A 288,358-nucleotide genomic window follows, 5' to 3' on the forward strand; every position below is an offset into this window, starting at 1 on the left:
TCTTTTTAAAAAAGAAAAGAAATGAAGGTAATGAACTAAGGTACATATTAATGGAGAGTGGGTGGTCAGTTTAGTTAGGGTAGTCGGGAAGGCCTTCTGGAAGAACAAGTAGTTGAACCAAGTGCTGAAGGTGTCAGCCATAGGAAGGTCTGGGGAAGAGAGTATCTAGATAGGAAAAGCACAAAGGTTTGAGAAGGAAATGAGTTTAAGGTAGATAAAAGACATAAATGGAAAGCACTATAACAGAAGGAGAAAAAGAGAAAATGGTTGTTGCCTTGGATAAGAAAGACCTTTTTTTAGAAAAAAGATTTTATTTATTTATTCATGAGAGACACAGAGAGAGAGAGGCAAAGACACAGGCAGAAGGAGAAGCAGGCTCCATGCAGGGAGCCCAATGTAGGACTCGATCCCGGGACTCCAGGATCACACCTTGAGCTGAAGGCAGACGCTCAACCACTGAGCCACCCAGGTGTCCCAGCGACACATCTTTCTTTATGCTCAACATGTCCAAAGAAGACTTCATGTTCATTTGCACTTCAAAAAGATAATGAAATATCGAAGTCAAATTTTTCATCAGCGAAGAGAAAAATGTCATCCTCCTTGGGAACATCCATCTCTGCTTCTCCTGGCTGGCTGGTTGGCAGGCTGGCTGAAGGCACGAGGCCAATGTGTCCTCTTTCTATGGTGAGGACTGTCACGGAGTCACCGGGTGATGGCGACACCAGCATCCTTTCTTGATTAAAAAAAAAAAAAACCCTCTGCAATGTGGGGATAAGGGAGCATACCTCAACATCCTAGACGCCATATACAAAAAACCCACAGAGGGATGCCTGGGTGGCTCAGTGGTTGAGCAACTGACTTCAGCTTGGGTAGTGTTCCCAGGATCCTGGGATCAAATCCCACATCAGGCTCTCCCCAGGCAGCCTGCTTCTCCCTCTGCCTATGTCTCTGCCTCTCTCTGTGTGTCTCTCATGAATAAATAAAATCTTAAAAAAAAAAGACCCACAGCAAATATCCTCAATGGAGAAAAACAGAGAGCTCTTCCCTTCTGAGGTCAGGAACATGACAAGGATGTCAACTCTCACCACTGTTGTTCAACATAGTACTGGAAGTCCTAGCCTCAACAATCAGATAACAAAAAGAAATAAAAGGCATAGAATTAGCAAAAAAAAAAAAAAAGTCGAATTTTCACTCTTTGTAGATGACATGGTACTCTATGTGGGAAGACTCTACCAAAAAATTGCTAGAAGTGATAACAGAAAATCAGCAAACTTGCAGGATATAAAATCAACACGCAGAAGTCTGTTACATTTCTACATACTAACAATGAAGCAGCAGAAAGAGAAATCAAAGAATCAATTCATTTATAATTGTACCAAAAACCATAAAACTGCCTAGGAATAAACCTAACCAAAGAGGTCTATACTCTGAAAACCAAAGAATACTTACGAAAGAAATTTAGGAAGACACAAAGAAATGGGAAAATATTCCATGCTCATGGATTGGAAGAACAAATATGGTTAAAACATCTATGCTACCCAGAGCAATCTATACTTTCAATGCAATCTGTACCAAAATACCACCAGCATTTTTTCACAGAGGCAGGACAAACAATTCTAAAATTCATATGGAATGCTCACTTCAGCATTATATATGCCAAAATTTGTATGGCACCAGAAAAGACCCTGAATAGCTAAAGGAATGTTGAAAAAGAAAACCAAACCTGGTGGCATTGTAATTGTGGACTTCAAGCTATTACAAAGCTTTAATCATCAAGACAGTATGATACCAGCACAAACACAGACACACAGATCAATAGAACAGAAGACAGAACCCAGAAATGAACCCTCAACTCTATGGCCAACTAATCTTTGACAAAGCAGGAAAGAATATCCAATGGAAAAAGTCCCTTCAACAAATGGTGTTGGGAAAATTGGATGGCCACCTGCAGAAGAATGAAACTGGACCACTTTCTTACATCATACACAAAAATAAATTCAAAATGAATGAAAGACCTAAATATGAGACAGAAGTCCATCAAAATTCTTTTTTTAAATTTTTATTTATGATAGTCACACAGAGAGAGAGAGAGAGAGGCAGAGAAAGAAGCAGGCTCCATGCACCGGGAGCCCAACGTGGGATTCGATCCCGGGTCTCCAGGATCGCACCCTGGGCTAAAGACAGGCGCTAAACCGCTGCACCACCCAGGGATCCCCCACCAAAATTCTTGAGGAGAACACAGGTAACAACCTCTATGACCTCAGCTGCAGCAAATTCTGGCTAGAGACATCTCCAGAGGCAAGGGAAACAAAAGCAAAAATGAACTATTGGGACTTCATCAAGATAAAAAGCTTTTGTACAGCAAAGGAAACAATGAACAAAACTAAAAGGCATCCTATGGAGTGGGAGAAGATATTTGCAAAGGACATAGCAGATAAAGAGCTAGTATCTAAATCTATTAAGAACTTATCAAACTCAACACCCAAAAAAACAAACAAAACAAAAATCCAGTCAAGTAATGGGCAGAAGATATGAACAGACACTTCTCCAAAGAAGAAACAGAAATGGCTAGCAGGCACATGTAAAAATTTTCACCATCACTCCACATCAGGGAAATACAAAACAAAACCACAATGAAATAAATACCACCTCACACTGGTCAAAATGGCTAAAAAATAACAACTCAGGAAACAATAGATGTCAAGGATGCAGAGAAAGGGGAACCCTCTTGCACTGTTGGTGGGAATGCAAAGTGGTGCAGCCACTCAGGAAAACAGTAGGGATTTTCCTCAAAAAGTTAAAAATAGAACTACCCTATAGTCTAGCAATTGCACTACTAGTTACTTATCCAAGGGATACAAACATAGTGATTCAAAAGCGTACATGCACCCAATGTTTATAGCAGCAATGTCCATAGTAGCCAAAATATGGAAAGAGCCCAGATGTCCATCGGCAAATGACTAAAGAAGATGTGATATATGTATATAAATGGAATATCACTCAGCCATCAAAAGGATGAAATCTTGCCATTTGCAATGACGTGGATGGAACTAGAGGGTTTTATGCTAAGGAAAATAAGTCAGCCAGAGAAAGACAAAACCATATGATTTCACTCATACGTGGAATTTAAGAAACAAAACAGATGAACATGCAGGAAGGGAAGGAAAAATAAAATAAGATTAAAATAGGGAGGCAAACCATAAGAGACACTGAACTCTAGGAAACAAACTAACGGTTGCTGGAGGAGAGGTTGGAAGGGAGAGATAATTGGGTGACAGGCATTAAGAAGGGCACTTGATATAATGAGCACTGGTGTTATATGCAACTTATGAATCACCAAATTCTACCTCTGAAAATAATTTTTTAAAATTTATGCAAAAAATAAAGATGGGGACAGAATGATTTAAAAAAAAAACCACAAGATTCATCTATAGCCTTTGATAAGAGACCCATTTTAGACTTAAAGACACCTACAGATTGAAAATGAAGGGATGGAGAAACATCTATCATGCAAATGGATGTCAAAAGAAATCTGGGATAATAATACTTATATTGGACAAAATAGACTTTAATACAAAGACTGTAGGGGCACCTGGGTGGCTCAGTCAGTTTTGCCTCGATTCTTGGTTTCAACTGGCATCATGATCTCAGGGTCCTGGGATTGAGCCCTGTGTCGAGCTCTGCACTCAGCATGGAGTCTATTTCAGGTTCTCTCTCCCTCTCTCTGCCCCTCCCACTTGTGCTCTCTCTCTCTCTCTCTCAAATAAATGAATACATCATAAATAAATAAACAAATAAATAAAGACTGTAATAAGAGACAAAGAAAGACATACATAAAAATAAATGGGTCAGGGGATGCCTGGGTGGCTCAGCAGTTGGGCGTCTGCCTTCTGCCCGGGGCGTGATCCTGGAGTCCCGGAATCGAGTCCCACATTGGGCTCCCTGCATGGAGCCTGCTTCTCTCTCTGCCTATGTCTCTGTCTTTGTGTCTCTCATGAATAAATAAATAAAATCTTTAAAAACGAACTAAATAAATAAGTGGGTCAATCCAACAAGAAGATATAACAATGATAAATATTTATCCAACTAATATAGGGGCAAATACATAATACATAATACATAAAACAGTTAATACATAAATACATAATACATAAAACAGTTAATAACAAACATAAAAGAACTAATCAATAATAATACTAGGGGACTTTAACGTTCCCACTTACATCAATGGACAGAGCATCTAAAGAGAAAATCAACAAAGAAACAATGGCTTTGAATGACGCACTAGAACAGATGGATATAACAGATGTATTCCGAACATTCCATCCTAAAGCAGCAGAATACACATTTTTTTCAAGTGCACGTGGACATTCAACAGATTACACATTAGCCCACAAAACAAGCCTCAACAAATTCAATAAGCTCGAAGTCATACCACGTATCTTTTCTGACCACAGTGCTATGAAACTTGAAGTCAACCACAAGAAAAAAATCTGAAAAGACCACAAATACATGAAGGTTAAAGAACATGCTACTGAAGAATGACTGGGTCAACTAGGAAATCAAAAAAGAAATTTTTAAAATATGGAAACAAATGAGAAAGAAAATACAACAGTTCAAAACCTTTGGGATGCAGCAAAAGTGGTTCTAAAACAGAAGTTTAGACCAATACAGGCCTACCTCAAGAAGCAAGGAAAATCTCAAACAACCTACCCTTACACCTAAAGGAGATAGAAAAGTACAACAAACCCTAAAACTGGCAGAAGGAAGGAAGTAATAAAGATTAGAGCAGAAATAAATGATATACAAAGTAAAAACAATGGAACTGGCCAATTAAACCAGGAGCTGGTTCTTTGAAAAAAAAATCAATAAGATTGATAAACCTCTAGCCAAACTTACCCAGAAAAAAGAAAGGACTAAAATAAATAAAATCATAAGTGAGAGAGGAGAAATAACAATCAACACCACAGAGATATAAACTATCATAAGAGAATATGATGAAAAACTATATGCCAACATATTGGACAACCTAGAAGAAATGGATACATTCCTAAAAACATATAAATTACCAAAACTGAAGCAGGAAGAAATAGAAAACTTGAACAGACTGATAACCAGTAAAGAAACCAAATCAGTAAAAAAGAGAAAAAAAAAAAAAACTTCCAACAAACAACCCCAGAGCCATATGGCTTCACAGGCAAATTCTATCAAACATTTAAAGAAGAGTTAATATTAATATCTATTCTCAAACTATTCCAAAAAAGAGAAAAGGAAGGAAAACTTCCAAATTCATTCTTTGAGGTCAGCACTATCCTGATATCAAAACCAAATAAAGACACCAGTAGAAAAGAGAACTACATGCCAATATCTCTGATGAACATAGATGCAAAATCCTCAACAAAAAACTAGCAAAACGAATCCAACAATGCATTTTAAAAATCTTTTACCATGATCAAGTGGGATTTATTCCTGGGTTGCGAGAGTGCTTCCATATTTGCAAATCCATCCACCTGAGACACCACATTAATATGAGAAAGGTTAAGAATCATATGATCATTTCAATAGATGCAGAAAAAACACTTGACAAGATACAACATCGATTCATAATCCCTCAACAATGTAGGTTTAGAGGGAACATACCTCATCATACTAAAGGCCATCTAAAAACCCCACAGCGAACATCATCGTTTTTTTTAAAAATGTATTTCAAGTTTTTATTTAAATTCTAGTTCATTGGGGATCCCTGGGTGGCTCAGCGGTTTAGCGCCATCTTCAGCCCAGGGCGTGACCCTGGAGACCTGGGATCGAGTCCCACGTCGGGCTCCCTGCGTGGAGCCTGCTTCTCCCTCTGCCTGCGTCTCTGCACCTCTCTCTCTCTTAATAAATAAATAAAATATTAAAAAGAGAAAGAGAGAGAAAAAACTGACAGACTCTTAACTACAAAAAGTAAACTGATGGTTTACCAGAAGGGAGGTGGTTGGGGGGATGAGTTAAGTAGGTTTGGGGGATTAAAGAGAGCACTTGTTATGATGTGTGTTTCTCATGAATAAATAAATAAAATCTTTTAAAAAAAAATTCTAGTTCATTGGGCAGTCCGGGTGGCTCAGCAGTTCAGTTTAGCGCCGCCTTCAGCCCAGGGCGTGATCCTGGAGACCGAGGATAGTGTCCCACATTGGTCTCCCTGCATGGAGCCTGCTTCTCCCTCTGCCTGTGTTTCTGCCTCTCTCTCTCTCTCTCTCTCTCTCTCTCTCTCGAATAAATAAATAAATAAAATCTTTAAAAATAAATAAATTCTAGTTCATTAACAGATATGGTAAAATTGGTTTCAGGTGTAGAATTTAGTGATTCATTGCTTACATATAATACCCAGTGTGAACATCATCCCTAATCGGTTAAAACTGAGAGTTTTCCCCTAAGGTCAGCAACAAGACAAGGATGTCCACTCTCACCACTTTTATTCAACATAGTACTGGAAGTTCTTGCCACAGCAGTCAGACAACAAAAAGAAATAAAGGCATCCAAATCAGTAAGGAAGAAGTCAAACTTTCACTATTCACAGATGACATACTGTATATAAAAAATCTGAAAGACTCCACTAAAAAACTACTAGAACTGAGAAACAAATTCAGTAAAGTCACAGGATACAAAAATCAATGTACATAAACCCATTGGATTTCTATACAGCAATAATGAAGAAGCAAAAAGAGAAATTAAGAAAACAATCCCATTTACAACTGCACCAAAAAAATAAGATAATAATAATAAGGAATAAACTTAACCAAAGAGTTGAAAGACCTATACCCTGAAAAGTATAAAACACATATGAAAGAAATTGAAGATGACAGAAAAAATGGAAAGACATTCCATGATCATAGATTAGGAGAACAAATATTGTTAAAATGTCTATTCTACCCAAAGCAATCTACACATGTGATGCAATCAAAATACCAACAGCATTCTTCACAGAACAAGAGCAAGCAATCCTAAAATTTGTATGGAACCGCAAAAGACCCCGAATGGCCAGAGCAATCCTCTGGACTACTTTCTTACACAATACACAAAAATAAATTCAACATGGATTAATCACCTGTATATGAAACCTGAACCCATAAAAATCCTAGAAGTGAACACAGGCAGTAACTTCTTTAACATAAGCTATAGCAACTTCTTTATAGATACGTCTCCTAAAGCAAGGTAAATAGAAGCAAAACAAACTGTTGAGACTACATCACAAAAACAGCTTCTGCATAGTGAAGGAAACAATCAACAAACCAAAAAGCAACCTACAGAATGGGAGGACATATTTGCCAATGACATATCCAATGAAGGGTTAGTATCCAAAATATATAAGAACTCATAAAATTTAACACCCCCAAAATATATAAGAACTTATAAAATTAAACACCCTAAAATAATCCAATTAAGAAATAGCAGGAGACATGAATAGGTATTTTTCCAAAGAAGACATACAGATGGGGATCCCTGGGTGGCGCAGCGGTTTGGCGCCTGCCTTTGGCCCAGGGCGCGATCCTGGAGACCCGGGATCGAATCCCACGTCGGGCTCCCGGTGCATGGAGCCTGCTTCTCCCTCTGCCTGTGTCTCTGCCTCTCTCTCTCTCTCTCTCTCTCTCTCTCTGTGTGTGTGTGTGTGACTATCATAAATAAATAAATAAATAAATAAATAAATAAATAAATAAATAAAGAAGACATACAGATGGCCAACAGACACATTAAAAGATGATCAACCTCACTCATCATCAGGGAAATACAAATCAAAAGTACAATGCCATATCACTTCAAACGTGTCAGAATGGCTAAAGTCAACAACACAGGAAAGAATTAAGTGTTGACAAGGATATGGAGAAAGGGGAACTTTCACACTGTTGGAGGGAATACAAACTGGTGCGAGAAAGTAACAGTAAAACAGTACGGGGGTTCCTCAAAAAGTTAAAACAGAACTGCCCTATGATCTAGCAATTGTACTACTAAATATTTTCCCTAAAAATACAAAAATACTGTTTCAAAGGGATGCATGCACCGTGATGTTTATAGCAACATTATCTACAGTAGCCAAATTATGGAAACAGCCAAAGTGTCTATTGACTGATGAATGGATAAAGATATATATATATATATATATATATATATATATATATATATATATATATATATAATTATATGCATTATTATTATAAATATGTGGTATATATATGATTATTACTCATAAAAATGAACAAAATCCTGCCATTTGCAATGACATGGGTGGAGCTAGAGAGTATTATGCTAAGCCAAATAAGTCAGTTACAGAAAGACAAACACCATATGATTTCACTCATGTGTACTTTAAGAAACAAAACAAATGAGCAAAGAGCAAAGAGAGAGAAAGAGAGGGCAGCTCCCGTGGCGCAGCAGTTTGGCGCCGCCTGCAGCCTGGGGTGTGATCCTGGGATCCTGGAGACCTGGGATCGAGTCCCAAGTCGGGCTCCCTACATGGAGCCTGCTTCTCCTTCTGCCTGTGTCTCTGCCTCTCTCTCTCTCTCTTAATAAATAAATAAAATATTAAAGAGAGAAAGAGAGAAAAAAAACTGACAGACTCTTAACTACAGAAAGTAAACTGATGGTTTACCAGAAGGGAGGTGGTTGGGGGGATGAGTTAAGTAGGTTTGGGGGATTAAAGAGAGCACTTGTTATGATGAGCACCCAGTGATGTATGGAAGTGTTGAATAACTATATAGAACACCTGAAACTAATGTTACACTGTATGTCAACTAGCTGGAATTTAAAGAAAAAACTTTAAAAGAAAGAATAAAAATTAAAAAAAACTTTCTGGCTCACTTTTCTGCAAATTCAATTAGTCATCAAATTTATATTTTTAGGAACTTCATTTTCTTTTTAAATATTTTTTACTTGGGTATAGTTTACACAGAATGTTACATTAGTTCCAGATGTACAGCATAATGATTCAAGTTCTCCATACATTATGCCGCACTCACTACAAGTGTAGCTCCCATCTGTCACCATTTAACACTATTACATTATCATTGACTATATTCCCCATGCTGTGCCTTTATTACCATGACTTATTCATTCTATAACTAGAAGCCTGTGTCTTTTATTCTTCTACACTCATTTTGCCGATCTCCCAACCCCCTCCCCTCTAGCAACCATCAGTTTGTTCTCTGTAGTTATAGATTTGATTCTTTTTCGTTTATTCATTCACTTTGTTTTTTAGATTTAGCAACTTTATTTCCCACCAATATAATAGAAAGCACCATCAGTCACAATATTGCAAATAATATTTAATAACTTATCTTGAAAAGGAACTGTTACTGGGACTGTGCTTTGTACCCTGTGAAGACATTGGGATGGATTCTGATAAGTTGTTTCAAAAGACAAATTTTAATGTATCTAGAGCTGATGATTCTCGTGGAACAATTCTTCTAAAAAAATTTAACCCTTCATACAAATCATTTTTGTGTAAGTCTGAGTCTAATTTTATTTTATTTTTTAAGATGTTATTTATTTATTCATGAGAGACAGAGAGAGGCATAGACATAGGAAGAGGGAGAAGCAGGCTCCCTGCAGGGAGCCCAAAGCAGGGACTTGATCCCAGGACCCTGAGATCAGGCCCTGAACCAAAGGCAGATGCTCAACCACTGAGACACCCAGGTGTCCCTCTCAGTCTAATTTTTAAAAGATTTATTTATTTATTTATTTATTTATTTTTTATTTATTCATGAGAGAGACAGAGAGAGAGAGAATGGCAGAGACACAGGCAGAGGGAGAAGCAGGCTCCATGCAGAGAACCTGACGTGGGACTCGATTCCGGGTCTCCAGGATCATGCCCTGGGCTGAAGGCGGCGCTAAACCCCTGAGCAACCCAGGCCGCCCTTAAATATAAATTTATACAATGGCATTTGGTGTTTCCTCTGACATTTTCTGTAACTTGTGTCCTCTTCCCCAGATTTATATGTTAAAATCCTAACCCCCAATGTGATGGTATTAGGAGGTGGTGCCTTTAGTAAATGATTAGGCTTTGAGGGCAGAGCACTCATGAATTAGGTTAGTGCCGTTACGAAAGAGACTCCAAAGAGCTCTGTCACCCCTTCTACCACAGGGCAAGAAGATGGCCAGAGAAATGAATCAGAAAATGAGTTCTTCCTAGAGACTGAATCTGCCAGACCCTTGTTCTTGGGCTTCCTAGTCTCCAGAAATAAAATTTTGCTATAGCAGCCTAAACAAAGACAAGGTCATACAAGAAATGGAATATGGTTTCCCAATTTATTTATAATTCAAAATGCCTGTTTATGTATTCTACCAATGTATCTTCAGTTACAAGGAAAACACTTCTAAACTGTGCTCCTCGTTAATAATCAGCTCACTGGAAGCTTTCATCAAATGTATCTAATGTGATGATCATTAAATTTCATTTCCATTTTTATGCCTGTGGTTATTTGTTGCAATGTTTCAGCAATTTTCAAAACCAGAGATTCTAAACTCTTTAAAGAATTCTAATAACTCACAATGTACTTTACTGCAATGTCCGTAGATACACTTTTGTAACAATTTACGGACAAAGTTTACTGCTTGGGTACCAGCAGTTCCTGTCCCACTGCTCAAGCCAGAGTTAATATTTGTGCAGATGCTGCAGGCTCTGCTAATAGGAGGGCAAAATTGCCTCTAACCACGGGCCTGGTCACTGCCTCTACGCAGAAGCCATCCTTCCTTTCAGGGCTACAGACACTACCACCACTGCTGCTTCTGCTATTGCTGCCACCATTGTCACTGGCCCAATGTCTCCCCTCTGGGCTGCAGACTGCCCCAGATGTGTTTGTGCATGCCAGGCAGCCTGACTATTTCCTCAGCATGCACATAACCTACCATGCCCATGTTCTGTGCACATTGCCACCCAGTGTATCTCTACTGCTTATGTGTATACTTCATTGTCACATTGGATCACAAGACACAAGTTGAAAGATAAAATTATTAAGAATGTGAAGATGGCAACAGTAGAGTGTTGAACCAAGCCTGAAACCCCGTCTGGGAGCACAGCTCCCAGCAGGTGGCACATTCTTTTTTTTTTTTTTTTAAAGATTTTATTTATTTATTCATGAGAGAGAGAGAGAGAGAGAGAGAGAGAGAGAGAAGCAGAGACACAGACAGAGGGAGAAGCAGGCTCCATGCAGGGAGCCTGATGTGGGACCTGATCCAGGGACTCGAGGTTCACTCCCTGGGCCGAAGGCGGTGCTAACCGCTGAGCCACCCAGGGATCCTACATTCTTAAAGAAAGCCCTGGAAGAGTGGGTTGGTGTTCTTATCTACCTAGTTTGTCATCTGAGGAACCATCCTACTAGTTTTTATTCCAAGTGAGTGTAAACCCGATTTTGCTTCTATAATTCAAATTATGCAAAGAATGATTGATTACCTACCCCTGCTACATGATCTTAGAAACACCAGTTGCTGTTAAATCCAACTAGTGGAATAATGGAGTGGTGAAGAGCCTAGATTCTGAACTTGTATTGCCAGGAACCCCATCTTGGATATGTACTAGCTATATGACCTTGAGTAAGTGATTTAAAGTCTCTGTATAGGGACGCCTGAGTGGTTCAGTCGTTGAGCATCTACCTTCAGCTCAGGGCATGATCCTGGAGTTCTGGGATCTAGTCCCATATCAGGCTCCCCGCAGGGAGCCTTCTTCTCCCTCTCCCTCTGCCTATGTCTCTGCATCTCTCTGTGTGTCTCTCATGAATAAGTAAATAAATAAGTAAATATTTTTTAAAAAGTTTAAAGTCTCTATATAGGCATACCTAGTTTTTTTTTTTTTAGGCATACCTAGTTTTATTGCACTTTGCTTTATTGTGTTTTGTAGGTAGTAGGGTTTTTGTTTTTGTGGGTTTTTTGTTTGTTTGTTTGTTTGTTTGTTTGTTTACAAATGGAAGGTTTGTGGCAACCTTGCATCCAGCAAATCTATTAGCACCTTTTTTTCCAACATCATTTGCTTACTTTGTGTCTCTGTGTTGATCTCAGGGCCCTAGGATCAGCCACATGGGGCTCTCTGCTGAGCAGAGTCTGCTTCTCCCTCTCCTTACATTCTGTCTCATTCTTGCTTTAAAAAAAAAAAGCTAAAAATGATTAAGCTTAGTGAGGAAGACATGCTGAAAGCCAAGATAGGCCAGAAACTAGGCCTCTTGCAGCAGTCAAATTGTGAATGCAAAGGAAAAGTTTTTGAAGGAAATTAAAAGTGCTACTCCAGTGGATACACAAATGATAAGAAAGTGAAACAGACTTATTGTTGATATGGAGGAAGTTTAATGATCTGGATAAAAGATCAAACCAGCTACAGCATTCCCTTATGCCAAAGCCTATTCCAGGCCCTAACTCTCTTCAACTGTGTTACGGCTGAGGGAGGTGAGGAAGCTGCAGAAGAAAAGCTAGCAAATGCTAGTTCATGAGGTTTAAGTAAAGAAGCCATCTCCATAACATAAAAGTTCAAGGTGAAGCATAATGCATAAAGGTGGCTACACTAAGCAACAAATTTCCAATGTAGATAAAATGCCCTTCTACTGGAAGAAGATGCTAGGAATTTCATAGCTAGAGAGGAGAAGTCAGTCAGGCTTCAGGTTGACTCTTCTTAGGTGCAAATGTAGCTGGTGACTTTTAGCTGAAGCCAATGCTCATCTACCATTTTGAAAATCCTAGGGCCCTGAATGGGGTGCCTAGCTTGCTCATTTGGTAAAGCATGTGACTCTTGATCTCGGGGTCATGAGTTCAAGCCTAAAGATTTTACAAATTGAAGGTTCATGGCATAGAGTTTACCTTAAAAAAAAGAATTATGCTAAATCTACTGTGCCTGTTCTCTATAAACAGAACGATGCCTGGATGACAACACATCTGTTTATGTGGTTTGCTGAATGTTTTAAGCCCACTATGGAAACCTACAGCTCCGGAAAAAAGATCCTTTTCCAACAGACAATGTACCTGGTCACCCAACATTTTTGACAGAGATGTACAATGAGGTTAATATTGTTTTAATGCTTACTACATAACATCCATTCTGTAGCCCATGAATCAAGGAGTAATTTCGCCTTTCAAATTATTATTTAAGGACTACATTCCTAATGGTATAGCTGCCATGGTGATTTCTTTGATTAATCTAGGCAAAGTAAATTGAAAACCTTCCAGAAAGGATTCACCATTCTAGATACCATTAAGAACATTCATGATACATGGGAAGAAGTCAACATATCAACATCAAGAGTTTAGAAGTTGATTCCAAGCAGAGAGTTTTTTCCCTCTCAAAATCTTGATTCCCTTTCAGCCAAGAAAAGGTGACTGCTTCATAGGCTTGTGCCTGCAGTCAGGACCCTGCAATGGCCATCAGACTCCTGGAGGGATTTCAGGGACACAAAAGGAGAAAGGAGGACTCATCTTGTTTGCACAGCTCTAGATAGTTCTTCACCCCTCTCCCTCCACTCACTGCCACTAAGGAGTTGCTGATCAGGGTCCACCCTTGTGGCTCAGGAAGAGTGCAGAGCAGACAACCAGAGCTGCGCACCACAGCCCCTTCCCTTCACAGGCGTGGAGAAGGGCAGGGTGCCTGCCAGCTGAGTCTCATTCTTCCTCTGAGGCTCTGGTGGAGGTGGGTGTCCTCTGCCAGGCCCAACACATGATGTAAAGAATGAATTACATGCCTAGTTCTTACTGTTAAGGTTTGATGTGCAATCACAGCTGCTGTGATATGTATTTTTATCAGTGATTGGTTGGTTTTAAATAAAATACATGCTGTTTTTTTTTTTTAAAGTCATGGATGATTTTTGACTTTGAGGTGTTCAAGACTTCAGCAGAGGAAGTACTTGCAGATGTGGTGGAAACCACAAGATAACTAGAATTAGAAGTGGAACCTGGAGATGTGATTGAGTTGCTATGATCTCATGATAAAATTAATGGCTGAGTTCTCTTCGTGAATGAGCAAAGAAAGTAGTTTCTTGAGACCGAATCTATTCCTCGTGAAGATGCTGTGATGATTATTGCAATGACAACAAAGGCTTTAGAATATTATGTGAATTTAGTTGATAAATGGTGGCAGGGTTTGAGGGATTGACTCCACTTTTGAAAGAAGTTTTACTGTGGGAAAAATGCTATCAATGGCACCAAGTGCCACAGAGAAATCATTCCTGAAAGGGAGAGTCAGTCAGTGTGGCAAACTTCATTGTTGTCTTATTTTAAGAGATTGCCACAGCCACCCTAGCCTTCAGCATTGAGACAAAAACCTCCACCACCAAAAAGATTATAACTCGATGAAAGACCAGAAGATTATTAGCATTTTTTAGCAACAAAGTATTTTAAGTAAGTTCTTGGAGCCCAAAATGGAGCTTGAACTCCTGGCCCCAAGATCAAAAGTCACATGCTCTACTGACTGAGCCAGCTAGGCACCCCAACAATAAAGTATTTTTGGTTTTTTTAAAATTATTTTTTAAAGATTTTATTTATTTATTCATGAAAGACACACACACACACAGAGGCAGAGGGAGAAACAGGTTCCATGCAGGAAGCCCAATGTGGAACTCGATCCTGGGACTCCAGGATCACGCCCTGGGCCAAAGGCAGATGTTCAACCGCTGAGCCACCCAGGCATCCCAATAAGGTATTTTTAAATTGAAGTATCTATGTTGGTTTTTTAGACATAATGCTATTGCACACTTAATAGACTATATAGTAGAGTGTAAACATAACTTTTATATGTACTAGAAAACCAAAAAAGTTCATTTGACTCACTTTATCATGATATTCACTTTATTGCAGTGTTCTGGAACTGAACCCACAATATTTTCAAGATATGCCAGTATTCCTTATGCCCAAAATGGGGATAGTACTAGTACCTACCTCATAGGGTTACTTTAAGGACTGAGTTAACACATGCATGTAAAGACCCTAGAACAGTGCTTAGCACATAGTAAGTCCTCAGGTAATGTTGTCATTATTTTTCTTTTGTTTTCACTGTCCTTGTATTTTCCAGTCTGTTTTGGAGCAAACTTGTTCTTCCTCGTGTAATTTTTTTTTCTATTTCCTCCTCTTTCTCGTGTACTTTATAGTCCACTTTAGCCCTCATCATTTTTCATCTCAACAGTTATATGTACATAATCAATGCAGAGAGATGAATTGGGAAAGAGGCCATTGAGGCTCCCCCTAAGGAAGTAAACAGGGATTGAGTGGTGGTCAGGGGGTATCTTCAGCCTGTTGGAATGTTTACAACGGGAACACATTTACTATTGTTTCTGTAATTAAAAGGAAATGTTTATAACTGTTAAGTGGAGGTGGGATAGGGGAGGAAAGATTCCAGGGCAGCCTCCTTCTATGGCAGCCAGTTCACATCATCCACTAATGCTGGGAGGGATACAACCAGACAACACATTTCCAGGGCAGCAGCCAGATGCCTCCTCTCCATGGCAGTGCCAAGAGTTCCTTTGTCAGCAAAATCTACCTCAAAGTCACCTCCCTGTCAGCTTTGCCTTTCCCATTTCTCTTCAGCACCCCCACCCCACCTCCTAAGAACACTGGGGAGGAACTTTCAAGAATGAGTACTACTGTACCTGGGTCAAATGCCAGCTCTTGGGAAGGCTTTCCCAACATACGAACTGAACATGTTTGAATTAATTGTGGCTCTTTGTTCCTGTACATGTTGCTGCTACCTGTATAGGCAGCACTTACGGTTTGACTTTTTTCAGCCTTATGCTGTTCATTGACCCCTCACTCATTAGACTCCTTAAAGGTAAATACAGGGTCTCTTATTCATGGCTGGAGACCATACCCCAATTACCACCTGTATCTGGCCCAGTCCATCATAAATGTTCAGGAAGTGTTATTGAAATGGTGCCCTGAACTGTCCCTCACCCCACCACATCAGGACTTTTGCACTTATTCCTTCTGCCCTGTCCCTTCATATGATTCAGATCTCAGGTCACATGTCTTCTACAAGAGGTCTTCCTTGACTACCCTATCTAAAACATACTAACTTCTATCCAAAACTTTCTCTCAGAATTTGCTTTATTTTCCTCACAGCACTCACTGCGATCTGAGATTCTCTTATTTGACTCACTTTATTGTCTGTTTCCCTAGCTGGAATGTGAATCGCAGGAGGGCAGGGGCCTTCTTTTCTGTGTGCTTGCCCTTGAGTCCTCAGTGCTTAGAACAGTGACTGGTATATAGCAGGTGCTTGATAAATACATGAATGAAACTCTACTTGTTTGTTTATTGACTGATCTCACAGTAGACTATTGGCTCCATGGAGGCCAGGATCTTATCTGAATTACTACTTCATCATCAGCACTTAGCATGGTGCCTGGTGCATAGTAGATGCTCAAGAAAGGATTTCTGGGTCAGTGAATTAATGTCCCACACACACTTTAGCTCAATGTGCTCCAAACAGAGCTTAGTCTCTTCTTCCCCACCAAACCTGCTTTTCCTTCCATACATTCTAGTTCAGTCAATGGTACCATTATCCACTTTTTTAAAAAAGATTTTATTTATTTATTTAACAGAGTGAGCGAGCACAGCAGGGGGAGCAGCAGGCAGAGGAAGAGGGAGAAGCAGGCTCCCCAAGGAGCAGGAAGCCTGATGCAGAACTGCATCCCAGGACACTGGGATCATGACCTGAGCTGAAGGCAGATACTTAAACACCTGAGCCACCCAGGTGCCCCACCATTATCCACTCTTGACAACCAACCCAGAAATGAACTCACACTTCCATTCATTCACCTACTATTTTCAATTAGTCCCCAAGCCCTGCCTGTTCAACCTCCAAAATATTCCACTTATCTAATCTTTTTCTATCTGTGTTGCAGCTATCCTGATTCAGGCCTCATCTGTTTTTCATTACTTATGCAATAGCCTCCTCCCCCATTTCCCTTTATTTTTCCTTTTTTTTATGGAAGATTTCATAACATTGCATGTCACCTTTGTGCAGGGGCTGTATTAATCTTTGTGTCTTTCCAATTTTATTATGACCAAAGTGAGCTCCCTCTTGCCTCCCTGTGAAGCCAAGGAAGCTTTTGCTGCAGGACCTATCACTTGCCTTACGGTCACATGGTCATATGTTTTTATAAAGTTTGCAAAATATATTTAAAGCACAGTCGGTTAAAACTGCTGTCCCCTTCCACTGGTTTCCCCCTAGTCACACTTTCTCTTGTATTAGGTGGTGTTGGAGCTGCCTCAGACATTTTTGAGACCCAGCTAACTGGAAGTTGATTTAGGGGGTATATTGTTTGGGTTTAGTAGGATATTTACATATGGTTTGTATTTCTTCTATCTATAGTTATTACCCAGGTATATGAATAGCTTCTTGAAATACTACCTTTGAGCCTAATTTTGCATTCATAAGTCTATATTCTTTTCTTAAAGTCCTACCTCACAAATTGTACAAGCTTCAGGTCCACTAAACCTCAATTTTCCCATGGCTAAGACACAAAATGTGACTCAGTTGCTCTTACACAAACACCTGAAGCGGTTTGTTATTGCTTACAGTATAAAATCTAATATTTTTTTTAAATAAGCATTTTTTAAAAAATTTATTTATTCAGAGAGAGAGAGAGAGACTGAGAGGCAGAGACACAGGCAGAGGGAGAAGCGGGCTCCATGCAGGGAGCCTGACGCGGGACTTGATCCTGGGTCTCCAGGATCAGACCCCAGGCTGCAGGCGGCGCTAAACCGATGCACCACCGGGGGTGCCCTTTTTTTTCTAAATGGTTTCCCATGTGCCTCCATGCATTTGTACATGTTGATCCTTTTATCTACAAAGCTCTTTCTTGTTAATTTAGTGAACCCTCAGGTCTCCCTGAAACCTTCCTTGACAGCAGTAATCAGCTTCTGATGCATTTTCAAGACTTTATTTTGCACTTTGCAAGAGGTAGCTGTGTGCTTATTGGGCCTTGTAATCCAATTGTTGACTTGCAAACTTGTTTCCTGCAACGGCTGGCAATTTTCCCACTGAAGAGTCCCTCTTCACCAGTGTATCCTCAGGGCCTAAGCCACTATCACTTAGGAAATTGGTGTGCACACACATTATTTTCTTGTTTAAAGTGATGGACTCTTTAAGAAAATGAAATAGTACGAGGATTCCCAGAGAATATTCTAGAATGTCAGAGAATAGCAGCGCCATCTTGAAGCCTGTGTGTGGAGTTCCATTCATTCAACTTCTTCTCCCCCCCCCCCCACCCCCAGGCTGTAGTCAGAAAATCCTGGGATCTTGTGTATGAAAATCCTTGCACCGTATTGAAGCAAACTGAACTGTAACAGTGGGGTCAAAAAAGAGTTCAGAGGTAGCTGGGAAGTTGATAGAACCTTTACGGAGGAACTAGGGTTAAGGGACCAAAGACATAACTCGGGGGGTAGTAGAGGATGCAAAGTGCAACTTCCCGGCCCTGAAACTCAAGCCACTGGTCTTCCCCAAGCCCATGTCCTCACTTGGGGATAATAACAGAGCTTTCCTCACAGAGTGAAGAGAATAAACGCTTTAGAGAACGTTCAAAACAGTCTAGCCCACTGAATCTGCTCAGTGAGCAGGAGTGGCTGTGAGTACTCCACCCGTTCCCTGGCTGAAGTCCGCCCTCACCGCCACCTATTAGTTTTGCAGTTTGCAGTCATTGAGTTCACTCCTCTCATAGGACGAGAAAGCTGCATAGGGGGAGTGGGGGGAGGCAGGAAAAGGAGGGGGTGGAGGAGGAGTGAGTGAATGTGCGTGTGTTTGTTGGCAGCAGGGGTGGAGGGGTTGGTTGGGGGGGTAGTGCTTAACTCCCTGTTTACCGGGAGAAGGAGGAAGGCTAAGCAGATTCTGGCCCCACTCAAAATGGAGCCAAGCGACTGCCTCGCCTAAGATGGTGGCTTAAGGTCCTCAGTTTCGATTGCGTACCTAGAGGAACCGAGCAAGTCCAAAGCTAGCCGAATCCCGTCCCCTTTTCTCAAAGTGGCGCCCCGCCTCTGCTGGCGTCACGCGGGAGCCGCTAGCGCCTCCCTTCCCCGCCTCTGCCGCGATTACCTCGTGTGCCCAGCCCTCATAAGATGGCGGTCAGGTAGCCTCCCCGCGGCGGCGCCGCCACTCTCAATATGGTACCTGTTTACCCCATATTTCTCCTCCCCTCTCCGCTTCAACTTCCTCCTTGTTTTGAATAAACTTTATTGACTACTTCGAATTGCCTATCACTGCCACCGGGCTTCTCCCGGCGACTTTTTGGGCAGTTATTCCTCCGACCTGGCCGCCGGCTCATCTCATTCCTGGTTGGTGTGCTCGCGGCGATCTCTTGCTGGCCCAGCGACGACGCCGTTTGCTTGTTCACCGGGCAGCCACCGGACTAGGCCCAAGCCACGGGCTCTAGTAGGCCCTAACGGCCGGGCCCGGAGCAAAACCGTGGGGAAAGCTGCCCTGAAGCACCGCCGGGAGCCCAGGGCCGCGCGACCCAGCGGGTGGTTCTGGAGGAAGACTAGCGAGGTTCGCTGCGTTGCCGTGACGATCCCAGAATTCGGCGCGCGCTGCCGGTGGGGCCGGAACTGCTGGCCGATCGTCCGCTGAGCTAGGCGCCCAGGCACTCCACAGAGAGCCCGGCAGCCGGCGCGTCGCTGGAATTGAATTCCGCGAGTGTGAGCAATCCCTGCGGCTTTGCAGATGAGGAGGTCTCTGTAGGGCTCGGGACGAAAGACATTCTTGTCAGGTTTGGGGCGTGAGGAGGTTCCTGTCATTTTGGGAGGCCAGAAGAGATCTCGTAAGTTTCTGGGGCTGCAAGAATATTCCTGTCAATCTTGTGATCTGTTAGGAGATCTCTCAGTTTTGAGGGATAAGGGAGTCCTCGTCACTTTTGAGGGGGCTGTGAAGAAATGCCTGCCGGTTTCTGAGCGGTGGGGGGAAAAATCCTTGTTTAGTTGCAGCAATGTGAGGAAATTCTAGTTTCAGAGGTTTAAAGGAGATCCTTTCTATTTTGGGGGGTGTAGAAGGAACCCTGTGGTCTTTGAGGTAGAGGACGATCTGATCAGTTATGAAATTGAGATTTATTTCATTTGTTGGGGATGATGAGACTCCTGACTGAATGGGGATGGAATGACTTTGAGAGGGAAGGAGAAGACCATTTAAACTCTCAGCACGACCCCAGAACTGTGATTTGAGTTGGGCACCTAGTCTTGTTTGCCTTGTTCCTGAAGGCATCGAGGTAATTCTCGAGTAATATCTGAGCCAACTTCCAGGGATCCCTCATCTCTCTCTAGTTGCCCCTATTGGGGGGTGAGAGAAGGGGATTTTTTTTCTAAGGTAACTCAGCCTATTTCTTAAGGCTCTGTTTTGCGTCATAATGAAGAAAACCCTGGGAAGAAAGGTTGTGAGCAAGGAGAGGGTACCGTGAGGGTTTAAAGAAGCTTCCTTGAAAAGGCGTCAGATGTTTCCCTGAAACCCGGAAAGAAGTTATCACTGACTCTGGGTGCAGAGGGAGGAAGGAGGGAGGGGAAAAGAAAAACTCGACGGTCAAACGCCGCCGTCCTTTATTTGTTAAGGAAATTCTGGAGGCGGTGGACTTTTCTCCGATTGCCCCCTACAGCCACACCAGCTGTGTTGCATCCCGGCAGCATTAACTGCCCATTCGTGAACTGAGGTTTGGTATCCTGGGGGACCTGATTCACAAGGTAAAAAGTGTTGTCTGTGTCCAGCCATCGTCCAGAAAGGGCGCGCGTACTGCTGTCTCCTGCTTCTCTTGACGCTACGAACCTGGCCCGCCGCAGAGCGCTCCAAGGCCAGACGAAGATGGCCTCAGTGCCAGTGTATTGCCTCTGCCGGCTGCCTTATGATGTGACCCGCTTCATGATCGAATGTGACATGTGCCAGGACTGGTTTCATGGCAGGTAAGGAGGGCAGACCAGGCTGGACAGGTGCTCGCTTGCTCCCTCCTTTCTCAGCTCTCTTTTAGATTCCGGCTCACAACACCCCCCCCCCCAGCTTCCCTCCCGTCCTGGTTAAGAATTAGTGGCAACCCCCCTCCCAGACCCAGGTTCTCTTCATCCCTCCTTGCAGACTGGGGCCTAGCTGACTGTTGGCCTCTGGGGTCTCCCCTTTTTTCTCTTTTCCTGCATATGTTTCTTCTTTGCTCCCTTTTGACTTTTTTTCAAATTTAGAAATATTTTCAGCCACAAAGAATGTATCATTTTTGTATTCTGGCAATTTTGTTTTGCCTTAGACTCTGGCTTTGTGGGATACATACAATATTCTTGAGATAATTGTTCCAACAAACAGATTTCAGTTGTGGCTTTGCAACTTATTATCAGAGTGTCCTTGGGTAAGTTGCTTTGCTTCTCTGAGCTCCATTGTCTTCGCCTATAAAATATATTTAATATATCTGTCCTTATTATTTAAAGCATTTTGCATGCAGTCAATGAGTGGAGGCAGAAATGCAATAGTATTTATATTTCTTCAGTATTTATCTGCAGAACCATCCAACTAAATTGAATTAAGCAGAAGAGATATTGGGTAAAACAGCAGGAGTAAAACCACTAGTGAATTTCCTCCAGTTAACCATGTGTGCACATAAGCACCTGTCACCCAGGATCCCAGAGAGGTTAGTGTGTGGGGGAAAAAAATTGCTGCTATCCCATTATTGGGACTTAAACTCCCAGGTATGGAAAGAAAACCATGGGAGGAATTTTTGTACTGGAGTACAACAGAACAGTATATGGTGCCCTCCTCCTGTTACATGTGAGATTCTACAATTTTCAGTTGTCACTAGTCCCTTCCAAATGAGTTACTTTTGTCACACCCAAGATCAAACTGCAAGTGCTGGTACTGCTAAAATTCTGCTCTCGGCAGGGATTGCCCCTTGCAGCACATTCAAATTCATGTTCAGCTGATCTTTATTGAGTATTTACTACATGCCAGGTGTGAAGTTCTGTCTGTGTCTTCATGTTCTTTCCTTTAAGAGGGGACAGACCCACAGGGTGGGGCCTTTTTCTTTCCTCTAGAAATAAGCAGGATTAAGATGATTTTCAGGATTCCTGGTATCTTTGCTAGTGCTGATCAAGTCACTCCTCTGTTTAAAATTCTTTTGGTGGTTCTCCTACAGAAAAAATGCAGTCTCCTTTGTGTGACAGACAAGCCTTTTGGTGATCTACTCGTTCAGGCTCATTTCCCACCACTCATCCTCCTGGTTCTTTCTTTATGTCCCAGCAAGAATGAACTACTTATAGTTCTGGGAAAATTTTATACTCCTCTATGCCTCTTTCTTTGTGCATCTTATTCCTAATAATGTCCTCCCTTTTACAACTCACAGCATACCTCCTCTGTAAAAGGTCTCCTTCCTTCTGGTTCCCATCGCACTTTGTGTACATCCTTATTGAAAGTAATTATTATATCACATCATAGTTATAAGTACACCTATGTCACTCATTAGCCAGAGCTACTTGAGGGCAGAGAGCTCAACTTTTCATTTTTGGGACCCTCAGAACCTAGTTCAGTGATAAACACGTAATAGATACTGAGTGCCTTTTTGAATGAATGAATGAATGAATGAATGTGTCTTCTTAAATAAAAGCTATCGTCTGTGGCCTTTGCTTTGGATTCTGTGAGAAGTGTGTAGGTTCAAACCTGGGAAGCGAACTTCTGCTCAGAATATAGAGACCCTAACTGCACATTCTAGGAACTGAAAACTGGAACACATGCTTTCTATGTGCCAGACCCCATAGGGACTTTGCAAAAATTATTATTATTTTTAAAGATTTTATTTATTTATTCATGAGAGACAGAGAGAGAGAGAGAGAGAGAGAGAGAGAGAGAGAGAGAGAGGCAGAGACACAGGCAGAGGGAAAAGCAGGCCCCTTTCAGGGAGCCTGATGTGGGACTCGCCTCGGGTCTCCAGGATCATGCCCCGAGCTGAAGGTGGCACCAAACCGCTGAGCCACCCGGGCTGCCCACAAAAATTATTTCAATATACACCAACACTGAAAGTTAGATATTTCTTTTTTAAAATAATATTTTGGGTTTTTTCCTGATGATATATGTGAGACATGCTCCTTGTAGAAGAGACAAAACAATAAAGAAATAAAATTCATCTATGGATCTGTTATCTTGCATAATCCACTGTTAAATGTTTTGTTGTATTAACTCTTGTATTTTGACTTAGAATATAAAACTAAGTTTTTTAAACACAGAATTATAAATATCATTTTGTAGCCTGATTTTTATTCTTACTTAACATTATAATGTATTTTACCAGGTTGTCAAGTACTCATCTAATCCTCATTTCTGATAGCCCACCATATATATGTGTCATCAATTACTTGGTCATTTCCTCTGTGGTTGGATACTTACCATTATTTCTGCTTTTTTTATAATATAATATTGTGATATGAGGGAAACTTTGGGGATTCTGGAAATTTTTTTTTGGAAATGTTTTTTGTTTTGATATGGGGTGCTGGTTAAAACAAAAAGAAAAACATGGTGAACATTGTTGCACAATAGAGACTTGACATTTATAACAAACACAACTGAGGACTTTAAGAATTCCAAATTAACAAATATGGAAATGGGTTTATGGGCCGGGGTCCTCCTCAATCACATTTCTGTGGTGAGTCCTGTGTTTCTGTGAACACCTAGACAGGTTAATTGCCTTAATGTTTTTTTCCGTGAAAGAGACCAAGTTTTTATTTCTTTTCATGCTCCTCTCTATGGGCTAGCAGAAAACAAGGAAGCCAGCTGAGAATCAGGTCTTTGGTGGGTTGCTCTTGCTTACTCAGTGCATTGTGTTCATGCACATGCATGTGCACACACACCAGGCTCCCTGTGCTTCTTACAAGATTATAATTAAACACAATTGCAAGTTCCTCAGTGTTGTGGACTTTTCATGGTTGCTCACAATAGTTAAACTCACAAATGCCTATAGGTGATAGAAATTTGTCCGCATCTCTGATGACTTCCATAGGCTAGATTTCTTCAAGTCCAGTTAGGGATTAGTAATGCCAAGTTACTTCCTGGAAAGGTTATAATAAGGAAGGTGACTTCCATTTTGGTGATGAGAATCTAGAATTCATGGAATTACTTTCTGAATCTGGATTTGAACTTAGAGTTACCTGGCTCCAGAGCTTAGGTTCTCGAATGTGGAAAAAAGTTGGTATTAGCTTTATTTCTCCTACTGTAAAGGGTAGGTTTTTGCTAATCACTTTGATTTGTAGAGCAGTGGTTCTCAAACTTTAGCATTCATCAGAATCACTTGAGAGACCTATTAAAAGACAAGATAGGGGATGCCTGGGTGGTTCTGACTGTTGATGCCTGTTGAGCATCTGACTGGCTCAGGGCGTGGTCCTGGTGTCCTGGGATCAAGTCTCGCATCGGGCTCCCTATGGGGAGTCTCTGCCTCTCTCTCTGTCTCTCATGAATAAACACATAAAATCTTAAAAAAAAAGACAAGGTAAGTAGGCCACACTTTCAGGGTTTCTGATTTAGTGGGTGAGTTGGGGCTACCCTCAGAACCACTGATATAGACCATTATTCTGTGTCGATTCCTTCTCTTTCTGTGGAGTGTGACAGCTTCTGATGTTGGGGGATGTGCAGGCTAACATACCATTATTGTACCCTGTTCTCAAAGTGTAGTTCATTAGTAGAATTTGTTAAAAATGTGAATTCTTGGATGCCTGGGTGACTCAGTGGGTTAAGTGTCTACATTTGGCTCAGGTCATGCATGATCCCAGGGTCCTGGGGTCGAGCCTCACATTGGGCTCCCTGCTCAGCGGGGAGCCTGCTTCTGCTCCTGCTCCCCATGCTTGTGTACTCTCTCAAGTGAAATCTTTTTTAAAAATAAGAATTCTTGGGCTGGGATCCAGGAATCTCTAATAAAAAGAAAGATTCTGATGTACTCTAACTTTTGATAATCGTACATTGGTGGAGAATTAGGTGGTGAGCATTTATCGATGTCTAGGGCTTTGGCAAAACCTCACCGCTTTGCAGTTTTCCTATCTATAAAGGAAGCATTGGTTGGCACATCCAATGTGGATGTGACTGGAGGTGACTCTAAACTCTAGAAGAAATGGCACTGGCTTCAGAACTGGGTTTACTGAATACTAGCTAATGTGCCCCCCAACTATGTTAAATACTTTGCATAGTTATCTTTATTTAATCTTTTAAAAATTTAATTGTTTTTAAATTATGGATTATATTTAATAGTTTTAGAACTGTTAAAGTTATTTATTTAATACTGAGTATGTTGTGGTAGTTTGTGCTTTCCAAGGAATTAATACATTTCATTTAAGTTGTCAAAAATTTTTTTTAAGATTTTGTTTATTTATGAGAGACACAGAGAGAGAGGCAGAGACACAGGCAGAGGGAGAAGCAGGCTCTATGCAGGGAGCCCGACATGGGACTCGATCCCAGGTCTCCAGGATTACACCCTGGGACAAAGGGGGTGCTAAACCGCTGAGCCACCCAGGCTGCCCTAAGTTGTCAAATTTAAGTGTGTAGAGTTGTTCACAGTATTCCCGTACCATTTTGATATCTGTAGGCCGGCTGTGTGGTGATATTTCATTCCTGATATTGAAAATTTGTATCTTCTCTTTTCTTTCTCAGACTCAGTAGACATTTGTCAGTTTTATTGATCTTTTCAAAGAACAAGCTCTTTTTGTTCATTAACATTCTCTGTTGTCTTTCTGTTTTCAATCTCATTGATTTCTGTTTTTATTATTTCCTTCTGCTTGCTTTGGGTTTATTGTGCTCCTCTTTACCTAATTTCTTGAAGTAGGAGCTTAGGTTATTGATTTGAGACTTTTCCTGTTTTCTAATGTAAGCACTTAGTATTATTTTTTTATATTTAATAAACTTTTTATTTACTTTGGGGGGAGGGATTTATTTTATTTTATTTTTATTGTAATTTGATTTGTCAACATATAGTATAACACTCAGTGTTCATCCTATCAAGTGCCCTCCTCAGTGCCCATCACCCAGTCACCCCATCCCCCCCCACCTCTCCTTCCACTACCCCTTGTTCATTTCCCAGAGTTAGGAGTCTCTCATGTTGTGTCACCCTCTCTAATTTTTCCCACTCATTTTCCCTCCTTTCCCCTACAATCCCTTTCACTATTTCTTATATTCCCCGTATGAGTGAAACCATATGATGATTGTCCTTCTCCGATTGACTTACTTCCCTCAGCATAATACCCTCCAGTTCCATCGTCAAAGCAAATGGTGGGTATTTGTCCTTTCTAATAGCTGAGTAATATTCCATTGTGTATATATTCCACATCTTCTTTATCTATTCATCTGTCGATGGACACTGAGGCTCCTTCAACAGTTTGGCTATTGTGGACATTGCTGCTATAAACATCAGGGTGCAGGTGTCCTGGCGTTTCACTGCATCTGTATTTGAGGTAAATACCCTGTAGTGCAATTGCTGGGTCATAGGGTAGCTCTATTTTTAACTCTTTGAGGAACCTCCACACAGTTTTCCAGAGTGGCTGTACCAGTTCACATTCCCACCAACACTGCAAGAGGATTCCCCTTTCTTCACATCCTCTCCAACATTTGTTGTTTCCCGTCTTGTTAATTTTCCCCATTCTCACTGGTGTGAGGTGGTATCTCATTGTGGTTTTGATTTGTATTTCCCTGATGGCAAGTGATGCGGAGCATTTTCTCATGTGCTTCTTGGTCATGTCTATGTATTCTTTGGTGAAAATTCTGTTCATGTCTTTTGCCCATTTCAGGATTGGATTGTTTGTTTCTTTGCTGTTGAGTTTAATAAGTTCTTTATAGATCTTGGATACTAGCCCTTTATCTGATATGTCATTTGCAAATATCTTCTCCCGTTCTGTATTATTAATTTTCCTCTTAGTACTGATATAGCTGTGTCCCACCAATTTTGATATGTTTTCCTTTTCATCTAGTTCAATGTAATTTTTAAAAGATTGATATATTTATTTCAGAGAGAGAGGGAGGGAGGCTGGTGGGGGAGGGGGTGGAACAAGGGACAGGCAGAGGGAGAGGAAGAGAATCTCAAGCCTAGTCTACCCTGAGTGCAGAGCCTGATGTGGGGTTGGATCTCAGGACTCTGAAAGGGTGACCAGAGCCAGAAGTAAGAGTCAGGTGCTTAACTGCCTGACCCACCCATGTGCCCCTAGTTCAGTGTAATTTTTAATTTCCTTGGAAGCTTCATGTTTGATCTATGAATTGAATAGCAGTGTGTTGTTTAGTTTCCACTTGTTTGTAGATTTTCCTTTTATTCTGTTACTGATTTCTGGTTTGGTTTCATGGTCAAAGAATATACTCTGTATGATTTCAGTTTCTTTAAATTTATTAAGGTTTAGTGGCTCATTGGTTGAGCATCTGCCTTTGGCTCAGGTCATGATCCTGGAGTCCCGGGATGAGGTCCTGCGTAGGGCTCCCTGCAGGGAGCCTGCTGCTCCCTCTGCCTATGTCTCTGCCTCTCTCTCTGTGTCCCTTATGAACAAATAAATAAAATCTTTAAAGAAATATTTGAGGTTTGTTTTATGGCCTGGGATATGCTCTGTCTTGATAAATGTTCCATGGTTACATGAAAAGAACCCTGCTATTGTTGGGTTTTCTATAAATGTCGATTTACTCCTGTTGGTTGATGGCGTTGCTGAATTGTTCTCTGTCCTTGCTGATTTTTTTTTCTTTTTTAAAAGTTTATTTCTCTTTTTTTTAATAATAAATCTATTTTTTATTGGTGTTCAATTTGCCAACATACAGAATAACACCCAGTGCTCATCCCGTCAAGTGCCCCCCTCAGTGCCCATCAACCATTCACCCCCTGCCCCGCCCTCCTCCCCTTCCACCACCCCTAGTTCATTTCCCAGAGTTAGGAGTCTTTTTTTTTTTAATTTTTTAAAAATTTATTTATGATAGCCACACAGAGAGAGAGAGAGAGGCAGAGACACAGGCAGAGGGAGAAGCAGGCCCCACGTACCGGGAGCCCGATGTGGGATTCAATCCCGGGTCTCCAGGATCGCGCCCTGGGCCAAAGGCAGGCGCCCAACCGCTGCGCCACCCAGGGATCCCTCATTAACGAGTTAGGAGTCTTTATGTTCTGTCTCCCTTTCTGATATTTCCTACCCATTTCTTCTCCCTTCCCTTCTATTCCCTTTCACTATTATTTATATTCCCCAAATGAATGAGAACATATAATGTTTGTCCTTCTCCGATTGACTTATTTCACTCACCATAATACCCTCCAGTTCCATCCACGTTGAAGCAAATGGTGGGTATTTGTCATTTCTAATGGCTGAGTAATATTCCATTGTATACATAAACCACATCTTCTTTATCCATTCATCTTTCGATGGACACCGAGGCTCCTTCCACAGTTTGGCTATTGTGGCCATTGCTGTTAGAAACATCGGGGAGCAGGTGTCCCGGCGTTTCATTGCATCTGCATCTTTGGGGTAAATCCCCAGCAGTGCAATTGCTGGGTCGTATGACAGGTCTATTTTTAACTCTCTGAGGAACCTCCACACAGTTTTCCAGAGTGGCTGCACCATTACACATTCCCGCCAACAGTGTAAGAGGGTTCCCTTTTCTCCCCATCCTCTCTAACATTTGTTGTTTCCTGCCTTGTTAATTTTCCCCATTCTCACTGGTGTGAGGTGGTATCTCATTGTGGTTTTGATTTGTATTTCCCTGATGGCAAGTGATGTGGAGCATTTTCTCATGTGCTTGTTGGCCATGTCTGTGTCTTCCTCTGTGAGATTTCTCTTCATGTCTTTTGCCCATTTCATGATTGGATTGTTTGTTTCTTTGGTGTTGTGTTTAATAAGTGCTTTATAGATCTTGGAAACTAGCCCTTTATCTGATACATCATTTGCAAATATCTTCTCCCATTCTGTAGGTTGTCTTTGAGTTTTGTTGACTGTATCCTTTGCTGTGCAAAAGCTTCTTATCCTGATGAAGTCCCAATAGTTCATTTTTCCTTTGTATCTTTTGCCTTCGTGGATGTATCTTGCAAGAAGTTACGGTGGCCGAGTTCAAAAAGGGTGTTGCCTGTGTTCTCCACTAGGATTTTGATGGAATCTTGTCTCACATTTAGATCTTTCATCCATTTTGAGTTGCTCTTTGTTTATGGTGCAAGGGAGTGGTCTAGTTTCATTCTTCTGCATGTGGACATCCAATTTTCCCAGCACCATTTATTGAAGAGGCGGTCTTTCTTCCAATGGATAGTCTTTCCTCCTTTATCGAATATTAGTTGACCATAAAGTTCAGGGTCCACTTCTGGATTCTCTATTCTGTTCCATTGATCTCTGTGTCTGTTTTTGTGCCAGTACCACACTGTCTTGATGACCACAGCTTTGTAGTACAACCTGAAATCTGGCATTGTGATGCCCTCAGATATGGTTTTCTTTTTTAAAATTCCCCTGGCTATTCGGGGTCTTTTCTGATTCCACACAAATCTTAAAATAATTTGTTCTAACTCTCTGAAGAAAGTCCATGGTATTTTGATAGGGATTGCATTAAATGTGTAAATTGCCCTGGGTAACATTGACATTTTCACAATATTAATTCTGCCAATCCATGAGCATGGAATATTTTTCCATGTCTTTGTGTCTTCCTCCATTTCTTTCAGAAGTGTTCTATAGTTTTTAGGGTATAGATCCTTTACTTCTTTGGTTAGGTTTATTCCTAGGTATCTTATGCTTTTGGGTGCAATTGTAAATGGGATTGACTCCTTAATTTCTTTCTTCAGTCTCATTGTTAGTGTATAGAAATGCCACTGACTGCTGGGCATTGATTTTTGTATCCTGCCATGCTGCCAAATTGCTGTATGAGTTCTATCAATCTTGGGGTGGAGGTTTTTGGGTTTTCTATGTAGAGTATCATGTCATCGGCGAAGACGGAGAGTTTGACTTCTTCTTTGCTCATTTGAATGCCTTTAATGCTTAAAGAGGAATTTTAAGAGTCCCCCTTAAAATTTCTTGCAGAGCTGGTTTGGGGGTCACATATTCTTTCAGTTCCTGCCTGTCTTGGAAGCACTTTATCTCTCCTTCTACTCTGAATGAGAGCCTTGCTGGATAAAGTATTCTTGGTTGCATGTTTTTCTCATTTAGGGCCCTGAATATATACTGCCAGCCCTTTCTGGCCTGCCAGGTCTCTGTGGAGAGGTCTGCTGTTACCCTAATACTCCTCCCCATAAAAGTCAGGGATTCCTTACTGATTTTCTATCTAGTTCAATCAGTTGTTGAGAAGGAGGTATTGAAGTGTCCAGCTACAAGTGTCAAATTTGTCTCTTTCCTTTCAGTTCTATCATTTATTGGCTCACATTTTGCTGCTTTGTTGTTTGATGCATATGTATTTAAGATTGCTACATCTTGGTGAATTGACCTTTTATTATTATCATGTTGTCCTTTGCTGTCTCTGATTGTTTTTCTGCATGGAAGTCTACTCTATGTGATATTAATATAGCTACTCATTTCTTTGGATTAAAGGTTGCATGGTATATCCTTTCTCATCCCTTTACTTTCAGCTTACATTATTTTTTGAAGATTTTATTTATTTATTCATGAGAAACACAGAGAATGAGGCAGAGTCATAGGCAGAGGGAGAAGCAGGCTCCTCGCAGGGAGCCCAATGTGGGACTGAATTCCTGGACTGGGATCAGACCTTGAGCCAAAGGCAGATGCTCAACCGCTGAGCCACCCAGGTGTCCCTCAGCTTATATCATAGTATATAAAATGAGTTTCTTGTATGTAGCATATCGTTCAGTATTCTTTTTACCCACTCCACCTGCCTCTCTTAATTGGTCTGCTTAGGCCGTTTCTACTTAATGCAGTTATTGATATGTTGGGGCTTAAGTCTGTCGTTTTGTTTTATTTTCTGTTTGTTTTCTCTGTTCTTTTCTTTGTTTTCTTCATCCTACCCTTCTGTGGAATTTTCTAGAATTCCACTTTAACATATTTATTATGTTTTTGAATATATCTCTTTGTATACCTTTTTCAATGCTTGCTCTAGGTACTAACATAATACTTAAACAACATACCACAATCAGCTGGTATTGACATCTTACCAGTTTGAGTGAAGAGTAGAAATCTTACTTCCCTTTAAAATCCTTTATGTTTCTTTGTTTATAGAAGCACATCAAATAGTTTTATAATTTTTGTTTCAACTGTCAAACATGATTTAGGAAAGTCAAGAGGGAAAGGAAAAGATACTGTATTTACCCACAGTTTTACTCTTTTCCCCTCTTCTGTCTTACTTCCTGATCTTCCCAAAGATTCCTTCTTTTATCATTTCCTTTCTTTTTAGAGAACTTCATTTAGCCAGTCTTTTAGGAAAGGTCTCCCGGCAAAAATCCTGTTAGTTTTCCTTCATATGAGAATATCTTGATTTCTTTTGGATTCCTGAAGTTCTTTTCATTTGATATTAGATTCTGGATTTTTAGTTCTTTTCCTTCAACACTTGAAAACTATTGTGCTACTTTCTTTTGGCCTCCATAGTTTCTGATGAGAGATCCTTATTCATTTGAATTGCTGTCCTCCTTTAGATAATGTCATTTCTTTATCACTGCTTTAAAGATTTTTCCTTTGGGGGTACCAGTTAAGCATCCGACTCTTGATTATAGCCGAGGTTATGGTCTCAGGGTGGTGGGATTGAGCCCCACATTGGGCTCCATGCTGGGCATGGAGCCTGCTTAAGATTCTGTCTCTCCCCCTCTCCCTCTGCTCCCCTGCCACTCCCTCCCCTTCTGCCTGCACATGTACTCACGTGCTCTTTCTCTGAAGAAAAAAAAAGATTTTTTTCCCCTCTGTCTTTTATGTTCAGGAATTTAATTATAGTATTTGTCAGTGTAGAAATATTTTAGATCATCTTTGGTTTTAGTTTTATAGGTTGCTGAAGCTCTATTTTTTAACCTATTTTTCTTTCAATTTTGTTGAGATATGATTGACATATAGTACTGTAAAAGTTTAGGGTATGGAGTATAAGTACTTGACTTATATATTGTGAAATGATTGCCACAATAGGTTTAGTTACTATCTATAACTTCATATAGGTAACAAAAAAAGAAAAAAATACCTTTTTTTCCCCTTGTGATGAGAACTTACAGGATTCACCATCTTAGCAACTTTTAGATAAGCCATACAGCAGTGTTAACCATATTCCTCATATTATACATTACATCCACAGGTACTTATTTATTTTATAAATGGAAGTTTGTACCTTTTGACAATCTTTCTCCAATCCCCCATCACCAACACCCCCGCCTTCAGTAACCATAGGTCTTATCTATTTTTCTGTGAGTTTGTATTTTCGTGTTTTTTGTTTAGATTCTACATATAAGTCACATCTTTTTTTTGGCTTTTATTTATTTATTTTTGTATATATTTATTATTGGAGTTCAATTTGCCAACATATAGAATAACACCAAGTGCTCATCATCAAGTGCCCCCTTTAGTGCCCGACACCCAGTCATCCCAACCCCCCGCCACGTCCCTTTCCACCACCCTTTATTCGTTTCCCAGAGTTAGATGTCTCTGATGTTCTGTCACCCTCTCTGATATTTCTCACTCATTTTCTCTCCTTTCCCTTTTGTTCCCTTTCACTATGTTTTATATTCCCCAAATGAATGAGACCATATAATGTTTGTTCGTCTCCATTTGACTTACTTCACTCAGCATATTATCCTCCAGTTCCATCCACGTCGAAGCAAATGGTGGGTATTTGTCGTTTCTAATGGCTGAGTAATATTCCATTATATACATAGACCACATCATCTTTATCCATTCATCTTTCAATGGACACTGAGGCTCCTTCCACAGCTGGGCTATTGTGGACATTGCTGCTATAAACATCGGGGTGCAGGTGTCCCGGCGTTTCACTGCATCTGTATCTTTGGGGTAAATCCCCAGCAGTGCAATTGCTGGGTCATAGGGCAGTTCTATTTTTAACTCTGAGGAACCTCTCCACACAGTTTTCCAGAGTGGCTGCACCAATTCACATTCCCACCAGCAGTGCAAGAGGGTTCCCCTTTCTCCACATCCTCTCCAACATTTGTTGTTTCCCGTCTTGTTAATTTTTACCATTCTCACTGGTGTGAGGTGGTATTTCATTGTGGTTTTGATTTGTATTTCCCTGATGGCCAGTGATGCGGAGCATTTTCTCATGTGCTTGTTGGCCATATCGATCTCTTCCTCTGTGAAATTTCTGTTCATGTCTTTTGCACATTTCATGATTGGATTGTTTGTTTCTTTGCTGTTGAGTTTAATAAGTTCTTTATAGATCTTGGAAACTAGCCCTTTATCTGATATGTCATTTGCAAATATCTTCTCCCATTCTGTAGTTTGTCTTTTAGTTTTGTTGACTGTTTCTTTGGCAGTGCAGAAGCTTTTTATCTTGATGAAATTGCAATAATTCATTTTTGCTTTTGATTCCCTTGTCTTCATAGATGTATCTTGCAAGAAGTTACTGTGGCCAAGTTCAAAAAGGGTGTTGCCTGTGTTCTCCTCTAGGATTTTGATGGACTCTTGTCTCACATTTAGATCTTTCATCCATTTTGAGTTTATCTTTGTGTGTGGTGTAAGAGAATGGTCTAATTTCCTTCTTCTGCATGTGGCTGTCCAATTTTTGAAGCACCATTTATTGAAGAGACTGTCCTTTTCCCAGGGGATAGTCTTTCCTGCTTTGTCGAATACTAGGTGACTAGAATGGAGTTGAGGGTCCGCTTCTGGATTCTCTATTCTGTTCCATTGATCTATGTGTCTGATTTTGTGCCAGTACCACACTATCTTGATGACCAAAGCTTTGTAGTACAACCTGGAATCTGGCATTGTGATGCCCCTGGCTCTGGTTTTGTTTGTTTTTGAATATTTCCGTGCCTATTTGGGGACTTTTCTGATTCCACACAAATATTTTTTTTTCAAGATTTCATTTATTTATTCATGAGAAACACAGACAGAGGAGAGAGAGAGAGAGGCAGAGACACAGGCAGAGGGAGAAGAGAAGCAGGCTCCATACAGGGAGCCCAACGTGGGACTCCATCCCGGGTCTCCAGGATCTCGCCCTGGGCTGAAGGCGGCGCTAAACCGCTAAGCCACCTGGGCTGCCCATCCACACAAATCCTAAGATGATTTGTTCCAACTCTGAAGAAAGTCCATGGTATTTTGATAGGGATTGCATGGAGTGTGTAAATTGCCCTGGGTAGCATGGATATTTTCACAATATTAATTCTTCCAATCCATGAGCATGGAATATTTTTCCATCTCTTTGTGTCTTCCTCCACTTCTTTCAGAAGTGTTCTGTAGTTTTGAGGGTATAGATCCTTTACGTCTTTGTTTAGGTTTATTCCTAGGTATCTTATGCTTTTGGGTGCAATTGTAAATGGGATTCTTAATTTCTCTTCCTTCAGCCTCATTGTTACTGTAGAGAAATGCCAGTGATTTCTGGGCATTGATTTTGTAACCTGCCACACTGCTGAATTGCTGTATGAGTTCTAGCAAACTTGGGGTGGAGTCTTTGGCGTTTTCTATGTACAGTATCCTGTCATCTGCGAAGAGGGAGAGTTTGACTTCTTTGCCAATTTGAATGCCTTTAGTTTTTTTTGTTGCCTGATTGCTGAGACTAGGACTTCTAGTGCTATGTTGAATAGCAGTGGTGAGAGTAGACATCCCTGTCGTGTTCCTGATCTTAGGAGAATGGCTCCCAGTGTTTCCCCATTGAGAATGATATTGGCTGTGGGCTTTTCATTGATGGCTTTTAAGATGCTGAGGAATGTTCCCTCTATCCCTACACTCTGAAGCGTTTTGATCAGGAATGGATGCTGTATTTTGTCAAATGCTTTCTCTGCATCTGTTGAGAGGATCCTATGGTTCTTGTTTTTTCTCTTGTGGATATGATATATCACGTTCATTGCTTTATGAGTGTTGAGCAAACCTTGCATCCCGGCGATAAATCCCACTTGGTCATGGTGAATAATCTTCTTAATGTACTGTTGGATCCTATTGGCTAGTATCTTGTTGAGAATTTTTGCATCCATGTTCATCAGGGATGTTGGCCTACAATTCTCCTTTTTGGTGGGGTCTTTGTCTGGTTTTGGAATGAAGGTGATGCTGGCCTCATAGAACGAGTTTGGAAGTATTCCATCCCTTTCTATCTTTTGGAAAAGCTTTAATAGAATAGGCATTGTTTTTTTCTTTAAACGTTTGATAGAATTCACTGGGGAAGGCATCTGGCCCTGGACTTTTGTGTCGTGGGAGGTTTTGATGACTGCTTCAATTTCCTCCCTGGTTATTGGCCTGTTCAGGTTTTCTATTTCTTCCTGGTCCAGTTTTGGTAGTTTGAGGTTTTCCAGAAATGCATGCATTTCTTCCAGATTGCCTAATTTATGGCGTATAGCTGCTCATAATATGTTTTTACAATCGTTTGTATTTCCCTGGTGTTGGTTGTGATCTCTCCTTTTTCATTCGTGATTTTATTAATTTGAGTCTTTTCTCTTTTGTTTTTAATAAGGCTGGCTAATGGTTTATCTATCTTATTAATTCTTTCAAAGAACCAACTCCTGTTTTTGTTGGTCTGTTCCACAGTTCTTTGGTTTCTATTTAATTGAGTTCTGCTTGATTCTTCATTAACTCTCTTCTTCTGCTGGGTGTAGGTTTTGCTTAACTTTCTCCAGTTCCTTTAGGTGCAAGGTTAGCTTTCTATTTGAGTTTTTTCCAATTTTTTGAGGGATGCTTGTTTTCTGATGTATTTCCCCCCCAGGACTGCTTTTGCTGTATCCCAAAGATTTTTGAATGGTTATATCTTCATTCTCATTAGTTTCCATGAATCTTTTAAATTCTTCTCTAATTTCCTGGTTGGCCCTTTCATCTTTTAGCAAGATGCTGTTTAACCTCCACATGTTTGAATTTTTTCCAAATTTCTTCTTGTGATTGAGATCAAGTTTCAAAGCGTTATGGGCTGAAAATATTCAGGGGACAATCCCAATCTTTTAGTATCGGTTGAGACCTGATATGTGACCCAGTATGTGGTCTATTCTGGAGAAAGTTCCATGTGCACTTGAGAAGAATGTGTACTCAGTTGCGTTTGGATGTAAATTTCTGTAAATATCCGTGAAATCCATCTGGTCCAGCATATCATTAAAAGCTCTTGTTTCTTTGGAGATGTTGTTTTTAGAAGTTCTGTCATTTGCAAAAAGTGCCGTGTTGAAGTCTCCCTGTATTAGTGTATTATTAGCTAAGCATGTCTTTACTTTGCTTATTAATTCATTTATATACTTCGCAGCTCCCACATTCGGGGCATATGTATTGATTATTGTTAAGTCCTCTTGTTGGATAGATCCTTTAAGTATTATATAGTGTCCCTCTTCATCTCTTACTACAGTCTTCGGTATAAACTTTAATGTATGTGAGATGAGAATTGCTACCCCTGCTTTCTTTTGGGGACCATTGGAATGGTTAATGATTCTCCAACCTTTCATTATCAGGCGGTAGGTGTCCTTAGGTCTAAAATGAGTGTCTTGTAGACAGCAAATAGATGGGTCTTGCTTTTTTATCCAGTCTGAAACCCTGCACCTTTTGATTGGATCATTAAGCCCATTCATGTTCAGAGTTACTATTGAAAGATATGAATTTAGTGTCATTATGATACCTATTCAGTCCCTGTTTTTGTGGATTGTTTCTTTGGGCTTCCACTTTCTTTTACAGAGTCCCCCTTAATATTTCTTGCAGAGCTGGTTTGGTGGCCACATATTCTTTCAGTTTCTGCCTATCTTGGAAGCTCTTTATCTCTCCTTCTATTCTGAATGAGAGCCTTGCTGGATAGAATATTCTTGGCTTCATGTTCTTCTCCTTTAGGACCCTGAATATATCCTGCCAACCCTTTCTGGCCTGCCAGGTTTCTGTGGAGAGGTCTGCTGTTAATCTAATATTTCTTCCCATATAAGTTAGGGATCTCTTATGTCTTGCTGCTTTAAGGATTTTCTCTTTATATTTAGAATTTGCATGTTTCACTCTTAAATGTCGAGATGTTTTATGGTTTTTATTGATTTTAGGGGTGGGGGTCTATCTCCTGGATCTGAATTCCTGTTTTTCTCCCCAGATTAGGGAAGTTCTCAGGTATGATTTGTTCAAATATGCTTTCTGGTCCTCTGTCCCTCTTGGCGTCCTCTGGAACCCCACTTAAACGTAGATTAATCCCTCTGAGCCTGTCATTTATTTTTCTTAACCTTTTTTCATGTTCTTTTAATTGTTTTTCTTTTTTTTTCCTCAGCTTCCTTCTTTGCCATCAACTTGTCTTCTATGTCACTCACTCATTCTTCTACCTCGTTAACCCTCATCGTTAGGACCTCCAGTAGGATTGTATGTCATTTAATTGATTTTTAATTTTGGCCTGATTAGATCTAAATTCTCCAGTCATGAATTCTCTTGCATCCTTTATGCTTTTATCCAAAGCCACCAGTAGCTTTATAATAGTGCTTCTGAATTGGCTTTCTGATATTGAATTGTAATCCAAATTCTGTAACTTTGTGGCAGAGAATACTTTTTCTGATTCTTTCTTTTGTGGTGAGGTCTTCTTTCTAGTCATTTTGCTCAGTGCAGAGTGGCTAAAAATGAGTTGTTCTGGAAAAAGGAAGAAAAAAAGAGGAAAACAAAAACAAAAAAAGACAAGGAGGGGTATCCTCTGGTTCTATATACTGTAAATCCCTCGACTTGCCCTGGAGCTTTCCAGGGCTGCTTGTTCAAGAACTTGCTCTTCCCCTGTCCTTCTAGGTTGTCTTCTGGGGTGGGATCTGTTGTGCTGATTCTCAGGTGTATGCACCTGGGGAAGCTGCCCCACCCCTGACAGGTGCTCGGCTTAGTGGGAGCTGTTTATCCTGTGAGGCCCCTGTTCCATGGCTGCCCGACCCTCTCAGGTACAGGGTGACACCAGGAGGGACAACCCCACTGGTGGCAGCCCGGTCCCCAGCCCTGGAGTAAGCACCAGCAGTAACTATCATAGTCTCCCGGTCCACACTGGTCTGGATGCTCCCGGGGTGGGGAGGTGCTGATCTGCACAGCTGGAGGGTGCCAGATGGCAGAGTGTTCTCGCTGTCCTGTGCCCTCCCCGCCTCCCTCTGTCGGGGGAGGGAGCGCAGGTTCCCAGGCTGTGTCCCCTGGCGCCCTGGCATCCGGGGCCTGCGCTGTTGGAATCGTGTTCCCAGGGCCTGGCAGCCCCCTCTCCCCAGAGCCGTTGGCTGAGCTTCTCCCAAGGTCCCGCCGGGCACGTGCTCCAGCCCTTTACTGAGATCTGCCCATAGTCTGTGATGCTCTCTCCCCCCGGGAGCACTTCCTCTGTTAGTGACTCCGGAATCTGGAGGCTCCACTGCCCCTCTTGTGGTTCTGCCAGGTTTCCCTGCTAAGCGCCTTTCCATCCGGAAAGAATCCGGTGGGATTTTTTAAGTTCCTGCTTCTCTGGGCCTGGGCTTTCCTGTCCCGGAGCCTTCGCAGTGGCTTTAGCCTGGCTCCTCGCGGTGGGGGGGGGCGGGGCTCGCCCACTTGATTGGGGGGGCTCACCCACTTGATTGGGGGGGAGCCCTCACCCACTTGATTCTTTTTTATTTTTTCTGTCTTCCTACCTTGTTAGAAGCACAAACTCTTCTCTCTGTAGCGTTCCAGCTGGTCTCTCTAAATCTCAGGCCAAATTCGTAGGTTTTCAGGATGATTTGAAAGTTATCTAGGTAAGTTGGTGGGGACAGGTGACTTGGGTATCCTACTCTTACTCCATCTTGTCCTGCCTCCTCCTATAAGTCACATCTTAACGTTTTTTTTCTGTTTTTTTTTTTTTTAAAGATTTTACTTATTTATAAGAGAGAGAGAGAGAGAGAGGCAGAGACATAGGCAGAGGCAGAAGCAGGCTCCCTGTATGGAGCCCAGTGTGGGAATCATCTTGATCTTGGATTCTGGGATCAGCCCTGAGCTGAAGGCAGAAGCTTAACTGCTGAGCCACCCAGGGGTCCCTAGTTTTTCTTTTTTTTAATTTTTAAAAATTGATGATTTGCTTGTATTTGCTGATCTAAATTTTTAAAAAAATTTATGATAGTCACACACAGAGAGAGAGAGAGAGAGAGAGAGAGAGAGGCAGAGACACAGGCAGAGGGAGAAGCAGGCTCCATGCACCGGGAGCCCGACGTGGGATTCGATCCCGAGTCTCCAGGATCGCGCCCTGGGCCAAAGGCAGGCGCTAAACCGCTGCACCACCCAGGGATTCCCCTAGTTTTTCTTAATGACTTATTTAGCATAATGCCCTCAAGGTCCATGCAGGTTGTTGCAAATGGTAGGATTTCTTTTCTTATGGCTTAATGAAATATTATTCCACGTGTGTGTGTGTATCATATTTTCTTTGTCCATTCATCTTTTGGTGGACGTTTAGGTTGTTTACATGACTTGGTTATTGTGAATCAGGCTGCAGTGAACATGGAGTTGCAGATATTTCTGAAACATAGTGATTTTGTTTTCTTTGAATGTTTACCTAGAAGTGGAATTACTATATCATGTGGTAGTTTTATTTTTAATTTTTTGAGGAGCCTCCATACTTTTTTTCATATTGTCTGTACCAAGTTAAAATTCAATAGTGTGTAAGTGTTCCTTGTTTGGACATTTTCAATGTAGTCCTCCAGTCCATGAACACAGGTTATCTTTCCATTTATTTGTGTCTTTAATTTCATTGATGTTTTATAGTTCTCAGTGTAGAGATTTTTCACCTTCCTGATTATTTTTATTCCTAAGTATTTACAGTTTTGATACTATTGTAAATGGGCTGATTTTCTTTATTTTTTATTATTATTTTTTAATATTTTATTTATTTATTCATGAGAGACCCACAGAGGCAGAGACAGGCTGAGGGAGAAGCAGGCTCCACATAAGAAGCCCGATGCTGAGCTCAATCCCATGACTTGGGGATTACATTCTGAGCCAAAGGCAGATACTCAACTGCTGAGCCACCCAGGCTTACTGGGCTGATTTTCTTTATTTCTTTTTTGGATGATTTGTTGTTAGTATATAGAAATGTTACTGATTTTTGTATATTGATTTTGTATCCTATAATTTTACTGAACTTATTAGATCTAAGTTTCTTGGTGGCATATTTATAATTTTCTATATATAAAATCATGTCATTTGCAAATAGAGACAGTTTTACTTCTTCCTTTCTAATTTTGATGCCTTTTATTTCTTTTTCTTTTTCTTGCCTGATTGCTCTGGTGGGTTTTCTAGTATTGTATTGAATAAGATTGGTGAGAATGGGTACCCTTGTCTTCTTCCTGATCTTATAGGAAAAGCTTTCAACCATTCACCATTGAGTATGAAGTCAGCTGTGGGCTTGTTGTATATGGCTTTTATTATGTGTTTATTATACTGTTTTTTGAGAGTTTTTATCATGAACAGATGTTAAATTTTGTCAGATACTTTTTCTGTGCTTTTTGAGACAATTACATGATTTCTTTTTCATTCTATTAATATGATGTATCACCTTTGTTGATTTGCTTGTATTGAAGCATTCTTGCATCCCACAGATAAATCCCACTTGATCATGGTAAATGCTTCCTTTAATGTACTGCTGAATTTAGTTTGCTACTATTTTGTTGAGAATTTTTGCATCAATATGTGTCAGGGATATTAGTGTGTAGTTTTCTTGTAGCATCTTTTAGTGTCTTTATTTGGCTTTGGTATCAGGATAATGCTGACCTCCTAAAATGAATATGAGAGGCTTCCCTCCTCTTTGATTTGTTTTGAAGAGTTTGAGAAGAATTGAAATTAATTTATTTAAATATTTGGGTAAAATTCTCTAGTGAAGCCATCTGGTCCTAGACTTTTCTTACTGGAAGGGTTTTTTTTTATTGCTGATTCAGTCTCCTTACAAGTAATTGATTCAGATTTTCTATTTTTTCCCCAATTCAGTCTTGGTAGATTGTATGTTTCCAAGAACTTAATTCATTTCTTGTAGTTTGTCCAATTTGTTGGTGTAGAGTTGTTCATAGTTCAATTTGTTTCCTTTCTGTTGTTCAAATTGGGTAATATCTATTTTATCTTCTGGTTTACTGTCTCTGTTTTTCCTCTCTTCATTTTGCTGTTGAGCCCATCCAGTGAATTGTCATTAAAGTTATTGTAGCATTCAGTTTTACTAGTGCCATTGGTTCATTTCTGTATCTTCTACTTTGCAGAAATTCTCTATTTTTTTGCTGACATTTTCTATCTGTTCTTTAGTTTCAGGCATATTTGTAATTGTTCACTGAAGCATTTTTTGATTACTCCTTTAAAATCCTGGTCAGATAATTCTAACATCTGTGTCATCTCAGTATTAAGACTATTGATTTCCTTGCTCATTCCAGTTGTGATTTTCCTTGTTCTGGATATAATGAGTGCTTGTTTTCATGATATCCTGGATATTTGCGATATTATGTTAGGAGATTCAGGGTATTTTATCTTCTGTTTTTGCAGGCGTCTTTAGACACTACACTTTAGAGGCAAGGGAAGGAGGTATCACTTAGTTATTGACAGGTGGGAGTGGAAGTCCAAGTCTCTTGGTCTCTGTCGACACTACTTTAGGTCCCCCTGCCCCTAGTCAGGTTGCCTTCTCCTCTCCATCTAAGTTCATACATCCAGTAAGTGGCAAAGGTGAATCAAATCCAGGCAGTTTGGCTCCCAACTCTGTGTTTTTAACCTCTGTGCTATAGTGCCTCTGAATACTGTACAGGATGCCGTGAGTGATTGTGGGGATTGTGTCACATTTTGACAATATAGGTATAATTCGTAGCTCAGTTTTCTCCCCAGTTCCTTTTATGCAGGCTTCAAATTCACTGGTTTTCCCCTCATCCCCTTAGCCTGCTCTCTTACTACTCACCACTTATGAAACTTTTGGTATCACTTGTCCATCTTCCTCTCTAGAATGTCCACTCCATGAGGGCAGTGGCCGTTCTCAATCAATATTTATTGAATTTTTAAAAAGATTTTATTTATTCATGAGAGAGAGAGAGGCAGAGACATAGGCAGAGGGAGGAGCAGGTTCCTTGCAGGGAGCGTGATATGGGACTCCATCCCCAGACCCGGGTTCACACCCTGAGCCAAAGGCAGCCACTCAACTGCTGAGCCACCCAGGTGTTCCAATATTTATTGAATTTATGCATTTACCCCTTTAAAAAATATTGGTCGAATGTCTACTGTAGACAAGACTCTCTGGTACAAAAGCTGGGAATAATTCATCTTAATTTTGAGACCTGGTGTTGTGATAATTGGCCTCTTCACTAAGGAAGCAAGTTAGCACATAGGCACCCTTGGTCCCAGGTAATAATTATTGAGACCGTGCAGCCAGAAGTCTGATTTTCATCCATCTGTCCTCCTGATGTGAGGAATTATCTAGCCCAATGAATGTTTGTTGAATTGAAGAATAAATAAAACACATCTGGGAGATGGATAAGGGGAAGACTTCTGGTGAGCAAGATCAATGCTTTCTGTCAAAAGTAGTCGGGACAGATAGCAAGTAAATGAGCAGTTGCGAGTCTACATCGTGAGTGTTGAAATAGGGATAGTGTTCATGTGGTGCCATGGTGGCAGGGAAGAGGAAGAACAGGAATGTTCTAGGCACAGGGAGCTATGTGTGAGGAGACCCAGAAACCAGAAAAGCATGCCACTGAGAGTCCAGCTGGGTTTTTATTTTTATTTTTATTTTTTTTTTAGATTTATTTTTTATTGGTGTTCAATCTACTAACATACAGACTAACCCCCAGTGCCCGTCACCCATTCACTCCCACCCCCCGCCCTCCTCCCCTTCTACCATCCCTAGTTCCTTTCCCAGAGTTAGCAGTCTTCACGTTCTGTCTCCCTTTCTGATATTTCCCACACATTTCTTCTCCCTTCCCTTATATTCCCTTTCACTATTATTTATATTCCCCAAATGAATGAGACCATATAATGTTTGTCCTTCTCCGACTGACTTACTTCACTCAGCATAATACTCTCCAGTTCCATCCACGTTGAAGCAAATGGTGGGTATTTGTCATTTCTAATAGCTGAGTAATATTCCATTGTATACATAAACCACATCTTTATCCACTCATCTTTCGATGGACACCGAGGCTCCTTCCACAGTTTGGCTATCGTGGCCATTGCTGCTATACACATCGGGGTGCAGGTGTCCCGGCGTTTCATTGCATTTGTATCTTTGGGGTAAATCCCCAACAGTGCAATTGCTGGGTCGTAGGGCAGGTATATTTTTAACTCTTTGAGGAACCTCCACAGAGTTGTCCAAAGTGGCTGCACCAATTCACATTCCCACCAACAGTGCAAGAGGGTTCCCCTTTCTCCAATCCTCTCCAACATTTGTGGTTTCCTGCCTTGTTGATTTGCCCCATTCTCACTGGTGTGAGGTGGTATCTCATTGTGGTTTTGATTTGTATTTCCCTGATGGCAAGTGATGCAGAGCATTTTCTCATATGCATGTTGCCCATGTCTATGTCTTCCTCTGTGAGATTTCTGTTCAGGTCTTTTGCCCATTTCATGATTGGATTGTTTGTTTCTTTGGTGTTGAGTTTAATAAGTTCTTTATAGATCTTGGAAACTAGCCCTTTATCTGATATGTCATTTGCAAATATCTTCTCCCATTCTGTAGGTTGTCTTTGAGTTTTGTTGACTGTATCCTTTGCTGTGCAAAAGCTTCTTATCTTGATGAAGTCCCAATAGTTCATTTTTGCTTTTGTTTCTTTTGCCTTCGTGGATGTATCTTGCAAGAAGTTACTGTGGCCAAGTTCAAAAAGGGTGTTGCCTGTGTTCTCCTCTAGGATTTTGATGGAATCTTGTCTCACATTTAGATCTTTCATCCATTTTGAGTTTATCTTTGTGTATGGTGAAAGAGAGTGGTCTAGTTTCATTCTTCTGCATGTGGATGTCCAATTTTCCCAGCACCATTTATTGAAGAGACTACTTTCTTCCAATGGATAGTCTTTCCTCCTTTATCGAATATTAGTTGACCATAAAGTTCAGGGTCCACTTCTGGGTTCTCTATTCTGTTCCATTGATCTATGTGTCCCTTTTTGTGCCAGTACCACACTGTCTTGATGACCACAGCTTTGTACTACAACCTGAAATCTGGCATTGTGATGCCCCCAGATATGGTTTTCTTTTTTAAAATTCCCCTGGCTATTCGGGGTCTTTTCTGATTCCACACAAATCTTAAAATAATTTGTTCTCTCTGAAGAAAGTCCATGGTATTTTGATAGGGATTGCATTAAATGTGTAAATTGCCCTGGGTAACATTGACATTTTCACAATATTAATTCTGCCAATCCATGAGCATGGAATATTTTTCCATCTCTTTGTGTCTTCCTCAATTTCTTTCAGAAGTGTTCTATAGTTTTGAGGGTATAGAACCTTTACCTCTTTGGTGAGGTTTATTCCTAGGTATCTTATGCTTTTGGGTGCAATTGTAAATGGGATTGACTCCTTAATTTCTCTTTCTTCGGCCTCATTGTTAGTGTATAGAAATGCCACTGATTTCTGGGCATTGATTTTGTATCCTGCCACGCTACCGAATTGCTGTATGAGTTCCAGCAATCTTGGGGTGGAGACTTTTGGGTTTTCTATGTAGAGTATCATGTCATCGGCGAAGAGTGAGAGTTTGACTTCTTCTTTGCCAATTTGAACGCCTTTAATGTCTTTTTGTTGTCTGATTGCTGAGGCTAGGACTTCCAGTACTATGTTGACTAGCAGTGGTGAGAGTGGACATCCCTGTCTTGTTCCTGATCTTAGGGGAAAGGCTCCCAGTGCTTCCCCATTGAGAATGATATTTGCTGTGGGCTTTTCATAGATGGCTTTTAAGATGTTGAGGAATGTTCCCTCTATCCCTACACTCTGAAGAGTTTTGATCAGAAATGGATGCTGTATTTTGTCAAATGCTTTCTCTGCATCTAATGAGAGGATCATATGGTTCTTGGTTTTTCTCTTGCTGATATGATGAATCACATTGATTGTTTTATGAGTGTTGAACCAGCCTTGTATCCCCGGAATAAATCCTACTAGGTCATAGTGAATAATTTTCTTAATGTGTTGTTGGATCCCATTGGCCAGTATCTTCTTGAGAATTTTTGCATCCATGTTCCTCAGGGATTTGGTCTGTAATTCTCCTTTTTGGCGGGGTCTTTGTCTGGTTTTGGAATGAAGGTGATGCTGGCCTCATAGAACGAATTTGGAAGTACTCCATCTCTTTCTATCTTTCCAAACAGCTTTAGGAGAATAGGTATGGTTTCTTCTTTAAACGTTTGATAGAATTCTCCTAGGAAGCCATCTGGCCCTGGACTCTTGTGTCTTGGGAGGTTTTTGATGACTGCTTCAATTTCCTCCCTGGTTATTGGCCTGTTCAGGTTTTCTATTTCTTCCTGTTCCAGTTTTGGTAGTTTGTGGCTTTCCAGGAATGCGTCCATTTCTTCTAGATTGCCTAATTTATTGGCGTATAGCTGTTCATAATATGTTTTTAAAATCGTTTGTATTTCCTTGGTGTTGGTAGTGATCTCTCCTTTCTCATTCATGATTTTATTAATTTGAGTCTTCTCTCTCTTCTTTTTAATAAGGCTGGCTAATGGTTTATCTATCTTATTAATTCTTTCAAAGAACCAACTCCTGGTTCTGTTGATCTGTTCCACAGTTCTTCTGGTCTCGATTTCGTTGAGTTCTGCTCGAATCTTTATTAACTCCCTTCTTCTCTTGGGTGTAGGATCTATTTGCTGTTTTTTCTCTAGCTCCTTTATGTGTAAGGTTAGCTTTTGTATTTGAGTTCTTTCCAGTTTTTGAATGGATGCTTGTATTGCGATGTATTTCCCCTTAGGACTGCTTTTGCTGCATCCCAAAGATTTTGAACGGTTGTATCTTCATTCTCATTAGTTTCCATGAATCTTTTTAATTCTTCCTTAATTTCCTGGTTGACCCTTTCATCTTTTAGCAGGATGGTCCTTAACCTCCACGTGTTTGAGGTCCTTCCAAACTTCTTGTTGTGATTTAGTTCTAATTTCAAGGCATTATGGTCTGAGAATATGCAGGGGACGATCCCAATCTTTTGGTATCAGTTCAGACCCGATTTGTGACCCAGTATGTGGTCTATTCTGGAGAAAGTTGCATGTGCACTTGAGAAGAATGTGTATTCAGTTGAGTTTGGATGTAAAGTTCTGTAGTTATCTGTGAAATCCATCTGGTCCAGTGTATCATTTAAAGCTCTCGTTTCTTTGGAGATGTTGTGCTTAGAAGACCTATCGAGTATAGAAAGAGCTAGATTGAAGTCACCAAGTATAAGTGTATTATTATCTAAGTATTTCTTCACTTTGGTAAATAATTGATTTATATCGACTTTTGATGGGTCATTAAGCCCATTCACGTTCAGAGTTACTATTGAAAGATATGAGTTTAGTGTCATCATGATATCTATTCAGTCCTTGTTTTTGTGGATTGTTCCACTGAACTTCTTCTAAAGGGGAATTTTAAGAGTCCCCCTTAAAATTTCTTGCAGAGCTGGTTTGGAGGTCACATATTTTTTCAGTTTCTGCCTGTCTTGGAAGCTCTTTATCTCTCCTTCCATTTTGAATGAGAGCCTTGCTGGATAAAGTATTCTTGGTTGCATGTTCTTCTCATTTAGGACCCTGAATATATCCTGCCAGCCCTTTCTGGCCTGCCAGGTCTCTGTGGAGAGGTCTGCTGTTACCCTAATACTCCTCCCCATAAAAGTCAAGGATTTCTTTTCTCTTGCTGCTTTAAGGATCTTCTCTTTATCTTTGGAATTTGCAAGCTTCACTATTAAATGTCGAGGTGTTGAACGGTTTTTATTGATTTTAGAGGGGGGGGGATCTCTCTATTTCCTGGATCTGAATGCTTGTTTCCCTTCCCAGATTAGGAAAGTTTTCAGCTAGAATTTGTTCAAATACATATTCTGGCCCTCTGTCCCTTTCAGCGCCCTCGGGAACCCCAATTAAACATAGGTTTTTCTTCCTCAGGCTGTCGTTTATTTCCCTTAATCTATCTTCATGGTCTTTTAATTGTTTGTCTCTTTTTCCTCAGTTTCCCTCTTTGCTATCAACTTGTCTTCTATGTCACTCACTCGTTCTTCCACCTCGTTAACCCTCGTCGTTAGGACTTCTAGTTTGGATTGCATCTCATTCAATTGATTTTTAATTTCTGCCTGATTAGCTCTAAATTCTGCAGTCATGAAGTCTCTTGAGTCCTTTTTGCTTTTTTCTAGAGCCACCAGTAGCTGTATAATAGTGCTTCTGAATTGGCTTTCTGACATTGAATTGTAATCCAGATTTTGTAACTGTGTGGGAGAGAGGACTGTTTCTGATTCTTTCTTTTGAGGTGAGGTTTTCCTTCTAGTCATTTTGCTCAGTGCAGAGTGGCCAAAAGCAAGTTGTATTGGGAAAAGGAGAAAAAGAGAGGAGAGAAAGAAGGAAAGAAAAGAGAAAGAGGAAAAAAAAAGGAAGAAAAAAAAAGAAGAAAAAGAGAAAGAAAAAGAAAGAAAGGAGAAAAAACGGGGGGTGGGGGAAGGAACCAAATCAAAAAGCAAAACAAAACAAAACAAAACAAAAAAAGAACCACGGGGGAGTATCTTCTGATTCTGTGTACTTTAAGTCCCTTGGCTTCTCCTGGAAGTTGTCCGTCTAGCTGGTCCTCTGGGGGAGGGGCCTGTTGTGCTGATTTTCAGGTGTTAGCAGTTGGGGGAGCTGCTGTGCCCCTGCCTGGTGCAGGGCTCAGTGGGGGTTGTTTACCCCGTGAGGCCCCAGGAGCAACAGCCCTAGTGGCGGGGCCAGCTCTGGAGCCCTGGATTCAGCTCCAGCGAGGTCTCTGTCTGCAGGGCCTGGAGGCTCCGGGGCGGGGCCACTGCTCTGCTCAGCTCGGGGCAGGAGCGTCCTTGCTGTCCTGGGCCCTCCCGGTCTCTGCCTGTCCCGGGGGGAGGCCGGATCCTGGGCTGTGTCCCCGCGCCCTGTGCTCCGGGGCCTGCGTTGTTGGATTCGCGCTCCCGGGCCGCGCAACCCCCTCCGCGGAGCCCCTCCGAGCTGCTCCTGGAACCGCGCAGCCCCCTCCGCGGAGCCGCCACCTGAGCCCCCCCCCCCGCCCCCCGAGCTGCTCCTGGAACCGCGCAGCCCCCTCCGCATGGAGCCTCTTCCTCTGCCCGAGCCCCTCCGAGCTGCTCCCGGGGCCGCGCAGCCCCCTCCGCGGAGCCGCCGCCCGAGCCCCTCCGAGCTGCTCTGGGTCCCGCCGGGTCCCGCCGTGCGCGCTGCAGCCCTTAGGGAGCTCGGCGCACTCTCCCCGGGGCGCAGGTGTCTGTTACTGTTCCAGGGAACCCGAGGGCATCCTCGCCCTTCTGGGTCCTCCTCCACCTCCCTGGGAGCCCCTTTCCGCCCGGGAAGGTCGGTGCAGCTCCTGCTTCTCCGGGACGGGGCTCTCCTGTCCTGGGGACACTCGCCCCGGCCTCAGCCCGGCTCCTCGCGGGGCCCCTCCCCCTTGGATGCCTTTGTTTCTTTATTTCTTTTTTCCCGTCTTCCTACCTTGATAGAAGCGCAAACTCTTCTCACTGTAGCATTCCAGGTGTTCTCTCTTTAATTCTCAGGCCGAATTCATAGATTTTCAGGATAATTTGAAGGTTTTCTAGGTAATTTGGTGGAGACAGGTGATTTGGGGACCCTACTCTTCCGCCCTCTTGCCCCTCCCTCCAGCTGGGTTTTTAGAGCAGGGCTGACTTCATGGGCATGTGACCCGTCACACAGAGCCTCATATTTGGAGGGAGACCCCATGCTTGAGGTTTAATGCTCTGTGGTTGTTGTCTTGAAATTCTTAACTTTACCTTTGAATTTATGTTTTCTTTATGAAATTCAGTGGGACAATGGAGTGTGTCCTAGGGACTTAGAGCTTTAGCTCATATATGGTCCTCCCCTCCTTCTGCCTCCCCACTCCCTAAACAGGTTCTTGGTTGGCTGTTTAGGGTACTAGGCCTGGGTGCAGGTGCAAGAGAGTCAGGGTTAGGTGCATCCATCCTATGCACTGAGTCACAGGCAGTGGCCTGTGCTTGCCCCTTGAGTTTCCTCATGCCAAGGGAGCATGACAATAAATAACAAATAAAAAGCCCCATGACAAGTTGAGAGAGACTGCAGAAGAAAGGAAAAAGGGTTTTGTTGTTTTTTTTTTTTTGCTGTTTTATGAATAGGGGGCCCCTGCTTTTCAGTTGCACCGGGTCTCACAAATTGTGTAGCTGATGCCAGAGGCCAGAGGTAAGGCCAGAGAGGCAAGGCCTTTTAGACTATGGTAAGCTTATACTTTACCTTAAGAAAACCAGGAAGCCTGTGAGAGGTTCTCAGCAAGGATTGACAGGATCAAATTTGTGTTTTTAAAATGATCACTTTGGCTCTGGTTTGGAGAACCAGTTGGGTGAGGACAGAGTAGAGGCTAGGGACCCACTTAGGAGGGCAGGAGAGTAATCCTGCCAGTTAGAGATAATAGGGGCCTGGATCAGGGCAGGGTGGGTAAGGATGACAGCAGGGCACAGTTGATATCTAATCAGGAGATAGAATGATAGGACATAATGGTAACTTGAATGGCAATAGCAACACATACAGAGCACTTACAGTGTACCAGGCACTATTGTAAATGCCTTATATGGATTAACTCATTTATTTTTGATAACCTTATGATGTACATACAGTTTTTATCCCCACTTTAGGGATGAGAAAACTGAGGCACAGAGAGGTAATAGCCCAAGATCCCACAGCCAATGATGGCAGGTACAGACAGGATATAAACCCAGGCAGTCTGAGGTTATGGTGCCAATTGCCAAGAGAGGGAGCAGGTTTAGGGTGCAGGCAGAGGGAGAAATTGAATTTACCTTTGTGAAATTTGAAATATGTAAGGAGGCTATCTAGTAGAAGTACTGGGAGGCATTTCGAGGGAGGGGTCTGAAACTCAGAGGCATCTGGCTTGCTGTTACAGGTGTGTAGAGGGCACATGAAACTCTGGCAGTAAGATCAACAGAGGAAAATGAGGAAAGAAGAATGCCTAGGTAAGAAGGCCTAGGAAACATCAACCTTTAAGGAGTGGGCAGGAGAAAAAGAGTGCAGTGGGAAACAGAAGGAGCAGCCAGAGACATAATTAAGATCACATCACATCCCTGCTTGTTATTGTCCCATGGATTTGCACGGATTCACATTTGTAGCCTCTCCCATTGTCAATATTCCTCACCAGAGTAGGAATATTTACCATTGACAAATCTACATTGACACATGATTATCACCCAAAATCCATAGTTTACATCAGTGTCTACTCTTGGTGGTGTACATTCTATGGGTTTGGACAAATGTATAATGACATGAATCTACCATTATAGCTTTTTCATATCGTACAGATAGTTACACTGCCCTAAAAAAAATTCTCTGTGCTATGCCTGTTTGTTTCTCTCCCCCTCCTAACCTCTGGCAATGGCTGATGTTTTTACCATCCCGATGGTTTTGCCTTTTCTAGAATATCATATAGTTAGAATCATAGAATGTGTAGCCTTTTCAGATTGGCTTCTGTCACTTAGTAATATGCATTTAAGTTTCCTCCATGCCTATTCATGGCTTGATAGCTCATTTCTTTTTAGCGCTGAATAAACATTTCATTGTTTGGTTGTACCACAGTTTATCCATTCACCTACATCTTAGCTGCTTCCAAATTTTGGCAGTTATGAATAAAGCTGTTATAAAATAAACATCCATGTGTAGGTTTTTGTGTGGATATAGTTTTCAATTCCTTTGAGTAAATGCCAAGGAATGTGATTGATGGATTGTATGTTAAGAGTATGTTCAGTTTTGTAAGAAACTGCCAAACTGTCTTCCAAAATGGCTGTACCATTTTGCATTCCACCAGCAATGAATGAGAGTTCCTTTTCCTCTGCCTCCTTATCAGCATTTGGTCTTGTCAGTGTTCTGAGTTTTGGGTATTGTGATAGATGTATAGTGATATCTCGTTGTTTTAATTAACGTTTCCCTAATGAAATATGTAGAGCACCTTTTCATATGCATATTTCCATCTGCATATCTTCTTTGTGAGGTTTCTTTTTTTTGGTGAGGTTTCTATAGAGATCTTTTTGCCCATTTTTTTTTTCCAATCGGGTTTGTTTTGTTGTTAATTTTTAAGAGTTCTTTGTATATTTTGGATAACATCCTTTATCAGATATGTCTTATGCAACTATTTACTTCCAGTCTTTGGCTTGTCCTTTTATTCTCTTGACAGTGTCTTTTAAAGATCAGGGTTTTAATTTTTACTAAGTCTATTTTATCAATTCCTCCTTTTCATGGATTATGCCTTCAGTGTTACATCTAAAACATCATTATTGCTGTACCCAAGCTCATCTAGGTTTTTATCCTGTTATCTTCTAGGAGTGCTAGAAGATATTTATTATATTTATATTATATATTATTTATTTATTATATTATATTTAGGTCTGTGATCCATTTTCAGTTCATTTTGTGATGTGTACAAGGTCTGTCTAGATTCATTCATTTGCATGTAGATGTGCAGTTCTAGTACCATTTGTTGAAAAGACTATCTTCTACCTTTTCTCTTTTGTCAAGGATTAGTTGACTGTATTTATGTGGATCTATTTCTGGGATCTCTGTCCTGTCCTGTTGATCTGTTTGTCTATCTTTCATCACTACCACACTGTCTTGATTACTGTAGCTTTAGTAAGTCTTGAAGTTAGGTAGCATCAGTCTTTCAACTTTGTTGTTTTCATTCGATATTGTGTTGGCTATTCTGTGACTCAGATATTTTGGACAGTGTGAATTTATTGTGGCACCGATCCAATGGGTGATTTTTCTCTAGCCATGTCCAATAGTCTAGTGTTACATAGTTGGATTGTGTCAAGGTTGGAATTTGCACATGGTGGGTGATGGAAAGGCAGTGGAGCAAGGGACTTGAGGATATTTATAGGAGAATAGCTATAGTGAGGAATGCTGGAATCTAAGATAGATTGGGGAAGAAGGGTGAAGTTAAGAATAGATGAAAAGCAGGATCAAGGGGTTTTAAAGGCAAAAAACAGGTGAAATGAATGAGAGCTGGATGATTACTTATGGTCACATTGTGTGATGTATGAATTTCATATACCAGATGTGGAGCAATTGCAAGTGTTGATAAGGTCTGGGTGATGACCACGAGAATTGATAGCTGAAGGGGGAGTAGGGACAGCAGCATCTGAAGATGAGAATGTCAAAGAGCTAAGGGGCCAGAATGTTGGGCCTCTGCATCAATACTGATGTCATGTGGGATATTGGCAGGACTTAGGATGGAGAGGAAACTGTGAGCAGGTTCTTTAATGAGTGAAAAGGAGTATGTTGGGGAATTGAGTAGCTGATGATAAAGAGGAGTGGGAAGAGGCATGGCTAGATGATATGAAGCCCAGAAGAGTAAGAGATCTTACATAGGGGTAGAGGAGAGTTGTTCTCAAAGTCTCACTGGAGAATGAGGGGAATATCTACCCCCAGCACAGCGTATAACCCTGAGTTATAAGGGTCTGGTAGAAAGCACAACTTCTGCCTGACAGGGCTGTACCACAGTGCTGCTTAGGCATTTTGTGGCTAAGGACCAGGTTTGTTTGTTTCTTTAAATTTCCAATTCATAATGGACCAATCATTTGGTAAAATAAAAATTGCTAGAAAAGTGGTTGAACAAAAAAAAAACTATACAAAATACAAATCCCAATTTTTTATTGTTAGATTCAACAATAGCCATAAGATTACTCAGCCAAATTGCCATAAAAGTTATTGGATGCTTACTCTGACTTTTTGTACTTATGACAGACCTGTGGTAAACAGCTTACAGATCAGCATTAGTCTGTGGACCACACAACATGGCACTCCTATAGAGAAAATGGCTTTCTCCTAGGAGAAGCTTCCATCAGTTAAGCCAGGATGGTGAAGAAGAGGTTTGTTGTAGGGGATGTCAATTAGAGAGGTTTGTTTACCAAGGAATGGGGTTGCTGGAGGTACAAGAGAAATGCTGATGACCAGCGGAAGTTTGGGGGTAGAAAACACATATAGCTATATGGGATGAAAGTTTAGGAGAGAGGAACAACTGGAGGGGTTCCTTAATGAGCAGTGTCCAAGGCCAACAGGGTATGAGACAGAAAGCATAGAGGCCAGGGAAGTGAGTTAATGAATGCTACAGGGCCTATGGAATATATTTAAAGAAAGTTGAAGCAGGTGAAAGGTGAGGTGTGCTTCTCTGTGCTCACCGTGCTAAGCACTTTTATTATACATTCTCTGAGCCCTTAAAAAAAAAACTCTACCAAACTGATGGTGATATCCTCAGTTTATTGATATGCAGCAGGTTTTACAGGCATAGAATTATTGATTGGGATGGTGGTAGGGTCCTAATCCCAGGAAGTCAGTTTATGAACATGATCTTGGACAAAACAGAGTTCTGCCCTATTTTTTAATGCTCCCTGCTGTGTGTGGCTGTCCAAATAATTTAGGAATTTGATCTTAGCCAGAGTTATTAGGAGGGCTGTTGATGACTTCTTTGGTGAGGAAGGGTTTAGTTTTGTAAGATTACCACCTCACAGACATGCAAACTCAAATTTTCAAAATTAAATATTTTTTAGACATTACAGTATGAAATAAGTAACACATGTTCATTGTAGAGAATTGAAAAATACAAATAAGAGAAAAATGATTACTTGTTATACTTCACTCAGAACCACTATCAATTAAAATACTCTTTTCAATTCTTTTCATTTAGTCAAGTAAAATAGCTCAGTAAAGTTTAAGTTTTTGATTATATGTTGAAGTAAGAATATTTTGGATATATTGGTTAAAATCTTATTAAAATTAATTTTATCTGTTTCTTTTTACCTTTTTAATGTGGCTACTAGAACATTTAAACGTACATATTTGGCTCACATTATATTTCTTTTTATAAAAAGATTTTATTTATTCATTCATGAGAAACAGAGGCAGAGTCATAAGCAGAGGGAGAAGCAGGCTCACTATAGGGAGCCTGATTTGGGACTCGATCCTGGGCCATGGAATCACGTTCTGAGTCAAAGGCAGATAGATGCTCAACCAGAGTCACCCAGGCGTCCCTCACATTATATTTCTATGGGATGGCACTGTTTTAGAATCTCTTATAGCTTTAACCATTCTGAGTCTTTAAAAAAAAGATTTATTTATTTATTTGAGAGAGAGAAAGTGTGTGAGCCAGTTAACAGACTGAGCCACCCAGGCGCCCCTTGACCATTCTGAGTATTTTTTTTAAGATTTTTTGTTTGTTTATTCATGAGAGAGAGAGAGAGAGAGAGAGAGAGAGAGGCAGAGACATAGGCAGAGGGAGAAGCAGGTTCCCCCCAGGGAGCCTGATGCAGGACTTGATCCCAGGACCCCGGGACTACAACCTGAGACAAAGGCAGATGTTCAACCCCTGAGCCATCCAGGTACCCCTACCATTCTGAGTCTTTTTTTTAAAAAAAAGATTTTATTTATTTATTCATGAGAGACACAGGCAGAGGGAGAAGCAAGCTCCAATGCAGGGAGCCTAATGTGGGACTTGATCCTGGGTCTGTCTCCAGGATCACACCCCGGGCCAAAGGTGGCGCTAAACTGCTGAGCCACCCAGGGTACCCACCATTCTGAATCTTAATGAAGCTTGCTGTGTACATTTTTAGCTCTGTTATAATTGTTTTATTTTTTTATTATTTTTAAAAGATTTTATTTCTTTATTTCAGAGAGAGAGAGCATATGTGAGTAGGGGAGGAACAGAGGGAGAGAGAATCCTGAAGTGGACTCCTCACTGAGTGTGGAGCCTGACATGGGGCTCAATCCATGACCCTGAGATCATGACCTGAGCTAAAACCAAGAGTTGGACTCTTAACCCACTGAGCCACCCAGGCGCCCCCATGATATAATTGTTTTAGACCAGCGTTGTTCAATATACTTTTTGTATTAATATGTTTGATAATCTGCCCGGTATGGTAATTTGTAGCCACATGTGGCTACTGAGAATTTGAAATATAGCTAGTATGATGTAGGGAGCGCATTTAAAATTTTATATAACTTGAAATAATTGAAATGTAAATAGCTATGTGTACTGGACAGCACAGTTCTAGACCTTATGAAAAATAACATTTTCATAAACCTTGGCCGATTTTTCTCTTTTCTAGTTGTGTTGGTGTTGAAGAGGAAAAGGCTGCTGACATTGACCTCTACCACTGCCCCAACTGTGAAGTCTTACATGGGCCCTCCATTAGTAAGTAGATCTTGAGGTTTCCAAGAGAAGGTGGTCCAGAGGTGAGACAAAGCTAAGGAAACAAAGGGAGATTGCCTTTGCCTGAGCACTTGGGAAATAGCAAAAGCCTGTGCAGGCCCCACAGGCTAGCAGCTGCCCCACTGAGAGGGCAGAAGTACAGAGCTTTACCTCCCTAGGGACTTCCCCTGGAGGAAACCTCAAACTCACTAGGAACTTTCCTTGAGTTTGTGAGAGCCTCGTTGGCTCCAGGTGCTCCAAGAGGTTGTTAGATTGGAAGAGAATCAGGATCTGTTGAGGCCTTTATTCCTGGAACCATACATAGCTCATGGCCATTCTGACTCACAGTCTCTGTCTTTTTCTGGCTTAGTGAAAAAACGCCGTGTATCTTCAAAAGGGCACGATACACACAAGGGGAAACCAGTGAAGACTGGAAGCCCTACATTCATTCGAGAGCTCCGGAGTAGGACCTTTGACAGGTGAGGGTTGGTACATGCCAGGGCTCTGGGAGGCTAGGATCTGTCTCTTTCCAACTTTCCCACTGGCTGCCCTATCAGATGCCTCCCTGACTTGGGAATGTCTGCAGGGCTCTGCCTGTTCCCTCTGGGGAGGGATCTTCTGTTTTAGTCATTTTCTAAGAAACATTGTTAGAGTTTCATTTGACATGCAGTGTATGTTAATGTCCACTTGTAAAAACTTCTGATAGATTGGGAATCAGTTTTTGCCTCTTAGGAAAGGGTATTTGCTTGCACCCAAGAAATGCTTCAACTAAGAGTCTAAAGATCAGAAAGTTTAATTCTCTCATTTAGAGAAAAGGAAACTCTTTTTAAAAAATATTTTATTGGGGATCCCTGGGTGGCTCAGTGGTTTAGCGCCTGCCTTTGGCCCAGGGTGTGATCCTGGAGTCCCGGGATCGAGTCCCACGTCGGGCTCCCGGCATGGAGCCTGCTTCTCCCTCCTCCTGTGTCTCTGCCTCTCTCTCTCTTTCTCTCTCTCTATCATAAATAAATAAATAAATCTTTAAAAAATATTTTATTTAAATTTAATTTTCCAACATATAGTATAACACCCAGTTTTCATCCCATCAAGTGCCCTCCTTAGTGCCCATCACCCAGTTACCCCATCCCCCCACACTCCTCCCCTTCTGCAACCTTTTGTTTCCCAGAGTTGGGAGTCTCTCATGGTTTGTCTTCCTCTCTAATTTTTCCCCCACTAAGTTTCCCTCCTTTCCCTTAGAGTCCCTTTCACTATTTAAAAGGAAGCTCTTTAAAATTTAAATGTTTGAGTGATCATGTATTTCTTTTAAATCCAAAAAATTTTTCCTTTTTAATCTGTTTTTTTAATTTTTTAATTTTTATTTCTAAATTAAACTCTGTGCCCAAAATGAGACATGAACTCACAACCCCGAGATCAAGAGTCACATGCTGTACTGACTGAGCCAGCCAGGTGGTTTTTTCCCTTTTAAAAATATTAAAATGGGCTTATTAAAAATAAATTACAAGAACAAAAATGAGTTAGAAAAGTAATGAATAAAGAACTCTCTTTTGCTTAGTTTTTAATTCATGCAACCATTTTCAGCTTTCCTGTAATTGAAATGTTATTTAGAATTATGTATCTTCAACTTAATATTCCTTGATTTGTTTATTCAGGGGCAGCGAGTCTCCTTTCTACTCCCTCAGATCCCTTCCCTAGTTACCAACGTCTTGTGCATTTTTTAAGAAATAGGTTTTGCTTAAATAAACGTCTTTGTGTGTGTGTGTGTGTATCCTGCTTTTTTTAAAAAGCATAAATACACTCTGTATTCTGCATCTTGCTTTTTTTAGCCTAAATTATATATCTTGGAGATTAATCCATAACAGCATATACAGATGTTTTTCATTTTTCATGGAAGTTTAGTATTCCATTGTAGGGATATGTAATTTATTTAACCAGTCTTCTATTGATGAACCTTTAAATTGATTCTAATATTTTGCTGTTAGAAAAAAAGTGCTGCAGTGGATGTCTTTGTACTTAAGTTTTTGCATATGTGGATAAGTATATGTGTAGCTTTACTACCTAAAAGCGAAATTGCTAGATCAAAGACCCTATGCTTTAAAAATGTTGATGAAAACACTAATTCAAAAAGGTATATGTACTCCAGAGTTTCCTTGTGGGAAATTTTAATCTTAATTTTTAATTTTTATGTAGTCTAATTTATTTATTACTATTTTAAATTACTACTGGGCCTGGTCTCATGTTTTTTCTGCTATTCTATGACTTCATTTTTTTCAATTTAATCTTAGATCCATCTAGAATTATATAAAGAATGAGATAGACATTGAGCTTAATATTTTTCCAGATGTTTGTTTCAACACAACTTGGTCAATAGTTTATCTTTCTCCAGCATGGTTTTTTAAAAATGTTTTCTAGTTAACTAAGTATGTGTTGAGAAAGTGGTTGTAAAAATTGTTTTTTTAATCAGTCTTATCATTTTTTCTTTTTTAAGTTTATTTTAATTCCACTGTAGTTAACATACAGTGTTATATTAGTTTCAGGTGTATGATATAATGATTTCAACAATTCTATGCATTACTTAGTACTCATCATAATAAGTGTAGTCTTAATCCTTGTCACCTATTTCACCAATCCCCCACCTATCTCCCCTCTGGTAACCATCAGTTTGTTCTCTATAGTTAAGAGTCTGTTTTTTGGTTTGTCTCTTCATTTTTCCTTTGTTTTGTTTCTTAAATTCTATATGTAAGTAAAGTCATATGGTATTTGTCTTTCTCTGACTGATTTATTTCCCTTAGCATTATACTCTGTAGGTCCATCCATGTCATTGCAAAAGGCAAGATTTCATTCCTTTTTATGGTTGAATAATAGTTATTGTGTGTGTGTGTGTGTGTGTGTGGATAGATATATATAGAGATGGATAGCACATCTTCTTTATCCATTTATCTAGTTTTTAAAAATACTATTTTTATTTTTTACATGTTCTTAAAATATTTTATTTATTTATTCATGAGATACACACAGAGGCAGAGACATAGGCAGAGGGAGAAGCAGGCTCCCTGGAGCCTGATGCAAGACTCCATCCCAAGACCCTGGGATCATGACCTGAGCCAAAGGCAGATGCTCACCACTAAGCCACCCAGGTGCCCCTATGTATTATTTTTAAAGATTGTATTTATTTATTTGACAGAGCATGAGCGAGGGGGAGGGGCAGAGGGAGAAGCACTCCTTGCTGAGCAGGGACCCTGACTTGGGGCTAGATCCCAGGACCCTGGGATCATGACCTGAGCTGAAGGCAGATGCTTAACTGACTGAGCCACCCAGCTGCTCCTATCCATTTGTCTATTGAATGACACTTAGGCTGCTTCCATAATTTGGCTATTTTAAATAATGCGGCAATAAATATAAGGGTGTATATACCCTTTTGAATTAGTGTTTCTGTATTCTTTGGGCAAAATACCCACTAGAGTGATTACTGGATCATATGGTAGTTCTATTTTTATTTTTTTGAGGCACTTCATAGTGTTTTCCATAGTGGCTGCACCAGTTTCTATTCCCATCAGCAGTGCATAAGGGTTCCTCATGGTGTGTTTGTCCACATCCTTGCCAACACTGGTTTCTTTTATTTTTGATTTTAGCCATTCTGACAGGTGTGAGGTGATATCTCACTATATTTTGGATTTGCATTTCTCTGGTGATGAGTGATGTTGAACATCTTTTCATGTGTCTGTTGGCCATGTGTATGTCTTCTTTGACATGTCTTCTGCCCATTTTTAAATTGGATTACTTGTGTTTTTTTGTGTTGAGTTTTGTAAGTTCTTTATATATTTTGGATACTAACCCTTTATTGGATATGTCATTTGCATATTAGTCTTTTCTATTTGCCAATATATATATTTTTTAATTTTTAAAAAGACTATTTATTCATGAGAGACAGGGAGAGAGGTAGAGATATAGGCAGAGGGAGAATCAGGCTCCCTGTGGTGAGCCCAATGCAGGACTCCATCCCGGGACTCCGGGATCACACCCTGAGCCGAAGGCAGACGCTCAACCACTGAGCCACTCAGGCATCCCTTTGTCAATGTTTTAAATGGGTGATGCTGCTTTGGGTTTGAGTAAATTAGTTAAATTTGCAGATATATCTTTTTTTTTTTTTTCTGAGCAGGCTGTTGGCTGATTTTTTTCTCTTGCCATCCAAAGAAGAGTACCCTATTGACAAGATATCCTTGGTTAAGCTCCCCACCTCTGCCAATGACCAGGCTTCTTGCCTAGGATAGGTCATTTCTTCCTTGGCACATGAGGTGTATGCCATTAGTTGCTAACCCACCTTAAGGTCCACGAAAGAATGCCCTACCTCTTGGCTGAATGGCAGCATCAATGAGGCCTTCAGTGGCAGAGCCTCTGGGGCTCAGTCTTTCTCTCATGTGACCCACAGCTCAGATGAAGTGATTCTGAAGCCCACTGGAAGTCAGCTGACTGTGGAATTTCTGGAAGAGAATAGCTTCAGTGTGCCCATCCTAGTCTTGAAGAAGGATGGATTGGGGATGACGTTACCCTCACCATCATTCACTGTGAGGGATGTGGAACACTATGTTGGTAAGCATCATGGACCCTTTTAACTGTGACATTGTTTATTCCCATCAAGTCCTGTGACTCTTCCCCTCCAGTTTTCTTTTCAATCATCTTGGAAATCTGAGGTAAAGTGATTTATCCAGAGTCATTTTTTGGCAAAACTAGAACCAAAATCCTGCTTTTCTTTTCCTTTTCCTCCTCATAGGCCACAACCCCCCAGACTGAGCACCACCCCCTCCCCCCACCTTTTTCTTACCTGGGGAATTCCAGGGATCTTGGTGGTCTCTCTACTGTTGAGATGAGAAAACCTTTGACTTTCACCCTCATGTCTTCTGGGCATGAGTTTTTGGAGATAGGAAGAGAAGTGAGAAAATTGGGCCCAGGCACGTGGATTATATCATGAGTGAGGCTGTATGTCAGGCTGTTCTGTTGCTCTAGCAGGCCTGGACCCAGCACATAGATTTAAGGAGAGTGTGAGGGATTCCTACCCCTGCCTCCCAAACATGCACACACAAATATAGTGTCTGAGGTGAGAAGTTTTGAGTGTCTGTCCATTCTAGGGACAGGTGAGGAGGGGAGGGAGGCTTCCCTGGTCCAAGACCACTTGGTGCAGAACTCATCCCTTTATTCTAGGTTCTGACAAAGAGATTGATGTGATTGATGTGACCCGCCAGGCCGACTGCAAGATGAAGCTCGGTGATTTTGTGAAGTATTATTATAGTGGGAAGAGGGAAAAAGTCCTCAACGTCATTAGTTTGGAATTCTCTGATACCAGGTAGGAGGGGCAGGGGTAAGTAAAAAGCCTAACAAAGTCCTGGAACTTGTGATATACTGAGTATAAGTGTTCCTTTCCCTTCCTCTTGGTCGTTTCTTCCTTTGGGATGATGAGCTATTTTACACGTTCTAGGGTAGATGGGTCACATTATGACAACCAAATTGTGTTTCTCTTCTACAGTTTCTATCAATTGAATAGAGAATACAGTACCTATTTTAATTATTTTTTATCTCCTTCAAGACCTAGGACAGCTTTCTGTGACCTTTTTTGGGATTTAGATTGTGGCATGGTCACTGTTTAACTCCAAGGATAGGTCCTCTGTTCCTGGAAATAGACTTGCTGAATTAATTCCAAGTAGTTTCTCTAAGGATAAGGTTTCTTAGATTTAAAAGAAAAAAAAAGGGATCCCTGGGTGGCGCAGCGGTTTAGCGCCTGCCTTTGGCCCAGGGCGCGATCCTGGAGACCCGGGATCGAATCCCACGTCGGGCTTCCGGTGCATGGAGCCTGCTTCTCCCTCTGCCTGTGTCTGCCTCTCTCTCTCTCTCTGTGTGACTATCATAAATAAATAAAAATTAAAAAAAAAAGAAAAAAAAAGCTGATAACTTTTAAATGATTCTGTGTGGACTCATGCACTCAGTAGATACATGTAGTCTTCTCTGTGCTCAGAACTATAGGAGATCTCCTAAAATTGTAACATATCTTTTTGCACTTAGAAAGCTACTGTCTGATTACTTTTTTAACTTTCAATTTTGACATTAGAGATTTACAGGAAGTTGCAAAAAATATGCAGAGAGGTCCTGTGTATTCTTAAGCTAGTTCCTGTGAATGGCAACATCTTACATAACTGTAGTACCATTAAAACCCTTGCTGTTGGTTTTAACATACAGAGTTAACAACCTGAGGATTTTTTAAAAATGTATGTTTGTAACTCACTTCATATTGAAAGACTATTTGAATTAGCTTCCAGAGATACAGAGGGGAAAAAAATAGACAAAATTAGAACCAAAAGAAAATAAAAGTGGGAAAATAGAATGCATCTGGTGGGTAATCTGTACACAAAATATATGTATGAGTGTTTGGATAGTTGGTAGAGAAGGACTGTAGAGTTTTCTGTGAATTTCCTGAAGGTCAGGAAAGGGAGGGGAGTGCAAAATTATAAGGTTTGTGGTTTTATATAAGGTAAAAACACCCAGATGTTTGGGGGAAGAACTTCTTTACCTGAAACTGAGCCCTTGAGAGGTTTCTCTAATGGTTCCTCATAAAGAAGACACTATGAGATGGAGACAATACAATGATTGTTTTTGACCAATTGCCAAATAAGTGGACCCAGGTCAGGGGAGCTATGAGCATTTAGTGGAGAAAATGATCTCCTTTGACTGGGAAATGCTGTGGAGCTAGTACTTGGGACTTCTAGAGCTGAGTGGAATGAAGATGCTGACCAGACTTACAAAGATAAGGGTCTTATTGTCCTTGGGGATTCTGTGGAAAGAGCTTCTTTTTCTTACTTGACTCTCACTGGGATGGGTAACATTTTATTCAGTCTTTAACCTTAAATTCCTAATCAACTGACATCTACTTTCCACCCCTTCCTTGCTAGGCTTTCTAACCTTGTGGAAACTCCCAAGATTGTTCGGAAGCTCTCATGGGTGGAGAACCTCTGGCCAGAGGAGTGTATATTTGAGAGGCCCAATGTGCAGAAGTACTGCCTCATGAGTGTGCGGGATAGCTATACAGACTTCCACATTGACTTTGGTGGCACTTCGGTCTGGTACCATGTCCTCAAGGTAGGAATGAATGTGACTTCTAGAGGAAGCCTGGCCTTGGGCCTCCCTGTTTGTTTCAGGTGGCACCACAAAATAGGCTGCTGAGGTCTACCTGCCTCCCAGATTCTATTTGGGTGACATTTCCATATAACTACTCTATTGGGGTTGGGTACTTGGTGGATATGCCATATAAACTGTCTCTACAGTTTCGATGCTTAATATTTTTTTGAATAGCCTAAAGTTTTCTCTGACTGTTAATCTTAATTAAGCCAATCCATACTTCTATCACTATGTATGGAAATGTCTGTATTTGCTGCAGAAGTTCTTGGTAACATGAGAAATTTCCCCTCCCCCCATCTTTATTGAAGCATAATTTATGTATGATATAATTAGTCTATTCCAAGTGTATAGTTTGATGAGTTTTGACAATTATATGTAGTCACATAACTGCCACTATCATCAAGATAGAGTATATATGATAATTTTTTAAATATAAACCGTCCCATGGGTAGTTTCACTTTTAGTGGTTGTTAAAATTTTGTAATTAGCATATTGATTGTGAGTGACTATGGAAGGATTTTTGAAGTCTGGAAAACAAATTTCCTAAGTAATTTTTATTCTTTTCCACCATCATACTATTTATTTTTCTTATCCAAAATGCCAGGGAAAGAGCAGAAAATTTGGATATGGCTCTTGTCCAAATGATCATGAATCCTAAACTAGTTGTTGCCATTGGTTTAGCATGAAATTAGAGCATGTAAATCACTATTATGCAAATGTTAGATTTAACTTTTTAATTTTATTTTGAGAGAGAGAGAACACAAGTAGGAAGGGCAGAGGGAGAGGAAGAGAGAATCTTTTTTTTTTTTTTTTTTTTTTTTTTTTTTTAGGAAGAGAGAATCTTAAAGCAGACTCCGCACTGAGTGTGGAGCCCCTTGTGGAGCTTGATCTCACCACGGTGAGATCATGACTTGAGCTGAAACCAAGAGTCAAACACTTAAATGACAGTGCCACTCAAGTGCCCCTAACTTTTTTTATTTTAAAGTAATTCCTGTTTTATAGAAAAATTGCAAAATGGTAGAATTCCTCTGTGCCCTTCACTTAGATTTCCCAATGTCACCATTTTATTATATTCTTTCTCTAAAGCAAACATAATAAAATAGTTCTATTTTTTTCTAAAACTTTTGAGAGTGGTTACAGATGTGGTGTCTCTTTATCTGGTGATAAATCAGTGTATTTCTTGAAAATAAGGGCATTCTCTTATATAACCACAGTATAGTTATCAAATTCGGAAGATTGATATTGATATAATGCTATTATCTAACCTACAGATCTGATTCAAATTTCTTCACTCGTACAATAGGTAATTTTTAGTGTTGTTGCTTTTCTACATTGAAATTTATTTTCATGAAATATTGGTTAAACTAATCAAGCTGTAGGTTGGGGATATTTTCGTACTAGTGGGGTTTTGTTTCTTTTCTGCCAAATAATCTATCTGGTGATTGTCCAGGCAAAACATAATTAAGAAATAAAATGTTTTTCCAACAGATAATCACTTAGCGTATAATCTTCTAGAAGTCCTTAAGCAATTACTGAACTTTAAAACTTTTATTAGCTTTGATTGCGAGTGTGAGAAGGAACATTCTCTGTAAATGGCATTTAAAGGCAAATTCAATTTTCTATTCATCAATAATGTGAATTTAAAATCTCCTAGGAAAAAAAAATCTCCTAGGGCTAGTAGTATTGATCTATTCATCTGTAGAAGCCATTTCTCATTTGGTATTGCATCTAAAATAGGAGCTTTGGGTGTACATTTATCCTAAGTTGAACAATTTTGTTTGAAATGCCCTTTCCAAATAATTTTTGTCAATCTTATAGAAGCTGAAAAGCACAAAGTGTACTACAAAGGGACCTTTTGAAGTTTTTCAAGTTCACATAAAAATGATTCTTGGATAGGTTTGGGAAAGAATTCTGTCATATTACATGGTCTTGGGGTATGAGAGAGAATATTCTTTTGGAGACCCTCTGGAGGATTTTTCTGGAAACTCTTGATATTTTTGGCACTTCAACCTCTTTTTATTTCAGGGTGAGAAGATATTCTACCTGATCCGCCCAACAAATGCCAACCTGACTCTCTTTGAGTGCTGGAGCAGCTCCTCTAACCAGAATGAGATGTTCTTTGGGGACCAGGTGGACAAGTGCTATAAGTGTTCCGTGAAGCAAGGACAGACACTTTTCATTCCTACAGGTCTTCCCTGGGCCCCTCTGGGATGGTTTCAGGAGGGCGGGAAGAGAAAGGGAGGTTGTGGCACCAGAGCCAACCCCTTCCCATGATGTATTGATCTGATTATGTGGGATATTCCTTCCATATCAGCTGACTCAGAACTGGACCTCAAGAAAATTCACATGATGGCCAGTGGGCAGCATGATTACTTGATGAGGCTGCAAGTGAGAAGGTCCAGGAAGAGGTTGATGGACTCCCTTGCACTGGGCTGATGTCACTTTGGTGGACAGAAAGAGAATATATCTCTCAGCCCCATGACTCTAGGGATAGTGGCTGGGAGGCTGGCAATGCAGGCTATAAATCAGAATGACCTGGAGTGAGGGTAGGACTTTTCCTCCCTAAACAATACATGCCTAGAATTATGAATTTGTAGGTCTAGGGTGGGATCTGAGTGTGTGTTTTGAAAAAGTGCTCTCATTGTCTCAGTTTGGGGAAGCTGACATCTTTATTGAGTTTTCCATGAACCCAGTATGTCTTTATCTATATAGATTTTCCTTGATTTTTTAATCTTCATTCTTTGATTTCAGAATTAACGTTAAATTTTCTCAAAACTGGTAGAATTCTCTAGTGCAGTCACATGGACCTGGAGATTTCTTTTTTGAGGTTTTAATTTAACATTTGATTTCCTTAAACTTCGGTAGGCTATTCAAATTATCTGTTTCATATAGAGTGAGCTATGATAGTTGTACTTTTCAAGGAATTGGTCCATTTTATCAAAGTTGTCAAATTTATGTAGAGTTGTTTGTAGTATTTCCTTACTATCCTTTTGATGTCTTCCATGTCTTTACTGATATTCTCTGCTTCATTCCTGGTATTAGTTATTTGTGCCTTCTCTTATTCTGTGTCAGTCTTGATGGAGGTTTGCCAATTTTTGAAGTTTAATTATAAAGTTTCTTTAAAAACTTTTATCTTTTGCTTTTATCTTTTTCCTTCCTTCTGCTTGCTGTGGGTTTATTTTGCTTCTTCTAGTCTTGAGACAGAAGCTTAGATTACTGATTTCAGATTTCCCTCTTTTCTAATGTAAGCATTTAGTGCTATAAGTTCCCCCTCAGCACTGATTTAACTGTCACATATTTTGATATATTGTATTTTCATTTTCATTTAGTTACATGTACTTTTAGAAAAATTGGATGTAATTCACATACCATAAAACTTAACATGTTAGGAGCGCCTGGATGGATGGCTCACTCCGTTAAGCACTGGACTCTTGATTTTGGCTCAGGTCATGATCTCAGGGTTGTGAGAAAGGGAATAAAGGGGAAAGGAGAAAAAATAAGTGGGAAATATCAGAAAGGGAGACAGAACATGGAAGACTCCTAACTCTGGGAAACGAACTAGGGGTGGTGGAAGGGGAGGAGGGTGGGGGGTGGGGGTGACTGGGTGGAAGGCACTCAGGTGGGCACTTGATGGGATGAGCACTAGGTGTTATTCTGTATGTTGGCAAATTGAACACCAATAAAAATAAATTTATTATTAAAAAACAAGGGTGCAGTTCAGCTTTGTTTTTTTTTTTTTTTAGAGGAGAGAGAGGTGAGCAGAGGGAGGGGCAGAGGGAGATCTGATGTAGGCCCCACACAGACTGCAGAGCCCCACATAGGGCTTGAACTCACAACCCTGGGCCATGACCTGAGCCATAGTCAAGAGTTGGACACCTAACCAACTAAGCCACCCAGGTGCCCCGGTGCAGTTCAGTTTTTTTTTTTTTTTTTCAGTTCAGTTTTTTAAAAAAAATATATTTACAAGGTTGTGTATCCATTACCACTATCTAATACCAGGAGATTTTCATCACTTCAAAAAGAAATCCTGTACCCATTAGCAGTTATTCCTCATTCCTTCCAGTCCTCCCACCCCTGTCAACCACCTTTGTCCATTTTTTTAGATTTTTAAAATTTATTCATGAGAGACACAGAGAGAGGCAGAGACATAGCCAGAGGGAGAAGCAGGCTCTACGCAGGGAGCCTGATGTGAGACTCGATCCGGGGACTCCAGGATCACGCCCTGAGCCAAAGGCAGACGCTCAGCCACTGAATCACCCAGGTGTCCCTTGTCCATTCTTTGTAGATGGATTTGCCTGTTCTGAGTATTTCATATAAAAGGAATCATTCAGTTTTTGGTCCTTTGTGTCTGGCTTTTTCACTCAGTAAAATATTTTCAAGGTTCATCCATGTTATAGCATTTGTCAGTACTTATTCTTTAAATGGCTGAATCATATGCCACTGCATGGATATACCACATTTTGTTTATCCTTTCAACATCTTAATAGATATTTGGGTTGTTTTCACTTTTTGACTGTAATGAATAATGCTGCTGGGAACAATCATGTATGAGTTTTTGTGTTAATGTATAATTTCAGTTCTCTTGGGTACATACCTACAAAAGGAATTGCTGAGTCATATGTTAACTCTGTTTTAACTTCTTGAGGAACTGCCAAAATGTTTCTAAAGCACCTACACCATTTTACAGTCCCACTAGCAATTTATGAGGGTCTCAACTTTTCTACATCCTCCCCAACACTTGTTCTTGTCTGTCTTTGTGATTATAGCCATTCTAGTGCATGTGAAGTGGTATCTCATTGAGATATTAATTTGTGTTTCCATAATGACTGTAAATGTTGAACATTTCATGTGCTTATTGGACATTTGTATATCTTTTTATGTAGAAGTGTCTATTCAAAACTTGCCCATTTTTTAATTAGGTAATTTTTTTTTTTATTGAGTTGTAGAAGTTCTTTATATATTTTGGTTATTAGACCTTATCATCATATATGTGATTTGAAAATATTTTATCTCTTGTCACTTTCATGAGAGTGTCCTATGAAGAACAAAAGTCCAGTTTATCTACTTTTTAAAAAAGATTTTATTTATTCATGAGAGACACACAGAGAGAGGCAGAGACATAGGCAGAGGGAGAAGCAGGCTCCCCACAGAGAGCCTAATGCAGGACTCCATCCCAAGACCCTGGATCACAAACTGAGCCAAAGGCAGATGCTCAACCACTGAGCCACCCAGGTGTCATCTACTTTTTTCTTTATTTGCTTGTACTTTTGGTGTCATATCTAGGAGATCATTGCCTGATTCATAATTTAAGGTCATGAAGATTTACCTTTGTTTTCTTCTAATAGATTTGTAGTTATGATTATTACATTAGGTCTTTTATCCATTTCAAGTCAACTTTTGCATATGGTATGAGGGAAGGGTCCAATTTCATTCTTTTTCATGTGGCTGTCCAGTTGTCCCAGGATCATTTGAAAAGACTATTATTTCCCCTTTGAATTGTCTTGATACCTTTGTCCAAAATCAATTGACCATAGATGTATTGATTTATTTCTGGGCTTTGAATGAATTCTATTCCATTGATCTTTATGTCTATCCTCATGACACTATCACACTATTTCAATTACTCTACATTTGTTGTATTTTATTTATTTATTTTTTTTGTAAGTTTTAAAGGAAGGAACTGTTAGCCCTCCAACTTGGTTCTCCATTGTCTTTATTTTGTTGAGTCCATCTGTTTCATTATTTATTTCAGATATGGTATTTTCCAGTTCTAAAATTTCCATTTGTTATTTATATCTTCTTTTTCTTATTTTATTTCAAGCATGTTTATACTTATTCATTGAAGCATTCTTATGATAGCACCTTTAAAATTGTCATAGGGATGCCTGGCAAACTCAGTCAGTTAAGCATCTGCCTTCAGTTTAGGTCATGGTCTCAGGGTCCTGGGATTGAGCCAAGCATCAGCCTCCCTGCTCAGTGGGGAGTCTGCTCGTCCTTCTCCCTCTGCCTCTTCCCCAATTGTGTGTGCGTGCTCTCTCTCTCAAATAAATAAATAAAATAAAATAGTCATATAGTTTTAACATCTTTGTCTAATATTATATTGTATAATTCTGGATTTTCTTTTCTGTTGCACAGATCTGTTTGTCTATTCATATATCAATATCATGTTGATTTGATTACATTGGTTTTATATAGAATGTTTAATATATGGTGAGACAAGTTACCTTCCCCCACACCCATCTGCTTTTCTCTTTCATAGTTTTCTGTGCCCAGGTATTTATTCATTTATTTATTCATCTTTGAATCCTTTGCCTAATAGAGTATCACATAATACCTTTTCGACCCTGAGCACTTAATAACTGTTTGATGAATTGAATTTGCCTATCAGAGATTTGAATTGTATTAATTCACTTATTGGTATGAAGTCCCATGAACTGGGTATAATTGAATTAGTTTATAAGCATTGCATATCTACTGAATCCTCCCACATTGGGCTAAGTGCTAGAGACAAAAGATCAATAGGCCATTTCAGTATCATGTTTTGAATATTTTATATGTTTTTGAATGTTATATAATTCTCAACTTGCTTTTTCTTCTGAACACTATTATGAGATTCACGTTGATACATGTTCACTCATGTTACTTACTTTCCAGTATTCTGTTGTATGAGTATATGGCAATTTATCCATTCTCCGGTGGATGTACATTTCATGAAGGATTTTGTGTGGGGATGACATGGACAGATATATATATATATATATATATATATATATATATATATATATATATATTTATTGTATTTTAGATCTGTCATTTAGGGTTGAGATGTGGAGGATAGATTTCAGAGATTGAGATTAGTATAGAGAGTAGTGGTTTGCAAACACTTTGGACTCAGGACCCCTTTATACTCTTTAATATTACTGAGGACCCAACAGAGTTTTTATTTATGTGGTTTATATTCATCAGTATTTACCGTATTATAAATTAAAACAGAAAAATTCAAAGTACTTGTTTATTAATTGAGAAATTATAATCTCATTATGTGTTAGCATGAATAATTTTTATGAAAAATAACTTTTCAAATAAAAATCTAGTGGGAAGAATGGCATTTACATTTTTGCAAATCTTTCTAATGTCTGGATTAATAGAAAATGATAAGCATTGCATATCATTGCATATCTACTGAATCCTCAAATCTGCTTCTGCATGTTGTGATATCCTGTCATTTACCCTCTGGAAAACTCCACTGTATACCTGTGAGAGAATGAGGGTAAAAAAAGACAACCTCTTAGTATTATCATGGGCATAGTTTTGACCTTGCTAGGCTCTCAGGGAGTCTCAGAGTCCCAGCATTCCCTGGACCATACCTTGAGAACCACTGGTGTAGAGAAGCCAGTTTGAGGCTGTTGCAAGTAGCCTAGGTGACAGATAATGAGGGATCTGAACCAGGGCATTGGTAGGATGGATGGATGGATGGATGGATGGATGGGGAAAGGGCGATGAATATGAGAAAGGTTTAAGAAGAAAAATTAGGTCTCAGAGGGCAGTGTAGAGTCAAGGGCAAGGAGAATGATTGAGTTCCAACTAGATGCATAGTTTACAACCAACCTGTGAAGTAGATGTTTAGCTAGAAAATGGCAGACTTTGAACTCAGGTTTGTTCAGCACAAGAGCTCTTTGTTTTATTTAGTTAAAAGGGAGAGACTTGGCAAGGAGGTGATGCCCTTTTAAGAGATGAGAGAGAAGATGGTTGAGGCAGCAGAGAGACTTGAAGTCGAGGGGAGGGAAATAGGAATTTAATAACCCCATATAAGTTGGTCCAGTTCAGGTTTCTAATGGTGGCAGCATAGGTGATGGGAGAGTGGAGGAGCCAGAACTTTCTGAGTCAATGCTGGCTTGCCTGCTCTAAGGAGTTGTGTTTGAGCTGAGTGGGACAGTGCTGTCCAGAGGAAGTAAGGCACTCTGCCAGCTATGATTTTGTCATGTTACACTGCAGGATGGATCCATGCTGTGCTGACCCCCGTGGACTGCCTCGCCTTTGGAGGGAACTTCTTACACAGCCTTAACATCGAAATGCAACTCAAGTGAGTGCTGAAGCCATTGTGATCCCACGTTGGCCATTCCCATCTGCTGGAGTCCTTGGGTTCTCCCCTCTAGTGAGGAGTGCAATATAGAGGATGCGAGATGATCAGAAAGAAATAGATATTCGTTCCTGATAATGATCAGTGTGAGGATGAATACCCCTTCCTCACTTAGTCATTTATGTGACTTTGGGCAAGTCCCATAACCTTTGAGCTCAAGTTCCCTAACCTACAAAGTTGGATTTGACAGGGTAGTGGTGATGATTAGAGTTAATGAATACAAAGCATTCAGAGCAATACCTGATACATAGTAGGTGCTCAGTAAACAGGATCTCTGTTGTCATGTGCTTCTTCTAGAGCCTATGAGATTGAGAAGCGGCTGAGCACAGCAGACCTCTTCAAGTTTCCTAACTTTGAGACCATCTGTTGGTATGTGGGAAAGCACATCCTGGACATCTTTCGAGGTATGGATCCCTTTGCCAGCTGCCCCTTTTGCCCTGCTTCCCTGAGTCTGAGCATGCATGCATGTGTATGTACATGCACATAACCATCACCTCAGTGAAGATGCAGTACTGTTCCATCACCACAGAGATCTCCCTAGTGTGCTACTCCTTTATAGTCTCACCCACCCATTCCCCTTGCACTGTCCATAACTTCTGGAAACTGCCAATCTGTTTTTCCATCTCCATAATTTTGTCATTAAAAGATGCTATAAAAATGGAATCATATAGTGTGTAATCTTTTGAGATTGGCTCTTTTACTAAGTATAATGAAAGGTAGAGTGCGAATTTTAACTTTATTTAGCAAAGGTGGGTGAGAAAATTGAATCACAGTGAAATTATCCCTTTTTCCTGCTAATTGAAGACTCAATCTGGACAGTCTGTTTCCTGAATGTGCTTTCTGGGGATGGGGACAAGGCCCAGTCCTGACCATCCTGGCACCATTGTGTTGGTTCCCAGGTAGAAGCCAACCGGCTGGGATTCCTCTTTCCTGGTCTGTTTTGAAATAGAGCAGCTCCCTTGTTCAGACCTGGGATTGTTCAGGGTAACTTGACCATAAGGAATCAGCATTTTAAAGTTGCAAAGAACTTCAGAGGCCAGGGTGCCTGAGTGACTCAATTGGTTAAGCATCTGATTCTTGGTTTCAGCTGAGGTTGTGAGATCAGGCCCCCTATTAGGCTCTGCGCTCAGTGGGAAGTCTGCTTGAGATTCTTTCACCTTCCTCCCTAACCCCTCCACTCCTCACCCTGCTCATGTGTGTATGCACATATTCTCTCTCTCTCTCTCTCTCTCTTAAATAAATAAATAAACAAACAAACAAACTTTAAAAAAAGAACCTCAGAGGCTGGTGAGTAGAGTCTCCTTCCCACGACTTCAAGCCCTCATTCTGCCAACTATTCAGGTTATCACTCAAGTGTTCAATCAGAGGCTACTAATCACTTATTACCTGTTCTGAACAGTTTAGTTCAGTAGAAAATTCTGTATTGAGCCAAAATTTGGCTTTTTGTCATAACCTCCTCCTGGAGTAACTTAGAATAAGGGTATTTATTAATGGCCCTTCAGATCTATGTAGGTGGCAATCATGGTCCTCCTGAGTGGTTACATTCTCTGTCAAGAGTCAGACAACCTACAGTGTGGTAGAGGGAGCACAAGCCTCAGATTTAGATAGACACAGCTTCAGTTTTGTGCCCTTGGTTAAGTCTTTTTGCCTCTTTGAGCCTTCGTTTCCTGAACTGTAAAGTGAAGATGATGATATTTGGCTTAGAGGGTGGGTATAAGGATTAAATGAAAGAGTAGATATTAGATGTCTGGCATGTAGAAGGTACTCATTAAATGAACAGTATTATAAGAACTGAGATCTGGGGTTGTGCTTAGAACCTTGAGCATTTTTTCTGGTTGCCTGAAAAAAAGTTAACAATTCCTTCACTTCCCGGCGTGGCTTCATTGACCTTCTGCCTTCCTCTTGCCCCATTTAGGTTTGCGAGAGAACAGGAGGCATCCAGCGTCCTACCTGGTGCATGGTGGCAAAGCTCTGAACTTGGCCTTTAGAGCCTGGACAAGGAAAGAAGTAAATATACACTTTTCTCTATGTCCTTAGAGTTTGCCCTCAATAGGGACTGGCTTTGGGTATCTACCAAAAGATGCTTTGGGGAAGTAGAAGAGATGGGGGAGGCTTGTGGGCTCCTGGGGTTAGAATGGAGGACTGGGCTAGGACTCCTTGGATTACATTTTCAAACCTTTTGTTCTGATTATAAAAAGAAATTAGAAAGACTACAGAAGAGTATGAGAAGGGAGAAACATCACCTGTAATTTTAACACTCGGAATTAACATTAACATTTGGATATATTTTCTTCTGGTCTTTTTTATATGCATTTAAGAAACATGATTGCTATCACTCTGTACATACAATTTTGTATCTGAATTTGTTGACTTGTGTTCATTTTCCTGTGTCATCAAAGTTCTCCATTGTTAATAGCTAAATGATATTCTTTTGCAGGGATGTACCATCCTTACCTAACCACTTGTTTATTGTTGCTTTATTTATTTGTGGGGTAGTTACAGAAAATCATACGGTGACTGTCTATTTGCACCAACCTTTGTCCCTCATCTCTTGACTGTTGCTTCAGGATGGATTCCTAGAAGAGCAATTATTGGCTCAAAGTATATGAAAAAATGTAAGGCTCTTGATGCATACTGCCAAAATGCCTTTTTAGAAATACACCAATATCCATCTGTCCAATTGAATACTAAACAGCTATAAAAGAGATTAAGGAAGTTTTCTGTATACTGATTTGGAAAGATCTCCAGAATTTGTCAGCTAGAGGCATAGAACCATGTGGATGATGTGCTACCTTATGTGTTAAAAGGGGGGAAATAAAAATTATATTTGTATGTGCTGAGGACACAATCTGGAGGGATGCGGAAGACAGTAGTAAAAGTGATTACCTGTGGGTATGGGCTAATGGGACTGATGGCAGGGACAAATGTATATTGAGGCTTTTCAATATGTATCTTTTTATATTTGATTTTTGACTTATGTAAATGAATTACCTACTCAACATGTTGACTTTAAAAAAAATTTTTAAGAAATGCAACAAAACAGAAGAAATATCAAGATGTTCTCTTATGCTTTTGATATTCTTCATAGACTTCCCCCCCTGCATACAGTGTCCCCCCTGCATAGACTTTCCCCCCTGCATACAGAGTGACTACCCCCCTACAATTTTAGCCATTGTAGGCTTAACCTGCATAGTCTCCCCATTTCGGTTGCCAACTTTCCCCTCAGACATCATTGGACTTCATGTTTTGGGACTTCTTTTCTCCCTGCACATACCTGCATCTGGGCCTTAGCCTACTCTTCTATTTCTCCACATCGCTCAGGTGTGTCTACCTTCTGACCACTGCCCCCTACCCCGCCTCCCGACCATGAAGTGACCTTCAGAGTGACTCTATCCCAGGAACAACAAAGGAGAGGAATGAGTCCTCAATACTCATGCCTTGAGCCAGGATGACCCCAAATAGCATGGCCAAGGGGAGCTGAAGAAGAGTAGGACACAGATCTGAGGAGCCCATTCTCATGGAAGTAGTCTTTTGTGAAGATTACTTCCATGGGAGGTACTTGCTCCCTCACCTTTCCAGAGCCACTGGGCCTGGAGGAGGGAGCTATTAAATTTATCCAGCTAGATCACATGGATCCTCAGACCCTACCCCTATCCAGCCACCAAAATAGATTCCAGATAGATTAAAAGAATTAAAGTGATAAAGAATCAAACCATGGGAAATAAGGTAATGCTGAGGATTTTTTTTTATCAGTCCTCTGGATACAGAAGTGAAGTGAACACTGGTAGAAGAAATCACAAGGGAAAAGCTTAAGAGATCTGTCTACCTAAAGATGGAAATCTCGAGGACTCAGAAAGATTGCAGACAAATTAAAAGAGACCCTCAAGAGATCCCAACCTGGGTTGCTGTTGAGCTAGCCATGGCCCTGTAGGTGCTCAGCACTGGGCTCTGTCCTCACAAGTGGAGAGACTGGGTTGTCCCCAGGGATCTCCCCCAGGTCCTTGACTTTTTTGAGGGGTGTGGCTCCTCACCAAGTTCCTCACACCCCTTTACACTGTCCTTTATCAGATAGAGGTTTTGCAAACATTTCCCTGCAGTCTCTGATTTGTCTTTACAGTGTTTTTCAAAAAAGTTTTTGTTTTTTAGAAACCCGATTTATCAGTTTTTCTTTTATGGTTCATGCTTTTTGTGTCCTCAGAAATCTTGATCTAACCCAAGGTTGCAAAGATTTTTGCCTCTGTTTTCTTCTAAAGCTGTTATAATTTTAGATTTTACATTTTAGCCTTTGATCCATTTTGAGTTTATATGTGTGACAAGGATATGGATTGAGGTTTTTTTTTTTGCATACGGTTATCCAGTTGGTCCAGTACCGGTTGTTAAAGAGACTACTCTTTCTCCATTAAATTACCTTGGTACCTTTGTCAAAAATCACTTGTCTGTTTATGTGTGGGTCTATTCCTTATGCCTTTTGTTTGACAGGCTCTGCCAGACCACGAGGATGAGATTCCGGAGACAGTGCGGACCGTACAGCTCATTAAAGATCTGGCTAGGGAGATCCGCCTGGTGGAAGTAAGAAGCAGGGGCACAGGGGAGGCATTTGGGAAGGGCTCAAGGCTCAAGTGGTAGGTCAGGCTTCTTCAGTTGACTTGAGAGCTCAGGGTAGGGTTGGCAAAACCCCACCAAGGACTCTATTTACTCATTTATTTATTCATTAATTTAAATAATTATCATGGGCCTCCAGGGTGCCTCACATTAGGCTAGGTGCTTACAATACATAAATAATTCATTGTCTGCCTACAAAGAACTCAGAATCTTGTAGAGGACCCTGGGCAAAGTCCACTGCCTAAGCCTCAGTTTCCTTGTTTCTAAAGTGGGGATAATTACACCTACTCAGGGGTTGTTAAAATAAGGTGACACAGGCTGAGCACTTGAGTATAGTACTTGGCAATATAGTAAGTGTTCAATAAATTCTGATGGTGGGTCGTGATAGTGGTGGGTGGTGGAAGTCATAGTAGGAGTTGTTGGTATTAATATTTTGACTCAGTCTCTGCCTTCTACAAAATGACAATTCTCCCAGATTAAACATGATTACAAAGGCATTTTTCAACAGGTGGCTTATACCATGAGGCAGTAAGGTATAGATAGTAAGAGACTCAGAGACGGATTCTGGTTCCTGCTCCTTCACATGCAAGCCTTTCAGAGCCTTAGTATCCTTATCTATAAAGGGAGAATGTAAAACTACCTTTTCCGAGTTTTGTTAAGATCAAGAGCTAATGTATGTAGAGCCCCTGCACAGTGCCTGGCAGAGTAAGTACTCAATAAATGTGAGCCATTGTTATTAATAGACTTTGTAGCAAAGAGAGAACTTGGTGTGGGCTGGTGAAGTAGCAGAGGCACCAGAGGACAATTGGACTTAAGGAAGTTTAAACTCTCCTTTAACTTAGAAGCTGTCAATTTTCATTTAGCACTCAGGATATAGGCACTAAATCTATGCTGAAGGGTAGTCAGAGTGAGCCACTGGGAAGTTGGGCTTCTAGCCTCACTGGGTGCAGCATGTTTTACTGCCTACACCATAGCTTACATTGTCCACCTCCTACCTCCTTTTCCTCCATTCCCATCTGTCAGAATCCTTCAGATTTTAGTTACAGGACCTACCTTTTCTCCAGCTCTTTCCACTTACATCAATTTTGTATATACAAAACTTTAGGCTCATTAAAAAAAGGATGTAGAGATGGATCATGTCTGGTCCATTGGCTTTCAAATGTTTTAAAGTGATGGAACCATTTTTTTCCCTCCATCAAATGAAATCTTACATGGAAGGTCAATAGACAACCAATCAAAGCACAGCTGATGTGAATAAGGTGAAGGCAAGAGGCTTAGATCTCCACATGTTCCTCTTGTTTGCCTTCCACCCACCTCCAGTCTTCAGGGATCCTCCCAAGAAATTCAAAGGAGCCATGGGGCATCTTTGAAAACCACCTTTCTAGTCTGCTCCTTTAATTTTACAGCTGAGCAAACAGAGCCTTAGTAGTCAGATCACTTACCTGAGGTCACAGAGCTAGCTAGTGGCAGAATTGGAACTAGACCCTGTCTCGAATCCTGCAGTCCTTAGGGTTGGAACCACACAGTTTAGGACTCAAGTATTTTCTGTTTCACGCCAGCTGCATTTGGAGTCTACTCCAATTTTGACAGTAGTGCTGGGCTTTTCCTCTGCTCGTCTTCTCCTTACTTGTTGATGACTGAGTAAAGAAATGCCACCCAGTAAATTCTTGATGATGAACTCACTATGAAAAAACTAGGGTGTGCATCTAGAGGTGGAGCATCTGTAAGCTGCTTCCATGGCATTACTGCCAGTGCCATGAATAGACCACTGCTCTTAGCATAGAGAGAACCCTTGAGTAAGCTCTAACCCCCTCGTGTACTAATACTCTTGTAGGATATCTTCCAACAGAACGTTGGGAAGGCGAGCAATATCTTTGGGCTGCAGAGGATCTTCCCAGCTGGCTCCATTCCCTTAACCAGGCCAGTCCATTCCACTTCAGTATCCATGTCCAGGCTGTCACTGCCCTCCAAAAGTGGTTCAAAGAAGAAAGGCCTGAAGCCCAAGGAACTCTTCAAGAAGGCAGAGCGAAAGGGCAAGGAATGCTCAGCCTTGGGGCCTGCTGGCCAATTGAGCTATAATCTCATGGATACATACAATCATCAGGCACTGAAGACAGGCTCTTCCCAGAAAGCAAAGGTGGGTGCTGGCCCATGGGTTCAGCCCATCCCCTTTGGGTCCCTTGGAAGAGCAGGGTATCAAAAGGATTGTCTTGTACTCCCACCTCCCGTAGGGCCCCTGGTGTTAGGCTACCAGTCCCACTCATTTAACAGGCATTTATTGAGACCTTGTCTGTGCTGGGCACTGTGATAGGTGCTGTGAATGTAACCCTCAAGAGACTGACAGTCTAGTGAGAAAGACAGGCATGAAAACAAATGAGTGCAATGAGGTATTATAAATACCATATATGGGACCCTCAGACACAGAGGGGGGGATGAGTTTATCTGAGCAGGAGTGATGGTCAGGAGCTTTTCTCAGAAAACATGACTATCTGAGCTAAATCTGGAAATGCTGGATGGGAGTAACATTTAAGAATATGGTACGTGAGTGTCAGGTTGGAGTCTTGAACAGGTCCTTAAGAAAAGCCCTTCTCCAGAACTCCACCTTGCTTCAAGATTGTGATGCTCTGCATGGGCATGTGAAGATGCTCTCCCCTCTTTTTGGGGAACACGTTTTACAAGATTGATAGGTTCCCCCCGAGGTAGCCACACATTCTCAGCCTCTTCTTCTTGTGATGATTTGGGGTGGGGGTGGGGGACAGTGTAGCAGGAGGCCTTGGTTCAGGTGGTTTTTAACAGTGAACTCAACCAGTGAAACCTAAAGGAACTGGTCATCCTGATTCACATGAGAGTCCCAGACAGGTGACAACTGAGCCTCCTCCTTCTGCAGTTCAACATCACTGGTACCTGCCTGAATGACTCAGATGATGACTCACCAGACTTGGACCTTGATGGGAATGAGGGTCCGCTGGCCCTGTTGGTGTCTAATGGCAGGTAAGATGGGAAGAAGGAACACAGAGATACTGGGACTCAGTGGCAACATGTCACTGAGATAGAGCATGGAATTGGGACCTGGGGCTGGGACATGGGTGGGGGAGGGACTGCACTTGGGGAAATACCCATATATTATCAGATATCGCTTAGTTCAGAGAACCATGGTGTGTTGGGGGAGAGGCCTGGAATCTAATTGGCAGTCTGAGAAAAGTCTTGTATAAGTTGTAGAAATTTCAGCAAGTCAGTGGGTCAGAACCACTGGCAGAAATAAAAGGGAATATAGCATACTGATTAAGAGCATTAGTTTTTTAATATATCTTCTGCTGTGAGGGTTTTAGGAATTTTGCAGAAATATTTGCACAGGTGTGTTAAGAGAAATGTTCAGTGTTCATAGCATCATTGTAATAGAAAGTAATTATAATTGTGTTAATCAATAAGGGTTGGTTAAATGAATTATGGTACCTCTATAGGATAGAATACCATGTAGCTGTTAAAGGGAATAAATTTAATATCTGTTGACATGAAAAGGTGTCCAAGATGTATTCTTAAGTGAAAAAAATCAGGTTACAAAATAATATATAGTAATAGTTCCATTTTAATTTTTTAAAAAGGTGTGTGTGCACATGTGTTTGTGTGTGTGTGTGTGTGTGCTTGTGTAGAAAAGTGGCATACAGACTTCCTTATTTTTAATTTAATTTTTATGAGGAGGTTTAAAATTTAATATATGCTGTTTAAAATTGCAGAAGTATGTAACAATACATAGTGAAAAATTTTATCCCCGTCCCTATTCCCCAGTTCCCCTCCCCATGGACGACCAGTGTCAATAATTTTCTTCTAGAGATAATCATATGTAATCATGCAAATAAATATATTCATTATATATTTTACACTTGTCACACCAAACTTGTAACAATAGTTATCTCTGGAAAGTAGGATAGTAGGGGAGCCAGGAGAGGAAATTTTCACTTCAGTAGCATTTGAGTTTTGTACAACAAGCATGTATTACTTTTCTTTTTTATTTTATTTTAATTTTTTTAAATAAATTTATTTTTTATTGGTGTTCAATTTGTCAATATACAGAATAATACCCAGTGCTCATCCTGTCAAGTGCCCACCTCAGTGCCTGCCACCCAGTCACCCCCACCCCCCGCCCACCTCCCCTTCCACCACCCCTAGTTCGTTTCCCAGAGTTAGGAGTCTTTCATGGTCTGTCTCCCTTTCTGATATTTCCCACTTAGTTTTCTCCTTTCCCCTTTATTCCCTTTCACTATTTTTATATTCCCCAAATGAATGAGACCATATAATGTTTGTCCTTCTCTGATTGACTTATTTCACTCAGCATAATACCCTCCAATTCCATCCACGTCTAAGCAAATGGTGGGTATTTGTCGTTTCTAATGGCTGAATAATATTCCATTGTATACATAAACCACATCTTTATCCATTCATCTTTCGATGGACACCGAGGCTCCTTCCACAGTTTGGCTATTGTGGACATTGCTGCTAGAAACATCGGGGTGCAGGTGTCCCGGCGTTTCATGGCATCTGTATCTTTGGGGTAATGTGAACTGTGTGGAGGTTCCTCAAAGAGTTAAAAATAGATCTGCCCTACGACCCAGCAATTGCATGTATTACTTTTCTTAAAATAATTTTTAACAGAACATTTTCTAAAAGAATAAAACAAAAGCATTCACAACAAAAAACACAGGCTTGGGAATCAGTCCTGAGTTTGAATCCCAGCCCTGATGCGAATTCACTGTGTGTGATCAATCTTGGCAAGTTAATTAACCCTGCACCTCAGTGTCCTCATTATATCTCTTCTATAGATAAAGCTTACCCTAGGGTTGTTGGAGGACTAAATAAGGTAATGTATGTGAAGTCCTTATCACAAGGCCTAGCACATAGTAAATGCTTAATCAGTGGTAGCTCTTATAAATAAAATGATGAAGATGAAAAGTGATGGTGATGATGGTATGGGTATAACCAGAAGCTAAGCAGATCATCAGAAATCCTGAAACATGTAGGGAGGCAGAGGTAGGCAGTAAGAGTGATCATCTGGACCCCCAGAATACCAGACAGGAACAGTCAAGAACCAAGTAAAGTATGAACAGTATAGGAAGGAACACAAATGCCAAGGATACCTTCGTCGCATTTTTTTGTGGGGAAAAAGGATCCCAAGGGCAGGTAGAGTAGGTCCACCTGGCTGGAAAATAAGGGAAAAGGGAGTGTGAGATAGGGCAGATTCTGAAAGCAGCAGAGCTATTCTTGGGATTTGAGAACCAAGTTGCTAACAATAACAGACTGTTGAACGTTGCCTTGGTCCATGATAGGTCTCCTGAGGAGGAGAAAATTGAGAGTCCCTTTTTTAAAATTTAAATTCAATTTGCCATCATATAGTATAATACCTAGTGCTCATTCCATCAAGTGCCCTCCTTAGTGTCCTAGGGGTTCAGCCTGTAATGGCTGTTGAGGACACAATGAAACATTTTCCCCTTCCCCACTAGCCTTCTTTATGCTGCTTCTGTTACCTCCTGCAGCTGCCAGAGACTGCTGTTAAGTGAACCTAGAGAGACAAGATAGAGAAATATTTACAGACCATATGATATTATGTCTGGGCTTTTCTCCAAAATAATCCAGTGTCTTGCAGAGGACTGAGGTACAAATTAAACAAGATTTGCTGTGTTGATAATTAATGAAACTTAACTGAGTGAAAGGTACATAAGAGTTACATTTTTATATTGTTTATGTTTGACATTTTTCATATTTAAAAGACCAGGGTATAAATAGCTACCACTTATTGAGCTCCTGGCTCTGCATCAGACTTTATCTAAGCTGTTTAGTACATTATTTTATTTAATCCTCACAACAACCCTGAAAGTTAAATGTTGCTATCCCCATTTTATTAATGTGGAAACTGAGGCCCAGAGAACTTAATGATATGGTTAGCTAGCATTGGGCGCCTGCCATGTCTTGGTCTCTGTATTAGCTCATTTGATCCTCCTAAATTAAAACCCTGTGAGGTAGAAAATAGGTCAATTTAATGTCAGCCAATTTACTGAAAGCCAGTTCACCAAATAACTGCTGAATGTATGTATCAAGTATACTGATTTACCAAAACTTGTGTTTTTTTTACCTTTAAGATTTATTTCAGCAGTTTGTACTGGTTAATGTTGTTTACCATATCTGACAGGATTATTTAAGCCATGTTTTTAGTTCCATTTCTTTTATATATATTTTAACAGCTTTTTTTAGGTATACCCTACATACCTTACAATTAACCTGCTTTAAGTATACAATTAAATAACTTGTAGTAAATTTGAAGAACATGCAACTATCACTGCAATCCAATTGTAGAACACTTCTATCACCCCAAAAAGATCCCTCTTATTCACTTATAATTAGTCTTTTGGTTCTCTTTCCCAGGCCCAAGGAACCACTAATTTACTTTCTGTCTCTATATTTGCCTTTTCTAGACATATATAAATGGAATAATATAATATGTGGTCTTCTATGTCTGGCTTTTCACTTAGCACAATGTTTTTAACGTTCATGCATGATATAGTGTTTATCATTAATTGGTTCCTTTTTATTTCTGAATAGTATGGATATACCACATTTTTGTTTATCCATTTACTGGTTGATGGTTATTTGGATTGATTCCACTTTTTGGCTATTATTGATAATGGTGCTATGAGCATTTGCATATAAGTTTTTGTATGGACGTATGTTTCTGTTTCTCAGGAGTAAAATTTGGGGTCATATGGTAACTTATTGTTTAATTCTTTAAGAAACTGCCAAAATTTATTCTGAAGTGTCTGTACCACTTTATATTCCCACCAGCAGTATATTGGCTAACAGTTGTTATTATCTTTTTTATTATAGCCATTCTAATGGATATTAAGTGGTATCTCATTGTGGTTTAGATTTGCATTTCCCTAATAACTAATGCTTTGAGCATCTTTTTGTGTGATTATTGGCCATTTGTATATTATCTTTAGAGAAATGTCTATTCAAATCTTTTGGTCAGTTTTTTAAAAATTTTTATTTATTTATTTTAAAGATTTTATTTATTCATGAGAAACACAGAGAGAGAGGCAGAGACACAGGCAGAGGTAGACGCAGGCTCCATGCAGGGAGCCTGACATGGGACTTGATGCTGGCTCTCCAGGATCACAGCCCAGGCTGAAGGCGGTGCTAAACTGCTGAGCCACCAGGGCTGCCCCAATTTTGCTCAGTTTTAAATTGGCTTGTTTGTCTTATTATTGAGTTCTAACAGTTACTTAAATATTCTGGATACAAATCCTTTCCCAAATAAATGATTTGCAGAGATTTTTCTCCCAGTCGTTGGCTTGTCTTTTCATTTTCTTTCTTTCTTTTTTTTTCTTTTAATTTTCTTAATGGTATCTCTTTGAAGCAGAAATGTTTTGAATTTTACCTAATCCCAGGTCATCGAATATAGTTTCCTATATTTTTTCCTAGAAGTATTTTTAGTTTTAGCTTTTCCATGTAGATCTAGGATCCATTTTGAGTTAATTTTTGTGTATGATGTAAGAATACACATTCATTTCTTTACATGTGTTATCCAGTTTTCTCAGCACCATTTGTTAAAAAGACCATCCTTTCCCCCACTGTATTACCTTAGCACCTTTGGCAGAAATCAATTTACCATAAATTGAAATGTTGGTTCTAGACTCAACTGGTTCCATTGATGTATATGCCTATCCTGTTCTTTTTCATTGAAGTTCAATTTGCCAACATACAGTATAACACCCAGTGCTCATCCCATCAAGTGCCCTCCTCAGTGCCCATAACCCAGTTACCTCATACCCCCACCCACCTCCCCTTCCACTACCCTTTGTTCATTTCCCAGAGTTAGGAGTCTCAATTTTTGTCACCTTTTCTAATTTTTCCCACTTATTTTCCCTCCTTTCTCTTATAATCCCTTTCACTATGTCTTATATTCCCTGTATGAGTAAAATCATATGATGATTGTCCTCCGATTGGCTTACTTCACTCAGCATATCCTCCAGTTCCATACACGTCGAAGCAAATGGTAGGTATTTGTCCTTTCTGATGGCTGAGTAATATTCCATGGTATATATATACCACATCTTCTTTATCCATTTATCTGTCGAAGGATATCGAGGCTCCTTCCACAGTTTGACTATTGTGGACATTGCTGCTATAAGCATTGGGGTGCAGGTGTTCCAGCGTTTCACTGCATCTGTGCCTTTGGGGTAAATACTGAGTAGTGCAGTTGCTGGGTCATAGGGTAGCTCTATTTCTAACTCTTTGAGGAACCTCCACAATGTTTTCCAGAGTGGCTGTACCAGTTCACATTCTCACCAACAGTGCATGGTGCTGGGAAAGTTGGACAGCCACGTGCAGAAGAATGAGACTAGACCATTCTCTTACACCATACACAAAGATAAACTCAAAATGGATGAAAGATCTAAATGTGAGACAAGATTCCATCAAAATCCTAGAGAGAACACAGGCAACACCCTTTTTGAACTCGGCCACAGCAACTTCTTGCAAGATACATCTATGAAGGCAAAGTAAACAAAAGCCAAAATGAACTGTTGGGACTTAATTAAGATAAAAAGCTTCTGCACAGCAAAAAAAAAAAAAACAAAAAACAGTCAACAAAACTAAAAGACAACCTACAAAATGAGAGAAGATATTTGCAAATGACCTATCAGATAAAGGGCCAATATCCAAGATCTATAGAGAACTTATTAAACTCAACAGCAAAGAAACGAACAATCCAATCATGAAATGGGCAAAAGACATGAACAGAAATTTCACCAAAGAAGACATACACATGGCCAAGAAGCACATGAGAAAGTGCACCGTATCACTTGCCATCAGGGAAATACAAATCAAAACTACAATGAGATACCACCTCACACCAGTGAGAATAGCGAAAATTAACAAGACAAACAACAAATGTTGGAGAGGATGTGGAGAAGGGGGAACCCTCTTGCACTGTACATGTCTATCCTTTTGCTAATATTATACTACCTTAACTACTGTTGCTTTTTAGTGAATTTTGAAGTTGAGTAGAGAATACTCTAATTTTGTCCTTTTTCAAAATTCTTTTGGCCATAGTAAGTCCTTTGTATGCTTGTATGCATTTGAGTATAAGCTTATTAATTTCTATAAAAGAAATTAGCTGGATTTTGATAGGGATTGTATTGAGTCTATAGACCAATTTGGGGAGAATTGCTATCTTAACAATATTGAATGTGACCATGTGTTCTTCTCTTTTTAGTACCAAGAGGGTAAAGAGCCTATCCAAGTCTCGGCGAGCCAAGCTCACAAAGAAGGCGGACAAGGCTAGGCTGATGGCAGAACAAGTGATGGAAGATGATTTTGACTTGGATTCAGATGATGAACTGCAGATTGATGAGAGATTGGGAAAGGAGAAGGCGACCCTGATAATAAGACCAAGTGTGTACCTATTCTTTCTTGTTCCTTTTCTGCCTGTTTCATGTTTGTTTTGGGTCCTCTTGATAGGCCAAAGGTCTTAGGCCTGAGCTTGTTGATATTCTGAATTTACCAGCTCTTTAGGTTTCTATGTATTCTTTGCTCTAGAGATTTATTTATAAACCAGTTCCTAATCTCCCTAAATTAGTTGTCTTTGGTCATTACTTTTAGGAAAATTATATTCTTTCCCCCCCTGGGTATTGGGCCCAGATGTTAATCTTAGCTTCACAATATGTGCATTTCACTATTTTTCTAGAATTTCCCCGAAAGTTACCCCGTGCAAAGCCTTGCTCTGACCCCAACCGAGTTCGTGAACCAGGAGAAGTTGAGTTTGACATTGAGGTAGGAGCCTATCCTGTGTCTGGTCTTCTGCCATTCTGGTTACAGAAACAGAAGACAAATTGTCATTCTCGTGGGGGGCGGGGGGGACAGGGAAGATACCCTATGCATTCAGTTTCCAAAATATTTATTAAATGAAAGATTGTGTGCTAAAGTGCAGTGTAGCTAAGCATATGACTGGAAGATTATAATTTAGTAGAAATATTTTTAAATATTTCAAGGTAGAATAAAAGGCATTGTGATTAAATACTAAATATATTAAAATATATATTAAAATGTAAGTATATTAAGATATAAATTTAAAATGATTAAAATATTAAAACATATTCAGGGTTGAATAAAAGGCATTGTGATGTAGCAGAAAGGAGTCTCTGATTTGGATACCTTGATTATGACCTTATACAACTTATTTACTTTACTGATGAACCTTAGTTTCCTTACCTGTAAAACAGGAGTTAAAATACCTACCTCATACACATAATAGACAGTTAAAATGCCTATCTCGTACATACAATAATAGCTACCTCACAAAGATGCTGTGGAGATTAAAATGAAAGAGTGAATATTCTGCTTATAAAATGCCTATCTCATACATACAATAATACCTACCTCACAAAGATGCTGCGGAGATTAAAATGAAAGAGTGAATATTCTGCTTAGTGCTTGGTCTATACTTGGTGCTCAGAGGAGATTAGTATCTGGAATAAGAATGTCAACATTGTATCCCAGGGCCTGACCAGGGCAGCTCTCAGCAGCCAAGGTGATATCTCTTTCCCAAACAGGAGGACTATACAACGGATGAGGACATGGTAGAAGGGGTCGAAGGCAAGCTTGGGAATGGGAGTGGCGCTGGTGGAATTCTTGATCTACTCAAGGCCAGCAGGCAGGTGGGGGGACCTGACTATGCTGCCCTCACGTGAGTACTGGCTTCAGTCTCCCCTTCCGGGCCATCAGACAACACCCCTTTCCACTCTCCCCCCAGAAGGCTAGATCAGCCAATCAGCAGATATTTCTTGAGACATTTAAGGGCACAAAGAACCAGCGAGGTCATCAGGGCTGAAAGAATAAAGCAGACATGAAATCCATCCTGAGGAACTTAAGATCTGATAGACAGTAGATGTAAAAACTTCAAGGGGGATTAGTTTCGGGTTCTTTGGGAGTTGGAAGAGGGCCTAGAAGAGGCATGGAAGGAAAACTGGGCCTTGTTTTGAAAAAATGAAAGAATTCAGCATGAGTAAACAGAGGGAAGTGCACTCCTCTTTTTGCCACCTTCCTTGCTGTCTTTGGAAAGACTTGAGGGCAAGAAGGACTGGCCTTGACATGCAAACAGTCTTTGACATACTGTCTTGATCTGTTGGTTTAATTTCTCATTTATCATTTGGAATGGTTCTCTTCTCCTTCCTTCCACCCTAACACCCAGAGCTGTTGTCCCTCCTCCTTAACTATTATGATGACTGGTTTCCTCTGACAACTAGAGAAACTCCCTTAGCATTTCTTCTCTGTCCCTTGCAGCGAGGCCCCTGCCTCTCCCAGCACTCAGGAGGCCATCCAGGGCATGCTGTGCATGGCCAACCTGCAGTCTTCATCATCCTCACCAGCTACCTCCAGCCTGCAGGCCTGGTGGACAGGGGGCCAGGACCGAAGCAGTGGGAGCTCCAGCAGTGGGCTGGGCACAGTGTCTAGCAGCCCTGCTTCCCAGCGCACCCCAGGGAAGCGGCCCATCAAGCGGCCAGCATACTGGAGAACCGAGAGCGAAGAGGAGGAAGAGAATGCCAGTCTGGATGAACAGGACAGCTTGGGAGCATGCTTCAAGGATGCAGAGTATAGTAAGGGCAGCTGAGAACTTGGGTCCAGCCAGAAGTGCTCCCCCTGGCCCCAGTCTCAAACCCAGTTCTGATCCAGGACAGCCTGTGACAGTAATGAGCAAGAGACCTTGCCTGAAGTTTGACGCTTGCTTTCTCTGAGTCATGTTTTCTTAATCCATAAAATGGAAATATCTACAGGTTGATGCAAGAATTAGAGATGATGCTTGTACAGAGCATCATTGTACATTGTCTTGTTCATGGAAGACCCTCAGAAAATAATTAGCTATCATCCATTTTTTAAAGATTTCTTTATTTATTAGAGAATGTGGGGGGAGGGGCAGATGGAGAGGGAGAGAGAGAATCTCAAGCAGAATTCATGCTGAGTTTGGAGCCCAACACAGGGCTCGATCTCACGACCCTGAGGTCATGACCTGAGCTAAAATCAAGAGTTAAGCACTTAACTGACTGAACCACCCAGGTGGCCCAGCTATCATCCATTTTTAAAATTGTCTAACCTTCTTTGCTGGAAACTCTTTTTTCAAACCCTCTTGCCTATTTTATTTTCATCACTTCTACTTACTTCTCTATTGTTTGGTTCATCTTGCAAAGGTATATAATGACCTTTCAGTGTCGTTTTACATTTAAGAGACAACCTTTTTCAAGCTAAGATTTATTAAGTACTACATTATATAATGCACATTTTTGTATACTGCAGCTGACTTTAATATGGGTTTTAATATTATTTTTTAAATTAATTCTCATTGACTAAAATTTGAGCAAGATAGAGAAAGCAAAGTGCCCTTTGATGAATTCTTTTCTCTGACGAAGGTTACCCGAGGGTAACCTATGTTATCAGTTGATATATACCTTTCATTTTCTTGTACTTACAACCACACACAGACACAAATAGATACAGTTTTTGTAGTAAACATGGTTCTGCAACTTGCTTGCACATCTTCAACATCAGTGTATAGAGATCTGTCTACTTCATCCATACATGGAGATCTACCTGTTGTATGGTAGTCTACGTAGCATAGATGGGCCATTCTATGTTTAACCATTCGCTACTGATTGACATTTAGGTTGTTTCTAATTTGGGGGTTTGACTAACAATGCTGCAATGAAAATTCTGGTAAATAACTCTTTGCACCCATGTGCCAGCTAACATTTCTGTAGGGTAACTAGACCTGCTAAGTTGAAGAGTATATACAAAATAAATGTTAATAGTGCCAGATTCCCCTCTGAAAGGGCCAATATATGAGCAGTGTATGAGCCTTACTACTAGTAGTCAATATTATCAGTCTTCTTAATTTTTGGAAATCTGATAGCAAAAAATGGTGTTTCAGTTTGTTTTATACATTTATTGGCTCTTCTTTATTTTTTTTTAAAGATTTATTTATTTGAGGGAGAGAAAGAACATGCACAGGGGTGAGGGAGGGGCAGAGGGAGAGAGTCTCCAGCAGACTCTGCACTGATCATGGAGTCTGATTCAGGGCTCAGTCCCCAAACCCTGAGATCACAACCTGAGCCAAAATCAAGAGTCGGCCACTTAACCAACTGCATCACTCAGGTGCTCCTTCTTTATATCTTTTCTGTGAATTAATTCATTCAATCTTTCACCCATTTTTCTATTAGGATGGTGGTTTTTTTATTGATCTGTTGTTCTCTATTCTAGATTTCTTAGTGCTTTTAAATATATTGTTGCAAAATGTTTTAATCTGTTGCTTGTATTTTAATTTTATTTATGGTATCTTTTAGCATGTAGATTTCAGTTTTTGCCTCATTATAAATTTTTTTGTAATTTGTGTTGTGTAAGAAGACTTTCATATATTTTTACTGAAAACATGCATAGAAGGTAAAATATTATCTTTCTCTGGAATTAAGTTTTATGAATCTAACTTAATTATTTCCATATGGTAAGTCGTTTGCCCCAACACCATTCATTCACTAGTTCATTATCCCCCTGGTTTGAAGTTCCTCTTTTGTCATAAACTAAATTCCCATGTGTATGTGGATTTGTCTTTCTACTCTATTCCCAGCTCTGTCCCTTAATATATATATATGTATAACCCTGGGCAAGCTCTCTGTGTTTCTCTGTTATAATAGTACCTACCTCACAGCTTGTTGTGAGGATTAATGAATTAATACACATAAAGCACTTAGAACATTGCCCAGCACATTTTAAGTACTGTGTGTTAGATATTATTAATATTTTTCTGTTCTATAAAATTTGTCCCTTTCTGTTCAGATACCTCATAGGTTAGTTACTATAGGCCTTGTGTCTGGTAGGGCAAATCCCCTCTGCAGAACTTGCATTAGACCTAAGGAGAGCACAGATGTTCAGCAAACCCCATCATCTCTGAATGGAGCTGTGATTAGTCTTAGGGACATACAAAGATCCCCTGACCACTCACCCTACCTTCAGCAGACAGTTGCATCAACCTACAGCTAAAACATCTGCCCTGGTCTGACTACTCCCCTCTGGCTTTCTGCTTTGCCCAGCAACATGAGAAAGGTAGTTTAATAAGGAGATGCCAACCTACTTGTTCTTATTTTTCCAGAATTTCTAGGCCATTATTGAATTTTTTCTATTCCAAATGGATTCTAGAATCAGCTCATCAAATTCTATGGAAAATCCTTTATGAGATTTGTTTATTAGGATTGCATGGCATTTATAGATAAATTTATGGAAACCATTATCTTTCATTGGAGGCCTTTCTGCTATAATGGCACCTATGTATTCTTAAAAAACTTCATATCCTAAAAACTTGTACACTAAAAATAATAGGGCTTACAAGAAAAAGAGGGTTAGGGGCACACTCCTCAAAGTTTCTGTGGCTTTGAAGCCAAAACACCCAAATAATCCTTTCCCAGTTAGCAATGCATTTGCACCTAGCATCGGAGTCCATGGGTTCTTTGTAACCTTATACCTTGGGCTGAGGCTTCCTCCTTCAAGATACAGACTCTTGAGGACATTTGCTTAAGGTAGAAATCAGGTCCATCAAATTAAAATCTGATCCAGGGCCTAATCTTTAGCAATTTTTTTGTCTTTTTATTTTTTTTTTATTTTTATTTTTTTTAAGTTTTTTTTAATTTTTATTTATTTATGGTAGTCACACAGAGAGAGAGAGAGAGAGAGAGGCAGAGACATAGGCAGAGGGAGAAACAGGCTCCATGCACCGGGAGCCCGACGTGGGATTGATCTGGGTCTCCAGGATCGCACCCTGGGCCAAAGGCAGACACTAAACCGCTGTGCCACCTAGGGATCCCTTTTTTGTCTTTTTAAACACAGGGCAAATGTCTCCAGTTTCCTGTTCCACTTTCTTAGCCATCCCCTTCTCCCACCAGAGCTTAATTTTATAGAAGACAAAGGCACCATTTGCTCTTCCTCTAGTGGGAGGCACGATTGCAGGATTTTTAGCTTTTGTCTGTAGATACTCATATATTGTTAAGGCTTTCTCAGTTGTGAGAAAATTCATTATTGATTGGTTAAAAAAAAACATGCCAGGGAAAACTGCTTTTGAACCAGTGCAACTTCTGGATGGCTTTGATGTCATTCCGCTAATTACCTTTAGGGCATGAGTGATCACAAAACAGACCATCTTCAACCATGGTCTGTCTCTCTATTCAGGTTTTCTTGTATATCTCCAGTTTATTTAAAACTAAGTGTTTTATAGTTTAGTTCATATTGAAAGTGGCATCTTTTTATCTATTACATTTTCCATTTGGCTGTTACTAGTATGCAGGAAAATAATTGATTTTTCCATTTTGATCCTGTATCAGACTGCCTTCCTATACTTATACTAGTTCTGTTAATTTTTCAGTTAATTGTCTTGGACTTTTGAGGTAGGTGATCTATGTCCCCTATTTTAGTATGCTAGGGCTCCCATAACAAAATACCACAGACTGGATGGCTTAAACACCAGAAGTTAATTTTCTCACAGTTCTGGAGGCTGGAAGTCCAAGATAAAAGTGCTAGCAGTGTTTGGTTCCCCTGAAGCCTCTCCTTGGCTTGCAGATGACCACCCTTTTGCTGCTGCTGCTTCTGATCTTCCTTTTGTGAACATGGGCCCCTGATGTCCCTGCGTATATTCCTAATTTCTTCTTAAAAGGACACAGTCAAGCTGGATTAAGGCCCTCCCTATTGGCCTCATTTTAACTTAATTATCTCTTTGAAAGCCTTATCTCCAATTATAGTCATATTCTGAAGTACTGGGGGTTAGGAATTCAACATATGAATTCATATGCAACATATGAATTTAGCTCATAATATCCCTTTTCTTTCACATATTCATATATCTAGATTTTTCTAGTTTTATTACAGTGTTGAGTAGTCAGTGATAGGGGGGCATCCTTGTCTTGTTGCTGACCTTAAAGGTAATGCTGCCAGTGTTTTTCCACTTACTACATAGGGCTCTGTAGGTCTCTGGTATAGGCTATGTTCATGAAGTTCAGAGGAGTATCTATCTCTAGTTTGAGAAGTTTTTGATTTTTTTTTAAAATCAGAAATAGAATTAGGCTTTAGCAAATGGTTTTTGGCATCTTTTGATTAGTTTTTATCTGTTAATTGGTTGATGGAGACTTACAGTAAGTAATAGAATTATTGCTTTTGAGGTGACATTTCCTTCTTGGGATTGGCTGTACTTGATTATGGTGTTTAACAATAGTTTGTTTAGTTCATTTGGTTACTAATCATCTTGTTTGTTTACTATTAATTTTCTGGTTTTATTTTACTCCTTTCTCTTAATGTTCTTTGTATGACATCTCAGATTGAAAGCTCTTTTATTTTCAGTGTGTTTTCCCTTTTGATAAAGGGTTTTTTTAATTGTATTTTTAAAATTAGCATGAAGTAAAATGAGCTCTGTTGGTATACATGTTTAGATTCTTGTAACCACCACCAAAATGAGCACACAGAACCTCCTCAAACTCCCTTATGTTGTCCCTTAGTAGTCATGCCCTTCCTCTACCCCTAACACCTGGCAGCCTCTGAGCTCCTCTCCATCCCTGTGGTTTTTGCCTTTGCCAGAATGTCAAGTAAATGGAGTTACACAGTATGTAATATTTTCAGATTAGCCTCTCTTACTCAGCATAATGCCCTTAAAATTCATCCATGTTGTTGTGTATCGATAGATTATTACTTTATATTGCTGTAGTCCATTGTATACCATAGCTGCTTTTTCTCATTCACTGAAGGACATTTGAGTTATTTACCAGTTTGAGTGATTATGAATTGAGCTGCTATGAACATGCACATACGTGCAGGCTTTTGTGTAAACATGAGTTTTCATTTCTTGTACTTTATGGGCAGTGTATAAGAAATGGCCAAGGTGTTTCCCAGAGTGGTTGTGCCATTTTACATTCCTACCATTAATGTGTGAGAGTTTTAGTTTCTCCACATACTTGTCAGCACTTGGTATTGTCATTGTATTTATTTTAACCATCCTAATAAGCATATAGTGCATAGCTCATTTAATGGCTTGTCTAATGGTTAATGATGTATCTTTTGGCCATTCATGCATACATCCTCTTTTTTGAGAAGTCTTTTAAATACTTTGACTTTTGCCTATTTTTTTATTGAGGTATAATTAACATGGAATATTATATTAGTTTCAGGCATACAATATAATGATTCAACAGTTCCCATACATTACTTAGCGCTCATCAAGATAAGTGTACTCTTAATCCCCTATATCTATTTCATCCATTCCCCCTAACCACCTCCCCTGGCAACCAGCAGTTTGCTCTCTGTATTTAAGACTCTGGTTTTTTGTTTGTTTGTTCCTGTGTTTTGTTTCTTAAATGAGTGAAATCATATGGTAATTGTCTTTATTGTACTTATTTCACTTAGCATTATTCTGTACAGGGCCCTCCACATTGTTGCAGATGGCAGGATCTCATTCTTTTCTATAACTAATAGTCCTCTGTGTGTGTGTGTGTGTGTGTGTGTGTCTTGCATCTTTATTCATTCAACTTATCTGTGGATGAGTTACTTTCATATCATGACTATTATAAATAATGCAATAATAAACAGCAGTGCATATATCATTTCAAATTAGTGTTTTCATTTTCTTTGGGTAAATACCCAGTAATGGAATTACTGGATCATGTGGTCATTCTTTTTAATTTTGAGGAACCTCCATACTGTTTTCCATAGTGGCCATACGATTTTGCATTCCCAATAGTACACAAGAGTTCCTTTTCTCTCCATCCTTGCCAACAATTGTTATTTCTTGTCTTCTTTTTTAGACATTCTGACAGATGTAAGGTGATACTTAATTGTAGTTTTGATTTGCATTTCCATGATGATTAGTGATGTTGAGCATCTTTTTAAGTGTCTGTTGGCCATCTCTAGGTCTTCTATGGAAAAACATTTATTTAATTCCTCTGCCCATTTTTTTAAAAGTTTGTTTATTTATTTATTCATTCATTCATTCATTCATTCATTCATTCATTCATTCATGAGAGACAGAGAGAGAGGCAGAGACACAGGCAGACGGAGAAGCAGGCTCCATGCCGGGAGTCCGACATGGGACTCGATCCTGGGACTCCAGGATCAGGCCCCCTGCCAAAGGCAGATGCTAAACCGCTGAGCCACCCAGGGATCCCCTCCTCTGCCCACTTTTAAATCAGATTACTTGGGGGGTTTTTTGATGTTGAATTGTATACGTTTTTAAAATATTTTTTTGGATATTAACGCTTTATTGAATATACCATTTGCAGATATCTTTTCCCATTCCATAGATTGCCATTTTGTTTTCTTGATGGTTTCCTTTGCTCAACAAAAGCTTTGTATTTTGGTGTAGTCCAAATAGTTTAATTTGGCTTTAGTTTCCCTTGCCTGAGAAGACTTATCTAGAAAAATGTCTCGATATCCAATGTCAAGATTACTGCTTGTGTTTACTTCTAGGAGTTTTATGTTTTCAGGTCTCACATTTAGGTCCTTAACCCATTTTGGGTAGATTTTTGTGTGTGGTCCAATGAAAGTGGTCTAGTTTCCTTCTTTGGATGTAGCTGTCCAGTTTTCTCATCACCATTTGCTGAAGAGACTGTCTTCCCCTTTGTATATTCTTGCCTCCTTTGTTGTGGGTTAATTGACTGACTATATAACTTTCTGGGTTGTCTTCTTTTTGATTGATCAATGTGTCTTGTTTTATGCCAGTACCATACCATACTGTTTTGATTACTGCAGCTTTGTGTAGCATATTTTGAAATTTGGGATTGTGATACTTTAGCTTTGCAGCTTTGCTCTTCTTTTTTAAGATTGCTTTGGCTATTCAGGGTCTTTTGTGGTTCCATACAGATTTTAGTATTATTCTAGTTTTGTGAGAAAATGTTGGTATTTTGAAAGAGATTGCATTAAATCTGTAGATTGCTTTGGGTAGTATGGACATTTTAATAATAATTGTTACCAATCTAATTCTTTTCCCAATCTATGAGCATGGAATGTGTTTCCATTTGTGTTATCTTCAGTTGCTTTCATCATTGTTTTATAGTTCGTCCCTCAAAATACAGATCTTTCACTTTATTAAGTTCATTCCTAAGTATTTTATTATTTTTGGTGCAATTGTAACTGGAATTGTTTTCTTAATTTCCCTTTCTGCTACTTCATTTTTAGTACATAGAAATGCAAGAGGTTTCTGTGTGTTTAATTTTGTTTCCTCCAACTTTAATGAATTCATATATCAGTTTTCATAGATTTTTGGTGGTGTCTTTAGGGTTTCCTATATATAGTATTATGTCATCTGCAAATAATGAAACTTGTCCTTTTTCCTTACCAATTTGGATACCCTTTATTTCTTTTTCTTGAGTCACTGCTATGGCTAGGACTCCATTACTATGTTGAATAAAAGTGGTGAAAGTGGACATCTTGTCTTGTTTCTAATCTTAGGGGAAAAGCTCTCAGTTTCTCCCTATAATGTATGATGGTTGCTGTGTTTTTTTCATAAATAGCCTTTACTGTGTTGAGGTATATGTTCCTTTTAAGCCTACTTTGTTGAGAATTTATATCATGAATGGATGTTGTACTTTGTCAAATGCTTTTTCTACATCTACTAAAAGGATCATATGGTTTTATCTTATTGATATGATGTATCATGGTGATTAATTTGTGAATATTGAACCACCCTTGCAACCTGGAAATAAATCCCACTTGAACATGGTAAACAATTTTTTTAATAGATTGTTGGATTCAGTTTGCTACTGTTTTGTTGAGGATTTTTGCATCTTTGTTCATCAGAGATATCGGCCTGTAGTTTTTTTGTTTTTGTTTTTGTTTTTGTTTTTTAGTGTGTTTATCTGGTTTTGGTATCAGGGTAGGTAATGGTGGCCTTGAAGAACGAATTTAGAATTTTTCCTTCCTCTTCAATTTTTTTTGAAATAATTCAAGAATAGATGGGTATTAATACTTCTTTAAATGTTGGTAGAATTCACTTTTGAAGCCATCTGGCCTTAGACTTGTTCATTGAGAGTTTTTTGATTATTGATTCAATTTCATTGCTGGTAATCAGTTCAGATTTTCTATTTCTTCCTGATTCAGTTATGGAAGATTATATGTTCCTAGGAATTTATCCATTTTTTTCTGGGCTGTTCAATTTGTTGGCATATAATTTTTGATAATATTCTCTTAATAATCCTTTATATTCCTGTGGTGTGTTTATTATTTCTCTTCCTTAATTCTGATTTTGCTTATTTGAGTTCTCTCTTTTTTCCTTGGTGAGTCTGGCTAAAGATTTTTCCATTTTGTTTATATTTTTAAGGAACCAACTCTTTGTTTCATTGATCTGCTCTATTGTTTCTTTCATCTCTATATTATCTATTTCTGTTCTACCCTTTATTATGCTCTTCCTTCTACTCAGCTTGGCTTTGTTTGTTCTTCTTTATATAGATCCCTTATGTATAAGGTTAGGATGCTTATTGAGATTTTTCTTGTTTGTTGTAATCTCTCTTAGAACAGCTTTGGTGCATCCCAGTGACTTTGGACCATTAAGTTTTCATCTTCATGTGTTTCCATGTATTTTTTAATTTCCTCTTTGATTTCTTAGTTGACCCATGCATTGTTTAGTAGCATGTTATTTAGCCTCCATTTATTTGTGTCCTTTTCAGAGTTATTCTTGTGGTTTGATTTCTAGCTTTATACTGTTGTAGTCAGAAAAGATACGTGATATGATTTCATTCTTTTTGGATTTATGAGACTTGTTTCATGGCCTAATATATGATCTATTCTAGAGAAGGTTCCATGCACATTTAAAAAGGGTGTGTATTCTGTTGTTTTTAGGTGGAGTATTCTGAATATATATACATTAGGGCCATCTGATCTAATGTGTCATTCAGAGCCATTGTTACCTTGTTGCTTTTCTGTCTGGATGATCCTTTCATCAATGTAAGTGAGGTGTTAAAGTCTCTTCTATTATGTCGCTGTTACTTTCCTCCCTTATCTGTTAACAGTTGCTTTATGTATGTAGGTGCTCCCATGTTGGGTGCATAAATACTGAAAATTGTTCTGTCCTCTTGTTGGCTTGTTCCCTTTATCATTAGATGGTGTCCTTCTTTGTCTCTTGTTGCAGTCTGTTTTAAAATCTATTTTGATAATAGTTTTGCTACCCAGCTTTCTTTTTGCTTCCATTTGCATGGTAAATGTTTTTCCATCCTTTCACTTTCAATCTACATATGTCATAGATCTGAAGTGAGTCTCTTGTGGGCAGCATATAGCTAGATCTTACTCTTTTATCCATTCCACCACCCTATGTCTTTTGATTGGAGCAGTTAGTCCATTTACATTTAAAGTAATTGTTGGTTGGTATATACTTATTGCCATTTTATTATCTTTCAGTTGTTTTTATACTTCTGTGCTATCTTCCCTTGTAGTTTAATTGCATTCTTCTGTAATATGCTTGGATTCTTTTCCCTTTATTTTTTGTGTATATATTACAGGGTTTTGATTTATGGTTACCATTAGGTTCATAATAACATCTTTTGCATATAGCAGTCTATATTAAGTTGATGTGTGCTTAAGTTTGAACCCATTTAAAAGCATTAAATTTTTACCATTTCCAACATTTTATGTCTCCAGCATCATACTTTTACATCCTTTTATTTTGTGAAGTCCCTTAACTAATTTTTATAGATATAATTGGTTTTACTGCTTTTGTGCTTTAACCTCCATACTGGTTTGATGAGTGATTCACATACTACTTTTATTTTTTATTTTTATTTTTTTTCACATTACTACTTTTATTATGTGTTTGCACCTTACTTGTGAAAATTTTCCCCATTGTTTGCTTACTCGTGATCATGGCCTTCTCTTTCCACTCAAAGAATTTCCTTTAACATTTCTTGCAGGGCTGATTTATTGGTGAGGAAAGTAGTCATGTAATATGTGACCTTTTGTGTCAGACCTCTTTTGTTTAGCATAATATTTTCTAGGTTCATCTAAGTTGTAGTATATATCAGTATTGTTCTGTTTTATGGATGAATAGTATTCCATTGTATGGATATGCCACAATTTGTTTATCTATTCATCTGCTGATGGGCATTTGGGTTATTTCCACCCTTTGGCCATTATGAATAATACTGTTATAGACGTTTGTGTCTGTTTCTGTGTGGACAAATGTTTTCATTTGTCCTAGACATATACCTAGGAGTAGATTTGCTGGGTCGTATGGTAATTCTATGTTTAACTCTGATAAATCATCAAGCTGTTTCTACAGTGACAGTATGACAATTGGTATGGTAGATAATATTGAGTGTTCTAATTTATGTATTTGGTATTCCCTCTGTATTTAGTCTTTTTAAAATATCTTTCATCAGTGTTTTATAGATTTTACATATAGCTCCTGTACATGTTTTGTTAGATTTATCCCAAAGTTCTGTATTGGAGATATTATGAATGGTACATTTTTAAACTTTTGGTTTTTAATTGCTTAATGATAGGATGCATAAATATGATTGATTTTTGTCACTTGACCTTCTGTCCTGCAACCTTGGTAATATTCACCTATTCTAAGTTTTTAAAATATATTCTTGGGATTTTTTTTTGTATAGATGATCATGTCATGTGCAAATATGGACAATTTTATTCATTTCATTCCAATCTGTAAATATTTTATTTCTTCTTGCCTTTTTTGTTCTGCCTAGGACTTTGAGCACAACGTGGTGAGTGAACACCTTTACCTGTTTCCAATCTAAGGGGGAAATCATTCAGTTTTTACACTATTATGTCGTTAGCTGTAGGTTACCAGGTTAAGGAAGTTCACCTCTATTCCTATTTTGCTGAAAGTTTGTTTATGAGTGGGTATTGAATTTTGCTCAGTGTTTTTGTTCCATAAATGGATATAATCACATGGTTTTTCCTCTTTTGTCTGTTAATATGGTAGATTTCATTGATTGATTTTTAAATATTGAACCAGACTTAAAATTACAATATAGACCTTACTTGATACGGTGTATTATTCTTTTTATATATTATTGGATTTGATTTACTAGAATTTCACTGAAGACTTTTGTGTCTACGTTTATATGGATTTTGGTCTATAATTTTCTTTTTACTCTCTGACTTTAGTTTTTGGTATCAGGGCAAAGAATGAGCTGGGAAATATTCCCTTCTGTTCTATTTTGTAGAAGCGGTTGCGTTTAGTGATTCTTTTCTTTTTCAAATGTTTAGTAGAACTTGTGAGTGAAACCACCTGGGTCTAGAGATTTCTGTTTTCAGGTTTTAACTATGGTTTTATTTTCCTTTGTAGGTATAGGATTATTTAGGTTATCTATTTCTTCTTGGATGAGTTTTGATAGTTTATGTCATTCAGGGAATTGGTCCATTTCAGCTAAATTGTAGAATTTATGAGTGCAGAATTGTTTGTAGTATCTCCTATTATCCTTTTAATGTCTGTGAGGTCTTTAGCATATCTCTCTTTTATTCTTGATATTAGTGATTTGTGCCTTTTTTTTCTTTGTCATTCTTGCCGGCATCTTATCAATTTAATGGATCTTTTCCAAGGACCTGTTTTTGGTTTTATTTAATATTTACTACCATTTGTTTTATTACTCAGGGTTTAGTCTATGTTGATAATTTTGCATTGTAAATTTGAGAAGAATGTGTATTCTACTAGTCTTGGGTGTTCTAACTTCAGTTAGATCAAGTTGATTGATAGTGATGTTCTGTATCTTTGCTGATTTTCTTTCTCCTTGTTTTATCGATTACTGAGAGAAATTTGAAGTCTCCCAAATATAATTAAGGATTTTTCTATTTCCCCTTTTAGTTCCATAATTTCTACTTCATAGACTTGGAAGCTCTGCTATTAGATGCATTCATATTTAATATTGTTATGTCTTCTTGTTGAGTTCACCCCCTTGTCATTATGTTATTTCCTATCCCAGGTAATTTTCCTTGATGTAAACTTACTTTGATGATATCAATCCAGTTTTCTTTAATTAATGTTGGAATGATACATCTTTTACTATCCTCATTTATTCATTCATTCATTCATTCATTCATTCATTTATATTTACTATGGCCCAGAACTCAGTCTGTATCATTTATCTTTGGTTCCCAAGTGATATTTAATTCACATTCACACAGAATTAAGAGGAAAAAAGCTTGATTCTGTCCTCACTGCTATTCACTTAAATAATTTAGAATAAGATGAGGCCTCATTTCTCTCAACTAAACCAAGAGGAAACTTGTATTTACTGTTTGGAAAAAAAAGGAAAATAAGCTTCTAAGATTGAAGTGACCCATTCATTAGAGGTCAGGAAACCTCACACCTCACGTATCAGCAGGGAAAATGCAAATGGATACAACCACATAATCATTTAGTGTAATTTAGAATTCTGACTTCAGTGCTTGCAGGGATGTGGCAGGAACAAACTGGTGCAATCTGGTGCCAGGAGCATGCATTGTGAAATCTCATTTAGCCCAGAGAATGTGTCCCATAAATCCATCAGGAGACAAGTATGCCAGTATTCCCATAGGGGGCCTTGATGCCCATCCCTTGGGGAAAGGAGAAGTCAAGGGTGATAAATGTTAGCACAGAAATAATGAGCTAGATTTACCCACAAAAACATACAATCTCAGATGTAGCACTGACTAAGAAACTAAGAAACAATGACATTTCGAAAAATCAAAAATGTACACAGTGCTACTTTTCAGGGGAGATTTAAGTTACTGTTCTATCCTTTTATTTTGAACATATGTATGTGATTTCATTTAAAGTGAGTTTTTTGTAGCCAGCATTTAGTTGAATCTTGTAGTTTTTAAGAAAATCCTTGTTGATAATCTTTCTTTAAGCCATTTACATTTAATGTAACTAATGATATGTTCAGATAAAGGCTTACCATTTTATTATTTCATTTATACCTATCTCCTCTGCTTTTTTTTCTCTCTCATTTCCCCCCTTTATTTGAATTGTTTGAATAACTTTTTTTTTTAATTTTTTTATTTATTCATGATAGTCACATGGAGAGAGAGAGAGAGAGAGAGAAAGAGAGAGAGAGAGAGGCAGAGACACAGGCAGAGGGAGAAGCAGGCTCCATGCACCGGGAACCCGATGCGGGACTCGATCCCGGGTCTCCAGGATCGCGCCCTGGGCCAAAGGCAGGCGCCAAACCGCTGTGCCACCCAGGGATCCCCGAATTGTTTGAATAACTTTTAATATTTGACTTTAATTTATCAATTAAGTTAAAATTTTACTATTTTTCTTTGTATAACACCACTTTTTAAAGAGACTGTCCTGTCCCCATAGAATGGCCTTGGTACCCTTGTCAAAAATCAGTTGACTAAGGGTGCCTGAATGGTTCAGTTAGTTAAGCATCTGACTACTCCTAATTTCCTTTTTTTTTTAAGATTTTATTTATTCATGACAGAGAGAGAGAGAAAGAGAGAGAGGCAGAGACACAGGCAGAGGGAGAAGCAGGCTCCATACAGGGAGCCCAGCGTGGGACTCGATCCCAGGATCTCCAGGATCTGGAGGATCACACCCTGGGCTGAAGGCAGCTGGGCCATGGGGCTGAGCCATGGGGCTGTCCTGACTCTTAATTTCAGCTCAGGTCGTGATGTCAGGGTCAGGAGATCAAAGCCTGCATTGGGCTCTGCACTGGGTATGGAGCCTGCTTAGGATTCTCACTCTCCCTCTGCCTTTTCCCTCCCTCTCCCCATTCACACTTGCTCTCTTTCTCTTGCTCGCTCTCTCTAGAAAAACAAAATCAATTGACTATAGATGTAGGGGTTTTTTTTTCTAGACTCTCAGTTCTATTCCATTGATCTATATGTCTATCCTATACAACTAACTATCCTAACCTACTACTACAATTTATGGATCACTGTTGCTTTAAGTTTTAAAACTGGGAAATGGAATCCTCCAACTTTGTTCTTTTTCAAAATTGTTTTTGCTATTCTGGGTACCTTACAGTTCCATTGGAATTTTAGGATCAACTTTTCCATTTCTGCAAAAAAATGCCATTGGTATTTTGACAGGAATTGCATTGAATTTGTAAAATGCTTTGGGTGTTATTGCCATCTTAACAATATTAAGACATCCAATCTATGAACATAGGCTGGTTTTCCATTTATTTAGGTCTTTAATTTCAGTAATGTTTTGTAGTTTTCAGTATAGAAGTCTCATGCCTCCTAGGTTAAAATTTATTATTTATTCTTTTCGATGCTATTATAAATGTAATTGTTTTCTTAATATTCTTTACAGATTGTTCTTTGCTAGTGTATAGAAGCACAACTGATTTTTATATTGATCTCATATCCTGCAACTTTATTGATTTCTGTTATTAACTAATAGTTTTTTGAAGATTCTTTAGGATTTTCTGTACATAGAATAAGATCATCTGCAAATAGAGTTTTATTTCTTCCTTTCCAATTTGGATGCCTTTTATTTCTTTTTCTTGCCTAATTGTTCTGGATAGAACTTCTAGTACAATGTTGAATAGTAGGGTGAAAGTGGGCATACTTGTCTCACTCTTGGTCTTCAGGGAAAGCTTTTAGTCTTTTACTTTTAAGTGTGATGTTAGCTGTGAGTTTTTATAAATGTCTTTTCTAGTTTCCTGAATGTTTTAATCTTGAATGGGTGATGGGTTGTCATTCTTTACTTGCATCCACTGAGGTAATCATATGTTTACTTCATTTTATTAATGTGTATATTATATTGACTTTACTTTTTAAGGAAAAAGAAAATATATTTTTGTCATTAAACCTTAAGTGAATTTAATTTTTTCTTTCATATAATTTTGAAAAATATCATTCCTTTTTTCTTTCAGTTTTATTGAGAAATAATTGACATAGAGCACTGTATAAAGTATACAGCATAATGATGTGACTTACATATATTGTAAAATTACCACAGTATGTTTAGTTAACATCCATGATCTCATATAATTACAAAAAAAAAGAAAAAAGTTTTTTTCCTTGTGTTGAGAACTTTTAGGATCTATTCTCTTAGCAACTTTCAAATATACCAGTTGTATTAACTATAGTTGTCATGTTGTACACTAATAATTAGTATGTATTTATCTTATAACTGGAAGTTTGTACCTTTTGACTGCCTTCATTTCATTCCCCCGCTGTCCAATCTCTGCCTCTGGTAACCACAAATCTGATCTCTTTTTCTATGAATTTAGGGTTTAGATTCCACATACAAGCAAGATCATACAGTATTTGTCTTTCTCTGACTTGTTTCCCTTCACATAATACTTTCAAGGTCTATCCATGTTGTTGCAAATGGTAGGATTTCCTTCTTTTTTATGGCTGGCTAGTATTCCATTACACATATACCACATTTTCTTTATCCATCATGCATTGATAGATTAATTTTGTTGTTTGATTACTTTTTTTATGTTGAACCACTCTTGTATTCCTGGGATAAATTCCTCTTGGTCATGGTATATAATCCCTTTGATAGGCTGCTAGTATTTGACTGAGGAGTTTTGTATCAATATTCATAAACTATATTGTCTGTAGCTTTTTTTTTCCCCTGTGTTTTTCTGGCATTGATGTGAGGACCTCATAAGTATGAGTTTGAATGTGTTCCCTCCTCTTCTATTTCTTGGAAGATTTTGATAAGGATTGGTCTTAATTTTTAAGTGCTTGGTAGAAATCACCAGTGAAGCCATTTAGTCCTGAACTTTTATTTATTGGAAGCTTTTTGATTAGCAATTTAATCTCTATACTGTTATAGGTTAGCTGAGATTTTCTGTTTCTTTTTAAGTCAATTTAAGTAATTGTGTGCTTCTAGAAATTTGACCATTTCATATAGTTTATCTAACTTGTTAGCATATGATTGTTCATAATATTCTCTTACAATTCTTTTTATTTCTGGAAGGTCTGCAGTAATGTCCCCACTTTCATTTCTCATTTTAGGTGTTTGTGTCTTCTCCTTTTTTTGGTCAACGTAGTTAAATACTTGCCTATTGTTGTTGATCTTTTTTTTAAAGAATGAACTTTCGGTGTCACTGATTCTATTGTTTTTATTCTCTTTTTATTTCTGCTCAAATCTTTATTATTCCCTTCCTTCTGTTGGCTTTGGATTTAATTTGTTCTTTTTCTACTTTCTTAAGGTATAAAATTATATTATTGATTTGAGATCTTTCTTAATAATGTGGCATTTAGAGGAATAAATTTCTCTCTGAGCACTGCTTTTGCTGCATCCCCTAAGTTTTAATATGTTGCGTTTTTGTTTTCATTCATCTCAGAGTTTTTCTAATCATGCTTGCAATTTCTTTGATCTATTGGTTGTTTCAGAGTATGTTGTTTAATTTCTACCTATTTATGAATTTTCCAGTTTTCCTATCACTGATTCCTAGTTTTATTCCATTCTGGTTGGAGAAAGATACTTCAGTCTTTTAGGATTTATTGATACTGGTTTTGTAGTCTAAAATGTGGTCTATCCTGGAGGATGTTCCATGTATATTTGAGAAAAATGTATATTCTACTGTTTTGAGGTGGAGTGTTCTGTACATGTCTATTAGGTCTAGTTGATTTATAGTGTTGTTCAAGTCTTCCAGTTCCTTATTGATCCTATGTCTGGGTGTTCTAGCCACTGTTGAAAGTAAGGTAGTTAAGTCTCCAGCTGTTATTGTGGAACTGTTTCTTCCTTCAATTCTGTTAATGTTTGTTTCCTATGTTTTGAAGCGCTGTTGTTGGGTACATATATATTTATAATGGTTATATATTTTCTTGACTGATTAACCCTTTCATTAATATGTAATGCCCTTCTTTGCCTACTGCATATTAGAAAAATTACTTCACTCCTTCTTCCTCCTGTGCTTTTCCTTTATTTTACATTATTACCATACTCACAATACTTACAATACCAGATATGTGCGAATTTCTCCAACCAAACAATTCTCTGTGAGACCAGTGTGGTGTCCTATAATTCAACTCAATTCTGACACTGTTTACCAGAAAATAGCATCAGATCCCACAGGTTAAGGGCTCAATCCCACGAGACTTTTCCCACCACACCTTGGATGTCAACCACAAGTCCAGGTTGTCATCTGTGCTTTTGACCAATATGCTATAAATCTGAGGCTTCCATGACTGCTTCCTCAGGTTCAGTTCATTGGATTCAGGGAAACAGTTTATGTACTGTTTAGTAGTTTATCATTAAAGGATATGATGATAAAGTATACAGATGAACATCTGAATGGAAGAGATGCATAGGGCAAGGTGCATGGTGGAGCTTCTCCACCCTCTCTGAGCATATCTCTCTCCCAGTACTTCCATGTTGCATGTTTCATCACCAACTCAGAAGCTCCCTCAACCCTGTAACTTTGGGATTTTTATGCAGGCTTCCCTATTCAGGCATGATGAATTACTAATGCCAAACTCCATTTCCAGCCCCTGCCCCCCTCTCTGTGGGATATAGGGTTGGGGCTGAAAATTCTAAGCTTCTACTCATGGCTTGATCTTTCTGGTAACCAACCCCTATCTGAGAGTTACTGGGTACTTACACATTTCTAATTATTCTATGTTCTTGATTGATTGGCACTTTTATTAATATATAATGCCCTTCTTTGCCTCCTGTAACAATTTTTTACTTAAAACTTATTTTGTGAGATATTAGTATAGCTACCCCAGCTTGCTTTTTGGTTAGGATTTTCATGGAATGTCTTTTTCCATGCTCTCATTTTCAACCTAGTTGCTTCAACTTGTAAGTCTCTTGTATGCAGTATATAGTTGAACTATGTTTTTAATCCATTCTACATTGAAGTGGTGAATTTGCCTCCTAAGCTAAGAGAGCTTAATCCATTTACCTTTAAAGTGATTACCAATAGGGAATGACTTATTTCTGCTATTTTGCTATTTGCTTTCCATGTGTTGTATCATTTTTGTTCCTCATTTCCTTGTCACTGCTTTCTCTTATATTTGATTTTTTTTTTGTAGTGTACCGATTTGATTCACTCCTCACTTTTTTAACGTGTGTTTTAGGTTTTTTTTTCATAGAGTAAGCCCTGGGGATTATAATTAATATTTTAACTTTATAACAGTCTAGTTTGAATCAGTACCATTTCACTTCTGTAGCTTACAAAGACTTGTCTCACTATATCTGTGTTTTTTGTCACAACTTAAACCGTTATACATTGTGTTTCTACTAACAAATTTATAGTTATTATTGTATGCATTGGAATTCTAAATCATAGCATACAAAAAGAGGACTCAGAAACCACAAATACAACAATATGGGCTTTTATATATACCTCTATATGTAGTTCTCCTGGTGGTTTTTGTTTCTTTGTATAACTTTGAGTTATTCTCTAATATCCTTTCATTTCAGCCTGACAGACTCTATTTAGTATTTCTTAAAGGGCAGGTTTACTGACAAACTATCTTAGATGTTGTCTACTTGAGACTCTTATTAATTTGCCTTCATTTTTGAAGGATGGTTTTATTCCCTATATTATTCCTCGTTGACAGTTTTTTATTTCAGCATTTTACATATATCACCTAACTGCCTACTGGTCTCCATTGTTTCTGATTAGAAATTGATTGTTAATCTTATTGTTTATCCTCTGAAATGACAAATTGCTTGTGTCTTGTGCTTTCAAAATTCTCTCCCTGTTTTTATCTATTGACTATTTGAATATAATGTAGCTCAGTTTGGATCTCTTGAGTTTATCCTACTTGGAATTCATTGAATTTCTTAGACGTTTACCTTCATGTATTTCATAAAATTTGGGAAGATTTGGCCATTATACCTTCATATAATCTTTCTGCCTCTTTTTCTCTGTCCTTTCTTTCTGGAACTCCCATATGAATATGTTGGTAAGCCTGATAGTGTCCTATAGGTCCTTTGCCTGTTCATTTTTTTTTCTTCTTTCTTTCTACTCATCAGACTGGATAATTTTAACTGTGCTATCTTCACATTCACTGATTATTTCTTCTGCCTGCTAAAAATCTGCTATTGAATCCCTGTAATGAATTTTTCACAACATTGTACTTTTCAGCTCCAGAATTTCTATTCAGTTCCTTTTTATATTTTCTAGCTCCTTATTTATATTCTATTTTTTGCTGAAAAGTGGTTGATTTAAAGTCCAATGTCAGCTTCCTCCTGGAGAGTTATCAATTTCTTTTTTTCTATAAATAAGACATACTTTGTTTCTTTGCATGGCTCATAAGGGGTTTTTTATGTTTTTGTTTTTGTTTTGTTTTTTTTGGAGCTGAGACATTTTGAATATTATATAATGTGGTAAGTCTGGAAGTCATATTTTCCTTCCTCCCCAGAGTTTGCGTTGTTGGTTATTGTGAACTACAGTTATCTATTTATTTAGTGACTTTCCAAAGGATTTTTTGTAGATGATGTCCTTTTAGTGTGTGGTTGCTGAAGTATTCCTTCTACCTTTGTATTTTTAATATGTGTATCTTAATTTGTATTTTCTTTAAATGTCTAGACTTGCTTATTATCTACATCTTAACCTCTCTTGAATAAGACAGGAACCTTAGAATGGAATTTCTTTTGCATGTTACTTTATACTTATTATCTCTCAATCCTCACAACTTTGCAAGGCATGTGGTACTTTTTCAATTTTATGGGTGAAGATAGTGAGACCCAAATAAGTTTTCCTAAATCACAAAGCTAATGGATCAGTCCAGGATTTAAAAGTAATATCTAATCCCTAAACTTAAGGTTTTTCTACCATGCCATACTTCTTTACTTGAGATGGAAAGCCCTTTTAGAGTCAACAAAATAACACTGACAACCATTGGGACTATTAGGGATGGGATCTTTTTCAAACAACTGTTACCAGCAGCCATTTATTTTGAGGGACATTCCGTGACCCTTCTTTTTTAAAAAAATCTTTATTAAGGTCAGAAGGCAGGGGTTTTACTTCTTTGTTCAAAAAAGGAAGGCCTGAAAAATGAACTCATTTTCTTATAAAGAGACCCTATTAGAGGGAAATACAAGACTGGATTCCTCTGATGAAGCAGAATTCTGGAGAAATTTGAGGCTGATCATTAGGAGTAGGATCATTAGGAAGAAGTTTCACTCTCACTTTGCTTCTCTTAGACTTAGAAGCAGTAGCCACAGAGTTTGACTTCATCAGTAGGATCTATCTATATCATTGTCCTGTTAAATCCTATATATGTTGCATGTGGATTGTGAGGAGAGTATGATAAAACTGGATGTTTGTGATATATGTGTATAGAATGAGATACCTGTGTATATGTGTTTTACCATTCAGATCATTCAGTTCTTGTGTATCAGATCATTCAGATACTTGTATATGTGTGTTTTGCCATTCAGATCATTCAGTAATCTTGTTGCCAGTTCAGCCCAAGTGGTCTTTTTGTTTCCTTTGTGTGAATAATGTATATAGCATTTCTTTTTCCATTTCATCCAATATGTATTGAGTACTTACTCTGCATTGTGTTAGATTCCCTTAGTTTGAAATCAAATAATACCTATCCCTGCCCTCACTGTAAATTGGGGGTGACATATTTACTTTTCAACTCTTAAATACTATATAGCAAATAACTCCAGTAGAGTATACCTAGGATGCTCTGGAGAGTTAAGGAGGCATCTGAATCAGATTAGGAGAACAAGGAAGGCTGCTTTAGGAAGTGAATCTTAGAGCTGAATTTTGCAAGATCTGTAAAGTAACTCATGAGGTTACTCACTAAAGGGATGTTGAATGAGTGAATCAGAATTAGATAATGCTTAGAGAAGGACATTTGCAGCAAAGGTACAAAAGTAGACATGAAAAGTATGTGGCACATTCAGGGATTCCTACATTTGAGTATGAATTAAGTCAAGGGTCTACCGGTAGAGAAATGGGAGGAGCTGAGGTGTAGGTATCATTCTGTTTTCACCCTTCTGGATGAGATCTCAGTTTACCTGCTTTTCCCTCTCTCTGCAGTTTACCCTTCCCTGGAGTCTGACGATGATGACCCTGCTTTGAAATCTCGACCCAAGAAAAAGAAGAATTCAGATGATGCTCCATGGAGTCCTAAAGGTGATCAGTATTCTGTCCTTAAACTCTGTAGGTATGGTTTGGGGAAAATAGGCTGGGGGTAGTTGGAATATTTAACATAAGAAGACATGATTCAGTCACTCCTTTGTTTATTCAGCAAACATTTGTTGAGTACCACCCACGTGCTAGGTATCACGTTAGGTGCTGGAGTGAAAATGAAAATAAGACACATTTCATGTACTCAGTTCAGCAAAGCCAGAGGTAACGGAGCTTATTGCTTCTGATATTATATGGCTCGAGATGAAAAGAAGATCTTGAGCAGATTCCAACAAGCAGTGTGAGGCTTCTGAGAACATTCTGCTACCATCATCCCAGACCTTTGATAATATGTTGTCAAATGAGAGAAATTGTGCTGACTGTTGAACTATACAAGGCCCAAGACTCCTTAGACTGTGAGCTGTACTGGCTGAGAGGCCAGCTCTGAGGAAGGCAGAATGATCATTGAGTAGAACATGGAATTTAGGGGGTAATAGAATTTTATTCATCTCATTGGTTGGGTGGTTTTCACATTGGAGGGTATGTCAGTTAGCTTTTCCTGCTTATCAAACTACCCAAACTTAGTGGTTTAGAACAATGACAGCTGATCATTTCTCATGAATTTGTAGGTTGTCTAAGCTATTGTTCTAGTCTGGACTGGCTTGGCTGGGGCTGGATGGTCTAAAAAGATCTTCAAAATTAGGTCTAGCCCTAATTTAAGGTGGCTAGTGCCTCTCTCTCTGTGGTCTCTCCTGGTCCATCTGGAAGCCAGCACAAGCTTTTTTTTTTTTTTTTTTTTTTTTTCCACAAGATAACAAAAGCATGTCCGCTGGCAAGAGAGCAAAAGCCCCAGTTTGCAAGCTCTTTTCAAGCCTCTGCCTATGTTATGTTTTCTATTGTCCCACTGCCCAAAGCAAGTTACATGGTCAAGCTTCAATTTGAGGGGTGGAGAAATAGATTACGTCTTTTGAGAGAGGGAGCTGCAGAATCCTCCTTTGGATGCAGGGAGATGTGAGTAAGTTGAAAGGCAGTACTGCAGCAGTCTGCCACACAGGGTGCTGGCACCTCAGTACCTGTGGTTCCCCAGGAGACCCCCTGCTGGCCCCACCCATCCTTATTTGGCCTTTCTGCTGTCTGCTTGGGGTTGGGGGAAAGGGGTGGTAGGGTAATCCTAGGAAATATTCTCTTAGTGAGTCAGTCAACAAATGTTACTATTTTCTGATTGTATTTTTCCCCATAGTTTCTGGCTAATTAGCAAATTAGAAAAGTCGGAAAATACAGAAAATGGAAGAAAGGATAAAGAAGAAACCACTCATGATTCTGCTACCCAGAAGCAGCCCCCGGTGTTAATGTTTTGACATGTTTCCTTCAAGCCTGTTTTTCCTCTGTATTTCTTTTTATAGTTGAAATTACAGTGTATACATCCTGTATCTTGCTTTAACATTTTTTTGCCTTTTAATCAAATTAATATGTATATTTGGTAGCAAATCAAATAGTACAGAGAAGTTTATGATGAAATGCAATGGTCTTTGCCTCTGCTTTCCCCACCTCCAATTCCATGCCTAAGCAACAACCTCCTGGTTTTCTTTTTTTCTGACTGTTACCTCCAAAACTCAAGAAAATAGGGTTTATACCACATTTCTTGATGTATCAACTTAGCCTCTATTTCTCATTCTCTCAGCTTTGTCAGTTTCTCTTGATTACCCACTTTCTAAGATACAGATGTTAGTACACTACTCTTTCTTCTTCTAACCTTCTATGAATGCACATTTTCATTTACATTGTAAAAGTTATTAGCATTTACATTGCCTTGTGATTAATACTCTATATTAACTAGGAGTTGACTGTAAAAGTTGAAAACTAATAAATGTACCTGGCCTTTTAAGTATTGTTTCATAAATATGTCCTTATGCCATATATATAAACATAAAATATAAACATATTTTAGTGGCCACAAAATATTCTATCCCATGGACATACCTTATTTACCTCCTTTAACGTGAGGCTAAAAGCCTATTGCCAAGTTTTCACAATTAGTAATAACATTTGGGGTGAACATCTTTATATGTGTTGGTGTCTCTGATTATTTACTTAGAATGAATCCCCATTAAACTCTAGAAGGACAAAAAGTACAAGTGGGTATAGTAAAAAGTCTCCCTCTCACTCCTGTTTCACAGCCCTCACTTCCCCACTAGAATTCTCTACTAGAGAGTTGCTATAAGCTCTTAGTTAATTTCCAGAATTCTGAAAAACTTTGTTCTGACAATTTTTACCAGTTTTTTCATTATTTTAATTCAGGTGTGAGTGTTTGGAGGTCCTTAACTTTGCCATTTTTGCTGTTGTCATCCATCATGACCTACTAAATAGTTCAGGATACATTTCTATGAAAATGACATTTTCTTCTACAACCATAATACCATTTTATGACACCTAAGGGAAGTAACATTTATTTTCTCATATCATTTAATACCAAATCCTTATTCAGACCCCCCCCATTTGTACCAAAAATATCTTATAATTTGCTTATCTAAATCAGGTTGTAATCAGGAGTAAATTGAATTTAGATTAAAAAAATTTTTAAGACATTTTGGGGGGCACAGTTGGTTTTGATTTGTATTTCCCTATGTTGAGTGATCTTTTTATGTGTTTGTTAGCCATCCAGATGTCTTTTTTGGAAAAAGTATCTATTCATGTCTTCTGCCTACTTCTTAACTGGATTATTTATGTTTTCTGGTGTTGAGTTTAATAAGTTCTTTATAGATTTTGGATACTAACCTTTTATCTGATATGTCAGTTGCAAATACCTTCTCCCATTTCATCAGTTGCCTTTTAGTTTTGCTGATTGTTTCCTTCACTGTGCAGAAGCCTTTTATCATGATTAAGTCGCAGTAGTTGCTTTTGTTTCCCTTGCCTCTAGAGATGTGCCTACTAAGAAATTACTGCAGCTGAGGTCAAAGAGGTTCCTGCCTGCGTTCTCCTCTAGGATTTTGATGGTTTCCCATCTCACATTTAGGTCTTTCATTCATTTTGAATTTGTTTTTGTGTATGGTATAAGAAGGTGATCCAGTTTCATTCTTTTTTTAAGAGTTTATTTATTTGAGAGACAGAGATAATGACAGTGACAATGAGAGAGAGCACAAGTGGTGAGGAGAAGGAGAAGCAGGCTTCCCACTGAGCAGGGAGCCTGATGAGGGGCTCAATCCCAGGACCCTGGGATCATGACCTGAGCTGAAGGCAGACACCCAACTGACTGAGCCACCCTAGTGCCCTCAGTTTCATTCTTCTGCGTGTTGCTGTCCAGTTTTCCCAGTACCAGTTTTTGAAGAGACTGTCTTTTTTTCCATTGGATACTCTTTCTTGCTTTCTTGACCATACAGTTTGTGGGTCCATTTCTGGTAGGTTCCCTATTCTGTTCCACTGATCTGTGTGTCTGTTTTTGTGCCAGTACCAAACTATCTTAATGATCACAGCTTTGTAATATAGCTTGAAGTCCAGAATTGTGATGCCTCCTGCTTTGCTTTTCAACATTCCTTTGGCTCTTTGGGGTCTTTGGTGGTTCCATACAAATTTTAGAATTGTTTTTTCTAGGCCTGTGGAAAATGCTGATAGGGATTGCATTGAATGTGGAGATTACTTTGCGTAGTATAGACATTTTAACAATGTTTGCTCTTCCAATTCAAAAGTATGGAATGTTTTTCCATTTCTTTGTGTCTTCTTCAATTTCTATCATAAGTGTTCTATAGTTTTCAGCATACAGATATTTTACCTCTTTGGTTAGGTTTATTCCTAGGTATAATATGGTTTTTATGGTATATTATGGTGCAATTGTAAATGGGATCACTTCCTTAATTTCTCTTTCTGCTACTTCATTATTGGTATATAGACATGCAACAGATTTCCATATGTTGATTTTATATCCTGTGATTTTGCTGAGTTCTTGTATCAGTCAGTTCTAGCAATTTTTTGGTGGAATCTTTTGGATATTCTACAAAGAGTATCATGTTGTCTGGGAAGAGTGAAAGTTTGACTTCTTCTTTGCCAATCTGGATGCCTTTTATTTATTTTTATTGTCCCATTTCTGAGGCTAGGATTTCCAATACTGTGTTGAACAACAGTGATAAGAATGGACATCCCTGTCATGTACCTGGCCATAAGGGAAAAGCTCTCAGTTTTTCCCCATTGAGGATGATATTAATTGTGGGTCTTTTGTATATGGCTTTTATGATGTTGAGGTATGTTCCTTCTATCCGTACTTTGTTGAGGATATTTAATCAAGAAAGGATGTGTTTTGTCAAATGCTTTTCCTGCATCTATGGAGAGGATCATAAAGTTTTTATTCTTTATTTTATTAATGTGATATATCACATTGATTGATTTGTAAATATTGAACTACTCTTGTAGCCTCGAATAAATCGCACTTAATCATGGCGAATAATCCTTTTAATGGACTGCTGTATTCCATTAGCTAGTATCTTGTTGAGAATTTTTGCATCCATGTTCATCAGGGATAATGGTCTGTAATTCTCTTCTCTAGTGGAGTCTTTGTCTGGTTTTGGGATCAAAGTAATGCTGGCCTCATAGAATGAGTTTGAAAGTTTTCCTTCCATATCTATTTTTTGGAACAGCTTCAGAAGAATAGGTATTCATTCTTCTTTAAATGTTTGGTAAAATTCCCCTAGGAAGCCATCCATCCCTGGGAGATTTTGATTACTGATTCGATTTCTTTACTGATTATGGGTCTGTCAGATTTTCTGTTTCTTCATGTTTCAGTTTTGGTCATTTATATGTGTCTAGGAATATAACTATTTCTTCCATATTGCCCAATTTGTTGGCATATAATTGCTCATAATATTCTCTTATAATTGTATTTCTGTGATGTTGGTTGTGATCTTTCCTTTTTTATTCATGATTTTATTTACTTGGGTTCTTTCTCTTATCTTTTGGATAAGTCTGGCTAGGGGGTTATCAATTTTGTTAATTCTGTCAAAGAACCAGCTCCTAGTTTTGTTGATCTGTTCTACTGTTTTATTTGTATGTTACTAATTTCTGTTCTAATCTTAACTACTTCCCTTCTGCTGATTTTGGTCTTTATTTGCTGTTCTTTTTCTAGCTCCTTTAGGTGTAAAGTTAGGTTATATATTTGAGACTTTTCTTGCTTCTTGAGGAAAGCCTGTGTTGCTATATACTTCCCTCTTATGACTGTCTTTGCTGTAACCCAAAGGTTTTGGATAGTCATATTTTCATTTCCATTTGCTTCCATGTATTTTTTATTTATTCTTTAATTTCCTGGTTAACCCATACATTCTTTATTTTTTTTTTGTCACTTATTTTTTTTTTTATTGGTGTTCAATTTACTAACATACACAAGAATGTTCTTTAACTTCCATGTGTTTGTGGTCTTTCCAAATTTTTTCTTGTGGTTAACTTAAGTTTTGTAGCATTGTGGTCTCAAAATATGCATGGTATGATCTTAGTCTTTTTGTACTGATTGAGGGCTGATTTTGTGACCCAGTATGTGATCTATTCTGGAGAATGTTCCATGTGCAGTTGAAAAGAATGCGTATTCTGCTGCTTTAGGATGCAATACTCTGAATATGTCTGTTAAGTCCATCTGGGGGGCACCTGGATGGCTCAAGCATCTGCCTTTGGCTCGAGTCATGATCCCAGGGTCCTAAGATCAAGTCCAACATTAGGCTCCCTACAGGGAACCTGCTTCTCCCTCTACCTATGTCTCTGCCTCTCTTTGTGTGTCTCTCGTGAATAAATAAATAAAATCTTTAAAAAAAGTCCATCTAGTTCAGCCTGTCTCTCAAAGTCATTGTTTCCTTGTTGATCGTCTGCTTAGATGATCTGTCCATTGCTGTGAGTGGGCTGTTAGAGTCCCCTGATGTTATTATATTATCAATGAATTTCCTTAATTTTATTATTAATTCATTTATATATTTGGCTGCTCCCAAGTTAGGGTCATAAATATAATTGTTAGATCTTCTTGTTGGATAGACCTCCTTATTATGATATAGTGTCCTTCTACATCTCTTACTACAGTCTTTCCTAAAATCTAGTTTTTCGTGATGCCTGGGTGGCTCATTGGTTGAGCGTCTGCCTTTGGCTCAGGGCATGATCTCGGAGTCCTGGGATCGAGTCCCACATCGGGCTTCCTGCATGGAGCCTGCTTCTCCCTTTGCCTGTGTCTCTGCCTCTCTCTCTGTCTTTCATGAATGAATAAATAAATAAATCTTAAAAAAAACATTTAAAATCTAGTTTTTTCTGGGGGTCCCTGGGTAACTTAGTCGGTTGAGCATCTGACTCTTGATTTTAGGCTTGTGTCATGATCGAGCCCCATGTTGGGCTCCATGCTGGGTGTGGAGCCTGCTTAGGATTCTCTCTCTCCTTCTGCCCCTCTTTTCCCCTCCCCCAAAAAATCTAGTTTGTCTGGTATAAGTATGGCTATTCCAGCTTTCTTTTGATATCCATTAGCGTTATAGATGGTTCTCCATCCCCACACTTTCAATCTGGAGGTGTCTTTGGGTCTAAAATGAGTCTCTTGTAAGCGTCATATCGATGGGTCTTGTTTTTTTTTAATCTATTCTGATACCCCCTGTCTTTTTTTTCCCCCTGTCTTTTGATTGGAGCATTGAGTCCTTGTACATTCAGAGTAATTATTGATAGATATGAATTTAGTGCCGTTGTATTACCTGTAAAGTCACTGTTTCTGTAGATTGTCTCTGTTCCTTTTCTAGTTGCTGTTGCTTTTGGTCTTTCCTGCTCAAAGAGTTCCCTTTAATATTTCTTGCAGAACTGGTTTAGTGTTCATGAACTCCTTTAGTTTTTGCTTGTCTTGGAAGCTCTTTATTTCTCCTTCTATTCTGAATGACTCCCTTGCTGGATCAAGTATTCTTGGCTGCATATTTTTCTCATTTAGCACTTTGAATACATCATGCCCCTTCTTTCTGGCCTGTCAGGTCTCTGTGGACAGGTCAGCTGCTAACCTTATGTGTCTACCCTTGTAAGTTAAGGACCTTTTGCCCCTTACTTTGTATTTTGTAAGTTTCACTATACTATGCCATGGTGTTGACCTGTTTTTGTTATTTTGAGGGGAGTTCTCTGTGCCTCTTGCTCTCGAGTCCTTGTTTCCTTCACCAGATTAGGGAAGTTCTCAGCTCTAATTTGTTCAAATAAACTCTCTGCCCCTTTTTCCCATTCTTGTTGGCTTCAGATCATTTTTAAACATAAAATATCACCTTTAAAGAAATGACTTTAACCTTCTGAATTGCTTATTTTAGAATCTGCATACTGCTTATACAGAAAGTTTTTAATAATAACAACAACAACAACAGCAGCAGCAGCAATAGCTAACCAAGGATTCCTTGGTTATCCTCAAATCTAGGTCAGTACCACTTCTTTTTTTCTGTGACATTGACTTTTTTTGTTAATGAAAAATAGAATAGTACAGTAAATTCCCATACATCTACCATTAAGAATCTAGTCATCAAATCTTGCCATGTTTGATTTATCTGTTTTCTTTTTTTTTTCAAAATTGCGCTTTGAAGCAAATGCTAGATATTGTGTCATTCCCTATCCTCAATGTACTTTACTATACATCTCTAAAATGAAGATATTTTCTTTTTTTAAGATTTTATTTATTTATTCATGAGAGACAGAGAGAGAGAAAGGCAGAGACACAGGCAGAGGGAGAAGCAGGCTCCATGCAGGGAGCCCGATGTGGGACTCGATCCTGAGACTCCAGGATCACGCCCTGGGCTGAAGGCAGGTGCTAAACTGCTGAGCTACCCAGGGATCCCCGACATTTTCTCATATAACCACAATCCTGTTATCATACATAACAAAATTAATAATTTGATAATTCCTATATATTATCTAGGTCCATAATAAAGTTTCCTCAAGTGTCTAACCTAAAAGGTATTTTTACAGTGGATTTGTTTAAATCAGGATCTAACAGTTTGCATAGCATTTGGCACAAATGCCTTTTGATTCTTTTTTAATCTAGACCATTCCCCCTTTTTCGTTTTGTGCTATTTATTTGTTTTAAAAACTGGCATAATTGTCCTGTGACACATCCTACCTTCTAGATTTGTTTGTTTCCTTGTGATACTGTCTTTTTAATGAAACCAAGCCAGTTATCTTGTAGAATGTCTGATTGTTTTCTTGTGGTGTCATTTAACTCGTTCTCTTATCTCTGTGCTTCCTAAAAACTGGAAGTAACATGAGATACTTACTTGGTTTTAGATATTTGGTAAAACTACTTCCAAGGTATGCTGTGAATTCATATTGCATTGCATCAGGAGGCACATGAAGTCAGCTTTCTCTCTATTAGTAACAGTCAGGTTAATACTTAGTTAAGGAGGTGATATGATCTCAGCATTGTGAAGTTAGTTTTTTCCTTGTGAGACTAGCGAGTAATATGTGAGTTTAATACTTTGGTACTGTGTCAATATGCAGGTCCCTGGAATCAGTTATTTTTTTAGGGCTTGCAAACCTGTGATTTTCCAATTTTGTCATTCCTTCTACATTTATTAGGAGGCATAATTCTGTAAAGAATGGCTTTCCTTCATCATCTGGGGCTCTTTGATTATCCTGAAATACACTTCCTATGTCAAATGTGTGATAAATAATTTTTTTAAATAACTGTTTTTTGATTCAAGGTTATTAGGGCACTATAAAAGGGTCATACAAGAAGATACTCTTCTTCAGGAGCTCATAGCCTGTTTGGTTGGCAGAATAACACACAGCACATCAAAGTTAGAGGATGAGACAGGATGGTATGTGCTACATATTAAGTGACTGTTACATATCATAAGTTCAGGAGAGGGAGAGGTCAATGTGAGCCAGAGAGGTCCTAGAGGATTTGTATAGAAGGTTGATTTTAGCTTACCTTGAAGGATGGGCAGGTTTTGAAGAGGTGGACAAAGGAAAGAGGATACTCTAGGCAGCGTGGACATTTGAGGATGAAGGCACGGGGTGAGAGGATGCACGGCACATATTCTGGAGGTATAATTAGGAATCCGTTCTGTCTAGAGAACCTAAGAACATAGGTGTGGAAATAAGGTTGAGGAGGTAGGGAGGCAAGGAGCAGAACGTGGTCAACCTTAAATGCCAGTTCAAGAAAGTTAACTTTTATCCTATGATCATTGTGTGCTTTGCATACTTTGAGCATTTGTGAATTAGCTTCTTACCTGATGGGAAATAAAATCTGACTTTGTAAAAAGCTAGAATCTGGAAAACCGATGAGACCACCTTTGAGGGAGGTTCAGAGGTAGGGAATATGCTTGACATTCAGATAAATGTTCTCATCCTGTTTCCTCTGCAGCCCGTGTGACCCCAACTCTACCAAAGCAGGACCGTCCTGTGCGTGAGGGGACCCGGGTAGCTTCCATTGAGACAGGCTTGGCCGCAGCAGCTGCAAAGCTAGCCCAGCAGGTAGGTGCTGACAGCCAGTCAGTGGCCCTGCTACTGATTCCAGTTTGCCTTAGAGACCTAAAACTCAGAACTTCAGGCTGATAGGATCCCACTGTTGTTTCATTGAGGAGTTGGTAGCCTTTGATCTTTATCCTTGGCATTAGTCCTAGCCTCCTATGTCTTTCACAGCCCAATGCAATGACAGGCTACTTCCATAGTTCACAAAGTTAACATGACTTAGAATGAAAGAAAATAAGGGGCCAGAGAAAAGCCCTTATCGTTTGCCTTTCTAGGTATGTAAAAACCTATTAGATGGAAAGGACCAGGGCTGTCCTTGAATGAGAGCATTTGCCTTCAGATGAAGCCCCAAGGAGGTTACCAGCTGAGTATACTCAAGTTCTTAGCCACCCAACCAGTACTGGAATTTGATTTTTGGGGAGAGGCTTTTCTGGTCCTCTAGACCAAATATTATTGTCTTAATATTCACCCCCTACTTCCCAAGAAAACATCAACCACTAGTTTTCATCCTAAAGGGTCTCTTCAAATCAAATTGAATGAATGAATCAAATTGACCTCCTAACAGGTTACAGTTTAAAAAGGTCTTTAATGTGTAGACTGTGCTCATCAACCCTGGGAGAAGTTGGAGTTGAATTTTCTGGTTATCTCCTTATCAACATCTCCTTGGCTCCTAATGTGTCATCCTGTTGCTTAGAGCATTTATTGAGCATCTCCTTTACGTTTTGTGCTTCCATGTACAGTGTCTCATATAATCTGCCCAGTAGCCGTATTCAATAGGTGATATTTTCATCATTTTGCAGGTAAAGAAAATGAGGCTCTCTTTAAGGGACTAGTCCAGGATATGGAGGAGACAAGATTCAAACTCATATCCTCTAACTTCAGATTTCATGTTACTTGCTATTTCAATAAAATAGTTAAATGTTTATATAACTTAATAATTATATCCTATTTAAATAAAACAGAATAGGATGATGTTTTTAATAAATGCTGTTATACAGAGCTCTAAAGGTACTTAGAAATGTCTCAGAGGCTGTTGAGAGCCAGCAGAGAGCAAGCAGTCCAGGCAGGCCACTTTGATCACAAATTCTCTGTTATGTACATCCTAGTGCCATATAAGATGTAATTTAGAAATAAAAGGGAGGGGGGCTTTTAAATAAACAGATAATTGAAGGTGTGAAAACTACTTTGGGTGCCTTCTAAGGAGCTCACTTCGGTTTGCTCAAAGAATTGAGCAATTTGAAATTTGGGAGGGGTTTTGCAGGCTAAGCTTTTAGAAGGAAACAGGGAGGCATTCCAGGAGAAGGGAAATCCTTGGCAAAGCACACAAGGTCCTCTTAATTTGACCTCTGCTCACTTCTCCTCCCCAGCCTCCCCACAGCCCTGCATGCACATGTTTTGCACCAGCCATACTGTTGTACCACGGTGTTTGTCGTTCACTTAGTGTATATCCCATTGCCTCATGCCCCTGTGCCTTTGCAAGATTGTTTCCTCTGCCCACTAGGGATCCTCCCTTTTAGATGCCTTTTAGATGCACTCCTTCATACCACCTACCACCAATTTATTTCAGGAACCTTCTGTGCCTCTCTGGTATTCTCTCCTAGTACTTAGAGTATGCCTTTCTGTATCCCTTTTTAAACTGTGAGTGCCTCAAGGGTGGGGATATATGTAATTTAACTTGATATCCCCACTAGACTAAACATGTGTTTTAGTCTTTATTGGGCCTGTGAACGAATGAATGCATGAATGAATGATCCGGTCCCTCTGGATTAGAGGCTTCAGGTTGGGCAAGGGGGTAAGATAAATTCAGATTAAAAAAGGGATTGTAGAGCCAGCCTGCCTGAGTTTGAATCCTCACTCTACCACTTCAGCATGTTACTTGACTTCTCTGTGCCTCAGTTTCCTCATAAACTTTGAGGAGTAGATGAGATAATGTGTGGCAAAGCTCCGAAAATGGCACTTGCCACATAGTAAATACTATAGACATGTTAGTTTTCCGGGGTTATCATTGTGAGTTGGGAAAGTATGAATGATAAGACCATGGAGGACCATGAATGTCAGACTACTAACAGGTTTTTGAGCAAGGAAATGTGCAAGGTGTAAGCTGTCCTGTCCTCAGACAGCCTAATGTTCAGTGAGGGAATCTGGATGAAGTATACAAGGAGATGACAACAAAGATAGAAAAATGTAGGCTAAAAAAAATTTTTTAAAGAAAAATGTAGGCTATGTCACCTAGGTGTGAATGGTTAATTTCTGGATTCAGATGAGAGAAATGGGGGCAGAAATGTTTCTGGTATAGGTGGAACAGCAGTAAGGTTGAAAAAAGATTCTAAAGCTAGATGGCTTAGGTCTGGATCCCAACTTGGTCACATCATGATCCTATACCCTTGAGAAAATGCTTTAATCTCTCTCTGCCACAATTTCCTCTCCTAAAAATGGGATTTTAACTCTTTCTTCTCATACTTCTTGAGTATTAAATGAGTTAAATTATAGAACAGTACCTAGCATGTATTACTAATATTATTATTCTTGTCCCCCAGAAATTCCTATGGTAGCCACAGCCTGTCAGATCTTCCGAAGGCAGGAATAGGCCTGTGTTGCCAAGGCAAAGAAATGTAATCACTGAGTTGGTTTGTGTGGCTGTGTAGCATTTCAGAAGGTGAAGTCGTTCACATGCTCTCAGACTACCTTTCCAGGTTCTCAGGGCTCCAGATGCCCACTATATAGGTACCCGCTACGTAGTGGATAGCAGATCCATAGAACAATGGATGGATGAAATCCAAGATATTGGGTGAATTGACATAACTCCTTATTCCTCCTTCCCATCCAGAATTGTGCTTTTAAGACCCACTGACCTGGAGGATTGTCAAGTCCTCCATTAAAAGAAAAGACCAGCAAAAAAAAAAAAAAAAAAAAAAAAAGAAAAGAAAAGACCAGCAAGAGGAGGAAAACCATTGTAAAAGTAATGAAGATAGAGTAATAGTTTACTACTTGTTGAGTACCTACTATGTGCTATGTGTTTTTATATCATTTTATTCTTCCTGACAACCCTGAAAAACAGATTTATTTTGCCCATTTTACAGATGAGGCGATTGAGATTCACAAAGGTTAGTAACTTGACTGAAGTCATCCCACCCAGGGAGCACAAACCTAGATTTGAACCCAAGTTTTTCTTTAATTCCAAAGTTACTGCTCTTTCACTCCCAGAGGACCCTCTTTGAGAAGTGTGCAGGGTGGGTATTCAGATAGGCCTGGCTAAATCCTGGACCCAACAACTCTTCACCTGTGAGGCTTTGGGCTCAACTTACTTAATATCCCTGCACCTCAGCTTTCTTATCTATAAACTAAGGGATTTTCCTTCTCGTGGCTACTCTGAGGAATTAATGAAGTAAAGTATACAGTTGACCCTTGTACAACATGGGTTTGAACTACACAGGTCCACTTGTACATAGATTTTATTACAGTAGTACTGTAAATGCATTTTCTCTTCCTTATGATTTTCTTAATAATTTATTTTCTCTGCCTTTATTGTAAGAAGACAGATAACATAACAAAATATATGTTAATCTACTGTTTATGTTATTAGTAAGGCTTCCAATCGATAGTAGGCTATTAGGAATTAAGTTTTGGGGATGTCAGAAGTTATATGTGGGATTTTTGCCCACATGGGGGGCGGTCAGTACCCCTAATCTCTACATTTTTCAAGGGTCAACTGTATAAAGGGCTTTAGCTGCTAGCATAAATTTAGCTATTCTTATTAGAAGTATCCATGGTCCACCTCATAAATGACAGTGCTAGGACCAAAACTCAAGTCTCTGAATTCATTTTCCTTTCAGTACCACTGTACTGATTAGTGGCAGTGATAACTTAAGGATAGATGGTCCCAAAGAGTTGATCTCAGGTGTTAGGCCTGTGTTGTGTGTACATACGTCCAGGCTAGACTTGGGGTGGGGGTGGGTTGCAGGACCACATTGACCAGTGTCTAGTTTCCTTTCTGGGCAATTCTTTTCTTTCCTCCAGTCCTGAATTTCCCCTCCCACTCGGCTTATATTTCAGGAGCTACAGAAGGCCCAAAAGAAGAAATATATTAAGAAGAAGCCTTTGTTGAAGGAGGTAGAACAGCCTCGCCCTCAGGAGTCCAACCTCATTGTGGCAGTACCAGCTCCATCTCTGGCCACTACACCCCAGCTTCTCACCTCCACCTCCCCGCCGCCTCCTCCTGAGCCTAAACAAGAGGCCCTCTCAGGAAGTCTTGCTGACCATGAATATACTGCTCGTCCCAATGCCTTTGGTATGGCCCAGGCAAACCGCAGCACCACACCCATGGCCCCTGGCGTCTTCTTGACCCAGCGGCGCCCTTCAGTTGGCTCCCAGAGCAATCAAGCAGGACAAGGTACGACTGCCACATGGTTGCAAAACTGAGAAGGAGCTTAGGGTCACCAGCTCCAAATCCTGAGCACTCTGGTAGATGAGAATACTTGGGAGGGACACAGACAGCTAACCTAAGGTGCTTGGATTTGAACTCTTAGGCCATGAAGAGACATTAACTGTGTTACACAGAGGTGTTTCAGATGTGGGTTTAGAAAGAACCTTCTGGTGACCAGAGTAGAGGGTGGACTGCAGGTGGGAAGTCTAGAGAGGGGACATCTGCATAGGTTCAGGTGAAGAGAGACTGGGGCTATAGCAGAAATGGAGAGGAAGGAGGGGATAAATTGATAAAATATGGAGGAGGTCACATGGGTCATGAGAGATGATCTGATGTGGGGAGAGAGAGGAAGAGGCGATGGGAGGGGTGTCCAAGCCCTCCTTTTCTTCACTTTGGCCTTCAAATCCCAGTCCCTAGAGTGTGCCACTCGAGGGTGGTGAGGTCAGTGTGGCATCAGGTGATGAGGATGGGGGTTTCTTTTCTCTTTTTCTCTTTATCTTTTCTTTCTTTTTTGACGATGAAAATTTCTAATGAAACAAGGCCCTGAGGATGGCACCTTCATGGACATTGAGCTATAATCACTAACCAGGCACTTGTGTAGTCCCAGTAATCAAGATAAGAGGACAAGGAGGCATAACCACAGCCCTGTAGAATTTAGGAAGGAAAATGATTGGGACCAAAGAAATCAGTGAGGGAAAGGAACCAGACAGACTAACCAGGGATTCGGTAACTGCTGCAGGAGGTCATAGAAGGAAGAGCAAAGACATGTGGTGTTGGATGGAAATAGTTAAGGAGGATTTCTTGCCCAAGGTGTGCCTGGAGGCAGCATAAGGATGGGGAGACTGTGGGCAGAGGAACAGAGGAATTGGGTAGACTGAAGATAGTTGGTGCTGGAGTTGCTGCTGAAGCCCATGCCATAGCCTTTACTTACCTCTCTTTTCCCCACAGGAAAGCGTCCTAAAAAGGGCCTGGCCACAGCAAAGCAGAGACTTGGCCGTATCCTGAAAATCCACAGAAATGGCAAACTACTTCTGTGAGCCCCCTAGTGTCCTGCCCCTCACCCCTTCACCCCCTCACCCCCATTGCCTTCTCCATAGTCAACTCTCTGGGGCACTCCTGAATCCTGTCTGCCCCGGACAAGGTGCTGAGGCGCATTGTCCTGCTTTCTTGGAACTGACCAAAGGCATGGACTCCCCTATGGGCCCCTTCACCAATTCCCCTAACTCCCTTCCCTACTTCCACTAGAGAATCCTGCCTTCCTTTTCCATACCTCTGAGTAGCAGGTGAATGGGAGAGCTTTCTGGCTGACTAGAACCCTCTTTTCTGCTGCTCCAACCCATTTTCTTGTTACCAGCCTCATCCGCCCTTTACTCTCATCCCCACTTAGAACTGGAAGGCAGGTTGAGGGGAGGCATAAAGTGAGCCTTGGCCTCTTGCTATTTCCCAGGTCATGAAGTGGGAGGCCCAGTGCTCAACACTTCCCACAGCTCCAGCCCTGTTTTCCAGAAGCCTGCCCACCTCTGCCCATATTTCCTTCCCCTCCCCAACCCAGCGGACATGTCCCATTCCAGACTTGTTCCTGGGAGAAGGGTCTAGCCCTGCTCCCTTTTGCCAAATGCTTGATGAAAATAAAGAGGAGGGCCCAGAGTCTCTCTACTGCCCCACCATGGGCCATTTTCAGAGGTGGACTAGAAAAGTTATGGGCTGACTTCACTCATCTTTGAGAAGAAGAGAAATTTCTGTCACTTCTTAAGGTGGAGAGAGGACCAACACCTAAGCCTTTAACCATGGCTTTGTAGCCCACTGGAGGAAGCTACTTTTGGGTGGCTACAGATGAGGTCCCCTGTCCCCGGGTGAGCTTCAGGTATTTTCCTAGATTTTGAGGTCCTGATAATAGAACATTATCCACGTGGCTATATCTGGGCCCCAGGAGGTGAAAAACCATCTCCCAAAAGTCTGAAAGTTCCTACCACTGAAACAGATAACCCTGGCCCTGCGTACAGCCTGCTCTCTTTACCTGTACCACAGAGCACAGCCTGGACCTTCTGGAGAGGATGTGACAGGACAGCTCACCCCTGGGTTCTCCATCAGGAGCCTCTCTGCTTCTTTCCCCACCTAAGGTCTTGGTCTGAAGAAGACCTCAAAACACACATCTTCATGTCTGGGCCTTTATACTCCCAGACATCAGGTCACAGCTCCAGCAGAGTGCAGATGGGTTACTCAGGAACCTGAGCCTGGAAGAAGAGATGCCCATCTGTAAAGGAGCAGATCATCTGATCCTCCACTCCCCATCTTCCCCTTGTGGGTGTCTTTATCATTCAGACAGTGCCCAACCCCTCTCCCTCCTCCTCCCCGGCCACCTCCCTCCACCACTGCCTGTCTTGCCTCCCTGGCAACCTGGTCTGGATGGAGAATACCCCACTCCCTCCATTTTGGTACTGCCCAAGTGGAGTGCATCCTTGCCCTCTACTCCCCACTCTGACCTCACCCCAGTTTGCCCAGTGCTTCTGGGGAACTTAACAGCTACCATGCAGGCCACAGGAGTATGTGGTTTCCCTTGTCATCTTTGTGTCTCCAGTTTGTCTTTTCTCTATAGCCCCACATCTACTCTCCTTATTTGGAATCAGGGGTCCCTTAAACCCATCTGCTTTTTTTTTATTTTGGGGACCCCATGGGCCATGCAGCCCTCCATCTAGTCACACCAAAGGCAAATAGCCTGGCTACCTCCCCCCCAGCACGTGAGGTCCCCACATCCCTCTCCTGTTTCCACCCAGCTTTGCTTTCTTGGGGTTTTCAAGGCAGCAGAGGGTAGTGAGGGGAGGGAAGTGGGGGCAGCCTGTGTCCCTGTATATGCAACTGCCTGATTGGGCCCTGACTGCTGTAACCAAGACCAGGACCCCAGCCCTTCTGCCCATTAACAGCACCCCCCCCCAACTTGATCTTTCAAAGGCAGCTAATTGCTAGCAAATCCCCCTGGTTCCAGGCCTCTTTCCCCTCTGTTTCTTTGTTAGAAGTTTCTGTGGAGCTAAAACCCAACCTCCATTTGACTGGGTTTCTGTTTAGTTTAGTTGGGCTCTCAGAGACTCCTGTTTGTTGTTTTGTGTTTTAAATGAAAAGCAAGTTTACCCTCAGAGTTATGCTTTTCCAAAGAGGCTAGTATGCTTTTTTTTTTTTTTAATGTTTCAGGTTCTAAGTGAAGTGAGTTGGAGAGGGATTGGGAGTGGTAGTAACTAAGGTGTAGAACATGGTGAGAGTTCCCTCTGGTCTCCAATCCCCAGCACAGAGCTGGTGGTTGGATAGGGGGTAGGGAGAGAGGATTTCTATTCACCTTTAATATATTTTTACAAAAAGCAAACAATTTAAAAACAAGCCCACCGCTTCTGTACATGTCTAAATATATTTTTAGAAGTGGGTAGGATTGTGAATTTCTGATGCAGGGCCTTTTTATAAACAGGTTAGAATAGCATCATACAGACTTCTCTGTTGTTTTTTCCCCCTGTTTTTTTCTTATGTTGTGTTACTAATGTAATTTATATTTTTTTTAGATCCTCCCTTTCCTATAGAGATAAAAGTGATTTATCTTGGCAATTGCTTTGCTTGGAATTCTTTTTTTGGTGGTGGTGGTGGTGGTGAGGGTGGTAGAGGGTGGTGGTGGGATGGGCCCAGGAGTGCCACCTTCTCTTTACATTCTCTCTGTCTCTTCCTTTCATGAACTCAGCACAGCCTTACACCCAAGTTAGGGAAGGGACAGAATCCTAGCCTTCATGAGAGACATAGTTGACACACCAGAAACAATCAGAAGTACAGTGAGCAGAAAAGAAAGGGGGTAACAATTCAAAGTGGCCTGACAAGTTTGTTGAGAAGGCTTTCCATATCTTCCATGGGCTATTTTTAGTGGTTATACCTGTATCCTCTTTGAATGTTGGGTTTCTGGGTTTGGTTTTTCTTACCTTTCTTTTTATCTGACATGCTCCTCCAGGCCAAAATTGATTACTGTGCTTAGGTCGAGTACAAGGGATAGAACATAATTATTAGAGCTAACATGTCATGCTCATCATTTTCTCGTGCTAGATACTACTCTTAGTGTTCTGTGTATATCGATTCATTTCATCCTCACTGACATCCTCATCCTGCTGATAAGAAAACAGAGGCAAAGAAACCTTGCAACATCAAACATCTTACGTTGTGGGGCCAGCCTGGTTCCAGAGTCTGTGTTCTTATCACTGTACACACCTGTTGCTGATAACCACTACTATTTATTAAGTGCCTTTTCTGTGCCAGCTGGGGGGCTAGGGGTTTTACTAGGATATTTCATTTAATTCTCACTGACAATCTTGGGAGATAGTTCTTAGTCCTGTTTTACAGTGAAGTTGGCCAATAGTCTTCCACAGCCAGCAGAATCTGCTGCGTGACTCCAAAACTAATGCTCTTTCCCCTCACCATCTTAGAAAATCTTTTGCAGATCCATGACCCAACAGATGTTTATTGAGCACCTGTTGTGTGCAAAATATGTAGCATTGGGAACTATGTCCGAGGAGAGCCCATTGAGATAATGTCAGGAGCCTCAGTTCCAAATCCACTACCACCCTGACTCTTTGTGACCCAGGACAGACAGCTTACTGTCTTAAAGTCGCTGTATAAGGAGTTTGGACCCAATAAGGATTTCTTCATCCTAGAGATTCTACTAGTGTGGGTCTGGGATGCCTCTCTGGGTTTGGAACCTCCTGGCTGAATGGCTTCCTCCAGCTCTTCCAATCTGAATCTTGGTATTAGGATCTAGAGAGAAAAGGTCCTTCTCTGGGGCATGGAGAACTGTGTCTTCTGGTAGAAATGCAACAGGAAAGGGGCAGGATTTCAGGGCCTTTGCAGGAATGGTGAACTGGGTTCTCCTTGTCATCAACTCCCAACCCACCCTCCCCAGGGAGGGGCCCAAAGCACTGTCACCAGCCAGGAATTAAAGGATAAGCTCGAGTCTTCATCATCTTATTTCTCACCCAGGCAGGAGGTGCCAGCAGATAAGAGGCTTTTGTCTAAAAATTAGGAAAATAAGAGCACCCAACTTTAGTCTTTCCTGTTCCAATATGTAGTGGAAAAAATACACAGGACTTGTCACTAAAGCCTGCCTTCTCAATGACCAAGTAATTTGGGAACTATTGCTCATCTAGATCTCAGTTTCTACATTGCCCAGATGGAATTAATTCAATTATGAAGCCTTCTAGTAGCATGGTCACCTCCAAACTTTCTGGATGCTGTTGATTCCCAAACCGAATCTTCCTAGACCTGACCTGTCCTGAGTACAGATCCCCAATTCTGCTAGTTCATGTTGTATTCCCTGCCTTAAGTACACAGGCCCTTCCCTTTCCATCAAGACCCTGTTCATGCCAAGTTGATTGAAATGAAACTTGCCCTCCACTAAACTGAGTGGAACAGAAGACCACCATATGGCACAGTGTTCTGATAGAGATGAGCACAGGATGCTAGTCAGGGAATCTGTCCTGATGAAAAAAGCAAGGAGTTTAGGAAGCAGATAAGTCTTCCTGTCAGGAGTGATGCCTGAGCTGAAGGATTTGAAGTAATTAGCCAGTCAGTGGAGAACAGTGGAAAGAGTAGTCTAAGCCAAGATAATAGCATGAATAAAAACAAGTGGGAGGGGGCACCCATGCACATGTAGAGGACAAGCAATTTAATATAACTGCAGCTGGGACTTTCACCTGGGTGATCATATGCAGAATCTCCAAGAGGGAATAGGAAGTTGGAGAAGACATGATCAAAGTTGATTAGTTTTTAGGCATAATATTTACTTTTAAACCTCATATATATAATTGGAGGATATGTGATTATGATGTTAGTCAAAAGACAACTGCGTCCCCTGAATGACAGAGAACCATTAAAGGGTTTTAAGCAGAAAATGACACGATCCAACTTGCTTTTTAAAAATATCCCTTTGTCAGTCAAAGTCAGGAGTGGATTAGGAAGGAGCAAGATGAAGTCGGGGAGACCAATGAGGAAGTTACTGATGAAGTGATGGAGAGGGCACCATCTCATCTTCTAATGCCCCATCAAATGCCACTTCCCTAAGGTAGCCTTCACCCAACTGTCAAGTCAATTCTGACTTTTTCCTGGACTTCTACATCTCATAAAGGGCAGAAATCCTAGGCTATCTCCAGGAGGCAGACCCATGGAGTTGTCCACTCCTACATGTAACCCACAAGACAGAAGTTGCCCTCCTTTATACCCCTTTCAGCTTTTTAACTCTCAAAATAGTTGACTTTTGAGGCCCTCTCCTTCCCCATAAGACCACAACATAATGCCAGCACTCACCAATGAATGTGGTAAGATATACAATACCCATTTTATATTTTTCTAGTCAGGAGCCCAGCAAGCCTCCCTTCACATTCCATTCTATCATACACAACCTTTCAGTGTCACCTCCTGAAAGTCCTCTTTTCATCATCCCCTCCTGCACAAGAACATTTGTGGCTTCCTGCTGCTTATCATACCTTCTGGGTTTCAAGGCTTTTCAGAACCTGGCCCAATCTGAAGACCCTGGGCTTTGGTAGAAAGAAGATGTGCCTGGGAGTTGAAAAGACCAATGATTGAATTCCAGCTCTACCACCTATGTGATCTTGAGCTGACTATATTTCTTTGACTCAGTTTCATCAGCTGTAAAATCAAGATATAATCCTTACTTCACAAGGTTGTTGAGAGGAATTAAAGTAGCTAATTTCTTTAAAGAGTTTATTCAATATCTGACATTCCGGTGATCAGTAAGTTTTCCCCACTTAAAACTTTCCCAGTAAATCCTATAATCTTATAAAAGATTACAGAAATAGCAAGCTTTCAAAGGAATTGGAGAGAATATTCCAAACTGGCAGGAAATTGAGTTGGCTCCATGATGAAAGTGCTTGAAAGACCTAAAGAAATGGCTGAGTCAATAGGTATAGTGAACCTTACACTCCTATAGAGGAGATATAACTAAGTCTGTGACACAGAGTTGGTGGAAGATGCCAAAGTATCCATGCTAACTAAATATCTGGTTCAGTTTTACAGTGGTTTTATTAAAGCCTCTTGTGTCAGTCCCTGTGCATTCCATTGGAGGGCTTGATCCTCAAGGTGCATAAGGTTTAGAACCCAGACTTGGAAACCCAAATACAGCCTACTGGGATAAATATTATGTTACAAATAAATATGGAGTACTATGGAAGTATGAAAAAAGGAGACTGAAGCCAGTCTGAGGAGCAGAAAAGACTTTTAGAAAGTCTGAGTTGAATATTGAAGGGCATTTACTAGGCAAAGGAAGGCAGAAAGAAGTATTGGAATAGAGCATTCCAAGCAAAAAGAATAGCATAAGCAAAAGTAGAAAGTTGAAGAAGCCTGGTGTGTGGCTGGAAGTACAAGCTTTTGAGTTGGCTAGTGTAAAGCCTAGAGTAAGGTGGCAAGTGTTGAGGAAGGAGCTAAAGAGGTGGCAGGGATCTGATTGTGGATGTTTTCTCTGGTGACCCTTGGGGGTGGGAGAGACAGAAAGAAGCAAGTTACTGTGGAGGCCAGTGTGAAAGGTGTTGCAAGATTCCAGTTAATATGCAATGAGGTTTAAACCAGGGCAGTGGCTATGAAGATACCAGAGATATTAACCCACATTTCTTTTTTCCCCTTTTACTATGAACATTTGCAAACATTCAGAAGTCATTTTCCATGAACACCCATATATATCCACCATCTAGATTTTACAATTAGCATGTTACCACACTTGCTTTGTCACACATATCTATTCATCCCTCTATCCATCAACCCATTTTATTTTTTATGTGCTTCAAATTAGACATTTGTATATGTCCCCTGAAACTAGTTAACTAGAGTTTAACATACAGTTGTGATTCTTTTTTAGCTAAAATTTCCAAATAATGGAATGTGCATATCCTAAAAATATAGTTTTATATGTTTTGATAAATGTACAAACCTGTGTAACCTACACCCCTATCAAGATACAAAACATCCTTGATAGAGAGAGTTCCCAGGTGTTCCTTCCCAGTCAATCACAGCCCTTCCCCTTCCAGAATAGGCCTGGAGTTTAAAAGTGTAGGATTTGAAATGTGTGAAAATAGAAAGATGACCCAGGTGGAGAAAGCTTGAGTGGCTCTCTCTCCAATGAAGTCATGAAGGCAGGTAACCATAAAAGATACACAAGCATTAGTAAACAAGCTTGAATGGATGCCTTTCAGCTTCCTCCCATCCCCCTACAGAGGCTCATCTTTATAGGTCAGTGCATGAAACAGTGAAACAAAGAACAGTGGAGTCAAGGGAATGCCCCATCGTCAGGAGTTTACAACTTGCAGGGGGAGACAAACACTGATAGTCACAGTTAAGTGTAAGAAATGTTGAATGTTGCATTGCACCAGGGTCAGTACTATAACAGAAAAGAATGGAAAATGAGGTAAAATACAAGTGCCCTAAGGGTTTGTGGTGTGTGTGTATATGTATGTAGACGAGAGGGGATCAGGGAACAGGGAGAGAGAAGGTGAATGATTCAGACTCTTGGGACTGGAGGAGCTCAAAGGAAAAAGGGAAAAAGAACACTTAAGCAGCCATGAAAAATTTCCTGGACGTGAGAGGAGTCAACTCTTGAAGATTGTTTACTTTGATACTAAGTGTGGTAGACATAAAAATGTTTTAAGTTACAAATAACAGAAAACCCAAGTCAAGCATGGAACATTAACTCATAATTGCAAAGTCTAGAAGTATGTGGATTTTTGGCACAGTTTTAATCAGAGCTTTGGTTCTGATTATCTCAGTTCTGCCCTCCTGTGTGCTAGCTTTGTCTTCAGATACTTCTTCATGATTACAAGATGGCTGAACACAGCACAATGCTTCCACTTGTTCTTATTTGCCATCTATACATCCTCTTTGGTTGAAAGTGCCTGTTCAAGTTTTTTGATATTTTTATTTATTTATTTTTATTTATTTATTTTTAAGTTTTTTGATATTTTTAATTGGCCTATGTGTTTTCTTACAATTGAGCTTTGAGAACTTTTTATGTATTTAGGATATAAGTTATTTATTGAATATATGATTTGCAAATATTTTCTCCCAGTCTATAGCTTGTCCTTTTATTCCCTTATCAGTATCTTATACAGCAACCCTTTTTAATTTTGACAAATTCTAACTTAACAATTTTATTTATTTTATGAATTTTCATGCTTAAAAGTTCTTCGTTTAACCTTCAGTAATGAAATTTTTCTATGTCTTAAAGTTTTATAGTTTTATGTTGTATATTTATAACCCATTTTAAGATAATTTTTGTATACTGTAAAACGTTTAAGTCAAGGTTCTTTTTTGACCTATGAAATCTCCAGTTATATCAACAGCACATGTTGAGAAAATTGTCCTTTCTCTATTGTATTCCCTTTGCCCCTTTGTCAAAAATCAGATAGCTGTACTTGTATGTGTCTATTTCTGGAGTCTCTATTCTATTACATTGATCATATGTTTTTTTTTAAGATTTATTTTTATTTATTTATGATAGACATAGAGAGAGAGAGAGGCAGAGACACAGGCAGAGGAAGAAGCAGGCTCCATTCCGGGAGCTTGATGCGGAACTCGATCCCGAGACTCCAGGATCGTGCCCTGGGCCAAAGGCAGCCGCGAAACCGCTGACCCACCCAGGGATCCCCTGATCATATGTTTCTATCCTTCTACCAGTACATTAATGTTTTCATTACTGTAGCTATATGGTACAATATCAAGTTGAGTGATTCCCCCCATTCTATTTTTCTTTATCAAGATTGTTTAGCTATCCCAGAGCCTGTGTCTTTTCATATAGATTTTAGAATAGGCTTTTCTGTGCCTACAGATATCTTGCTGGTATTTTGAAAGGAATTGCTTAAATATACAGATTTTTATTTGTAGAGAAGTGACATATTGCAGGTTTTTAAATACTCGTACATTTTTATATAATTTTTAATTGAAGTATAATATGCATACAGAGGAGGGCACAAACTCTAACGGCACAGATTGAGGAATTGTTATGAACTGAACACATCTGTGTAATCATTACCTAGTTCAAGAAATATAATGAGTAGCACCTAGGAGATTGAGTCTTAACACAAAAAACATAGGAGATAAGCTCATAGACTCACTTGAGATGAAGTATTTAAAGATTTATACCCTCAGGAAAAGGTATATTTTCCAAAATACACTTCCCACTGGCATATGGACACAATGAAGCAGCTTGTCTGTCTTGGCCTGGGCTTTTGAAAGGGGACAAATTTTTGCCTATATAAGTTCTTAATCATGTAGTGGAGCTTCACATGGGTTTGTAATTCAAGCCTGTACTGCTCATGTGTTTCCAGAACCCACAACTTGTGAAATGAACGAAAAATTAGTCTCGCTGGGGCAGCTGGCAAAAGCAAACACCAAACCTCTCAGTATGAAACGTCTGTAAGCCAGGTTAAACAAGAATTTCATAAATACAACCCAGTTGAACATAAATTAATTCACAATAAGCAAGAGAAAACACAACAAACAATAGGATTAAACCTCCATGAACTTCAGATAATAGAAGGATCTAAGAGTTAATAAAGTAGGTATGTTAAAATTGATTATGAATATAAAAGAAAAACCATAAAAGAACAAAACACTGTTTTTAAAAAACCAGCAAATTTGAAATAAAAAGAACCAACAGATTTCTAGAAATGAAAAATGCAATAATTTAAATTAATAGATGAATTAAACAGATTAGGCACTGTTGAAGAGATCATTTAACTGGGAGACAGATTTTAGGATATTACCCAACAAATGGCACATAGAGTTAGAGGAAAAAGGTAAGAAGCTAGAATATGTGGGGAAAAAATGAGAAGCTCTCATAAATAAGTAACTGGAGTTGCAGAAGGAATAAATAGGGGGAAACAGGGGAAAGAAATGTACAACTAGTTTGCTCAACACTTCCATTTGGAAATATATCCAAAATGTAACTCCTGATCTTCCCTCCTCAAACCTGCTTCTTCTCTGGCTTCCCTCATATTAGTAGATGGCAACTTCATCCTCCCAGTTGCTCAAGTCAAAAACTTGGGTAATCCCTGATTCATCTTTCTCTCTCAACCTGTATCCAAGCTGTAGGCAAATCCTGTTGGCTTTCCTTCAGAATGTTTCCAGAATCTGACCACTTCTCTCTCTGTCTCTCTCAAAATAAATACGTAAATAAATAAAATGTTGGAGAATTCTACTTCAGAGAAGATGGAGAAGACATACTTTTCCCTATTCCCTACACTAAGTGCAACTAAAGCCCCTGGATATTATATTGAAAACAAACATGAGACTTTGAATGGTAGAGAGAAGTCAGATCCACTAAGGACATTGGGACGTGAGAAACAATACTGTGGAGTAAGCTCCTTAGACTTTTTGCATCATACGAAACCGGATGCTGGAGAAACCAACAACCCACAAACACCAACAGAGGCAAACAGGAAAACCCTGCTTTCTCTAGCCAAAGGACCAATAAAGGGGCAACTTAGCAATATAGAAAACTTAGGCAGTGACCATTCTACTGCAGCAAACCACAGAAAAGCTATGGCTCCTCCCCAACCCTCATAAACAACCCAGAGAATAGCCTAGACTGGGTTGTGATGAGAGTCTTCAACCTCCCTCCACCTTCCACCAAGGTGGTATCAGAGAAAGTCAGGTGTAAGCTGGGACTTCCACTCCCACGTGGCAGTAATGAGGTGACACCACACCTTCCCGATCCAGAGCCTTCTCAAAGAGGCAAGCTTAAACAGAAGATTTAACTAAGGTCCTGAGTTTTACAAAATAATACCCAAAATGTCCAGGCTTAAATAAAAAAAAAAAAAAATCACCTGCTGTACTAAGAAAAAAACAGGAAAATCTCGAATGAGAAAAGACAACAGAGCTAATACCAAGATGACACAGATGAAAATCTTCTGACAAGTGTTATAAAGGAGCCATAATAAAAATGCTTCAATGGGCAATTTCAAACCCGCTTCAAATAACTTAAAAATATTAAAAGTCTCAACAAAGCAATAGAAGATATAATGGAGAACCAAATGGAAATTTTAGAACCAAAATAGAAAATAACGAAAATTAATAACTGGATGATTTCAATAGCAGAATGAAGACAAATGAGAAAATAACCAGAGAAACTGAAGATAGAATAGAAATGACCCAGCTGAACACAGTTCTAGAACTGAAAACTGACTTCAGCTAGGCTATATTTATATAAAAGATAAACATACAAAAAAATCAATTGCATTTTATATACTATCATAAAATTAAGATTATGTAAACTAAACTATATAAATTTTAAATGAACAATTGCTATAAAACAAAGTACTTATATGTGAATCTAACAAAAACATGTAAGAATCGTATGCTGAAAACTACAAAATGCTAATGAAAGATATCAAAGATCTAAATACACAGAGACATTCCATGCTCATTGATTAAAAGATTCACCATAGCAAGGATATCTTTTCTCCCAGAATGATATATAAGTTTAATGGAATTCCTACCAAAGCTACCAGCAAGGATAGATTATTCTAATATTTGTATGGAAAGGCAAGGGAACTAGAATAATTGAAATGGGTTGAATGTTGGTTCCCTAAAACATACATCCACTTCCTAACCCCCAAGTCTGTGAATGTGACTTTATTTAGCAAAATAATCCCTGCAAATATGATTAAGTTAAGGATCCTGAGATGAGATCATGCTGGATAACTCAGAGAGTTATTACTAAATGTAATAACTGTCCTTATAAGAGATGACACAGACACAGGGGATAAGGTACGTGAAGATGGAGGCAAAGATTGAAGTTATGCAGTCACAAGCCAAGAAACACCTGGAGCCACCAGAAGTTTAAAGAGGAAAGGAAACCTTCTCCCTTGTAGCTCTTGGAGGGAGGGCGACCCTACCAACACCTCTACAGGTGACCTCCAGAACTGTAAGAGGATAAATGTATGCTGTTTTGGGACATCAAGCCAGAAATAGATCATTTGTAATAGACAACAGGAAGCTAAGACAATAGCTAACAGAATTATGGGGAAAGAAACAAGTAGGAAAGTCCTTCTATTTGACTTTAACAAATTATATAGCCACAGTGATCAAGACTGTGTGGTTTTAGCAGAAAGATGAGCACAGAGATTAATTAAAAAAGAACCCAGAAAGAGCTATCTACACACAAATACAGCCAACTCATTTTTTGAAAAAAGTGCAAAAGCAGTTTAATGAAATGATAGTCTTTTTTCTCCAAGTTGTTAATTTAAATTCAAAATAGTTAACATATAGCGTAGTATTGGTCTCAGGAGTAGAATTTAGTGATTCATCACTTACATATAACACCCAGTGCTCATAATAAGTGCCCTCCTTAATGCCCATCACCCACTTAGCATATTCCCCACCTACCTCCCCTCCAGCAAACCCTCAGTTTGTTCTCTAGAGTTAAGAGTCTCTTGTGGTTTGCCTCATTCTCTGTTGTTTTGTTTTGTTTTTATATAGAGAGAGCGAGCAAGGTGGGAGGAAGGAAAGGGAGAGAGAGAATCTTAAGAAGGCTGCATGCTCAGTGCCCAAGATGGGGCTCAATCTTACCTGAGATCATGAGCTGAGCCAAAATAAAGTCAGACGTTTAACCAACTGAGTCACCCAGTTGATATATATACCATATATGTGTGTATAGTGTGTATGTGTGTGTGTGTATATATATATATATATAGTGTGTGTGTGTGTGTGTGTGTGTGTGTGTGTGTGTATACACACCACTTTTTATTTATCCATTCATCAGTCAATCGACAGTTGGGCTCTTTCCGAAATTTGACTATTGTTGGTAATGCTGCTGTAAACATCAGGGTGCATATACTCCTTCTAATCTGTGTTTTTGTATCCTTTGGGTAAATACCTAATAGTGCAATTGATGAATCATAAGGTAGTTCTACTTTTACCTTTTTTAAAAGATTTTATTTATTTATTCATGAGAGGCAGAGAGAAGAAGCAGAGGAAGAAACAGGCTCCACGAGGGAGACCGATGTGGGACTCGATCCCGGGACTCCAGGATCACGCCCTGGGCGGAAGGCAGACGCCAAACCGCTGAGCCACCCAGGGATCCCCCACTTTTAACTTTTTGAGGAATGTCTGTACTGTTTTCCACAGTGGCTGCACCAGTCTGCATTCCCACCAGCAGTACAAGAGAGTTCCCCTTTCTCTGCATCCTCACCAACATTTGTTGCTTCCTGTGTTGTTACGTTTAGCCATTCTGACAGGTGTGAGGTGGCATCTCACTGTGCTTTTGATTTGTATTTCCCTGATGATGAGTGATGTTGAGCATCTTTTCATGTGTCTATTGGCCATTTGGATGTCTTCTTTGGAAAGGTGTCTATTTGGGGCACCTGAGTGGCTCAGTCGGTTAAGCATCTGCCTTCAGCTTACCTTACCTGAAGGTAAGGTCCTGAGATCAGGTCTCACATCTGGCTCCCTGCTCAGCAGGAACCTGCTTCTCTCTCTCCCTCTGCCACTCCTCCTGCTTGCGTGCTGCGTGCGCTCTCTCTCTCTCTCTTTTAATAGTAAATTTATTTTTTATTGGTGTTCAATTTGCCAACATACAGAACAACACCCAGTGCTCATCCCGTCAAGTGCCCACCTCAGTGCCCATCACCCACTCACCCCCACCCCTCGCCACCCTCCCCTTCCACCACCCCTAGATCATTTCCCAGAGTTAGGAGTCTTTATGTTCTGTCTCCTTTTCTGACATTTCCCGCCAATTTCCTCTCCCTTCCCTTCTATTCTCTTTCACTATTATTTATATTCCCCAAATGAATGAGAACATACACTGTTTGTCCTTCTCCGATTGACTCATTTCACTCAGCATAATACCCTCCAGTTCCATCCATGTTGAGGCAAATGGTGGGTATTTGTCATTTCTAATGGCTGAGTAATATTCCATTGTATACATAGACCACATCTTCTTTATCCATTCATCTTTCGATGGACACCGAGGCTCCTTCCACAGTTTGGCTATTGTGGACACTGCTGCTATAAACATCGGGGTGCAGGTGTCCCGGCGTTTCATTGCATCTGTATCTTTGGGGTAAATCCCCAACAGTGCAATTGCTGGGTCGTAGGGCAGGAATATTTTTAACTCTTTGAGGAACCTCCACACAGTTTTCCAGAGTAGCTGCACCATTTCACATTCCCGCCAACAGTGTAAGAGGGTTCCCTTTTCTCTGCACCCTCTCCAACATTTGTTGTTTCCTGTCTTGTTAATTTGCCCCATTCTCACTGGTGTGAGGTGGTATCTCATTGTGGTTTTGATTTGTATTTCCCTGATGGCAAGTGATGCAGAGCATTTTCTCATGTGTGTGTTGGCCATGTCTATGTCTTCCTCTGTGAGATTTCTGTTCATGTCTTTTGCCCATTTCATGATCTCTCTCTCTCTCTCTCTTAAATGAATAAATAAATAAATAAATAAACAAACAAATAAATAAATAAAATCTTTCTTAAAAAGAAATCTTTATCTTTTTTTAAAGTGTCCATTCCTGCCTCCTGCCCATTTCTTAGCTGGATTGTTTGTTTTTTTGGATGTCGAATTTAATAAGTTCTTTATAGATTTTGGACACTAACCCTTTATCAGCTATGTCAGTGCAAATATCTTCTCTCATCCCATAGGCTGCCTTTTAGTTTTGTTGATTGTTTCCTTCACTGTGCAGAAGATTTTCATCTTGATGCACTCCCAATCGTTCATTTCTGCTTTTGTTTCTCTTGCCTCCAGTGATGTGTCTAATAAGAAGTTGCCACAGCCAAGGTCAAAGAGGTTGCTTCCAGTGTTTTCCCCTAGGATTTTGATGGTTTCCTATCTCACATTCAGGTCTTTCATCCATTTTGAGTTTATTTTTGTGTCTGGTGTAAGAAAGTGGTCCAGTTTCATTCTTCCACATGTCACCATCCAGTTTTCTGAATACCATTTGTTGAAGAGACTGTCTTTTTTTCCATTGGATATTCTTTCCTGCTTTGTCAAAGGTTACGTGGCCATACAGTTGTGGGTCCGTTTCTGGGTTCTCTATTCTGTTCCATTGATCTATGTGCCTGTTCTTGTACCAGTACCATGCTGTCTTGGTGACTACAGCTTTGTAATGTAGCTTGAAATCCAAATTGTGATGCCTCCAGCTTTGGTTTTCTTTTCCAACATTCCTTTGGCTACTTGGGGTCTTTTGTGGGTCCATACAAATTTTAGGATTGTTTGTTCTAACTTTGTGAAAAATACTGGTGTTATTTTGATAGAGATTGCATTAGATGTGTATATTGCTTTGGGTAGAATAGCCTTGTTTGCTTTTCCAATCCATGAGAATGGAATGTTTTTCCATTCCTTTGGATCATCTTCACTTTCTTTCCTAAGTGTTCTATAGTTTTCAGAGTATAGATCTTTTACCTCTTTGGTTAGGTTTATTTCTAGGTATCTTATGGATTTTGGTGCAAGTGTAAATGGGATCAATTCCTTCATTTCTCTTTTTTGCTGCTTTGTTATTGGTGTCTAGAAATACAACAGATTTCTGTATGTTGATTTTATATCCTGCAGGTTTGCTGAATTCTTGTATCAGTTCTACCATTTTTTTTTTTTTTTGGTGGAGTCTTTCAGGTTTTCTACACAGAGTATCATGTCATCTGCAAAGAGTGAAAGTTTGCCTTCTTCCTTGCCAATTTGGATGACTTTTATTTCTTTTTGTTGTCCAATTGCTAAGGCTAAGACTTCCAATACTATGTTAAGTAGTAATGGTGAGAGTGGACATCCTTGTCTTGTTCCTGACTGTAGGGGAAGGGCTCTCAGTTTTTTCCCACTGAGGATATTAGCTGTGGGTATTTTGTATATGACCTTTATGATGTTGAGGTATGTCCCATCTATCTCTACTTTGTTGAGGATTTTTATCAAGAAACGATGCTGTATTTTGTCAAACGCTTTTTCTGCACCTTTGGAGAGGATCATATGGTTCTTATCCTTTCTCTTATTAATGTGGTGTGTCACGTTGATTGATTCGCAGATATTGCACCACCCCTACAGCCCAGGAATCCCACTTGATTGTGTAATTCTTTCAGTGTACTGTTGAATTTGATTTGCTAGTATTTTGTTGAGAATTTTTGCATCTATGTTCATCAGGGAGCTTGACCTGTAATTCCTCTTCATAGTGGGGTCTCTTGTTTTGGAATCAAGGTAATACTGGCCTCATAGAATGAGTTTGGATGTTTTCCTTCCATTTCTATTTTTTGAAACTGTTTCAGAAAAATAAGTAGTAATTCTTCTTTACATGTTTGGTAGAATTCCCTTAGGGAAGGCATCTGGCCTTGGACTCTTGTCTGTTGGGAGGGAAAGACAGCCTTTTCAACAAAAGGGTGCTGGAGCAATTGGATATATATAGGTAAAAAGTGAACCTCAATCTAGACTTCACAGCTTATACAGAAATTAACTCAAAATGGATCATAAATTTGAATGTAAAATATAAAATTATAAAACTTATAGGTGAAAATCTTCAGGACCTAGGCCTTGGTGAAGAGTTTTTAGACATGACACCAAAAGCATGTCCATAAAAAAGGATAAATTGGATTTAATCAAATTTTGCTCTAAGAGACTTATATGATGCTCTCTAAATGACAAAATTATAGAAAAGGTTAAAAAAGATTATTGGTTGTCAGCAATTAGGGATGATTGTAGGGGAAGTGGGGAATGTTACTATAAAAGTGGGGGAAACATGAGGAAGATCTTGATGGTGATGGAAAAGTGCTGTATCTTAATTGTGGTGATTACAGGAATCTACACATGTGATAAAAGAATGGAATAATACACAACACTGTGCAAAATCATCAAATTCCTGGTTACACACATACATAGCACAATATAATATTGTACTGTAATTATGTAAAATCCACCCATTAGAGGAAACTGGGTGAACATGGGACCTCTCCGAATTGTCTCTGCAACAGTCTTTAGATGTATAATTTTAAAATGAAAAGTTTAAAAATGTAAGTCAAATCATATCATTACTTAGCTCAAAATCCTGCAATGATTCCTCAGTCCACTCAGAGTAAAAGTCCAAATATTTGGTTTGTCAGGCCTTACCTGTCACTCATGTCAACTTTCTGACCTCTTCTTCCACTCCCTTGATTTACTCTAGTCTAGCCACACTGACCTCCTTGCTGTTCCTTGAAAGTGCCAGACATACTCCTGCCCTTGCTCTATCTAAAAATTTATAAACCCTCAGTTCCAGGGATTTTTCTTCACTTTTGGATCATTTCTTTCAATCTGTTTTCTCCTGTTCTTTCTGCAATCCCTATTAATTGGAAGTTAACTCTTCTGGTCTGGAACTCTTATTTCTTCTCTCTCTCTCTCTCTCTCTCTCTCTCTCTCTCTCTCTCCTCTCTCTCTCTCCATATTGTTTGGATTTACTTCCTTGAGTATCTCTTCAAACACATCGGCCAACCCTTTCAACAAGTTTTTCATTTATGCTAATACAGTTGACCCTTAAACAACAGGTGTCTGAACTGTATGAGTCCATTTATATTGCAGATTTTTTTGGTAAATATAGTAGTGTATTACAAATGTATTTTCCTTATGATTTTCTAAATAACCTTCTCTGTAGCTCACCTTATTGTAAAAATACAGTATATATCACATGCAACATACAAACGCATGTTAATTGACAGTTTATGTTCTCAATAAGGCTTCCAGTCAACAGTCAGCTATTAGTAGTTAAGTTTAGGAGGAGTGAAAAGTTATATATAGATTTTTTTTCTTAGAGACAGAGAAAGGGAGAGGCAGAGGGAAAGGGAGAAAATTCTTTTTTTTTAAGTTTTTATTTATTTATTCATGAGAGACACACAGAGAGAGGCAGAGACATTGAGGGAGAAGCAGGCTCTCCAGGCAGGGAGCCCAATGTGGGACTTGGTCCCAGAACTCTGGGATCATGCCCTGAGCTGAAGGCAGATGCTCAACGGCTGAGCCACCCAGGCGTTGTGGGGAGAATTCTAAGCAGTCTCCATGCTCAGCATAGAACCCAACACAGGGCACAGTCTCACAACCTAGAGATGATGACCTAAGCCAAAATCAAGAGTTGGACACAACCGACTGAGCCAACAGGCTCCCTGTATATAGATTTTTAAATTTTATTTTATTAATTATTTTTAAAATTCTAGTGTAATTGACATACAGTGTTATGTTAGTTCCAAGTATGCAATGCAGTGATTCAGCAATTCCGTACGTTACTCAGTGCTCATCATGATAAGTGTACTCTAATCCCCATCACCTATTTTACTCATATCCCCACCATGGTCAGTGCTCCACCCCTGAGTTATTCAAGAGTCAACTGTATATTTTTAATTTCCAAAAGCACATTTTGTTGTTTCTAAAATAGTATTTTGTTCTTGTTTCATAAATATTTTATCTTACTCCTGAGGAATGGCTAATCCCTTTTTTAAAAAAAGATTGCCTCTTACTGCATAGTTTCCTTCAAATTTCCTCCCATCCCCCTTTTTCATGTTCAGACTTTCCACAGGTGGCTGATAGTTTTTATAAACATGTTCCCTCAACTCCCTATGCAATATAGGATTCCTAACCTCATTTATGTCTAGATTCCCTCATTCCAGAGACCCTCTGTTTCACCCTCTCCTAAGAAAAGTTCTTGAGTCTTCTGGCCTTGGACTCTTGTCTGTTGACAAGAGGAGATAAATCACCCATTTCACAGAATGACAAAGGGATCTGGAAATCTAAGTGCTTCTTAAACCAATTTTCATGCAATTCCTGTTTTTAGTCCCCCTTTCAATTACCACTTCCAGAAGTATCTGAAATATGCTAATGACCTTTTCTACAGAAACAAAAAAGCCAATTCTAAATTTTACACGGAGTTGAAAGGGACCACAAATAGCCAGGACAATCTTAACATGAACAAAGACAAAACACTCACATTTCCCTATTTTAAAACATAATACAAAGCTACAATTTTCAAAAGAGTATGTCCTGGCATAAATATAAGCATGCAGGCCATGAAATGGAATTGAGAGTCCAGAAATAAACCTATACCCCTATGGGTAATTGATTTTCAACTAGAGTTTCCAGACCATTCAACTGCAAAAGAATACTCTTCAACAATTGGTGCTTGGACAGTTGAATATCCACACGCAAAAAGATAAAACTGGACTCTTACCTCACACTATATACAAAAACTAACTTAAAATGAATCAAAAAACTAAATGTTAGAACTAAAAATGTAAAAATTTAAAAAGAAAACATCGACATGGGATTAGGTATTTATGACCTTGGATTTGGCAATAGATTCTTAGATATGACAAGAAAAAGATAAACATCAAAAGAAAAAAAAATAGAGGGGCACCTGGGTAGCTCAGTCAGTTAAGTGCCTGACTCTTGATTTTGGCTCAGGTCATGATTGCAGGGCCGTGGGATTGAGCCCTGTGTCAGGCTCTGCGCTGGGTGTGGAGTCTGCTTAAAATTCTCTCTCTCCCTCTCCTGCTGCCCCCACCCCTGCTCGTGCACACATGCTCTCTCTCTCTCTCTCTCTCAAAAAATAAATACATAGTCTTCATCAAAATTAAAGACATATATATTAAAGAACCCTTTGAAGAAAGTGAAAGGACAATCTACAGAATGAGATAAAATGTTTGCAAATCACATATCTGGTAAGAGTCTAATATCCAGGATACACAAAAACTCTAACAATTCAACAACAAACACAATTCCTATTAAAACATGTATTGAATAGGTAGATATTTCTCCAAAAAAATATATACAAGTGGCCAATAAGAACATGAAAAGATGCTCAACATTATCAGTCATTGGGGTTTTACAAATCCAAACACAATAAGATTCCACTTCACACCCACTAGAATCGCTATGATAATTTTTTAAGATTTAATTATTGATTTCAGAGAGAGAGAGAGTGAGAGAGAGCAAGTGGGGGGAGGGACAGAGGGAGAGAATCTTCAAGCAGACTTCGGATTGAGCATGGAGCCTGCTGTGGGGCTTGATCTCACGACACACAAAACCACAACGTGAACCAAAATCAAGAGTCAAATAAATGCTTAACCAACTGAGCCACCCAGAAGCCCAGGATGGCTGTAATAAAGCAAAATGACTACTGTTGGTGATGATACGGAGAAATTGGAACTCTTGTATACTGTTGATGGGACAGTGAAATGGTGCAGCCAGTGTAGAAAACAGTGTGGCAGTTCCTCAAAAAGTTAAACATAGAATTACCATATGACCAAGAAATTCCACTCCTGGGTAGATACCCCCAAAATTGAACACGTATTTAAACAAATACTGATCCATGAATGTTCATAGCAGCACTATTCACAATGACCAAATGTCCATCAATAGATGAATGGATTTTAAAAATGTGTCATACCAATACAATAGAATATTTTTTAGACATAAAAACAGATGAAATACTGAAACATACTAAAACATAGATGAGCCTCGCCTTCCACCACTAAATGTATAAATATGTTTCCATTTGCTCCAAACTCCTTTCTTTCCATCTCGTTATCTAAACCTCACCAACTCCCTCCAATTAGTTCTCTTTCTGCATTTTCAGCATCTTTCTCTAATATTTATCCCCTTGTGTTGCTTGTATTACAAATCTGTATCTCCAGTGGCTTCATCTCATAAGTATTAAAATATACTTAGTGTATGAAAAATAATAGTTTAGGGAGCACTGTTCTCATTTCTTTACTATTTATTCACTTCTCAACCTACATCACTCTGGTGAGGATTCCATCACTTTTTAGAGTGCTCTTCTAAGAAACTGATGACCAATAGGTTGCTAAACTCAATGGTCACTTTTAAATGTTCATCTCAGCATTCAACACAAAGCTTATTATTCCCTCCAATTTTAACCACATTCTGGCTTTATCTTCCTTGCTATAACATTTAATACAACATAATGCATTTTCCTCTTATTCTCTGGTTACTACTCTGAGTCTCTTTTGCCATAAACTTTTAGTATGTGTAACCACTAAATACAAATATTCCTCCGAGATATCTCCTAAAGCTCTTCTGTACTTTATGCTATCTCCCTAAAAAATCTCACACACACCTATGGATCTAAGTACCACCTGTGTGCTGATAAAAAGCGCTTATTACAAGAAATTCAAGCGATACAGAAAAGTACAAAGAAGAAAGCAAAACTATCACCTTAAAACACCACACTCCAAATCAGCCATCATTAACATTAGGTGAACATCATGTCAGACATCTCCCAATGCATGGAAAAATGTTGTCATTAAGTTCTATAAGACGATGCACTAGTGGACAATTTTCTCTTGTCTCTTGGATTGCGTTTTCCTTCAAACGAGGTTTTAAGCCCGTCTTTGCATATTATGCTCCTGTTTACTTTTTTTTTCTTTACTACGTTTGCATAATAGCCTGTTTCTTTTCATGTTGCTTATACTTAAATCGAAAGCCGTGTTCAGTCTGCTATTTTCTTTGATATGCGGTAGATGAATTCTCCCACACTCGTATTTACCTAATCTGGAAATTTTTCTCCCCCTTTCTCAGGACTACACTGTAAGATATGTGCCTACTTGTCCATTTCCCTGTAGCCTGTAGTTCATAGAATGGTGGTAATAGTGGTGGTGGTGAGTAGTCACTTGGAGGGTCTGGGCTCTAATGTTTTTCAAATTTATGGCATGGGGTTAGCTTCCTTCCTTGTTTTGTTCTGCCTTGGTGTGCTTTGTGCTGGATTTTATTATTTCTCTTTTGGGTTCACTTTAGTAGGCACAGGGGGAGGGAATTCTGTGATTTGATTATTTGACTTTATGCCACCATGTTTTTCCCTGCCAGCTGACAGCATAATTTATATTTCCAGTCTGGACTTTGCTTCGTTCTCTAGATTCATATAACCAATGGAATCATTGACACTCCTCCCCCGCCCGCCGCCCCCCGTATTGCGGCAATCACTGCCCTTGGCCTACCCACAACAATTTCCTGCCTCACCTTTCCCATGCAGATATTTCACAGAGATCCCTTGATTTCAAGGAGGAAATGAGAACTGATCTAAATGAGTGATAATGTTCAGAATCCTCTTAGTTATTGATTGGCCTAAGGGTGAGCATGCAAGGGAGGCTAATGTGATACAAGAGGAATTCTGCCAGGAAGAAACTTTCCTTTCTGAACACAATGACAGAGCTTCAAAGGAAGAAAACCTTCCCCTGCTTTTCTCTTCTCCCTGCCCTGGACTTGGATGCATTGAACAGCATTTGTGACCATGAGGAAAAAAGCCAAGAGAATTACTGGGGTGTCAGCATTGACATTTTGAATCACTGAACCAACTCCAACAACTACCTTTCGTTTTGTGAAAGTTTAGGCCCCGTTTGTTTAAACTACCTCTAATTGGGCATTCTGTTGGAATCTGCATTGGTGTCAGCAGCCAAAAGAATTACTAACTGCGATGCACACACCTCAAAGTGAACATAAGTGAACTCATGATCCTCTCCACTAAACTCCTTCAGTCTCCTCCATCTTAGTAACTCTTTACACCATCGACTCAGTTGTCTAAGTCAGAAACACAAGAATTTCCTTTGAATCTTCTGCACCCACACACCCCAACATCCTATCACCAAAGGTTGTCAATTCTATCTCTTAAATATCTCTCCAATCTTTCCATATCTGCTGCTACCACTCCAGTCCAACATAGCAGCATCTATCTCCTGGAGTACTGAAAATCATTCTTAACACATTTCCTCTAGCCCACCTCCAATACATTTTCCCAAAGCAGCAATAGTAATGTTTTTTAAAGAAATGTTATCTGATCAAGGCAAGGCCGTCCTCTTGGTTAATATTCTCTAACGGTTTCCTGCTTGGAGTTAAGTCCAAACTCCTTTAAAAAAAAAAGATTTTATTTATTTATTCATGAGAGACACAGAGAGAGGCAGAGACATAGGCAGAGGGAGAAGCAGGCTTCCTGCGGGTAGCCTGATGTGGGACTCGATGCCAGGACCCAGGATCACGACCCGAGCCAAAGGCAGACATTCAACCACTGAGCCACCCAGGTGCTGCAAGTTCATACTCCTTACAGGGCCTACAAGACCTAAAGTGATGTGAACCTTGCCTACCTCTCTAGCTTCACCTCAACCTTGGTCTTCCTCAATCTCCAGATTGGCATTACTGGCTTTCTTTTGCTTTTTTTTCCTTTTTTGCTTTTGCTTTCTTAACCACTTTAGACTCTTTTTCATGTCAGGAGCATATATACTATATATACTATATATAATCTATGTAACATATTTATAATAATATTATATATGACCTATAGTATACAATTATAGGTATTTAGAATAACCAGTAAAGTCAAAGATGCCCATGATCTATGATCCAGAAAATTCTACTTTTAGGTGTATATCATAGAGCAATGCTTTTTCAAATTGCTGGGTATAGCACTTTAGTGAATGTGTTGTGAAATTAATGTAGTGGGTTGTGACTATCATTAAGTTGACTAGAAGAATATAGAATAGGAATTGTCAGATTGCTTTGCATGTGGTAAATTTAAGTAATGTTTTATAAATATTTTATTTCATTTATAAAAAATACATAACTCCTTATATGTATAATAATATGTGTATGCTTTTTCAAATTGTTGGGTATAGCACTTTAGTGAATGTGTTGTGAAATTAATGTAGTGGGTTGGGACTATTGTTAAATTGACTAGAAGAAAACAGAGGATGGTAAAATAGGATATCTAGTCTTATGTGTTTTAACCCCAGCCATTCTTTAAGTTCTCTTAATCTCTTTTCCTATCTGTTTATCTCCATACATGCTATTTACTCAGTTGAGATCATCCCCCTTTATAATCATGTCCAAGAATTACTTCATCTTTCTTAATCTCACTGGCCGGAACCTAGTCACATATATACATTTTCCTATGACAGAAGCTGAGGTATGTAGATACTTGGTGCCATTTTCTAGTGCACTTTCACATACTTCTTATAATGGTTTCCCTGTCTTAATTTTGTAATCTTATTCCTTTAATGCCTGAACTACTGACCAAAGTATTTGTTTCTAACCATTACTAAGTACAGATTTTAGCTGTTACCATCTCACCTTCCAGGCAAAATGAACAATCACATATAATAGTCAAAGTTTTACTCCTTGAGGGGAATTCCTTTCTCAATTATCCCTCAGAACTTAAGTGGGATTGTTATACTTCTTTCATCTACTTCCTGGTGTTTGAATGACATGCTCAATCTCTGGTCTATGAATCTTCAGCAAGTAAAGTGAGAAGGAAACATTGGAGATTTGTCAACACCAAAGAGGTGTGTTTACTGGACTCATCCTAATTTTATAAGCTCACTGTGATTCCTGCTGCCTGCTCTCCTTATTTTCCTTAATATCTTCCCATTCCCAATCCTGATCCACTCTTATTGATTCCTTGAGATGCCCTCCCATCTTCACCCCACCATGTACTTCAAGGAATTCTTTTATGCTTAAGTTAACCAGAGTCAGTTTATGTTGGTTGTATTCCAAAATCCTGGCTGACAATAGAAGTTAAGAAGTAGAATTCAGGCAATGACTCCCTGGGAAATTTAGGATTTCTTATCTGTTTGGAATTCTTATATATATTTCTAGACAGGAGTATAGACAGGAGGAGACAGTATATAGACAGGAGGTTCTTATTCATATTTCTAGACAAGAGTATAGTGGTGAAATAGTTAAATTACTGAGCACCTAGAATATGCTCTCCAATGAAAACTAATTTTGAGTGATTACATTCTATCTAGAGAATATGAAGAAGACATGAGGAACTCAAGTACCGTAGGTCATGTGGCTTCATCTGACCTACTAAATTAAGGCAAGGAAGTGATGAACTCCCTAAACTGTCACCACAAAGAATGGATTAAAACCCAAGTGCATTACACCTAAAGGAGCTAGAAAATGAATAGCAAATAAAGCATAAAGCCAGAAGAAGAAGTGAAATAATAAAGATTTGAGCAGAAATAAATGATATAGAAACAAACAAAAAACCCAAACCAATGGAGCAGATTAATGAAACTAAGAGCTAGATCTTTGAAAGAATTAATAAAAGTGATAAACCCATAGCCAAACTTATCAAAAGAGAAAGTTCCCAAAGAGATAAAGTCATGAATGAAAGAGGAGAGATCACAACCAACACCACAGAAATACAAACAATTATAAGAGAATACTGTGAAAAATTATATGCAACAAACTGGGCAATCTGGAAGAAATGGATAAATTCCTAGAAACTTAACAAACTACCAAAACTGAAACAGGAAGAAATAGAAAATTTGGACAGACTCATAGTCAGCGAAGAAATTGAATCAGTAATCAAAATCTCCCATCAAATAAAGGTCCTGGGCCATATGGCTTTCCAAGGGTTATCTACCAAACTTTTTTTTTCTTTTCCTTTAATTTAAATTCAATTAGCCAACATATAGTAAGTACATCATTACTTTCAGATGTAGAGTTCAATAATGCATCAGTTTCATATAACACCCAGTGTTTATTACAACACATACCCTCCTTAATGTCCATCACCCAGTTACCATATACCCCCACCCACCTCCCTTTCAGCAACGCTCAGTTTGCTCGATCTTAGGACCCTGAGATCTGCCGTGACCTGAGCTGAAGGCAGATACTTAACCAACTGAGTCAACGAGGTGCCCCTCTACCATGCAATTAAAGACGACTTCATATTTATTCTTCTCAAACTGTCCCAAAAAGTAGAAATGGGAAGAAAACATCCAAACTCATTCTATGAGGTCAGCATTACCTTGATTACAAAATGAGAGAAAGACCCCACTAAAAAAGAGAACTACAGGTCAAGCTCCCTGATGAACATAGATGCAAAAATTCTCAACAAAATACTAGCAAATCAAATTCAACAGTACACTGAAAGAATTACACAATCAAGTGGGATTCCTGGGCTGTAGGGGTGGTGCAATATCTGCGAATCAATCAACGTGACACACCACATTAATAAGAGAAAGGATAAGAACCATATGATCCTCTCCAAAGGTGCAGAAAAAGCGTTTGACAAAATACAGCATCGTTTCTTGATAAAAATCCTCAACAAAGTAGAGATAGATGGGACATACCTCAACATCATAAAGGTCATATACAAAATACCCACAGCTAATATCCTCAGTGGGAAAAAACTGAGAGCCCTTCCCCTACAGTCAGGAACAAGACAAGGATGTCCACTCTCACCATTACTACTTAACATAGTATTGGAAGTCTTAGCCTTAGCAATTGGACAACAAAAAGAAATAAAAGTCATCCAAATTGGCAAGGAAGAAGGCAAACTTTCACTCTTTGCAGATGACATGATACTCTGTGTAGAAAACCTGAAAGACTCCACCAAAAAAAAAAAAATGGTAGAACTGATACAAGAATTCAGCAAACCTGCAGGATATAAAATCAACATACAGAAATCTGTTGTATTTCTAGACACCAATAACAAAGCAGCAAAAAAGAGAAATGAAGGAATTGATCCCATTTACACTTGCACCAAAATCCATAAGATACCTAGAAATAAACCTAACCAAAGAGGTAAAAGATCTATACTCTGAAAACTATAGAACACTTAGGAAAGAAAGTGAAGATGATCCAAAGGAATGGAAAAACATTCCATTCTCATGGATTGGAAAAGCAAACAAGGCTATTCTACCCAAAGCAATATACACATCTAATGCAATCTCTATCAAAATAACACCAGTATTTTTCACAAAGTTAGAACAAACAATCCTAAAATTTGTATGGACCCACAAAAGACCCCAAGTAGCCAAAGGAATGTTGGAAAAGAAAACCAAAGCTGGAGGCATCACAATTTGGATTTCAAGCTACATTACAAAGCTGTAGTCACCAAGACAGCATGGTACTGGTACAAGAACAGGCACATAGATCAATGGAACAGAATAGAGAACCCAGAAACGGACCCACAACTGTATGGCCACGTAACCTTTGACAAAGCAGGAAAGAATATCCAATGGAAAAAAAGACAGTCTCTTCAACAAATGGTATTCAGAAAACTGGATGGTGACATGTGGAAGAATGAAACTGGACCACTTTCTTACACCAGACACAAAAATAAACTCAAAATGGATGAAAGACCTGAATGTGAGATAGGAAACCATCAAAATCCTAGGGGAAAACACTGGAAGCAACCTCTTTGACCTTGGCTGTGGCAACTTCTTATTAGACACATCACTGGAGGCAAGAGAAACAAAAGCAGAAATGAACGATTGGGAGTGCATCAAGATGAAAATCTTCTGCACAGTGAAGGAAACAATCAACAAAACTAAAAGGCAGCCTATGGGATGAGAGAAGATATTTGCACTGACATAGCTGATAAAGGGTTAGTGTCCAAAATCTATAAAGAACTTATTAAATTCGACATCCAAAAAAACAAACAATCCAGCTAAGAAATGGGCAGGAGGCAGGAATGGACACTTTAAAAAAAGATAAAGATTTCTTTTTAAGAAAGATTTTATTTATTTATTTGTTTATTTATTTATTTATTTATTTATTTAAGAGAGAGAGAGAGAGATCATGAAATGGGCAAAAGACATGAACAGAAATCTCACAGAGGAAGACATAGACATGGCCAACACACACATGAGAAAATGCTCTGCATCACTTGCCATCAGGGAAATACAAATCAAAACCACAATGAGATACCACCTCACACCAGTGAGAATGGGGCAAATTAACAAGACAGGAAACAACAAATGTTGGAGAGGGTGCAGAGAAAAGGGAACCCTCTTACACTGTTGGCGGGAATGTGAAATGGTGCAGCTACTCTGGAAAACTGTGTGGAGGTTCCTCAAAGAGTTAAAAATATTCCTGCCCTACGACCCAGCAATTGCACTGTTGGGGATTTACCCCAAAGATACAGATGCAATGAAACGCCGGGACACCTGCACCCCGATGTTTATAGCAGCAGTGTCCACAATAGCCAAACTGTGGAAGGAGCCTCGGTGTCCATCGAAAGATGAATGGATAAAGAAGATGTGGTCTATGTATACAATGGAATATTACTCAGCCATTAGAAATGACAAATACCCACCATTTGCCTCAACATGGATGGAACTGGAGGGTATTATGCTGAGTGAAATGAGTCAATCGGAGAAGGACAAACAGTGTATGTTCTCATTCATTTGGGGAATATAAATAATAGTGAAAGAGAATAGAAGGGAAGGGAGAGGAAATTGGCGGGAAATGTCAGAAAAGGAGACAGAACATAAAGACTCCTAACTCTGGGAAATGATCTAGGGGTGGTGGAAGGGGAGGGTGGCGAGGGGTGGGGGTGAGTGGGTGATGGGCACTGAGGTGGGCACTTGACGGGATGAGCACTGGGTGTTGTTCTGTATGTTGGCAAATTGAACACCAATAAAAAATAAATTTACTATTAAAAGAGAGAGAGAGAGAGCGCACGCAGCACGCAAGCAGGAGGAGTGGCAGAGGGAGAGAGAGAAGCAGGTTCCTGCTGAGCAGGGAGCCAGATGTGAGACCTGATCTCAGGACCTTACCTTCAGGTAAGGTAAGCTGAAGGCAGATGCTTAACCGACTGAGCCACTCAGGTGCCCCAAATAGACACCTTTCCAAAGAAGACATCCAAATGGCCAATAGACACATGAAAAGATGCTCAACATCACTCATCATCAGGGAAATACAAATCAAAAGCACAGTGAGATGCCACCTCACACCTGTCAGAATGGCTAAACGTAACAACACAGGAAGCAACAAATGTTGGTGAGGATGCAGAGAAAGGGGAACTCTCTTGTACTGCTGGTGGGAATGCAGACTGGTGCAGCCACTGTGGAAAACAGTACAGACATTCCTCAAAAAGTTAAAAGTGGGGGATCCCTGGGTGGCTCAGCGGTTTGGCGTCTGCCTTCCGCCCAGGGCGTGATCCTGGAGTCCCGGGATCGAGTCCCACATCGGTCTCCCTCGTGGAGCCTGTTTCTTCCTCTGCTTCTCTCTCTCTCTCTCTCTCTCTCTCTCTCTCTCTCCTCTCTCTGCCTCTCATGAATAAATAAATAAATAAAATCTTTTTTTTTAAAAAAGGCAAAAGTAGAACTACCTTATGATTCATCAATTGCACTATTAGGTATTTGCACAAAGGATACAAAAACACAGATTAGAAGGAGTATATGCACCCTGATGTTTACAGCAGCATTACCAACAATAGTCAAATTTCGGAAAGAGCCCAACTGTCGATTGATTGATGAATGGATAAAGAAAAAGTTGTCAGCCATCAGAAAGCATGAAATCTTGCCATTTGCAGTGATGTGGATGGAACCAGACTGTATTCTGCTAAAATCCATAAGAGACTCTTAACAATGGTAAACAAACTGGGGGTTGATGGAGGGATGTGGGTGGATGATGGCTAGATGGGTGATGAATATTAAAGAGGGCACTTGTGACTAGCACTTGGTGTTGTATAAGTGATAAATCACTGAATTCTATTCCAGAAGTCAATATTGCACTGTATGCTAACTAATATTTAAATTGAAAAATAATAAAGAATAAAAAAATCCTTCAAGAAAAAAAATCAAATAAAACTCCTCAAGTACATTCTGTGATTATATTAAGAGATCTCATATAGCTCGGTTCCCAGGGCTAACTAGAAAACCTGATCCTATGGATTGGCCAAATATACAAGCTGAAATCATAGCCTCTTCAGGGATCTTAAATGAAAATTAGCAAGTTAATTGGGAAATAGAAAACCTTGATAATTGAAATAAGCATCTGTGAGAGGTTTTGTGGTAATTCCTTGGTGAAAACTTAACCACTTCAGGGTGAAAGAAAAGTCAAACTTGTGGAGAAAAGGCCAACACAATCTGAGGAGTATTTGCGAGAATATATTTTGAGAGTGCCTGGTAAAAACACAATTTTAGTTTGAGCTGCATTGTCAACATGGACGCAATTTGCAAAATTAATACATTGTGGGCTCTAAGAGTTTCCAGGGATGGTTAACATGAACTTAATCCATTCTTCGTTCTCTCTAAAACAATATGAAATAGCAGAAATCCCTTGGCATGTTGTACAGAAAGTAATTAAAAGTGTTGGAAAAAACTGGATGAGAATCATCACATATGTCAGCCCACCTCCTGACTATGTCACCTGAGTGGGACTGTAGAGTCACTCTACAATGTAAGTCTATGTTGATGATGAAAGTGATAGTATATTTTAATGATGCTTTATCAGATGTTCTCCACTGGCATGGAACGCTATTGTGAGATACTGCAGCTGAATTGGAATACCTGGTCTTTTTTCTTTTTTCTTTCTTTCTTTTTTTTTTTTTTTGGAATCCCTGGTTTTGATGAGGATGTGGAAATACTCAAATGACAGAAGTCAGGTAATAGTACTTAACCACCAAAGAAATATGGGTGTGGTCACCATAATGGACATCAAGGTCAGGATGGTAGTCAGAATGGCTTTTTTTTTTAATATTCATCCTGAAATTTATTTTTTTAATTTATTTTTTATTGGTGTTCAATTTACCAACATACAGAATAACCCCCAGTGCCCATCACCCATTCACTCCCACCCCCCGCCCTCCTCCCCTTCTACCACCCCTAGTTTGTTTCCCAGAGTTAGGAGTCTTTATGTTCTGTCTCCCTTTCTGATATTTCCCACACATTTCTTCTCTCTTCCCTTATATTCCCTTTCACTATTATTTATATTCCCCAAATGAATGAGAACATATAATGTTTGTCCTTCTCCGACTGACTTACTTCACTCAGCATAATACCCTCCAGTTCCATCCACGTTGAAGCAAATGGTGGGTATTTGTCATTTCTAATAGCTGAGTAATATTCCATTGTATACATAAACCACATCTTCTTTATCCACTCATCTTTTGATGGACACTGAGGCTCCTTCCACAGTTTGGCTATTGTGGACATTGCTGCTATAAACATCAGGGTGCAGGTGTCCCAGCGTTTCATTGCATTTGTATCTTTGGGGTAAATTCCCAACAGTGCAATTGCTGGGTCGTAGGGCAGGTCTATTTTTAACTCTTTGAGGAACCTCCACACAGTTTTCCAGAGTGGCTGTACCAGTTCACATTCCCACCAACAGTGTAAGAGGGTTCCCTTTTTTCTGCATCCTCTCCAACACTTGTTGTTTCCTGCCTTGTTAATTTTCCCCATTCTCACTGGTGTGAGGTGGTATCTCATTGTGGTTTTGATTTGTATTTCCCTGATGGCAAGTGATGCAGAGCATTTTCTCATGTGCGTGTTGGCCATGTCTATGTCTTCCTCTGTAAGATTTCTGTTCATGTCTTTTGCCCATTTCATGATTGGATTGTTTGTTTCTTTGGTGTTGAGTTTAATAAGTTCTTTATAGATCTTGGAAACTAGCCCTTTATCTGATATGTCATTTGCAAATATCTTCTCCCATTCTGTAGGTTGTCTTTTAGTTTTGTTGACTGTATCCTTTGCTGTGCAAAAGCTTCTTATCTTGATGAAGTCCCAATAGTTCATTTTTGCTTTTGTTTCTTTTGCCTTCGTGGATGTCTCTTGCAAGAAGTTACTGTGGCCGAGTTCAAAAAGGGTGTTGCCTGTGTTCTTCTCTAGGATTTTGATGGAATCTTGTCTCACATTTAGATCTTTCATCCATTTTGAGTTTATCTTTGTGTAGGGTGAAAGAGAGTGGTCTAGTTTCATTCTTCTGCATGTGGATGTCCAATTTTCTCAGCACCATTTATTGAAGAGACTGTCTTTCTTCCAATGGATAGCCTTTCCTCCTTTATTGAATATTAGTTGACCATAAAGTTCAGGGTCCACTTCTGGGTTCTCTATTCTGTTCCATTGATCTATGTGTCTGATTTTGTGCCAGTACCACACTGTCTTGATGACTACAGCTTTGTAGTACAACCTGAAATCTGGCATTGTGATGCCCCCAGATATGCTTTTCTTTTTTAAAATTCCCCTGGCTATTCGGGGTCCTTTCTGATTCCACACAAATCTTAAAATAATTTGTTCTAACTCTCTGAAGAAAGTCCATGGTATTTTGATAGGGATTGCATTAAACGTGTAAATTGCCCTGGGTAACATTGACATTTTCACAATATTAATTCTGCCAATCCATGAGCATGGAATATTTTGCCATCTCTTTGTGTCTTCCTAAATTGCTTTCAGAAGTGTTCTATAGTTTTGAGGGTATAGATCCTTTACATCTTTGGTTAGGTTTATTCCTAGGTATCTTATGCTTTTGGGTGCAATTGTCAATGGGATTGACTCCTTAATTTCTCTTTCTTCAGTCTCATTGTTAGTGTATAGAAATGCCACTGATTTCTGGGCATTGATTTTGTATCCTGCCACACTACCGAATTGCTGTATGAGTTCTAGCAATCTTGGGGTGGAGGCTTTCGGGTTTTCTATGTAGAGTATCATGTCATCGGCGAAGAGGGAGAGTTTGACTTCTTCTTTGCCAATTTGAATGCCTTTAATGTCTTTTTGTTGTCTGATTGCTGAGGCTAGGACTTCCAGTACTATGTTGACTAGCCTTGGTGAGAGTGGACATCCCTGTCTTGTTCCTGATCTTAGGGGAAAGGCTCCTAGTGCTTCCCCATTGAGAATGATATTTGCTGTGGGCTTTTCGTAGATGGCTTTTAAAATGTCGAGGAATGTTCCCTCTATCCCTACACTCTGAAGAGTTTTGATCAGAAATGGATGCTGTATTTTGTCAAATGCTTTCTCTGCATCTAATGAGACGATCATATGGTTCTTGGTTTTTCTCTTGCTGATATGATGAATCACATTGATTGTTTTACGGGTGTTGAACCAGCCTTGTGTCCCAGGGATAAATCCTACTTGGTCATGGTGAATAATTTTCTTAATGTATTGTTGGATCCTATTGGCCAGTATCTTGTTGAGAAGTTTTGCATCCATGTTCATCAGTGATATTGGTCTGTAATTCTCCTTTTTGGTGGGGTCTTTGTCTGGTTCTGGAATTAAGGTGATGCTGGCCTCATAGAACGAATTTGGAAGTACTCCATCTCTTTCTATCTTTCCAAACAGCTTTAGGAGAATAGGTATGGTTTATTCTTTAAACGTTTGATAGAATTCCCCTCGGAAGCCATCTGGCCCTGGACTCTTGTGTCTTGGGAGGTTTTTGATGACTGCTTCAATTTCCTCCCTGGCTATTGGCCTGTTCAGGTTTTCTATTTCTTCCTGTTCCAGGTTGGTAGTTTGTGGCTTTCCAGGAATGCGTCCATTTCTTCTACATTGCCTAATTTATTGGCGTATAGCTGTTCATAATATGTTTTTAAAATCGTTTGTATTTCCTTGGTGTTGGTAGTGATCCCTCCTTTTTCATTAATGATTTTATTAATTTGAGTCTTCTCTCTCTTCTTTTTAATAAGGCTGGCTAATGGTTTATCTATCTTATTAATTCTTTCAAAGAACCAACTCCTGGTTCTGTTGATCTGTTCCACAGTTCTTCTGGTCTCGATTTCGTTGAGTTCTGCTCGAATCTTTATTAACTCTCTTCTTCTCTTGGGTGTAGGATCTATTTGCTGTTTTTTCTCTAGCTCTTTTATGTGTAAGGTTAGCTTTGTATTTGAGTTCTTTCCAGTTTTTGGATGGATGCTCTTATTGCGATGTATTTCCCCCTTAGGACTGCTTTTGCTGCATCCCAAAGATTTTGAACCGTGTATCTTCATTCTCATTAGTTTCCATGAATCTTTTTAATTCTTCCTTAATTTCCTGGTTGACCCTTTCATCTTTTAGCAGGATGGTCCTTAACCTCCACGTGTTTGAGGTCCTTCCAAACTTCTTGTTGTGTTTTAGTTCTAATTTCAAGGCATTATGGTCTGAGAATATGCAGGGGATGATCCCAATCTTTTGGTATCGGTTCAGACCCGATTTGTGACCCAGTATGTGGTCTATTCTGGAGAAAGTTGCATGTGCACTTGAGAAGAATGTGTATTCAGTTGAGTTTGGATGTAAAGTTCTGTAGTTATCTGTGAAATCCATCTGGTCCAGTGTATCATTTAAAGCTCTCGTTTCTTTGGAGATGTTGTGCTTAGAAGACCTATCGAGTATAGAAAGAGCTAGATTGAAGTCACCAAGTATAAGTGTATTATTATCTAAGTATTTCTTCACTTTGGTAAATAATTGATTTATATCGACTTTTGATGGGTCATTAAGCCCATTCACGTTCAGAGTTACTATTGAAAGATATGAGTTTAGTGTCATCATGATATCTATTCAGTCCTTGTTTTTGTGGATTGTTCCACTGAACTTCTTCTAAAGGGGAATTTTAAGAGTCCCCCTTAAAATTTCTTGCAGAGCTGGTTTGGAGGTCACATATTTTTTCAGTTGCTGCCTGTCTTGGAAGCTCTTTATCTCTCCTTCCATTTTGAATGAGAGCCTTGCTGGATAAAGTATTCTTGGTTGCATGTTCTTCTCATTTAGGACCCTGAATATATCCTGCCAGCCCTTTCTGGCCTGCCAGGTCTCTGTGGAGAGGTCTGCTGTTACCCTAATACTCCTCCCCATAAAAGTCAGGGATTTCTTTTGCTGCTTTAAGGATCTTCTCTTTATCTTTGGAATTTGCAAGCTTCACTATTAAATGTCGAGGTGTTGAATGGTTTTTATTGATTTCGGGGGGGGGGGGAATCTCTCTATTTCCTGGATCTGAATGCTTGTTTCCCTTCCCAGATTAGGAAAGTTTTCAGCTAGAATTTGTTCAAATACATATTCTGGCCCTCTGTCCCTTTCAGCGCCCTCGGGAACCCCAATTAAACATAGGTTTTTCTTCCTCAGGGTGTCGTTTATTTCCCTTAATCTATCTTCATGGTCTTTTAATTGTTTGTCTCTTTTTCCTCAGTTTCCCTCTTTGCTATCAACTTGTCTTCTATGTCACTCACTCGTTCTTCCACCTCGTTAACCCTCATCGTTAGGACTTCTAGTTTGGATTGCATCTCATTCAATTGATTTTTAATTTCTGCCTGATTAGCTCTAAATTCTGCAGTCATGAAGTCTCTTGAGTCCTTTATGCTTTTTTCTAGAGCCACCAGTAGCTGTATAATAGTGCTTCTGAATTGGCTTTCTGACATTGAATTGTAATCCAGATTTTGTAACTGTGTGGGAGAGAGGACTGTTTCTGATTCTTTCTTTTGAGGTGAGGTTTTCCTTCTAGTCATTTTGCTCAGTGCAGAGTGGCCAAAAGCAAGTTGTATTGGGAAAAGGAGAAAAAGAGAGGAGAGAAAGAAGGAAAGAAAAGAGAAAGAAAAAAAAAGGAAGAAAAAAAAGAAGAAAAAGAGAAAAAGAAAGGAGAAAAAACGGGGGGTGGGGGAAGGAACCAAATCAAAAAGCAAAACAAAACAAAACAAAACAAAACAAAACAAAAAAAGAACCACGGGGGAGTATCTTCTGATTCTGTGTACTTTAAGTCCCTTGGCTTCCCCTGGAAATTGTCCGTCTAGCTGGTCTTCTGGGGGAGGGGCCTGTTGTGCTGATTTCCAGGTGTTAGCACTTGGGGAGCTGCTCTGCCCCCTGCCTGGTGCAGTGCTCAGTAGGGGTTGTTTACCCCGTGAGGCCCCAGGAGGAACAGCCCCAGTGGCGGGGCCAGCTCTGGAAACCTGGATTCAGCCCCCACAGGAACTCCGGAGCTCTCCGTCTGCAGGGCCTGGAGGCTCCGGGGCGGGGCCGCTGCTCTGCTCAGCTCGGGGCAGGAGCGTCCTTGCTGTCCTGGGCCCTCCTGGCCTCTGCCTGCCCCGGGGGGAGGCCGAATCCTGGGCTGTGTCCCGTTGCCCTGTGCTCTGGGGCCTTCGCTGTTGGATTCGCGCTCCCGGCCGCGCAGCCCTCTCTGCGGAGCCGCCGTCCGAGCCCCTCCGAGCTGCTCCTGGAACCGCGCAGCCCCCTCCGCAGGGAGCCTCTTCCTCTGCCTGAGCCCCTCCGAGCTGCTCCGGGTCCCGCCGTGCGCGCTGCAGCCCTTAGGGAGCTCGGCGCACTCTCCTGGGCGCGCAGTTGCTGTTACTGTCCCCGGGAGCCCGAGGGCATCCCCGCCCTCCTGGGGTCCTGCTCCAACTCCCTGCGAGCCCCTTTCCGCTCGGGAAGGTTGGTGCAGCTCCTGCTTCTCCCGGACGGGGCTCTCCTGTCCTGGGGTCACTCGCCCCGGCCTCAGCCCGGCTCCTCGCGGGGCCCCTCCCCCTTGGATGCCTTTTGTTTCTTTATTTCTTTTTTCCCGTCTTCCTACTTTGATAGAAGCGTGAACTCTTCTCACTGTAGCATTCCAGGTGTTCTCTCTTTAATTCTCAGGCCGAATTCATAGATTTTCAGGATAATTTGAAGGTTTTCTAGGTAATTTGGTGGAGACAGGTGATTTGGAGACCCTACTCTTCCGCCATCTTGCCCCTCCCCCCAGAATGGCTTAATGTTAGAGATCACTGACTATAGTCAATTGACCATGGAGTCTAGAGGAATAAAATTGATGGGTCCTGTAGGATTTGAGGAAATCTTTGTGGTGGTTACATCCCCTATTAACAGAGCAACATTTGAAATAATGAGATAGAGTGAGGCAGATAGCTTAGAGTGCTGACTCTGGGCTCATTCCTGAGTTCCCAAAGCTGGGGTGGCTGAGGGAAAATTCATTTATTAAAAAAAATTTGTTTAGCCAGACTGATCAAAAAGAAAAGAAAATAAACCCAAATAAATAAAATCATGAATGAAAGAGGAAATATCACAACCAATACCAAAGAAATGCAATTATAAGAACACATACTGAGGGGGGCACTTGATGGGATGAGCACTGGGTGATATGTTGGCAAATTGAACTCCAATAAAAAAAACTGCAAAAAAACATATAATGAGCAACTATATGCCAACAAATTAGGCAATTGGCAGAAATGGATGAATTCCTAGAAACATATAAACTACCCAAGCTGTTGAAACAGGAAGAAATAGAAAACCTGAACAGACCCATAACCAGCAAGGAAATTGAAGCAGTAATCAAAAATCTCCCAACAAACCAGAGTCCAGGGCCAGATGGCTTCCCAGAGAAATTCTACAAAACATTTTAAGAAGAATTGATACCTATTCTTCTGAAGGTGTTTCACAAAATAGAAATGGAAGGAAAACTTCCAAACACTTTCTGTAAGGCCAGTATTACCTTGATCTCAAAACCAAAGATCCTACCGAAAAGGAAAATTACAGACGAATATCCCTGATGAGCATGATGCCAAAATTCTCCCAAGATACTAGCCAATAGTATCAAACAGTACATTAAAAGGATTATTCACCACAACCAAGTGGGATCTATTCCTAGGCTACAAGAGTGGTTCAACATCCACAAATCAATCAATATGATACACTACAGTAATAAAAGAAAGGACAAGAACCATATAATACACTTTGTAGAAGCAGAAAAATCATTTGACAAAGTACAGCATCCTTTCTTTTGTTTTAATTCTAGAGAGAGAGAGAAAGAGAGAGAGAGTGCGCGCACAAGAAGGAGATAGCACAAGTGGCAGGGAGAGGCATAGGGAGAGAGAGAAGCAGATTCCCTGCTGAGCAGGGAGCCAGACATGGGGCTCAATCCCAGGACTCTGGGATCCTGATCTGCACTGAAGGCAGATGCTTAACCTACTGAGTCACCCAGGAGTCCCCAGCATCCTTGATTAAAACTCTGCACAGTGTAGGGATAGAAGGAACATACCTCAATATCACAAAAGCTATATATGGAAAGCCCACAGCAAATATCATTCTCAGTGGGGAAAAACTGAGAGCTTTTCCTCCAAGGTCAGGAATGTGACAGGATGTTCATTCTCACTATTGTTGTTCAAAGTAGAACTAGAAGTCCGAGCCTCAGCAATCAGACAACCAAAGAAATAAAAGGCATCTGAATAGGCAAAGAAGTCAAACTCTCACTCTTCACAGATAATGTGATACTCTATGTGGAAAACCTAGACTCCTCTCCAGATCTGCTAGAACTCATACAGGAATTCAACAGTGTGGCAGGATACAAAATCAATGCCCAGAAATCAGCTGCATTCCTATATACTAATAATTAGAAGAAAGAGAAATTAAGGAATTGATCCCATTCACAATTGCACCAAGAACCATAAGATACCTAGGAATAAACTTAACCAAAGAGGTAAAGGAACTGTACTCTGAAAACCATAAAACATTCATGAAAGAGATTGAGGAAGACACAAAGCAATGGAAAAACGTTCTATGCTCACAGATTGGAAGAACAAATATTGTTAAAATGTCTATACTTCCCAGAGCAATCTACAAATTCAATGAAATCCCTATCAAAATATCATCAACATTTTTCACAGAGCTGGGACAAATAATCCTAAAATTTGTATGGAACCATGAAAGACCCCAATTTTCCCCAAGGAAAGTTGAAAAAGAAAACCAAATCTGATTGCATCACAATTCCAGACTTCAAGGTATATTACAAAGCTGTAATCATCAAGACACTATGGTACAGGCACAAAAATAGACAGACCAATGGAACAGAATAGAGAACCCAGAAATGGACCATCAGTTCTATGGTCAACCAATCTTCAACAAAGCAAGAAAAAATATCCAATGGAAAAAAAAAAGACACTCTCTTCAACAAATGGTGTGGAGAAAATTGGACAGCCACATGCAGAAAAATGAAACTGGACCACTTTCTTACACCATACACAAAAATAAACTCAAAATGGATGAAAGACCTAAATGTGAGATGGGAACCCATCAAAATCCTAGAAGAGAACACAGGCAGCAACCTCTTTGCAGCAGCAACTTCTGGCTAGACACATCTCCAAAAGCAAAGGAAACAAAGGCAAAAAGAGCTATTAGGACTTCATCAAGATAAAAAGCTTTTGCACAGTAGAGGAAACAATCAGCAAAACCAAAATACAACCTACAGAATAGGAAAAGATTTTTGCAAATGTTTTATCAGATAAAGGGTTAGTGTCCAAAATCTATAAAGAACTTATCAAACTCAATACCCAAAGAACAAATAATCCAGTCAAGAAATGAGCAGAGGACATGAATAGACATTTCTCCAAATAAGACATACAAATGGCCAACAGATACATAAAAAAATTCTCACCATCATTCCACATCTGGGAAATACAAATCAAAACCACAATGAGACACCACCTCACATTAATCAGAATGGCTAAAGTTAACAAGTCAGGAAACAACACATGTTGGTGAGGACATGGAGAAAGGGGAATCCTATTCCACTCTTGGTGGGAATGCAAACTGATACAGCCACTCTGGAAAACAGTATAGATGTTCCTCAAAAACTTAAAACTAGAGCTACCCTATGATCCAGCAATGGCACTACTAGATATTTACCCCAGTGATAGAAATGTATTGATCTGAAGAGGCACCTGCACCCCAATGTTTATAGCAGCAATGTCCACAACAGCCAAACTATGGAAAAAGCTTGAGATGTCCATTGACAGATGAATGGATAAAGAAGATATGGTGTGAATACACACCACATATATATGTACATATATACATATATATGCATATATATGTGTGTGTGTATATATATATATATATATATATATATATACACAATGGAATATTACTCAGTCATCAAAAATTGAAATCTTGCCATTTGCAATGATGTGGATGGAACTGGAGGGTATTATGTTAAGTGAAATAAGTCGATCAGAAAAACAATTGTTGTATGATTTCACTATATGTCGAATTTAAGAAACAAAACAAAGGAGCATAGAGGAAGGGAGGAAGAAATAAAACAAGACATAATCAGAGAGGGAGACAAACCATAAGAGATTCTTAATCATAGGAAACAAATTGAGGGTTGCTGGAGGGGAGGTGGTTGGGAGAATAGGGTAATAAGGTGATGGACATTAAGGAGGGCATGTGATGTAATGAGCACTGGGTGTTATATATAAGTGATGAATCACTGAACTCTATCTCTGAAACTATACACTGTTAATTAATTGAATTTAAATTTTAAAATAAAATAAAATATATTTGTTGATCAAAAAGTATGTCCTAGGCATTGTGTAACACTGGAGAAACAGTCATGAGCCATGGACATGCTACCATAGATTAGAAGGGAAGGTAGATATATTGAAAGGAAACAGTATAATGGTGCTATAGGAGAAGTACAGGACTACAAAAACACAGTTGTGGTAGGGATAGTCATAAAACTGTTCCTGAAGTAATTGACTGCTAAACTTAGACCTGAAGCACTAGAATGAGTCAGCCAGGCAAAAGGAAGGAAAAGGAATACTTTCTGCTAATTAAATGGCATATATGAAGGCACAAATATGAGAGAGAAAGGGGTAGGAAGATTAAACAAATTTAAAGAATGATTATGTCTAGAAATATAGAAGACTAGATATCTCCCTTCTCACATACTGCAAAACTCCTAGATATGTTAGATAAAATGGAACATTCTTTCAAGTGTATAGCTGAAGTCACAAAAAGATTGAAGTATATATGCAGAGGCCAAGAATAAAAAGAAACTGAAACACAATGCTGCAAGCACAAAAGCTGACACCATAGCTTCCCTGAGGCAGGTTACTGGTCCCAAGAACATAGCATTTAGGTTTCAATGACCATGTGAGGATGAGAGAAAAAGCCTTGGAGCTACTGTTGGTAGGGAGATGTGAACAAAAATAAGCCTGTGTCTCAGATAATTTGGGGTTAAAATTTGTACTCTTTCTATGGTCCAGGATCTGTCAGCCTGATAAATTAACATTAAATATACTCCCAGGCTGATGAGACTTTGGGCTGTTTGCCCAGCAGAAGCAAACACAAAACTTCTCTGAAGGGGCATTCTCCATAGGACTCTCATAAGGCCCTGCCAAATAGAAGCTCAAGTTCCAAAATCATAAAACACAGAAAGAAACAATCTCCCATGAGTAGGAGTCAACAGAAATAAGAAACAGCATACCTAGACTCCTAGGAATTTCAGCTAATAGAATGACCATATGGAGACTAAGAAATAGTATATTTAAGTAAGAGACATAAAAGAAAAAAATGTAAAACTAAGAGCAAGATATTATTTTTAAAAGATTGACGTGAAAAGATTCAAGGGAAACTTCTAAAAATGCAAAATAGAGTAATTGAAAACAAGAACGTAATATATGGGTTAAACAGACCATTAAGATGAAAAGAGAAGTAATGACTTTGAAAATAGATTTGACATGTTTATCCATAATACAGCACAAATTGGTATAAAGGTGGAGACTGTGAAAGAGAGGTTAAGAGAAATGGAAGGAAGGGTGAGAAGGACCAACATGCATCTAATATATGTTCCAGAACAGAGTCTAGAGAAAATATTTTAGAAATAAATGACTGAGAATATTTCAGAATTGCTGATAAACATAAGTCCTTATATTCAGGAAGCAAAAGCCCTGAGCAAGATAAAAAAGAAAAAAGAAAAGAAGAGCAATCTATAACTAGGTACATTGTAGTGAAACCACAGAATATCAAAGACAAGGCAGACAGGAATAATGCAGATGACCACTGTAGAATGATAATTTGACTGTAGATTTCACAAGAAACAACAGAAGTCAGAAGCCAATCTGGAAGTACATACCCTACAATATCGTATAAGAGTGAAATCAAAATATGTATCTTAAGGCAAACAGGGATTGAAAGAACTTTAAAAAGATGCTTCAAGAGGGAGAAAGTTGTACCCAGATGCAGGAACAATGTTAAAGAAACTGACTGGAATAAAACTAATTACAAACCAGCATGTTTTATTTGTGTAAAGACAATTTTAAAAACCCTGGAGGTCTTTTTTTTTTTCCCCTGGAGGTCTTTTGAGGAGTCATTTGAATCACTATCCACTGAAATTCAGTCCCTGACTTGAATCAATTCATAGACCCAGAGCCCCTCAAATTAAGGTAAATCCAGGGAATAAATAAAAATGTATAATGCGAACCATAATTCTAACATTTCTCTAAGGAACATTTAAGTATATATGCACTACAGAAAGGGAAAACACCCACACTTTTTAATGCTTATTAGGCATCGGCTCAAAGCTAATATTAATGCCTTGCAATGCAGAATGTCACTATGGTTCATCAGTCAGAGGGAAGCTTATGAGGGCCAGACAAAGAATTTTGAATGGGAAGAAACTGGAAGAATCTCTACATTGCCTCTCTAACACATGGAATAAGAGTTATTGTGCTAAGCAGGGCTAAGAAGTAACTAAATTGTTCCCTCCCTACCAAGATACTAAATCAAAAGTGATATCACATGATTGTAGAAATATCAGAAAATTTGTTCCACCAACAAAGCATTAAAAGATGCAGAGGTAGTGATTTATATCTCATTCCCATTCTAATTTTATCCAATATAAGAGATGGATGGTCCTCAGAGCATGACTGGGGATTATCATAAATATAATCAGGTGGTGACTACAAAGCAGTTGCTTTCCCAGATGTGGTCTCTTTACTGAAATAAATCAATACTCTTTTCTAGATTCCAGTAAGCAGAGAATACTAAAAGCAGTTTGCTTTCTTTGGCATAGAAAATTCTATACATACATATATCATATCTCCAAACCTGAGCTCAAGTTTAGTCTTTGGAGATTTAAACCACATCACCATCCAATAGGAATTATGCTAATCCATTGTTGATGACATCATGCTGATAGAATCTAGAGAGGAGGAAAGAGTAAGTACCCTAGATACTTTGGAAAGGATCAAAGGTTCTAGAGGCTTTAGTTAAACCCCTTGAGATTGCAAGGGCCTTTACTGTGAAATTGCTAAGGAGCCTGTGGCTTTAGATATGTCATGTAATTCTCTCCAATGTGGAGGACAATTTGCTTCAATTTTTATCCACTATCAGTAATGAGACACAATGCCTGTTGGGCCAATTTGGGTTTTGAAGATAAAATTTGCCATATTTGGTTGTCCTGCTCTAACTCATTTTGTAGATGACAAGGAAAACAGCCAAGACTGAGTACGGCCCAGAGTAAATGAGGGCTCTGATTGTCTTGGGCTGCAAGTCAAGCAGCTCTGCCACCAAGCCCTTATGACCCAAGAAATCAAAAAGGGCTGGAAGCATCTATATCAGATCATGGTGCCATATAGAGTCTGCAGTAATCCCTGATAACATAATCATATTAGTAGACCCTAGGGTTGAAGTAAATCCATGACTCCATCTGCAAGTAGCTATTGTCTTTTTTAAGAAACTACTCCTAGCTTGCTACTGGCCCTGGTAGAAACTGACCATGAGAAAACAGATAAATGTGTGGCTTCAGCTCCCCAGCATGCTTGGGTGTTGACTAATCCACTAAGCCGTTAGGTCTAGGGTAGCTAGTACCACTCCATCACCAAAGATACATGGTATATACAAATGGGGTTTTTATTCCTCTCTTTACTGCCACCTGTTCCTGATCCCATAAGTATGAGTTCATTGGGAATTTCTCATGATCTGGTGACTGAGGAGAAAGACTCTCTAGTCTGGTTTAATGAAGGGCTCTACAAGATTTTCAGGAACCATGTGGAAATGGATTGCTGTGTTACTAAAGTATTAATTAGACATGGACCTAAGTACAGTGGAGAAAGGAAAATCAAAACAGTGAGGAGATCTTTGATAAATGTATAATACTGTCTGCTCGTTTTCCTGAAAAATACAGAGGACTGAAGTCAAGATTTGCATTGATGTATAGGGCTGTAGTTAATGATTGAGAGATGGAATAAGATTGGCAGAAAGGTGAAAAAATTTGAGGAGGAGGTATATGGGTGGAACCTCTCCAAATGGGCCCAGAATTTCAGAATGTTTGTGTCCCATGTGAATGCTTATGAAAGGGCAACTACTATAAAAGAGGCTCTTAATGACTGGGTGAATTATAGGGGACTCTCTATGCAGCAAGTCAGCCTTTTTCCTAGGGCTTGATCAATACTGCAGGGAACACTTGTACATATCCCCTTTGACACGTGCCAAGAGATTCTCCAGGACAGTGTTGAATAAATATTGTTAAAATATCTATAATACCTAAAGCAATCTACACATTTAATGCAATCTCTATCAAAATACAAGATCATTTTTCACAGAACTAGAGCAAACAATCCTAAACTTGTGTGGAACCACAAAAGACCCTGAATAGCCAAAGCAATTTTGAAAAAGCAAAGCAAAGCTGGAGGCATCACAATTCCAGACTTCAAGTTATATGACAAGGCTATAATCAAAACAGTGTTGTACTGGCACAAAAACAGACACATAAATCAATGGAACAAAATAGAAAACCCAGAAATTAACCCACAATTGTATGGGCAACTAATATTTGACAAAGAAGGAAAAAATATGCCATGGGGAAAAGACAGTCTCCCCCAACAAATGGTGTTGGGAAAACTGGACAGTAACACGCAAAAGAATGAAACGTTCACCATACACAAAAATAAATTCAAAATGCATTAAAGATCTGAATATGAGGCCTAAAACCATAAAAATACTAGAAGAGTGCACAGGTAGGAATTTCTCTGACATTGGCCACAGCAACATTTTTCTAGATAGGTCTTCTGAGACAAGGGAAATGAAAGTGAAAGTAAACTATTGGGATTACATTGAAAAATCTTTTGCAAACATTTTTGACAAAGATGACAGAGAGAAATACATTTTGTATTATACCTTGGAAATCACAAATATGCATACACATATTATTATACATATAAGGAGTTATGTATTTTTTATAAATGAAATAAAATATTTATAAAACATTACTTAAATTTACCACATGCAAAGCAATCTGACAATTCCTATTCTATATTCTTCTAGTCAACTTAATGATAGTCACAACCCACTACATTAATTTCACAACACATTCACTAAAGTGCTATACCCAGCAATTTGAAAAAGCATTGCTCTATGATATACACCTAAAAGTAGAATTTTCTGGATCATAGATCATGGGCATCTTTGACTTTACTGGTTATTCTAAATACCTATAATTGTATACTATAGGTCATATATAATATTATTATAAATATGTTACATAGATTATATATAGTATATATAGTATATATGCTCCTGACATGAAAAAGAGTCTAAAGTGGTTAAGAAAGCAAAAGCAAAAAAGGAAAAAAAAGCAAAAGAAAGCCAGTAATGCCAATCTGGAGATTGAGGAAGACCAAGGTTGAGGTGAAGCTAGAGAGGTAGGCAAGGTTCACATCACTTTAGGTCTTGTAGGCCCTGTAAGGAGTATGAACTTGCAGCACCTGGGTGGCTCAGTGGTTGAATGTCTGCCTTTGGCTCGGGTCGTGATCCTGGGTCCTGGCATCGAGTCCCACATCAGGCTACCCGCAGGAAGCCTGCTTCTCCCTCTGCCTATGTCTCTGCCTCTCTCTGTGTCTCTCATGAATAAATAAATAAAATCTTTTTTTTTAAAGGAGTTTGGACTTAACTCCAAGCAGGAAACCGTTAGAGAATATTAACCAAGAGGACGGCCTTGCCTTGATCAGATAACATTTCTTTAAAAAACATTACTATTGCTGCTTTGGGAAAATGTATTGGAGGTGGGCTAGAGGAAATGTGTTAAGAATGATTTTCAGTACTCCAGGAGATAGATGCTGCTATGTTGGACTGGAGTGGTAGCAGCAGATATGGAAAGATTGGAGAGATATTTAAGAGATAGAATTGACAACCTTTGGTGATAGGATGTTGGGGTGTGTGGGTGCAGAAGATTCAAAGGAAATTCTTGTGTTTCTGACTTAGACAACTGAGTCGATGGTGTAAAGAGTTACTAAGATGGAGGAGACTGAAGGAGTTTAGTGGAGAGGATCATGAGTTCACTTATGTTCACTTTGAGGTGTGTGCATCGCAGTTAGTAATTCTTTTGGCTGCTGACACCAATGCAGATTCCAACAGAATGCCCAATTAGAGGTAGTTTAAACAAACGGGGCCTAAACTTTCACAAAACGAAAGGTAGTTGTTGGAGTTGGTTCAGTGATTCAAAATGTCAATGCTGACACCCCAGTAATTCTCTTGGCTTTTTTCCTCATGGTCACAAATGCTGTTCAATGCATCCAAGTCCAGGGCAGGGAGAAGAGAAAAGCAGGGGAAGGTTTTCTTCCTTTGAAGCTCTGTCATTGTGTTCAGAAAGGAAAGTTTCTTCCTGGCAGAATTCCTCTTGTATCACATTAGCCTCCCTTGCATGCTCACCCTTAGGCCAATCAATAACTAAGAGGATTCTGAACATTATCACTCATTTAGATCAGTTCTCATTTCCTCCTTGAAATCAAGGGATCTCTGTGAAATATCTGCATGGGAAAGGTGAGGCAGGAAATTGTTGTGGGTAGGCCAAGGGCAGTGATTGCCGCAATACGGGGGGCGGCGGGCGGGGGAGGAGTGTCAATGATTCCATTGGTTATATGAATCTAGAGAACGAAGCAAAGTCCAGACTGGAAATATAAATTATGCTGTCAGCTGGCAGGGAAAAACATGGTGGCATAAAGTCAAATAATCAAATCACAGAATTCCCTCCCCCTGTGCCTACTAAAGTGAACCCAAAAGAGAAATAATAAAATCCAGCACAAAGCACACCAAGGCAGAACAAAACAAGGAAGGAAGCTAACCCCATGCCATAAATTTGAAAAACATTAGAGCCCAGACCCTCCAAGTGACTACTCACCACCACCACTATTACCACCATTCTATGAACTACAGGCTACAGGGAAATGGACAAGTAGGCACATATCTTACAGTGTAGTCCTGAGAAAGGGGGAGAAAAATTTCCAGATTAGGTAAATACGAGTGTGGGAGAATTCATCTACCGCATATCAAAGAAAATAGCAGACTGAACACGGCTTTCGATTTAAGTATAAGCAACATGAAAAGAAACAGGCTATTATGCAAACGTAGTAAAGAAAAAAAAAGTAAACAGGAGCATAATATGCAAAGACGGGCTTAAAACCTCGTTTGAAGGAAAACGCAATCCAAGAGACAAGAGAAAATTGTCCACTAGTGCATCGTCTTATAGAACTTAATGACAACATTTTTCCATGCATTGGGAGATGTCTGACATGATGTTCACCTAATGTTAATGATGGCTGATTTGGAGTGTGGTGTTTTAAGGTGATAGTTTTGCTTTCTTCTTTGTACTTTTCTGTATCGCTTGAATTTCTTGTAATAAGCGCTTTTTATCAGCACACAGGTGGTACTTAGATCCATAGGTGTGTGTGAGATTTTTTAGGGAGATAGCATAAAGTACAGAAGAGCTTTAGGAGATATCTCGGAGGAATATTTGTATTTAGTGGTTACACATACTAAAAGTTTATGGCAAAAGAGACTCAGAGTAGTAACCAGAGAATAAGAGGAAAATGCATTATGTTGTATTAAATGTTATAGCAAGGAAGATAAAGCCAGAATGTGGTTAAAATTGGAGGGAATAATAAGCTTTGTGTTGAATGCTGAGATGAACATTTAAAAGTGACCATTGAGTTTAGCAACCTATTGGTCATCAGTTTCTTAGAAGAGCACTCTAAAAAGTGATGGAATCCTCACCAGAGTGATGTAGGTTGAGAAGTGAATAAATAGTAAAGAAATGAGAACAGTGCTCCCTAAACTATTATTTTTCATACACTAAGTATATTTTAATACTTATGAGATGAAGCCACTGGAGATACAGATTTGTAATACAAGCAACACAAGGGGATAAATATTAGAGAAAGATGCTGAAAATGCAGAAAGAGAACTAATTGGAGGGAGTTGGTGAGGTTTAGATAACGAGATGGAAAGAAAGGAGTTTGGAGCAAATGGAAACATATTTATACATTTAGTGGTGGAAGGCGAGGCTCATCTATGTTTTAGTATGTTTCAGTATTTCATCTGTTTTTATGTCTAAAAAATATTCTATTGTATTGGTATGACACATTTTTAAAATCCATTCATCTATTGATGGACATTTGGTCATTGTGAATAGTGCTGCTATGAACATTCATGGATCAGTATTTGTTTAAATACGTGTTCAATTTTGGGGGTATCTACCCAGGAGTGGAATTTCTTGGTCATATGGTAATTCTATGTTTAACTTTTTGAGGAACTGCCACACTGTTTTCTACACTGGCTGCACCATTTCACTGTCCCATCAACAGTATACAAGAGTTCCAATTTCTCCGTATCATCACCAACAGTAGTCATTTTGCTTTATTACAGCCATCCTGGGCTTCTGGGTGGCTCAGTTGGTTAAGCATTTATTTGACTCTTGATTTTGGTTCACGTTGTGGTTTTGTGTGTCGTGAGATCAAGCCCCACAGCAGGCTCCATGCTCAATCCGAAGTCTGCTTGAAGATTCTCTCCCTCTGTCCCTCCCCCCACTTGCTCTCTCTCACTCTCTCTCTCTCTGAAATCAATAATTAAATCTTAAAAAATTATCATAGCGATTCTAGTGGGTGTGAAGTGGAATCTTATTGTGTTTGGATTTGTAAAACCCCAATGACTGATAATGTTGAGCATCTTTTCATGTTCTTATTGGCCACTTGTATATATTTTTTTGGAGAAATATCTACCTATTCAATACATGTTTTAATAGGAATTGTGTTTGTTGTTGAATTGTTAGAGTTTTTGTGTATCCTGGATATTAGACTCTTACCAGATATGTGATTTGCAAACATTTTATCTCATTCTGTAGATTGTCCTTTCACTTTCTTCAAAGGGTTCTTTAATATATATGTCTTTAATTTTGATGAAGACTATGTATTTATTTTTTGAGAGAGAGAGAGAGAGAGAGCATGTGTGCACGAGCAGGGGTGGGGGCAGCAGGAGAGGGAGAGAGAGAATTTTAAGCAGACTCCACACCCAGCGCAGAGCCTGACACAGGGCTCAATCCCACGGCCCTGCAATCATGACCTGAGCCAAAATCAAGAGTCAGGCACTTAACTGACTGAGCTACCCAGGTGCCCCTCTATTTTTTTTTCTTTTGATGTTTATCTTTTTCTTGTCATATCTAAGAATCTATTGCCAAATCCAAGGTCATAAATACCTAATCCCATGTCGATGTTTTCTTTTTAAATTTTTACATTTTTAGTTCTAACATTTAGTTTTTTGATTCATTTTAAGTTAGTTTTTGTATATAGTGTGAGGTAAGAGTCCAGTTTTATCTTTTTGCGTGTGGATATTCAACTGTCCAAGCACCAATTGTTGAAGAGTATTCTTTTGCAGTTGAATGGTCTGGAAACTCTAGTTGAAAATCAATTACCCATAGGGGTATAGGTTTATTTCTGGACTCTCAATTCCATTTCATGGCCTGCATGCTTATATTTATGCCAGGACATACTCTTTTGAAAATTGTAGCTTTGTATTATGTTTTAAAATAGGGAAATGTGAGTGTTTTGTCTTTGTTCATGTTAAGATTGTCCTGGCTATTTGTGGTCCCTTTCAACTCCGTGTAAAATTTAGAATTGGCTTTTTTGTTTCTGTAGAAAAGGTCATTAGCATATTTCAGATACTTCTGGAAGTGGTAATTGAAAGGGGGACTAAAAACAGGAATTGCATGAAAATTGGTTTAAGAAGCACTTAGATTTCCAGATCCCTTTGTCATTCTGTGAAATGGGTGATTTATCTCCTCTTGTCAACAGACAAGAGTCCAAGGCCAGAAGACTCAAGAACTTTTCTTAGGAGAGGGTGAAACAGAGGGTCTCTGGAATGAGGGAATCTAGACATAAATGAGGTTAGGAATCCTATATTGCATAGGGAGTTGAGGGAACATGTTTATAAAAACTATCAGCCACCTGTGGAAAGTCTGAACATGAAAAAGGGGGATGGGAGGAAATTTGAAGGAAACTATGCAGTAAGAGGCAATCTTTTTTTAAAAAAGGGATTAGCCATTCCTCAGGAGTAAGATAAAATATTTATGAAACAAGAACAAAATACTATTTTAGAAACAACAAAATGTGCTTTTGGAAATTAAAAATATACAGTTGACTCTTGAATAACTCAGGGGTGGAGCACTGACCATGGTGGGGATATGAGTAAAATAGGTGATGGGGATTAGAGTACACTTATCATGATGAGCACTGAGTAACGTACGGAATTGCTGAATCACTGCATTGCATACTTGGAACTAACATAACACTGTATGTCAATTACACTAGAATTTTAAAAATAATTAATAAAATAAAATTTAAAAATCTATATACAGGGAGCCTGTTGGCTCAGTCGGTTGTGTCCAACTCTTGATTTTGGCTTAGGTCATCATCTCTAGGTTGTGAGACTGTGCCCTGTGTTGGGTTCTATGCTGAGCATGGAGACTGCTTAGAATTCTCCCCACAACGCCTGGGTGGCTCAGCCGTTGAGCATCTGCCTTCAGCTCAGGGCATGATCCCAGAGTTCTGGGACCAAGTCCCACATTGGGCTCCCTGCCTGGAGAGCCTGCTTCTCCCTCAATGTCTCTGCCTCTCTCTGTGTGTCTCTCATGAATAAATAAATAAAAACTTAAAAAAAAAGAATTTTCTCCCTTTCCCTCTGCCTCTCCCTTTCTCTGTCTCTAAGAAAAAAAATCTATATATAACTTTTCACTCCTCCTAAACTTAACTACTAATAGCTGACTGTTGACTGGAAGCCTTATTGAGAACATAAACTGTCAATTAACATGCGTTTGTATGTTGCATGTGATATATACTGTATTTTTACAATAAGGTGAGCTACAGAGAAGGTTATTTAGAAAATCATAAGGAAAATACATTTGTAATACACTACTATATTTACCAAAAAAATCTGCAATATAAATGGACTCATACAGTTCAGACACCTGTTGTTTAAGGGTCAACTGTATTAGCATAAATGAAAAACTTGTTGAAAGGGTTGGCCGATGTGTTTGAAGAGATACTCAAGGAAGTAAATCCAAACAATATGGAGAGAGAGAGAGGAGAGAGAGAGAGAGAGAGAGAGAGAGAGAGAGAGAGAGAAGAAATAAGAGTTCCAGACCAGAAGAGTTAACTTCCAATTAATAGGGATTGCAGAAAGAACAGGAGAAAACAGATTGAAAGAAATGATCCAAAAGTGAAGAAAAATCCCTGGAACTGAGGGTTTATAAATTTTTAGATAGAGCAAGGGCAGGAGTATGTCTGGCACTTTCAAGGAACAGCAAGGAGGTCAGTGTGGCTAGACTAGAGTAAATCAAGGGAGTGGAAGAAGAGGTCAGAAAGTTGACATGAGTGACAGGTAAGGCCTGACAAACCAAATATTTGGACTTTTACTCTGAGTGGACTGAGGAATCATTGCAGGATTTTGAGCTAAGTAATGATATGATTTGACTTACATTTTTAAACTTTTCATTTTAAAATTATACATCTAAAGACTGTTGCAGAGACAATTCGGAGAGGTCCCATGTTCACCCAGTTTCCTCTAATGGGTGGATTTTACATAATTACAGTACAATATTATATTGTGCTATGTATGTGTGTAACCAGGAATTTGATGATTTTGCACAGTGTTGTGTATTATTCCATTCTTTTATCACATGTGTAGATTCCTGTAATCACCACAATTAAGATACAGCACTTTTCCATCACCATCAAGATCTTCCTCATGTTTCCCCCACTTTTATAGTAACATTCCCCACTTCCCCTACAATCATCCCTAATTGCTGACAACCAATAATCTTTTTTAACCTTTTCTATAATTTTGTCATTTAGAGAGCATCATATAAGTCTCTTAGAGCAAAATTTGATTAAATCCAATTTATCCTTTTTTATGGACATGCTTTTGGTGTCATGTCTAAAAACTCTTCACCAAGGCCTAGGTCCTGAAGATTTTCACCTATAAGTTTTATAATTTTATATTTTACATTCAAATTTATGATCCATTTTGAGTTAATTTCTGTATAAGCTGTGAAGTCTAGATTGAGGTTCACTTTTTACCTATATATATCCAATTGCTCCAGCACCCTTTTGTTGAAAAGGCTGTCTTTCCCTCCCAACAGACAAGAGTCCAAGGCCAGATGCCTTCCCTAAGGGAATTCTACCAAACATGTAAAGAAGAATTACTACTTATTTTTCTGAAACAGTTTCAAAAAATAGAAATGGAAGGAAAACATCCAAACTCATTCTATGAGGCCAGTATTACCTTGATTCCAAAACAAGAGACCCCACTATGAAGAGGAATTACAGGTCAAGCTCCCTGATGAACATAGATGCAAAAATTCTCAACAAAATACTAGCAAATCAAATTCAACAGTACACTGAAAGAATTACACAATCAAGTGGGATTCCTGGGCTGTAGGGGTGGTGCAATATCTGCGAATCAATCAACGTGACACACCACATTAATAAGAGAAAGGATAAGAACCATATGATCCTCTCCAAAGGTGCAGAAAAAGCGTTTGACAAAATACAGCATCGTTTCTTGATAAAAATCCTCAACAAAGTAGAGATAGATGGGACATACCTCAACATCATAAAGGTCATATACAAAATACCCACAGCTAATATCCTCAGTGGGAAAAAACTGAGAGCCCTTCCCCTACAGTCAGGAACAAGACAAGGATGTCCACTCTCACCATTACTACTTAACATAGTATTGGAAGTCTTAGCCTTAGCAATTGGACAACAAAAAGAAATAAAAGTCATCCAAATTGGCAAGGAAGAAGGCAAACTTTCACTCTTTGCAGATGACATGATACTCTGTGTAGAAAACCTGAAAGACTCCACCAAAAAAAAAAAAAAATGGTAGAACTGATACAAGAATTCAGCAAACCTGCAGGATATAAAATCAACATACAGAAATCTGTTGTATTTCTAGACACCAATAACAAAGCAGCAAAAAAGAGAAATGAAGGAATTGATCCCATTTACACTTGCACCAAAATCCATAAGATACCTAGAAATAAACCTAACCAAAGAGGTAAAAGATCTATACTCTGAAAACTATAGAACACTTAGGAAAGAAAGTGAAGATGATCCAAAGGAATGGAAAAACATTCCATTCTCATGGATTGGAAAAGCAAACAAGGCTATTCTACCCAAAGCAATATACACATCTAATGCAATCTCTATCAAAATAACACCAGTATTTTTCACAAAGTTAGAACAAACAATCCTAAAATTTGTATGGACCCACAAAAGACCCCAAGTAGCCAAAGGAATGTTGGAAAAGAAAACCAAAGCTGGAGGCATCACAATTTGGATTTCAAGCTACATTACAAAGCTGTAGTCACCAAGACAGCATGGTACTGGTACAAGAACAGGCACATAGATCAATGGAACAGAATAGAGAACCCAGAAACGGACCCACAACTGTATGGCCACGTAACCTTTGACAAAGCAGGAAAGAATATCCAATGGAAAAAAAGACAGTCTCTTCAACAAATGGTATTCAGAAAACTGGATGGTGACATGTGGAAGAATGAAACTGGACCACTTTCTTACACCAGACACAAAAATAAACTCAAAATGGATGAAAGACCTGAATGTGAGATAGGAAACCATCAAAATCCTAGGGGAAAACACTGGAAGCAACCTCTTTGACCTTGGCTGTGGCAACTTCTTATTAGACACATCACTGGAGGCAAGAGAAACAAAAGCAGAAATGAACGATTGGGAGTGCATCAAGATGAAAATCTTCTGCACAGTGAAGGAAACAATCAACAAAACTAAAAGGCAGCCTATGGGATGAGAGAAGATATTTGCACTGACATAGCTGATAAAGGGTTAGTGTCCAAAATCTATAAAGAACTTATTAAATTCGACATCCAAAAAAACAAACAATCCAGCTAAGAAATGGGCAGGAGGCAGGAATGGACACTTTAAAAAAAGATAAAGATTTCTTTTTAAGAAAGATTTTATTTATTTATTTGTTTGTTTATTTATTTATTTATTTATTCATTTAAGAGAGAGAGAGAGAGAGATCATGAAATGGGCAAAAGACATGAACAGAAATCTCACAGAGGAAGACATAGACATGGCCAACACACACATGAGAAAATGCTCTGCATCACTTGCCATCAGGGAAATACAAATCAAAACCACAATGAGATACCACCTCACACCAGTGAGAATGGGGCAAATTAACAAGACAGGAAACAACAAATGTTGGAGAGGGTGCAGAGAAAAGGGAACCCTCTTACACTGTTGGCGGGAATGTGAAATGGTGCAGCTACTCTGGAAAACTGTGTGGAGGTTCCTCAAAGAGTTAAAAATATTCCTGCCCTACGACCCAGCAATTGCACTGTTGGGGATTTACCCCAAAGATACAGATGCAATGAAACGCCGGGACACCTGCACCCCGATGTTTATAGCAGCAGTGTCCACAATAGCCAAACTGTGGAAGGAGCCTCGGTGTCCATCGAAAGATGAATGGATAAAGAAGATGTGGTCTATGTATACAATGGAATATTACTCAGCCATTAGAAATGACAAATACCCACCATTTGCCTCAACATGGATGGAACTGGAGGGTATTATGCTGAGTGAAATGAGTCAATCGGAGAAGGACAAACAGTGTATGTTCTCATTCATTTGGGGAATATAAATAATAGTGAAAGAGAATAGAAGGGAAGGGAGAGGAAATTGGCGGGAAATGTCAGAAAAGGAGACAGAACATAAAGACTCCTAACTCTGGGAAATGATCTAGGGGTGGTGGAAGGGGAGGGTGGCGAGGGGTGGGGGTGAGTGGGTGATGGGCACTGAGGTGGGCACTTGACGGGATGAGCACTGGGTGTTGTTCTGTATGTTGGCAAATTGAACACCAATAAAAAATAAATTTACTATTAAAAGAGAGAGAGAGAGAGCGCACGCAGCACGCAAGCAGGAGGAGTGGCAGAGGGAGAGAGAGAAGCAGGTTCCTGCTGAGCAGGGAGCCAGATGTGAGACCTGATCTCAGGACCTTACCTTCAGGTAAGGTAAGCTGAAGGCAGATGCTTAACCGACTGAGCCACTCAGGTGCCCCAAATAGACACCTTTCCAAAGAAGACATCCAAATGGCCAATAGACACATGAAAAGATGCTCAACATCACTCATCATCAGGGAAATACAAATCAAAAGCACAGTGAGATGCCACCTCACACCTGTCAGAATGGCTAAACGTAACAACACAGGAAGCAACAAATGTTGGTGAGGATGCAGAGAAAGGGGAACTCTCTTGTACTGCTGGTGGGAATGCAGACTGGTGCAGCCACTGTGGAAAACAGTACAGACATTCCTCAAAAAGTTAAAAGTGGGGGATCCCTGGGTGGCTCAGCGGTTTGGCGTCTGCCTTCCGCCCAGGGCGTGATCCTGGAGTCCCGGGATCGAGTCCCACATCGGTCTCCCTCGTGGAGCCTGTTTCTTCCTCTGCTTCTTCTCTCTGCCTCTCATGAATAAATAAATAAAATCTTTTAAAAAAGGTAAAAGTAGAACTACCTTATGATTCATCAATTGCACTATTAGGTATTTACCCAAAGGATACAAAAACACAGATTAGAAGGAGTATATGCACCCTGATGTTTACAGCAGCATTACCAACAATAGTCAAATTTCGGAAAGAGCCCAACTGTCGATTGACTGATGAATGGATAAATAAAAAGTGGTGTGTATACACACACACACACACACACACACACACACTATATATATATATATATACACACACACACATACACACTATACACACATATATGGTATATATATCAACTGGGTGACTCAGTTGGTTAAACGTCTGACTTTATTTTGGCTCAGCTCATGATCTCAGGTAAGATTGAGCCCCATCTTGGGCACTGAGCATGCAGCCTTCTTAAGATTCTCTCTCTCCCTTTCCTTCCTCCCACCTTGCTCGCTCTCTCTATATAAAAACAAAACAAAACAACAGAGAATGAGGCAAACCACAAGAGACTCTTAACTCTAGAGAACAAACTGAGGGTTTGCTGGAGGGGAGGTAGGTGGGGAATATGCTAAGTGGGTGATGGGCATTAAGGAGGGCACTTATTATGAGCACTGGGTGTTATATGTAAGTGATGAATCACTAAATTCTACTCCTGAGACCAATACTACGCTATATGTTAACTATTTTGAATTTAAATTAACAACTTGGAGAAAAAAGACTATCATTTCATTAAACTGCTTTTGCACTTTTTTCAAAAAATGAGTTGGCTGTATTTGTGTGTAGATAGCTCTTTCTGGGTTCTTTTTTAATTAATCTCTGTGCTCATCTTTCTGCTAAAACCACACAGTCTTGATCACTGTGGCTATATAATTTGTTAAAGTCAAATAGAAGGACTTTCCTACTTGTTTCTTTCCCCATAATTCTGTTAGCTATTGTCTTAGCTTCCTGTTGTCTATTACAAATGATCTATTTCTGGCTTGATGTCCCAAAACAGCATACATTTATCCTCTTACAGTTCTGGAGGTCACCTGTAGAGGTGTTGGTAGGGTCGCCCTCCCTCCAAGAGCTACAAGGGAGAAGGTTTCCTTTCCTCTTTAAACTTCTGGTGGCTCCAGGTGTTTCTTGGCTTGTGACTGCATAACTTCAATCTTTGCCTCCATCTTCACGTACCTTATCCCCTGTGTCTGTGTCATCTCTTATAAGGACAGTTATTACATTTAGTAATAACTCTCTGAGTTATCCAGCATGATCTCATCTCAGGATCCTTAACTTAATCATATTTGCAGGGATTATTTTGCTAAATAAAGTCACATTCACAGACTTGGGGGTTAGGAAGTGGATGTATGTTTTAGGGAACCAACATTCAACCCATTTCAATTATTCTAGTTCCCTTGCCTTTCCATACAAATATTAGAATAATCTATCCTTGCTGGTAGCTTTGGTAGGAATTCCATTAAACTTATATATCATTCTGGGAGAAAAGATATCCTTGCTATGGTGAATCTTTTAATCAATGAGCATGGAATGTCTCTGTGTATTTAGATCTTTGATATCTTTCATTAGCATTTTGTAGTTTTCAGCATACGATTCTTACATGTTTTTGTTAGATTCACATATAAGTACTTTGTTTTATAGCAATTGTTCATTTAAAATTTATATAGTTTAGTTTACATAATCTTAATTTTATGATAGTATATAAAATGCAATTGATTTTTTTGTATGTTTATCTTTTATATAAATATAGCCTAGCTGAAGTCAGTTTTCAGTTCTAGAACTGTGTTCAGCTGGGTCATTTCTATTCTATCTTCAGTTTCTCTGGTTATTTTCTCATTTGTTTTCATTCTGCTATTTTACTTACATCCATAGGTGTGATTGAGATTTTTTAGGGACATAGCATAAAATACAGAGGAACTTTGGGAGACATCTCTGAGGAATTTTGTATTTAATGGTTGCACATACTATAAGTTGATAGCAAACTGGTAGCTGTGTGTTACCAAGAAAATTAAGGCTGGTAATTCAAAATGGGAGGGAGTATCAACCTTGTGTTAAGTTATAATGAGAGGTCAATGAATTGAGGACTTAAAAGTGATCATTGAATTCCGTGATTTTTTTTGGCCGTTAATGGTTTTAGCAAGAGCATGTGTAAGAGTGATTGAACCCAAACCAGACTAAAGGAGGTTGAAATTGTATGAATACTGACAAAATGATTGTAGTGCCATAAAGACTATTTTTTCACTACAGTTAAGCTGGAAATACAACACAAAGGTACATCAATACTTAAAGATACTGAGAATGCTGAAGGGCAAAGAAAGTACTGGTAATTGGTGATGTTTAGAAAAGAGGAAGAAAGGGATGCCTAGCTGGCTCTGTGGTTGAGCGTCTGCCTTCACCTCAGGGTGTGATCCAAGAGTTCTGGTATTGAGTCCCAGATCAGACTTCTACAGGGAGCCTGTTTCTCCCTCTGCCTGTGTCTCTTCCTGTCTCTCTGGGTCTCTCATGAAAAAAAAAATCAAATCAAATCAATCAATCAATCAATCAATCAATCTTTAAAAAAAGAAAAAAGGAGGGAACATGTGAGTTTTGGTGCAAATAGAGATAGCTTTATAGAATAGTGGTGGAAAGGTAAGGCTATTTCTAGGTGATATCTCTGCCTAAATGAGAAAACAGTCATTTGCTAAGTATGAGGGGATAAGAGCTTGAATGAGAGTTTTGATGACAATGGAAGAGTAAATTCACAACAGAAATATGATAGGTCCCTTGGGCAGTTTAAAGGGTTCATTTATCACCATTTATTTAGAGTGGTAGCAATGTGCCACATTATATGACTTACTGTAGCCATACTTGACTGCCAAGTGCAAGCTGGGAGTGGACATAGCATCCATGGTTGGAATTATCTAATGATTGCAAAGAAAAGTCAATGGGGAAAAGGAATGAGGGTTTTTGCAATAAAGTTATTGAAAATATGAGCCATGGATTCTAATTTGGATAAGGGAAAAATACACAGGAGATGGGGAAAAAAACGAAAGAAAGAAAGTAGATGGGTCAGTTCTATCAATCGTTATGAGGTCTACAAAGTGGCGGAGTGAAAGTAGTAGAGTATCAAACTGAAAGGAGAAGGCTTTGGTTAGGGTAGGATATTTAAATAATTTTCTGAGGTGGAGATATTTTGCTTTATGATAAAATCCAGGAAGTAATTGTAGGCATAAGGAACTGAGATGAGTGGAGGAAAAAGACATTAGAGATTAGAACATGGAAAGGAGGTTTTTGGATAGGATGAATATTGAATTTATTCAGGAAGACAGCAGGAGTTAAGGTGAAAACTATGAACCATGTGCCAAGGTTATAAATGTGTGAAGTAATGTGTTTAATATGTTTGTAGGTGACAGTAATGAAGAATGGTAGAGCCAATGGCAGAAGCCTTAAAGGAGCATGGTCTTTTTCATAATGAAGATGAAGTACTGCTTGAGGTAGCACTGTGAAGTAATGATGACACCATCTTTATGTCTGTACCCTGCTATATGTGAGGAATAAGAATGAGCAGCCACACTGCAGAGAGTTGCTGTAGAAGTTGGGTGACTGGGGATAGCTAGGATTGAGTTAAGGCAGGAAGAGAAAAGAATATTCAGAGAATGTGAGAATGTAGAAGAGTCTGTATTACAAAGCAGAAATTCCAGGGAGCACAATGTAAGGATCTGAGAGACCAAGGAGAAGGAATGGAGTGCAGTACATGAAGGGAGAGGAAGCCAGAGCATTAAGAGAGAGAGGGAAAATGAGAAAATGTATTGATCCAGGCCGTGACCAGGGAAAATGGACTGGAGGCAAAATAGAGTTAACTAGGTCACTAGATTGTCAACATAGTAAGTCTTTATCATAGATTAATGGACACTAACACTATCAGAATTCTATTGCAGATTGGTGGAGGAGCTCTAAAGCCAGCACAATGGACCATGTGTTTCTGGGTTTAGAAACTTCCAGGACCCTTGAACTGTAAGGATTAGATGCAGTGATGTTGCCTAGTGCTCTGGGTCTGGAGTAGTGGAGCTGTATGGTTAGGGACAGTTTTTAAAAATATTTTATTTATTTATTCATGAGAGACACACAGAGAGAGGCAGAGACACAAGAAGCAGACTCCCTGCAAGGAGCCCGATATGGGACCCGATCCCGGACCCCGGGATCACGCTCTGAGCCAAAGACAGAGCTCAACCGCTGAGCCACCCAGGCATCCCTAGGGACAGTTTTTAATTGATGGAGTGCTTCTGAGGATGGGGATCAGTGTCAGCAAGTGCATGGTCCTGAGGGTTGGGTGTGGGGTTAAGTGCAATGATAAGAAATGTTACAAAGAGTTAATTTAGGTTCAGAGAGTTTAAATAACCTGCCAAGGACACAGTTGGCAAGTGACAGAGCTGAGATTCAAAATAAGATCTGTGCCTGTGAATCTATAATTATTTTGAAATAAAAAGTTTTTTAAAAGGTCAAAAACAACAGATGTGTTTAATTCTGAAACACTGTACTGATTTTTTAGACAGAAAGGGATACCTACAATGAAAGAGTGTCAAACTAACTTCAGTGATTTCATTCCCAAATCTGAATGCTAGAAGATAGTGATGTCTGGCATTGGCCTATGGACAACAGAGTCTTAAAAATCAAAATTTACAGATCACCAAGAGAAGTCATGTTACCAGAATAATCTCAAACCTTGAGAACAGAGGCTGTGTACAACTTAACCAGCATGGCTGAGAGTCCTAGCTCCTCTGGAAATCCCCAGACTCCAGGCAAAAGATGCCAGCCCCAGCCAGTAATGGGCTGATGTACCCACACAACTCCTTGAGGTCAATCTCCCCAATGATCTTCCCAGGACTGTCCCTGAGACCAGAGAAATCTGCCAGGAACCAAGCCTAGGACAGTAAGATTTGCTGACTAGAGACTTGTTTCTCTTCCAGAAACATAATCCAACAACAGATGATCACGAGATTCACTGTCCTGTCATGTATGTGCCCTGCTAGATGCAATATATGCACCAAACAAATGATGCTGAATGAAAGATCTCTCTTCTTTCTTTCTCTTCTGAATTCTGTTATGATTGCAATGTTTTTCTTCCACCATTTTCTTGAGTCAAACTTCTGAGACTCTGTCCCAGTAAATGATTTATTTTGATATTTTTTAATGATATTAAGAGCATACGATTGTCAGAGGACCCAGGAATAATGGAATCTTTCCCCAGACCATTGTCAGCTTCTTCTATAAAGTTCTAAATGGGGAGATAATAGTCAGAAAACAACAAATGAAATGTAAATTGCAACTCCAAAGCCCTCTAGCTTGATAGCACCTCCTCCTGTAATGGCAGGATCCAAGCTCTACCTCAAAGTATTCCCCAGTTATTTCTCTAAGTCTCCCCCTCACACTCCCTCCTGGTCACTAAGTCTCTCCAAATAATGGGTAATATCCTATCTGTTAACATTTCAGATGAGTTTTTCTCGTTTTTGAACTTTATATAAATGGAATTATATAGTAAGATAGTCTTTTGTCTCTGGCTTCTTTTGCTAAACATTGTGAGACTCAACCCTGTCGTGTCTAACAGTAGTTTATTTATTGTAATTATTATAATGTTCTCCATCTTATAATACGCTTTTTTGCTAAAACGAGAAAATTTTCAAAGTAAGGATGCCTTTAAAAGTCATTGATGTGGAAAGATGAATGGATAAAGAAGATGTGGTTTATGTATACAATGGAATATTACTCAGCCATTAGAAACGACAAATACCCACCATTTGCTTCCATGTGGATGGAACTGGAGGGTATTATGCTGAGTGAAATAAGTCAATCGGAGAAGGACAAATATTAAATGGTCTCATTCATTTGGGGAATATAAAAAATTGTGAAAGGGAATAAAGGGGAAAGAAGAAAAAATAAGTGGGAAATATCAGAAAGGGAGACAGAACATGAAGGACTCCTAACTCTGGGAAACGAACTAGGGGTGGTGGAAGGGGAGGTGGGCGGGGGGTGGGGGTGACTGGGTGATGGACACTGAGTGGGGCACTTGGCGGGATGAGCACTGGGTGTTATGCTAAATGTTGGCAAATTGAACTCCAATAAAAATTTTTTTTAATAAAATAAAAGTTATTGATGTGGAGAGGGAAGAAAATGCTAGTGATTGGCTTCTGATTTGGTTGAACAAATCAGAAATAATTATTTAAATCCTTTAGTAACACAGAGATGTCAATTGCAACATTATTACCAGGGCAAAGATTTTATTAAATAAGACAACCAATAAGAATTACTGGCTTCTTTTAGAGTTGACTTTAACAGGACATTGCAACAATTTAAGTTTTTTGAATCTTACAAGATAATGTTGTACAAATGATATTTCCAAGGCTATATCTATATCAAGAATTTAACAATTTATAACAGCTGTTCAATACACAGAAGCCTCTATTGTGCACAAACAAAACTGATATTGTTGTGAATGTTTTCAACTTTACAACACTTTATCAAGTCAGATTCTTTAAAAAAAATTTGGGGTGAAAAATGGTAACTCTAGCTACAGAGGAAAGTAGACAATTTCTACATTGATTTTTGATATTCTCTTTTTAAGAATAATCTTTATACTGTAAAATAAAACATATAGAGAACCACATGGAATAAATGAATGGCTTAATAAATTTACTATAAGATGAAAACTACACAGGTATGAAATAGAATTTTGCCAGTCACCTAAGAAGCCCCTTCCATGTATCACATTCAAATCATAGACCCTCTTGCTGCCAGTAGGAAACCATCTTGAATTTTATCACAATCACTTCCTTGTAATTTTTTTTGCAGTTTTATTACCCAAATGTGAATCCCTAGACTGTAGTTGAATATTGTCATCCTTCGTCTTCTTCACTTGCTTACCATTTATACCAACAATACTATCAATATAATTACTGAAGATAGTAAAGCATTTTTGGTACATGTAACCCCACTTTTATCTGCCACAAATTTTTAAAAATAGGCATACTATATTTACAGTATCAGAGCATATAGCCTACAAATACTCTCTCCCACTTAACCCATGTTGATTCTTAGTTTTACCATAATTATATATTTAATTCTCACAACCAGTCCTTATGTCTGGTTATAAACATATATTTGTTATCTGAAGCTGACTCTTCTTCAGGAAAGGGTCATGGAAATGATATTTTCTGAGTCTTGCATATTGATTTGCAAGAAATTGTTAAATTTCTGTGTGTCATTTATACTTGAAAGTCAGTCTTGCTGGATGTAAAATCCTTAGCTCACATCACTATATAGCTAACCATATTAAATATGTGACCCCATTTTCTTCTGGTATAAAATGTTTCTGTTGAAAAGTCTATGATAATCTAAATTTCCTAACGCTCTAAGTCACAAGTTCTATTTTGTTCCCTAAATGCCCCGGATTTTTCCCTTTAAAATTTTTTTAAAAAAAAATTTTGCCAAAATGTGTCTTTTCCTTAAGAGATTTTATTTATTCATGAGAGACACAGAGAGAGGCAAGGACATAGGCAGAGGGAGAAGCAGGCTCCCTGAGGGGAGCCCAATGTGGAAGTCCCAGGATCACATCCTGAGCCAAGGGCAGATGCTCAACCATGGATCCACCCAGGCATCCCTAAAATGTGTCTTAGTATTGGTCTCTTTAGGTCATTCTCTAGTACATTATGTGCTCATTTAGCATGTAAGGGAGAGGCCACATGGTTCTACCCTTCCTCTTTCCTGTTAGTTGAATATTGATGAGATAGCTGGCCTGGATTGCTTCTCCCCTAGCTCTTGGCATTTAGGTCTTCTTTGATTTCTTTCATCAGCAATGCATAATTTTCATCATACAGATTTTGTACACTTTTGTTAGTTTTATGCATATATATCATTTCCTCTGGAGCAATTGTAAATAGTATTGCCTTTTAATCTTTTGTTTTCCATTTTTTTCATACACATAGAAATGTAAATGACTTTTGTGTATTGATCTTGTATTGTGACCTTGCTGAACTCACTTATTAGTCTAGGAAGGTTCTGTTGTTTTTGGTAGATTCCCTTCATTTTCAATCATATCATCTGTCGAGAGAGTGTTTAATTTCTTCCTTTACAATTTGTATTACTTTTCTTTTTTTAAATTGCCTTATTGCAGTAGCTAGATCTTTCAGTACTCAGTCTTAGAGAGAGAACATTTAGCCTCATATAATTTTAAATAGATTTTATTTATTTATTTGAGAGAGAGAAAATGAGTGAGGGGGAAGGGGCAGAGGGAGAAGCAGGTTCCCTGGTGAGCAGGGAGCCAGATGCAGGGCTCGATCCCAGAACTTCATGACTTGAGCCAAAGGCAGCCACCCAGGCACCAGGTATGAGCCAGCCAGGCATCCCTAGCCTCACATCAGTAAGTATGTTTTTTTTTTTTAAGATGCTCTTTTCAAGTTGAGGAAATTCCTCTCTGTTTCTTGTGTAGTAACAAAAATAATCATGAATGGATGTTGGATTTTGCCAAATCCTTTTTCTGTGCAAATTATATGCCAATGCTGAAGATCAACAGTTTATCTTCATATGATTTTTTTCTTCTATGTGATTATATATATGATCATTTGATTTGTCCTCTATGTCCTGTTGATTAACTGGATTGCATTGACTGAGTTTTTAATATTGAACTAGACTTGTATACCTGTAGTAAATCCTACTTGGTTATGACATACTCTATTTTTTATACGTTATTGGATTCCAGTTGTTAAATGTTGGTGAGGGGATTCTTGAATTTATATTTCAGGAGGGATATTGGTCTCTATAGTTTTCCTTTTTGTATGCAGTCTTTGTCTTCTTTGGTATTTGGATAATTCTGCCTTCATAAAATGAGTTGAGAAGTATTCCCTCTTCTGCCATGTGTATGTAAAAATGGTGGGCTTTTTTTAATGTTTGGTAACATTATCCAGTGAAACCATTTGGTCCTGGAGTTTTCTTTTTGGGGAGATTTTATTTTTTGGGGGGGGGGGATTTTTTTTTCCTAAGTTGAACCTTCTTTTTTTTTTAATTTTTATTTATTTATGATAGTCACAGAGAGAAAGAGAGAGAGAGAGAGAGAGAGAGAGAGAGAGGCAGAGACACAGGCAGAGGGAGAAGCAGGCTCCATGCACCGGGAGCCCGACGTGGGATTCGATCCCCGGTCTCCAGGATCGCGCCCTGGGCCAAAGGCAGGCGCCAAACCGCTGCGCCACCCAGGGATCCCCTGATCATATGTTTCTATCCTTCTACCAGTACATTAATGTTTTCATTACTGTAACTATATGGTACAATATCAAGTTGGGGGGAGATTTTAATATACATTTATTTTCCATAATGGTTATAGGTATATTCAGTTTGTATTTTCTTGGCTGCATTTTGGTAGTTTGTGGTTACTGAGGATTGGTCCATTTTTACTCAGCTGTCAAATTAAGTAAACATAAATTTATTTTTATCATCCCTTGTTTTTCTAATTTTTATAGCTGTGTTTAAAATATACATAACAGGGATTCCTGGGTGGCGCAGCGGTTTGGCGCCTGCCTTTGGCCCAGGGTGTGATCCTGGAGACCCGGGATCGAATCCCACGTCGGACTCCCGGTGCATGGAGCCTGCTTCTCCCTCTGCCTGTGTCTCTGCCTCTCTCTCTCTCTCTCTCTGTGACTATCATAAATAAATAAAAATTTAAAAATAAAATAAAATATACATAACATTTACTATCTTAACCATTCTTAAGTGTACGGTTCAGTAATGTTTTTTTAAAGATTTTATTTATTTATTCATGAGAAACCGAGAAAGAAGCAGAGAGACAGACAGAGGGAGAAGCAGGCTCCTCGCAGGGAGCCTGATGCGGGATTCCATCTCCAGATCAGGAACATGCCCTAAGCCAAAGGCAGATACTCAACTGCTTAGCCACCCAGGCAGCCTCAGTTCAGTAATGTTAAGTATATTTACAATGCTGAACAACCAATCTCAAGAAATTTTTCTTTTTTTTTTTTTCAAGAAATTTTTCAACTTGCATACCTGAAACTCTTAAACCATTAAACAATAAGTGAATGGATAGCCCCATGTCCCCCTCCCAGGACCTGGCAACCACCACTCAACTTTATGTCTCTATGAATTTGACTACTCTATACACATCATGTAAGTGATGACTGGCATATTTCACTTAGCATAATGTCCTCAAGGTTCATCTACTTTGTAGCATATGTCAGAATTTCCTTCATTTTTAGGCCTGAATAATATCTCATTGCATGAATATAATACATTTGTTTATCCATTCATCCACTGATGGACACTTGAGTTGCTTCTGCATTTTGGCTATTGTGGAAAATGCTTGCTATGAACATAAGTGTACAAATATCTTTTGAAACCTTGATTTCAATTATTTTGGATTTATATCCAGGAGTGAAATTGCTGGATCATATGGTAATTCTATTTTTAATTTTTTTGAGGAACAACCATACTGTTTCCAGAGTGATTACACCATTTTACATTGCCACCAAAGTGCACAGGTTTCCAATTTCTCCACATCCTCACTAACACTTGTTATTTTCTGTTTTGTTTTGCTTTGTTTTTAGAGAATCAGCCAAACTATAGAGAAGATTTAACTTGCAATTCAAATGACAATTCTGGTGCTACATATATAAGGTACTAATAAATACTAAGTGCAGCTATGTTCTTGCCTGGATTCTGCTACTCTTCAGCTTCAGGTGGGCCAAAATTCAAAGCCAGATCATCTTCATTAGAATGTTAAATGGTTTATCTTTTTATTATTTTTTATTTTATTTTTTATTATTTTTGTATATTTTTTATTGTAGTTCAATTTGCCAGTGCTGATCCCGTCAAGTGCCCCCTCAGTGCCCGTAACCCAGTCACCCCAATCCCCCGTCCACCTCCCTTTCCACGACCCCTTGTTCGTTTACCAGAGTTAGCAGTCTCTCATGTTCTGTCACCCTCACTGATATTTCCCACTCATTTTCTCTCCTTTCCCCTTTATTCCCTTTCACTATTTTTTATATTCCCCAAATTAATAAGACCATATAATGTTTGTCCTTCTCCAATTGAGTTACTTCACTCAGCTTAATACCCACTAGGTCTATCCACCTTGAAGCAAATGGTGGGTATTTGTCATTTCTAATGGCTGAGTAATATTCCATTGTATACATAAACCATGTCTTCTTTATCCATTCATCTTTCGATGGACACCAAGGCTCCTTCCACAGTTTGGCTATTGTGGACATTGCTGCTAGAAACATCGGGGTGCAGGTGCCCCGGCGTTTCACTGCCTCTGTATGTTTGGGATAAATCCCCAGCAGTGCAATTGCTGGGTCGTAAGGCAGCTCTATTTTTAACTCTTTGAGGAACCTCCACACAGTTTTCCAGACTGGCTGCACCAGTTCACATTCCCACCAACAGTGCAAGAGGGTTCCCTTTTCTCCGCATCCTCTCCAACATTTGTTGTTTCCTGTCTTGTTAATTTTCCCCATTCTCACTGGTGTGAGGTGGTATCTCATTGTGGTTTTGATTTGTATTTGCCTGATGGCAAGTGATGCGGAGCATTTTCTCATGTGCTTGTGGGCCATGTGTATGTCTTCCTCTGTGAGATTTCTGTTCATGTCTTTTGCCCATTTCATGATTGGATTGTTTGTTTCTTTGGTGTTGAGTTTGAGAAGTTCTTTATAGATCTTGGAAACTAGCCCTTTATCTGATATGTCATTTGCAAATATCTTCTCCCATTCTGTAGGTTGTCTTTGAGTTTTGTTGACTGTATCCTTTGCTGTGCAAAAGCTTCTTATCTTGATGAAGTCCCAATAGTTCATTTTTGCTTTTGTTTCTTTTGCCTTCGTGGATGTATCTTCCAAGAAGTTACTATGGCCGAGTTCAAAAAGGGTGTTGCCTGTGTTCTTCTCTAGGATTTTGATGGAATCTTGTCTCACATTTAGATCTTTCATCCATTTTGAGTTTATCTTTGTGTATGGTGAAAGAGAGTGGTCTAGTTTCATTCTTCTGCATGTGGATGTCCAATTTTCCCAGCACCATTTATTGAAGAGACTGTCTTTCTTCCAATGCATAGTCTTTCCTCCTTTATCGAATATTAGTTGCCCATAAAGTTCAGGGTCCACTTCTGGATTCTCTATTCTGTTCCACTGATCTATGTGTCTGTTTTTGTGCCAGTACCACACTGTCTTGATGACCACAGCTTTGTAGTACAACCTGAAATCTGGCATTGTGATGCCCCCAGATATGGTTTTCTTTTTTAAAATTCCCCTGGCTATTCGGGGTCTTTTCTGATTCCACACAAATCTTAAAATAATTTGTTCTAACTCTCTGAAGAAAGTCCATGGTATTTTGATAGGGATTGCATTAAACGTGTATATTGCCCTGGGTAACATTGACATTTTCACAATATTAATTCTGCCAATCCATGAGCATGGAATATTTTTCCATCTCTTTGTGTCTTCCTCAATTTCTTTCAGAAGTGTTCTATAGTTTTGAGGGTATAGATCCTTTACATCTTTGGTTAGGTTTATTCCTAGGTATCTTATGCTTTTGGGTGCAATTGTAAATGGGATTGACTCCTTAATTTCTCTTTCTTCAGTCTCATTGTTAGTGTATAGAAATGCCACTGACTTCTGGGCATTGATTTTGTATCCTGCCACGCTACCAAATTGCTGTATGAGTTCTAGCAATCTTGGGTGGAGACTTTTGGGTTTTCTTTTTTTTTTTTTTTTTTTTTAAATATTTTATTTATTTATTCATGAGAGAGAGAGAGAGAGAGAGAGGCAGAGAGAGAAGCAGGCTCCATGCACCGGGAGCCCGACGTGGGATTCGATCCCGGGTCTCCAGGATCGCGCCCTGGGCCAAAGGCAGGCGCCAAACCGCTGCGCCACCCAGGGATCCCTGACTTTTGGGTTTTCTATGTAGAGTATCATGTCATCGGCGAAGAGGGAGAGTTTGACTTCTTCTTTGCCAATTTGAATGCCTTTAATGTCTTTTTGTTGTCTGATTGCTGAGGCTAGGACTTCCAGTACTATGTTGACTAGCAGTGGTGAGAGTGGACATCCCTGTCTTGTTCCTGATCTTAGGGGAAAGGCTCCTAGTGCTTCCCCATTGAGAATGATATTTGCTGTGGGCTTTTCATAGATGGCTTTTAAGATGTCGAGGAGTGTTCCCTCTATCCCTACACTCTGAAGAGTTTTGATCAGGAATAATACATTCTTTATAGGTCTTGGATACTAGCCCTTTATCTGATAGGTCATTTGCAAATATCTTCTCCCATTCTGTAGGTTGTCTTTTAGTTTGTTGACTGTTTCTTTTGCTGTGCAGAAGTTTTTATTTTGATTAAGTCCCAATAGTTTATTTTTGCTTTTGTTTTCCTTGCCTCGGGAAATATATCTAGAAAACTGTTGCTACAACCAACAGCCTGTGTCATTTTCTAGGATTTTTACAATTTCAGGTCTCACATTTAGGTCTTCAATCCATATGGGGGTTATTTTCATGTATGGTGTTAAAAAGTGGACAAATTTCATTCTTTTGCATGTAGCCATCCAGTTTTCCTAACACCATTTTTTAAAGAGACTGTCTTTTCCATTGCATATTCTTGCTTCCTTTGTCAAAGATTAATGAACCATATAATTGTGGGTTTGTTTCTGGGCTTTCTGTTCACTTCTATTATCTATGTGTCTATTTTTGTGCCAGTATCATACTGTTTTTACTATTACAGTATCCAGAATATAACTTGAACTCTGCAATTTTGATACCTCCCATTTTCTTTTTCTTTGTCAGTATTGTTTTTGCTATTTGGGGTCTTTTGTGGTTCTATACAAATTTTAGGATTGTTTATTCTGTGAAAATTTCTGTTGGTATCGTGATAGGGATTGTATTTAATGTGTAGATTGCTTTGGGTTGTATAGACATTTTAACATTGTTCTTCCAATCCATAGCATGGAATGTCTTTCCATTTCCTTGTGTCATCTTCAATTTCTTTCACCAATGCTTTATAGTTTCCAGAGTACAATTCTTCTACCTCCATGGTTAAGTTTATTCCTAGAGAAATAATAAATCTTGTTATTATTATTTTTGGCACAATTATAAATAGAATTGTGTTATTAATTTCTCCTTCTGCTGCTTCATTATTAGTATGTAGAAATGTAACAATCCTATATGTTAATTTTGTATTCTGTAACTACTGAATTCACTTATCAGTTCTAGTAGTTTTCTGGTAGTCTTTTGGGTTTTCTATATATAGCTCACACTTTCTACAGATAACAAAAGTTTCATTTCTTCCTTACCAATTTGGATAGCTCTTACTTCTTTTTGTTGTCTGATTGCTGTGGCTAGGACTTCCAGTACTGTGTTGAGAAAAGTCATGAGAGTGGACATCCTTGTCTTGTTCCTGACCTTAGGGGGAAGTTCTGAGTTTTTCCCCATTGAGTATGATGTTTGCTGTGGGTTTTTCATAAGTGGCCTTTATTAGGTTGAGATGTTTTCTTTAAATCTACTTTGTTGAGGGTTTTTATCATGAACGGATGTTGTACTTTGTCAGATGCTTTTTCTGCATCTATTGAAGTGATCATATGGTTCCTATCCTTTCTCTTATTGATGTGATGTATCATGTGGATTGATTTGAAAATATTGAACCACGCTTGCAACCCAGAAATAAATCCCACAAGATCATGGTGAATAATTTTAAATTTGTTGTTAGATTCAGTTAGCTAGTATTTTGTTAAGGATTTTTGCATCTATGTTCATGAGGGATATTGGCCTGTAGTTCTCTTTTTGTGGTATCTTTATCTGGTTTTAGAGTCAGGGTAATGCTGGCCTCATAGAATGAATTTGGATGTTTTCCTTCCTTTTCTATTTTTTTGGAACTGTTTGAGAAGAATAGTATTAATTTTTCTTTAACTATTTGATAGAATTTGCCTATGAAGCTATCTGGCCCTGGAATTTTGTTTATTGGGAGTTATTTGATAACTGATCCAATGCCCTTGCTGGTTATCAGTCTGTTCAAATTTTCTATTTCTTTATTTTTGGGTTTTGGTAATTTATATGTTTCTAGGATTTTATCCATTTGTTCTGGGTTGTCCAATTTGTTGGCATAGAGTTTTTCATAATAGTCTCTTCAAATTGTATTTCTATGGTGTTAGGTCTTATTTCTCCCCTTTAATCTGTGATTTTATTTATTTGAGGCCTTGTCTTTTTTCTTGATGAGCCTGGCTAGAAGTTTATCAATTGTGTTGATTTCTTTCAAAGGACCAGCTCCTGGTTTCATTGATCTATTCTATCATGTTTTCCATTTCTATATTATTTATTTATACTCTAATCTTATTATTGCTTTCCTTCTGCCAGTTTTATGTTTTGTTTATTGTTCTTTATCCAGTCCTTTTAAGTGTAGGGTTAAGTTGTTTGAAATTTTTCTTGCTTCTTGAGGTAGCCCTGTATTGCTATAAACTTCCCTCTTAGTACCGCATTTACTGCATCCAAAAGGTTTTGGACTGTTGTGTTTTTATTTTCTTTGTGTGTGTGTGTGTGTGTGTGTGTGTGTGTGTGTGTGTTTATTTTCATTTGTTTCCATGTACTTTTAAAATTTCTTCATTGATATCCTGGTTGACTCATTCATTGCATAGGGGCATATTATTTAACCTCCATGTATTTATGCTCTTTCCAGATTTTCTCTTGTGGTTGACTTCTAGTTTCAAACCATTGTGGTCAGAAAAGGTGCATGGTACGAGGTGCCTAGGTGGCTCAGTCAACTGACTGAGGTCCTGGAATCCAGTCCCCCATTGGGCTTCCACTCCTCTGGGAGTCTGCCTCTCCCTCTCCTCCTCCATCTCTCACTTGTAAATGATCTCTCTCTCTCTCTCTCTCAAATAAATAAAGTCTTTTTTAAAAAAAGAAAGAAAGAAAAGATGCATGTTATGACTTTGATTCTTTTGTATTTGTTGAGGCCTGTTTAGTGACCAAATATGTGATCTATTCTGGAAAGTGTTATGTGTACACCTGAAAAGAATGTGTATTCTGCTGTTTTAGGTTGGAATGTTCTGAATATATCTGTTAACCCCATCCGGTCCAGTGTGTTATTCAAAGCCATTGTTTCCTTATTGATTTTCTTTTAAGTTCATCTGTCCATCAATGTAAGTAGAGTGTTAAAGTCCACTACTATTACTGTATTATTATCAGTTAGTTCCTTTATGTTTGTTTCTAACAGTTTATATATTTGGGTGTTAATATTTTGGGTGCATATTTTCTTTCTTTTTTTTTAATTTTTATTTATTTATGATAGTCACACAGAGAGAGAGAGAGGCAGAGACATAGGCAGAGGGAGAAGCAGGCTCCATGCACCGGGAGCCCGACATGGGATTCCATCCCAGGTCTCCAGGATCGTGCCCTGGGCCAAAGGCAGGCGCCAAACCGCTGTGTCACCCAGGGATCCCCGGGTGCATATTTTCAATTGTTATATTTTCTTGTTGGATTGGTCCCTTTGATATTATATAGTGTCCTACTTTGTCTCTTGTTACAGTCTTTGTTTTAAATTCTAGTTCATCTGAGGTAAGTATTGCTACTCTAACTTTATTTTCATATCCACTTGCATGCTAGATGTTACTCTATCCCCTCACTTTCCATCTGCGGGTGTCTGTAGGTCTAAAATGAGTCTCTTATGGGAAGCATATAGATGTGTCTTATTTATTTCATCCATTCTGTCACCTTACATCTTTTGATTGGAGCATTTAGCCCATTTACATTCAAAATAATTATTTATAGATATATATTTATTGCCATTTTATTATTTGTTTGGTGGATTTTGAAGATTTTCTCTGATTCTTTCTTGTCTTTCTCTCTTTTATGGCTGCTGTTTTCTTTAGTCATATATTTGGATTTATTTTTATTCTTTGCAAATTCATTAGTGGGTTTTGATGTATGGTTATCCACAAAATTTGGATATAATCTCTTCTACTATATAGTAGTCTATATTAATTTGATGGTTATTTAAGTTTGAACCCATTCTTACTCCTCTCCTCCTCATGTTTTTGGTATATGTTGTTGTATTTTACATCCTTTTGTTTTGTGAGTTTCTGAACTGGTTTTTTAACAGGAATATTCATTTTTACTACTTTTGTGTTTTCCTATCATTATACAGTCACTTTTGACCTCTCCTTTCGACTCAGAGTTCCCTTTAATATTTCTTACAGGGCTGGTTTTGTAGTTATGAACTCATTTAGTTTTTGTTTATCTGAGAAATTCTTTATCTCTTCTTCTATTCTGAATGATAGCCTTGCTGGATAAAGTATTCTTGGCTGTAGATTTTTCTCATTAGCATTTTGAACCTATCATGCCACTCCCTTCCCTTCTGGCTTGCCTCTTTCTGCTGAGAAATCCCCTGCTAACCTTATGGGCTTTCCCTTGTATGTAACTGTCTTCTTTTGTCTTGATGCTATTTTTTTTAATTGGAGTTCAATTTGCCAACATAGAGCTTATCACCCAGTGCTCATCCTGTCAAGTGCCCCCCTCAGTGCCCGTCACCCAGTCACCCCAACCCCCCGCTCACCTCCCTTTCCACTACCCCTTGTTCATTACCTTGAGTTAGGAGTCTTTCATGTTCTGTCACCCTCACTGATATTTCCCACTCATTTTCTTCTCCTTTCCCCTTTATTCCCTTTCACTATTGATGCTTTTAAATTTTTTTCTTCATCAGTACATTTTGCCATTTTAATTATAGTATGTCTTAGTGTGGATCCACTTTTGTTGATTTTGTTGGGGGTTCTCTGTGCCTCCTAGATTTAGATATCTGTTTCCTTCCCTAGATTAGGGAATATTTCAGCTATTATTTCTTCAAATAAATGTTGTACCCCATTTTCTCTCTCTTCCCCTTCTGGAGCTCCTATAATATGAATGCAATAACAGGTGATGGAGTCACTGAGTCCCCTAAGTCTATTATCATGTTGCAGAATCCTTTTTTTGTCTTTTGTTCAACTTGGTTACTTTCCATTACTCTGTTTTCTAGGTCATTAATTCTTTCCTTTGCTTTTCCTAGCCTGCTGTTCATTCTATCAAGTATATTTCTCATTCTATTTATTTATCTCTTCTGTTATTCCTTATCCCTGTGTTAGAGGTCTCGCTGATGTCTTTTACTCTTTCCTCAAGTCCAGTGAGTATCTTTATCATCATTACTTTAAATTCTCTATCATGCATGTTATATATAGATATAGACATAGATATAGATACAGATATAGATATCTTTTTTCCTTAGATCTCTGGTCATGGTTTTGTCTAGTTCTTTTATTTGGGTCAAATTCCTCTATATTCTCATTTTGTCTAAGCGTCTGCATGTGTTTCTATGTTTTAGGAAAGTCATCTACATCTTCTGTTCTTGAAGTTAATGGCTTTATGAAGAAGATATTTTCTGGTGCCCTGCAGTATAGTGTCCACTGTTCCCCAGGACCTGGCCTTTCAGGGAGTGTCTCCAATGTGTGCTGCTAGTGCTCTGCTGTTGGGTGTTGGCCACTTTAGCCTTCAGACCAGTCAACTGCAGAGGCTCTCTTTGCCTGTTTGGAGCAGTGTTTGGTTCCTGGCCTCAAAGGGGTAAGTTTTACCTAGGTGTGCTCTGGTCTGCTTGTGAAATGAATCCTGTCACCACCACCTCCAGAACTGAAGCCATACAAAGTTCCTGGGTTGGGAGATACAGTGTTAGCAGGAGGTTTGGGCAGTTATTCTGGAGTAGGGGGCCCACCATGCTGGGTCTGAAGAAGCATGACTGGGAAAGGGCGGTTTCACCAGACTGAGGGGGGCAGAAGGAGTTTTTCTAAACAAGTTAAGTAGTGAGTGTAGGCACTATATTGGTTCCCACAGGTGGCCCTGTGCCTATCCAGAGGGAAATGGCACCTGCCAGGTCTCCTCTCCCACCCCAACCCCTTCCCCAGTTGAGGGTTCTCTCTGTGAATGCTGCCTCTCTCAACATGTTCCAAGATGAGCAAATAACCTCCCCACTGCGTGCTCCAAGTGCTCCTCCAATCACTGTTTCCATGCTGTATGTCCATGGGTCATTTGCTCTGCCTTTTCTTCAAAAAGAGCCCCAATGCCCTCCATGCCCTCTCAGAACCAAACCTGTTGATCATTAATACTCTTGCTTTTAAGCCCCACTTGTTGCAAGAACTAACAAAATTCAGCTCCTCTCACTTTCCAAGCCAATTGCTATGGAGATTTGTCTTCCCTATTTGGGCTCCCATGTGTGCTAGTCTGTCTCTTGCCCTCTCTGCAACCATGGCTTCCTCCCCCATTTTGGAGGTGATGATACATTTCTCTCCCAAACCATGTCTCCACCCTTTTTACCTTCTTTGATGAAGCCTCCTCTCTGACTTTGGTTTTGGAGTTTGTTCTGCCGGTCCTTAGGTCGATTTCTGGGGTATTTAGGAAGATATGATAGTTTATCTAGAATTCATGGGGCAAGGTGAGCATAGGGTCCTACTCTCCACCACCATCTTCCCAACCTCTTCTAAAGTCCTTTAACACTGAGAAATTCTCTTATATCATGTCTTTGATGCATTCCTCTCCTTTGTTCTCTCGTGGAACTCCTTAACATTAGATGTTAAACCTCCTGGATTGATCTCTTATAGTTTATCCTTTCTCTCCTATTTTCCATCTCCCTCCCTCACTTTTTCTCCCTGTCTTCCTCTTTCCTCCCTTCACAGCTCTCTCCATCTCTTCTTTTTGTCTTTCTTTTTATTTTCTGGAAGAAAATTTGACTTTATCTTCCCATCTTTCTATTGCATTTCCTTTCATTTTGGCAATCACACTCATAATTTTGAAGTATTCATTAATGTTCTCTTCTCCTTTCTTAGAGCATTTTGTTCATATTTTATGGATGTGTTACCACCTTAAATCTCTGAAGGAGATGATTAGAGGCATTTTTATATTTCCTTCTCTTATTTGAAATACCTACTTCCTTTGAGATTGTTTACTTCCATCACTTATTTTTGTCTCTTTCTTTCATGTTGCAGAATTTTCTCAAATACTTATCAATCCATGGTTGTTGACTGGTATTTAAGAATGCAGCAATAAAAATATGATTGAAAGCTCTGTGTGTGAGGAAAGAGGTAGGCAACTGGTGACTTTCCTTTAGAATGATTGAAGGAAAACTGACTGCTATGCTGCAGAGTCTCTGAATGTCAGAAAGCAAAAATATTTTCCCTGAGGTTGTTTAGTTTCCTTAGAGCAGAACCCTCTGGTTTTTGCCTAATGAGTAGATACCTAGCTGCTGTGCATTGTGCATAAGGGGATAAGTCAATGATTTTATATTCAGCCTTTCAATTAAACTGTTTTCAGCCTCACATCTCATTCCCACCCTTCATCATACCTGATGTTGTCAAGACCCAAGACATTCAAGGTTACTGCAGAGAAAGATCAGGTCCTTCCTTCATCACATCACCTCCATGCATACTCCCAGCTATGGCATCCTCCACTATTCTTTTTTCAGTCACCACTCCTCCATTTAATTCCTATCTCCCAGAAATCTATTCTAATATCTTCTTTTTTGCTGATAGACCCCCCTCCCATTCTCTTCATCATTGTGTTTTTGTACCTTTTCCCTTTTCCCGTACTGTCTTTTTAGCAGTCTCAAGAAGGAGTGGAAATAAACATGTGGTAAGTCTGCCAACTTGACCTGGAAGTCTACTAGCTTACTTTTAACATTTAGATATTTTTTAATTTATCCTTCTGGTAATTGTCTACCATATCTCTAAATAATATACAGATATTTTCTATTTATCAACTTATTTATCAATTTTAGTCATTTTCTACTAACATAATGGTATTTATACTACTCAACTGCCCTCCTCTAATGCCCTTAGTATAGCCATATCACTAATTATATATCTAATATTCCCTACCTTTGTACCTTTAATAGTAGACTTATACTCCCTCTCTCTATCTCTCTTCTGTCATCTGTACTTTTATGTTTTTCTTAATAAGGTTAGTAATATTTACACTCTGTTTTGTAACCACAATTAAATCATCCATACTTTGCCAATAGGTCATTCTGAAAGTTTAAAGTCAATAAAGTATTTACACTATTATGAGTATGTACATATTGTTCCACAAAGACCTAATGAGTGTACTGAAATTACATTTCTTTTATTCTACAATTTGTTTCCCCTGAGGTTTCTAATTACCCTTTTCCCTTGAATTTTCCAATTTATTACCTTCTCAAGTTGTTCTAAATTCTCAAGGAGGTATAAAATCATTTGAATCCCTGTTTTTACCAGATGCCTTCTTCTTGGAGCCTTTTGTCTTCCTACTCCAATTTGGACTGATTACTCTGTAGGCCTTGTGGCATAGCTGTGATTCTGGAACATTAATTACTCTTCTGGATTGGGCACCATATCATACTGTTTCCTAGTTTACTCTCTTGTAGTGGACATTGTGATCATTCTTCAACATCCATTCCTCTCTTCCTCCATTGTATAACAACTATGCAGTTTGAGTGGGATTGATCACACCATCAGCTCTAGGTATAAGCCTATGTGAATAAACCAATCTGAGCAATTTTACCTTCCTTGCCACAGTGATAATTGTTTCAGGGGTGATTAAATCACACTGAGGATTAGGATTTTTTACAGCTTTTGAGGAAAATAATTGACCTGTTTTTTTTCCTAGATATGAGCAAAGAAGCAGGTTGTCTGATTGGTGCTGTTAGCCATCTTGTGAACATATGAAAGGCATACCTGAGGATGGAGCTGACAAATGAAGAAGCCAGAATCAAGAGGGCCACAGAGAAACGGGACCATATTACTGATCATACCATGCCTGAAGTCTGCCCTACCTATGAACTTCTCAATTAAATGAGCCAATAAATTGCATTTATTACTTAAACCAATTTCAATTGGGTTTTCTGTTGCTTGCATCTGAAAGCATTCTAACTCATGATTTTGGTTGTCTTCCTTTGGAGAGGACACAAGCATATTTTTGGTTATATGAGTTCTATTTGCACTATATTAAGTGGAAGCCTTTTAGTGTAAATATGGGACTAAGGGTATACATGAATGTTGGACAACCAAAGGAGTGAACCCTAGTGACTGCCTAGCATCTAAATCTCCATCTTGTTTTAGAAGATTCTTCCCTAGTTTGAGTCTTGGTGGGAGGCAGGGCCCTACTTCCTACTGTGGAAACTGAAGATAGATACTTCCTTTCCCTGTCCACCAGGCAGCAAGGGTTGAATACTCTACTTATGGCTTTGCATCTGTAGTCATAAACACAAAGGAGACAGGAATATAAAAATCAACAGATAGGTGATAGATTAGGAGAATATATTTGCAATGTGCAAAAATGACAAAAGATTAATAACTGAAAAAGAAGGCAGTAAACCCAAAAGGAAACAAGGCATAGGATATGGAGAGTAATTTACAGAGGTAAACTTGAATATATTGATATTTTCAAGTCTGCTAATAAATTGGGAAATGAAAATTAAAATAACAGTGAGAAAGTGCTACAAGGATGGCAATATGTAGAAATTCATATATTATCAATGCTGATGTGGATGTGAGAAGGAAAACTGTGGATGGGAGTGTAAACTGGTACAGGTATTCCAGAGATTAATTTGGCAGTATCTCCTGAAATTAAATACGTGTAGATCTTACAACCCCAAAATGTCCCCCCTGAGAACATCTTCCAGAGAAATTCTCATACAGGTCCTTAAGGGAATATAGCTGAGGTTGTTTGTTATAGCATTGTTTGTGATAGTGAAGAATTGGGAACAATCTAGGTGTCCATCACAATGGGACCAGATAAGCAGACTGTGGCATATTTATATGATAGAAAATATTAAACAATAAAAAGAAATGACCTAAATTTACTACAGTCACACAGATAAGTCTTCAAAGCCTAGTGTTGAGTGAAAAGTAAAAAACAGAATGAGATTACAGCATAACACCATTTATGTAATTATTTTAAAAACACTATTTTCATGGGTATATCTATTTTCATGGGTTATATCTAAATAAACATATGAAAGATGGATTAGAAGTCTATATACAAAAACACACACACACACACACAAAAAAGAAGTCTATATACATGAAATACACTCAAGTAGCTCACTGAGGTGTGCAGTAGAATGGAAGTGGGGATGGGAATCAAAAGGTAAAAATAATAATACAATGAGATAAAGCAAAAGAGAGTCCCCAATGAACTGGGGAAAGTAATGTGCCATGGATTGAAGAGTGTAAGTAAAACAATGCCAACATTGACCACAAATGAATGACAACAGACGGGAGGATGGCTAGACCTCATCCAGAGTGGCGGGTTGTGGTAGGGTGACATCCAGGGATTGCAGCAGGGCAGGTAGCAGGATCAGTACCAGCATTCTAATCTGGCTGTTCCCATAATGTGGCCTTAGCTGTGCCTTCTCCTGTCCATGTCTCCAGGATTCTGTAAACTACAATGATAACCTTGTAATAAGTCCCTTTTCTGCTTAAGTTAACTAAAATCGGTTTCTGTTACTGGCACCCAAAAGTCCTGACTGAAGACATCATGCATTTCTTTGGAAAACATCCTCAAGTAACTGCTTTAAAAAGGCAAAATTTGGGGTTTTTGCATTATTTTATCTTCATATTTGGATGATAGTTTGGTTTTAGAATTCTATGTTCAAAAAATCTGTTCTTTTGAATTTTTGAAGGTATTGCATTTAGCATGTAGTGTTGCTGATTAGAAGCTGGGTGCTATTATTTTCATTCTTTGTTAGCAATCTGTTTTCCCATATCTGAAGATTTATGATTTTTTAAAAAAATTTATGCTGTTTTGAAATGTCATGATGATAGGCCTAGTGGTGGGATGTTTTATACTTCATCTGTTTTGCTAGACACATGGTGAGCAGGCTCTTTTAATCTAAAGATTCACATCTCTCTACTCTAAAAAATTGTTGTATTTATAAATGTCCTGTTCTTTATTTTTGTTCTTTCTTTCTACAATTCCTATTATTTGGATATATCTCCTGATATATATATATATATATATATATATATATATATATATATATATCTTTGTCTTTGCATTTTATTTTCTCTCATATTTTCCACATATTGGTGTGGTTATTTTTGAAGATTTTTTATCGGGATAATTGTAGATTCACTGTCAGTTTTAAGAAATAACATACTTTGCCTAGTTCCCCAATTATAACATTTTGCAGAACCTTAATTTTACATCACAACTAAGATATTTTAAAAATTAGTATACTTTTAAAAATATTTTATTTATTTATTCATAAGAGACACACAGAGAAAGGCAGAGACACAGGCAGAGGGAGAGGCAGGCTCCCTATAGGGAGCTTGATGCGGGACTTTTTCCCCAGGATCCCTGCGATCATGACCTGAGCCAAAGGCAGATGCTCAACCACTGAGCCACCCAGGTGCCCAAGTATACTTTTAAATCAGTTTTATGTTTACAAAAAATTAAGTGGAAATTATTTAGAGTTCTCACTCACCTCCTCAATCTCTCCTCAGTTTGCCCTATTACTAACAACTTGCGTTATCGTGGTACATTTCTTACAACTGACAAATTGTTATTGGTATATTATTATTCACTAAACTCCACAGTTTACATTAGGTTCATTCTGTCTTGTGCATTCTATGGGTTTTGACAAATGCATTATGACATGTATCCACAGTACCAAACTGAATATTTTATCTACCCTAAAAATTACCTTTGCTCCATCAGCCTCCCTCCCTACAAATCCCTATCAACCACCAATTTTATTTTGTCTCCATAGTATTGTTTTTTAAATTGCGGTAAAATACACATAATATATTTACCACTTTAACCATTTTTAAGTACACAGTTCAATAGTGTTAAATATATTCACATTGTTGTGCAAACAATTTGCAGGAGTTTTTCATCTTGAAAAACTTAAAAATATCTACTCATTAAGCAACAACTCCCATTACTACTTATGCCTGACCCCTGGCAGAAACCATTCTCCTTTCTGTCTCTATGGACTTGACTACTCAAGGTACCTCATCTAAGTAGAATCATACGGTGTTTATCTTTTTGTGATCACCAATTTCATTTAGTGTAATGTCCTCAAATTCATCCATGCTGTAGCATATGTAAGAATTTCCTTCTTTTGTAAGGCCAAATAGTATTTCATTTTACATATATACCACATTTTGTTTCTCCATCCTTCTAACAGTGGACACTATTGTTGCTTCCACTTCCTAGTTACTGTGATTAGAGCTGCTATGAACATGGTAAAAATATCTCTTCAAGACCCAATTTTCAATTCTTTTGGGTGTATACCCAGAGTCGAATTGCTGGAACATATGTTAATTCTACTTTTATTTTTTGTAGAACCACCACACTGTTTTCCATAGTGGCTACACCATTTTACATTTACAACAGCAGGCCTCAATGGTCCAATTTCTCTACATCCTTGCCAATATTTGTTAATTTTTTTATGGTAGCAATCCTAATGGGTATAGGCTGATATCTTATTATAATTTGAATTTTCATTTCCCAAATGATTGGTGACATTGAGCATCTATTCATATGCTCATTGGTCATTTTTATATATTCTTTGGAGAAATGTCTCCTCAATTCATTTGCCCATTTTTAAAATGGTTTTTTTTGTGTTGTTGAGTTGTAAAAGTTCTTTATATACTCTGGATATCAATCCTTTATCAGATATATGATTTGTAAATATTCTCCTCATTCCATATGTTGCCTTTTAACTCCATTGATTGTATTTTTGGATGTATGAAGTTCTCAAAATTTGGATGGTGTACAAATCTACTTTTACTTTTGTTACTTATGCTTTTGGTATCATATCCAAGAAATCATTGCTAAATCAGATGTCATGAGGTTTTTACCTGTTTTATTCTGAGCTTTATCATTTTATATATATATTTAGATCTTTGGTTCCTCTAAAGATGATTTTTGTATATGGTGTAAGAACTCCATTCTTTTGATGTGGACCTCATTTTTCCAACACTATTTGTTGAAGAGTCTGTCCTTTACTCCATTAAAATGGTCTTGGCACCATTTCTCAAATTCATGAGCATAGAGTGGCTCATAATATTTCTTTACTAGTATTTTACTGTCTACTGGATCAGTAGTGACCTCTTTTCTATTTCAGATATTAGTAGTTTTGATATTAGTAATTAGTAACATCTAGACTCCTTTTTCTTAGTTAACCTAGCTAGAAGTTAATAATTTTTTTCTAAAGATTTATTTATTTATTTAAGAGACAGAGAGGGAAGGGAGGAGCAGAGGCAGAGAATCTTCAAGCAGACTCTCTGCTAAGTGTGGAGCCCAATGAGGGGCTCAATTCCATGACACATGAGATTGTGACCTGAGCTGAAACCAAGAGTTGGACACTTAACTGCCTGAGCCCCCCAAGTGTCCCCTGGTTAACCAATTTTATTTATCTTTTCAAAGAATCAGGTTTTAATTTCATTGATATTCACTGTTGATTTCCTGTTTTCAATTTAGCTGATTTGTGCTTCAACTTTTCTCTTCTGCTGCTTATATTGGGTTTTGTTTGTTTAGCATTTTCTAGTTTCCTAAATTAGAAGTTTATATGATGGATTTTAGGTCTTTCTTATTTTCTGATATATGCATTCAATGATATAAATTACAATCTAGGGGATCCCTGGGTGGCTTAGCGGTTGAGCACCTGCCTTTGGCCCAGGGCGTGATCCTGGAGTCCCGGGATCTAGTCCCGTGTTGGGCTCCCCGCATGGAGCCTGCTTCTGCCTCTTTCTCTCTTCTCTCTCTCTCTCTCTCTCTCTCGTAAATAAATAAAATCTTTTTTAAAAAATGATAATCTATTCACAGTTTATACTATACCCCACAAATTTTGGTAATGTATGTTTTCATATTCATTTGGTTTGAAATATTTTAAAATTTCTCTTGTGACCTATGTGTTTTCAAGAAGTGTGTTGTTTAATTTTCAAGTATTTGGGTTTTTTCCATATATGTTTATATTAATTCCCTTGTGACCTAGGGCATACTTAGTAGGATTTCTATTCTTTCAAATCTGTCAACATGTATTATGGATCAGAATGTCATCTATCTTGTGAAGCTCCTTTTCTTCATACTGTTTTCCAGAGTGGCTACACCAGTTTGCATTCCCACCAACAGTATAAGAGCGTTCCTCTTTCTCAGCATCTTCTCTAATATCTGTTATTTCCTGACGTGTTGATTTTAGTGATTCTGATGGGGGTGAGCTGGTATCTTATTGTGTTTTTTATTTGTATTTCCCTGATACTGAGGGATAGTGAGAATTTTTTCATGTGTTTATTAACCATTTCTATGTCTGCTTTGAAGAAATATCTGTCTATATCTTCTGCCCAGTTATTGGCTGGATTTTTTGGTTTTTGGATGTTGAGTTTGATAAGTTATTTATAGATTTTGGATACCAGCCCATTATTGGAAAAGTCATTTGCAAATATCTTCTCCATTCCATAGGTTGCCTTCTAGTTTTGTCAACTGTTTCCTTTGCTGTACAAAAGGTTTTTTTTATTTGATGACGTTCCAATAGTTCATTTTTGCTTTTGTTTCCCTTGCCTTTGAAGACATGTCTAGCAAGAAGCTGCTATGGCTGAGGTCACAGAGGTGGCTGCTTGTGCTCTCCTCTAGGATTTTGATAGGTTCCTGTTTCACATTTAGGTCTTTCATCCATTTTGAGTTTATTTTTATGTATGTTTAAAAAAGTGGTCCTGGTTCATTCTTCTGCATTTGGCTGTCTGATTTTCCCAGCACCATTTATTGAAGAGACTGTCTTTTTCCATTGGATATTCTTCCTTGCTTTGTGAAAGATTACTTGGCCATACTGCTGTGGAACCATTTCTGGGTTCTCTATTCTCTTCCATTGATCTATGTTTCTGTGTTTGTGCCAGTACCATACTGTCATGATGATTGCAGCCTTTTAATACAGCTTCAAGTCCAAAATTATGATGCCTCCAGCTTTGGTTTTCTTTTTCAACATTCTTTTGGCTATTCAGGGTCTTTTGTGGCTCCATACAAAATTTAGGATTGTTTGTTGCAGCTCTATGAAAATTGCTGATGGTATTTTGATAGGGTTACATTGAATGTTGTAGATTGCTTTGGGTAGCAAAGATATTTTTAAAATATTTCTTCTTCCAATCCATGGGCATGGACTGTTTTTCCATTTCTTTGAGTCTTCCTCAATTTCTTTCATAAGTGTTATATAATTTTCAATGTACAGATCCTTTGCCTTTTTGGTTAAGTTTATTCCTTGGTATCTTATGGTTTTGGTGCAGTTGTAAATGACATCAATTCCTTGATTTCTCTTCCTTCTTGTTAGTGTGTAGAAATGCAACTGACTTCTGTACATTGATTTTATATCCTACAACTTTGATGAGTTCCTGTATCAGTTCTAACAATTTGGGGTGGGGAGTCTTCCGAGTTTTCTGCATAGAGTATCATGTTGTCTGCAAAGAGTGAAAGTTTGACTTCTTCTTTGTCAATTTGGATGCCTTTTATTTCCTTTTGTTGTCTGATTCCTGAGTTTAGGACTTCTCGTACTATGTTGAACAACAGTGGTGAGAATGGATCTCTCTGTCATATTCCTGATCTTAGGAGGATGATATTCCCTGTGGGTCTTTTATATATGGCCTTTATGAGGTATGTTCCCTCCATCCCTACTTGGCAGAGAGTTTGTATCATGAAAAGATGTGTTTTGTCAAATGATTTTTCTGCATCTATTGAGAGGATCATATGGTTCTTGTCCTTTCTTTTATTAATGTGGTGTATCATGTTGATTAATTTGTGAAGATTGAACCACCCCTGCAGCCCAGGATTAAATCTCACTTGATCATGGTGAATAATCCTTTTAATGTACTGTTGGATCTGATTAGGTAGTATCTTAGGAGAATTTTGCATCCATGTTCATCAGGGATGTAAGTCTGTAATTTTCATTTTTTTAAAAAAAGATTTTATTTATTTATTCATGAGAGACACAGAGAGAGAGAGAGAGAGAGACAGAGGCAGAGGGAGAAGCAGGCTCCATGCAGGGAGCCCGATGTGGGACTCTGATCTCGGGACTGCGAAATCATTCCCTGAGTTGAAGGCAAATGCTCAACCGCTGAGACACCCAGGTGCCCCAATGTAATTTTCTTTTTTTAGTGGGGTCTTTGGTTTTGGAATCAAGGTAATTCTGGCCTCATGGAATGAGTTTGGAAGTTTTCCTTCCATCTCTATTTTTTGGAACAGCTTCAGAAGAATAGGTATTAATTCTTCTTTAAATGTTTGGTAGAATTTCCCTGGGAAGCCCATCCATCCCTGGACTCTTGTTTTTTAGTAGATTTTTGATTACTGATTCAATTTTTTTGCTGATTATGGGTCTGCTCAGGTTTTCTATTTCTTTCTGTTTCAGTTTTCGTCATTTATATGGGTCTGGGAATATATCCATTTCTTCCAGATTATCCAATTTGTTGGCATATAATTGTTCATAATATACTCATAATTGTTTGTATTTCTTTGGTGTTGGCTGTGATCTCTCCTCTTTCATTTGAGATTTTATTTATTTGATAAATCCTTTCTCTTTTCTTCTTGATAAATCTGACTAGTGGCTTATTAATCTTATTAATTCTTTCAAATAACCAGCTCCTAGTTTCATTAATCTATTCTACTGCTTTTTTAAAAACTTCTATTTCATTGATTTTTGCTCTAATCTGTATTATTTCTCTTCTCTTGGATAGTTTAGGATTTATTTGCTGTACTTTTTCCAACTTGTTAAGGTGTAAGGTTAGCTTGTGTATTTGAGACTTTTCTTGTTTATTGAGGAAGACCTGTTTGCTATATACTTCCCTCTTAGGACCCAAGGATTTTGAACTGTCATGCTTTCGTTTTCATTTGCTTCCATGTATTTTAAAAATTCTTCACTTGCCATCAGGGAAATACAAATCAAAACCACAATGAGATACCACCTCACACCAGTGAGAATGGGGAACATTAACAAGGCAGGAAACAACAAATGTTGGAGAGGATGCGGAGAAAAGGGAACCTTCTTACACTGTTGGTGGGAATGTGAACTGGTGCAGCCACTCTGGAAAACTGTGTGGAGGTTCCTCAAAGAGTTAAAAATAGACCTGCCCTACGACCCAGCAATTGCACTGTTGGGGATTTACCCCAAAGATACAGATGCAATGAAACGCCGGGACACCTGCAACCCGATGTTTATAGCAGCAATGGCCACAATAGCCAAACTGTGGAAGGAGCCTCGGTGTCCATCGAAAGATGAGTGGAAAAAAAAAAAAAAAGAAAGATGAGTGGATAAAGAAGATGTGGTCTATGTATACAATGGAATATTACTCAGCTATTAGAAATGACAAATACCCACCATTGGCTTCAACGTGGATGGAACTGGAGGGTATTATGCTGAGTAAAGTAAGTCAGTCGGAGAAGGACAAACATTATATGTTCTCATTCATGTGGGGAATATAAATAATAGTGAAAGGGAATATAAGGGAAGGGAGAAGAAATGTGTGGGAAATAACAGAAAGGGAGACAGAACGTAAAGACTGCTAACACTGGGAAACGAACTAGGGGTGGTAGAAGGGGAGGAGGGCGGGAGGTGGGAGTGATTGGGTGAAGGGCACGGGGGGTTATTCTGTATGTTGGTAAATTGATCACCACTAAAAAAAAATAAAAAAAATTCTTCTTTAATTACCTGGTTGACTCATTCATTCTTCAGTAGGATGCCCTTTAGTCTCCATGGATCTGTGGGCCTTCCAAATTTTTTCTTGTGACTGACTCCAAGTTTTATGGCATTGTGGTCTGAAATATTCATGGTATGATCTCTGTCTTTTATGTACTTGTTGAGACCTGATTTGTGACACAGTATGTGGCCTATTCGGGAGAATTTTCCATGTGTGTTTGGGAAGAATGTGAATTCTGCTGCTTTAGGATAAAATCGTCTGAATATAACTGTTAAGTCCATCTGGTCCAGGGCGTCATTCAAAGACTCTGTTTCCTCATTGATCTTCTGCTTAGATTATCTTTTTATTGCTGTGAGTGGGGTGTTAAAGTCTCCTATTATTATTGTATTGTTATCAATGAGTTTAATTTTGTTATTAATTGCTTTATATATTAGGCTGCTCCAATGTTAGGGGCATAAATATTTACAAAATTGTTAGATCTTGCTAGATAGACCCTTTTATTGTGATATAGCATCCTTCTTCATCTCTTATTACAGTCTTTGGTTTAAAATCTAGTTTGTCTGATATAAAGATGGATACTCCAGCTTTTTTTTTAAATGTCCATTAGCGTGATAAATGGTTTTCCACCCTTCACTTTCAATCTGGTGGTGTCTTTGTGTTTAAAATGAGTCTCTTGTAAGCAGCATATCGGTGGCTCTTTTTTTTTTTTAAATCCATTTTGATACCCTATGTCATTTGTTTAGAGCATTTATTCCATTTCCATTCAGCGTAATTATTGAAAGCTATGAATTTAGTGACATTGTATTACCTATAAATTTGCTGTTGTGGAAAAAAAAAATTTGCTGTTGCGGTAGACTCTGTTCCTTTCTGGTCTTTGTGACTTTTGAGTTCTCTCTCTGCTCAAAGGATTTCCTTTAACATTTCTTATAGGGCTGGGTTAGTGTCCAAAAATTCCTTTACCTTTTGTTTGTCCTGGAAACTCATCTCTCTTTCTATTCTGAATAGAATATTTGCTGGATCAAATATTCCTGGCTGCATATTTTCCCCATTTAGCACATTGAAAATATCATGCCAGTCTTTTCTTGCCTGTCAGGTCTCTGTGGAGAGGTCTGCTGCCAGCCTTATGTGTCTCCCATTGTATGTTCTGGGCCACTTGTTCTGAGCTCCTTTTAGAATTTTCTCTTTATTTTAAATTTGCAAATTTCACTATCAAAGTGTTGACTTGTTTGTATTGATTTTGAGGGGAATTCTCTGTGCCTCCCAGACTTGGATGCCTGTTTCCTTCCCCCAGATTAAGGCAGTTTTCAGCTATAAGTTGTTCGAAACAACTTTCTACCTCTTTCTCCCACTCCTTTATGAAATTGCTGAATTCTCTAAGTCTCCTTTTTTTTTTTTTGTTCTTTTTTTTTTTTTTTAAATTTTTTTTTCAATTTTTATTTATTTATGATAGTCACAGAAAGAGAGAGAGAGGCAGAGACATAGGCAGAGGGAGAAGCAGGCTCCATGCACCGGGAGCCCGACGTGGGACTCGATCCCGGGTCTCCAGGATCGCGCCCTGGGCCAAAGGCAGGCGCCAAACCGCTGCGCCACCCAGGGATCCCTTTTTTTTTTGTTCTAATAGTCTTCTGTCTCTCTTCAACTTCCTTATTTTCCATCATGTTATCTTCTACATCTCTGATTCATTTTTTTTTGCCTCATTCATCCTCATTTTTATAACCTCCACTTGGGACTGCATCTCAATAACAGCAATTTTAATTCCAGCCTGACTAGATATTAGTTCTTTAACTCTACAGTAAGGGATTCTCTAGTGTCTTCTATTTTTTTTCAAGCCCAGCAAGTATCTTTTTAATTGTTGTTTTAAATTCTAGTTCAGACATCTTGCTTATACCTGTATTGATTAAATCCCTGGCAGTGAGTACTACCTCCTGTTCTTTCTTTTGGGGTGAATTTCTCCTTGTCATTTTGTCCAGAAAAGAAAAGAAGAAAAAAAAAAGAAAAGAAAAGAAGAAAGAAAGAAAACAACAACAATAACAAAGACAACAGAAAAACAAAACAAAAACAAAATAAAACAAAAAATTAGACCCTGGGTGTGTTTTGGTCCACTTGTTAAAATAACTAGATCCCAAAATAAGGAAGAAAGAAAAACTTGTATGTATGTATACTAATATATATATATATATATATATATATATATATATATATATACAAACATATATATAACATATATATTTAAAAATTACCAAAAAAATAAAAAAGACTTGAGAAAATTAAAAAATGACTGAAAAAATAATACTGAAAGACTAAAGATTTTTTTAAATGCTATATACTGTTTTCCACAAGAGCTGAAGCTTTGCAACCCTCTATGATCAGTAAACTTGGTGTGAGCCAATTGCTGGTCTTCTGGGGGCAGAGGCCTGTTGCACTGATTCTCAGGTGAGCTTGCCCTATTGCAAATGCACCTCTCTTGCACAGTCAGGGCTGTGTAAGCGGCTCCAGATTCCACTATGTGGCACTGTTTTGCTCCCTGAAGCATTTCAGCACCAATGGGTAGGATGAATATGGCTGTGCCTCTCTCTCTAGTCCCAGAGCTGAAGGTTCTCACCCCGTCTCTTTAGTGAGCCCTCACAGAAAAGTAGTCAATCATTCTTGTCTCTCCAGTTTCTGTCAGAACTCTGTGTTCACCCAGCCTGTGACTGTTTTTATCTTAGGCATGTGACTGAGTTTCAAAACTCCAAATTTTATGACTCCTGAGTTGTGAACCCACACTGTCCTTGCAACACTTCTGCCTTTTGCTGGACCCTTCCTAAGAAAGCAGTCACCTGACTGTGCAGCAGTTTGTAGTGTATGGCAATATAGAGCAGAAAGCTGGAGCCTAGACTCTTGTTCTCAGCCAGCTTCTTTGCTCCTGTGCTGGGAACTCTGCCACACTCATGCACACCCCTTCTTCCTGTGACCCTGAGGATCCTGAGATCATACTATCACAATTGGGATTCCACCCTGTTTTGCCACCTGAGCACCTTTAAGCCAGTGACGTACTCCACTGTAAAGGGCTTCTAGAAGTTCCAGTTTTGCCCTCCAATGCTTATAATACTTTGTGATAGCCTCCTTAATCAGGCTCCCTCTCCACTGTATCCTCCAATATATCACCCCAGATTCAAGTCTCCACACCTCTTACCTTCCAAAAAGTGATTGCTTTTCTACTTGTAGAATTGCAGAATTTTTCCCTCATATTTCTGATTGATTTCTCAGGTGTTCAGAATGATTTGATAAATATCTAGCTGTATTTGAGGGACCAGAGAAACAAGATCCCCTATTCTTCTGCCATCTTAACTCCTCAATTTTTTTCCTCAGTGTTTTATGGTTTTCAGGATACAGGCCTTTTGCCTCATTCGTTAGGTTCATTCTTAGATATCTTGCTTTTGGTGAAATTGTAAGTGGGATTGATTCCTTGAATTATCTTTCTGCAGCTGCATTATTGGTGTGCGGAAATGCAACGGATTTATGTACATTTATTTTATATTTGAGACTTCACTGAATTTGTGTATCAAACTATAGAAATGATCCCTGAAAGTATAGTCTTTGAATTTGTATATCAATTCTAGCAGTTTTTGGTGGAGCTCTTTGGGCTTTCTATATAGGTATCATGTCACCTGCAAATAGTGAAAGTTTGACTTCTTCTTTGCCAATTTGGATACCTTTTATTTCTTTTTGTTGTCTGATTGCTGAGGCTAGGACTTCTAGTAATATGTTGAACAACAATGCTGAGAGTGGACATCCCTTTTGTGTTCCTGACCTTAGGGGAAAAATTCTCAGTTTTTCCCAAATAAGAATGACATTAGGTGGGTATATATATATATATATATATATATATATATATATATATAGCCTTTATTATGTTTCCCTGGAGTTTTTCACCTTCAAACTTGTCCTCATTAAACCTCCAGCAATTAAGTCAATTACAGTTTAGGTTTTCCTACCCTGGCACTATTTCCTGCAGAGTTTTTTGACCCTGAGCTACTGCTCCAATAAACTGTATTTTTTTCACCTGTCTGGCTATCTTTTCTATTTGGGGAGCACCAGGATGCTTTATGACCACAGTTCTCTGAGTAATCCAAGAAGAGTTGTTGATTTTCAGTTTGTTTAGCTTTTTTCTTGTTGTATGTATAAAGTGATGACTTCCAAACTTCTTACATGCCAGAGCAGAAAATGTAAGTATCTCATGTCTTTGTTTTTTATTCTGTATTCTGGGACATTTTCTTGACTTTATCTTGTACTGAACATATTGTGGGGAGGAATTTTTACTTTTGTTTTTTAATTGTATTCATTTTCTTGTTCAAGTATAATTAACATACATTTAATGATTCACTATAATGATTCAACAATTCTATACATTAACTCATTCATCACAATAAAGGTACTCTTAATCCCCTTCACCTATTTCACCCATCCCCTCACCCACTTTCCCTCTAGTAAACGCCAGTTTGTTCTCTGTATTTAAGAGTCTACTTTGTCTCTTTTCATTGTTCCTTTGTTTTGTTTCTTAAGTTCCACATATGAGTGAAATTGTATGGTACTTGTCTTTCTCTGGCTGACTTATTTCACATAACCTAATACTATCTCCATCTACATCATTACAAATGGCAAGATTTCATTCTTTTTTATGGCTGAATAATATTCCATTATATGTTTACCACATCTTCTTTTTCCATTCATCTATGGATGGATGATATCTTTTTTTTAAAGATTTTTTTATTTTAAGATTTATTTACTTATTTATCATAGACAGAGAGAGAGAGAGAGAGAGAGAGAGAGAGGTGGAGAACAGGAGGAGGGAGAAGCAGGCTCCAGGCCGGGAGCCCGATGTGGGACTCGATCCCGGAACTCCAGGATCGCGCCCTGGGCCAAAGGCAGGCGCTAAACCACTGAGCCACCCAGGGATCCCCATGATATCTTTTATTTTAGAAATTGTTTTGAGGGGGAGGAGCAAGATGGCGGAAGAGTAGGGTCTCCAAATCACCTGTCTCCACCAAACTACCTAGAAAACCTTCAAATTATCCTGAAAATCTATGAATTCGGCCTGAGATTTAAAGAGAGACCAGCTGGAATGCTACAGTGAGAAGAGTTCGCGCATCTATCAAGGTAGGAAGAGGGGGAAAAAGAAATAAAGGAACAAAGGCCTCCAAGGGGGAGGGGCCCCGCGAGGAGCCGGGCTGAGGCCGGGGCGAGTGTCCCCAGGACAGGAGAGCCCCGTCCCGGAGACGCAGGAGCTGCACCGACCTTCCCGGGCGGAAAGGGGCTCGCAGGGGGTTGGAGCAGGAACCAGGAGGGCGGGGATGCCCTCGGGCTCCCGGGGACAGTAACAGCAACTGCGCACCCAGGAGAGTGCGCCGAGCTCCCTAAGGGCTGCAGCGCGCACGGTGGGACCCGGCGGGACCCGGAGCAGCTGAAGGGGCTCGGGCGGCGGCTCCGCGGAGGGGGCTGCGCGGCCCCGGGAGCAGCTCGGAGGGGCTCGGGCAGAGGAAGAGGCTCCGTGCGGAGGGGGCTGCGCGGTTCCAGGAGCAGCTCGGAGGGGCTCGGGCGGCAGCTCCGCGGAGGGGGTTGCGCGGCCCGGGAGCGCGAATCCACCAGCGCAGGCTCCGGAGCACAGGGCGGCGGGACACAGCCCAGGATCCCGCCTCCCCCGGGACAGGCAGAGGCCGGGAGGGCCCAGGACAGCAAGGACGCTCCTGCCCCAGCTGAGCAGATCAGCGGCCCCGCCCCGGAGCCTCCAGGCCCTGCAGACGGAGTTCCTGCCGGAGCTGAATCCAGGTTTCCAGAGCTGCCCCGCCACTGGGGCTGTTCCTCCTGCGGCCTCACGGGGTAAACAACCCCCACTGAGCCCTGCACCAGGCAGGGGCACAGCAGCTCCCCCAACTGCTAACACCTGAAAATCAGCACAACAGGCCCCTCCCCCCAGAACACCAGCTAGACGGACAACTTCCAGGAGAAGCCAAGGGACTTAAAGTACACAGAATCACAAGATACTCCCCGGTGGTTCTTTTTTTGTTTGTTTGTTTTTGTTTATGTTTTTGTTTTGTTTTGCTTTTTGATTTGTTTCCTTCCCCCACCCCCTTTTTTTCTCCTTTCTTTTTCTTTCTCTTTTTCTTTTTTTTTTTTCGTTTTTTTTTTTCTTTTTCTTCCCTTTTTTTTTCTCTTTCTCTTTTCTTTCCTTCTTTCTCTCCTCTCTTTTTCTCTTTTTCCCAATACAACTTGCTTTTGGCCACTCTGCACTGAGCAAAATGACTAGAAGGAAAACCTCACCTCAAAAGAAAGAATCAGAAACAGTCCTCTCTCCCACAGAGTTACAAAATCTGGATTACAATTCAATGTCAGAAAGCCAATTCAGAAGCACTATTATACAGCTACTGGTGGCTCTAGAAAAAAGTATAAAGGACTCAAGAGACTTCATGACTGCAGAATTTAGAGCTAATCAGGCAGAAATTAAAAATCAATTGAATGAGATGCAATCCAAACTAGAAGTCCTAACGACGAGGGTTAACGAGGTGGAAGAACGAGTGAGTGACATAGAAGACAAGTTGATAGCAAAGAGGGAAACTGAGGAAAAAAGAGACAAACAATTAAAAGACCATGAAGATAGATTAAGGGAAATAAACGACAGCCTGAGGAAGAAAAACCTACGTTTAATTGGGGTTCCCGAGGGCGCCGAAAGGGACAGAGGGCCAGAATATGTATTTGAACAAATTCTAGCTGAAAACTTTCATAATCTGGGAAGGGAAACAGGCATTCAGATCCAGGAAATAGAGAGATCCCCCCCTAAAATCAATAAAAACCGTTCAACACCTCGACATTTAATTGTGAAGCTTGCAAATTCCAAAGATAAAGAGAAGATCCTTAAAGCAGCAAGAGACAAGAAATCCCTGACATTTATGGGGAGGAGTATTAGGGTAACAGCAGACCTCTCCACAGAGACCTGGCAGGCCAGAAAGGGCTGGCAGGATATATTCAGGGTCCTAAATGAGAAGAACATGCAACCAAGAATACTTTATCCAGCAAGGCTCCCATTCAAAATGGAAGGAGAGATAAAGAGCTTCCAAGACAGGCAGCAACTAAAAGAATATGTGACCTCAAAACCAGCTCTGCAAGAAATTTTAAGGGGGCCTCTTAAAATTCCCCTTTAAGAAGAAGTTCAGTGGAACAGTCCACAAAACAAAGACTGAATAGATATCATGATGACACTAAACTCATATCTTTCAATAGTAACTCTGAATGTGAACGGGCTTAATGACCCCATCAAAAGGCGCAGGGTTTCAGACTGGATAAAAAAGCAGGACCCATCTATTTGCTGTCTACAAGAGACTCATTTTAGACAGAAGGACACCTACAGCCTGAAAATAAAAGGTTGGAGAACCATTTACCATTCGAATGGTCCTCAAAAGAAAGCAGGGGTAGCCATCCTTATATCAGATAAACTAAAATTTACCCCAAAGACTGTAGTGAGAGATGAAGAGGGACACTATATCATACTTAAAGGATCTATTCAACAAGAGGACTTAACAATCCTCAATATATATGCTCCGAATGTGGGAGCTGCCAAATATATAAATCAATTATTAACCAAAGTGAAGAAATACTTAGATAATAATACACTTATACTTGGTGACTTCAATCTAGCTCTTTCTATACTCGATAGGTCTTCTAAGCAAAACATCTCCAAAGAAACGAGAGCTTTAAATGATACACTGGACCAGATGGATTTCACAGATATCTACAGAACTTTACATCCAAACTCAACTGAATACACATTCTTCTCAAGCGCACATGGAACTTTCTCCAGAATAGACCACATATTGGGTCACAAATCGGGTCTGAACCGATACCAAAAGATTGGGATTGTCCCCTGCATATTCTCGGACCATAATGCCTTGAAATTAGAACTAAATCACAACAAGAAGTTTGGAAGGACCTCAAACACATGGAGGTTAAGGACCATCCTGCTAAAAGATAAAAGGGTCAACCAGGAAATTAAGGAAGAATTAAAAAGATTCATGGAAACTAATGAGAATGAAGATACAACCGTTCAAAATCTTTGGGATGCAGCAAAAGCAGTCCTAAGGGGGAAATACATCGCAATACAAGCATCCATTCAAAAACTGGAAAGAACTCAAATACAAAAGCTAACCTTACACATAAAGGAGCTAGAGAAAAAACAGCAAATAGATCCTACACCCAAGAGAAGAAGGGAGTTAATAAAGATTCGAGCAGAACTCAATGAAATCGAGACCAGAAGAACTGTGGAACAGATCAACAGAACCAGGAGTTGGTTCTTTGAAAGAATTAATAAGATAGATAAACCATTAGCCAGCCTTATTAAAAAGAAGAGAGAGAAGACTCAAATTAATAAAATCATGAATGAGAAAGGAGAGATCACTACCAACACCAAGGAAATACAAACGATTTTAAAAACATATTATGAACAGCTATATGCCAATAAATTAGGCAATCTAGAAGAAATGGACGCATTCCTGGAAAGCCACAAACTACCAAAACTGGAACAGGAAGAAATAGAAAACCTGAACAGGCCAATAACCAGGGAGGAAATTGAAGCAGTCATCAAAAACCTCCCAAGACACAAGAGTCCAGGGCCAGATGGCTTCCTAGGAGAATTTTATCAAACGTTTAAAGAAGAAATCATACCTATTCTCCTAAAGCTGTTTGGAAAGATAGAAAGAGATGGAGTACTTCCAAATTCGTTCTATGAAGCCAGCATCACCTTAATTCCAAAGCCAGACAAAGACCCCGCCAAAAAGGAGAATTACAGACCAATATCCCTGATGAACATGGATGCAAATATTCTCAACAAGATACTGGCCAATAGGATCCAACAGTACATTAAGAAAATTATTCACCATGACCAAGTAGGATTTATCCCTGGGACACAAGGCTGGTTCAACACCCGTAAAACAATCAATGTGATTCATCATATCAGCAAGAGAAAAACCAAGAACCATATGATCCTCTCATTGGATGCAGAGAAAGCATTTGACAAAATACAGCATCCATTCCTGATCAAAACTCTTCAGAGTGTAGGGATAGAGGGAACATTCCTCGACATCTTAAAAGCCATCTATGAGGGATCCCTGGGTGGCGCAGCGGTTTGGCGCCTGCCTTTGGCCCAGGGCGTGATCCTGGAGACTCGGGATCGAATCCCACGTCGGGCTCCCTGCATGGAGCCTGCTTCTCCCTCTGCCTGTGTCTCTGCCTCTCTCTCTCTCTCTGTGACTATCATGAATAAATAAATAAAATCTTTAAAAAAAAAAAAAAGCCATCTATGAAAAGCCCACAGCAAATATCATTCTCAATGGGGAAGCACTGGGAGCCTTTCCCCTAAGATCAGGAACAAGACAGGGATGTCCACTCTCACCACTGCTAGTCAACATAGTACTGGAAGTCCTAGCCTCAGCAATCAGACAACAAAAAGACATTAAAGGCATTCAAATTGGCAAAGAAGAAGTCAAACTCTCCCTCTTCGCCGGTGACATGATACTCTACATAGAAAACCCAAAAGTCTCCACCCCAAGATTGCTAGAACTCATACAGCAATTCGGTAGCGTGGCAGGATACAAAATCAATGCCCAGAAGTCAGTGGCATTTCTCTACACTAACAATGAGACTGAAGAAAGAGAAATTAAGGAGTCAATCCCATTGACAATTGCACCCAAAAGCATAAGATACCTAGGAATAAACCTCACCAAAGATGTAAAGGATCTATACCCTCAAAACTATAGAACACTTCTGAAAGAAATTGAGGAAGACACAAAGAGATGGAAAAATATTCCATGCTCATGGATTGGCAGAATTAATATTGTGAAAATGTCAATGTTACCCAGGGCAATATACACGTTTAATGCAATCCCTATCAAAATATCATGGACTTTCTTCAGAGAGTTAGAACAAATTATTTTAAGATTTGTGTGGAATCAGAAAAGACCCCGAATAGCCAGGGGAATTTTAAAAAAGAAAACCATATCTGGGGGCATCACAATGCCAGATTTCAGGTTGTACTACAAAGCTGTGGTCATCAAGACAGTGTGGTACTGGCACAAAAACAGACACATAGATCAGTGGAACAGAATAGAGAATCCAGAAGTGGACCCTGAACTTTATGGGCAACTAATATTCGATAAAGGAGGAAAGACTATGCATTGGAAGAAAGACAGTCTCTTCAATAAATGGTGCTGGGAAAATTGGACATCCACATGCAGAAGAATGAAACTAGACCACTCTCTTTCACCATACACAAAGATAAACTCAAAATGGATGAAAGATCTAAATGTGAGACAAGATTCCATCAAAATCCTAGAGAAGAACACAGGCAACACCCTTTTTGAACTCGGCCATAGTAACTTCTTGCAAGATACATCCACGAAGGCAAAAGAAACAAAAGCAAAAATGAACTATTGGGACTTCATCAAGATAAGAAGCTTTTGCACAGCAAAGGATACAGTCAACAAAACTCAAAGACAACCTACAGAATGGGAGAAGATATTTGCAAATGACCTATCAGATAAAGGGCTAGTTTCCAAGATCTATAAAGAACTTATTAAACTCAACACCAAAGAAACAAACAATCCAATCATGAAATGGGCAAAAGACATGAACAGAAATCTCACAGAGGAAGACATAGACATGGCCAACATGCATATGAGAAAATGCTCTGCATCACTTGCCATCAGGGAAATACAAATCAAAACTACAATGAGATACCACCTCACACCAGTGAGAATGGGGAAAATTAACAAGGCAGGAAACAACAAATGTTGGAGAGGATGCGGAGAAAAGGGAACCCTCTTACACTGTTGGTGGGAATGTGAACTGGTGCAGCCACTCTGGAAAACTGTGTGGAGGTTCCTCAAACAGTTAAAAATATACCTGCCCTACGACCCAGCAATTGCACTGTTGGGGATTTACCCCAAAGATACAAATGCAATGAAACGCCGGGACACCTGCACCCCGATGTTTCTAGCAGCAATGGCCACGATAGCCAAACTGTGGAAGGAGCCTCGGTGTCCAACGAAAGATGAATGGATAAAGAAGATGTGGTTTATGTAGACAATGGAGTATTACTCAGCTATTAGAAATGACAAATACCCACCATTTGCTTCAACGTGGATGGAACTGGAGGGTATTATGCTGAGTGAAGTAAGTCAGTCGGAGAAGGACAAACATTATATGTTCTCATTCATTTGGGGAATATAAATAATAGTGAAAGGGAAAATAAGGGAAGGGAGAAGAAATGTGTGGGAAATATCAGAAAGGGAGACAGAACGTAAAGACTGCTAACTCTGGGAAACGAACTAGGGGTGGTAGAAGGGTAGGAGGGCGGGGGGTGGGAGTGAATGGGTGACGGGCACTGGGTGTTATTCTGTATGTTAGTAAATTGAACACCAATAAAAAAAAAAAGAAATTGTTTTGAATTTCTAAGCACTCTTATTCTCCAAAAGTACCTTTTTCATAACATCCTTTTCTGCTTTACATTTTATAGATGCAATATTTTCTGTGTGTATTTGTTTACTAGAGTTTTACTGGAGTCTTGGAGATAATATGACAATTACCAAGCCTGGAAGGAAAATTGTAAATGGATATCAAGTATTACCTCTCCAAGAGAATGCCACCTATGCCCCTCTGAATGGGGCCGCATGCTGGTTGTCCCTCTCCTTAGCCCCCAGGACAGATACCATGTGTGGGCAAGATGATCATCCAACAATTGAATGGTTTTTGGCCATATGCTTAGATTTCCAGCTCTCACCTTGACACCAGAGAGAGGAAATCATTGTTCTTTTCCCCACTCCCAGGCCTACATGAGGCACTCACAATACTTGGCAGCATATTTCACAGAGTGGATTCTTTTTAACATTAAATAATATATATAGTGGAAATGACAATCCTGTCTAGTTCTTTTTTACAGTCTTTCCTTCAACAGCAGCCAACAGCAATCCAAGCTGGCACATTCCTTGATGAGGTTCAAACTGAATATCTTCTGTGAGCAAAGGCCTGGGCAAAAATGTATACACACATCTCTCAGGAACAAATAATTTTCAGGGGCAGTCCAGCCCAAACCCATGTTTGGGATAAAAAACAAACTCAGTGGAAGCATAATGCTGTAAAGTACACCCAGATTATGTCACTATTCAGAACACTGAACATTTTAATCAGAGCAGATAACATTTGCTGAATGCTTACTCTGTACCTGGCCCTTGAATTATCTTCATTTCACAGAGAAGGAAAGTAAGGCTGTCAAGTGTCACTCGCTCAGGGTCACAGAGCTAATAAATGGCAGGCAGGAGATTGCACCAGGACTGTCTAACCACAGTCAACCCATGTAAGTGTTACACAGTGCTGTACTGGTTTCCACCAGTCACATTAGGGTTAATGGTTATAGCACAATTCCCTCTAAGATTGGGGATAGACACCTGTGATACCTTTGTCTAAGTAACAGACTTATTCTGGTAAGTTTGTTTCTAAGGTGAATTGATGTCCTTTCCTCTGGAGACAGAAAACTGCTACCAGCTTTTATTTTGTTTTTTTAATGTTTTTCTTTCAGAGAAATCATAGCACTTCTAAATTTTAATTTTTCATCAAAGTAACACTTGCATATGCTTAAAAAATACAGTTGTGCTGAAGAGCTCATAAGAAAACCCAGCCATACCCTGTCCCCTCCTGCTGCCAGTCCCTGCTTCGTAGAGGGAACTACATGAAAGGATTTTACCAATCTTGGACTGTTTCTTCTGGCATTCAGCACTCCCAACGCCCTTCCCCTTTGTCATCTCCCAGTCAGAGGCTGAAGAACCACTTTCTTAAGCTTCCTTGCAGCTAGAGATGGTTATGTGTGCCAGTTATGGCCAGGAGAGGTTTGCTGGGGAGGGAGTGGGGGGACCTTCAGAAAAGGCTTTTGCTTTCAGAGACTCGCATAACTAACACTGTCCCTTCCCTTCTTCTCTCTGCCTTGACTATAGCCGTGCTGCCTGGAGCTGTGACAGCAATCTGTGACAGTGAGGGGATGAACATGAGGATGAAGATGCAACACATGAAGGCAGACAAAGTTAGAGCCTGTTTCCCTGATGGCATCACTGAGCAGCTGAACCCATGCCACACTGATGTTTATAGTAAGTAAATTTCCTGAAAAATAAATAAATAAAGTATTATGTTCTTAATCCACTGTTAGTTTAGTTTTGCGTTGCTTGTAGCTGAATGGAATTTTAATTGAAGGACCACCATATTTGTATATAATATGTTCATACTTCTATTTCTTTTTAATTGAAGTATAGTAGACCTACAATATTATATTACTACTATTTCTTAACTTAGCAATTTAAGACATTATCTCTTGACATCTCCTTAGAGTTGAAGAGGATTTTATCCCCCTCCACACACACATCCCTATATCCCTCCCCTCACTCTTCCAGTATGTTTATATCCCAATTTCTAGTATATTAGTAGCTGCTACAGAGCCAAGAAATGTACTATAATGACTTGGATTTATTTTGCCTTTTTTTGTGTGTGTTCCTAAACTTAATAATTGCTTGCTTTTTTTACCCCCACTTGAGATGGGTACACCCTTCATTTTTCCCATTTGCTTCAGTTTATAAAAAAACAGTTCGTTCATAATCCTATAAGCATACTTTTTCACAGATGTTCAAACCTGCCAGCCTATTGATTTAAGAAGAAACCAATAGAAAGTTGGTTGGTTGGGAGCCTATAAGAGGCTGTATTTTCCTTAAGTGCAGATGCTTGGCTCTTCAGATATCTGCCGATAAGCATGGAGCAAGGCAGAGGGAGGGTGGGGGAGTCAACTGTTCCAACACATACTTTGAATTCTCCCCCTGTCACGGACTCTACATTTCATGCCTACCAGCAGGATAGCTCTTCTGTGCTAGTCTCACTAGGATTTTGCAGGGTAGACCAGGGCTCTCCTTCGTGGGTCCCACCTCCCACATGTGGACTGTACTTCTACCCTTCCCTGTCCTGCTTTCTCAGTTACCACCATTCCAGCCTCTTTCTGCTTGCCGGAAAGTTATTGAAATCTCATCCCCATCAATGGGACCTCCTCCAGATCTTTTTGGAGATGTGGGTTTGTACACGATTCCTTTACTCTTATTTTAGTCTCAGGAATTAGAGGAGACAGATGTGTTCCACCTTCTTGAATGGGAGTTAGAATTTGAATTTTTAGCTGCCTTAGATTATCTGGAAATGCCCCAAGTGTGTAGGCCAATATTTGTGAACCACTGGTGGTGGAAAAGCCTGCATTTGGGAATCTAATGCATTTGAGTTGAATTCTGACTCTTTGACCTCCTTACTCAAGTCACATCCATGGGCTTCAATTTTCTCCTCTACAGAATGGGAATAATAATGTCTGCCTGATAGAGTTCTGGGAAGATTTTCTTAGCTACTGTGTGTAAAGCATCTAACACAGGCCTTGGCAGACAGCAAGCAGGTGTTCAGAATTGGAGTGATTACTCTTTAATGGGAGCAAGTGGGAAATGTGATTGGAGAGATTTGAATCAGGTTTTAGGAGAGCCTCAGACACCAAGACATACTCTTGTGACACTAAGCCCTAGCAGGTTTGTGATCAGGGAAATCACTTGAACCCAAAGAATATGTCAGATTGTTCCCTCAGTCTGGTGTGGGGAGGGAACTAGAAGCCCTTGGACCAGCAGCTCTTGGGTTAAAATCCTCGCCTGCATCTGAGTTATTTGTAACCTGTTGTCATGGCAACAAGTTTGGCAAGAGAGCCAGTGCTGCAAGCTCCTGACAGTAGGGAAGGGAGGGCAGTGGGAGAAGACTGAAGATTTGGAAGGGGGGGTCGTCTGTGACCAGCGTCTCACTTTCCTCTGATTTGTCTGCATCATTCTGCTGCAGATGAGGGTGAGCATCCTCCAGGGAGAATCATTGGACATTGGAGAGTCTCCTGCTCCATCTCCTGATATTCCAGATGTGAAAATAGGCCCAGAGAGGTCCAGCAGCTGGCTCAGTGCCATACAGTAAGTCAGGGCTGGAAACAGGATTAGACTTTAAAAAAAAAGGACTCAAAGTCATAGACTAAAGCATAACACACCTGAAAGGACCTTTGGAAACATTTCATCCACCTTTCAACCAACATGCATATGCTTTTATTGTTGTGAATATGGGAAACCTAACACCCAGAGTGGGTTAGGACTGACTCAGGATCACACAGCAACTCAGGTGCTGACTTGAGATCAGAACTCAAAGGCCTCAGGCCTCCCAGGCCTGGGTACTTCCTGAGGAAGTGGTTGTCTTGGGTTCATGGTTCAGAGAGGCTCTTCACTGCTGACTGCCAAGATACAGCCTCCCAGGGGTAGATTCATTTGACTATCTTGATCTTTGACCCCCTCAAATCCAACATGCATGTGTTCCAATCACATTTCCCCTTCCCGCACACCTTCTTCTCCTGCAAGGATGTGTTTCCCACTGCCAATGGCAAGGCTGTTGCACAAATGGCAACCCAGCCCCACCTCTCCCTGGACCAAACCCACCTGCCATACACCTCCCCCTCCAAATCACCCACAGAGCTAGGCACTTCCTGAACATTCTTTGATGTGATTCATTCTTCACAATTATCTTTCTCTGCCAACTAAGTTAGCAGGTGGACATCTTTCTTTCTTTTTCTTTCTTTCCTAGATTCCATCTCTCCCTTTCTCTCTGCCCCCTTCCCTTTCCCTATCTTAAATAAATAATAAAAATATATAATTACGTATACTATACATATTTAATGCCTTAATATATATTCTCTATATATAGAATATATATGTATCTATATAGAGAGAGTGGGAAATTTTTCTGATGCTAAATGTAAAACTCATGAAATATACTTAAATTTTGTTTGGGGGGGAGAACAGGAGTGAGAATGGTCTATGGAAATTCTGCAGAATGAATAAATACAATGAACAAATAAAGGAATCAAGACAGGAGCCTGGAAGGAACCAATGATTATAATGTGGCTGATCTGAGGTCATGAGTGACCTCACCCACTACACAGAAGTCCAAAAACAACAAAATAAACCCATGTCTCCCCAAAGTAATACATGTTCACTGATGGAAATTTGTGGGGAAAATATACCTTACCATTCAAACACAACAACTGTTAGCATCTTGGGTGTATTTTGGATTATTCTGTGCATTACAAAAATAAAAAGAAAATATCTCAGATCATGCTGCAGAGTCATTCATATATTGCTATTTTCTTTAAACATTTTCCAATTAAAATTCTTTACAAACTTTTATTTTTTTTAAACTCAGTCATTTACTTTCAAATAGTTCACTGTTACTCTACAGTCAAAATAACATGGTCTCTTGCAAATGTTTTATTATTTTTTTAATTTATTTTTTATTGGTGTTCAATTTACCAACATACAGAATAACACCCAGTGCCCGTCACCCATTCACTCCCACCCCCCGCCCTCCTCCCCTTCTACCACCCCTAGTTCGTTTCCCAGAGTTAGCAGTCTTTACATTCTGTCTCCCTTTCTGATATTTCCCACACATTTCTTCTCCCTTCCCTTATATTCCCTTTCACTATTATTTATATTCCCCACATGAATGAGAACATATAATGTTTGTCCTTCTCCGACTGACTTACTTCACTCAGCATAATACCCTCCAGTTCCATCCACGTTGAAGCAAATGGTGGGTATTTGTCATTTCTAATAGCTGAGTAATATTCCATTGTATACATAAACCACATCTTCTTTATCCACTCATCTTTCGATGGACACCGAGGTTCCTTCCACAGTTGTGGCCATTGCTGCTATAAACATCGGGGTGCAGGTGTCCCGGCATTTCATTGCATCTGTATCTTTGGGGTAAATCCCCAGGAGTGCAATTGCTGGGTCGTAGGGCAGATCTATTTTTAACTCTTTGAGGAACCTCCACACAGTTTTCCAGAGTGGCTGCACCAGTTCACATTCCCACCAACAGTGTAAGAGGGTTCCCTTTTCTCCGTATCCTCTCCAACATTTGTTGTTTCCTGCCTTGTTAATTTTCCCCATTCTCACTGGTGTGAGGTGGTATCTCATTGTGGTTTTGATTTGTAGTTCCCTGAGCAAGTGATGTGGAGCATTTTCTCATGTGCTTGTTGGCCATGTCTATGTCTTCCTCTGTGAAAATTCTGTTCATGTCTTTGCCCATTTTATGACCTGATTATTTGTTTCTTTGCTGTTGAAGTTTTTAAAAGATTTTATTTATTTACTCATGAGACACACACACACACACAGAGAGAGAGAGAGAGAGAGAGAGAGAGAGAGGCAGAGACACAGGCAGAGGGAGAAGCAGGCTCAATGCAGGGAGCCCGATGTGGGACTCAATCCTGGATCTCCAGGATCACGCCCTGCTGAAGGCAGGCGGTAAACCGCTGAACCACCTGGGCTGCCCTGCTGTTGAATTTCATAAGATCTTTATAGATCTTGGATACTAGCCCTTTACCTGATATGTCATTTGCAAATATCTTCTCCCATTCTATAGATTGTCTTTTAGTTTTGCTGACTGCTTCTTTTCCTGTGCAGAAGCTTTCTATCTAGATTAAGTCCCGATAATTCATTTTTGCTTTTGTTTCCCTTGCCTTCATAGATACATCTTGCAAGAAGTTGCTATGGCCAAGTTCAGAAAGGGTGTTGCCTGTGTTCTCTAGAATTTTGATGGATTCTTGTCTCACATTTAGATCTTTCCTCCATTTTGAGTTTATCTTTGTGAATGGTGTAACAGAATGGTCTAGTTTCATTCTTCTGCATGTGGCTGTCCAATTTTCCCAGCACCATTTATTGAAGAGACTGTCTTTTTTCCAGTGGATAGTCTTTCCTGCTTTGTCGAATATGAGTTGACCATAGAGTTAAGGGTACATTTCTGGATTCTCTATTCTGTTCCATTGATCTATGTGTCTATTTTTGTGCCAGTACCACATTGTCTTGATGATCACAGCTTTGTAGTACAACTGGAAATCCGGCATTGTGATGCCCCTGGCTCTGGTTTTCTTTTTCAATATTCCCCTGGCTATACGGGGTCTTTTCTGATTCCACACAAATCTTAAGATGATTTGTTCCAACTCTCTGAAGAAAGTCCATGGTATTTTGATAGGGATTGCATTAAATGTGCAAATTGCCCTGGGTAACATTGATTTTCACACTATTCTTCTAATCCATGAGCATGCAATATTTTTCCATCTCTTTGTGTCTTCCTCAATTTCTTTCAGAAGTGTTCTGTAGTTTTTAGGGTATAGATCCTTTACCTCTGTGGTTAGGTTTATTCCTAGGTATCTTATGCTTTTGGGGGCAATTGTAAATGCTATTGACTCCTTAACTTCTCTTTCTTCAGTCTCCTTGTTCGTGTATAGAAAAGCCACTGATTTCTGGGCATTGATTTTGTATCCTGCCACACGGCTGAATTGCTGTATGAGTTCTAGCAATCTTGGAGTGGAGTCTTTTGGGATTTTTATGTACAGTATCATGTCAATTGCAAGGATGGAGATTCTGACTTCTTTGCCAATTTGAATGCCTTTTATTTCTTTTTGTTGCCTGATTGCTGTGGCTAGGACTTCTAGTACTATGTTCAATAGCAGTGGCGAGAGTGGACATCCCTGTTGTGTTCCTGATCTTAGGGAAAAGGCTCCCAGTGTTTCCCCATTGAGAATAATATTGGCTGTGGACTTTTCATTGTGTGACTTTTCATTGCTTTTAAGATACTGAGGAATGTTCCCTCTATCCCTACACTCTGAAGAGTTTTGATCAGGAATGGATGCTGTATTTTGTCAAATGCTTTCTCTCATCTATTGAGAGGATCCTATGGTTCTTGTTTTTTTCTGTTGTGGATATGATCTATCACATTGATTGCTTTACAAGTGTTGAGCCAGCCTTGCATCCAGGGAATAAATCCCACTTGGCCATGGTGAATAATCTTCTTAATGTACTGTTGGATCCTATTGCCTAGTATCTTCTTGAGAATGTTTGCATCTGTGTTCATCAGGGATATTGGTCTATAATTCTCCTTTTTGGTGGGGTCTTTGTCTGGTTTTGGAAGTAAGGTGATGCTGGTCTCATAGAACGAGTTTGGAAGTACTCCATCCCTTTCTATCTTTCAGAACACCTTTAGTAGAATAGGTATTGTTTCTTCTTTAAACATTTGATAGAATTCCCCTGCAAACCCATCTGGCCCTGGACTTTTGTGTCTTGAGAGATTTTTGATGACTGCATCAGTTTCCTCCCTGGTTATTGTCCTGTTCAGGTTTTATATTTCTTCCTGTTCCAGTTTGGTAGTTTGTGGTTTTCCAGAAATGTGTTCATTTCTTCTAGAATGCCTAATTTATTGGTGCACAGCTGCTCATAATATGCTTTTAAAATAGTTTGTATTTCCTTGGTATTGGTGGCGATCTCTCCTTTCTCATTCATGATTTTATTAATTTGAGTCTTTTCTCTTTTGTTTTTAATAAGGCTGGCTAATGGTTTATCTATCTTATTAATTCTTTCAAAGAGCCAACTCCTGGTTTTGTTGATCTGTTCTACAGTTCTTCTAGTCTCTATTTCATTGAGTTCTGCTCGAATCTTTATTAACTCTCTTCTTCTGCTTGGTGTAGGTTTTATTTGCTGTTCTTTCTCCAATTTCTTTAGGTGTAAGGTTAGCTTGTGTATTTGACTTTTTTCCAATTTTTTGAGGAATGCTTGTATTGTGATGTATTTCCCTCTCAGGACTGTTTTTGCGGTATCCCAAAGATTTTGAATTGGTTGTATCTTTATTCTCACTAGTTTCCATGAATCTTTTTAATTCTCTAATTTCCTGGTTGACCCTTTCTTCTTTTAGCAGGATGCTCTTTAACCTCCAAGTGTTTGAATTTCTTCCAAATTTCTTCTTGTGATTGAGTCCAAGTTTCAAAGCATTATGGGCTGAAAATATTCAGGGGACAACCCCAATCTTTTGGTATCAGTTAAGACCTGGTTTGTGACCCAGTAAGTGGAGTATTGTGGACAAAGTTCCATGTGTACTTGAGAAGAATATGTATTCAGTTGCATTTGGATGTAAAGTTCTGTAAATATGTGTGAAATCTATCTGGTCCAGTGTATCATTGAAAGCTCTTGTGTCTTGGGATCCCTGGGTGGCGCAGCGGTTTAGCGCCTGCCTTTGGCCCAGGGCGTGATCCTGGAGACCTGGGATCGAGTCCCACGTCGGGCTCCTGGTGCATGGAGCCTGCTTCTCCCTCTGCCTGTATCTCTGCCTCTCTCTCTCTCTCTGTGACTATCATAAATAAATAAAAAAAAATTAAAAAAAAGAAAGCTCTTGTGTCTTTGGAGATGTTGTGCTTAGAAGATCTGTCATTTGCAAAAAAGTGCCATGTTGAAGTCTCCCAATATTAGTGTATTATTATTCAAGTATGTCTTTACTTTGGTTATTAATTGATTGATATACTTCGCAGCTCCCATATTAGAGGCATAAAGATTCGTGATTGCTATATCCTCTTGTTGGATAGATCCTTTTAGTATAATATAGTGTCCCTCTTCATCTCTTACTACAGTCTTGGGGTAAACTTTAATTTATCTGATATGAGGATTGCTATCCCTGCTTTCTTTTGAGGACCATTTGAATGATAAATTGTTCTCCAACCTTTCATTTTCAGGCTGGAGGTGTCCTTAGGTCTCAAATGAGTCTCTTGTAGACAGTAAATAGATAGGTCTTGTTTTTTATCCAGTCTGAAACCCTGCATCTTTTGATGGGATCATTAAGCACATTCATGATCAAAGTTACTATTGAACGATATGAATTTAGTGTCATCATAATACCTAGTCACTCCCTGGTTTTCTGATTATTTCTTTGGGCATCTTCTTTCTTTTACAGAGGCCCCTTAACATTTCTTGCAGAGCTGGTTTGGTGGTCTCATATTTCAGTTTCTGCCTATCTTGGAAGCTGTTTCTCTCTCCTTCTATTCTGAATGAGAGCCTTGCTGGATAGAGTATTCTTGGCTGCATGTTCTTCTCCTTTAGGACCCTGAATATATCCTGCCAGTCCTTTCTGGCCTGCCAGGTCTCCGTGGAGAGGTCTGATGTTAATCTAATATTTCTCCTCATATATGTTAGGAATCTCTTGCTGCTTTAATGATTTTCTCTTTATATCTTTGGAATTTGCAAGTTTCAGTATTAAATGTCGAGGTGTTGAACGGTTTTTATTGATTTTAGGGGGAGGATCTCTCTATCTCTTGGATCTGAATGCCTGTTTCCCTCCCCAAGTTAGGGAAGTTCTCAGCTATGATTTGTTCAAATATGCCTTCTGGTCCTCTGTCCCTCTCAGCGCCCTCTGGAACCCCAATTAAATGTAGATTTTTTTCCTTCTGAGGCTGTCATTTATTTCCCTTAACCTTTCCTCATGGTCTCTTAATTGTTTTTCTCTTTTTTTCCTTGGCTTTCTTCCTTGCCATTAGCTTGTCTTCTATGTCACTCTTTCTTCCACCTCATTAACCTTCATCGTTAGGACCTCCAGTTTGGATTGCATCTCATTTAATTGATTTTTAATTTTGGCCTGATTAGATCTAAATTCTGCATTCATGAAGTCTCTTGAATCCTTTGTGCTTTTTTCCAGAGCCACCAGTAGCTTTATAATTGTGTTTTTGAATTGGTTTTCTGACACCGAATTGTAATCCAAATTCTGTAACTCTGTGGCAGAGAGTACTGTTTCTGATTCTTTTTTGGTGAGTTCTTCTTTCTAGTCATTTTGCTCAGTGCAGAGTGGCTAAAAATGAGTTGTACTTGTTAGAAGTGCAAACTCTTCTCTCTGTAGCATTCCAGCTGTTCTCTTTAAATTTCAGGTCAAATTTGTAGGTTTTCAGGATGAATTTAAAGTTACCTAGGTAATTTGGTGGGGACAGGTGACTTGGAGACCCTACTCCTCCCCCAGCTTTTTTCATTCCATTTTTGTCTTTTTGAAATTATCTTTTCCATGCATTTGATGGTTTGTGTCTGTTATATTTTCTCTAAAATGTGAGTCCAGGAGAGCAGGAATCTTCTTCACCACTAAGTCTCTATCACCTATGAAAAAGCCTGGCACCTTGTTCCCTTGATGTCAGGACTGAAGTGATGTGAGACAGAGGGGAAGAAATCTAGTCTGGTTCCAGGCAAGTGGGAGTAGCCAAAGCAGAGAATATCAAATGGCAGAGGGAATAAGCACCTATTCCAAATCAAGCTTTAGTCACCTTTATCAATTCAGAGGCCACTACTGCAATGAATGAAGTCCCATGATTTCAGTTTTTCTTTCAGAATACCATTAATTAAGTTTCAAATAATTGTAGATTATGTCATGTATCTTCTCCTTGGCTAGGAGTAGAAAGAGCCCCAGAGCAGTTTCTCTGCCTATTTTTTATTATCATGCCTTAAGGAGACTTTTTAGACATTTTTGTTCTAATTGCCCCCCCATAAAATTTGAATCCCATAGATAGATCTTATATCTATTTTAAAACTATGCATATTTGTGCTTTACACATAAAATAGTAAGCATAAATCTTTAAAATTTCAGTACAGGGTTACTAATGACTAAATAAAATGTTAATGTTGAAAGTTAATTTAATTTTTTTAAGTTATTGATGAAAGAAATTGAAGAAGACACAAACGAATGACAAGATATTTTGAACTCATGAATTGGAACAGTTTGTATTGTTAAAGGGTTCATATTATCCAGAGCAATCTACAGATTCAATGTGATCCCTATCAAAATTCCACAAGCATTTTTTCACAAACATAGAACAATCATAAAATTTGTATGGAAAAACAAAAGATCCCAAATAGCAAAAGCAATCTTGAGAAAGCATCACACTTCCTTATTTAAACTATTTTACAGGGATGCCTGGGTGTCTCAGTGGTTAAGCCTCTGCCTTTGGCTCAGGGTGTGATCCCGGAGTTCCAGGATCAAGTCCCACATCAGGCTCCTTGCCTAGGTCTCTGCCTCTGTGTGTGTGTGTGTGTGTGTGTGTGTGTGTGTGTGTGTCTCATGAATAAATAAATAAAATCTTAAAAAATAAACTATATTACAAAGCTATAGTAATCAAAAGAGTATGGGTATTGGCATAAAACACATAGATCAATGGAACAAAATAGCCCAGAAATAAACCCACACCCCACACATATATGATCAATTAATTAATGACAAGGGAGCCAAGAATACACTATAGGGAAAGATAGTCTCTTCAGTGAATGGTGTTGGGAGAACTGCTCAGCCATTGCAAGAGAATAAATTTTTGTTAATACACAAAAATTAACCAAAAATGCATTAAACACTTGAATACAAGACCTGAAGCCATAAAACTACTAAAAAAAATCCGTAAATGGAAAACACCTGGATATTGCTTTTGGCAATGATTTTTTGGATTTGACACCAAAAGCAAAAGCTTATAGCTTATAGCTTTTTAAAAAATATAAAAAAAAATTAAATAAGAGGAACTACATCAAACTAAAAAGCTTCTGAACAGCAAAGAAGACCATCAACAAAATTAAAAGTCAACCTACTAAAAAAAAAAAAAAGTCAACCTACTAAATAGGAGAAAATATTTGCAAATCATGTATCTGATGATGGGTTCATATCCAAAATATATAAAGAACTAATTCAACTCAATAACAAAAAAAATCTGATTTGAAAATGGGTAGAGAATCTGAACAAGCATTTTTCCAAAGAAGATCTATGGATGGCCTACAGGTATACATGAAAAAACATCACTAATACTCAGGGAAATGCACATTGAAAGTATAATGAGATATCACCTTATATTTCTTAGAATGTCTATCATCAAAAAGATAATAAACAAGCATTGCAAACAGGGGTAGAAAAGGGAACCCTTGTGTACTGTTGGTGGAAGTGTGAATTGATGCAATCTCTATAGAAAAAAGTGTGGAGATTCCTCAAAAAGTTAAGTGGAACTACCAAAAAGAAAGGTGGAACTGCCACGTGTTCTAGCAATTTCACCTCTGGGTATTTATCCAAACAAAATAAAAACCCGAACTCAAAAAGATGTATGTAATCTCCATGTTCATTGCAGCATTATTTACAATAGCCAAGATACGGAAGAAACTTAAGTGTTCATCAATGGATGAATGGATAAAGAAGATGTGATATATATATATATAATAATATATAGAATATATATATATTCTCCAAGATTTTGTAATGCTGACCTTGCATACATTTTGTGTATCTTCCATGACATCAGCATCATTGCTGTTCATGTAATAACCAAGAAAATGCAGAAGACAAATTAAAATTTTAGGAATAAGATTTTATCAAGTAGGCTTGAGACTTACAGGGCCACAAACTATCATAATAGCTGATATATAGTCTCCCCAAGTGGGGGTGATTACCTACGACCCCATCCACCTCCACCCTCATGTTGAAAATGCAAGCCCTAGAGTAATATTTCCTTTGGGCTGAATTAAACAAGGTAGAATGAATGCTGGGTACCCAGGAAAGGTGCATAAGGAGGAAGGGAGAAAGAGACAGAGACAGAGACAGAAAGAGAACAAGAAATATCTACTATATACCAAGCATTTGTGAGAACAAAATGGATAACAAACTATTCCCCAAACTTACAGTTTCAAAAATGCTTTGGTCCTACATAATGATACTAATTCATGTGGAATTGCCATTCATCCCTTCTCCAAAAGATTACCATAAATCTTATCATTTACTATCGCCAGTTCCCAGCCCAGTAGTTTTGGGGTGATATCCTTTCCTATTCTAGTTACCTTGCAGTCTTTTCTAGATATGCTACAAGCTATGAGCTAAATTGTACATTGAACCACCATGCACACACTATATTCTACAATGGGGTGAAGATGAAGAAAGAGGATGGAAATAAATTACACATGCACATACACTCTTGTGTGCATGCACACACTTACACACAGAGCACAAAGAAAGAAAGACAATGATCATAGTCCTTATTACCAAAACCAGCCCAGAGGCATAACTTCATGTTTCTGACTTCTCTCTCTTTTGAATCCATAAGAAGCACCTTAGCTGAACATGGTAATTTGCTTGGTAACATGAAGCCCTTGGTGGTCCTGTGTGTTTATGGCTACTGTATTCATTAGCTAACAGTATTACTAGACATGATGTGGATGAAAACACCCAGGAGATTTCCTGGGACTCATATACACATATACAGAAAGTAGATTAAGCCTTGTCCCACTGGGTCCAGCCATCCTGAGCACATCTTGTAGGAGTTAAGTTGCGAGTTATGTATTAAAGTAACCTTGAGGTTGTCACCACAATGATTGTGTGGAATCTGAGCTCCTATCTTTACTGGATTACTGTAATCTGCCTTAAACTTTTTCCACTAGACTTGGCAGATCTAGAGTCACTCAGTGAATTTCCTGGATTCCAGACATGTTCTTTCCTATCCATTGTGTACCAGACTTTCTATTTTCCCTTGATAATTAGGATCACTCATCCCAGCCACATAGTAAATACCCCTTTTTGACTATTGGTTCAATGTCATGGGGAGATCCAAATAGCCATATGGAAGTCTCAACATCCCATGAATCAAATTTTTGCAAGAGTTTCACTAAGTCAAGTGATGAGAGGTAGCACTCACATTTCTAACCTTTGGTTCCTAGACCTATGTATTCTGTTTATGGGAGAAGGAGAATCATATATTGGTTGATTCAAAGAATGTGCTCAATTCTGTAGAATGGCCCTCAAACTTCACAAAGTGTTGTTTCCTGTCACTATAACTAAATCTTCCATAGCTATTCTACCCTTCTGTAAGGACAGTCGTTTATGGGTGATGGTGTATGTGTTAAGAACAGGGAATCCCATAGTCATTAAACCATTGTTTTACCTCTTTCACTGTAAAATGCATTCCTTGACTGGAAAAAATATTGCAGGAGATATTTCAATGGAGTATAGAGCATATAAAGTAATTAGAAAATCCAAAGATGATGGTAAAAGTAAAAGTAAAAGCACTGCAGGCAGGAAAGCCAAATCCATTCCAGAACATGTGGTTATTTCAATAAGGATAAATTGATGCCCACTTCATGATGGAAGGGGTCCAATGTAATCACTCTGTTATGCAAGCACGTGTTGGTATCCCTAGGGAATGATGACATACTGGGGTTTCTGCTGTTGAGAAAGTGAGCACTTAGCAGTGTTGGTAGCCAAGTCAATCTAAGTGAAGGTAAATCCTTGTTGAAACCCTTCAGGGGCACCTGAGTGGCTCAGTTGGTTAAGTAGCTGCCTTAGGCTAGGGTCATGATCCCAGAATCCTATGATCAAGCCCCACATTGGGCTCTCTGCTCAGTGGGGAGTCTGCTGCTCCCTCTGCCTGCCAGTCTCCCTGTGTGTGCTCTCTCTCCTTCTCTGTCAGATAAATAAAATCTTTTTTTAAAAACTCCTGCATAACATCCATCTCTTCTATGGCAGTTTTGTTCATTGGCTCAACAAATAAGCACTGTGATCTTGGGAGAAAGAGGTTTACAGATTTCTACAGGCTGGATTATCATGTTGCCTTTGGGATCCCTGGGTGGCGCAGCGGTTTAGCGCCTGCCTTTGGCCCAGAGCGTGATCCTGGAGACCGGGGATTGAATACCACGTCGGGCTCCCGGTGCATGGAGCCTGCTTCTCCCTCTGCTTATGTCTCTGCTTCTCTCTCTCTCTCTCTCTGTGACTATCATAAATAAATAAAAAATATTTAAAAAAAATATCATGTTGCCTTTGGTAAGCATTCACATGGGACACAAATATTCTCTCACTCAGTCCATCTTGAGAGATCTGTTCACTTACTCTTCATATACATGCAAGCAAAGCAATTAGACTATGCCTTGCATGCAATAAACTTTAAGTATGTTGTTGCATTATTATTATTACTATCAATTCTCCAATCTTATTCCTTCCTAGTCTCTGGCCAGACTGTTAATTGGCATTGATTAGTTTGCCTCTTTAGGTCACATTCTGAATAAAGATATCAACCAGGTGCATGACTCCAAGTTTTGCCTCCTAAGAGGATTTCTTTATTTCCCATCAGGGTTATATCTGAGTGGGCTATTAAAACTATAGCTGTCAACTTCCACCTACTTCCTGCTTATCAAGCAGCAGCACCTGCAAACATTGCTCCTGGGTTTTTTCTTCTTCAGTAAGCTGGTTATTGGAAATTACCCACAAGGACCTAGATGTGAGCTGATGGAGAGCAAGCAGTGTGACAGGAGTAGGTGCTATGGGACTGTGAGCCTCTTGCAACTCAGTTGTTCTTTTAGGACCTTCTCCAGACTGGTTTTGTTTATACCACTGTCCTTTTGGTGGTGGATTATTGTTATTGCCTGCCCAACTTTTTGGCTTGGTGGATCAGATGGCACCAAGCCCAGGATAGGCAGCTTAGTTTGCATGTCACTTGGGATCCTATGCTTAGGTGTTCAAACTCTACCAGGTTCAGTAATTTAACTTTGTTAAATTAATCAAAGGGTGCTAAGAGTTATTACTCAAAAGGAGAGTAATTATTTGACAAAGCACATGACTTTTGTTCCAAAACTCTAGAAGCTTGTGCTTTGATTCTCCAGTTGGGGCTTGTCGGAGACTCCATACAACATCCCAATCTGTCACAGACACTCAACTCACTCAGACATTTACTTGTTCATTCAATAAACATGCATTAGTGACAACAGTGTTCATGGCCCTGCCCTGGGTACCAGGGTATCCCATGCTCAAGATACAACCAGTCCATGAGATGCCAGGGTGGTGCAGTCGGTTAATCATCAGCTATTGGTTTTGGCACTGGTTGTGATCTCGGGTTCATGAGATTGAGCCTGGTGTGGGGTTCTGTACTTAGCCCTTCCCCCGGCACTCTTACTCTCACACTCTCTTGTACTCTTCTCAAATAAATAAATAAATCTTAAAAAATAAAAAGACAGCCAATCCAGTGAGGGAAACAATGACAGTGCCGAGAGGAACCATGAAGAGCTGTAGGAGCCCAAATAAGCAAGTGATTTGCTCTTCTTTTGCATATAGAAATGTTATTAGCCACAGATGGTGTGTGATGAACATCAGCACAAATGCATAGACATGGGCACACATGTGCATGTCCAAATATAGGCATTGTGTACACACATTCTAATTATGGATTATGCGTCAGCAATCAGTATGTTCTGGTGTATGGAACTCTTGATTGGAAGGTAGGCGACAGGGGTTGAGCTGCCCCCAGCTTCCTTACATGGTCTCCACGTGCCCTGAGACACATTCCTGCCCCTCTCTGGCCTTGTATCTCTTGTCTGTAAGACACGAACAGCATTAGCTAACCATGCCTGATCCTGTGAGCATCACATTAGATAGTGGATAAGGAGCACCCACACCCCAGACACACAGTAAGTGAGAGTGCTCCCTGGCACACAGTAGGTAAGAGCCACTGTAATTGATTGTGGGTGATAGTCAATGGCACAGTGCTTTGTAAACGATGTATAGTGCATTGTGCCCATGAGCATGAAGGATGGGGCTAGGCATGGGCATGTACATAAGCACTTTTGTGTGCAAGGAAGGCACGCTGTGTGAGGATGGCCATGTGTCCAAATCGGGTGCTGTGCTGATAGGGACATGGTTGATGGCTACCAAGAGGCCTCTGGCTGCAGGTGGACCATGGGGCAAGGATGATGCTACCAGTACCCTCTGATTCTGCTCTAAGGAGCAAGAGAGGTGGAAGTCAGAAGTCAGAGTTCACATCAAGGGGAGCCTGCCAGTCCAAAGGTAACAGAAAGCGAGCCATGGGCCTTCCAGTGCGGTGCCTTGCCTAGGACACTACCACCTCTACAGTGGGGGATGCTGAGGGGCAAGCAAGAAAGCCTGATTTTCAATCCTGGCTCTGTTTTTTACTGGCTGCATGACATGGAGCTGCTCTTTGCTCCTCTCTGGGCCTCAGAGTCCTCAGGTTTCATAAACCATTAATGGTAATGCCCACCCCACAGAGCTGTTGTGAAGATTGAATGGGGCCACACATGTGGAAGCAGATGGTGCTGTGACTGTGCACAGGTGCCCAATAAATGAGAGTGCACCCTCCCTCTTGCACCCCATTTCCCATTTGTTCTACCCAAGAACAATACATGTGTTAACAAGCCCAGGCACAGGACCAACACTAAGGAAAATGTGTGCCTTTATATTATTTTATACCCATAAAGGTTACTATGCTCAGCTGAAGAGAAGAGACACATGTCACAGTCAGAGATGGACCAGAACTGGGAAAGAAGGAGCCCAGAGCATGATGACCTGCCTGGGAGGGCAGGAGAGGACAGGGGAGGTCTTTCTGGGCCAAAGCATGGAGCAAGGAGCTGGGCCTTGGAAGGGGGTGAGGGAGAGAGGGCAGAAAAAGAGCAGTAAGTGGTGAAGGACAAGTGCTGACAGTGGGATGACCTGAAGTGGGAGTGGAGGGCCATAGAATCAGCCCTGAGTAAGGGAGAAAATAGATTCAAGGATAGGGTACCTCAGAGTAGCTGTCAGGGCATGTGATTGTCACCAGCTGACAGAGGAAGGCAGCCTCGGTGGGAGAAATTGCACAAGCAAAGGCATAAAGTTGTGAGAGAGAGGAGGGGACTAGTCAGGGGTGAAGGGTGCTCACTGTAGTGAGGCTGGAGGAGCAGCCAGATCTGGACAGGCCTGAAGTGCCAAGATCAAGCTAACAGACTTGCAGAAGCTGTTAGCACATGGGAGCCATTCAAGGATAGGTCAAGACTAAGTGGCTGATTGGGTGGAAGAGTGGATGTGATAAGAACCTGCTTTTACCCTGTCACGAGTCCACCATCCTCAGGATCCAGGCAGCGGCTGTACCACCCACCCACAGCCCACCTGGGCCAGCTCAGCCAATGTCTGGGGTTGCATGGGGCCCTTTCTACTGGCTTACCCTGAGCTGAGAGGCCAGAGTCACCTGTGATGCAGCCTCCAAAGTTGACTTTACTTTCACCGTACTGGTATAAGTAGAGGGAGTGGGGTGTGATTGAGATGTTCATAAGATAGTAGACTATGTGGCTCTGGATGTGGTCCTACACTGGGTTCACCAGGTAATGTGTGCCCATGTTGAAGATCTTGATGTAGGACAGATGACTGGGCCTCCCCAAGCAGGAACAAGGTAGCTCGGGAGATGATGGCACTGAGCTCTCTTCATTTTCCCCCATTTGCTCCTCTTGAGCCATATCTATCCCATTCTATGCCCCAAGATAATGACTTTTCTTGATTGCATCCTCTGGCCTCCCTCGTTCTGCAAATAAGACACATTGGCATGAGATGGAGGATGATCAAAGAGTTTAGGGTATTTATTCTCTTGTATCCCTATCTCCTGGGTTGTCTTTTGGCCATGTCTGAGTTCCCTAACCATAACCATAAACTCCTGTGGGCAGCATCTTGTCCCCATTTATAAATCCCACCACTTTCTTCTAACCTATTCCCTTGATCTTTCAGTTTTGTGGAAATGGCTTTTAGCTGATCAGTCCTTGGGTGTCTGACCATCCCTTATAAGTTCCCTTAACTCTGCCCACCTCTGAAAATTATGTCTTCACTAATTTATTTTCAGTTACCCATTGAGTGTGCCATCTGTTTTTTTTTTACAGCATTCTGATTGACATAGAGAGAATGTGAAAAAAAAAGAGTGCATGAATGTATTAGTAAAGGCTGGAGTGGGTGAATGTGATGTGAATAAATGCATGAATGAATCAGTAAGTAAATGTGAATGAGGGAGCGACAGAATAGGTTGATCTATAAACTTTCATATTTATCCCACTAAGGGTGGTAGAGCCATATTTGTTTTCCTCAAATGACCACTGAGAATGTAAGGGGAATGGGAAGACAGTGTGAAGTTCAGGCTGCCCTTGAGGATACCATGTCAGGCTCTGTAGGCCAGAGAGCCATACTGGCTGCCAGCCTTGCTTCAAATTTCATCTACAGATATTTGAAGGCCAGACTAGCAACATCAGAATTACTACATGAGATGTTAGAAATACAGAGTCTTAGACCCCACCCTTCTGGGTTCTGCTTCAGTAGATTGGGAGGGGACCTGGGAATCTATGTTTTTAACCCATTTGCAGGTGAATTTGATGTCTAGCCAAATTGAAGAACCACTGAGCTGGCCTACTCACCTCCTCTGAGAAATGAATGGACAGGCACAGAGAAATCACTCAAGCCATGTGACCACCTTCACCAAGCTGTTTAGCTTAGAGGCCTTGCTTCATTTGACCCTGCTGACCCAGAAAGGCAGGGTGGTGTACATAAAGGAGAGAGACAGACCCACAGACCTGGGTTCAATCCCGGCTTTGACCTTTTCCTGAGGTGGGGCCACAGGCAAATCACTCAATCACTCTGCTTCACTTTTTCCACCAGTACAACGAGGAGATGCCATCTATAGCCCAGGACCATTGTGAGAGTTTGAGAAAATTCTTTCCTGCAAATCACCTGTGCAGAGTAATGAAGATGTGATGATAACTATAATTGTTAGCATTATTGAGCACTTACAAAGAACCAAGTATGGTTCCAAATACCTTACATGAATGGTCTCATGTAACCCCCACAAACACTGTCTATGAAATAGGAGCTATTATCATTCCTGGACTATGGATGAGGAGACTGAGACTTTGTCCAGGGGCCCACAGGAAGCATCTGAGTCCTTGCAGCCTGCACACTTAAGCCCTAAGTTGTAAATGGAAGCTCCCTCCCCCTTCTCCTTAAAGTTTAAAACAGAGGATAGAGTCAATCCTGTGGTGATAAAACAGAGCAAAGACCTCTGAAAAGAAAGAAGCCAAAGAAATGTATTTGAGCAGATGCCTCAGAGAATATGGAGACTCACTTTGCCCCTAACCTTCCTGACAACTGTAGTAGGAAGATGTAGGCTTATAGAGTTCCCAAGTTTTAATTTGCCAGATAAAAAGTGACACATAGACATGTCTTGGATTAAATTCCAGAGGACCTGATCTTGTGGCCTGCTCAGCAAACATCTGGGACCAGAAATTTATCTGTGATTTCATGAGACATTAAGAGGCCTATTTCTGCATATGATTCTGAACATCTCTCTCTGAAGGCAGAGAGAATATGAAATTCTATCTAAGTCTTGCAGCAGTTTTGCTAAACTCCATTTTCCTTGGCCCTCTTGCACCTTCACCTAACCCTCACTCTTTCTTGCCTCACCTCCGACTGCATCAAAGATAGAAGGCACCAGATAGCAATGTCCTCAATTCCTTGCCAATTTGTACCTACAAATTCATGAGCATTTCTACCCGTCCTTTCCTCCCTCTTTCCCTCCTATTACAGTGGAAGAAGTGCCATTTTTCCTACTATCTAATCTTTCCACAAGTGTTCTATCCCATTCCCTGATACCTCATCAAGAACCTTGGTTAATCAGTTACCTCTCTCCTTCCTGTATCTTCAGCCTCTAATTTTTCTCCTGACTCAGATATTAAACGTATTTGCGTCTCTTACATCTTTTTTTAAAAAAAAAAAAAGACATTGCCAAGACATAGAATCCATTTTCAAGATGGCAGAGTAAAAATCTCCATAGATACAAGTGCCTCAGCATACAAGCAAAACTGGTGAAGATAATTTTTTTAAAAAAACAAGCATTTAAAATCTCTGGAAATTGGGACCCCTGAATGGCTCAGTGGTTGAGTGTCTGCCTTTGGCTTAAGGCATGATCCTGGGTCCTGGGATCAAGTTCCGCATCGGGCTCCCTACAGGGAGCCAGTTTCTCCCTCTGCCTATGTCTCTGCCTCTCTCTGTGTGTGTCTCATGAATAAATAAATAAAAACATTTTTTAAAAATAGAGCTAAAGGACATCTTGCTTGAAAAATTAAAGGAAGTGGACATTCAAAAGCAGCCGCATATAATGAGAAATTTAGAAAGCCATACACATGTTCAAGCATGCTCACAAATGACCTGAGAAAACCTTAAGCTTTCTCACCTCCAGTGATAACTAGGCTCAGAGCAAGCCTAGTTAAGAAGTAAGGACTTCCAAGGTAGTCCTTACTACCCTAGCAGAAAGCCAGCCTGCAAAGACTGAGAGAGGTGGTTGATCTCTCTTTTTTTTAATTTGTTTCTTTGTTTGTACTTCTGAAATTCAAAGAAACCTCTGTATAAAAATTAGCTGAACAAAAGCTAAAAGAACAAGACATCAAGCAAGTGCACACCACAACGAATAGTCTTTGAAAAAAATAGTTGAATAAACAAACTACTATAGCCTTCAACAATAATGAAAAAAACCCAGCAAATCCTAGGGAAGGGGAAGAATCTAATTTCCAGAGTCATGACAATATAATAATTGAATGCCCAATTTTCAACAACAAAAAAATCACAAGGAATAAAAAGAACAGAAACATGATTCATTCAAATGGACAAAATAAATTGACAGAAATTGTCCCCAGTGGGACTGTATGCAGAAATAGAAAAGTCCACCCAAAAATTTATATAAATCTTAAGAGATCTTAAATAGCCAAAATTATCTTGAAAAAGAAGAACAAAGTTGGAAGACTCAAACTTCCTTATTTCAAAACTTGCCATCAAGGTACAGTAATCAAAACAGCATGGTATTAGCATAAAAACAGACATATAGACCAATGGAATAAAATAAAGAGCCCAGAAATAAATCCTTACATATGTGGCCAAATGATTTTTGATAGTGTGACTAAGACCATTCAGTGAGGAAAGGATAGTCTTTTTGACAAATGGTGCTGGGAAAACTGGACATCCACATGCAAAAGAATGAAGTTGGACCCATATCTTACACCATAAAAAAATTAACTAAAAATAGTTCAAAGACCTAAATGTAAGAGCCCAAACTGCAAAACTCTTAGAAGAAAACATAATGGGAAAGCTTCAAGACCTTGGCAAGGATTTCGTGAATATATCAAAAGCACAAGCAACAAAAGAAGAAAGTAAATAAATAGCACTTCATCAAAATTAAAAAAACATTTGTGTGTCAAAGGACACTATTAAGAGAGTGGAAAAACAACCTATGGGAGAATGGGAAAAAATATTTGCAAATTATATGTCTGCTAAAGGGTTGTTATGGGCCGAATTGTGTCCCTCCAAAATTCATATGTTGAAGTCCTATTCCCTAGTACCTCAAAATGTGACTGTATTTGGGATAAAGTCTTATATTGCCATTTTTTTGTGTGGTGAGAACATTTAGGACCTACTCTCTTACCAAATTCCAAGTAGATGATAGAGTAATGGTAACTATACTCATCTTACTGTGTATTAGATCCTCAGAATTTATTCATCTTTGATGAATTCAGCTTTTTTAGATTCCACATAAAACTAAGATTGTATCTGTCTTTCTCTATTTAACTTATTTCACTTAGCACAATGCCCTCAAGGTCTATCCATTCTCCCATTTATGATAAATCTTATCATAAATGACAGGATGTTTATTTTATAGCTGAATAATATTCCATTATATATATGTATATACATAATGTGATATATAATGTCATATATGATGCATAATAATATATATAGAATATGTCACATTTTCTTTATCCATTTATTTTAATGGACACAAATTACTTCCATGTATTGGCCATTGTGAACAATGATGCCATGAACATAGGGGTGCAGATATCTCTGGGACCATTTCATTTCCTTCAGATAAATATCCAGAAGTGGAATTGTTGTATCATGTGGTAGTTCAAGTTTTAATTTTCTGAGGAAGCTCCATTGTGTTTTCCATAGTGGCTGTACCAATTTACATTTCCAGCAACAGCACACAAGTGTTCCCTTTTCTCCACATCCTCACCAACACTTATTAATTCTTGTCATTTTGATAATAGCCATTCTAACAGGTATGAGGTGATATTTAATTTTGGTTTTGATTTGCATTAAGTATTAGTGATGTTGAACACCCTTTCATATACTTGTTGACCATTTATATGTCTTCCTTGGAAAAATGCCAATTGAGATACTCTGTCCATTTTTAAAATCAGATTATATGAATTCTTTATATATTTTGGATATTAACATATTATCTGATAGATGGTTTGAAAAGAGATCTTCTCTCATTTGTTAGACTTCATTTTGTTGATGGTTTCCTTTGCTGTTCAGAAGCTTTTTAGTTTGATATAGTCCCACTTGTTAATTTTCACTCTTGTTGCACATGCTATTGGTGACATATCCAAAAATCATTGCCAAGAACAACGTAAAAGGGCTTTCTCCCAATGCTTTCTTCCAAGAACTTTATGATTTCAGGTATTATATTTAAGTCTTTAATCCATTTCTAGTTAATTTTTGAGTGATGTAAGACAAAGATCCAATATCACTCTTTGAATTCTTTGAATACACAGTTTTCACAATGCCATTTAGTGAAGAGACTATTCTTTTACTACTGTGCATTCTTGGCATTCTTGTCAAAGATTAGTCTGTTGTTTTATTTCTGGACTATTTTTTTCTATTGGTCTATGTGTCTATCTTTATGTCAGTACTATACTGTTTTTTTTTAAAATTTTATTTATTTATGATAGTCACAGAGAGAGAGAGAGAGAGAGGCAGAGACACAGGCAGAGGGAGAAGCAGGCTCCATGCACCAGGAGCCTGATGTGGGATTCGATCCCGGGTCTCCAGGATCGCGCCCTGGGCCAAAGGCAGGCGCCAAACCGCTGCGCCACCCAGGGATCCCTACTATACTGTTTTTATTACTTTACCTTCATATATATAATTTGAAATTAGGAAATATGATGCTACCAGCTTTGTTGTTTTCTCAAGATTGCTGGGCTTTTGGGGGTCTTTTATGATTCCATACAAATTTTAGGATTATTTTTTCTATTTCAGTGAAAAATGTCATTGGAATTTGATAGCTATTGCATTGAATCTTAGATTGCTTTGGGTACTTTGGACATTTTGACAATATTAATTCCTCTTACCCAAGAGTATAAAATATCTATTTATTTATGTCTTATTCAATTTTGTTCACTAATATATTGTAATGTTTATTGTACAATTCTTTCTCTTCCTTGGTTAAATTTATTCTGAAGTTTTTATTGTTTTTGATACTATTGTAAATGGAACTGTTTTTTTTAATTTATTTTTCAGATATTTCATTGCTACTGTATAGAAATGCAAGAGATTATTATATGTTGATTTTATGTCCTGCAACACTACTGAATTAATTTATTAATTCTGACAGTTTTTTGGTGGAATACTTAGGGATTTCTACATATTAGATCATATCATCTGCAAGCAGAGACAACTTTATTTTTTTTAATTTGGAAGCCTTTATTTCTTCTTCTTGCCCAATTGCTCTGGCTAAGACTTCCAGTACTATATGAACAGGATTGATGAGAGTGGATACCTTTGTCTTGTTCCTAATCTTAGAGGAAAAGCTTCAGTCTTTCAACAATGATGTAAGCCATTGGTTACTCATATATGATCTTTATTATGATGCAGTAGGTTCCTTTCATATTTACTTTGTTGAAAGTTTCTGTGAGGAAAGAATTTTGTGTTCTGTCAAATGCTTTTACTTCATCTATTGACGTGATCATATGATTTTTATCTTTCATTCTATTAAGTGGCGTGTCACATTGATTGATTTGTGTATGTTGAACCATCCTTTAATCCCAAAGATAAATCCCACTTGATCATAATATATGATCCTTTTAATGTGGTGTTGAATTCAGTTTACTGGCATTTTGTTGAGGATTTTTGCATCTATATTCATCAGGGATATTGGCCTGTAGTTTTCTTTTCTCATGGTGTCCTTATCTGGCTTTGGTATTGGTAATGCTGGCCTTTATAAATTGAGTTTGGGAGTGTTCCTTCATCTTAAACTTTATGGGAAAGCTAGAGAAGAATTTGTATTAATTCGTCTTTAAATTTTCAGTAGATTTCACCAGTAAAACTATCTGGTCCTGAGCTTTTTTTTATTGGGAGGTTTTGGTTACTGATCCAACCTCTTAACTCATTACTGGCCTGTTCAGATTTTCTATTTCATAATTATTCACTATTAGTAAGTTCTGTTTCTAGGAATTTCTCCATTATTTCTAGGCTATCCAATTTGTTGGCATATAACTGTTCATAGTGGTCTCTTATGATCCTATGTATTTCTGTATTATTACTCGAAATGTCTCTGCTTTCATTTCTGATTTTGAGTCCCCTTTCTTTTAGTCTAGCTCAAGATTTGCCTTCTTTTTCTTTCAAAAAACCAGCTCTTAGTTTTATTTATCTTTTCTATTTGTTTTCTGTTCTCTATTTCATTTATTTATTTTCTCATTTTGTTATTTCCATCCTTCTACTAACTTGAAGTTATATATGTCCCTCTTTTTCTGGTTCTTCAAAGTGCAAAGTTAGGTTGTTTGAGATCCTCCTTTTTCCTTAAGTTTTTATCTCTATAAAATTAATTCTCAGAACTGCTTTTGCTACATACAATCAGGCTTTGCATGTTGTTTCCATTATTGTTTGTTTTAACCTATTTTTTTCAACGTATTTTTAAGTTTAATATTCTCTAGCACTATTCATGCAAATGGCAAGATTTCATTCTTTTTAATGGCTGAGTAATGTTCCATTATACACTCCATTATATATACACACACACACACATTCCATTATACATTCCATTTTACACACATACACACACAAATGCTACCATTATATTCACACACATGCATAAATCTTACCATTACACACACCCGCACACACACACACACACACATACACACAAACATAAGACGTCTTCTTTATCCATTCATCAGTCGATAGACATTTGGGTTACTTCCATATCTTGGCTATTATAAATAATGCTGCTATAAATAGAGGGGTGCATGTATCCCTTTGAAATAGAGTTCTTGTATTCTTTGGGTAAATATGCAGTAGTGCAATTGCTGGATAGTTCTATTTTTAACTTTTTGAGGAATCTCCACATTCTTTTCCACGGTAGCTGCACCAGTTTGCATTGCCACCAACAGTGGCAAGAGGGTTCCTTTTTCTCCACATCCCTGCCAAAGTCTGTTGTTTCTTATGTTGTTGATTTTAGACATTCTGACAGATGCGAGGTGATATCTCATTACAGTTTTGATTTGCATTTCCCTGATGGTAAGTGATGACAAATATCTTTTTTTTTTTATTGGTGTTCAATTTACTAACATACAGAATAACACCCAGTGCCCGTCACCCATTCACTCCCACCCCCCGCCCTCTTCCCCTTCTACCACCCCTAGTTCGTTTCCCAGAGTTAGCAGTCTTTACAAATGACAAATACCCACCATTTGCTTCAACGTGGATGGAACTGGAGGGTATTATGCTGAGTGAAGTAAGTCAGTCGGAGAAGGACAAACATTATATGTTCTCATTCATTTGGGGAATATAAATAATAGTGAAAGGGAAGACAAATATCTTTTTATGTGTCTGTTGGCCATCTGTAGGTCTTCTTTGGAAAAATGTCTATTCATGTCTTCTGCCCATTTTTTAACTGGATTATTTGTTTTTTGGGTGTTGAGTTGTATAATTCCTTTATATATCCTATCTGATAAAGGATTAGTATCATATATATATAACTATCCTTTATCAGATATGTCATTTGCAAATATCTTCTCCTATCCTAAATGTTGCTCTTTAGTTTTGTTCATTGTTTCCTTCACTATGCAGAAGCTTTTTATTTTGATGTAGTCCCAATCATTTATTTTTGCTTCTGTTTCACTTGCCACGGGAGATATCCAGAAAAAAATTTGCTACAGGTGATATCAGAAAGGTTACTGCTTGTGTTCTCTACTAGGATTTTGATGGTTTCAGGTCTCACATTTTTGGTCTCTAATCCACTTTGAATTTATTTTTGTGTATGGTGTAAGAAAGTGGTCCAGTTTCACTCCTTTGCATGTTGGTATCCAGTTTTCCCAACACCATTTGTCAAAGGTTAACTGACCACATAGTTGTGGGTTCATTTATGAGTTTTCTATTCCATCAATGTGTCTATTTTTTGTGCTGGTACCATACTGTTTTGATTACTACAGCTTTGAAATATAACTTGAAGTCTGGATTGTGATGCTTCCAGCATCCCATTTTTTTCAAGATTGCTTTTGCTATTTGGGGTCTTCTGTGGTTCCATACAAATTTTAGGATTGTTTGTTCTAGTTCTGTGAAAAATACTGTTGGTATTTTGATAGGGATTGTGTTAAATGTGCAGATTGCTTTGGGTCATGTAGATATTTCAATCCTATTTGTTCTTCCAAGCCATGTTTTTCCATTTCTTTGTGTCATCTTCCATTTCTTTCATAAGTGTTCTATAGTTTTCAGAATACATTGTTTCACCCTTTGGTTCGGTTTGCTCCTAGAGATGTTATTACTTCAGAAGTGTGTTGTTTAATTTCAACATATTTGTGAATTTTCCAGTTTTCCTGCTATTATTGGTTTCTAGTTCAATACCATTGTGGCCAGAAAAGATAAATGGTATGATTTCAGTCTTCTTAAATGTGTTAAAACTCATTTTATGATATAATATATAATCAATTGAGAATTTTTCATGTACACTTAAAAAAGTATTCTGCAGGGAACCTGGGTGTCTCAAAGGTTGAGCGTCTGCCTTCAGCTCAGGTGATGATCTCGGGGTCCCTGGATCGAATCCCTCATCAGGCTTCCCGCAGGGAGTCTGCTTCTTCCTCTGCCTATGTCTCTGTCTCTCTCTTACGTTCATGAATAAATAAATAAAATCTTTTTAAAAAAGTATTCTGCAGCCGTTTGATGGAATGTTCTGTATGTTTTTAGGCCCATTTGGTTTAAAGCATAGCTCATTCCAATGTTTCCTTATTGGTTTTTTGTCTGGATTATCTGTTCATTGCTGAAAGTGAGTACGGAAACCTACTATTATTATTGTATTGTCTATTTCTCCCTTTAGATTTATGAGTACTCGATATATTTAGGTGTTCCAACTTGAGGTGCATATATACAGTTGTTATATATTCTTAATGAGTTGACCCCTTTATGATTATATAATTATGTTCTTTGTGTCCTCTTACAGTCTTTGGATTAGTCTATTTTGTCTTATACAAGTATACCTACCCCTGAACTTTTACTTTCCATTTGCATGGAATATCTTTTGTCATTCTTTCACATTAACCCTACGTGTGTCCTTAAAGCTGAAATAAGACTCCTATAGTCAGCATATACTTTGTTTTTGTTTTTTTAATCCTTTCAGTTATACTGCATTTTGATTGGGAAATTTAGCCCATATACATTTAAAGTAATTATTGATAAATAAGACTTACTATTGCCATCTTATTGTTTTCTGGCTGTTTTGTAGTTATCTTGTTCTTTCCTCTTTTGCTATCTTCCTTATTGAATTGATGATTTCCCATACTGGTATACTTTAATTACCTTCTGTTTTTATTTGTGTATCTAATATTGGGTTTTGATCTGTGGTTACCATAACTATCCTATAGTTATAATATCGAATTTTAGCTGATAACAGTTTAACTTTGATTATCTATAATAACTCTACCTTTTTACCCTTCCCTCCCACATTTTGTAATTTTGAGGCCAAATGCACCTATCTTTGTATTTTATATCCATTAACAAATTATTATAGCTATAGTTATTTTTAATATTTTTGTTTTAATTTCTATAGTACAGTGAAATGGTTACCACATCACCATCTTTCAGTATTAGGGTATTTTGAATTTGACTATACTGTCCCTTACCACTGTGTTTGATATTTTCATATGTTTTCATGTTACTAAATAGGGTTCCTTCATTTCAACTTTCAGCAAGAACTCCTTTCAGCATTTCTTGTAAGGCAAGTCTAGAGATGATGAACTCCTTCAGCTTTTGTTTGTCTGGAAAAGTCTTTGTCTCTCCCTCATTTCTGAAGGACAGCTTTGCCAGGAAGTGTATTCTTAACTGGCAGGTTTTCTTTTTTTTCTTTTGGTACTTTGAATATATCATCTCTGTTTTTCTGACCTGCAACTTTTCTCCTGAGAAATCCACTGATAACTTTATGAAGGCTCCCTTGTATATGAGTAATTGGTTTCTTTACTTCTTTTCTAACACCTTCACTGATTTTACACATTTTTATTATAATAAATCTTGGAGAAGATTTTTTGAGTTGAATTTTTTGGGAACCTATGAGTTTCATGAATTTGGGTAATCAAATCCCTTCCCAGAATTGGGATGTTCTCAGACATTATTTTTGTTATAAGCTTTCTGCCCCAGTCTCCCTATTTTCTCCTGCTGGGACTGAAATAATGTCTAGATCATTTCTCTTAAAGTTTTCCTATAGTTTAGATAGCCTTTCTTCAATCTTTTTCTTTCTTTTATTTTTGTTGTTCTTTTCTGACTGGCTAATTTCGTTTGACCTGCATTTTACTTTGCAGATTCTTTCTTCTGCCTGATCTGCTACTGATGTTTCCTTTTGCATTTTTCATTTCATTCTTTGTATTCTTCAGCTCCAGAATTTTAGTTCTTTTTATGATTTATGTCTGTATCATTTTGTTCATGTATTGTTTTCCTCCTTTCATTGACTTTTCTTCCTGTATGTGTGTTGCTTTTTGTTTGTTTTTGTAGCTCACTGAGCTTCCTTAAAACAGTTGTTTTAAATTTTTTGTTGGTGAAATCACAGATCTCCATTTCTTTGCAGTCAATTATTTATTTATTTGTTTACTTTTTTTATTGGAGTTCAACTTGCCAACATATAGCATAACACCCAGTGCTCATCCCGTCAAGTGCCCCCCTCAGTGCCCATTACCCAATCACCCCCACCTCCCACCCACCTCCCTTTCTGCCACCCCTTTTTCCTTTCCCAGAGTTAGGAGTCTCTCATGTTCTGTCTCCCTTTCTGATATTTCCCACTCATTTTTCTCTCCTTTCCCCTTTTACTATTCCTTTTTACTATTTTTTATATTCCCCAAATGAATGAGACCATATAATGTTTGTCCTTCTCCAATTGTGCAATTATTTAAAGATTACTGTGTTCCTTTTATAGTATCATTTCCTTGGTTTTTCTTTGCTTTTCATGCTCCTTGAAGTCTTGCACTGCTGTCTTTGTAAAAGCAGTCACCACCTTTACATATACTCTATTGACTTGCTTTCAAAGACTAATACTTTCCTTCAGTCTTCTTAAGGATGCCGAGGCTTCCTCAGACCTTTTTTAATACACCAGCTCCACACTTGTTCCCTCTTGAGGAGTTCATAAAATTGTATGACTCCTCTTCATCTTGCAAAGTTAGGTGAGAGTTGACAGCCTCCCATATGCTCTTTTCAAGGCAGTGCTTAAAGTTCAAGTTTGTGTGCATTCTCCCAATTCCACAATCACGCCATCTTTCTGCTTGTGCTCACTACCTGTCTGAAATGTCTCACTCTAGATAGTCTCAAGGGCACAGGGAGCTGGCTATAGGGTAAGAGGTGTATGTGGCTGTGGTGCACAGAGCATTGGGAGTGCCTGTGGCCAATTGCGGGGGATCTGGAGATAAGGCATTTCTAAAAGTTCATGGACAGGCTTCCTTTTTTTGTCCACTACATGGTTTGTAGAAACTCTGTCCCTTTGATGCCTTTTGAGAGTCCTGGCTACTATTCTCTACATCACCCATTCTACCCCAGTCACGCAGCAGTACCTAAGTATTCTGGATAGGGTAAGAAAGAAATGGATCCCTGGCAGTATCCCACACAGCTGTGAAAGCCAGTTGCTCACTTACATGCTCTTGCTTTCCCTATGAGAGATATCACAACCAAGAAAATCTCTCTTGGCACTGGGCTATGCCACGTTGAGGGAAGGGTGATGTTGGTAAAGTGAAACTCTTCCTATTACCCTCTAATGCATCCAATCTTAGACTTTTTTTCTCCAGTGGTGTACTGGAACTACTTTACTTGATTCATGAACTTCTACAAAGACTTTCTCATCCATAGGTGATTATCATATTCAGAGTTCTTTGAAAGAAGATGGTAGAAAACACCTATTTTACCATTTTGATATTATATCACTCCATTCTGTTAATTCTACTTTAAACATTTGATAGAATTCACCAATGATGTCATTTTATGCTGAGCTTTTCTTTGTGGGAAGTCTTTTAAAATCACTAACTCAGGGACGCCTGGGTGGCTCAGCAGTTGAGCATCTGCCTTTGGCTCAGGGTGTTTGATCCCAGCCTGGGGATTGAGTACCACATTGGGCTGCCTGTGAGGAGCCTGCTTCTCCTCTATTACTGTGTCTCTCTGCCTCTCTCTGTGTGTCTGTCATGTTATTCATAAATCAATAAATCACTAACTCAATATTTTTTAATTGCTATAGGATTATTCATATTTTCTTTCTCTTCTTGGGTCAGTTTCAGTAGTTCATTTTTCTACAATTTGCCCATTTTAAATAGGTTATTAAATTTATTGACAAATGTCCATAGTATTCATTTATAATCCTTTTTATTTCTTTAGGATTGCTAGTGATGTCTTTCACATTCTTAATTTTAGTAATTTCAGTCCACTCTTTTTTCTAGCTAAAGGTTTGTCAATATTATGGATCTTTTCAATGAACCAATTTTTGGTTTTATTGATATTCTCTGTTGTTTTTCTAGTCTGTATTTCATTTATTTACACTGCAGTTTTTATTATATCCTTCTTTCTGCTTGCTTTGGGTTTCATTTGTTTTACTTAGCTCTTCCAGGTGGAATTTTAGATTTTTGGTTCAAGATCTTTCTTTTTTTTAATATAGGTATTTACAGGTGTAAATTTTCCTATAAGCATTACTTCAGTTGCAACTCATATGTTCTGGTATATTGTGTTTTTAATCTCAAAGTATTTTCTAAATTCTCTGTAATTCCTTCTTGTTATTTAGGAACACGTCGTTTAATATCTTTTTTTTTACGTTGTTTAATTTCTACATATTTGTGAATTTTCCAAATTTCTTTCTGTTATTGCCTTCACAATTGTATGCCTTGTGATCAGAGTACATACACTGCATGATTTTAATCCTTTTAAATTTGCTGAGGCTTGTTTTATGGACTAACATATGATCTATCCTGGAGAACATTCTATGTGAATTTGAAAAGAATATGTATTTTCCTACTGTTCTGGGGAATATTCTATAGAATACACATAACACTACTGAAACTGTTAGTTTTAGTTAATTTGTAGTGTGAAGTGTTCTATTTCTTTGTTGATCTGCCTAGCAGTTCTATTCATTATTGAAAGTGGCAATTAAAGTCTCTGATTTTTTTTCTTTTTTTAAGATTTATTTATTTATTTATTCATGATAGACATAGAGAGAGAGAGAGAGAGAGAGAGAGAGAGAGAGAGGCAGAGACACAGGCAGAGGAAGAAGCAGGCTCCATGCCGGGAACCCGACGCGGGACTCGATCTTGCATCTCCAGGATCGCGCCCTGGGCCAAAGGCAGGTGCTAAACCACTGAGCCACCCATGGTTCCCCCTCTGATTATTTTTCAACAGTGTTTTCATTCCGTCAGTTCCCTCATCATTTGCCTCATGTATTTGGGACTTTGTTGTTAAGTACATATGTATTCATAACTGCTACAGCCTTTTTAAAAAGTGATTTTATTTATTTATTCATGAGACACACACACACACACACAGAGAGAGAGAGAGAGAGAGAGGCAGGGACACAAGCAGAAGGAAAAGCAGGCTCCACACAGGGAGTCCAATGTGGGACTCGATCCCGGGTCTCCAGGACCACGCCCTGGCTGAAGGCAGGCGCTAAACCACTGAGCCACCCAGGGATCCCCTGCTACAGACTTTTGATTGAACTTTTCTTCATTATAAAATGTGTTTCTTCATCTCTAATAATTATTTATGTCTTAAAGTCTATTTTGTCTGATAATCAGGTAATCACTCCCATTATGAATATGGTGATTGGTACACAGAATGGTTTCCCACAGGCCCATTGAGGCTCTATTTATTTTTCTCTATTCTTTTCTCTTTCTCTTCCTCAGGGTAGGTAATCTCAATTGACCTAGTTTCAAATAAGCTATTCGTTCTTTTACCAACAAAAATTTAATAAAGTCTTTCTACTGAATTTTTCATTTTAGTTGTTATACCTTTAAATGCAAACATTTTTAAGTGGTTCCCATTCATATTATCCATCAAAATTACTGAAATTCTAATTAATGAGATATTGTTCTCATACTTTCCTTTAATTTGGTAGGCAAGTTTACTTTAGTTTTTTAAACATAACAGTAATAGATGACTTAAATTATTTGTTTTATAAGGAGAAGGAGCTAAGATGGTGGCCATAGTAGGAGGACCTTAGGCTTGTCTTGTCCTTGGAACATGATTAGATAGCTATCGAATCACACTGAATACTCAAGAAATTGACCTGAGGACTGACAGAACAAACTTCACAACTACAGGGAGAGAAGAGGCCACAACCAGGAAGGTAGGAAGTATGGAGATGTGGTTTGTATAAGAAATGAATTGTAGGTGCTGCAGAGGGAAGGGAGCCCTGGCCACAGGAAAGGCAAGAGAGAATAGAGCACACAGGTATACACACAAGGAGAGTACTTCTCCAAGCCACTGAAAGAGAAAATGATTTTTGTGAGGTTTTGCAACTAGTGAGACTCAAAGACTGGAGTTTTAAAGGTAAGCGGGCGTGGCTGGAATAGAGCCCTGGGGCACTGCCCTACTCCTAGAGAGAAGGCAGGCAAACAACCCCAGGGCAGACTGTGCAATCTGAGGATGACCTAAGGCACAAAGAGAGATTGTTCACTCTTCTTGGAACCCATCTGTGAGAGGTGGTATTCACAGAGATGCATCTCTGGAGACTCAAGAGCCAGCAGGTGCCATTTCCCTCCTCCACCCCTTTGCATAGGCACAGAGACAGTTGCTGATGGCAACTAATCTAGACTGGCTGCTTAGGCTGCTGTGTTCCAAATCCTATACCCTTACACTCTGGCATGACAGTCCATTTTGGTCAAACCTGCATCTGTCCCAGCATGGTGAGACTCTCCCCCAGAAGATCACTGTAAGCCACCATCACAACGTGTCCCTAAAGTGTGGTGTTTTAAAAGTTGGCAGACTTGCCTGGGATACAGCCCAGAGTGCACTGTGCTGCTCCAGGCAGGCAAGCAATCTAGAGATGGATAGCATGAAAACAGTGATCTGAAAAGTGCCTGGGACACATGAGGGGGAATTATTCACTGTTCAGGGAATACTCCTTTGATAGCAGCAAGCACAGAGACCCCCCTCTCCAGGAACAAAGGAGCAGGCTGGCAGCATTTTATCCCTTTGCCCCTCAGCATAAGCCAACTTCAGTAAACAGTATAGCACCAACACTGACTGCCTAACCTGCTTACACCAAGTCCCATGCAGCCCCCACTCATGCCCTGCTGGTACTGCTTTTTTCAGGTAAGTGTGCCTAAGGCCCAGTTCAGTGAGCCCCTTTTCCATAAGACCAGCAGAAACACCTGCACATACCATGTCTACAAACTAGAGAGTTCTATGAGCCTTCAGTTCTAGTGGAAGTAGCAACATATCTCATATAATAAGCAGTCCAGAGCACACTTAGTTAAAACTTGCCACACTCTAGTCAAGGACCAAGCACTACCCAATGCAGGCAAGGAAAGCCTCTGCAGACAACTGCCCTGAAGGACAGAGCAGCCAAAACACAGTAGCAGAGAGCACACAGCACACATCAGAAACCCTCCCTGAAGCACCAGGCCCTGGATACTATATAACATTTTCTGCATTAAGCCATTACTATCAAAATCAGGAAACAGGCTTTTCTAACAAGAGAAGAAGACAGAGACTTAGACAAAATGCCAAGATGGAGGAATTCATGCCAAGAGAAAGAACAAGAAAGGTCATAGCCAGAGATATAATCAAAACAGATATAAGTAATATGCCTAAAGGAGAATTTAAAACAACTATCATGAGAATACTTGCTGAGCTTGAGAAAAGCATGGCAGACATTAGGAACACCCTTACCACAGAGATAAATGAGTCTAAAAAAAACCAGTCAGTAATAAATGAAAATTTCTATAACTGAGATTTGAAATAGACTAAATGTAATGGCCACAAGGATGAAAGAAGCAAAGGAATGACTAAGTAACATAGAAGATAGAATAATGGAAAATAATGAAGTTGAACAAAAGAGAGAAAGAAGAATTATGGATCACAAGAATAGACTTAGGGAACTTAGCGACTCCATCAAACATAATGACATTCATATCATAGGAGTCCCAGAAGAAGAACAGAGGGAAAAGGGGACAGAGATTTATTTGAGGAAATTATAGCTGAAAATTTCCCTAATCTGGGGAAGGAAACAAATGTCCAAATCCAAGCAGCACAGAGAACTCCTATGAAAATCAACAAAAGCAGGTCAACAACAAGACATATTATAGTTAAATTTGCAAAGTATAGCGATAAAGAAAAAAATCCTAAAAGTAGCAAAAGATGCCTGTAACTTACAAGGGAAGACCCATTAGCCTAGCTGCAGATCTCTCCACAGAAACTTGGCAAGCCAGAAGAAAGTGGCACAATATATTCAATGTGCTGAATGGGAAAAATCCGCAGCCACAGCTCTCATTCAGAAAATGAGAGATAAAGAGTTTCCCAGACAAAAGCTAAAGGAGTTTGTAACCACTAAACCTGCCCTGCAAGAAATATGAAAGGGGACTCTTTAAGTGACAAAGCGACAAAGACTAGAAAGAAAAAAAAGAAAATCTCCAGAAATAACAAAATAAATAACAAAATGGCATTAAATTCATATCTATCAAGAATTCCTCTGAATATAAATGGACTAAATGCTCCAATTAAAAGACATAGGATGTCAGAATGGATTACAAAAAAAGACCCATCTATATACGGCCTACAAGAGATTCATTTTGGACCTAAAGTCACCTGAAGATTGAAAATGAGGGGATAAAAAAATCATTTATTGTGCAAATGGACATCAAAAGCCAGAGTAGCCATACTTATACTAGACAAACTAGATTGTATTTATTTTTTTAATTTTATTTATTCATGAGAAACATACAGAGACATAGGTAGAGGGAGAAGCAGGATCCCTGTGGAGAGCCTGATATAGGACTCAATTCCAGGACCCCAGGATCATGACCTGAGCCAAAGGCAGACACTCAACCACTGAGTCACCCCAGTGCCCCAACAAACTAGTTTTTAAACCAAAGACTGTAATAAGAGAGGAAGAAAAGCACTATATCATCATAAATGGGTTATCCAACAAGAAGACTTAACAATTATAGTTATTTGGGGGAGCACCCAAATTATACAATAATTAATAACAAACAAAGGAATTCATTGACAATAATACAATAATATTAGTGGACTTTAACACCCCATTTACATCAATGGACAATTCGTCTAAGCATAAAATCAATAGGGAAATAAGGGCTTTGAATGACACAGTGGAGCAGATGGACTTAACATATATTCAGAACATTTCATCCTAAAGCAGCTGATACCATTCTTTCTGAGTGCACATGGGGCATTTTCCAGAATAGATCACATGCTAGGTCACAAATCAGGCCTCAACAAGTACAAAAAGATTGAGATCGTACCATACATATTTTCTGACCACAACAGCTTGAAGTCAACCACAAGGAAAAATTTGGAAAGACCACAAATTCAAGGAGGTCAAATAACATATTACTAAAGAACAAATGGGTCAACCAGGAAATCAAAGAAGAAATTAAAAATACATGGAAACAAATGATAATTAAAATATGATAGTCCAAAACCTTTGGGGTGCTGCAAAAGTGGTATGCCTAAAGCCAGCAGAAGAAAGGAAAAAATAAAGATCAGAGCAGAAATAAATGATGTAGAAACAAACAAACAACAAAAACCCCAGTAGAACAGATGAAAGAAACCAGGAGCTGGTTCTTTGAAAGAATTAAAAACATTGATAAATCCCTACTCAGACTTACTAAAAATAGAAAGGACCCAATAAATAAAATCAGAAATGAGAGAGGAAAGATTACAACCAGAAATACAAATTGTAAGAGAATATTATGGAAAAGTATATTCCAACAAATTGGGCAATCTGGAAGAAAAGGACAAATTCCGAGAAACATATAAAATACAAAACTCAAACAGGAAGAAATAGAAAACTAGAACAGACCAATAACCAGCAAAGAAATTGAATCGGTAATCAAAAGTCTTCCAACAAACAAAAGTCCAGGGCCAGATGCCTTCACATGGGAATTCTACCAAACTTTTAAAGAAGAATTAATACCTGTTCTTTTCACACTGTTCCAAAAAGTAGAAATGGAAGGAAAATTTCCAAACCCATTCTACAAGGCCAGCATTACCTTGATTCCAAAACCAGGCAAAGACCCTACTAAAAAAGAGAATTACAGGCCAATATCCCTGATGAGCATGGATGCAAAAATTCTCAAGAAAATATTAGCAAATCAAATCCAACATATAGCAAAAGAATCATTCACCACAATCAAGTGGGATTAATTCCTGGGCTGCAAGGATCATTCAATATTCACAAATCAATCAACATGACACACCACATCAATAAAAGAAAGGATAAGAACCACGTGATCCTCCGGGCACCTGGGTGGCTCAGTGGTTGAGCATCTGCCTTTGGCTAAGGTCGTGATCCCAGGGTCCTGGGATTGAGTCCCACAGTGGGGAGCCTGATTCTCCCTTTGCCTATGTCTCTGCCTCTCTCTGTGTGTCTCTCATGAATAAATAAATAAACTCTTTAAAAATAAAAAAAACATATGATCCTCTCCATAGATGCAGAAAAAGCAGACAAAATACAGCATCCATTTTTGATCAAAACCCTCCACAAAGTAGGGATAAATGGTGCATACCTCAACATCATAAAGGCCATATACAAAAGACCCACAGCTAATATCATCCTCAATGGGGAGAAACTGAGAGCTTTTCCTCTATGGTCAGGAACAACACAGGAATGTCTACCCTCACTGTTTTTTTTTTTAAGATTTTATTTATTTGTTCATGAGAGACACAGAGGGAGGCAGAGACACAGGCAGAGGGAGAAGCAGGCTCCATGCAGGGAGCCTAATGTGGGACTTGATCCCCGGACTCCAGTATCACATCCTGAGCTGAAGGCAGATGTGCTCAACCACTGAGCCACCCAGGCGTCCCTCACCAGTGTTATTTAACATAGTACTGGAAGTGCTAGCCTCAGCAATCAGACAACAAAAATAAACAAAAGGCATCCAAATCAGCAAGGAAGAAGTGAAACTTTCACCGTTTGCAGATGACATACTGCAGATACTCTATGCAGAAAATCTGAAAGACTCCACAAAAAAATTGCTAGAACTGTTACACAAATTCTGCAACATCGCAGGATACAAAATCAATGTACAGAAATCTGTTGCATTTCCATACACCAATAACGAAGCAGCAGAAACAGAAATCAAGGAATTGATTCCACTTACAATTGCACCAAAAACCATAAGATACCTGTGAATAAACCTAACCAAAGAGGTAAAAGATTTGTACTCTGAAAACTATAAACACTGATGAAAGAAATTGAAGATGACACAAAGAAATGGAAGGACATTCCATGTTCATGGATTGGAAAAATAAATATTGCTAAAATGTCTATACTACCTAAAGCAATGTATACATTTAATGCAATTTCTATCAAAATACCAGCAGCATTTTTCACAGAGATAAACAATCCTAAAATCTGTATGGAACCACAAGAGACCCCAAATAGTCAAAGCAATCTTGATAAAAGGTGGTTAAATAGGTGATGGGGATTAAGGAGTGCACTTGTGATAAGCACCGGGTGTTGTACGTAAGTACATCATTAAATTCTACACCTGAAACTGGTATTATGCTGTATGTTAACTAACTGAAATTTAAGTAAAAATTTAAAGGAAAAAATATTTAAAGAAAGGAAAAAACTGAATTATTTGTTTTATAAGTCAAACATATAGGCTTCCTCATGTTGCTAGCTTTTTAAAAACCTGTATTAGGCCATACTTTCCGTTTCTTTATATGTCTCATAATTTCTATATTGAACTGGGTATTTTAAATAATATAATGCGGCAACTCTGGAAATCTGATATCCTCTCAATGGTTTGTTGTAATTGTTGTAGCAATTCTTCTTGCTTTTTGTTGTTTAGTGACTTTTCTGGAATATTTCTGTAAAGTCTTCATTCTTTTGTCATGTGTAGGCACTAAAGTCTCTTTTCATTTAGCTTCGTGGTCAGCTAATGATTGGAAGAGATCTCAAGTGAATTGAACAAATGAGTGTTCTATCATTTGCCAAGGGGTTTTGTATGTGTTAGGACGTGCCTTCAACACTATGGCAGTTTAAAACTATGAATTAGCCTTCACTTCCTTCTTGTGTCAGTTTTCAAGGCCAGTGACAAGTGATAGATAATGGCCTTCTCAGACATTCACTTGGCTTTCTAGACTCCGAGGAATAGGCTGAAGCTTTTCAAACCCCTCTATGGACATCTAATTCAAAAGATTCTTTCTCTTTCTTTCTTTCTTTCTTTCTTTCTTTCTTTCTTTTCTTTTCTTTTCTTTTCGTCTAGCCTCTTATTGATACAACTAGTAACACATTTTTAGGCATCTGCACTGTTAACAATTGTCACTGATTATTTCCTAGAAATGTTCTAGGGATAGAGCTTTCCTCATTGAGTGAGCAAGGTAAAATCAAGACAAATTCTGAGAATGGGGCTTTTTCCAGAGAGCTGCCAGACAGATCAGATAGTGACAGTTTTGTGGGAATGGGATTTTTTAAAAGATTTATTTATTTATTCATGACAGAGAGAGAGAGAGAGAGAGAGAGACAGGCAGAGGGAGAAGCAGGCTCCATGCAGGGAGCCCGACATGGGACTCGATCCTGGGTCTCCAGGATCACACCCTGGGCGGAAGGCGGCGCTAAACCGCTGGGCAACCGGGGCTGCCCGGGGCTGCCCGGGAATGGGATTTTGAAGGCATGAGTGAGCCTACTGTTCTAAAACTAATTTATGGTTATGGTTGTACACTCAGTAAAATTATTAATGATCATTGAACATTTGAAATTGGTGAATTTTATGTTAAAAATATAACTCAATATAAATGTTTAAGATAATCTAGACTAGCCATCAAAAGAAAAGACATAGGTATGTAACTTCCAACAGTTAGAAGGAAAGTAAATTAAGGAATGAAAAAAATTGTAAAACAATCCACACCAAGGTAAAATCAATATGTAAAGAATCATTTAAAAGGTGAATTTGAAAAAAAATTAAAAATAAAATAAATAAAAATAAAAGGTGGATTTGAATGGGAGGAAGGGACGCAAAACCTTAAAGTGTGAAAAGTAATGAATTGCTCAAAAAATGATGGGGACATGTCAAAATGACGCAAGACCAAACTTTAAAGAGCTCCTGGGATGCCTGGGTGGCTCAACGGTTGAGTGTCTGCCTTCGGCTCAGGACATGATCCCAGGGTCTGGGATCGAGTCCCACATGGGCTCCTGTAGGAAGCCTGCTTCTCCCACTGCTTATGTCTCTGCCTCTCTCTTTCTCTCTCTCTCTCTCTCTCTCTCTCTTTGTGTGTGTCTCCTGTGAATAAATAAAATATTTAAAAATAAATAAATAGCTCCCAATTCCCAAATCTGGGATAATTTGAGCAAAAAGAAAAAAAAATGTATACACAAATATCCCTCAATCCATCTGGAGTTAAATAAATTGAATAAACAGAAAATAGGGGGAAAAGGAAATCAGCAAAATTCCAAATTAATAAATGTATGCAGATTAATAGACATAGAAAACCACCATTTATGAAATAGCACAGGAAAAATTGTCTTAGGCCAGAAACTCAATGGATGTTAAAATTATTGGGCATATGATGAGAAACAAGATATTTAGATATTCTCAAAGTATCTTTCCACGAGATATTTATTAATTTCAAAGGGAAAACTTCTCAGCGGAAAATCCTGAAATATAGCACTTTTTTTCTGGAAGTCATCACCTTAGCCAAGTATCAAGATAATAGATATACAGAGTATGTATCCCATAATAATGATGTATTGAGAAAGGCATGATGGGATGAGCACTGAGTGTTATACTGTATGTTGGCAAATTGAACTCCAATAAAAAATATACATATACAAAAATTTAAAACAGCCAAAAAAAGAAAAAGGCATGATATCACTTTTATTGTGTTCTTGCCAAACTTGCATAATTTGGATTTGATGAACCATCAGACAAACTGAAATTGAGAGACATTCCACAAAATAACTGGTCAGTACTCTTCAAAAGTGTCAAGATTATGAAATACAAAGAGAGACTGAGAAACTGTCAAAAATCAGAGTAGATTAAGGTGACATGACAACTAATGCAATATGGAATCCTGAACCCTACATTACTGGAACAATTGACAAAATTCAAATGTGGTCTGTAGATCACTTAATAATATTTATCAATGTTAATTTCCTGTTTTCCATAATTGTATTGTAAAATGTTAGCAATTGGGAAAGTTGGGTGAAATATATTCAGAGATTCTTTGTACTAAGTTTGCAACTTTTTTGTAAATCTGAATTTTTTTCAGAATGAATGAATGTGGATAAAGGGGAACCCTCCTGCACTGTTGGAGGCGAAGCCACCCTGGAAAACATCATGCAGTTCCTCAAAAAGTTAAAAATAGAACTACTCTACTATCCAGAAGTTGTACTGCTAGGTATTTACCCAAAGAATAGAAAAATACTAATTCAGAGGGATACACGTAGCCCAGTGTTTATAGCAGCATTACTTACAATAGCCAGATTATGGAAATAGCCCAAGTTTCCAACAACCAATGAATGGATAAAGAAGATATGGTATACACATATACAATGGAATATTCCTAAGCTATGAAAAAGATTGAAATCTTGCTATTTGCAACAATATGGATGGAGCTAGTGAGTATTATGCTGAGCAAAATAAGTCACTCTGAAAAAGACAAATACCATATGATTTCACTTGTATGTGGAATTTAAGAAACAAAACGAATGAGCAAAGAAAAAAAAGATAGAGAGGCAAACCAAGAAACAGAACAAACTGATGGTTACCAGAGGGGAGGAGGTGGAAGTTGGGTTAAATAGGTGATGGGGATTAAGGAGTACACTTGTTTTGATGAACACAAGGTGTTGCATGGAAGTGTTGAATCACTATGTTGTACACCTGAAACTAATATTACACTGTATGTTAACTAGCCAGAATTTAAATAAAAACTTTTTTAAAAGAATGAATGGGGCAGCCCCAGTGGCGCAGCGGTTTAGTGCCGCCTTCAGCCCAGGGTGTGATCCTGGAGTCCTGGGATCGAGTCCCACATCGGGCTCCCTGCATGGAGTCTGCCTCTCTCTCTCACTCTGTGTCTCTCATGAATAAATAAAAAACAAAATCTTTAAAAAAAAAAGAATGAATGTTCCAAAATTTTAGTTTAAAAAAGAAGTAATGGGCTTATAGTTCTAGTACCATGGTGACTAAAAGCTTTGAGTGGTCTTCCACAACAACTAGACCCTAGATATGATATGTTGTGCCTCTAGCAACAGGTAGGGGAACTTTCTGGCAATATCCCATCACTGCTGCCACACAGCTGTATGAGCTGGACATGGGGTGCAGTTGGGAAAACATGCCATTTGGGTGGTAATACTGTGTAATAGAGTATCCAGGAGTCATCTACTAGGGTTCAAAGCCTTATAGGCAAGGAGACTTTCCAGGACAAGAAATCAAACAGCTCTGAAGCCAGAGTAGCAGGGACCAGGGAGGTGCTGAGTTTCCATAAATCCTGAGTTCTTTGGCAATAATTTGTGTAGATAATGGCAATTGGAACAGCAAGGAGGTAGGTAAGCTGAGTCTGAGACTCCAGCTCAGAGACAGACCTTTAAGAAAGAGGCTTATGTGATCCTAGAATGGGAATACCCACTTCTACCAGCAGAGTTTTTTTAAATTTTATTCATTTATTTATCAGAGACCCAGAGAAAGAGGCAGAGACACAGGCATAGGGAGAAGCAGGCTCCCCATGGGGAACCCGATGTGGAACTCAATTCCCAGACAGAGGATCACACTCTGAGCTGAAGGCAGATGCTCAACTGCTGAGCCACCCAGGCGTCCCCCACCAGCAGAATTTGAACCAAGTTCTTTTGAAAAGAAAGTTTTCTCAAGTTAAACCCATAGCACTTAACACTGATTAAATGGAATATGATTTCACAAATTAAGATTATCAAACACCAAATCCTCTCCATTAGTAAGAATCAGTAGAAATAAGATATTTTTTAAAGTATGTAAATCTTTAGGATGACAGATGTTGGAATAATCCAGGATGTAATAGTTATGTATAAAATGTTTGAAGAAATAGGGGCAGCCCAGGTGGCTCAAGCGGTTTAGTATCGCCTTCAGCCCAGGGCCTAATCTTGGATTCCCCGGATGGACTCGATGGAGTCGGTCAGGCTCCCTACAGGGAGCCTCCTTCTCCCTCTGCCTGCCTTTCTCTGTGTCTCTCATGAATAAATACATAAATTTTTTAAAAAAAAAGATTAGAAACAGTAACAAAGATAATTAGTGAATTGAAAGATAATATGGGAAGAATTTATTCCAAAAACACCATTGAGAGATACAGAGATGAAAAACATTAAAGAGGTTAAGAAATATGGAGAATAAGATGAGAAGATCAAACAAATGTTTAGAATCTTGGAGAAAGTGGAGACAGAAGAAGAGATAATATTGAAAAAAATAATGACAGCAATTTCCTGGTTGCAGTAATGCCATGCAAGGCTATTTGGATCAGTTATCCTACATAAAACTAAAAATGTATAAGGTTAAAAGGTATGAAATATACATCACACACATACACACTACACAATAGTATTGTGCATGTATGTGTATATGTGCATATAAAAATCTTAGAAAAGTGAAGAACTGAAAAGATAGTTAGTAAACTTCCAGGTTATATTTGGGAGGCAGTGGGTGGAAGGTGAAGCAAAGCCTGAATACAAAGAGGTAAGAAGAATATCAGAATATCAAAGAGGCTTTTGCCTTGAGGGTATTTGTTCACAATTATGCCTAGTTTCTCTTCAATGGTAAGGGGAATGAAAGTGAAGGCTCAGCTCCTCCTTCTGGGCAAAGAAGATGGAGAAATCCTCCCTGTGTTAACTGGGGCCTCCAAAAATCTACACTGTCAGGGTAAGGGCAAACCAAAACTAAACTTCTTTTTTCAATTCCAGGGGTTATAGAAGAAGCCATACTAGCGTGTCAACCTATAATTAGATAACCAACTCCTTCTCATTCAAGAATGAGGGCAAATGAAGGCATGTTCTTAGAAACAACAAACTTAGAGGGTTGATCACCATTGTACTCTCACTAAGGATGATCCTATAGGGTGCACTTCTGGAGGAAATAAAGATCCAAAATGGAAGGGCTGAGGTGCAAGAAGGAATAATAAGGAGTAAAAAATATGTGGGCAAATGTAAGTAACACTGACCATATTAAGCAGTAATAATAATAATAAGGATCAAAAAATTAAAGTAACATGTAGGTTGGGAGGGAATAAAGGGAAATATTTAGGATGAAGGTAAAGGTTTAATGAACTTTAGACTTTGATCAGATGCAGGATAACAAGTTAAATAATAGAAACCAAGGATATGGGATCCCTGGGTGGCGCAGCGGTTTGGCGCCTGCCTTTGGCCCAGGGCGCGATCCTGGAGACCCGGGATCGAATCCCATGTCGGGCTCCCGGTGCATGGAGCCTGCTTCTCCCTCTGCCTGTGTCTCTGCCTCTCTCTCTGTGTGTGTGACTATCATAAATAAATTTAAAAAAATTAAAAAAGAAACCAAGGATATAACTTCCAAACTAGTAGAGAGAGAAAAAATGGAGTGATAAAAATATTCAACCTAAAAGGAATAAAAAGCAAGATGGGAGAGAAAAGGAAATAGAATTGGTATCTGAAAAGAATGGAAAAAATGAGATGGAAGATATAAACCTCAATACATCAGTAACCATTTCAAAGGAAAATAAACTTAAATGTTCCAGTTAGGAGATAGAGATTATCACAGTGGATAAAACAAATAAGCAAAAGACAAAACAAAAAACAAAGTCCTTAACTTAATGAATAGGGTGTATAAAAACATATAGCAAACCTCATATTTAGTTGGAGAATTAATAGAACCACTCCATTATGGTCAATAACAAGGGGTGCCTGGGTGGCTCAGTCAGTTAAGCGTCCAACTCTTGGTTTCAGCTCAGATCAGGATCTCATAGGTTGTGAGATTGAGCTCCATGATGGGCTCTGTGCTCAGTGGGGAGTCTGCTTGAAGATTCTCTCCTTCTGCCCCTCCCCTCACTCACTCACTCTCTCTTACTCTCTTTCTCAAAAAAAATAAATAAATCTTTTTAAATTTTTTAAAAATAAATCAATAACAAGACAAGATTTCTTATGTCTTCTATCACAATGTTGTACTAAAGGACTTGACCTATGCAAAAATGGGGGGAAAAAGAGTCTAAGACTCAGGAAAAAAAGGACAAAATTGCCATTGTTATTATTATTCAATATGATTGTGCACATAGAAAATCTACAAATTATTAGGTCTAATAAGAAATTTCACTAGGGTATCTGGATAAAGATCAACATATAAACAATAATAGCTATTTATTTTTTAATTAAAATATTTAAAATATTTTATTAAAATATTTTATTTATTCATTCATGAGAGACACATGCACACACAGAGACAGAGACACAGGAAGAGGGAGAAGCAGGCTCCATGCAGGAAGTCCGATGGACTCAATTCTGGATTCCGGGATTGCGCCCTGAGCCAAAGGCTGATGCTCAACCGTTGAGCCACCCAGGCATCCCAATAATAGCTATTTTAAAACAAAACATTAAAATGAGCTCATTCACAGTGAGAAGAGAACAAACCTATTCACAGTAATAAGCAGAGGGGGAGCAAATGACATAGTTGATGTATATGTTTTTTCTTGCTGCATAACAAACTTAAATAAACTTAGAGGCTTAAAATGACACATTTATTATCATGGTTTCTGTGGACCAGAAGTCTGGATACAGCTGAGCTGGATTCTCTGCTCAGGGTTTCATCAGAATGCAATTAAGGTTTTGGCAGTGTCTGTGGTCTCATCTTGGACTCAGGGTCTTCTTCTTCTTCTTGTTTTAAAGATTTTATTTATTTATTTATTTATTTATTTATTTATTTATTTATTTATTTATTTAAGAGAGAGACCACAAGCTGGGGGAGAGGCAGAGAGAGAGGAAGCACACTCCCCACTGAGCAAGGAGCCCAATGTGAGGCTCGATCCCAGGACTTTGGGATCATGACCTGAGCCAAAGGCAGACACTTAACCAATTGATCCACCAGGTGCCCCATCAGGGTCCTCTTCTAAGCTTACATGATTGTTGGCAGAATTCAGTTCCTTGCTGTTGTAGAATTTGAGGGCCCTAATTTCTTGCCATCAGCTAAAGACACTCTCATTTCCTAAAAGCCATCCTCAGGTCCGACCTGTAAGGCCTCCCTCTCATGGTATATCACCTTACTCCTTCAATGCCACCAGGGGAATCTCACTTCAGTCTGCTATGATGGAGTCTTACATAATGTAATGTAATCATGCGAGTGACTGTTCCATCACTTTTGCTAATGTCATTTAATCAAGGGAGCAACTATCCCATCGTATTCATACCCACACTCAAGGGAAGGTGATTATACTGGATATGCATACCAGCAGGTGGAAAATCTTGAGGGCCATTTTCAAATCCTGCCTACCAACTTAAGAATAAATATAACAGAAAAATATGGAAACATTTTTGGGAAAAATGTGAAATATAGGCCATCAAAACTCTACTCAAATAACTGGAGAGCTATAAAAACTTTGTACAGTAAGATTTATATCATAAAACTACTATCCCCAATTAATCTCTAAGTTAAATTAAATTCCAAATCCAATAGGATTTTCTCAAACTGATTCTAAAATTCATATGAAATAGATTTGTTGAAGAATAATTAGTACAGTTATGAAAAAAGAATGAGGAAAAAAGTGACTCATTTTACCAGATATCGAGATTTGTTTTACAGTTATAGTAATTAGAATAGATTATGGTGAAGAGAGAGACAAATGGATTACTGAAAGAGAATAGAAAACCCAGAAACAAGTCCATGGAAATTAGAATATTATAAAAATGGCATTTCAAACAGTTGGGAAAGGAAAGAATACTCAATAAATGATATCGGAACAACGTATTCTTTTTTTTAAAAAAACATTTTATTTACTTATTCATGAGAGACACACAGAGAGAGAGGCAGAGACACAAGCAGAGAGAAGCAAGCTCCATGCAGGGAGCCCAAGGTGGGACTTGATCCCGGGACTCCAGGATCACGCCTTGGGCCAAAGGGAGATGCTCAACTGCTGAGCAGTCCAGCCGCTCCCAGAACAACACATATTCTTATATGGAAAGAATAAAATTAGATCACTACTTTATATCTTACACAGAGAACAATTCTAGATGGACCAAAGCTCTAAATATGAAAAGCGAATTTTAAAACCTAATAGAAAAAAATTCTGAAAAAACAATATGACCTTGGAGTAGGATATTTTTTAAATCACTAATCCTAATGACACACTATTTTTTGTATATATATTCTTTTTCTATATTTCTTTATGGAGTTCGATTTGCTAACATATACCATAACACTCAGTACTCATCCCGTCAAGTGCCTCCCTCAGTGCCCATCATCCAGTCATCACATCCTCCCGCCCATCTCCCTTTCCACTACCCCTAGTTCATTTCCCAGAGTTAGGTTCTGTCACCCTCACTGATATTTCCCACTCATTTTCTCTCTTTTATAACCTTTCATTATTTTTTATATTCCCCAAATGAATGAGATCATGTTTGTACTTTTCCGATTGACTTACTTCACTCAGCATAATACCCGGCATTTCCATCCACATTGAAGCAAAGGTGGGTATTCGTCGTTTCTAATGGCTGAGTAATATTCCATTGTATACATAAACCACATCTTCTTTATCCATTCATCTTTCGATGGACACCGAGGCTCCTTCCACAGTTTGGCTTCTGTGGACATTGCTGCTGTGAACATCGTGGTGCAGGTGTCCCGGCGTTTCACTGCCTCTGTATGTTTAGGATAAATCTCCAGCAGTGCAATTGCTGGGTCATAGGGTAGCTCTATTTTTAACTCTTTGAGGAACCTCCATAGAGTTGTCCAAAGTGGCTGCACCAATTCACATTCCCACCAACAGTGCAAGAGGGTTCCCCTTTCTCCACATCCTCTCCAACATTTGTTGTTTCCTGTGTTGTTAATTTTCCCCATTCTCACTGGTGTGAGGTGGTATCTCATTGTGGTTTTGATTTGTATTTACCTGATGGCAAGTGATGCGGAGCATTTTCTTATGTGCTTGTTGGCCATGTCTATGTCTTCCTCTGTGAGATTTCTGTTCATGTCTTTTGCCCATTTCATGATTGGATTGTTTGTTTCTTTGCTGTTGAGTTTAATACGTTCTTTATAGGTCTTGGATACTAGCCTTTTTTCTGATAGGTCATTTGCAAATATCTTCTCCCATTCTGCAGGTTGTCTTTTAGTTTTGTTGACTGTTTCTTTTGCTGTGCAGAAACTTTTTATCTGGATTAAGTCCCAATAATTCATTTTTGCTTTTGTTTCCCTTGCTTTCATAGATGTATCTTGCAAGAAGTTGCTGTGGCTAAGTTCAAAAACTGTTTTGCCTGTGTTCTCCTCTAGGATTTTGATGGATTCTTGTCTCACATTTAGATCTTTCCTCCATTTTGAGTTTGTCTTTGTGTAAAGTGTAAGAGAATGGTCTAGTCTCATTCTTCTGCATGTGGCTGTCCAATTTTCCCAGCACCATTTAATGAAGAGATAGTCTTTCTTGCTTTGTCAATAGGAGTTGACCACAAAGTTGAGGGCCCATTTCTGGATTCTCTATTCTGTTCCATTGATCTATGTGTCTGTTTTTGTACCAGTACCACACTGTCTTGCTGATCACAGCTTTGTAGTAAAACCTGAAATCAGGCATTGTGGTGCCCCTGGCTCTGGTTTTCTTTCTTTCTTTTTAAAAATTTTTTTATTTATTCATGAGACACACAGAGAGAGAGAGAGAGAGAGAGAGAGAGAGAGAAAGGCAGAGACACAGGCTGAGGGTGAGGGAGAAGCAGGCTTCATTCAGGGAGCCCAAAGTGGGACTCAATCCCGTGTCTCAAGGATCACACCCTGGGCTGAAGCTGGCGCTAAACCGCTGAGCCACCCGGGCTGCCCTGGAATGCATTTATTTCTTTTTGTTGTCTGACTGCTGAGGCTAGGACTTCTAGTACTATGTTCAATAGTAGTGGTGAGAGTGGACATCCCTGTTGTGTTCCTGATCTTAGGGGAAAGGCTCCCAGTGCTTCCCCATTGAGAATGATATTTGCTGTGGGCTTTTCATTGATGACTTTTAAGATGCTGAGGAATGTTCCCTCTATCCCTACACTCTGAAGAGTTTTGATCAGGAATGGATGCTGTATTTTGCCAAATGCTTTCTCTGCATCTATTGAGAGGATCCTATGGTTCTTGTTTTTCTCTTGTTGATATGATCTGTCACGTTGATTGTTTTACAAGTGTTGAGCCAGCCTTGCATCCGGGGGATAAATCCCACTTGGTAATCGTGAATAATCTTCTTAATGTACTGTTGGATCCCATTGCCTAGTATCTTCTTGAGAATGTTTGCATCTGTGTTCATCAGGAATATAGGTCTATAATTCTCCTTTTTGGTGGGGTCTTTGTGGGGTTTTGGAATTAAGGTGATGCTAGCCTCATAGAACGAGTTTGGAAGTATTCCATCCCTTTCTATCTTTTGGAACAGCTTTAGTAGAATCAGTGTTGTTTCTTTAAACGTTTGATAGAATTCCCCCTGGGAACCCATCTGGCCCTGGACTTTTGTGTCTTGGGAGGTTTTTGATGACTGCTTCAATTTCCTCCCTGATTATTGTCCTGTTCAGGTTTTCTATTTCTTCCTAGTCCAGTTTTGGTAGTTTGTGTTTTTCCAGAAATGCATCCATTTCTTCTAGATTGTCTAATTTATTGGCGTATAGCTGCTCATAATATGTTTTTAAAATAATTTGCATTTCCTTGGTATTGGGTGTGATCTCTCCTTTTTCATTCGTGATGTTATCAGTCTTTTCTCTTTTGTTTTTAATAAGGCTGGCTAATGGTTTATCTATCTTACTAATTCTTTCAAAGAACCAACTCCTGGTTTTGTTTATCTGTTCTAGGGTTCTTCATGTCTCTATTTCATTGAGTTCTGCTCGAACCTTTATTAACTCTCTTCTTCTTCTTGGTGTAGGTTTCTTTTGCTGTTCTTTCTCCAGTTTCTTTAGGTGTAACGTTAGCTTGTGTATTTGACTTTTTTCCAATTTTTTGAGGGATGCTTGTATTGTGATGTATTTCCCTCTCAGGACTGCTTTTGCTGTATCCCAAAGATTTTGAAGGGTTGTATATTCATTCTCATGAGTTTCCATGAATCTTTTTAATTCTTCTCTAATTTCCGGGTTGACCCTTTGATCTTTTAGCAGGATGCTCTTTAACCTCCACATGTTTTAATTTCTTCCAAATTTCTTCTTTTGATTGAGTTCAAGTTTCAAAGCATTATGGGCTGAAAATATGCAAGGGACAATCCTAATCTTTTGGTATTGGTTGAGACCTGATTTGTGACCCAGTATGTGGTCTATTCTGGAGAAAGTTCCATGTGCACTTGAGAAGAATGTGTATTCAGTTGCATTTGGATGTAAAGTTCTGTAAATGACTGTGAAATCCATCTGGTCACAGTGTATCATTGAAAGCTCTTGTGTCTTTGGAGATGTTGTGCTTATAAAATCTTTCAATTGCAGAAAGCGTCGTGTTGAAGTTTCCCAGTAGTAGTGTATTATTATCCAAGTATGTCTTTACTTCGGTTATTAATTGATTGATATACTTGGCAGCTCCCACATTAGGGTCATAAAGATTCATGTTTGTTACATCCTCTTGTTGGATAGATCCTGGAGTATGATATAGTGTCCCTCTTCATCTCTTACTACAGTCTTTGGGATAAACTTTAATTTATCTTATGTGAGGATTGCTACCCCTGCTTTCTTTTGGGGATCATTTGAATAGTAAATGGTTCTCCAACCTTTCATTATGCATTCTGGAGGTGTCCTTAGGTCTAAAATGAGTCTCTTGTAGACTGCAAATAGGTGGGTCTTGCTTTTTTATCCAGTCTGAAACCCTGTGTCTGTTGATGGGATCATTAAGCCCATTCATGTTCAGAGTTACTATTGAAAGATATGAATTTAGTGTCATCATGATACCTATTCATGCCTGTTTTTGTGGATTGTTTCTTTGGGCTACCTCTTTCTTTTACAGAGTTCCCCTTAATATTTTTTGCAGAGCTTGTTTGGTGGTCACATATTCTTTCACTTTCTGCCTATCATAGAAGCTCTTTATCTCTCCTATTCTGAATGAGAGCCTTGCTGGATAGAGTATTCTTGGCTGCATATTCTTCTCCTTTAGGACACTAAACATATCCTGCCAGCCCTTTCTGGCCTGCCATGTTTCTGCGGAGAGGTCTGCTGTCAATCTACTATTTCTCTCCATATAAGTTAGGGATCACCTGTCTCTTGCTGCTTTAAGGATTTTCTCTTTATCTTTGGAAGTTGCAAGTTTCAGTATTAAATGTCGAGGTGTTGAATGGGTTCTTTTGATTTAAGGGGGGATCTCTCTATCTCCTGGATGTGAATGCCTCCCCACGTTATGGAAGTTGTCAGCTATGATTTGTTCAAATATGCTTTCTCTTCCTCTGTCCCTCTCAGCGTCCTCTGAAAAACCAATTAAATGTAGGCTTCATTTATTTTCCTTAACCTTTCCTCATGGTCTTTTAATCGTTTTTCTCTTTTTTTCCTCAGCTTCCTTCCTTGCCATCAACTTGTCTTCTATGTCATTCACTCTCTTCTACCTCATTAAGCCTCGTCATTAGGACCTCCAGTTTGGATAGCATCTCATTTAATTGATTTTTAATTTTGGCCTGATTAGATCTAAATTCTGCATTCATGAAGTCTCTTGAATCCTTTATGCTTTTTTCCAGAGCCACCAGTAGCTTTATAATTGTGCTTCTGGGGATCCCTGGGTGGCACAGCAGTTTAGCGCCTGCCTTTGGCCCAGGGCGCGATCCTGGAGACCCGGGATCGAATCCCACATCAGGCTCCCGGTGCATGGAGCCTGCTTCTCCCTCTGCCTGTGTCTCTGCCTCTCTCTCTCTCTCTCTCTCTCTGTGATGACTATCATAAATAAATAAAAATTAAAAAAATAATTGTGCTTCTGAATTCGCTTTCTGACATCGAATTGTAATCCAAATTCTGTAACTCTGTGGCAGAGAGCACTTTTTCTGATTCTTTCTTTTGTGGTGAGTTCTTCTTTCTAGTCATTTTGCTTAGTGCAGAGTGGCTAAAAACAAGTTTTACTGTAAAAATGAAGACAAAATGTAAAAAATAGGAGGAGTACCCTCTGGTTCTATATACTGTAAATCCCTCGACTTCCCCTGGAGTTTTTCAGTGCTGCTAGGTCCAGAACTTGCTCTTCTCCTGTCCTTCCAGCTGGTCTCTGGGAGAGGGACCTGCTGTGCTGATTCTCAGGTGTGTGTACCTGGGGGAGCTGCTCCACCCCCACCAGGTGCCAGGTTCAACGGAAGCTGTTTACTCCGTGAGGCGCATGTTCCCTGGTTGGTCCCGCTCCATCCCAGGCAGTGGGCGACACCAGGAGGAACAACACCACTGGCGGCGGCCAGCTCTCCAGCTCTGGAGTCAGCTCCTGCAGTAACTACCACAGTCTCCCAGTCCACACTGGCCTGGATGCTCCAGGGGGCGGGGGGGGGGCGCTGATCTGCACAGCTCAGGGGTGCCCAGCAGCAGGAGAGTCCTTGCTGTCCTGTGCCCTCGCTGCCTCCGCCTGTCTGGGGGGATCACAGGATCGTGGGCTAGGGCTGCTTGGCGCCCTAGGACCTGGGGCCTGTGCTGCTGGAATTGCGCCCTGGGACCACAGCTTCCAAAGGCAGCAGGGCGCAGCCCCCTCTGTCCAGAGCCATCACCTGAGCTTCTCCCGAGGTCCCACTGGGTGCATGCTCCAACCCTTTACCGAGATTGGCTCGCAGTCTGTGGCATACTCTTCCCCGGGGTGCACTTCCTCTGTTAGTGACCCTGGGAACCTGGAGACTCCACTGCCCCTCCTGTGGTTCTGCCTGAGTTCTCTGCTAAGCACCTTTCTGTCTGGGAAGAATCTGGTGAGGATTTTTAAAGTTCCTGCTTCTCTGGGACTGGACTTTCCAGTCCCGAGATTCTTTCAGTGCCGGCCTTAGCTCAGCTCCTCACGGGTGCCCCTCCCCCACTGAATTCTTTTTTTTTCCGCCTTCCTACCTTGTTAGAAGGGAAAGCCCTTCTCTCTGTAGTGTTCTGGCTGTTCTCTCTTTAACTCTCAAGTCGAATTCATAGGTTTTCAGGATGATTTGAAAGTTATCTAGGTAATTTGGGGGGGACAGGTGACTTGGGGACCCTACTCCTCCACCATCTTGCAGGATATTTTTCATTAACCAGGTTACAAAAAGCCCCAACTATAGAGGAAAAGAATTATTTTGACTTTATTAAAATTAAACCTTCTATAATATGATAGCACTATAACCAAATTTATAAGACAAGTGCCAGTCTGGGAAAGGACACTTGTAACACATATAACAGACAAAAATTAAAAACTGGTATAAAGAATTCCAACAGCACAATAAGAAAAAGGCAAAACTCAACAGATGAATCAACAACATATATTAAAAGACTATTACAGAAAAGGAAAACCAAATGTAAAGATAATCTCACTAAATATCAAGAAAATATGAAATAAAATAATGAAAAACCATTTTGCATCCATCACACTGGCAAAAAGTTTCTCTTCTGATACAGAATATGTGGAACAACAGAAATCCTTATGTACCGCTATTGGAAGTGTAAATTGAGAGAATGATTTTGGAAAGAATTTTGACACTATTTAATGATATATAAGGTATGTTTACCATATTACCCAGTAATTTCACACCTACCTATTTTCCCTAGAGAAATTCTCCAACATGTGCACAAGGAGAATGTACTAAAATGTTCCTCATAGCATTGTAATAGTGTAAAATTGGATAATATGAAAATACCTTCAATAAGTAAATGGGCAAAAAAAATGTGGTATAGTCCTACAATCAAATATTACACACCAGCTAAAAGAAATGAACTAGATCTATGTATTATCAATATTTGACCAAAAAAGCAAGTTATAATGTAACATATATATTAATATATATTTAAATATAATATATGTGATAAATATATGCTTATATATGTTTATATAAATATATATTTAACAATTTAATATATTATTAAATATGTATTATGGTCTGAAGCTTTTTAAGTTAAAAAATGTACAATGCTATACTTTATCGCTTATAGAGATATAAATGTATGTAAATAGTATTAAATATTCATTTATTGAATAGTATTAAATTAGTTTGAACACCAAATTCACAATAGTGTTTGTACATGCCTAGGAACAGAAAAATAGGATTGAGGATTCATGGACAAAGCATACTTCAACTTAATTATTGAATTGCTTTTATCACTTTTAAAAACACAGATTTGAAGTAGAATCAATTAAACTTTAACAATGAAAAATCCTGGGGTGTGTGATTATTTGTTGTATTATTCTTTGTACTTTTCTGTATTTTTAAATTATAAAATAGAATATACCATAGAAGACAAAATTAGAAATTCTTCCCAAATGATGCTAGCAGACAAGGTCACGTTTTGGAAACAGTTACAGGATGTTTGTGATAAGCAGCAACCAAAAATACAAAGGGAACAAAAGAAAAGGAGCTATTATGCATTATCACTGTTCCCATGGATATGCTACTTAGGTATTCTTGTCTATTTGTAAATCTTATTAGTCTTCCCAAAGCTCAAAACAATATAAGATGACTAATACATCATTAATATTCCTATGTGTTCTATTAGAACAAAACTATAAGGCCCTGGGCAGCAGCTGTATGAAATATCATATTTTATAGGAAGATAAAGAACATAGGTACACAATTATTGAAAACCTTGCATATCAAAACAAGATTCCCAAAGAGGAATCTAATAGAAGCTGTCTTATCTGATGCAATTACAACTGCAAACAGTTAGCAAATGGGAAAAGTCAGTAAAGCAGAGAATCAGAGCCATGATATATTAAGTATATTAATACACTAAAACCTTTACTTTAACATATAAATGTCTATGTTTATCATACTTTAACATAAAAACATTCATTCACCAATCTGTTTTTAAGATCAAGGATTTTTCTTTGTGTATGCTCCCATTAAATGGCCTTATTCCTCATTTTTCCTATACATACCATACTAGGTGAATTATCAGTGAGTTATACTTTTGGTTTCTTCAAAGTGTAGCAAGAACCTAAAGAGGATTCTGAAGCAATCTGAGAGCAGAATCCTTTCAGAATTTTAAGAGTGGCTAATAAAGTTGAATGTATTTTTATATCCTCATTTGCCATTTCTTTTCTTGAGAAAAGAAATTTCTTCCTGTGTGTTTCCATTTAACACCCTGTTTAGCAATATGGCGGAAGAGTAGGGTCCCCAAATCACCTGTCCCCACCAAATTACCTAGATAACCTTCAAATCATCCTGAAAATCTACGAATTTGGCCTGAGATTTAAAGAGAGACCAGCTGGAATGCTACAGTGAGAAGAGTTCGCACTTCTATCCAGGTAGGAAGACGGGGGGAAAGAAATAAAGAAACAAAAGGCCTCCAAGGGGGAGGGGCCCCGCGAGGAGCCGGGCTGAGGCCGGGGCGAGTGTCCCCAGGACAGAAGAGCCCCGTCCCGGAGAAGCAGGAGCTGCACCAACCTTCCCGGGCGGAAAGGGGCTCGCAGGGAGTTGGAGCAGGACCCCAGGAGGGCGGGGATGCTCTCGGGCTCCCTGGGACACTAACAGACACAAGCACACCCAGGAGAGTGCGCTGAGCTTCCTAAGGGCTGCAGTGCAGACGGCGGGACCAGAGCAGCTCAGAGGGGCTCGGGCGGCGGCTCCGCGGAGGGGGCTGCGTGGCTGGGAGCGCGAATCCAAAAGCGCAGGCCCCGGAGCACAGGGCGCGGGGACACAGCCCAGGATCCGGCCTCCCCCGGGACAGGCAGAGGCTGGGAGGGCCCAGGACAGCAAGGAAGCTCCAGCCTGGAGCTAAGCAGATCAGCGGCCCCGCCCCGGAGCCTCCAGGCCCTGAAGACGGAGAGCTCCGGAGTTACTGAGGGGGGTGAATCCAGGTTTCCAGAGCTGCAGCAACCACTGGGGTTGTTCCTCCTGGGGCCTCATGGGGTAAACAACCCCCACTGACCCCTGCACCAGCAGAGCAGCTCCCCCAAGTGCTAACACCTGAAAATGAGCACAGCAGGACCCTCCCCCAGAAGACCAGCTAGACGGACAAGTTCCAGGGGAAGTCAAGAGACTTAAAGTACACAGAATCAGAAGATACTCCCCCGTGTTGTTTTTTTCTTTTTGATTTCTGATTGCTTCCTCCACCCTTTTTTTTCACCTTTCTTTCTTTTTCTTTCTCTTTTTCTTCTTTTTTCCTTCCTTTTTTCTTTTTTCCTTTTCTCTTTTCTTTCCTTCTCTCTCTCCCTTTTTCTCCTTTTCCCAATACAACTTGTTTTTGCCCACTCTGCACTGAACAAAATGACTAGAAGGAAAACCTCACCTCAAAAGAAAGAATCAGAAACAGTCCTCTCTCCCACAGAGTTACAAAATCTGGATTACAATTCAATGTCAGAAAGCCAATTCAGAAGCACTATTATAAAGCTACTGGTGGCTCTAGAAAAAAGCATAAAGGACTCACGAGACTTCATGACTGCAGAATTTAGATCCAATCAGGCAGAAATTAAAAATCAATTGAATGAAATGCAATCCAAGCTAGAAGTCCTAACAACGAGGGTTAACGAGATGGAAGAACAAGTGACATAGAAGACAAGTTGATAGCAAAGAGGGAAACTGAGGAAAAAAGAGACAGACAATTAAAAGACCATGAAGACAGATTAAAGGAAATAAATGATGGCCTGAGGAAGAAAAACCTACGTTTAATTGGGGTTCCCGAGGGCGCCGAAAGGGACAGAGGGACAGAATATGTATTTGAACAAATCCTAGCTGAAAACTTTCCTAATCTGGGAAGGGAAACAAGCATTCAGATCCAGGAAATAGAGAGATCCAACCCTAAAATCAATAAAAACCGTTCAACACCTCGACATTTAATTGTGAAGCTTGCAAATTCCAAAGATAAAGAGAAGATCCTTAAGCAGCAAGAGACAAGAAATCCCTGACTTTTATGAGGAGGAATATTAGGGTAACAGCAGACCTCTCCACAGAGACCTGGCAGGCCAGAAGGGGCTGGCAGGACATATTCAGGGTCCTAAAAGAGAAGAACATGCAACCAAGAATACTTTATCCAGCAAGGCTCTCATTCAAAATGGAAGGAAAGTTCCAAGACAGGCAGGAACTGAGAGAATATGTGACCTCCAAACCAGCTCTGCAAGAAATTTTAAGGGGGACTCTTAAAATTCCCCTTTAAGAAGAAGTTCAGTGGAACAATCCACAAAAACAAGGACTGAATAGATATCATGATGACACTAAACTCATATCTGTCAATAGTAACTCTGAACGTGAATGAGCTTAATGACCCCATCAAAAGGCGCAGGGTTTCAGACTGGATAAAAAAGCAGGACCCATCTATTTGCTGTCTACAAGAGACTCATTTTAGACAGAAGGATACCTACAGCCTGAAAATAAAAGGTTGGAGAACCATTTACCATTCAAATGGTCCTCAAGAGAAAGCAGGGGTAGCCATCCTTATATCAGATAAACTAAAATTTACCCCGAAGACGGTAGTGAGAGATGAAGAGGGACACTATCTCATACTTAAAGGATCTATCCAACAAGAGGACTTAACAATCCTCAATATATATGCCCCGAATGTGGGAGCTGCCAAATATTTAAACCAATTAATAACCAATGTGAAGACATACTTAGATAATAATACACTTATAATTGGTGACTTCAATCTAGCTCTTTCTACCCTCGATAGGTCTTCTAAGCACAACATCTCCAAAGAAACGAGAGCTTTAAATGATACACTGGACCAGATGGATTTCACAGATATCTACAGAACTTTACATCCAAACTCAACTGAATACACATTCTTCTCAAGGGCACATGGAACTTTCTCCAGAATAGACCACATACTGGGCCACAAATCGGGTCTGAGCCGATACAAAAGATTGGAATCGTCCCCTGCATATTCTCAGACCATAATGCCTTGAAATTAGAACTAAATCACAACAAGAAGTTTGGAAGGACCTCAAACACGTGGAGATTAAGGACCATCCTGCTAAAAGATGAAAGGCTCAACCAGGAAATTAAGGAAGAATTAAGAAGATTCATGGAAACTAATGAGAATGAATATACAACCGTTCAAAATCTTTGGGATGCAGCAAAAGCAGTCCTAAGGGGGAAATACATCGCAATACAAGCATCCATTCGAAAACTGGAAAGAACTCAAATACAAAAGCTAACCTTACACATAAAGGAGCTAGAGAAAAAACAGCAGATTGACCCCACGCCCAGAAGAAGAAGAGAGTTAATAAAGATTCGAGCAGAACTCAACGAAATCAAGACCAGAAGAACTGTGGAACAGATCAACAGAACCAGGAGTTGGTTCTTTGAAAGAATTAATAAGATAGATACACCATTAGCCAACCTTATTAAAAAGAAGAGAGAGGAGACTCAAATTAATAAATTCATGAATGAGAAAGGAGAGATGACTACCAACACCGAGGAAATACAAACGATTTTAAAAACATATTATGAACAGCAATACGCCAATAAATTAGGCAATCTAGAAGAAATGGACGCATTCCTGGAAAGCCACAAACTACCAAAACTGAAACAGGAAGAAATAGAAAACCTGAACAGGCCAATAACCAGGGAGGAAATTGAAGCAGTCATCAAAAACCTTCCAAGACACAAGAGTCCAGGGCCAGATGGCTTCCCAGGGGAATTCTATCAAACGTTTAAAGAAGAAACCATACCTATTCTCCTAAAGCTGTTTGGAAAGATAGAAAGAGATGGAGTACTTCCAAATTCGTTCTATGAGGCCAGCATCACCTTAATTCCAAAACCAGACAAAGACCCCACCAAAAAGGAGAATTACAGACCAATATCCCTGATGAACATAGATGCAAAAATTTTCAACAAGATACTGGCCAATAGGATCCAACAATACATTAAGAAAATTATTCATCATGACCAAGTAGGATTTATCCCTGGGACACAAGGCTGGTTCAACACCCGTAAAACAATCAATGTGATTCATCATATCAGCAAGAGAAAAACCAAGAACCATATGATCCTCTCATTAGATGCAGAGAAAGCATTTGACAAAATACAGCATCCATTTCTGATCAAAACTCTTCAGAGTGTAGGGATAGAGGGAACATTCCTCATCATCTTAAAAGTCATCTACGAAAAGCCCACAGCAAATATCATTCTCAATGGGGAAGCACTGGGAGCCTTTCCCCTAAGATCAGGAACAAGACAGGGATGTCCACTCTCACCACTGCTATTCAACATAGTATTGGAAGTCCTAGCCTCAGCAATCAGACAACAAAAAGACATTAAAGGCATTCAAATTGGCAAAGAAGAAGTCAAACTCTCCCTCTTCGCCGATGACATGATACTCTACATAGAAAACCCAAAAGCCTCCACCCCAAGATTGCTAGAACTCATACAGCAATTCGGTAGCGTGGCAGGATACAACATCAATGCCCAGAAATCAGTGGCATTTCTATACACTAACAATGAGACCGAAGAAAGAGAAATTAAGGAGTCAATCCCATTTACAATTGCACCCAAAAGCATAAGATACCTAGGAATAAACCTAACCAAAGAGGTAAAGGATCTATACCCTAAAAACTATAGAACACTTCTGAAAGAAATTGAGGAAGACACAAAGAGATGGAAAAATATTCCATGCTCATGGATTAGCAGAATTAATATTGTGAAAATGTCAATGTTACCCAGGGCAATTTACACGTTTAATGCAATCCCTATCAAAATACCATAGACTTTCTTCAGAGAGTTAGAACAAATTATTTTAAGATTTGTGTGGAATCAGAAAAGACCCCGAATAGCCAGGGGAATTTTAAAAAAGAAAAGCATATCTGGGGCATCACAATGCCAGATTTCAGGTTGTACTACAAAGCTGTGGTCATCAAGACAGTGTGGTACTGGCACAAATCAGACACATAGATCAATGGAACAGAATAGAGAACCCAGAAGTAGACCCTGAACTTTATGGTCAACTAATATTCGATAAAGGAGGAAAGACTATCCATTGGAAGAAAGGCAGTCTCTTCAGTAAATGGTGCTGGGAAAATTGGACATCCACATTCAGAAGAATGAAACTAGACCACTCTCTTGCACCATACACAAAGATAAACTCAAAATGATGAAAGATCTAAATGTGAGACAAGATTCCATCAAAATCCTAGAGGAGAACACAGGCAAAACACTTTTTGAACTAGGCCACAGTAACTTCTTGCAAGATACATCCACGAAGGCAAAAGAAACAAAAGCAAAAATGAACTATTGGGACTTCATCAAGATAAGAAGCTTTTGCACAGCAAAGGATACAGTCAACAAAACTAAAAGACAACTTACAGAATGGGAGAAGATATTTGCAAATGACCTATCAGATAAAGGAGTAGTTTCCAAGATCTATAAAGAACTTATTAAACTCAACACCAAAGAAACAATCCAGTCATGAAATGGGCAAAAGACATGAAGAGAAATCTCACAGAGGAAGATGTAGACATGGCCAACATGCACATGAGAAAATGCTCTGCATCACTTGCCATCAGGGAAATACAAATCAAAACCACAATGAGATACCACCTCACACCAGTGAGAATGGGGAAAATTAACAAGGGAGGAAACCACAAATGTTGGAGAGGATGGGGAGAAAAGGGAACCCTCTTACCCTGTTGGTGGGAATGTGAACTGGTGCAGCCAGTCTGGAAAACTGTGTGGAGGTTCCTCAAAGAGTTAAAAATAGACCTGCCCTATGACCCAGCAATTGCACTGTTGGGGAATTACCCCAAAGATTCAGATGCAATGAAATGCCGGGGCACCTGCACCCCGATGTTTATAGCAGCAATGTCCACAATAGCCAGACTGTGGGAGGAGCCTCGGTGTCCATCGAAAGATGAATGGATAAAGAAGAAGATGTGGTTTATGTATACAATGGAATATTACTCAGCCATTAGAAACGACAAATACCCACCATTTGCTTCAACGTGGATGGAACTGGAGGGTATTATGCTGAGTGAAGTAAGTCAATCAGAGAAGGACAAACAGTGTATGTTCTCATTCATTTGGGGAATATAAATAATAGTGACAGGGAATATAAGGGAAGGGAGAAGAAATGTGTGGGAAATATCAGAAAGGGAGACAGAACATAAAGACTCTAACTCTGGGAAACGAACTAGCGGTGGTGGAAGGGGAGGAGGGTGGGGGGTGGCGGTGAGTGGGTGACAGGCACTGAGGGGGACACTTGATGGGATGTGCACTGGGTGTTATTCTGTATGTTGGTAAATTGAACACCAATAAAAATTATTTTATTAACAAAATAACACCCTGTTTAATACATATTGTTGATTCATTATGATTGAACTCACAGCCAACAGCACTATAACTCATTCCCAAATAAAGCTTATCTAACACATGTAATTTTTCTATAAGGCATATCACAGCCTTCTTGTACTTAGAAACACTAGACAGCAAACCCTATCAAAATACCATCAACATTTTTCACAGAACTGGAACAAAAAATCCTAAAATTTGTATGGAACCATAAAAGACTCCAAATAATCAAAGGTATGTTGGGAAAAAAAAAAAACAAAGCTGGAGGCATCACAGTTCTGGACTTCAAGCAGTATTAAAAAGCTGTTATCAGCCACTCTGGACAACTGTGTGGAGGTTCCTCAAAGAGTTAAAAATAGAGCTACCCTACGACCCAGCAATTTCATTGCTGGGGATTTACCCCAAACATACGGAGGCAGTGAAACGCCAGGACACCTGCACCCCAATGTTTATAGCAACAATGTCCACAATGGCCAAACTGTGGAAGGAGCCTCAGTGTCCTCAGAAGATGAATGAATAAAGAAGATGTGGTCTATGTATACAATGGAATATTGCTCAGCCATTAGAAATGACAAATACCCACCATTTGCTTCAACGTGGATAGAACTGGAGGTTATTATCCTGAATGAAGTAAGCCAATTGGAGAAGGACAGACATTATATGGTTTCATTCATTCGGGGAATATAAAAAGTAGTGAAAGGGAATAAAGGGGGAAGGAGAGAAAATGAGTGGGAAATATCAGAGAGGGTGACAGAACATGAGAGACTCCTAATTCTGGGAAATGAACAAAGGGTAGTGGAAGGGGAGATGGGCTGGGGGATGGGGTGACTGGGTGATGGGCAATGAGGGGGGCACTTGACGGGATGAGCACTGGGTGTTATACTATATGTAGGCAAATCAAACTCCAATAAAAATATACCCCAAAAAAGAGAATAATAATTTTTAAAAAGCTGTTATCAAGTATGGTACTGGTACAAAAACAGACACATGGACCAATGGAACAGAATAGAGAACCCAGAAATGGACCCTCAACTCTATGGTCATCTAATCTTCAGCAAAGCAGGAAAGAATATCCAATGGAAAAAAGGACAGTCTCTTCAACAAATTGTGTTGGGAAAATTGGACAGCCGTATGCAGAAGAATGAAATTGGACCACTGTCTTACATCAGACACAAAAATAAACTCAAAATGGAAAGAAGACCTAAATGTAAGACATGAATCCATCAAAATCATAGAGAGCACAGGTAGCAACCTCTGTGACTTTGGCCACAGAAACTTCTTGCTAGACATGTCTCCAAAGGCAAGGGAAATAAAAGCAAAAATGAACTATTGGGACTTGATCAGGATAAAATGATTCCACACAAAAAAGGCAAAAGTCTACAAAACAAAAAGGCAAAACAAAACAAAACCCTAAAAGGCAATCTATGTAAAGGGAAAAGGATATTTGCAAATGACTTCTCAGATAAAGGCTAGTATCCCAAATCTATAAAGAACTTATCAAACTCAACACCCAAAAAACAAAATCCAGTTAAGAAATGGGCAGAAGACATGAACAGACACTTCTCCAAGGAAGACAAATAAGTGGCTAACAGACATGAAAAAGTGCTCACCATCCCTCAGCATCAAGGAAATACAAATCCACAATGAGATACCACCTCATACCCTTCAGAATGGCTCAAATTAACAGGTCAGGAAACAACAGATACTGACAAGGATGTGGAGAAAGGGGAACCCTCTTACACTGTTTGTGGGAATGAAAACTTTCCAGAATACAGCCACTCTGGAAAACAGTGTAGTTCCTCAAGAAGTTAAAAATAGAGCTATCCTGTGATCCAGCAATTGCCCTACTAGGTATTTATCCAAAGGATACAAACATGGGTGACGGGCACTGGGTGTTATTCTGTATGTTAGTAAATTGAACACCAATAAAAATAAAAAAAAAAAAAAAAAAAAAAAAAAGGATACAAACATAGTGATTCAAAGGGATACATGTGCCCTCATGTTTGTAGCAGCAATGTCCACAATAGCCAAAATATGGAAAGAGCCCAGATGACTTTTGACAAATTAATGGATAAAGATGTGGTATATATACACAATGGAATATTACTAAGCCATCAAAAATAATGAAGTCTTGCCATTTGCAATGATATGGATGGAATTAGAGGATATTATGCTAAGCAAAATAAGTCAGTTATAGAAAGACAAACACCATATGATTTCACTCACATGTGGGATTTAAGAAGCAAAACAGATGAACACAGAATAAGTAAAGGAAAAATAAGATGAAAACAGAGAGGGAGGAAAACCATAAGAGACTCTTAACTATGGGAAACAAACTGAGGGTTGCTGGAGGGGAGATGGGTGGGGGAAGGCATTAAGGAGGGCACTTGAAGTAATGAGCACTGGATGTTGTATGCAATTGAATCACTGAATTCTACTTATGTAACTAATTATACAGTACATGTTAATTAAATTGAATTTAAATTAAAAAATTGAAAAAAGAAACACTAGCCAGCACTTTAGCACTAAGTTTGGGGGCCATTTTAAACAGTAAACCACCTTATGAATAATGGAACAAGGGATTTTGAGGGCAGTGAAATTATTTTGCATGATACTGCAATGATGGGTACGTGATATTGTGCCTTTTGCAAAACCCATAGAATTATACAAAACAAATTATACAACACAAAGAGTGAACCCTAATGCAACTTATGGACTTTAGTTAAGGAAAACATATCTATATCAGTTCATCAGTTGTAATAAATGTACTGCACTAATGAAAGATACTAATAATGGGGGAAATTGGGTGAGGGGAGAGGGAGTATATGGGAACTGTTTATACATTCTGTACAACTTTTCTACAGACCTAAAACTTCTCTAAGAAGAAAATCTATTAATTAAAAATGTATTCAATTGACCATAAAAAATAAACAGTAAACCACCAACAAAAATCACAAAAATGTGAAAAACATGTCACTAAATATACCACAGAGAGGGCATTTGTTTACAGTATGAGAAAACATGAAGGCAGAATATCATCTTTTTTGTCTTCTACTGGGAACATGCACATTAGGCAATCCAAAAATTTTTAAAGATTTTATTTATTTATTTGAGAAAAGAGAGAGAGCACACAAGCCAGAGGGAGGGCCAGAGGGAGAAGGAGAAGTAGACTTCCAGCTGAGTGGGTAGCCTAACAGGGGCCTTGATCCTAGGACCCTGAGATTATGACCTGAGCTGAAGTAAGATGCTTAATCCACTGAACCACCCTGGAGCCCCTGGTAACCCAAAGTTTTTGCCACTCTGCTAATCCACATGTCTGCAAATAACTGAGAGTACTGCAAGTATTGATTTTAGGGTGACAAATAAATTTTAGAGAGTAAGTGAATTCATAAATATAGGATCCATGAATAATGAGAATTGACTGACTATTCAAGATCACTCCATAATAAGGATGCCGCACCTGGCATATCACCACTATCAAAGGTCTCTTCGTGCTTCTATCAATTCTGTGAATAATTTCTCAACGTTTTCTGTCGCTCTGCATTACTCTCTTAAGATTCAATGTTGTAATGGAAGCACCTTATGAGAAAAACCCAGGGCCCTTTCTCTTACCAAGATTTATAATGGGAGATGATTTTTGCATAGAAAGGGTGTTCTGATGTTAGATAATACCCACAGTGATAAATGCTGAAGTTTACCACTTTGCTCAGAGTCTGCATACACCCTACTTTGCATGTTTACACTTCATATTTCAAATTGCTCCCACATAAATCATGCAGTTAAAATTCCAAAAACTGAAAATAGGCTCATTCTCTCCCTAAAATGAGAGACATCTCAAAGTCTTATCATTTACTGTATCTGGCTCCAGTTCCAGGATAGCTATGTAATGTTCATTCTTCCTCTAGCTCTGCTGCAAATACTATCACATACTGAAACTAGCGATCCCTGGGTGGCACAGTGGTTTGGCGCCTGCCTTTGGCCCAGGGCGCGATCCTGGAGACCCGGGATCGAATCCCACATCGGGCTCCCAGCATGGAGCCTGCTTCTCTCTCTGCCTATGTCTCTGCCTCTTTCTCTCTCTCTCTCTCTCTCTCTCTGTGTGTGTGACTATCATAAATAAATAAAAATTTAAAAAAAATACTGAAACTATGGTATAAAAGGTAAAGTTCACTCTTGCTACTAGCATTCCCCACATAAAGTAATGGGCAAAAAAAGAAGGAAAAGGGAGATTTATTAAAATATATTAAAACATATGTGGCATAATAAAAACTAAATTCAGGTGGTGTCTATAATTCACAGTCTTATACCTGGTGAAGATGTAATTTGTACAAAAATAATGGTACAAAAGGAAGGGAAAACAGGAATATATTGGAGCACAGCTTTGTACGTTATTGAAGTTAGTATGGAATCAATTCAAAGTCTATTGTTTAAAATACAGGTGTTCATTTTAATCCCCAAAGTAATTATAAAATACCTCAAAATGTATAAAAAGATGGTTCTGGTCCAAGATGGTGATGTAGGAAGACCCTGAACTCACCTCCTTCATGGAACACACTAAATTACACCTATTTATAGACAATTCCTCCTGAAGAAGAACAGAGGGGCAGGCAACTGAACAGCTTCTGCACAACAAAAGATAGAATGGTAAAAGAAAATAGCAAGAGAGATAGAGACATGGGTGCCCAATGCATGGCTGGTGGGACCCCCAGATCCCACTAGCCAAAGATCCAGCGAGCCAGCAAAAGTCATTAATCACATACAGTCTACACAGGGAAGAATCAGACATGAGACTATTCCTTCAAGTTAAGGAGAAGCATCTGTTCCATCTAATCCATAAAAACAAACACAGAAAAATCAAACAAAATGAGGAGACAGAGGAATATGCTCCAAAAGAAAGAACAAGACAAAAACCTCAGAAAAAGAGTTAAATGAAACACAGATAAGAAATATGCCTGATAAAGAATTTAAAGTAATGCTCATAAAGATATTCACTGGATTGGAGAGAAAGGTGAAAGAACTCAGTGAGACCTTCAATAAAGTGATAGAGAATATATAAAAAAGAACAAATCAGAGTTGAAAAATGCAATAACTGAAATAAAAAACACACTAGAGGGAATCAATTGTAGACTGGTGGATGCAAAAGAATGTATCAGCAATCTGGAAGACAGGGCAATGGAAAGCAACAAGCTGAACAACAAAAAGAGAAAAGAATTTTTTAAAATGAGGATAGGCTAACAGATCTGTTGGACAACATCAGGCAAGCAAACATTTGCATTATAGGGGTCCCAGAAGGAGAAGAGACAGAGAAAAGAGGACAATTTATTTGAAGAGATAATAGTTGCAAACTTCCTTAACCTAGGGAAGGAAATAGGTATCCAGATTGAAAAAGCATAGAAAGTTCCTAATAAGAAGAACCCAAAGAGATCCATACCATGACACATAATAATTAAAATGTCAAAGGTTAAAGATAAAGAAGAAATTTTAAAAGCAGCAAGAGAAAAGCAAAAAGTTACCTACATGGAAAAACCTATAAGGCCACTAGCTGATTTTTCAGCAGAAACTTTACAAGCCAGAAAAGAATGGCATGATATATTTCAAAGTGCTGAAAGGAAAAATCCTACAACAAAGAATATTCTAACTGGTAAGATTTGAAGGAGGGATAGTTTCCTAGACAAACAAAAGAAAAGGGAGTTTATCACCACCAAACCAGCCTTACAC

The 288,358-nt window shown here is 39.1% G+C and overlaps 1 protein-coding gene and 1 long non-coding RNA gene across 8 annotated transcripts; both read left to right on the forward strand.

Moving 5' to 3' along the window:
* The first annotated feature begins 19,045 nt into the window (after positions 1–19,045).
* Positions 19,046–125,632, forward strand: PHF8 (PHD finger protein 8). Of its 7 annotated transcripts, none has more exons than XM_072816968.1 (24): positions 19,046–19,751; positions 20,683–20,874; positions 55,133–55,218; positions 55,586–55,694; positions 59,642–59,802; positions 60,412–60,553; positions 62,151–62,337; positions 64,402–64,564; positions 70,372–70,459; positions 70,814–70,920; positions 72,432–72,523; positions 74,996–75,085; positions 76,953–77,255; positions 78,006–78,109; positions 84,384–84,562; positions 84,855–84,940; positions 85,720–85,824; positions 86,454–86,763; positions 108,097–108,192; positions 117,515–117,624; positions 120,702–120,725; positions 121,675–122,011; positions 122,993–123,077; positions 124,073–125,632. In XM_072816968.1, exons 2-24 carry the CDS (start codon positions 20,777–20,779, stop codon positions 124,161–124,163), a joined length of 3,153 nt encoding a protein of 1,050 aa, XP_072673069.1. In that variant the 5' UTR covers positions 19,046–19,751; positions 20,683–20,776; the 3' UTR covers positions 124,164–125,632. The 7 variants fall into 7 exon arrangements, with proteins under 7 accessions (XP_072673069.1, XP_072673067.1, XP_072673068.1 ...); XM_072816966.1 differs by having other exon boundaries at positions 19,047–19,751; positions 85,720–85,853; positions 86,450–86,763; XM_072816969.1 differs by lacking the exon at positions 19,046–19,751 and adding an exon at positions 21,444–21,584 and having other exon boundaries at positions 20,745–20,874; positions 85,720–85,853; positions 86,450–86,763.
* A 62,669-nt stretch (positions 125,633–188,301) lies between these two features.
* LOC140627350 (uncharacterized) lies at positions 188,302–200,163 on the forward strand. The gene is made up of 4 exons (XR_012026148.1): positions 188,302–188,435; positions 188,873–189,004; positions 196,639–196,874; positions 199,944–200,163. It is a non-coding gene; the product is annotated as an uncharacterized lncRNA (long non-coding RNA).
* Positions 200,164–288,358: the final 88,195 nt, after the last annotated feature.

Source organism: Canis lupus, chromosome X (genome assembly GCF_048164855.1).
Source record: "Canis lupus baileyi chromosome X, mCanLup2.hap1, whole genome shotgun sequence".
NCBI classification, from domain to species: domain Eukaryota; kingdom Metazoa; phylum Chordata; class Mammalia; order Carnivora; family Canidae; genus Canis; species Canis lupus.

What these genes read in the sequence shown, in the direction of transcription:
- PHF8 (XM_072816966.1), top strand. Translation starts at nt 20,777, where the DNA reads ATGGCCTCAGTGCCAGTGTATTGCCTCTGCCGGCTGCCTTATGATGTG. An exon ending in GCTCTTCCCAGAAAGCAAAG is followed by an intron (nt 77,256 to 78,005) that starts GTGGGTGCTGGC and finishes CTCCTTCTGCAG; the next exon opens with TTCAACATCACTGGTACCTG. An exon ending in GGCGATTGAGATTCACAAAG is followed by an intron (nt 120,726 to 121,674) that starts GTTAGTAACTTG and finishes CTTATATTTCAG; the next exon opens with GAGCTACAGAAGGCCCAAAA.